The following is a 282,534-nucleotide window of genomic DNA, read 5'->3' on the forward strand; positions in this document are numbered from 1 at the left end:
GAGGGATTTTCTGCAAAGGAAGCGTCGCTATTTGAGTTGACTTTAGAACTTAAGTCCCTATAAAACAGCCTTTTGTAGAAAAACAAATTTCAATGCCGTGACTGCTGGGATCACTGCACGGATGGGTGTGAGAGCTCAAAAGGTATCTTAATTCTTCTCCTTTTCCTGTCTCGGGCTGAATCTGTCAGCCCCTGAATCCTGGTTATGGAAGAACACACCTGCTCCCACGGCCTTACACAGCTGGAAAGGGACGATGGCTCCAGACGTCCCCAGCCTGGATGCTGGCCTTGCCCCTTCTGCTGTGTGGCTGTGGGAAAGTCCTCGCCTCTCCGGGCCTCCTGTATGAAACAGGGGATCCTTCCACCTCTGTTGCAGGGCTGATGTCAGAATAGAAAAAAAAAATTGGTGAGGATTTGACAGGGTACTAATCCTGCCACCCGAGCCAGCCGAGTCGAAATCTACCTGCTGCACCCAGGTTGATGCTGATAACCCAAGGTATTAAAACCTAGTTTTGCTTCTACTTCCATTGACAGGGACGGAGAAATCGAAGCTATGAAAAACGGGTCTCTCCTGCAGTGGAGGGCGGGAGGCCAAGCTCAGCGGTCCATGGGAGAGGGGCGGGACTGGAGCTGGGACGGAAGCCTCACAGGTACACTGACTTCTGGAGTTGGTATATTTCCATTCTCCACCATTACAGCTGGGAATTTTTCCTGGGTTTTTAAAAATTTGCTATCTAAGCATTCTAGCGTCTCCTCTGACCCTTCTTTTAATGAGTGCAATTAATTTACCTCCCGTTCCCACCGAAGGCACGATGACCACGTGAGAAGATTTTCCAAAGCCACCGTGTTTGTAGATACAGGTAACCAGAAAAAAAAAAAAAAAAAAAAAAAAAAGAACAGGGCTAGGCTTGGAGGTAGCACTGCAAGGTTCAAGGCCGGGGTCTGCACCTAAGCCCTGGAGGTTGGTTGAGTCACACTATCTCTCTGAGCCTCCCTTTCCTCGTCTATAAGTGGGATCACCGCTCTCAGCCTACAACATGAAAGAAAATGCATTGATTCAGTCTCATGACTGCACAGACCTCACATCTCAGGAGAGGAAGGGAAACAGTTTGCACCCATGGGTCCTCACCTCCCTGATCTCTCACTTCCCCCCTGGGAGGCGGCCCTGGGCCCTAGTGCTCCTGGGAGTTGAGTTAAGGCTGCATCCATTTCTACCAGACCTCCATCTAATCTCATCATATGAAGTCTCTGCTGAAGTAGGGGCACATAATCCCTAAAGACAAACAGTAGGGGAAACATTGTCCCGTCCTACCGAGACGGTTAGGGACCAGGGGAACCAGCCCCAAGCGGTAAACATCATACATCTGGGGCGTTTGCTGTTGGGTATTACTGCTAAACAGCCTACCTCTTAGAGAGAAGCAGGATGCGGGCCCATACACAACCCGGATTTAAAACGGAGGCTGGGCTCCATAAACCACCAATGAGCTGCCTGAGTGGCCTGCCAATATCAACCAATCGGGGTGAGGCCCTTCTGACCAATCAGGACAAGACCCTTCCAGCCAATCAAGACAAGGCATTTTCCTCTCTCCGCCCCCCCCCCCACCCTTATTAGCATATGGGACGTGTAGTGGGAATTTTCTCTACTGAAGCAGAGCGTGCCCTGGCCAGTGCCTTTGATTCGGGGGCGGCCTTGTTTCAGTCGTTGGGCGCAAGAACCTGACTCCGGTAACACTACCCTAAAACTTTATGTTTACAGCCTTTGGGTGAGGGTGAGAAGGTTTGGGGTATAATTGATGTTGTTCTGATGAATTAAAGGGCTCACTAAAATTTTTACCATATAGGCTTTCTCTCCATTATTATTATTATTTATTTTTTTTGCTCTCTGTTATTTAGATAATCTTTAATGTTTCTCAAAATCGTTGAGTAATTTTCTCCATAAAGTGTTTGCCCAAACGGTGTCTTATTCATGCTTTCCTAGGTTCCTATTTTTGTTTTCATTCTGCAACTTTTTCTTTGGATATAAGGTTGAAATTCTTTCGGGGGGGGGGAGGGGCGGCGGGGGGAGGCACCTGGGTGGCTTAGTAGATTAAGCATCTGTCTTTGGCTAACCCTCCGTTCAGTTGGTGGGTTCGAGCTCTGTGTCGGCGGAGCACGCTTCAGAACCCGCTTTGGGTTCTGGGTCTGAACACTGACTAGGATCTGGAGATGGGGCAAAAGATTGTAACATTGGATTAACCTCAGCCTCTTGATCATTCATCTTTTATTGCATTTGACTGTATATAATGAAACACTAGCCCCTGTTGTCTGCCCGTATGGCTTATGCCTGTAGAGACGCCACACCCTGTTGTCCCCACAACTCTCTGAAGATAAAGCACTCTCCCCTTCCACTTTTTTAAAAAATGTTTTATTTATTTTTGAGAGAGAAAGCGCACGCGCTGTAGGAGGGGAAGGGGAGAGAGGATCCGAAGGGGGCTCTGCAGTGAAAGTAGTGAGCCCCACGTTGCAGGGCTCAAACTCATGAACCATGAGATCATGGCCTGAGCCCAAGTCTGACACAACCGACTGAGCCACCCAGGTGCCTCATGCCAGAGTATTTAAATCCTGTATCACAGGAGTGTGCTCCTTTTCGTTTTCTTTTTAATAAGAAAGCGGCATTCTATTTATTTTTTTTTATTGAGATATAATTGACATACAGCATTATGTTAGTTTCAGGTGTAGGACATAATGATTCTATATTCGTAAATTTTGTGAAATGATCACCACAATAAATCTAGTCAACATCCATCATGACATAAGTACAACCTTTTTCTTGTGATGAGAACTTTTAAGATCTAGTCTCTTAGCAACTTACAAGTCTACAACACAGTATTGTTAAGTACAGGTTCCATGCAATACGTGATATCCCCAGGACTTATTTATGTTACAACTGGAAGTCTGTGCCTTTGGCTAACCTTCACCCATTTTGCCCATTCCCACCCCCACCCCCAATCCACCCCTTGCCAATCTGTTCTCTGTATCTCCGAGTTCAGATTTTTGTTTTTGTTTTTTTTAGATTCCAAATATAAGTGAAATCCTATAGTACTTGTCTTTCACTGTCTGTTTCACTTAGCATAATGCCCTTTAGGTCCATTCATCTTGTCTCAAATGGCAAGATTTCCCTCTTTTGTGTTTTTTTTAAATTCTTTTTAATGGTTTAATAATATTCCATTGTTTTGTATTTATAGAATATATATATGTATATATATACATATATATATATATATGTATATGTATACACACACACACACACACACACACACCACAACTTCTCCATCCATTCATCTACTGATGGACCCTTGGGTTGCTTCCATGTCTTGGCCTTTGTAATTAATGCTGCAATGAACATGGGTGTGTAAATATCTTCTTGAGTTAGTGCTTTTGTTTCCTTTGGGTAAATACCCAGAAGTGGAATTGCTGGGTCACGTGGTAGTTCTGTTTTTAATTTTTTGAGGAACCTCCGTTGTGTTTCCATAGTGACCACACGAGTTCATATTACCACCAACAGTGCACAGGGTTCTCTTTTCTCCACATCTTTGCCAACATTTATTTCTTGTGTTTTTGATAATAGTCATTCTAACGGTGTGAGGTGATATCTCATTGTGGCTTTTATTTGCACTTCCCTGATAATTAGTGATGTTGAGCATCTTTCCATGTACCTGTTGGCCATCTGTATGTCTTCTTTGGGGAGGTGTCTATTCAGATCCTCTGCCCATTTTTTTTTTTAATTGGATTGTGTGTTTCTTTGCTATTGAGTTGTATTAGTTCCTTGTATATTTTGGATATCAACCCCTTATCTATGGTTTGCAAGTGTTTTCTCCCGTTCACTCACTTTTCAATTTGCTGATGGTTTCCTTTGCTGTGCAGAAGCTTCCTAGTTTGATGTAGTCCCACTTGTTAATTTTTGCATTTGTTGCCTTTATTTTGGTATCAAACCCCCCAAAAAAAAAAAAATCATTGCCAAGACTGATGTCAAAGAGCTTACTGTCTATGTTTTCTCCTGGGAACTTTATGGTTATGGGTTTTAAGTTCAAGTCTTTAATCCATTTAGAGTTGGTTTTTGTGTATGGTATAAGATAGTGGCCTACTTTTATTCTTTTGCATGTGGCTGTCCAGTTTTCCCAACACCATTAAAGAGATGGTTCTTTCCCCATTGTACATTCTTGGCTGCTTTGTCGAAAATTAATTGAAGGGCGCCTGGGTGGCTCAGTCGATTAAGGTCTGACTTCGGCTCAGGTCGTGATCTCACGGTTTGTGGGTTCGAGCCCCGCATTGAGCTCTGTGCTGTCAGCTGGAGCCTGCTTCAGACTCTGTGTCTCCCTCTCCTCCTGCCCCTTCTCTACGTGTGCTCTGTCTCTCTCCCTCTCAAAAATAAACAAACGTTAAAAAAAAATTTAAGAAAATTAATTGACCATATATCTATGTGTTCCTTTTCTCTTTTTTTAAAGATATTTATTTCTTTTTGAGAGAGAGAGGGCACGAGAGGAGCAGAGAGAGAGGGAAACAGAGGATCTGAAGCAGGCTCTACACTGATAGCAGAGAGCCGAATGCGGGGCTCGAACTCACAACCATGAGATCGTGACCTGAATCGAAGTCAGACGCCCACCCAACTGAGCCACCCAGACGCCCCTGTGCTCCTTTTCAATAAGTTCTCCAGCACTCGCTGTATGTTCTGCCCTCCTTGATCCAGCCCCCTCAGGATCCAGACCCACCAGCTTCAGAGGATATTCCTTTTCCTACCTTATCAGGACCAGAATTTCTCCTGTTGGGTTTTGTGGTCACCTGACCCTATTAATGGATCTAGTGGTCAGGAGGGGAGGAAAGGACAGATCCTCAGAGGGGCACAGGCTTTATTGCAAAGGAGAAGCCTCTATGTGCATCATCTTCAAGCCAGCCTGGAGGGAGTGGGCCACTTTTGCGGGCCCAGAGAATTCAGAGGGATGGGTGTTTGCAGGTGTTTGCCTGGATCAATCCAAATGTCCCATCCTGAGTCTCGGGGCTCTACAGGGGTACTGTTAGGTAGTGTTCTCTAGAAAAATAACCTGTAACTGAGTGATGTAAGGAGGACTGGGCCCAGGAAAAAGTTGAAATGCTGTATGATTGCAACCGGGGCCTCATCTGATCCTATGGGGAGCTCAAGCCAGGATGGCCCTTTAGAGAAACTGCACGTCAAAGCAAGGGGACCAGGTCTTCGAACCCCTGCAGTGACGCCACTGGGTGTAGACTGCTCTGGAGGGGAGAAACCTGGGACGGGCAGCTCTGTTCAGCCAGGACAAGTCCCAGAGAGGTGTTTTGTCATGAGCTGTTGGCAGCCAAACATACTAGCAACCAAGGGAACAGGTGCCCCAGCCCTGAAAGGGGATCCTGGCAGCCCAGCACGGTGGCTCTAGAGGGTGTGTTAAAGTTTCCAGCTTCAGTTGTTAATTTATGTTTTGCACCCCGCAGTTATCAGTTACTGCTGGTATCTCTTGAGGCCTTATCGTTAGGGACATACATGAATGGTGGATATATCATCTTTGTGAATTTTTCTTTCTATAAGTGGATAACATGCTTATGTATTCCCTTGTGATTGTTTAAAATTCCATCTTGTCAGTTACTAGATTACCTGTATCAGTCAGGGTTCAGCCCCAGAACAAGAACATATATGCTAAGAGATTTTTTTTTTACAAGGGATTGGCTTAATTGTGGGGGCCAACTAGGCAAGACCAAAATCCATAGGGCAGGGGCGCCAGGATGGCTCAGTCAGTTGAGCATCTGACTTATTACCGGCTCAGGTCATGATCTTGAGGTTGTGGGACAGATTCCCATGTCCGGCCCTGCGCTGAGCATGGAGACTGCTTGGGAGTCTCTCTCACTCTGTCTCTGCCCCTCCCCCACTTGTTCTCTTTCGTTCTCTCTTTCTCTCAAAATAAATGAAATAAACATTTTAAAAAATCCATACGGCAATCTGTAGGAAGGGCAAGCTAGTAGCTTTGTCCACAGTTTCTTCTTCATCAGAGAAACCTAAATTCTGCTTTTAAAAAGGGCCTTTCAGGGCGCCTGGGTGGCTCAGTCGGTTAAGTGTCCGACTTCAGCTCAGGTCACGATCTCACGGTCCGTAATATTGTGGTAATATTAAGACTCTATGACACTCCTCCCATCAAGAGATGGAGTCTACATTTGCCTCTACTTGATTCTGCACAGACTTATGACTGCTTTGATCAAATGTATAACAGAAGTGACGCTATGTGACTTCCAAAGCTATGTCGTCATCAGCCATGAAGATTTCTTATTCACTAGAACATGTGCTCTTGAAGCCCAGAGACGCCATGTCAGAAATCCAACGAGCCTGAGTCCTTCACATGGAAAAGGCCACTGTGTTCAAATCCAAACTGAGCTCATCCTTAAGGCATCTCAGCCCATCCATAATACATGTAAGTGAAGAGGCCATCTTGGAAATGGACCCTTCCTGCCATCAAATCATCTCCGCTGAGCCCCCAGACACAGTGGAGCAGTGAAGAGTCGTGCCCACTATTCCCCTTCCAAATTCTTTACCAGTGAAATCCATGAGCATAATAAAATGGTTGTTCTTTAAAACCATTTAGTTTTGGGTGGTTTGCCAACACAGCAGTAGACAACAGGAACACCTGGAATGTTTTTCTCTCCTTCTATTTTCAAGGGTTTTATGGAGGTTTGTTGTGTCTCTATAAACAACACGCTCTCTATCCCTTTTTCCGATCTGAGTCTCAAGATCAGATTCCTTAGGAAGGACTCAGAACATTTAAGAGTGAATGTGTACACACAGTAAAGCCCGAAAACGCACTTTGGGTTCTACCTTTAGACCCACATCTTGTCTGCCCATCCTTCCTGTAGGAACTCTGGCACCAGGTTTTCTCTAGTTAATTAGCACGGAGCTTTAACCACCCATCCGCAGCCCCCTCGCCCAGATGCTAGCTCCTCGCCCAGACGCTCCCCGACCTCCCAGTCATCTACCAGACCTGCTTCTGACCAGGGAAACTTTAAAGTTCCCTTCAGACCCTTGCAGCCTAAACGAGCAAGTCGCAGTGATGGGTGGAGGAGGTTACCATGGAGACAGGTCCAAGGAATGAGGCTCCGGCGGGAGGGAGGGCCGGGACGCGGCTTCCGATTGGCTCAGCGGGCGCGCAGCGTTCTCCTTGCGCACATGCGCAGTGGCGCTGAGGCGAGGTCGCGGCGGAGCCGAGGCGCGGCGCGTTCCGGGCCAGGCTTCTCAGGAGCGGGCTGGAAGGTGAGGCTCCCGGCCGAGACACGTCGTGCTTTCCGGGTTAGGGAAGTGGCGGAGCCAGAGGCCCCTCTGCAGCGCGGGGCTGAGCTCGCCACGCAGGCGCCCGCGCCCCCGCCGCCATTGTTGCCCCGGGCCTCTCGGGCCGCTCCGGCTGCGCGTCCGCCGGGTCCCCGCGACAGGTAATGATGTCGAGGGTGCCGGGCGCGAGTGTCCGCGCGGTCAGGCCGGAGCCCCAGCCCGTCCACGCGCGGGAGCCCGTGCTCGCGGCCTGCGGAGAAGACGAACGCGGGGTGGAGGTTGCTGTGGGGGGCCCGGTCCCAGCTCAGCGCGTCGTCGGGTCCCCACTCGCTCCCCCGCTGCCCGCGACCCCCCGGCCGAAGAGGTGTTAGGGAGACCCGACCGGGAAGGGCAGGCGACGGGTGAGGCCGGCGCGTCACCCCTGCAGGGCCTGGTACACAGTTGGCTTTGGTTACACGACTGAGCTTTGAGGAGGGCTCAGAACTGGGGCCCGCGGACAGGTGGTGTCCGTGCTCCAGGTCTGGCCTGTTCCGAGGTTTTCTTCGGGAATCCCGGTTTCATATTTATTCCTAAGGAATTGTCTCCTGTAGAAGCATTTAAAAGGGCTTCAAATCACACCAGCCTCTTCTACTCCCCGCCCCCCCCCCCCCCCCCCCCCGTCCCCCGTCCCCCGTCTTACCGGCTTGTCTCCCCAGCCCTCTGATAGCTAAAAGCTAGAATAGTCTGGCATTAATATGCAAAGCAGGTAAATGGCTTGCCCTTTTTTCCTTGACAGTTTCCTTGGGAACCTTGAGCACTTTATTAAGAAGAAATTCTCAGGTATCGTTCTAAGTACCTAATAGATTCGCTCTGTTGTTCTTGAGAGGTAGTTCCGTCCTTTACAGCTTCTGTAAGTAACAGAAAAATACTGAAGCTTTCTTGCCCCCTCTGTAAAAGTTTAATTTCTTTTTCAACAAGTTAGAAGTTTGATCTGTTGTTTGGCTCATGATCCAGGTCTTTGCTTTTATGACCACCTTTTTTTTTTTTTAATTCTTTAGAAATATTTTTTTTAAATGTTTATTACTGAGAAAGAGACAGCGCGCGGGTAGGGGAGGAGCAGAGAGAGAGGGAGACACAATCCACAGTAGGCTCCAGGCTCTGAGCTGTCAGCACAGAGCCGACACGGGGCTCTAACTCACGAGCCAGCCGTGAGGTCATGACCTGAGCCAAAGTCAGACACTTAACCAACTGAGCCACCCAGGTGCCCCTCTATTACCACCTTTTGATGGCAGTCCCATCCCCTGTCCCCAACAGATTGCACTTATCTACAAATCTAAGGATGTAGGGGAGGAAGACCAAGGTAAAGTCCGATTGTGTTTATCTGTGCAGACTGAGTAGGCGATCTCTGTTGGTGTATGCGCATAGCAAAGAGCACCAGGAATTCTTGACTTTGTGGTCTGTTCTTGTGTTTTAGGGTCTCTTAACCATCCCTGCAAGTTCTGGGCTCCAAATTTGTAACTAAGGCTGCTGACTCTACCTTGACTTTGTTCTGCCCCTGGCTGCAGCAGCCCTTGAGAGAATGTCTTTGTGGCTCTAGCATGAGACTTCAAGCAGTTGGCTCACTACTGGAAAAATAAAGGATACTGCCAGACTGACCTTCCTGTCTGTAGCAATGTTCTCCCCGTGCAAGAGGATGACCAGTTCTTCACGCTCCCAAATCCTTCTAATGTGGAAGCCAGACAAGGTTCAGAGTGGACCCCACAATGTGGAGAAGGAAACGCATGCTTTGAGACTCTTGCGTGACACTGAGACCTGTCGACAGAATTTTCGAAATTTCCCATATCCAGACATAGCTGGTCCTCGAAAGGCATTGAATCAACTCCGAGAGCTCTGCCTTAAATGGTTAAGACCTGAGATTCGCTCCAAGGAACAAATCTTGGACCTGCTGGTGCTAGAGCAATTCCTGACCATCCTGCCTGGGGAGGTTAGGACGTGGGTGAAGTCCCAGTACCCAGAGAGCAGTGAGGAAGTGGTGACTCTGGTGGAGGATTTGACTCAGATTCTAGAAGAGGAAGGTGAGGATTGTAGGGCAGAGAGGGGAAGAGTCCTGGGTGGTTAGAGAAGACTAGCCGGGACTGTCACAGAGCAGCCCTTTAAAGAAACCGGCGAGAGCAGAGCTCAGTGAGTGAGAACACACTTGAACGTGCGCCCCATCCTGCCTGGTCTGCCCCTGCCAGACTGCTGGAGACCACACACACCTTACCCGATGGCTTAAAACAGTGACCAGACACAATCAGATTACTCCTGTGGGAGCCCTCAGGAATTTCACCTGCAGAGGTTTGAGCCATTCTGCAAAGAAACCATTTGCTTTTGTGAATTAGGTTTTACAGTAACATGCTTGCAGAAAGGTAGAAAAGGGTCCAGAAACATTTCCTTGTTCAGACACAACACACAAAATTTACATCACATGACGCTTTAGGAGAAAATTGTGAATTTAGTACGTATCCTTAGCCGTCCCAGAACAGACTTGTTTTTGAAGCCTGGTTTGACATCTTAGGACAAATCATCGGCCCTTCCCTCTGCTTCTTTGAAGTGTGGGTGCTGGTTTTGGTTTCTTTCTCACTTCTCACTGTAGGAAAGTGTAGGCATCTATCTGGTGAAGAATTTCGTAGGCTGTTCAAACAGGACTAATCTCCATCACGGTCTCCCTTCTTCCCTAGCTGCTCCTCAGCATTCTGCCCTTCCCCAAGAGACCCCAGAGGAAGACCCCAAAGGAAGACCTGCTTTCCAGGCAGGATGGTTAAATGACTTGGTGACCAAAGTAAGTGTTGGTTTCTTCTATGATTTTAAAATGGCTTATTAAGAGGTGTATGTATGAGGACATTTTCTGTCCTGGCCCTGTAACTTCTTTGCCCCCTAAAGCCCAATCTAGGACTTAAACATCAGTTTCTCTCTTTAAATCCACCCTGTTTGTTAAGGTAAGTGACTGCCCTATGTAGGAAATAGGCTCCGGAGAGCCTTCCCCAGATATGCCCTTCCTCACTTTTTGACTGTAAGGCAGCAACCATAGAGGTTAAGGGATTGACCTCCACAGCCAGATGATCAGATTTAGTTCGTGGTTCTGAACCTATGATTTGGTCAAGATACTTGACCACACTTGGCCTGAATTATTAAACTCTAATAAATAGAATTTACCTGTTAGATTGGGAGGATTAAATACTATGCGACTTGTGGTTAGCCTGGACTACAGTAAGCCATCAATAAGCAGTGGTTGCTAATGTTATTTTTCTCATTAACAAGTAATTAAAGGCCATGTGTTTTGTGGTGTAATGTTGATCGTAAGTCTGTGTTACGTCAGGCCACCTTCAGAGAAAGTTTTACTGTAAAAATACACACCTGACACTGGCAGCCTGGAGCCTGCTTCGGATTCTGTGTCTCCCTCTCTCTCCACCTCTCCTCTGCTCGTGCTGTCTCTCTCTCTCTCTCTCTCTCTCTCTCTCTCTCCTCCCTCTCTCTCACTCTCTCCAAAATAAATGTTTAAACATCACTTTTGTACATACACATTAAAATCAGGCAGATGTTAAGATGAAATAAAAGATTCCATGCACAGGGGCGCCTGGGTGTCTCAGTCAGTTAAGCATCAACTCTTGGTCTCAGCTCAGGTCATGATCTCACGGCTCATGTGTTCGAGCCCTGGGCTCTATGCTGCTAGCATGGAGCCTGCTTGGGATTCTCTCTCTCCCTCTCTCTGCTCCTCCCCTACTCACTCTCTCTTTCTCTCTCTCTCTCTCTCAAAATAAACTTAAAAGCAAAAAAAGATTCCCCACCCCCAAAATTTAAGATATCTAGGACTAAACATAATATAAATTTTATAGTACATCCATATCGTGTATCATTCTGTAAGACACGAAAGAAGCTTTAAATACTATAAATCGTCTGTTCTCCCGAAATTATAAATTGAAAATGTAATTTGAAAACCCAATATAATTTTTTTAAGAAACGTAAAGTTCATTTGAAAGACATGGAGAAGTAATCAGTTTTGTGTAACAAAAGGAAGAAAGAGCCAAGAGGAATACTAACCTTGCCAGATTGAGAAATGTATCTATAAAAGTATAACAGTTCAACAGTGTGAGTTTTGGTCCCAGTTTTAAAGATTTTTAGATGTTTTTTAATGTTTATTTATTTATTTTGAGAGAGGGGGTGGGTGGGCAGAGAGAGAGAATCCCAGGCTATCCGCACAGAGCCCAAGGCAGGGCTCCAACTCACCAACCAGGAGATCATGACCTGAGCCAAAATCAAGAGTCAGATGCTTAACCGACTGAGCCACCCAGGCGCTCCTAAAGGTTTTGTTTTTCAGGAATCTCTACACCCAATGTGGGGCTCAAACTTAGAAATCCGAGATCAAGAGTCACAGGCTCTACCTAGTGAGCCAGGCAGGTACACTTCATGTATGTATGAACTACATACATTCATTCATATATACACTTCCCAGCTCTATCCACTGGAAGCAATGGTACCAATAATACCATTCAATTTTATTTTGAAAAGGAAGGAGGAGCTCTGCATTTCATCGTAGGACACACAAATATAGCTTAAAATTTCAAATTACAGCACATTGAATTCTTTCTTCTTTTTTAGAGAGAAAGACAGCATGCACACTCGTGTGAGCGAGGAAGGAGGGGCAGAGGAAGAGGGAGGGAGTCATGGAGGGTGAGAGAGAGAGAGAGAATCTTCAGTGGGTGGGCTCAACGTCCAGTGCAGAGCCCCACACAGGGCTCGATCTCACAACTGTGAAATCATGACCTGAGTCGAAATCAAGAGTCGGACGCTTAACCGACTGAGCCACCCAGGCGCCCCAATAACACACTGAATTCTTGAGGCAAAGCTCAAAAAAGCACAACCGTTCAAGGGTGTCATCTTTGTAAAGCCCTTTCTTCTTTAAGATGCAGTCACCAACGCATGCGCCAGTGCCAGCCGAAAATGTGATGATAAATTCTGCTTTATTTTCAGACTCTCCTGTAGGACCGTTCAGGTGTTGTCATCCATAACTCGGGTGAGGGTGTTAACTAGACCTTTAGGGTCTTACTGAGGCTCAAGATTCGGCGAGTCCCCTCACCACACACACACTTGGCATTTTCACTGTCCTCATTCTACCAGTTCTTGAACCAGGTTATATTTGATGTTTTAGGAATCGATGACATTCAAAGATGTGGCTGTGGATATCACCCAGGAGGACTGGGAGATCATGCGTCCTGTACAGAAGGAATTGTACAAGACTGTGACATTACAGAACTACTGGAACATGGTTTCTCTGGGTGAGCATCATCTACGCCCGCTCCTGCCAGCATACCCTCCAAGTCTCCTTTCCTCTCTTGTTAAAAACGCGTTGGTCTCTAAAGTATTTTGCTAAGAATGGGGCCTAGAGGTGAGCGTGCTCGTCCCGTTCAGGCACAGAAACGTTTTCCCTTTTCCCAAATAAAAGGTTTCTAAGTGAAGGATCATTGAAAACTGTGATGCCCGGCTTCCCTGGGCTTCCACACAGCACTGCGCCTTGCCCATTTCCTACCTTTCCTGTGATCTCCTCCCGCCATGATCTCTATGCACATATCCTCTTGGGTGGCAGGAAATGTTCATTTTAGCTCTGGAAAGGACAGTGATCTAATTCTCCCACTACATCCTGTCCGTGAACCATTGTTTTCCCGCAGAAGTCTGTCCTCACAAATAAGTAGAAGTCAGGTAATAAAATTCGAACAACCGTTTATCTCCAGGATAAAACTCCTTCTGTTTCCTCGTGAACAGGACTGACCGTGTACCGACCAACTGTGATTCCCATGTTGGAAGAACCATGGATGGTGATAAAAGAAATCTTAGAAGGCCCTAGTCCAGGTGAGAGCACAACTGGCGTGGGATTGTTTGTCCTTCAGAGCCTGACTGCAGTGAGATCTGTTTTTTAAGTATGGCCAAGGCATCCCCACAAAGACATCCCAGCCTGTCAGGAGCACTGAACTGTTCGGCGTTGCTTCCTGACAGATGCCATTTTCAGGAAGGGACACGGTTTAGTTATTTTGAGAGAGACAGCACAAGCAGGGCAGGAGCAGAGGGAGAGAGAGAGAATCCCAAGTGGGCTCCGCACTGTCAGCGCAGAGCCCGGTGCGGGGCCTGATCCCACGAGCCGCAAGATCATGATCTGAGCCTCGATCCAGAGTTGCACCACGCTCAACAGATGGAGCCCCCCAGGCACCCGTCCTGCCCTCCTTTTGAGGCACGCGCGAGTGTCCCTAAGATTTTAAGTTTCGGACCTTCTTTTTAAATTCCTTTTATTCTGTTTCACCAGCAAACCCTGTAGCCTCCTGCCTCCACTTTCCTAACTTACTCTATTTTCTAATTTAAAAACGTATATATTCAGAAGACTCAAAAACGTTCTCTCGTTGTATAGCACGTTCACCCGGTTCCTGCTTCTCCCAGCACCCGACAACTGGTGCTTGTTTCTAGTTGTTTCTGTTAAGGTGTTTTGTTTGCGTATCAAGTCACTATAAAAAGGGCTTCTTCTCGGGGCGCCTGGGTGGCTCTGTCATCAGTAAAGCGTCTGACTTCGGCTTAGGTCGTGATCTCGCAGTCCACGAGTTTGAGCCCAGGCCCTGCGTTGGGCTCTGCTGACGGCTCAGAGCCTGGAGCCTGCTTCAGATTCTGTCTCCCTCTCTCTCTGCCCCTCCCCTGCTCGCCCTCTGTCTCTCTCTGTCTCTCTGTCTCTTTCTCTCTCCCTCTCTCTCTCTCTCTCTCTCTCTCTCTCAAAAACAAATAAACGTTTAGGAAAAAAAAATTTTTTGTAATGTCTTCTCCATTTTCTAACAGAAATGGTAGCAAAGTACACACAGTTTTGTACTTTGCTTTTGTTCACTTAAAGTATATCTAGGGGCACTTGGGGAGTCTCAGTCAGTTGAGCATCTGACTCTTGATTTCTGCTCAGGTCCAGGTCCCAGGGTCGTGGGGTCGAGCCCCACGTCAAGCTTCACACATGAAGCCTGCTTGAGATTCTCTCTCTCCCGCTCTGTCCCTCCATCCCCAAGCCCTCTCTCTCTCTCTCAAAAAAAAATTTTTTTAAGTCTACCTTGAAAAGTGTTCCAAGTGAGGATATAAAGAACTTCCTCATTGTTTTTTTTTTTTAATATCTGCATCACATTTTATTGTGTGTCCCCTAAATTATTGAACCTGTTTCTCGTTGATGGGCTTTTTGGTGTTCCCATTCCTGCCTTCCTCCGCAAGAACTTCAAACCTACAGAAAAGTTGCAGAATCAGTACATTGAACACCTGTGTAATTGTCACCTGGAACTCCCAGCTACCATTATTTAGCCCCTTCTGTTTTTTTTTTGTTTTTGTTTTTAACGTTTATTTATTTTTGAGACAGAGAGAGACAGAGCATGAACGGGGGAGGGGCAGAGAGAGAGGGAGACACAGAATCCGAAGCAGGCTCCGGGCTCCGAGCTGTCAGCACAGAGCCCGACGCGGGGCTCGAACTCACAGACCGAGAGATCATGACCTGAGCCGAAGTCGGCCGTTTAGCCGACTGAGCCACCCAGGCGCCCCTAGCCACTTCTGCTTTTTCTCTCTACACACACACACACACACACACACACACACACACACACTTTGCTTTTGCAAAGAACCATCTGAAAGTTAGTTGTTGCAGGGATCATGACATCCCCCCCACGTATTTCTGCGTGTATCTCCCATTCTTCGACATAGGCTCATCGTTCTCTCCCCTCACATATTTCACATGTATACAAGATGTGTATCTTGTATAGTCCCATATTCAGACTTCCCCCACTGTCCCCAAATATCATGCAGTTTTTCTCCCCCTTCCGGGATCTCCTGTCAGGAATCCTGTGCTCCACTTAGTTATCCTGTGTCTTTAGTCCCTTTTAGTCTAGAATTGTTCTCCGCCTTTCCTTTTCTTTCTTTTCTTTTTGTTTCTTTCCTCATTTCTTTTCTGTTTTCTTTTCTCTTTCCTTCCTACCTTCCTTGGAGCATTTTTTGAAGGATCCAGGCCAGGTTTTTTTAAAATATTTTTTTTAATGTTTATTTATTTTTGAGAGAGAGAGAGAGAAACAGAGTGTGAGCAGGGGAGGGGCAGAGAGACAGGGAGACACAGAATCCAAAACAGGCTCCATGCTCCGAGCTGTTAGCACAGAGCCCGACATGAGGCTCGAACCCACCGAGCATGAGATCATGACCTGAGCTGAAGTTGGATGCTTAACTGACTGTGCCACCCAGGCACCTCAGGCCAGATATATTTTAGAATGACCCACAACCTAGATTTGCCTGATAGTTTCCTGATGTTTAGATTCAGATCAAATATTCTCACCAAAACAACCTCAGGTGTATACTTTGCATTGCCATTTGTCTCATTAGTGATACTCATTTTGCTTCAGGTGCTGTTGGCCAGATCTCTCCATTTTAAAGGTGCAGGGTTTTTTTCTTTATAATCAGTAAGCAATCTGTGGAGTGATACTTAGAGGCCACATGACTATTCTATTCCCTGGTAATATTTTATTTAAGCATTTTTGGCCTCCATTGTTGATTCTTGCTTTATCATATTGCTGGTTGCAAGATGGTGATTTTCCGATTCAGTCCTCTCTTCTCAAGGATTACTAGCATTCTCCTGTAAAGCACAGTTCTCCTTCTGTCTCATTTTTATGTGTACATAGCACTGTAGACTAATGGAATTTTTCCAACTACAGGGTGTTATTAGTCCACTAATTCCTGGTTTGTTTTGTTTTTTGTTTTTCATGCTGATTTGTCCCCAATTTGGGTAATAGGAGCCCTGCAAACCAAGTCCAATGTCCTTTTGACAGGTCCCCATTAGTCTTTAATCCTTACCTTGCTTTCTAGCACAACAGAATGTTCTTTTGACTCACCTTGTGCCTACCTTAGACCTGGAGGCTCTCCAAAGTACCCTGGTTCATTTTGATAGGGAATAGTACTTAGAAACCAGAATGTGGGCAGGAAGTGTGCTCACTACTGTGGGTACCGTTGCTTCCAGTGGATAGAGCTGGGAAGTATGCGTATGTATGTATGTGGTTCTCTTAATCATGAGTTCACGCTGATAATTCTAACTGATATCCAGCACCGCAAGGCTATTCCGTCTTGTATTTCCTTTTCCATACGGTGAACAACCTGGTTCTCAAGAGCACTAGTATATATTGATTCGCCCTGTCATGTAACACACAGAAAAATGGTTTCAGAATTAGGTCACTACCTATCACTACCAATAACAAACTGGGTAACGTTCAAAATTTCTTCAAAGTCCTTTCTGTCCTTACAATATATCCCACTAAGGGTATACAGAATACTAAGTTCAAAAGTTCCTTCAGTTCTTTCCTTTTAGCTGTCTTAAGGGTTTGCTGTACAGCTTAAGGGTTTGTTTGACTCTATTTGTATTCAGTTTTAGTGTTTTCTTGTTTTCTGGTTTTTAATCTTCCGCTTTTGAGTATGTAGAAACATTAACTTGGTTCAGAAGTCAAAACTGTGTAGAAAGGTATATGCTCCCATCCCTTCTGCTCTGTTCCAATCTACCCCCTATTTATTTCTGGTTTTTCCTTCCGAGTTTCTCTTTGCAAATAGAAATCATAAAGATATTCTTACGTGTCCTTCTGTCTACAAGAGAAGTGCACTATGCTCTTGATTCTTGCTTGTCTATTGCCTTTTTTTTTTTTTAATTCACTGACTTCTAATACTTGTTAACTTACCTGGTCATTAGATATTTTAAGGGTCACGCTGTTTGAAAAGCTAATTCTTCTCATAATTTATAGCAGAATGACCTATATATACCTATAGCACAGAACGTGCCTCTACCACAGTAAATTCTTCGTGGAATGATTTTGGCACACTCTAGACACTGAGAAAATATGCATGACATAATGGAAGTGAGCCTGAACTAGAAGTCAGGATAGTCTTCTGGAGGGTACTGCCAGTCTGGGACCGCTTGTTTTTTTAATGTTTATTTATTTTTGAGAGAGAGAGCGTGCGTGCGTGAGGGGCAAAGAGAGAGGGAGACACAGAATGTAAAGCAGGCTCCAGGCTCTGAGCTGTCGAACTCACGTATTGCAAGATCATGACCCGAGCTGAAGCAGGACGCTTAACTGACTGAGCCACCCAGGCGCCCCTGGGATCACTTTAATTTGAACCTGAGAAGTTTTTTAGATTGACTTTCAGGTAGCGTGCATTGGCACTGTAAATTCACAAGAGGGGACAGTTTATGGTTATGTATTTTAGGAGGAGAATTTTCTTCTTCCAAAGAGCACCAAGACTGAGAAAAGATTATGTAGAAGTGAGGGTTGTTTTTGTTTTTTTTTTTTTAAGTTTTGTTTGGTTTTTCTAGCCAGTCCTTCAGCAGAGTGTAATCCTCTATGCTCAGGAGTCCTGTGAGCACCCCCTCCTTGTTAGGGCCTCAGGCTTTGTTTTTTGGCCCTTGGGCCCTTGCCCCTCAAAATGGAAGTGTAAGGTCATTAAACAGATGGAGGGGCTGTCTCCGTCAGCTCTTGCTGATTTCCTGTCTCCCTGCTTTTGCTCGAGTTTTGGCCTCTGAGGATTTTCCTGTCTTACCGGCGTAGAGATACATCATAAGTTGACCCTTTGGTTTGGATACCTGATTAGTCATACTTCAGGAAACGGAAACCTTGATAATTCACAAATAGAACAATAGTATTGGTCTTCACTGGCCACTCCTGTCTCAGAACTTTGATAGTTGTTTATTCAGGACCTATAGCCATTCTTTCAGGTTCCACTCCAATCCTACCTCCCCCCGAAGCTTTCTTTGGTTACCTAAGTCAACACTGATCTCATCTGCTAGAAGTATTGCACCATTTTTTGGCCCTGTTGACTAGACACTTAGCACTTCCAACCGGCCCTTTCTGGTTAAATACATAGATTTAAGCACAGTTTAATAACATCGGTTTTTGAATTTCCGGTAAGCTGATTGATTTTAAAATGTATATTATATCCATTTCTTCATGGTCATGATTCAGCCTTGTTATTTTAAGCTTGTTCTCGCTTTAGTACTTTTCAGGTATACGGTGCGCTCTGCCATAGACTGTCCGGTTTCCTGGTATCAGAATGAAACTCAGCTTCTGGTCCTCTCATTTGTGTGTGTGTGCCCGCACACCTCTACCTGTACAGTCCCTTAACATTCTCATTTTGTTCTTTTGGAGGGGAGAGTGACAAATCCTGGTTTGAGAGAGTTGTGTTTAAATATTTTTGTTATATAAAAATAATATAACTACATTTCTAGTACTAAATAGCAATAAAAATCATATATCCAATTTATTGAAAATTGGAAAATATTTTTTAAAAACCTGTAATCTTGTTAACACTTTGATATTTGTCTAGTTCCAGTGCATTTTCATGCTAGTTATGATACTACTTTTTTCATTTAACATTACTCCCAAGCATTTTCTAATGTCAACTATGATGTTTGTGTTTGAATCAGAGTAATAAAAGTCTTTTGTAAATTCAGTCAGTACAAGGAAGGAAAATGAAGTATTTGTCTACTTCTCCTCACCCATTACCAGGATTTTCACCCCTTAGATTGTTACTCTCTTGTGTATGTGTATCTATATTACATATAGCATATACTTACACAGAGTGGATCTTGCTCTACATAATGTGTCCTATACACCCTTACATGTCAATGTATGTGAACCTACCTAGTTATCTTTATCAGTTATCAATATTCCATTATCCCTACTCTCGTCATTTATTGATTGATGGCAGCTCTTATTTTTAATGACTGCATATGAGTCTATGGAATGGATATATTAAGGTTTTTTTTATGTTAATTTTTTTTTTATATTTATTTTTGGGAGAGGGAGAGAGCGCGCACAGGAGAGGGGCAGAGAGAGAGGGAGACACAGAATCTGAAGCAGGCTCCAGGTTCTGAGCCATCAGCACAGAGCCTGATGTGGGGCTCGAACTCGTGAACTGTGAGATCATGACCTGAGCCGAAGTCAGATGCTCAATCAAGTGAGCCACCCAGGCACCCCATTTGTAAGGTTTTTATACTTTGGTCTGCATCTTAGAAAATTTCTGAACTACCCGGCATCACTTTTGCTATATTATAAAATCCATATTTGATTATATTCCATTACACAATTCTTAATATTTGGAAGTCCTATGTTTTTTACCTGGTTTCAAGGGAAAAAGATACCGTAATTTAAATTTGTTTTACACCTCCTGCTGGAAACAATAGGCGTCAGTACCTATGATTGCTTTGCAGCTAGGTTTGAAGTCAGGGATTTTTGCTGTTGTCGTTTACTTTGTTTTTGTGTGTATGTGTATGCTTTCATTTGGTTCACCTTTTTACAACAAATTGTCATTTATTCCAGCAATTCAGTTGAGTGGGCACCATATCAAGTCTTGGGCCATTTTCTGAAGGAAGCATAAAAGAAGCATAAGCCTTTCCCAGAGTTTGTGTCTAAGTTAGTTGGAAATAAAAGAAACACACAAAGTTCTGAAGTAATAATGCAAGGCCAAGTGCTGACATGGCCCCGACATTATATATGGTTGAATCATGAGACTGCTGGTATTTCAGTCATGTTGGCCTATAGAAAGGCAAGCTCATATGATTCAAGCTAATCTGTACTTTAGGATTCCTAGAAGGACAAACAGCAGCTGGGCCGTACCATTGTTTTAATGGGTAGAGAAGTTACCTTAAGAGAATGCCTAAGTCTGGTTTTCATACGGCCCCCGTATGAGGTGCTATGAGGAAGTAGCTTGAAGTTACGTGGAGAATTTAAATGTTAAGCTAACTATGCAGTTTGGTAGAAGATACAGTAGAATAGGCAAAGCTGGATTATTTAGGGACAGAATATGTCAAGTGGAGGTGTTTTGAACTTTTTAAACGTTTCTCCTTTAAGCCACTGGTCCTCAAACCTTAGTGCACATCAGAACCACTTGGAGGGCTTTCTGAAACAGATGGCTCAGCCCTACCTCCAAAGTTTCTGATGGGGCTCGTCTGGATGGGCACCAGTTTAACACACTCCCAGGTGATAGTGATCCGCTTATGCTGCCGGTCTGGGGACTGTACCTTGAGAACTATTACTAGGAGAGATTTACTGGAGATATTTGAGCCTGGAGAGCACTCCATGGAATTGCTTTTGGGATATTATGTAGGATTGTGCTGAGCAGGCTGGGAGGAGTTAATGAGAGTTAGCATCTACTTTATACGAATCAGTCCATGAAGTGAGGCCACGTTATCCCAAGTCTTACTAGTGTTTTCACTTCTCGTAATCCTGTCACCTGACCTAACCTATTTTATTGCACTGTGCCCATGTTGAATAGTGAGGAACCTCTCCTTTTACAACGGTTTGGTCTTCCGGTTTTCTGCAGTCACTTTTCCCAAGTTTTGTTTTGTTTTGTTTTGTTTTGTTTTGTTTTGTTTTTTAAGATCTTATTTATTGAGGTGCCCGGGTGGCTCAGTTGGTTAAGCGTCCGATTCTTGATTTCGGCTCAGGCCATGATCTCACAGTTTGTGACTTCAGGTCTAGCATTGGGCTCTGCCCTGACAGTTTGGAGCCTGCTTGGGATTCTCTCTCCCTCTGTCTCTGCCCCTCCCCACTCATACTCTTTCTCTTTCTAAATAAAATAATTTTTAAAAACTTAAAATAAATAAAGATTGTATAATAAAATTAAAATAATAATTGTAAAATTATAATAAAACCTTTATTTTTTTTTTAGAGAAGTGGGGAAGGGTAGAGGGAGAGAGACTCTTAAGCAGGCTCCCCACCCAGCACAGAGCCTAATGTGGGGCTCGATCTCACCACCCTGAGATCATGACCTGAGCTGAAATCAAGAGTCGGTTGCTCAGCTAACTGAGCCACCCAGGCGCCCCTCTCTTTTCCCAGGCTTTAAGTACCACATTGTGAGGTTGTCCAGGCCATAGTCTTTTGAGGCATTTTATTCACATTCAGTATCTTGTTTCTGTTTTGGCAGTTTCCTTTCTCCAAATAGAGGATAACTTTTTATATTTTTATATTCTTTTTATTTCAGAATGGAAAACAGAAGCCCAAGAGTGTACTCCAGTTACAAATACTTCTAAGTTCACAAAGACTGGTACTCAGACCATCAAGTTGGAGGAACCATATGACTACGATGACACATTAGAGAGGCAAGCAGCAGATACCTTCAGGAAAATTCCCACCAGCGGAAGAAACTCCCCTTTGAAGTCCGTCCTCTCACAAGAAGATGACCCTATGGAAGAGTGTCTTAGTAAATATGATATATATAGAAATAGTTTTGAAAAGCATTCAAACCTAATTATTCAGTTTGGTACCCAATCAGATAATAAAACTATGTATGATGAAGGCAGGGCAACCTTCAATCATGTCTCATATGGTATTGTACATAGAAAGATATACCCTGGAGAGAAGCCTTATAAGTGTAACGTGTGTGGGAAAAAGTTTAGGAAGAACCCGTCCTTCGTGAAACACCAAAGTACCCATGCCAAAGAAAAATCTCATGAATGTGAAGAATGTGGGAAAGAGTTTAGGCATATCTCATCCCTTATCGCACATCAGAGAATGCATACTGGAGAAAAACCATACGAATGCCACCAGTGTGGTAAAGCCTTCAGCCAGCGTGCACACCTTACCATACATCAGAGAATTCATACTGGAGAGAAGCCCTATAAGTGTGATGACTGCGGAAAAGACTTCAGTCAGCGTGCACACCTTACTATACATCAAAGGACACATACTGGAGAGAAACCGTATAAATGCTTGGAATGTGGTAAAACCTTCAGCCACAGCTCATCACTGATTAATCATCAGCGAGTTCACACCGGTGAAAAACCTTATATATGCAACGAGTGTGGGAAAACTTTCAGTCAGAGTACACACCTTCTTCAGCATCAAAAAATACATACTGGAAAGAAACCGTATAAATGCAATGAGTGCTGGAAAGTGTTTAGTCAGAGTACCTACCTTATTCGACATCAGAGGATTCATTCCGGAGAGAAGTGTTATAAATGTAATGAATGTGGAAAAGCCTTTGCTCATTCCTCAACTCTCATTCAACATCAGACTACTCACACTGGAGAGAAATCCTACATATGTAAGATATGCGGAAAAGCCTTCAGCCAGAGTGCAAACCTCACTCAGCACCACAGAACACATACTGGGGAGAAACCGTATAAATGCAGCGTGTGTGGAAAAGCATTCAGCCAGAGCGTACACCTTACTCAGCATCAAAGAATTCATAATGGAGAAAAACCCTTCAAATGCAATATATGTGGGAAAGCATATAGACAGGGTGCCAATCTCACTCAACATCAGAGGATTCATACCGGAGAGAAGCCGTATAAATGTAATGAATGTGGGAAAGCTTTTATTTATTCCTCGTCACTTAATCAACATCAGAGAACTCATACTGGAGAACGGCCCTATAAATGTAATGAATGTGATAAAGATTTTAGCCAGCGAACATGCCTTATTCAACACCAGAGAATTCACACAGGAGAGAAGCCCTATGCGTGCCGTATATGTGGTAAAACCTTCACCCAGAGTACGAACCTCATTCAGCATCAGCGTGTTCATACTGGTGCCAGACATCATAATTAATGGATGTGGCAGATGACTTCACTTAGGTTTGACAGTTCACCCGAATTTTATTTTGTGCTCCGTTAAAACATTATTCAAAAGAAGTGCAATATATGTTAGATATCAGCAGAAGTATCAAAAGAAGCATCAGAATTGGTAATGTGGATATAAGCTATTTAAATTTAATGTGAAATTTAAAAAGAAAACTTTATTCACTCCTTAACCTTTATTTGCTACTAGTTCAATTCATTCCAGAGAGAAACCCAATCTGTAACTCATCAACTCTTAGTGTATTTGAAGTACTTCTTAATGAGACCTTATGAATGTAACTTGGGAAAGCTTCCATCAAGTAGGGATTTCACACTAGCGAGGAATCTTGGGATAATTGAAAAAGCTGCTTTAAGGCCTTTATTACTTCCCAGCTTTGAAGCCTTAAATACATAAGGGGTTCCCTTCCCTTTTCCTATTAATGCCATAACTGCCATGTGGAGCCAGTAGGTTTGCAAAATATATACAGTGGAAAGTATCTTAATTTCTATGTGACAACTGTGTAATTACATTTTCCTTTACTGAAATATTCAAGGAAGAGAAGCTTAATGAAACATGATCTGTTAGGATAACTAATGTATATATAACCTTTAGACGAGTACAAATTAAACAGGCAAAAATTAAACACCCATCCTTAAATTCACCTTTAAAACATATTAGCCTTAGTTTCACTAGGTTTTGACATCTGTCATCCTAAAGGAAAAAATAAGAAAGTTACCTTTTTTTTTTTCACCTGACTCCTAAACTCATAACTTGAGGTTCCCCTGTGGCTATTTTGCCATAGAAAGCCCATTTCCATTGAGACCCATTTCTCGAGTGCCTACTGTGCTCAGGGCCCAGACTTCCCAACTGGATCTTCACAGGGCTTGTGCTGAAAACCACAGCTGATTCAACAACAGAAAGCTTACTAAAGTAGTGAAATGTGACAAAGGACATGGTCTTAACTATTAAGTACTGTCACAGAATGACATAGGAAGCGTACTAAAATGGGTTGCCAAATGCAATCCCATATCCCAAGACAAGTAGTGAAAGCAGCTATTTACATAGTGTGAGGGAAAAACAAGTCATGGAAAATAGATTTAAGTTCACTACAGAAAGTGGGTCAGGGAAAAAAATCAAGGGTGAAAACTTAGCAGTGAAGAAAGAATACACGGGTAACTTACAACATGAACTATTGTCCGACTTGGGTTACCTAAGAAAGTAAGAGTGGCTAATTAAGACCAAATTCAGCCTGTTTAGAAGAAAGAACTAAAAATGAAGCAACTGATTTTAAAAGAATAATTGGAATTGGTTGTTTTTCGTACATGTAAGTAAAATAGGGATTACTCTTAAAATGTCAGAAAACATTTACTGGAAAAAGCATTGATGCAGAAACTCATTGATGCAACAATCACTAGACAATATTAACTAAGTTTGTGGGGTCCTGAACATAAAAGGAAAACAGGCAGAAATGCAAATAGAAACAGGTAAAGATACTATTGTGTTTAATATCCACAGCATTCCACGATCAGAATATAAGACCATATTCAGAGAGCTGAGATTTCATCTTGCTCTTAATTGTTTCTTCAGTGCCTTGCGTATAGGTTGTGGTCGATCTATGTCGGTTGAATTAATAAGTAGGTAAGTTAGAATTGAGTAATAAGGTATAATTAACGGATATGGAGTGAAGGTGGTTGAATTTAAAATACTTTTGTGCACACATGCAAAGAAATACTTAACAAATACTGGTCATTCGCTGGGTAAGAGGAACTACTTAAAATTGAAGAATCAATTCTTAACAGTGGGGATATTCCTAAAGAAATCGTGGGACGTCACTGCACAGGAAGTTTTCCTGAGCTAGATGAAGAAAAACTGATCTAAATTCTGGTGCCATAAATACCATTTTAAGCATATGATTGGCCATTGCAGTCTCATTTGGATGTTACTGTTGATAGCAAACGTCCTGCAGACAGGTGCCGAAGGAAAGACCTGGGGTGCTAGCATCTTCAAGGCTTTCTTGTTGAGTGTTTTCTTCAAGAAGCTACTGCTTTCCCTTGTCTTCACCTCAGTTAACCCTGATGTCATGGGATCATCCTTCACAAAGTGTAGATCGTCTTCAGGTTGCATAATACTCGAGTTAGGCTTATGCCATAGTTACCATGTTAGAAATAACCGTTGTACTTAAGATGCAATTTTTATTGATAATGCCACTTCAAATCTTACACGACACTCTTTCCCCTCCTGGCTTGAATGTGTGGAGTATTGCAGTCCATAGCGCCTTTTCTCGCTTTAATTTGTATTTCCTGCCTTTGTTTTATGTAAATAATGCATTTATAAAGTCTTCCACTGATACGCTGAGGCAATGGATGCCCTTAGACAGTAACAGAATAGTGGAGAGTCATGGGTCTTTGTGTATTTTTCCCACTTTTTACAGTTGTCTGATCCACATGTAATTCAAGTTTTTGGTTTGTTTTTTTTTTTTTTAGCAGATAGCCTTATTTTCCACAACTTTTTATTACAAAGATGTTGAAATATACAGAAAAGTTAATAAAATGAACGGTATATCTACCACCTAGCTTTAAAATTTTAACATTTTTTACTGAACGACTGGAAAGTTACTTAGACGTGACATTTCACCCCTAAATACTTCAGCATGCATCTCATAAAAATAAGGACTTTCACATTACCACATATATTACATACCTTGAAAAATGAGTAAGAATTCTCTAATCTTTCATGTTTCATGTTTAAATTTTCCCTGCTGATCCCAACAAGTTTCACACATTATGTTCAATTACTATGTCTGTTTCATCTGTCCAGGTGTCTCCCACTTCTGATTTTCTCTAGGACTTTTTTTTTTTTTTTTTTAATAGAGCAGGTCAGTTGTAGAATGTCTCACATTCAGGATTTAACGGATTGTTTACATATGGTTTATCTTGTTCCTGTACCCCCTGTGGCTTCTGTAAATTAGTATTTATGGCCAAAGCCTTGATTGGATTCAGGTTAAATATACATGTTTAATATTAACACTTCACCGATGTGTCTCCTGTTGCATCAAAAGTCTTATTAGTATCTGGTTGACCATCCGTGATGTGAATCATGGGAATCACCGTATCTTCCCAATGTGCAGATGTGTTTTTTCCATTGCAGTTGATCCGGACTGACGCTGGCAGGGTGTGGATAGCTTGTCCACCAAGAACTTTTCACCTGGTACTTGTAGTACCCAGTGATGACGCTCGTTCCCCAAATCAGTTATTTCCTTAAGATTGGCAACACGGCAATTTTCTATCATTCTCTCAACGTTTCCTGATGCGTAAGTCTGTAAGGCAGAGCTTTCCGTCATCTGGAGGTGCACTGGAGGCAAGGCGCTACTTCAGTTCTTTACTTACCAGTTTTCAGAGTGAGGAGTTGGCAGTGATGACAGATTATTCCATGTGTTTACGTCAGTCATGGCCATTGTTTCTGTTGCTCAAATTGTCCCCCATGTGGCCAGTTGGAACCCTTCCAGTAGCTCTTAGGTCCCTTGTCATTCCTTCTCTAGCCTTTGGGGACTTCATTGCCTTCTGACACAAGAGATCTCAGGTTCAGTGCCCCAGATATGGAATGAGCCATGTCTCCCGCAATCCCTGGCTAAGTCAGCAACTATTTAGAAACCAAGCTCTGGACGCTAGGTATGCTCGTTGCTGCTGGGGTGTCATTAGCAGGTAGCCTTTGGGTCTTAACCATTCAACTTCTTGTAAAGGCAACTCTTTGCACTCATTTCATCAGTTACAGAATCTCTAAGAGCCGTCATTACATACTGGGACAAACTGGGGAGCAAACAACTTAGCCTTTTAAGCATACAACTAAATTGGAGAGGACGGAAGTGATATGTACACTAGAAAGCAGCAAGCGCAGCCCCAAGAGGTCTTGTACCAGGACCGGCAGAGTTTACGGAAGGGAGCATGTCAGTTAATAGGTGGTACCTAGTATGTCTTAACTATTACATGTCTTGGTAATTCATGTATTTATAAGCTAATCATCTTTCCCATCACATTCCTTAAGGCAGGTTTCTGATAAGATCTAAATCTGAACCCTGAGGATCTGTTTCCTGCAAATCTAAGTGCTAGTTTTTCTTGCTAAACTTTTATTTGGTCTTCAGAACTAAGAGTGTTAGGTTTCATTCTTCAGCTGTATCTTCTGGTATCAATTCACTTGCATGTGCCTGTAAATGTGCTTAGTCCTCTATTTTGTTACTCTCTTCCTGGCTATTTCACTACAGTTACTAGCCCCTTGGAACACTGTAGCCATTAAGAATGCAAGCATGTGCACTACAGTGATATGTGTAAATATGTGTGTGAACTCGCAAGCAACGCTAAGTCCTTTGTATGGATGGGGAAAGAGATACCCATGATGCTGAAGTGTCTTGCCTGAGGTCATACAGTCCTACAGCGACAGAATAAGGGTTTGGACCCATGCCTCCGGCACTTAGTTGAATTCTTCCTGTAAAATTAATGCTAATGGAAATCCCGAGCACAAACAGTATGTACCTACAATTTTATAAAACTGTATTTTGATGAGATTAGAGCATGGAAAGTTTGTTTTTGTCTCCCCTTCTCTATAGTTTCCTAAATTCAGATCTTTAAATGAGACTAGCCCCATCAAGAATGCACTCCTCTGTACCCTCACTTCGGTTTTGGTCTCCCACCCGGATCTTTCCCCAGCTTCAGAACCATACAATGTTATCATCTGGAACTATCTCAAAAGTACCTTCACTGGTTGAATCTAAAACAGAACTTTCATCCCCAAATCTCTATGTTAATTCACGGTAACTTTGAGAGGCTAGTTCACCTGTAGTTACAATCCTATTGGCTTTACTTTCCATGTGTTCCCATCCAGTCTCTTCTCTATCCCCACTGCCACGACCTCATTTCAGGCTTTTAATCAGCTTTCGTTTTGATTCTTTCATAACCAGGTAAATGTTCATCCTGCCCCTGATCTACCCCTTTCAGTGTATCTGCCACACTTTGCTCAAGTCCTGTGAAAACCTGTGAGGCCACCACATAACAGCTCTACAGGTTGAGTGGTGCATTTGACCACGTCGCCATTTGCTCGACACGCTACGATATCCTCTCATTGTCAACGGCAGTGGATTGTCACTCTTAGCTGCACATTGAAATGACCTGGGGAGCTTCTACAATTACCAACGCCCAGGCCCCACGTCGAGGGATATTGACTTACTTCATTTGGGATGGAGAATTATCCATCTGAATTATCAGTAATTCAATTCCCCAGGTGATTCTAATGTCTTAAAGTGCAGCAAGGGCAGAAGCAGGAATTCCAGGGATTCGGAGGAGAAATGGTGGTTGCAGCAGAGGTGGTAAGAAGTGACCCAACCCAGGATGTATTTTGAAGGTAGAGTCTCTAGAACTTGCTAAGGATTTGGATTGGGAGTGAGGGGCATCAAGAGTGACTATCTTAGGGGCACTTGAGTGGCTCAGTTGGTAGAGCATGCAGCTCTGGACCTCGGGGTCGTGAGTTTGAGCGCCACCATGGGGGCAGAGGTGACTTTAAAAAAATTAAAAAATAAAAAACCTTCAGAAGAATGACCATCTTTCCAACTAGAATATATGCTCCTAACAAGGGAGAAGGCTCTATTAGACTCATTTCTGTAGCTCCACAGATGGGCCCAGATGAATTCCAGCACAAACAGTGGGCTGCCTTACAGGAAAGCAACACTGAGTTGGGGGAATCACTTTTATAGCGAATTGTAACCAAACATGCTCTTTGCCTTCCCTGACCCCCCTCCAGCCCCTGCTTTGCCTGTTTGCTTGCCGTGAACACAAGGCTGAGAAATGGCCCAGGTAAAGCACGATTAAGATCTCGCAATCTTGGCATACCCAACAGGAACACCTAGGGAAGTGCAGGGTCCGTGGCATATGGCCTCTCCCGATATGGTCCATTCTAGTGTAGAAGAGGGGAAACCTCCCACCAAGAATTCGGGGGCGATTAGGGCTTCTGTGTAGGAAGGACAGAAACTCAAAAGAAGTTGCCTGTTTCAAGACTGCAGAGTAGAGGTCTTTCCCTGAAGAAAAATCTTTGGTCATTCCAAATCTGATCCATACGCAGAGGTTGAAAAGTAATGATCTTACTCCGCGGTACACTGATTAAAAACTACATCTGGGATATTCATTCATTCATATTTTACACTGGAGTAGAATATACTACATTTAAAATGGCTGGGGGGAAAAAGAATTATTTCCTGACCCACGAAATTCAAATTTCAGTGTTAATAAAGTTTCATTGGAACACAGCCATATTCATTTAAGTATGGTTTTTGCCTGCTTTCCTGCAACAACCTCAAAGCTGTGAAACCCAAAGAGACCGCAAAGCCTAAGATACTTACCGACCTTTTATGAAACAAGTTAGCCAGCTATGCGTCCACACAGTGGAGTGGGGGTTTAGGTCTACTGGCTGAGCCAAACACCAGGCAGATTAAGGAAAGGAGCAAACCCTCATCGGACGTGTGGGAGAGGGGCGAGAGTGTCAGTAAATAGAAGAAGAGCTCTGAGGCGTGAAAGGAAAGGGATAGGAAGGCACAACGCCAGGAGTCCGTCCGGTCCCGAGGGACAGAACCCTAGCCCTGAGGAAGCAAGCGGTCAATGCTGCCCTCTGCCGACCACACTACGCCTGTGCGCCTGTAACCCTCCGTCTTAAATCAGAGGAGACACCCGGTAGGTGGGGAACGTGGGTTGAGAGGTCTACCTAAGCGGGTTCCAGGTCTTCCCTTTCTGGAGTTTCCAGTGTTCACGTACTCGCGTTCCAGTCTTGCTTAAGGGAACGTGGGTTCAAGGCTAGCACTCGGTTCCTAACCACCGTGTGTGTCGGGCATCCTCCCCGCCCTAACTTCGGTCGCTCACTCAAACAAGACCGCAGGGAGGGGAGCTTCTGGGAAATGAGCCCTCTTTGAAACTCCTTGTGACCCGCACTCCGCATCGGCATCCAACTTCCTCCCGCCTCTAAGAGGCTGCAAGTCCACACCCGTGTGGTGGGGCGAGCCGCCGTCTGGCTGACTGGGAAGTGACAGCCAAAGGACCAAGCTCGCCTCCTGTAGGAGGGGCTCGGGTCCAAAACCCGGCCAAAAGGGGCCCCGGTGCAAGAGCTGCCGCTCCCCGAACTATGACGCCGGAACCCGCAGGACAAACAACTCCGCAGCCCAGAGAAGGCCAGGCAGAAGCCAGGCTCCGGCTTGGAAAGGATTCTGGGGCACTGGGCGGGGCCAGGCACGCAAGCGTTCCTGGGAAATGTGGTCCGTAGCCTCCGCGGCGCGTGCGCACCTGCCCCTCTTGGTGGCCCCGGCCGTGCGTATCGGAGCGCACCTGCGCGCGCCCTCCGCTGGCGAGGAAGAGAAGCGGCGGTGGGAGCGGCGGTCCGGAGCTGACGGTCCACCAGCCGCTTTGGGCGCGCCCCAGGCCGCCTGCCGCTGAGCTGCTTTAGGAAGCTCAGCTTTCAGGGACCGAGGGACTTGTTGACGCGGTCTCTTCAGGTGTCTGCGTTGGCAGCCATTATAGCAGCTCCCATCGTCTCCTTCCAAGAATGCCGCTGCCTTCTCATTGGCGCCCCCACGCGCCCTGGCTGTACCTGCCCACCAGCTTCAAAGGTCATCCTGTCGCGTTCCGATCGATCGATAGCTCGCCGCGGTTTCACCACCGACACACACCGTCCCCTTTATTTGGGAGCACGTCTCAGCATCATATTATTTTACGTATAAACACTAAAGTTCACACCCTTGAAACAGTGACATGCCTGTATTCGTCTAAAAACAAAGTCCTGGGGTGCCTGGGTGGCTCAGTCGGTAAAGCATGCCACTCTGGATCTCTCGGCCTGGGATTCAAGCCCCACGTTGGGCATAGAACCTACTCTAATATATAAATAAGTCCTAATATTACTAAAAATCAAGTGATTGTTGAGATTCTCCTGCCTGATGTAAATTTCTTTGCATTCTTCACAGTTTGAGTCAGGATCCAAATAAGTTCTACACTTCGAAGTTAATTGGTATGTCACTTGAATCTCTTTCTATAACTCCCCCTGACATTTATTTCTTTTAACATATTTCTTGGAAAAACTAGGTCTTTTGTCCTGTCAAGTTTCCTATAATCCAGATTTTGCTCACTAACTGGGGCGATATGTTAATGTTCTTCTGCTTTCCTGTGTTCCCTATAAACTGACGGCACGAGAGGCTTGATCCCATTCAAGTTCAATTTTTTGGCAAAAATACTGCATAGGGGACTTGTGTTCTTCTATCGGAAGGCACGTGTCTGGATTTCTCTCTTCGCTGGTATAAGCACCTGCTGATCATTACCTAGGTCTGTTAATTTATTAGGAGTTGCGAGATAGTTATATTCTATAATCTGTAATTCCTTCCTTTATAAATGGATTGTTCCTATAAAAAGAAACTTCTCATCAACTATTGGGCCACCCTGGGGTACAGTTTGTTCCCTAGGGTGCTCCAAAGGTGACCAATGAGGTTTTTGTTTATTTAGTTGCTGTGTATTAAATGCAGGGTGGTGTCTAAGTAAAAGATCATCTCTTATTTCCCATCAGAATCCAAACTAGGAGAGAACTCCGAATGCCATGAATGTAGGGTGTCTCTCAATGTTTACAAAATCCCACGTGAACAGTAGAAAATTTACAGTGGGCAAAATCTTATGAATGCGTCACCTGTGAGAAAACCGTCACTTAGAGCATTGAATTTATGCTCTGGTTGAGTGCTCGCACCAGAGAGAGAACTTATAAATGTCACAGCTGGGGTTCCTGGGTGGTTCAGTCCGTTGAGCGTCGGACTCTTGATTTCAGCTCAGGTCCTGAACCCAGGATCGTGAGATCGGGCCCTACATTGGGCTCCACACTGAGCATGGAGCCTGCTTGGGCTTTTCTCTCTCCCTCTGCTGCTCTCCCCCTGCTCTCTCTCTCTCATTAATTAATTAAATTAAATTAAATTAAATAACCGTGAAAAGCCTTAATCATACCACTTCCTTCATTGCCATCAGAGGAGTCCTTTATGGGAGGAAAACCCTGGAGATGTCCTGAACGTGGGAGAGTTGTCAAAGTAGATACCTTATTAAGGATCAGATCAGAGATGGTGTGGCCCCTGGAGAAACAGTATGGAGGTTCCTCAAAAAATTAATTAGAAATGCCATAAGGCCCGGGGCGCCTGGGTGGCTCAGTCGGTTAAGCGTCCGACTTCAGCTCAGGTCACGATCTCACGGTCCGTGAGTTCGAGCCCCGCGTCCGGCTCTGGGCTGACGGCTCAGAGCCTGGAGCCTGCTTTGGATTCTGTGTCTCCCTCTCTCTCTGCCCCTCCCCCGTTCATGCTCTGTCTCTCTCTGCCTCAAAAATAAATAAACGTTAAAAAAAAATTAAAAAAAAAAAAGAAAAGAAATGCCATAAGGCCCAGTAATTCCACCTTCCACCACTGGGGATTTGGGGAGAGAAAATGAACGCAGTAATCTAAAAAGGTCTATGCACCCCTATGTGTATTGCAGCATTCCTTACAGTAGCCAAGATAGGGAAGCGCCCACTGATAAAGGAATGGACGAAAATGTGGTGCGTAAACGCAACGGAATAGTACGCAACCGTAAAAAAGACTGAAATCTTGCCCTTCGCAACAACAGAGATGGACTTAGAATCACTTGTGCGAAGGGAAAGAAGTCTGACAGCGAAAGACGAATACCATGTGATATCACTTAGCTGTGAAATCCACAAAACAAAACAAAGGAGCGAACAAACAGACCCATAAACGCAGAGGGCAATCTGGCGGTTGCCAGAGGAGGGTGGGCAAAATGGGCGAAGGGGAGAGGCCGTTCCAGGCTTCCAGTTCCCCACCCCCACCACACCAGCCCCCCCCCCCCCACTCACGCTCTGCTCATAGCTGCCTCCCTCTTCCTTCTCAGCTGCCCAACTCTGATCATAGATTTTTGTCTCCAGAAATATTTGGAGAACAGAACAGTGCCAAAAGGAAATACACTCCATCTTCTTCAGTTTTGCTAATACTGGCCAGTGTACCAGACAGGCCTTGACCAAACGGCTTTGACCCCTTCGTGGGATCGCTCTTACTGAACTGCATTTGGCATCACGCCCTGGGTAAGCGTCCAGGCCGGCAGGAAGCAGCGGTCATGGGGAAGGACTGTCGTTTTTTATTGAAACGATGTTGTTAGATGTGCTGTTTATCGGTGTCTTCTTTAAGACTCCCCAAAGAGACATTTCTGGTAAGCTTAGACCGGGAAAAGCTGTCCTCCTGAACAACTGGTAGGTTTCTAACTTACAGACCCCGGGCATCTTCTGACTGTCGACTCACCGAATACTCCAGTAAATAAAATCTTTTTTAAGGAAATAGCCAGAATACGTGATGTTCACGTTCCTGCCGACCGTCATCAAGTTAATGGGCTGCAATTGATCTTAGAATAAGATTATTCTCTGTCGCCGATCCTGAAACCTTCCAGAGACTTGAACTGTGATGGAGAAAATTGGTTTGAAGCATTTCCATTTATAAGAGATATTGATGCTTCCAAGTAGATGAGGAGGAGGCTTTATTTTTAGGAAATTTTTGCCCCTACTTTTCCTTCTCTCACCTACTCATATGATTTCAAGGATTTTTGCTTTTAGTTAATGGACAAGAAATTAAAGGTGATAGGGAGGTAAATGATAAATGTAGAAATTCTGCTTGTGGTAAGGCAGAGAAATTTCTCAGATAAAGAAAGAAAATAAATCTCAGGGACCATGAGGCTCTAGAGATTTTACTCTAGGTATTGGAATATTCATTGGCTGATCTACTTTGTATCGATAACGATTAATTAATGTGTAAACACTGGCATGATCACCTAAGCCCACTTTGACCTCAGGAAAGTTGTACTGGAGACAAAGCCCATGAAGTATGTGCAAAAGCCTTCAGCCAAGATTCGTATCTTACTGCATATCTGAAGATTAATTCATATCCATTGCTTATCATCGTATAATATGTGGTGGAAAGAACTTCTGAGATGGTATTGAATGGCACCTGGCTGGCTCAGTCGATGGAGCATGGGACTCTTAGTCTCAAGGTTGTGAGTTCAAGCCCCACGTTGGGTGTCGAGATTACTTACACATAAAATCTTTTTTTTAAAATAAAAGAAAGTGGTATTGAATGTAAGAAATCCCCAAAGAGTTTTCTCCTCTATAGTATGCTCCCAGGTAAAGTTGAATAAATCAGAGGGAAAAGGGCTATTTTGTAATGTACCTTTGTGAAAATCCAAACTTCCCATAAAATCAGAAATGTATTATAATATTAACAATCTTAAACTTAAAAATAAAATAACCTTTTAGTGCAAAAAGATATATACACATATTAATCTATAACCACGTTTCTAACATTAGATCATTTCCCAATCTGATTACTAAAACTTTTTATTCCATTGAAGAAATAAATAGCCTTTAATGTTATGGTAAGTTTTGAAGTTGTGTTTGGCCCAAAATACAGTAGTCATTTTTTTAAAGATTGTTTAAGGTAATTCCTACCCACAAAGTTGGGCTTGAACTTATGACCCAGAGATCAAGAGTTGTCCACTCCTCAACTGAGCCAGTCAGATCCCCCAATAGTCATTTTAAATTTTTTAAAGTTTTTAAAGTTTATTTATTTATTTTGAGACAGAGAGAGAGAGAGAGAGAACACACAATTGGGGGAGGGGCAGAGAGAAGGAGAGACAGAATCCCAAGCAGGCTCCACACCATCAGTACAGAGCCTGGTGCGGGGCTTGAACTTATGAACTTCGAGATCATGACCTGAGCGGAGATCAAGAGTTGGACGCTTAACCTTAACCCACTGCACCCCACAGGTGCCAGCCCCATAGTTATTTTAAATTCTCGTGTATTTCCTCTTTGTTCTCCATCAAGCCAGTCATGATTTTTTTAAGTTTATTTATTTATTTTGAGAGAGAGAGAGAGAGACAGAGAGAGACAGTGTGAGTGGGGGAGGGGCAGAGAAAGAGAGAGAGAATCCCAAGCAGGCTCCACACTGTTAGTGCAGAGCCTAATTTTGGGCTCGAACTCCTAAACCGTGAGATCATGACCTGAGCCAAAGTCAGATGCCTAACCGGCTGAGCCACCCAGGTGCCCCCAGTCATTTTTTTTTTTTTTAAGTAAACCTGGGACTCAAACTCAAGACCCTGAAATCAAGAGTCGCGTGCTTTACAGACTAAGGCAGCCAGGCACCCCGATTTTTTTTAATGGGGGCTCAAAATCTAGGAAGTTTATAAAGAATTCCTAGATCACCATTCAGAACTTTTTTGGGGGGTGTCCATTAAAGTTCTATAATCACTCTTTCATTCTAGTGTCTGAAACTCCTAGGTTATACCATATAAATTGTTCACGAAATCATCTTTTTGGGTGCAATCAAAATGTTAAATAAGAGATTAATTTACAACTAATTGATCATAGCCAGTTACAGATTTCTTTGTTCCTTCTCCACTGCTTCACTTGACTAACCTTGGGGGAAAAAAAAGAGAAAAAAGAAGAGATTAATGGAAAATTCTGGAATTGCTTAACATTTCAATATTTTAAATACAGTCAGTACTTCTTTTTTTTAATGTTTATTTATTTTTGAGAGAGAGAGACAGAGCACAAGCAGGGGAAGGGCAGAGAGAGAGAGAGAGAGAGGGAGAGAGAGAGAGAGAAACACAGAAACCGAAGCAGGCTCCAGGCTCTGAGCTGTCAACACAGAGCCAAAACGGGCCTCGAACTCCAAGATCATAACCTGAGCTAGAGTTGGACGCTTAACAGACCAAGCCACCCAGGCGCCCCAGTCAGCTCTTCCATACTTGTTTTGAAAGCACAGATTCGTTCCACCACAATTGCTACATAGGGCAACATTTGAGTTTGAGTTTGTGTGATTTCAGGGCGCCTGGATGGCCAGTTAAGCATCCAGCTTTGGCTCAGGTCATGATCTCACAGCTTCTGAGTTCAGCCCCATGTCAGACTCTGTGCTGACAGCTCAGAGCCTGGAGCCTGCTTCGGATTCTGTGTCTCCCTCTCTCTCTCTCTGCCCTTCTGTCACTCATATTCTGTCTCTCTCTCTCTCTCTCAAAAAGAAATAAACATTAAAAATGAACAGTAATGAACAGGGATCCGAAGACGGAATCATGTGCAGAGATTGGTAAAATCCAGATAATGTGAGCATGTTGACTTTTCCCAGAAGGGAGATGCAATTAATCGCCTTGTCTATTTTATTTCTCTTTGTCTCTCTTTCAATTCACTGCTCCTCTCTGTCTGCCCAAGTGTCAAGTTTACCCTATCTACAGACTAATTTCTAAAACTTGAGTGACTTTTTCTTTCCACGATTGGAAGATTTCAGTTTGTTTCTTTTTACCATCGCCTGTTCCTACTTTGTTTCTGATGGCTTTTTATTTTTTTAAGACTTTTTAATTTTTTTATTATTTTTTTTTAATGTTTATTCAATTTTTTGAGAGACAAAGAGAGACAAACAGAGTGCGAGCAGGGGAGGGGCAGAGAGAGAGGGGAAAACACAGAACCCAAAGCAGTCTCCAGGCTCTGAGCCATCAGCACAGAACCCTACGCGGGGCTTGAACCCACAAACCGTGAGATCATGTCCTGAGACGAAGTCGGACGCTGAACCGACTGAGCCACCAGGTGCCCCAACTTTTTAAAAAGATTTTATTATTCAGGGGCGCCTGGGTGGCTCAGTCGGTTGAGTGTCTGACTTCAGCTTAGGTCATGATCTCACGGTTCGTGAGTTCAAGCCCTGCATGGGGCTCTCTGCCTTCTGCTCAGAGCCTGCTTTAGATCCTCTGTCCCCCCACCCCCACTCTGCCCCTCCCCTGCTCACCCTCTCTTTCTTTCTCTCTCTCTCTCAAAAATAAATGAACATTTAAAAAAATAAAATTTGGGGGCGCCTGGGTGGCTCGGTCGGTTAAGTGTCTGACTTCAGCTCAGGTCATGATCTCGCGGTCCGTGAGTTCGAGCCCCGCGTCGGGCTCTGGGCTGACGGCTCAGAGCCTGGAGCCTGTTTCGGGTTCTGTGTCTCCCTCTTTCTCTGACCCTCCCCTGTTCATGCTCTGTCTCTCTCTGTCTCAAAAATAAATAAACATTAAAAAAAAAATTAAAAAAAAAATAAATAAATAAAATAAAATTTTATGATTCAGTGATCTCTACATCCAACGTGGGGCTTGAACCCACAACCCTGAGATCAAGAGTCGCACGCTCCATCGACTGAGCCAGCCAGGCACTCCTCTGATATCTTTTTAAATAATTTCTTGCTCTAGTTTAAAACAGAAGTCATTCCTTTTTGTATCTCCCTGAACATGCCACATACATTTATTTTGAAGTCATTATCAGTCTGTTCCAGAGGGTGAACTGGGAGTGGATTCAGATTCCAATTTTTTATTCTCTTGGAAAGTTCTCTCTCTCTCTCTCTCTCTCTTATTCTGGGCTCACATCCCCACCCATCTAGTCTTTATGCAGTTGCTTCCACCTGCCCCCTGGCCAAGCCATAGTCTTACAACGACGTTTCAGGACTCCCCTGTCCCCTCACGGTCTTCACGTTATGCAAAATCAGGTAATATGCCAACTGGTGACTGTGTTCTGAGGCCATCTCTGACTTCCTACCTCCCCAGTCTTGTGGCTTATAAATGCCACCTCCCCAGGTGGCGGTCGGCCAGGGTTGTTTCTTTTTTTCCCCACTTCCTTCCATGACCTAGTCTGCCCCTCACTTCCAGCAGTGAGCCTGGCGTGAAGGCTCAACATTTTTAGTTCTCTCCAGTCATTCCCACTGACTTCCGACCACCCCCCCCCAAAAAAAAAAACAGCAAACCCAGGGCTGCGGTGTGCTCTCTGCTTTACATTTCCGCCCTTGCGATATTTCACCTCTTCCCCGCTTGATCTTTTCTATCCTCCAGCATCGTCTTACCTTTGAGTGTATCCAGGCATTTGGGGTTTTCTGTTTCAATAGTTTATGTGTCGCTGCTGTATGTTTGAAGCAGAGAAGGTCCATCAAAGCATGAGCTCCTGATCTTATCCCTTCCCTCTCTTCTCTGCCCTGGGTTTTCGTGTCTAGCGGCTACAATGCAGGGGAAGTTTGGGGTCTATTGACGGGATGGCGCGTCTAGGCGTGCTTTGACAACCCATCGCTTACCACCTAGTTTAATGAACTGCCAGATCTTTGACGAGATACATAGGGAAGGCTTCTCACGGTTTGATTATCTCTGAGATTCTGCAAGATGTTAGATTATGCGCCAACTCTCTATCTGACGCCCGGAACCACCAAGAGACCTTGGGTAACGAAACTGGAGTGATCTCAACCGGATTTAAATGATCTCCCATATTCGGTCATTACTTCAGAGGAGTGCATAGCAACCACGTTCTTCTTGAGTGGTTTTGTAATCACGAAACTTGATTATGAGTTTATGAGGTCATCACGTCCTGGGATATAGAACCCGGAGAAACATGTTACAGCGTTGCTGCAGAAGATCCGAGCCTGTGATGGACGGGGTTGAAGCTAGCCACAGACAGCTGACCTTGGTGACCACCTACAAGTAGGATGCCGCTTATTCAGGAAGTTCTTTTCCCCCCAACCTAAGGCGGGGCCCTTCACCCACCAGAGCGAGGGAGCCTGCCGCCCTTCCGGAGAAAAGCCAATATGGCACAGGACTCCAAAGCATGGATTTGGGGACCTGGTTGGCTTTATGAAACTGGCCAATTGCCTTCATTTTCTTATCTCTTGAGAAAGGAATATCATTGTTCTCCCTCCTAGGATTATCATGAGCATTCAGTGAAATCGTGTATGTAAAATGCTGTCCTGGAACAGTATGTCGTATGTCTGTTTCTTTAAAAAACTAATCAACGCAGGGGCGCCTGGGTGGCTCTGTCAGTTAAGCATCCGACTCTTGATTTCAGCGCAGATCACGATCTCCCACTTCTTGAGACTGAGCCCCACATGGGGCTCCACGGCGTGGAGCCTGCTTAAGATTCTCTCTCTCCCTCTCCCTCTGCCCCTCCCCTGCTCACTCGCATGCCCTCTCTCTCAAAAAATAAAAATAAAAATAAACACAGAATTATAATAGCACACGCAGAATTACCATATGACCCAGCAATTCCACATCTGGGTATATGCCCAATAAAATCAAAAGCAGAGACTCGAACAGCTATGTGTATACTTATGTTTACAGCAGCATTGCTCATAATGGCCAAAAAGTGGAGGCAACCCGGGCGTCCCTTGATGTACGAATGGATAAACAAAATGCGCTGTATCCACACAATACAATATTATTCAGCCTTGAAAAGGAAGGAAACTTCTGACACACAACACCACACGGATGAACCTTGAGGACGTTACGCTCGGTGGAAATGAGCCAGTCACAAAGAGACAAATAGTGTATGATTCCACTTGTGGGAGGTGCCTAGAATATGGGTCTGTCAGATTCGTAGAGACAAACAGAAGAAAGGTGGCTGCCAGAAGCTGAGAGGGGAGAGGCATGGGGAGTGACTAAGATGAGGGGCCCTTGGGTGGCTCAGTTGGTTAAGCGTCCGACTTCGGCTCAGGTCATGATCTCACGGTTCATGGGTTCGAGCCCTGCGTCGGGGTCTGTGCTGATAGTGTGAGGCCTGCTTGGGATTCTTTGTCTCCCTCTCTCTCTGCACCTCTCTTTCCAAAATAAGGAAATATTTTTTTAAACTTTTTTTTTTAATGTTTTATTTATTTTTGACAGAGAGAGAGAGACAGAGCATGAGCAGGGGAGGGGGCAGAGAGAGAGGGAGACACAGAATCGGAAGCAGGCTCCAGGCTCCCAGCTGTCAGCACAGAGCCCGACGCGAGGCTCGAACTCGCAAACCGCGAGATCGTGACCTGAGCCGCAGTCGGACGCTCAACCGACTGAGCCACCCAGGCGCCCTGTAAATATTTTTTTAAAAAGAAAAAAAACAGGGGCGCCTGGGTGGCGCAGTCGGTTAAGCGTCCGACTTCAGCCAGGTCACGATCTCGCGGTCCGTGAGTTCGAGCCCCACGTCAGGCTCTGGGCTGATGGCTCGGAGCCTGGAGCCTGTTTCCGATTCTGTGTCTCCCTCTCTCTCTGCCCCTCCCCGTTCATGCTCTGTCTCTCTCTGTCCCAAAAATAAAATAAAAAAAAAAAAACGTTGAAAAAAAAAATAAAAATTAAAAAAAAAGAAAAAGAAAAAGAAAAAAATAAATAAAATGATGAAGACGAAAATAAATTAAGTAAATAAAATGGTTAAGATGGTGAATTTTATGTTATGTGTATTTCGCCACAATTGAAAAAAGGAAAGAGCCACATGACAGAAATTTCCGTTCATTGCTCTGCTCAATAAACTTCTATTACACAAACATTCTCCAGATCCTCTGTTAGGCACTGTGCCTCCCAAGAGGAGTTAGACACTGGCCCTGACCTCAGAGGAGAGGCGAGGCAGACATCTAAACAATGTGTGAAATAAAGTGCAGACAGGGGTCTGGGTCATAAAGTCCTATCAATGACATGAGGGACCCAGGGGAGCGAGTGGCCATTTCTTCTTGAGAAGCCACAGTGAAAGTCAGGAGAGCTTTCTAGAAAGCAGAACATGTGACCTGAATCCTGAAACCTGCAGAAGTAGTCATCAAGTTTTGAGGGGTTTGAAAGGGAGAAGTGTGAGCCACGCCAGGGGCCCGACATGTCCTGGTGCCCTCATGGCCATGCACTTGGCATTGCTGGTTCTAGGTGACAGAGGCATCCTGGGCTGGCAGCAGATACGGCTCTAAAAGGAGCCACAGGGGGCTTCTGGGCCTGGTGAGGTGTTTGGACACTCACTTGCGGGCAATGGACAGTGACTGGGAGGTGCTGAGCAGGGGACTGACTCAATCATATTGGAACGAGAGCAATCACTTGGTAACGCAAGACTAGCGATCCTATTTGTTCGTTGTTTCCAGGCTAAACAGCAACTGATAAGTAGCCAGAAGTCTAGTGTTTTCAGGCCTGCTCAGAAAGGATGATACACGTGGGCCTGTGAATCTTCAAATGCTTATTCAGACCCACGTTGCTCATAATCGGAAGGAGGACTTAGGTCATGATCTCACGGTTGATGGGATCGAGCCCCGCGTTGGGGTCTGTGCTGACAGCACAGAGTCTGCTTGGGATTCTCTCTCTGCCCCTCCCCAAAATTAACCATCTTTGCTTAATGTTCAAGAGCCTTGCATATTGCCAGTGAATCAGGAAATGAATACTTTGTAATGACAGCCACACACAAACCGGAGTTCCCTGTCTGGGACTGCAGCCCAAACGCTGAAGCTCTTCCCAAAGATCCCCATGGAATGTGAAGGAATACCCATCCGCTGTAACCAGAAAAGCCATTTCCTCTGAAGTCAGAACAGCGCTGTTGGGTTTCTAGAAGATAAAACCAAAAACTTTTGGCATCCTAACGCTTTGCTGGATGACAATACCTCCTGTTTTTACCAGGCTGCAAGGACTTCTCACCAGTTTTTCCCAGACAACCCATTTCCAGAAAACAAATATCCTTCTTAGGCGCCAGCCCACCGTCTCGTTTGCCATGTCCACACAGAACAGGGACTTTCCAGATGCTGACACACGTTGTCTCACGTTAGGCAAGATATCCAAAAACAAAAACAAAAACTTATTTTTCACAGAAATTTCAGAGAATCGGCACCAAATAATCCAGAAAGTGTGTTCTTTGCAAGCAAGCTGGTATGGCTTTGAGATTCATATTGAGTGAAGTGAAAAGACTTAATAAAGCACGTCTCTGCGTGCTGCTCTGGCTGTGACAAGCACTTGGGGATCTAGCATGATTCTCGTCCTGGGCCTGGAGAGCCTGAGGGCTGAAGTTTGTATCACTCTGTTCTCTCTGGAACTTCAAGTCAGCCCCTCAGCTAAGCTGTCAATTTTGTGAGCAAAAACGAGCAGCGACTCCATGAGTTTTCCAAGGGACAAAGTGTGGGCAGGTTGTTTCGTTGCAGTTTTGTCCCAGGTTGACAGAAGATTCTGACCCATGCTCTCGTCTAGAACAATGATTCTCAACTGGGGGGGGGGGGTGATTTTGTGCCCCAGGGATATTTGGCAATATCTGGAGACATTTTTTATGTCATGACCGGGGCTGGGGGAAGACAAAGGAAGAAGTGTTACTGGCATCGGATGGGTAGAGGCCAGGGATGCTGCTAAACGCCCTGCAATGTGCAGGGCGGCCTCCCTCCCACCGCCAAAGAATTATCCAGTCTCCAATGTCAATGGCGTCAAGATCAAGAAATCTGGGTCTAGAATTAGAATCCAAACACCAGAGTGCCTAACATTTAGTGCTCTCAGAAAGTCAAACTTTCCTGCCCACCAAGATCATTCTCTCGTTTTGTAGTCATGGGGGTTATAGCAAAGTGCAAGGTTAGACTACACTTCCCAGCCTGCTTTGCAGTTCAGGATGAGCGTGTGACTAGTTCTCACCAATAGCATGTGACTTGAAGAGATTGCAAGATAAGGCTTTGAAGAATTATCTTTCCCCTTCTGCTGGTAAGATATAGATGATAACTAGGCTATGTTAGAACCACATATGGGATCCTGGGTCCCTGAGTCACCCTATGGGAAAGAACCACCCATCAACTAAAGAGCACTTGCTGCCGTCTGTTAGGTGAATGAAAAACAAACTCTTCTTGTGTTTGAGCCAATACATATTTTGGGGTCGTTTGTCACGGTCGCTTAGCTCATCCTAGCTGATAAAGAGCCATCCCCCACAATCCCATTTTGGCCCTACATGCCGAGACCCCTGAATGGGGCAAACATGGTGGGGATCTCTGCCCCTAGGGTTAGCTTGGGGTTCCCCCTCCTCTAACTGGTAGGGCTGCGTGTGTCAAAGCCCACTGTTGAGGGGTCCTTGCTTTGCTGTGTGCAGCATTGACTCTTGGCTGTAACCCGTGATATGATCCCAGCTCTATGTGACTTTGGTTACATCTGGCAGAACCTCAACAAGAAGCAGCTTTGGCAAAAAAAAAAAGGGGGGGGTGGGCAGGGGGAGACACTCAGGCAACCAAACCACAGGAAGCATCATGGCGGACCTGGCTACCAAGAGAGCAGGACTCTCTGTCTCCACCTCTTATCTCCACTGCTCTGGGTGTGTTGGCTTCATTCTCTCCTTCTGCAGTTAAACTTCTTCACACAAAGGGGAAGGGGCACCATCATCCTCGAACTCATATCTTCACAACTGCCAGTCCAGAGAAGAAAGATCCTCCCTGCCTCCAGTTTGAAAAACCCTGGGAGGGACTTGGGTGGAGCGTTCCTGCTGTGGCTGGAGGCAAATGTTATCAGCAGGAGGTGAGGAATGGTGTCGCTCCTACACAAACCTTAGCCAGGTGCACCTTCTATTAACTTGAAATCTTCCCAAGGGCCCATCTTGCCTCTGATCCCTGAGCTAAGGAATCAGGGGGTAGCCTCAGGGTGTGAGCGGTTCACAGAATTCTTTTCCCACCACCGCTCCCCCAACTCCTACCTTTGGCAGCGAAGGTCGTCCCAAAAAGTGACAGGGGAAAATTCTCTGCGCGAGATATGATAAATCATAAAACACGATGGCTCCTGAAATCTGCTGTGTGCCAAAGCTGGGAATTTTTCAGCAAGATAAACCATGTATCTCAATCAATTTGTCTCCAGTTTCTACTGGTTCACCCTAGTCTGTTTCATTCATGGCGTATATCACACTTGTTTCTTGTCCATCTGCCCTACTAGAATGTAAGCTCCCTCAGGGCTGGGATCTTGTCTGTCTCGGTCCCTGCCTTGTCCCTCACGTTCGTCACGGTGCCCGGCATGACCCCTGCTTGTGATGTGTGCAAGGGAGTGAGCCTTTTGCCAAAGTTTGGAGTGTGCCATGTTTCGCTGAGGGTCCATCCGCCCTTTCCTCTGTGTGTCGTGACTTAAATGTCTGTGGGATCTTCTTTGAATCTACTCTCGCTTGCGTGAACCCTTGCAGAAGTCTCTCTCTCAGACCAATGGCAGCTTTCTCCTTATTCTGGTGGCATTTCCCACTACTTTTCATCATTTCAGCGATAACTTGGGAGAAGGGGGTTCCTGGTACAAACAGAGGAGTCAAGGTTAGAGAGATACAAACCGATAAGACAGTGGCCACTCTTTGGAGATGGTGTTCATAGTCTCACCTCCCAAGTTGCTTCCATTCATTCCATATTTATTTAGGGGCGGGACCTCAAGTCACTCTCTGGAACCCGAAGTTCTAAGTCCTCGTGCTGACCTGTTCCCATCTGGTACTTTCTCCATCTGTGGCTTCCACAGCACAATCGTCCTAACCCTGGGGGTTGGGTTTCTATCTCTTATTGCCAACTGTTAACTAGGGGGCGGAATATTCATTACTTAAGACAGGGATGCAGGATTTCATGCTTTCTTCCTTATTTGGTCGGGGGTTTCCTGTGAGGGCGCCCGCCATCTTGGGCCCGTTTGGTTTGATCCGGCTTCTTGGAGAGTAGTGCTCTGACCGGCCTCTGTCCTTCCGGAAAACTGGCCGGTATTTCCTCCTTTTGGCCTCCAAGTGCCCTGTCAGAACCTAACTGCCTCCTCCAACGGCTTCGCTCTCTTCCCCCTTTGACATCACCTCCAGAAGCTCTTCCAAGCTTCCCCTTCCTCCTCCGGCACATGAAGTGACACAATGCCCCCCTGACCTGTCCTTGTCCATCTTCTCATCCCAGGTCACCTCATCCACTCACCGTTATGGCTAAATGTGGCCCTTCTCAACGGCACGTGTCCAGTTAGACCGGGGTCCGGCGCCTCCACAAAATGCGCCCCAAACTCAACAGGTGTGGGACGGGAGTCATTTTCTCCCCACACTCTTGCTTGTTCCTCCAGCTTCTTCTCTTTCCCTTCACGTTTCCCTGCACCTCCATCCAGCTTGTAGCCACGTCCTGTCAACTCTGCATCCTCAGCATCTTTCTACGACCCTACGTAGACCCTGCGCAAGATATGATAAATCATAAAACACGATGGCTCCTGAAATCTGCTGTGTGCCAAAGCTGGGAATTTTTCAGCAAGATAAACCATGTATCTCAATCAATCTCCCTCCTGGCTGCCCTCCCTTCGGCTCCCGCCTGAATTTCCATCTCCTTACCTCCAGTTCCACACTCCCATTAGCCACCCCCACACCTCCTCTAGAATAATCTTCCCACAACACAGGAGTGTCGTTTCGCTCTCTGACTTCAACTTTTCAACACTTCAGTACCTTGACTGCAGGATGAAGCACCAAATCCTTGTCCCCTAAGGCCTTTCATGGCCAGGCCCCTGCCCACCTCTCCAACCTCCTTTCCAGCCCTTGCACCCATATTCCAGCTCTACGGGACTATTACAGGTGCCCAATGTGCCTCATTGCAGAATGCCTCCCCTGAGTCAACCTGGAAAATGCCACCCATCTTTTTTGTTTTTAATGCTTTTTAAACAGTTTATTTTTGAGAGAGAGAGAGAGAGAGAGGCAGAGTGCGAGTAGGGGAGGGGCAGAGAGAGAGGGAGACACAGAATCCGAAGCAGGCTCCAGGCTCTGAGCTGGCAGCACAGAGCCCGACACGGGGCTCGAACTCATGAACTGCGAGATCATGACCTGAGCTGCCCGGGGCCCCAGTGCCACCCATCTTTCAAGTTTTATTTTGGGGGGCACCTGGGTTACTCAGACAGTTAAGCGTCCAACTTTGGCTCAGGTCACGATCTCATGGTGCATGGGTTCAAGCCCCGTATCAGGCTCTGTGCTGACAGCGGGGAGCCTGGATTCTGCTTCAGATTCTGTGCAGGTGTGTGTGTGTGTCTCTCTCTGCCCCTCCCCTGCTCACATTCTGTGTCTCTCAAAAATAAATAAACATTAAAAAACTTTTTAATAAAGTTTTCTTTTTCTTTAAGTTTATTTATTTTGAGAGAGCGAGCGAGCAAGGGAGGGACAGAGAGAGAGAGAGAGAGAGGGAGAGAGAGAATCCCAAGCAGGCTCCCCACTGCCAGCACAGAGCCCGATGCGGGGCTCAAACCCACAAACCGCAAGATCACCATCTGAGCTGAAGTCAAGAATCAGACGCTTAACCGACTGAGCCACCCAGGTGCCCCTGACGTTATTTTTCATTTAAAGAACCTCTACCTCCAACGTGGGGCTTGAACTCATGACGCTGAGATCAAGAGTCGCATGCTCTATCATCTGAGCCAGCCAGGTGCCCCTCACCCATCTTTAATAACCAGTTCCTCGGAACACCTCTCCGGCACCCTCTTCCTTCTTTACGACTCACTGCACCCCACCCTGTGTTCATCCCCATCAGAGGCCCTGTAACACTTCATTTCACGTATTGGATTACAAGTCTGTCTGCCCTGCCGGACGATAAATTTCATGACACATAGTAGGCTTTCAATAGATGCGCCGTGAATATTATACACACATGGACTCCGCGAAAGGGAGACCGAATACAAATAAAAATACACACACCCAGTGTCTATCACAGACACGGATTCTAGAGACCGACTTTCCGGGAGGCGATGAACCCGTGGAATTTTTCTTCAAAGCGGGCCCCCAAGGAGACATCACTTCTCCCTTCCCCTCAATGGCCAAACACCAGCAAAACAACGTCAACTGCCTCCTGGGCCTCCCGGATGACTCACTGGAGAGCTTTCTTGGGGAGGCGTGGGAAGAGATGATGGTTGACAAAAATAACCACAAACATTTGAAGCATCACCGACCGAGCCTCTGTCTGTGGGGTGAACAACAGGGGCGAATGGCAAGGTTTCTCCCAGGCAGGGCAGCAACCCTCCTTTCAGCACAAGTGGTTCTCAAACACTCACGTGGGCAGAGACCCAGACGAACGTAGGGTAAGTGAAATTCAACAGCCCCTGTTCCTATGCAGTCAGCCGCTCGTGTTCGATGTGCCCGTTCCTGGTAAATGACGAAGGAAGCACCCGTGTGAGCAGTGATGACTGACCCTCATCAAGCTGATAATTCCCTCCGTGTCTTTTTAAATTGTTACGAAGGGCTTTCCCCACCCCGTACATCATCTCGTTCGAAGAGCACATCAACCAGGACAGAGGGGCGATTTTACAGACGAAGAAAAAGACTCAGGGAGAATCAGTGATTTACCTGCACAGAGCATGATGCAAAGTGGTCCAAAGACCGGCAGCATCGGTGTCACCTGGGAACCTGTTGGACACGTGACTTCTGAACCCCGCCCAGATCTACTAAATCCAAAAGTCTGCCACGGGGCCCAGTGATGTGTTGTAACAAGCCCTCCAGGTGACACAAGTTCATGTCCAACTTTGAGAACCGCTGACCGAGGGTGTGCAGGTAGCAAGTTATAGACCCTGGGGGAGAACCCAAGGATGTCCTTAGGTAATAGTTGTCATCGGACTACTTGAATGTTAGTAAATAAGAGCTTCCTGCTTTTACTTGCTTCATGAAGCCCTGCAAAGACCAGCTCCAGCTACAACTCAGCCTCTCTCCACTCCACCCTCCCTCCCACCGGCCTCCTCCATTCCTTAGACACGCCAAACTCTTTTCTGGCCCCAGGACCTTTGCACATACTGTTTCCGCTGCTTGGCACACCATACCTCCCGGCTGGATTCTTCTCACTTTAAGTGCCGCCACAATGCCTAGCACAAGGTAAACTCTCAGTAAACGCGTATTGAATAAATAAACCACAAACCAGAGGCAACTCAGAAGAAGGAAAAGGCAATTTCCTCCATTCCTGCCTCCACTAAGAATGGCCAATCTAGGCTGTCCTTTGGGGAGGGGAGCATGGAAAGCAGTTAAGAGTTTGAATATCAGGGGTACCTAATGACAGCTCCCGCGTAGGACCTGGTTTCTAAGGATAAGCACATCAGTGGATTAAGCTGCAGTGACCACAGATGGGAGGGAAGGGAAGCTGGCTTTAGTTAGGAAAAGAAGAGTGATGGGACCCAGGAAAGGGTGTGGCTTCCCTGAGACTCTCTTCTTAATTGTGTTAGAAAACATAGAACATGAAAGCTACCCTCAACATTGTTTTTCACCCTCAACAAATTATTTTTTGTCTTTCGGCTCAGGTCGAGGTCTCAGTTCGTGGGTTTGAGCCCGGCGTTGGGCTCTGTGTTGACAGCTCGGAGCCTGGAGCTTGCTTCGGATTGTGTCTCCCTCACTCTCTGCCCCTCCCCCACTCACGCTCTGTCTGTCTCTCCCTCTCAAAAATGAATAAACTTAAAAAAATTTTTAAATAAATAAATAAATTTTTATTTATTTTAGAGAGAGCGTGAGCAAGCAGGGGAAAGGGGCAGACGGAGACAGAGAGGGAGAGAATCTCAAGCTGGCTTCAGGCTCAGTGCAGAGCCCAATGCAGGGCTCGATCCTACGATTCTGAGATCATGACCTGGGCTGAAATCAAGAGTCAGGCACCCAACTGATCGAGCCACCCAGGTGTCCCTACCCTCAACAAATTTTTTTAATGTTTAGTTATACTTGAGAGAGAGTGACCCACAAGTGGAGGAGGGGCAGAGAGAGGAAGACAGAATCGGAAGCAGGCTCCAGGCTCTGAGCTGTCAGCACAGAGCCCGACATAGGGCTCGAACCCATGAACCTTGAGATCATGACCTGAACCAAAGTCAGATGCTTAACCGACTGAGCCACCCAGGGGCCCCAACCCTCAACAAGTTATTAAGTGTACAGGATGGTATCATTAAAATGTTTTATTTATATTTAAGAGAGAGAGAGAGCGTGCAAGCAGGGGAGGGGCAGAGAGAGAGAGAGACAGAATCTGAAGCAGGCTCCAGGCTCCGAGCTGTCAACAAATATCTCTTTGACATCTCGCTTTCAATTCTTTGAATAAATATCCAGAAGGGGGGTTGCTGGGTCATATAGTGGCTCTAGTTGTAGGTGTTTTGTGTTTTTTTAATGTTCATTTATTTTTGAGAGAGAGACAGAGTGTGAGTGGGGAGGGACAGAGAGAGAAAAAGAGAATCCGAAGCAGGCTCCAGGCCCCGAGCTGTCAGCACAGAGCCCAACGCAGGGCTCGAACTCAAAAACCGCTAGATCATGACCTGAGTCGAAGTCGGACACTTAACCGACTGAGCCACCCAAATACCCCTTTTAGTTTTTCAAGGAGCCTCCATACTATTTTCCACAGTGGCGACACCATTTCACATTCCCACCCGCAGCACACAAGGCTTCCAATGTCTCCACATCCTTGCCAAATCTTGTTATTTTCTGCTTTTGCTTTCGTTTTTGATAGCAGTCATCCTAATGGACATGAAGGGGTATCTCCTTGTGGTTTTGATTTGCATTTTCTTTTTTTTTTTTTTTTAATTTTTTTTAACGTTTATTTATTTTTGAGACAGAGAGAGACAGAGCATGAACGGGGGAGGGTCAGAGAGAGAGAGAGGGAGACACAGAATCCGAAGCAGGCTCCAGGCTCTGAGCTGTCAGCACAGAGCCCGACGCGGGGCTTGAACTCACGGACCGCAAGATCATGACCTGAGCCGAAGCCGGACGCCCAACCGACTGAGCCACCCGGGCGCCCCTTGATTTGCATTTTCCTAATGATTAGGGATGCTGAACACCTTTTCATCGGCCGTTCGCATATCTTCTTTGGAGAAATGTCTGTGCAAGGCCTTTGCCCATGTTTTAATTGGGTTTTTGCTTTTTGTGGCCATCCATGGAACCTTCTATCTGGCTCTCGATTCTGCCATTTATGAAGTACTACATGCCAGGTAGCGTGTAAAGCCAGTCACGCGCGCAACCTCATTTTATCCTTACGACAACCTTGAAAGGCAGGTACAGTAAGAATCTGCATTTCACAGACGAGGTTCCAAAGCCCAGAGAGGTGCAGAGATCATACCTGTGTCTCTCGGCACCTCAGAACTCGGGACTGTCTCCCCGCTGGTGGTGGAGACAGTGTCTTGCTTTCCGATGTGTCTCCTCAAACGCCCACAGGCACCCAGCAGAGAGGGTGGGGAGCTGTTGAAACCCGGTGCTGGCCCCTCGGTGGGGGGACTGGCCTCTACTGCCCGTCAGCATTCAAGGGGCCGAGTCATGTTCTTTTACGTGGCTCTTCTTATACCAACCATGAGAAAGGAAAGAGCGCAGTGTGAGAACACAGGCAGAACAGTGGTCCCCCAGAGACGTCCACGTCCTGGTCCCCCAGAACTACTGAATGTTACCTTACGTGGCAAAAGGGTTGCTGCAGATGGGATGAAGTTAAGGATCTTGGGATGGGGAGATTATCCTGGAATACCTGGCTGGGCCCAATGTAAACACAAGGGTCCTTATAAGAGGGAAGTAGGGGGGTCAGAGAGAGAGAGAGAGGAGATGTGACAACGGAAACAGAGGTCCGGGTGATGTGATGGCTGGAAAGGAGGCGTGAGCCAAGGAATATGGGCAGTTTCTAGAAGCTGGGAAAGGAAAGGAGACAGATGTCCCTCCTGAGCCTCCACGGGGAACGCAGTTCTGCCAACACCTTCGTTTCACCCAGTGAGACCCCCCTCTGGACTTCTGACCTCCAGAACTGTAACTCAGGAAAAATGATGTTCTTTTAAGAACGTGGTGATTTGTTATAGCAACAATAGGAAGCGAATGGACCAAATAGAAAATAGCGAATAGGAACAATAGGAAGCGAATGGACCAATAGAAAATGGACCAAAAAAACCCCAATAGAATATGGGCAACCCAATAGAAAATGGACAAAATGGGCACTTAACACACAAAGGAAATGCACGGGTGGGTAACCAAATGAAGAGATAGTCAACATCAGTGATTGTTGTGGTTCGCCTGGGCTGCCGCAACAAAATGCCATAGACTGGGTGGCTTAGAATAGAAATCCCCCTTCTAAAAGGGGGCAACAGGAACAAAAAGGGAGGGGGTGATAGATCCCAAGCAAGTCCCAAACCTAGTCTATGCTATTTTGTTTGGCAGCCTAAGCTAAGACATCAGTAACTGAGGAGATGTAAATGAAGGCCCCTGAGATTACATTTTAATTGGAAAAAATGAATACATCTATCAACAACCAGCATGGGAGAGAAAATACGAATCCGGGGAGGGATCTCTCATATGGTGCTGGGGTGGGGCAGCACTTTGACGGGAAGCAATCCAGCATGAATCCTAAATGTTTTGTTTGTTTTTGAGAGAGAGTGCATGAGCAGGGGAGGAGTGGGGGGGGGGGGGGGGGGGACAGAGGATCTGAAGCATGATGTGGGGCTCGAACTCATGAACCATGAGATCGTGACCTGAGCTGAAGTCAGATGCTCAACCAACTGAGCCACCCAGGTGCCCCACAATCCAGCATTAATTCTAAAGCTTAACATTTCCACTCACAGAGCTCTACCAGGTGTAGGACAAGAATGTACAAGACCATTCATAAAAGCACTCTCCACAGTGGCAAAAGGCTGGAAACACTTGAGTGGCCGTCGGTGAGGGAGTGGAGAAATAAACCGAGGTATGCTCATAAATGGACTATTACACATCATCAAAATGAATTAACTACAGTGACGGACAGCAACAAGGATGATACTTACGAACGCAATATTAAATTAAAACAGTAGCTCTGAAAAAAAATTGCACAGGGCAGCATACCCTTTGATAACGTTAGCGACAGAGGAAATAAAAAATAGATAGCCTTTAGGAACACATATGAATCCAATTCAACTCCCCAGAGGGTGTGGGACTAGAACAAAATGGATGAAACAAGATTGGGCATGATTTGAAAAGCTGGAATCTGGACAATAGGGGCATATGGGTTCACTTTATTAGTCTCCCTAGTTTTGTGTGGGTTTGACGTTGCCCATTATACAAAGAAATTTTAAAATAATATAAAGAGGGGCACCTGGGTAGCTCAGTCGGTTAAGCCTCCGACTTGGGCTCAGGTCATGATCTCTCAGTTCGTGGGTTCAAGCCCCGCGTCGGGCTCTGTGCTGACAGCTCAGAGCCTGGAGCCTGCTTTGGATTCTGTGTCTCCCTCTTTCTCTGCCCCTCCCCTGCTCACACTCTGTCTCATTTTCTCTCTCTCTCAAATAAATAAATAAATAAATAAATAAATAAATAAATAAAACATAAAATTAAATTAAATTAAATTAAATTAAATTAAAGAGGGAATCAGGAGTTAGGGCAAAGGTCTGGAAGAGAACCGTACGATGAAATGGCTGCCTTGGCTTTGTTCTGTGTTGGGTGTTGAGTTCAGGAGCACTGATTACATAACTAAACAGCTAGATTAAAGCAAATCATGCATGGAGCAGTGGAGAAAGAATGAGAGAAGTAGAGGGGAAAAAGCAGGAAGTCAGCCTTGTGAACAGTTCTCAGCCGCCCTAGGTGGATGCGTCCCTCGGGCGTCCTGTTTGCATGGAGGTACTTGGAACTCATGGAGACCTGGCCCCTGGCCCCACCGCTGGCTCTCCTCCTCGCCAGATGCCATTTCTCTGGCCATCTGACAGTACCCTTTCTGGAAAAGGCCTGGGCAAGGTATCCCACAGCTCTGAGGGTCCGGAGAAGGGCTAGATCCACAGACTGGGATCTCACACAGGTGGTCGGCTTGACCCGGCAGGCTTTCGGACTAAAACGTAGGGGTTCACGTCCATCCCCGGCACATGCCGCCAGCCATCGGGGACCCTGGTGCATTTACCTGGTGGCCAAAAGAAGGCCCCAGGTGTCAGGAGAGCTGCTGAGAGAGTAAGCTAACTGGTCACCCTGGAAAGCAGGAGGGTTGTTCTTCGAAAGAAAATGAACTGAGAGACAGAGACCCCTTTTGTGCGTGTGTGTGTGTGTGTGTGTGTGTGTGTGTGTTGTGAGTGTTCCCTCCGGGCCAGTTCTTTCAGTAACGCCTAAATTCCTCAGAGTCAAGAAATGCTTTTTCTGTCCCCTTTTGCAACCTTAATGAGCTCTCTGGAGACAACAATTTACCTCCTTCCTGCTCAGGCCCCAGCTCTTCCGGCTCTTCTCAAAGTTCGGTCCCCAGACACACCTGACTGGCAGCATCAGTATCCCGGGGAAACACGTTTAAAAAGCCGCTGCCCCTGATTTCCTGAATCAGAAATTCTGCGGGTGGCGCCAGGGGGATCTGTGTTTTAACAGGCCCTCTAGGGCACTCTGATGGGAGGGAAGGGGAGGGAAGGGAAGGGAAAGGAAGGGGAGGGGAGGTGATGGAGGGAAGGGGAGGGAAGGGGAAGGGAGGGGAGGGAAGGGGAAGGAGGGAAGGGGAGGGGAGGGAAGGAAAGGAAGGAGGGAAGGTGAGGGAGGGGAAGGGAGGGGAAGGGAGGGGACGGAGGGGAGGGGAGAGAGGGGAGGGAATGAAAGGGGGGGAGGGAAGGGGAGGGGAGGAGAGGGAGGGGAGGAGAGGGAGGGGAGGGGAAGGGAGGGGAGGAGAGGGAGGGGAAGGAAGGGGAGGGGAGGGAAGGGGAGGGAGGGGAAGGGAGGGAGGGGAGGGGAGGGAGGAGAAGGGAGGGGAGGGGAGGATAGGGAGGGGAGGGAGGGGAGGGAAGGAGAGGGAGGGGAGGGGAAGGGAGGGGAGGGAAGGAGAGGGAGGGGAGGGGAGGGGAAGGGAGGGGAGGGAAGGGGAGGGAAGGGGAGGGAGGGGGAGGGAGGGGAAGGGAGGGAGGGGAGGGGAGGGAAGAAATCCCAAGGAGCTCCTCCAATGTCTCTTCCAACTGCAGACTTACCTGTGTCTTTCCCCTTCCTTTCCCCAAATCGTGCCAGAGTCTACCTGATTCTCGTCTGAGTCCAGCCACATTCTGGGTCACCTCCCACCCACCTCCCCAGGGGCCTCAGGCCGCCCAGCCTCCTGCCTCGTGTTCCTACCTACATCCTCTCCTCACATTCAAAAGACAAACAGCAACTACACGGCAACAACATTTTCACACAAAAATGCTTAAAATATACATTGAGCATCTATATTCTCAAAAGCAGTGGGGACTTGGTTTTGAATTCCCGATCTTCAGTTCCTACCAAGGAGGCATTGGGCAAATTCTTATTTCTCCTAAACTTCAGCTTCTCTTTAAAAAGGGGCATCATGGGGAGCCTGGGCGGCTCAGTCGGTGAAGCCTCCGACTTTGGCTCAGGTCATGATCTCAAGGTTCATAGGTTCGGGCCCCATGTCTGGCTCTATGCTGACAGCTTGGAGCCTGGAGCCTGCTTTGAATTCTGTGTCTCCCCTCTCTCTGTCCTTCCCCTGCTCACACTCTGTCTCTCTCTCTCTCAAAAAGAAATAAACATTAAAATTTTTTTTTACAAAAAGAAGGGAGGCATCATAACACTTTTTGCAGGATTATTAAAAAATGATAAATATAATCAATGTAAAACCTACTGCAGCGATAAAAGATTGCACTGTTTGATCCATACATTAGATATTTTGATTTAAAGATTTATGCAATCCGAATGATCTTCAAATTCCATTAGGCATCTTATACTTCAAGTTCTTACAACATGAGTAGAAACTGAAATGAATGTTCAAAGAGAAATCATGATGTGAATTCCTTAATTCCAGGCTTGAAGATGACAAAACACCAGTGCTTCTGATGTTATAAAAAAATTACTTGCTCAGGGGCACCTGGGTGGCTCAGTCGGCTTAGCGTCTGACTCTTAGTTTCAGCTCAGGTCATGGTCTCACGGTTTTGTGGGTTCGAGCCCTGCGTGGGGCTCTGCACTGGCCCCACTGAGCCTGCTTGGGATTCTCTCTCTCTCTCCCTCTCTCTGCCCCTCCCCACTCCTGCTGTCTCTCTCTCAAAATAAATAAATAAACTTAAAAAAAATTACTTGCTAAAAGAGAATGACGAAAGGATAAATTCCAGGATTTTCTCTTAGGAAAGTGATCTATCTCCCTTTAAAAAAACAAACAACAGGGGGGCACCTGGGTGGTTCAGTGGATTAAGTGTCTGACTTTGGCCCAAGGTCATGATCTCACAGCCTGTGAGTTCGAGCCCTGCATAGGGCTCTGGGCTGACAGCCCCCTTTCTCACAAAGGGGGTGCTCCGCATCCTAAGGTGTTGGGAGGTGGGCTACTGGTACCATTAGTTAATTTAAAAGTGAATTAGGCATTTTCTAATGAATCAGCCTGGAACCTGCTTCCTATTCTGTGTCTCCCTGTCTCTCTGCCCCTCCCCCACTCGCACTCTGTGTCTCTCAAAAATAAATAAACATTAAAAAAATTTTTTTAAATAAAAAGAAGGGGTGCCTGGGTGGCTCAGTCGGTTAAGCGTCCGACTTCGGCTCAGGTCATGATCTCGCAGTCAGTGAGTTCGAGAACCGCATCAGGCTCTGGGCTGCCGGCTCAGAGCCTGGAGCCTCTGTGTCTCCCTCTCTCTCTGCTCCTCCCCCACTCACACTCTGTCTCTCAAAGATGAATAAATGTTTTTTTTTTTAAATGCATTTAAAAAATAAATGAAAATTAAAAAATAAAAATAAATAAAAAATAAAAATCACCACCACCACAAAAATAGCAGTCCCATTCACAAGTTTCTTGAAAGCACAATCTCCTTAATTCTCTGCAAACTGATTTCCGGAGGCTCATCAGTAGCTTCCCTGTCAATAAACGCAACCTCCGTTTTAGTGCTCTTTGTGGTTCATTCAATCATTTTATCGAGCGCCTGCCATGGAGTGAGTTCCTGCCACTAGGCTAACACATTGGAGGTGGCCATGTGTGGTTTCGGGTTTTTTCTCATTCAACAAGTATCTTCTGAGCTCCTCCCGTGTGCCAGGCACTGTGCTCTGTGGGCACCGGGGGACACCCTGGCCTGGAGGGGAGCCTAGGTCATTACAGCTACGTCTGGTGCAGACAGTGAGACTCGAAGAACACGCAAGATGGACACCTCACTTCAGCCCGTGGGAGGCAAGGGAATCTCAGAGGCCATCCCCGAGGAAGCGACATCCAAGTTTAGTCTAAAGGATAAGAAGGGACGATGAAGAAGGAATCTCTGGGTGGAACAGCACAGGCCAATGAACAGTAGAAACATGGTACAAGATATGCTGTGGTGGTCACAGGGAATTAGAGTCACACAGAGGAGGGCACGGAGGTGTTCAAGGGAGGTGACGCCTTACCTGGATCTTCAAGGATGATGAGGCGTCTCTTAAGGAGGCGAAGGATGTCCTGGAAAGACCATGCTGCATGTGCAAAGGTTCAACGCATGGCATCTTGGGAGAGGTGTAAGGGAGTATGAGATGATGGCTGAAGGGTAGGGCATGAGGACAGTGTAGCACCTGGGGGACAGGAATGCCATATTAAGTAGTTTGGACTGAAAGTGATAGGAATTGCTGAAAAGAGGAGAGAGAGACAGAGAGACAGAGAGAGTTAGTTCCCTTTTATAGTGATGGCTCCAACTGCCAAATGGTAGACACATTAGGAGAGAAACACCGGAGCGGGGGAGACAAGTTAGAAAGAAGACTATTGTAAGCCGATGATTAGGGTGAAAAATGACAGCTCCTCCACAAGGCAGTGGCTGTAGGCTGTCAAATGTAAACAGCTGGTTCACTGATATAAAGGAATATTAACAACACGGGCTCTCGAGTCAGACCGCCCGAAGTGTGAATCCCAGTCCTGTCCCTCCCTATCTGTGAGCAAGTCACTTAACCTCTCGAAGATCCCATTGCCTCACCTGTGAAATCAGGACAATGACAAAGACCTCCGTTGCTGAAAGGGCGACACCGCATAATATCCACGAGGAACGCAGCCTGAGGCAGCACTCAGTGAATGTGCACAAATGATAGCCACCGTCCTTAGCAACATTAACTGCACTTGGTTGACCAGATGTAGATCCTGAGAGAGACCAGAGACCACAGTGACTCCAGGGTCTCTGGCTGGCCACAACTAACAGAAAGCAGAGAGAGGAGAAGGCAGGTGGGGAAGGAGGCCCGGGAGAGGATGCGCTCATTTGTTGAGAAGGAAGTGCCCACCGTTGGAAGAGATAACCCTCCAGTCTTTTGCACCCTGGATCTTGCTGTGTGTGCCAAGAGGGCAAGACCCTGACCACTTGTTACCTGGGCCACTTCTCAGTGTTGTCTTTGTGGCGAGCAACCTTGAAAGATGAGGTCGTGTCTCCCTCTAGGCTTGCTTCCTGCTTCCTGCTTCCTGCATGAGCGATGGATTCCCAAGCTCGATTCCCAAGTTCCCCCGTGATGCAAACCCACTGCTTGTGGAGCATCCCTCTGGGCCCGTCGTGCTGCCCCATGGGAACTCAGAGGCAAGGGAAATTGATGCAAATATGCAGCTTCTCATGCTGTGTGCGCCTGAGTAATAAAGTCCTGTGTCTCTGACCCCGGAGTCTCGTGTCTTCTGCCGGCATCGATGAATCAGTAACAGGTTAACTTATTAGCTTATCAGTTGGAAAGAGAGACCTGGAGACATCTGTGTGCGCACGGCAGGTAAAGCCATGAGTATAAATAACATTGCCTGGGAAGAGGTCTGGGGCGTAGTCTGGGTAACACCAACAAGGAAAGGATGAAAGTAAGAAAAGGAGCTCCCGGATGACCTCAAGAAAGAAATCTAGAGGGGAGTAATGCCTTACAAGCCAAGGGAGTAGAGTTTCAAACAAAACAAAATAGGAAACAGGAAGACACGCTGCTTAAAAATCAAGACTGAAAGCAACCACTGAACTCAGCAACTAGGTGACTGGCAGAGACATTTCAATGACATAGTGTGGCCAGAAGCCCCCCCCCCCCGCCCACTCCAGAAGAGGAGAGAATGGAGGTAAACATCTTAAATAAATGTCTCCAAAAAGCTTAGCTGAAAAGGAAAGAGAAAGGTGGAGCATTGGTGACTGGAGGGGATGCAGGCAAATGAAAGTTTTCCTTGTAAACAGATGGGAGAGATCTGAGCAGATTATACACGAAAGAGAACAAACAAGTCAGGAAAGAGGGAAAAGTGGAGTAAAAAAAAAAACTCAGAGTAAGGAAAGATGGAATCAGGTCTCTGCAGAAGAGGAAAAGGATGACATTCAGATCCCAAGTGAGGGACTGTCCGGGACCCTCTTCCACTGAGGTGGCATTTGCCCCAACCACACGCCCAACCTGCCGGCTCAGATTGTGGTTTGCCTGCAGGTGCGTGGAGCCCCTGGTCCCTAGGGAGGGGCCTGGTCAGCAAGTTTCCCTGCTGGTCACCATGCCTGGCAGTCCCCCAGGCCAGAGATGACAGGCACCAGAGTGTTTCCCAGCCTGGGTTATTTGGAGATGCCATCAGTTGTACTCCCCACACAAAAGGTCCAGGCAAGTTTGGAAGGTGATGGGTAAGGCCTGTGAAGCCAGCCTCCAGGAAGACTGAGTGTTCCCTGCCAGTAGAGATGGGCATTTGGGAGTGGGGCATCCGAAGGGAAAAGAAAGCCTTCTGGGGGAGACACAAGGGCTCATCCTCCGGGTCCTCGGGGTTGGTGGAGAAAACACCCATAGGAAGACCCCAGTGCGGCTCGCAGAGTAGGGAAAGGAACTGTCCTTTGCAGAACACCTGCACTCTGCTTGGAGATTCTGCGGCCCCTCCTCCTACCCTCCCAATTCTTGACACAGTGTTCTTATCCCCACATGACAGAGGAAGGAGCTGAGGGCTTGCCTGATGCTCAGCGCTCAGTGCATGCCGGGGTCCAGCTCTCTATGACTTGGGAACTGCTCTCCTGTCCCCGTGGCCCCCACTGTCCTTCGCACTAAAGCGTCAGCCAGGGCCTGGGTCAGGGGCAAGCGCACCCAACGTTAGCACTCCTGCAGCCCTGCGGACGACACGGGGGCAGCCACCACCGCCTACGAGCAGGCTCTGTGCCAGGGAAGGTGCCCCAAGTGCCTTAGCCTTCTCTCCCGCAGGGCCCTGGTTGGCTTCCCAAGCACCATCAGACCTCACGGGGGTCTGATCCCTTAGGGGCTAGACCTAGAGGGAGGGGGCCAGCAGGACTGGGTAGTTGTTGGCCCTACATGCAGGCCTGCCTCTGCTTTTTTGCACGGGGTGACCCGGAAGAACCTCGCCCAGAGGTGTGAGAGCAAGAACACGAGGAGACAACGGGTCTTTTCACCTTGATGGTCCAGAGCCTTTAAGGGACTGACGGAAGCAGCCAGAGGGGCTCTCTCCATAAAAGGGCACGCCCACGACACACAACCTTGGACACAGTTGACCCCTCGGAGCGCCAACCACCGCCACCCCCACCCGGCCCTCCCCCGGCGCCCCCTCCACAGGCCAGGTGTCGAAGGAGCCTAGGGGCTGGCTAAAAAATGCAGATCCCCCGGCCGCACCGCGGAGACTCTCATTCAGTGGGTCTGGGGCCAGGCCCGGGAGCCTGCGTTTTTAACCAGCACCTCAGATGACTTCGGCACCGACGCGTCGCAGAGCCCACTTTGAGAAACCCGACTCTGGGGCTGAGACCCCCCCCCCCGCCCCCGCCCCCGCCATGTTCCAAAGTTTCCCCATCTCGTCGGGCGCACGGACCGCCTCCCCTCACCTCCCGCGGGCCTCGCCCTCGCGCGCGGTCGTGGAAGCGTCTGGGAAACCCGGCGGGGGCCCAGAGCGAGGGTCCTTGGGGCCTGCTCGCCCCGGCCGCCAGCGCGCCACGGCCCCGGGAGGCGCCGCGCGGTGGCCGGCAGGGGGCGCGGTGCCGAGGACGGCGCCGGAGGGGTGTCCGGCGGCCCCAGCCCGGAGCCGAGGGGCGGGAGGGAGGTGGGAGGGGAGCGCAGGGGAGCGGGGGAAGGGAGGCGGGAGGCGGGAGGCGCGCGGCGGCGCGGAGCCGGGCGCGGGCGCAGGGGCGGGAGCGGGAGCCGGAGCCCGAGCCGGGGGCGGGGCCGGCCGGGGCGGGGCCGGCGGGCGGGCGGGCGGGCGGGCGGCGAGCGCCCGGGGAGCGCGCCCGGGGAGCGCGGAGGGAGGAGCGAGGGGAGCGCGGGCAGCCGCTCGCCCCCGCCCCCGCGCCGCCCGCGCGCAACAGTTCCCCCAAAGTTGCCGCGCGGGAGGCGGGCGCGCCCGGGCGGCCGAGGGGCGGGCGGCGGGCCGGGGACGCGGCGTCGAGGCCGGGCGCGGGCAGTGCCGGCGGGCGGCGGCGGCATGGGCACCCGGCAGACCAAGGGCAGCCTGGCGGAGAGAGCCAGCCCCGGCGCGGCGCCCGTCCCCCGCCGCGAGCGGCCCGACTTCTGGGCGTCGCTGCTGCTGCGCGCCGGGGACAAGGCGGGGCGCGCGGGCGCCGGCGCGGGGCTGCCCCCCTATCACCGGCGCGTCGGCATGGTCCAGGAGCTGCTGCGGATGGTGCGCCAGGGCCGGCGGGAGGAGGCGGGGACGCTGCTGCAGCACCTGCGCCAGGTGAGCGCGGGCAGGGGGCGCGGGGGGCGCGCCGGCCCCGGGAGCGCCCCGCCCCTTGCCGAGCAGGCCCGGAGCGCCGAGGGCACCGCCCAGGGCCCCCCTCTCGCGGGGATGGAGCGGGTCTGGCAGCAGGTGCCTCGGCGCTCCCGCTGAATTTGAGGCCTCGCGGGGCGGGGCGGGGCGGGGCGGGGGAAGGCTGGCCCGGTGAGGCCCGGCCGAGGGGGACCTGTTGGAATAACGTCCCCGCTTCTCTCCTCCACGGGCAGAGAGGGAGGCAGGTCCCAAGGATGGTCGGTGGGAGCGGGTGCGGGGACGGATGCCTGGTCTGCGCCAAGGCGCTTTCCTTCCTCTCTACCCGCTGGCCGTCACCAGGGGTCCTCAAGGAATGCGCAGTTGTCAGTTTTCCCCCGGGGGAGTCCAAGGGCGCAGCCCTGGGACTGGTGAGGCGCCGGCCCCCAGGTCATCTGGCCACCGGGAGGCATCCTGGATTACGGGTGAGGTGGGAGACAGCGTTGATCTCCCCTGGCTTACTTTGACAGGTGCTCAGCCAGGAGTCCCTGCTGAACAGTAGAGAGAAAGGAGAGGGGGGCTGGCTTGGTTTCCCGTGTGAGTAACCTGGTGCAGGAACTTAGGGAGGCGGCCAGTACTCTGCCTTCAGCCTGTTCCTGTCCCTGCCCCATTGGTTGGGGACTGACTTTGCAGATCTGGCCAGGCCCCTTTGCTTTGGGGCTGTCCTGGGCGGCCGCTGTCATCCACCTCTCTGGCTTGTTTTCCACCCGCTTTCTTGTGAGGGAGGGGGGCCCCCCTGTTCCATGGATTTTGTTGAGTGAGAGAGAGGCAGGAGTGTATACGTCCCCCATCACCAAGTTGGCTTGGACCAGCTTTGGGGGGTGGGGGTGGGTGACAGAGTCCAGGCCCCGAGGTATTCTCTATCGGTGGTGGAGTCCAGTGCGGATCAGGGAGCAGGAGACCTCAGGTGGCCTTTCTGAAGTTTTTCCATCACTCATGAAAGAGGGTGTAGGAGTGCCTTCCTTCTAGGAGCTTTCAAAATCGAATGAGACGCACGTCCCTTGTGGATTTTATACCCCGCCCTGCCACACACACCTTTTATATCTGGTTTACCCTGGAGTATGTTCCCAAGATGTGCACTGCACAGGGAGAAGGAAGCAGAGGCTTGGGGACTTGGGGAGACTCGGAGCTTCTGCTCTTGCCTTAACTTTTCCAAACAGCATCCAGAATGATGCCTGAGATAGCGCCGGATCTCTAGGTTTCCTCTCTGGATTGAATCATTAAGGCCTCTGTGGAAGCTCTTTCTCTTCCAAACAGAATAATGGATTTTCCAGACCTTCGTAGCCCATTCGCACACCAGACAGTAAGAAGGTTCTGCTGACCACAGGCTATTCCCCCAGCATTGGGGCAGGTGCTTCAGGGGGTCCAGAAGAGGGGAGAGGGCTGACAGGCAGGGGTCGAGACAAGCCCCTGCTTAGAAGGTAAAAGAACCAAGTAAAGCCAGCATTCTCCAGGGCCGTTCGGGTAGGGCCCGGCAGGAGTTGGCAGACATCTTGGGCTCCTCCAGTCCCCCTGAAACAGACTGTGATTCCACCTCCTGAAGCTGAACTTCTCCCTGGTTTTTGGAGAGTCACAGGGTTCTTGAGACAGGGAGCATTTCCCGAGACACGTTGGTCTTGTGTGTGGCCTGACACCCTTCTTCGTGGCAGGATTGACAGGGCTGATGGGGGCCAGGACGGGGTCAATCAGACTTGCCCCTTTTCTGTGACAGCACCGGAATAACTTGCCTCCCAGCTTACGTGGGCCAGGCTCCCTTGACCTCTGGCTTGTGGCTGAGGTCTGCAGGTCTCTCCCGAGCCAGTGATGGGCTTGCCCTAGGGGCCTGGAGCGCTGCCCCGTCGCCTGGAACGTGTACAGATCAGGGCTCCTCCAAGAATTGGCCACGGGCCCTGGGCAGTGCGAGAGGGGAGCACGCCAGGTGGCCAGATGTCAGAGAGGTGGTGTTCTAGGATCCTGAGGCTGGTTAGAGGAATTTTGAGCTGGATCTGTGCTGTGCACCTACGTGGCTCTTTCTCCCGAATTGTGTTTTCCTTCCCAGTTTGCTCCTCTCGTCTGGAGGTAGTGATGTGCAGAAAGGGAATGAGCAGTCACTGAGAGATAGGGAAACACCCAGGGCCTCACCAGGGGGCGGACCAGGTGAGCCTCTCTAGGGACACAGCGGGCCCACACAGGTAAGTGCCGTGCTCAGGGTGCTGCATCTTGCAGGTGTGTGGACCCAGACCCCCAGGGCAGGGGTAGATGAATAGGAAAGGTAGGAAGCAACAGTAGCCAGGGCAGTAACAGCGCTGGGTTACTTATTGTGCGTGGTGCATTCTCCTGTGCTTGAAAACGTGTTTGGCTGCCGGGTTTGGGAATACCCTGAGCGCTAGGGTCTGAGGGGGCTTAGCCTCCCCTCCTTGAGCATCTCGAGCCCCGGAAGAGCTCCAGACGCTCTTCCCAGACTGATGCACCAGACGTGCAATCTTGTGAGAATTCCCGAGGGTTCACAGACCCCAAGTTCAAGATTTGCTCCAGTCTGGTAACCGCCCCCCCGCCCCGCCACCACCACCACCACCATGTGACTTGCTACAGGCTCAGGAATGCTGTTTCCATTCCTCAGGACCTCGCGTGGCAGTTTGTGGTGGCCGTTGGTGTCATTTCTTCTGAATGCCCCTCGTTCGCCGCTAAGATTTGCAGGGTAGTTTCCCTGATTGGAGACTCTTCCGCTAGTCCGTGCTTGGCACCTGTTGGAGAGGTGTCAGGAGGCTTTGCTTAATGGTCGTGATCGTGAGCCGTGGCCCCTGGGGCTCAGGCAGGGTGCCTGAGTGGACCTGTTTCTTGAGGAGCAGTGTAATCGTGAGGGGAGCCTGGGACCAAGGTTCAGCTCTGGCAGCTTGCCTTCCAGTCCTTAATCTGCTTTGACCTTGGACCCAGCAGATAACAGCTCTCTGAGCTGTATTTCCTCATTTCCCAAAGAGTTATCTGGGGTCCTGAGCAGAGAACGCTACAAAGTATGTGGAATTGAGTCAGCTCTGCACGTTCTCACGGGCAGTGATAAGACACGAGAGAATCTGCCCAACTTTGGGTCTGGCCAGGCTCCGGGCAGCGTCTTGGTATCCTTTCTCAGGCCAGGCCCAAAAAGCTTTTGGGTCTTGTCTACCTGGCCAGGGCTCAGCCTGGACCAAAAAAGCTCCCTGCAAGTTCAGAAGCAGTGGGGGATGCGGGACTCATGGGGACAAAAGAAGAAGCCACCTATAGATAGAGGAGGCCCTTCCTCTCCCCACTGCTGGATTCCATTCTGCAGAATGTCTCCATTCTTTCCCCACGTGCCTCTCCTTAAGTCTTGGGCTCAGGCTTGCCATCTTTAAGGAGCCCTGGGGAAGAAGTACTTTTAGGCATAGAGAGAGGGCGAATGCAGCCTCTCTGAGTCCCACAGGTGCAGACTGGCTCGTCGGCCGGCTTCGAGGAGCACTAGAATAAGGGGTCAGTTTCCCTAGGAGATGCCAGGCTGCAGTGGCCCACCTCCTCCTGTTCACCAGCCTCCCCGCTCTCTCATAAAGAGAATCCGACCGGATCAGTTCATTGCCACTCAATATGGTGCAGCCCTACTGGGCAGAGCTGTTTCCAGGGTTAGCCTGTCCAGCCCCATCCAGCAGTGTGGCTTCGCCATGGGCGCTGGATTCAGTCTGCTGTGGCCAGAGTGGCAGGGCTGACTTCCCTCTGTACCTGGGAACATGAGCCATGTCAGCTAATGCAAAAAAAAAAAAAAAAAAAAAAACAAAAAAAACCAACCTCCCCTCCCCCTGCCCGGGGCCAAGGGTAACTTGCTTCCTAGGGGGACTGAAGAGTAGACAGGCATTTAGAGGCTCCCTGGGGTCCTGGATACTGGGCAGGTGCTTCCTGGCTGGAGTCAGAAAGATGAAGAAAATAGCCTTGAAGGTCACCTTTTTCTTCTGACACCCCACCCGAGAAAATCTCTTTAGGTGAGCAGGTTGGAGGACACCGAACACGGAGGTCTCCCACCCTTGGCCTTGATCTTATTCTTCCCTGACCTGAAATGCATTTCCTTGTGTCCAATGAACGCTTCTTGCCTTTCCAAGGCCGCCCTCCGTGTCTGCCCTTGGCTCTGAGATTCACTTGCCTTTTCGGTCCTACCACAGTGGGTAGCGTTTAATCATCCGTACGTAGTTTCTCACCTGACATAGATTTTGTTTGTCAGACTAAGTCATATGCTTCCCGAGCGTGGAGACCCCACCGTCTCCCCCACCCCGCCCCCGTTGTCCCTGGCATGGTACTGAACACCCACAGGCCTATGACATTCTTCAGTAAGTCTGTGTACTGTGAAGATGAGCGTCCACACCACTGTCACGGTGTGTCCTCAGAAGGCTCGTGAATCCCCAGCCACAGCTGTGCATCTGGGGGCTTATTTATGAGAAGCATTAGTATGACCGTGAGATCTGACACGTTTGCTCTGTGTGTCATTGGGTGCCTGGGAGCAGTGTCCGTGGGGCTTGGCTGTTCCTGGCGGCCTGCCAGGTGGTGGTGTTCTTGGAGAGAGGAGTGGCCCGCTGCCCGGCCTCCGTGGGCACCTTGGGGATCCCATCCTGCAGGTGCAGTCTGGAGCCTCTGCCGAGGTGGCCGCGAGGGGGGTGGGGGGTGGGGGCCGAGCCTGAAGGGAGAGCCTGGCCTCCACATTCCCGATCGGCTGCTTGTGCTGAATCATGTTCGTTTCACCCACAAAGAGAAACCTTCCTTTTTTAAAATCCACCGCTCTCTGACTGGGCTGGGCACAGGCATTTCCAGTAATAAAGGTGCGGAAGGAATCCAATGCCAGGGCCTGCTCTGCTGGTTTGCAAGGCCAGGGACACGGTAGCCTCTGTATGGGCAGCCATGACCGAGTGTCTTGGGCCTGGGCCGGCTGTCCCGACTTCACATCTGGTGGGCTGGGGACCTTCTTTCTGGAACACATGCCCACCTCCTCAGAGATGACCAGGATCTGCTTTGCTGTTTGTCTTCAGAGCTCCTGAAATACCCTGGGGTCCACGTATGGACACCCCTCCTTGGTGACCTGGGACACCCCCTGCCCCTTCCCCCAATGTCATTTCATTTCCGTGTGTGCTTCTCTCGGGCAGAGGCCATAGATCATGTACTGGGCATAGTGGGTTTTCAAGAGATCCTTGTCGAATGGATTTTAAACTTCTTCTCGGGCATACTTCCCCGAGACCACTGCTCCTCTTTCTCAGCAACCAGCGTGGTCTGGCTCAGACTTCTGGAGTGTTTCCACCCCAAGCACAGAGCCAGGTTATCCTTCCAGTAACCTGCAGAGTTGGTATTGTCCCCGCTCCCCATTCTCTGGGTGCCAGCAGCTCCTGTGTACCCTGCACGCCCCCTGCAGGTGAGAGCCACCTGGCGCAAGGGTCACCCAGGTGACCAGGGTCTTTTCTCTGGCTTCCCCACCGGGATGCTCAAGGGGTGGGGTCGACATCCCCACTTTAAGGAGGGGATCTCCGCCTGCCATTTCTCCCGCCCTTCCCCTCCAAGAGCAGCGCTGTGGGTGACCCTCAAGCAAAATCACACACACACACACACACACACACACACACAGCCGCATCCTGCACGAGCAGCCTGTTCTGATGAGGACGGTGACCTTGGAACACTCGGGGGGGTGGGGGTAGTGTGGGCTCGCCACAGTGCCTCTTCTCCCCACCCCACCCACCAGCCCTGAGCAGGGCCCACGTGGCTCTCCGGGAGCATTTCCCAGCTTTTTTTTTTTTTTTTTTTTTTTTTTTAACTTTTATTAGCTCAAACTCCTGGCTGCCACAGCCATATGGAGTTCTGCTGACGGCTGCTGCTCAAAGGCATGTGGCATTTTGATGTTTCTAACTTGATCTTCACCAGCGTAGATGCAGGAGTCCGGCTGGGAGTGGGGGGTGTCTGAATGTGTTGCCTGGTAGAGAGGTGGCCTCCTCCAGGCTGCCCCCCATCCCTGCTCAGCCCTGCATGCCCACAACTAGTTTTCTGCTTCTCTCTGCATTTACACGTTTCTCTCTGTGTCCCTTCCTTTCCTCGGGAGGGTTGGTGATGGTGGGGGGTGGGGGAGGAGAAGCAAACGCTTTGCCTCTTATTAGTCAGCCTGCTTTTGGTCAACCTCCCTCTGCGGCACACCCCAGCCTCCATGGAGAAAGGGGTCCAGCTCATTTCAGTCGCCTGCTTGGTGGGCCGGTGCCTTGGGTCGGAGAGTGGTCATTGGAGACACCCCTCCTGTCTGCACGTTGCTTTCCAGTCCACAAAGCGTTCTCCCTCGTTTCTTTTGCTCCTTAAATAGTCTTGGGAGGTTGGCAGGATATTGCTTACAGTGGAAAAAAAAAAAAAAAAAAAAAAGAATGGCGGGGGGGGTTTAATATTATGAAAGCACTGTATAATCATTGTAGTAAAATATGAAAAGGCAGATGAGCAAAAATAAGACAGCAGGAATGAATTCCTCTATTTCACAGTCGAGTGCCTGTTCTTCGAGGCACTCTTCTAGGCGCTGGGGAGGCAGCAGGCAGGCAAAAAGGAAAAGCGGTACTCATAATTGTTTCCCTGCCGCCTGGAGGGTTTGTGAGGACCCAAGGGGCTGGCGCTGAGCATTGGCCCAGAGAAAAGGGCTCCGCGGAGGTGGCTCCCTTCGCTGGCAACCGGGAGCCCTGGTTCCGGTCCCAGCTCAGACCGTACCGGGTGCCCAGCTCCTTCCCTTCTCTGGCCTCAGTTTCCCCATCTACAAAATGAAGGGGCGGTGTATGGTTGAGATGACCACTGAGGCTCTCTGCCATCGCTCAGGTTCCCCCAGGCTCCAGTGGTTTCACAAAGACCCATTCATTCCCATCTGTGCCCAGTTCTGTCTTCGAGGCCCTGAGCTGGATTCACATCCATGCCCGGAGGTCACTCCCTTGTCCCCAGCCAGTGGAAGAGCCGGGGACACGGGGAGGGGCTTCTGGAGGGAAACAGCCCCCTGGGGCTCTGGGGTTGACCCCTGCACAGCCCACACACCGGCCACTGCAGAGGCCAGCCTGTCGCGCACGCAGCGGCCCTTGCCGACCTACCCTTCCTCTGACGGAGGAGGGTGGTAGTCACACAGTGTCAAGGGCAGAAGCCGGGGCAGCGGACTTGCACACCGTCCTGTAGCTCCAGGCTGCGATTCGCGAGCAAAGACCCGTGTTCAGAGAGGCCTGCGTTGTCCTGTGAGCCCTTCACCCAGGGTGTCACGAAGGACAATGAGGCCTGTCTCCAGGCTTAGCCAGGCCCTGCGGGGGGGACCTGCAGCCTGTGGAACTCCCTCAGGCTCCCTCTCTTCCCCCTCTGCTCCCAGGAGGTCGCCAGGGCCCCTCTCGCATCCGCCTCTCTCCTCTCCCTCCCGCAGGGCAGGCCTAGCTCAGTGTTCATGATTCCGCTCCTTGGTGCCTCTGTCCTGCCCACAGAGACCCAGTCTCCCAGCCTGGGCAGAGCGGGGGTGGGGTGGGTGGCCCCTGGAAGGAGTGGGCAAAGCAGGGTCCGCCCCGGTGCTTGTTTTTAGCGGAATCAGAGGAGCCGCTGGTTCTGTAGACGGGCGGCGAGTGAGTGTAGGGCCAGCCGTAGCGGGTCACGTTCCCGCTCTGCCATTGACTCTGGCCACAGACCCAGAGAGGTTGGGCTGGGCAGAGAGCCAGGGAAGTGGCTGTAGGGGATAGCGGGGGGTGAGGGGAGTGGCATTCGCAGGTGCAGGGCACGCGGCACAGGCTAGCTGCTTTGCAAACTCCTTTTCCCCCACAGGGCTTCTGGGTAGACACAGGCACTGAGCCTGGAGGCTGCAGGAAGCCAACCTCCCTCTCCTCCTCTCCTGCCCCGAAGGACCCCTCCCAGCAGCCCTGGTGCTTGGGTCTGGCCCTCTCCGGTGCATACCTCCCTCCAGGCCCTTAGCCGAGGCTCCCCAAGAGCATCCCCAGTGCCTCACTGGGAGCTCTGACTCTCTTTTTCCCCTCCAGGGACCCCCCACCCCCGTCCACACACAGCTGCTTCCCCCACAGAGTCACCGGCTGCCCAAGGAGGCTTGCAGGACACCCCTCTCCCACTGAGGGCCACCAGGCAGGGGTGCGATCCCCGGTGGAGACCGGAAGCCCTCCCCACTCAAGCACAGCAACCACCTGCAGGGAGCCGGGGACTGTACCCCGCGAAGCAGCAGTCTGTGACCACCCGCCCTCCCCACCCCTCCTCCACAGCCCCTGCTGCCCTTAGTTCTGTCCATGCAGCCACCGCCTCCGGATGCTTTGGGCTCAGGCCCCACATGGAGAGCTGGGAGTGGGGCAGGATTCCCTCCCATGGTGCTGGGGGCAGACAGAGACCGGGAGAGTCCACCCCCCCCCCCATGTCAACCCGGCTGGTCCCAGCACACCCAGCAGACCCACCCCCAGTGTGCAGAGCACCCTGAGGGTTGGAGGGGGGGTGGGCGGGTACAGGAGATGCGGGTGCTGCTCAAGAGAGAATGCTCTGTGGTCAGCTGGGAGGCCGTTCAGGCTTCCTTGGCCCCGGAGGAATCCCAGCCCGGAACACAACGCGTCTTTCTGATTTTCACTCCTGGCAAATGGTCAGACTGCCCAGCCCATAGCTCTGCACCCATAGCGCAGAGACAGGACCAGGGCTCGCATCCCTCTGCCGCCCACGCGGGGCCGCCTCGCCCAGCCCGGCCCAGCCCAGCCTGTCCTGACAATGATACCACCCACTAACGGTGCCTGACTCTGCTCCCCTCCCCATCCTCGGATGCTGCTCAAGCCGGCCATCCTGGGGGGGACAAGGAGGGTGTCCTCTGTCCTCTTTGCACCTGCCAGGGCCCAGGTGTTGAAGATTCCACCTCCAGCATCATACAGTAAACTCAGTGTGACTCTGACGTATTTGCCGAGATTGGCTTGTGATCTCTTAGGGCTCCTGATGTCCTTCCCGTGGGGCTGTCACTTTCTCCCTAGGTAGGTGAGTGAACAAGAGAAAGCAAGGGCTACAGTGGAAGGAGCATGGGAGGGGGCTCTAGGCCCGCCTGGCACCAGCTGCTGGCCCAGTCCTCTGGCCTTTTGATTGGCCACTTGACCATCTTGCCTACCGTGGTCTCATCGGCTCACTCCTGGCTGTGGTCCTGGGTCCCAGCCACCAGAGAACAGGGAGGGCTGGGGTTTGAATGTCCTTAGAGCTCCAAGGGGGCTTGGCTCTGCTCCTTCCCTGCTCCCTGGAGGAATTGGATGGAGAGAAGGGGCTCCTGTGGTTCCTTTCAGTGAGGAAGCCTGCTGCAGTCAGAGCTGAGATGCTCTGTGGGAGTGCAGGCCCAGAGGGGAGTCGTGGCCTGCACAGGATCCCACAAGACTGGGCCCAGGTCCCTGCCTCCCAAGGGCCTCTCACACCCCGTGATCCCTGGAGAAACAGCGGGGGCCTGTGTGTGTCCCAGGGAATAACCCTGGGACTCATGGCTCTGGGTCCCATCCTCAAGGGCAGGACGAGGGAAGAGCTCTGGGCCTCTTCGTGGGGCAGGAACCCTGGCCGTCCCCACACCCTTGTATGAACTGGCAGGAGCAAAGGGCTGGGGAAGCCAGACCTCCAGGGAGGGGAAGGGTGGGGAGTGCCGTTCCTCCGAGCACATTCTCTAAGCGGGCTCCAGGCTCCGAGCTGCCAGCACAGAGCCCGACGCGGGGCTCGAACCCTCAAACGGTGAGATCGTAACCTGAGCGGAAGTTGGACACTTAACCGACTGAGCCACCCAGGTGCCCCCGTGACAGTTTTTTTGTTCGTTTGTTTTTTACAGTGAGATGGGGAGGGACTGACAGCACAGAATCCGCTTTGGATCCTCTGTCTCCCTCTCTCTGTGCCCCTCCCCCCCCCCCACATGCTCCCTCTCTTTCTCTCAAAAATAAATAAACATTAAAAAATAAATAAGGATGTGGAGACCGTGGCAGCCCAGGCTATGGTGAGCTCACGGGGGAGAAAGCAGGGAGCAGACCAAGACCTGAAGACAAAGAAGGTAGTCGTGAGCTCACTGCCCCCTCCCCCCCCCCCCCTTAGGGCCACACCTCTGCTCCCGGTCAGCCTGAGGAAACCACCCGGGGCTTTGGAGGTGTGGAGGCCATTCAGTGAATCCAGGTGGGCCAGTGATGCCTCGTCCCCTTGGTTTCTCTCAGTGAGATGCAGGGCAGCCCCGTGCCCCTGTAGGGCCTTTGCGGTTAGCACAGCCACAGTCAGGTCCTGGTGAGTTCAGCCCCACCCAGACACCCATGCCCTGCACGGCTGCACTTGGCCGCCTCGGCGAAAGTGCACACAGTTCAGCTGAGGCCAGTCAGGATCCTCGCCCCTTCCCCACTCGTCTCCTTGGAACAGCCTTCCCAGATCACCTAAGGCAGGGAATGGTAAAATGTCAGCCAGCACATGATTTCTGCCTCTGAGCCAGATGCTCACCCTCTTCTTCCTAAATCGGGGCGGTAGAGCAGTTGGGCATCTTCTGTAAGGTTCTGGCTCAACATTCCTGCCTCTCAAAGGGTGTCAGACAGAATCAGAAACATCCTGAGCGGGAGCACCGAGGGTCAAGCAGGGACATCACCGTGTCCCTTCCTCGCTGCCCTTCCCACGGGCTCCGGCCCCTCCTCTTTCCAAGGATCCAGGAATTCCCCTCCAGCTTCCCAGACTGTTTTTCCATTCCCGCCTCTGCTAGCGCGAGGGGAAATAAGGTCTGGATCCTTCCCACCCCCTGCAAGTACCCCCCCCCCCCGCCCCCACAACTCCAGATGAAATCACTTCATTCGATCTGATTTCTCGTCCACGGTGCCAGTCTTCCAATCTTTGTGTTGTTCTCCACCGCAGACCTGTATCTTCCACTTCCTCTGGAATTGTGGAGTTTGGGGGTGAAAACACTCGTGAGCAGGATGCTTGCCCCTTGGGGTTTCCAGACCACCGCTGGCCCGGAGACCGTCAGGAGTGTGGAGGGCTACGGCTCTTAGATATGGAAACTGAGACACAAAAGGTTCCAAGTTCCCCGTTCCGAGAACTCCCGTCCCTCCGGAATTCACCTGCTGGTAGAGAATCCGTCACATGGGACGAGAAGGATGGAAACGCTTTTGGTAGGACACCTCTCAAAGAGAAGACCCAGAAGTAGGCACCTGGGGGTATAGGGAACATAGGCGAGGTGGAGACGGCCATGCCCAAAAAGGAGAGGGGTTTGGGGATGGAAGTAGAGAAACTGTTTTAGAAAACTAGCCCGGGGCGCCTGGGTGGCTCAGTCGGTTAAGCCTCCAACTTCAGCTCAGGTCATGATCTCATGGTTTGTGAGTTCAAGCCCCGCGTCGGGCTCTGTGCTGATGGCTCAGAGCCTGAAGCCTGCTGAGAATTCTGTCTCCCTCTCTCTCTGGCCCTCCCCTGCTCACACTGTTTCTCTCTCTCTCAAAAATAAACATTAAAAATTAAAAAAAAAAAAAAAAAAAACAAAAAACTAGCCAGAGGTTGGTCAGGAAGCCCAAAGGAGCGAGGGCAGCCAGCTGGGAACTTGAGAGCAGGTGTTCTAGCACGGCACTCTGACGTCCCACCCAGCCATGATCTTGAGGAAGGAGGGCCACCAGGGGAAATCTGGCAGGCAGGATGCAGGGAGGCTGGGGTGGAAGGAGAGGCCCAGGACCCTGGTGGAAAGCTCTGAGGCTTCACTGGCCCTCTCACCTCACCCGCCCCCACCTCCACCTGCACCCCTCCCTCCTGGTCCCTCAAAGTGGTGGACAAATCAGACAAAGCCCCCCCCCCCCTTCCTTTGCAGTCTCTAAGTCTCACTGATTCCCTCTTGCTGCTGCTGCTGGTGGCCCTGTTCATGTTGTCTGTGGGGACAACGAGGCCCTGAGGAGCAGGGCCTTAGGATGGGGAAGATTCCACCTGACCCGGGAGCCCTCGGAGAGCACATCTGTGGCTCCCTTGCTGGGCCCCCTCCTATCTTCCCTGCTGCCCAGAGAATGGTGCACAGCTCCTTAGCGATACGCCGTCGACCTCAAAGATTCTAAATTGAAAGGTCTTGGGGGAATTGGCTGATTCTGGAGGTGCTGACAGGGCCAAGGCCACAGACGCTGGGAATCTCCTCCTCTTCCTCCCGCCTTGCCACTTCCTGCTTGGAGGTGGGAGTGAGCTGGGTCAGGCTGGATCCCTGCTCCAGTGTGACTCATCCCTGCTCACCCAGATCCCCGGAAGCTTTGCCTAGGCCTTGCCTCCGACCTGGAGATTTTAAAGTGGTAAAGACCCTCTGTTTGTTGGGACAGTTACTTTTATGTGTCATCTTGGCTGGGCCACAGTACCCACTTTTGGTCAAACCCAAGTCTGCATGTCACCGCAAATGGACGGTTAGATGAGACTAACATTTAAATCAGTGGACTCCGGGGGCGCCTGGGTGGCTCAGTGGGTTAAGCATCCAACTTCAGTTCAGGCCATGATCTCATGGCTCATGAGTTCGAGCCCCACGTCGGGCACTGGCCTGACAGCTCAGAGCCTGGAGCCTGTTTCGGATTCTGTGTCTCCCTCTCTCTCTCTCTGCTCCTCGTGTGCTCTCTCTCTCCTTCTCAGAAATAAACATAAATAAATCAGTAGGCTTTGAGTAAAGCGGATGCCCTCCAGAAAGTGGGTGGGCCTTGTCCAATCAGTTGAAGACCTTGAGAGAAAAGGCTGGAATTCGGCCTCCAGATCGCCTTCAAACTCAAGACTGCAAAATCCACTCTTTCCTGGGTCCTCAGTGTCCCAGCCTACCCTACAGACTTCAGACTTTCCAGATCTCATGGGGCAGTTCCTTCTCTCTCTCTCTCTCTCATATGCAAACACATACACTATTGGTTCTGTTTCTCTGGAGAACCCTGACTAGTACCCTTGTCCTCTATGAACTGGGGGCTGGAGAGAAGGAGTTAGAAACTTCTGGGGACTCTGGGGCCCTCCTGTCCCCGCTGCTCGCTCACTGTGTGAGACAACCGTCCACACCCCAGCTTCTCACTCCGAGAAATGGGCTGTTTCTGTCCTACTTGGAAAGCAGGTTGTTAGGAGCCAGAAGGAGCCTGTAAGCCACTCCTCCACCTCTTTGCCATTACCTACAGTTCCCTTGACCATGGACCAAAGCTTTCATCTGAAACAAACAAAACTTACCCCAGCGAGGACAAATGCATCCCCCGGAAAGCATAAACAACTCATGCAGACTATTTCCCAAGCAGAGGGATCAGGAGGGCGCTGGGACTGATGACAAATTGCCGAGAATCCATGGAATGTAGAAGCCAGGGGACCTCAGGGACCCTCTGGCCCCAGGCTTTCTGCAGAGTCCCAGCCCCACAAGACGCACTGGGAGTGGGGGAGGGGCTCGGCAACCAAGTTTGGGAAGCAGTGCAAATGCCAGCACCCTTCCCCAAGTCCTGAAGCACAGTAGCCAAAGTGTCCGACAGGAGAAAAGAAATCGCTGTTTGTTGAATTCCTTGTGTTCCAAGCCTCTGATGGGCCGCTCTCTCCTACTTTCTGCTCGCTCTTTAGGAGGAATGAGCCAGTGCCATCTGCATTTGTAGGTGACGTTGCTGCCACGCACAGGGGATGATTTACTCGGAGCCACACCGTTACTTGGGGCCCAACCCTGGACAGGGACGCGGTGGTCCCCTGTCCCACCCCGAGCAGAGTCTAGGTGGAGATGTGACCACAGGGGAGCAGACCAGACCCACCTCAGGCCCGCTACACCCTTTCCGCTGACTTTATATCTTTCTAAAGAGAAAGTATCTTTGTGCTATTTATTTGTTGCCACTGCCGTTCCTTGGACTTTAATTCAGTGACACTTGGCAACAGCCAGGCATCTGTTTCCAGGGGACTGTTTCATGCAAAGAGTGTCCTTTTGAAAGACTTCAAAGATAACACACAAATCACACGCAGCAGCCATAAAGCCCTGCGCCTGGGGAAGCTGCTGACCGGCCCCTGCACCCTGGTGGGGAGGGCCGTTGCAGCAGCCCAAGCACTTGTCACAATTAAGGAGGGCCGGCCTGCCCGGATGCTGGCTTCAAAACCCTACGGGGGGCCAGGTGGCCTAAGAAGAGCAAGAGAGTGGCCAGCCACCACCCCCCCCCCCCACCGGGGGACACAGCACCCTGAGATGGGACCAGAGAACCTCACTCCTTGCCCCACGCCCCTCAGCCAGGCCGGCAAGTTGGGCCAGGGGCACGCACACACACACACACACACACACCACATATACATATACACACATACATACACACATCCCACATGCATATACATATACACACATATATACACATGTATACATACAAACACAGACTACTTGTGGGTGCTTGGCTTTTCTCAATTGCTATTTAATATATTGAAGTGGAGGGGTGCCTGGGTGGCTCCATCGGTTAAGCATCTGCTTTGGGCTCAGGTCATGATCTCACGGTTCATGGGTTTGAGCCCCGAGGCGAGCTCTGTGCTGACAGTGTGGAGCCTGCTGGGGATTCTCTCCCTCCCTCTCTCTCTCTGCCCCTCCCACACACCCATGTTCTCTCTCTCTCTCAAAGTAAATAAACTTATAGATAGATAGATAGATAGATCGATCATGGGCCACCAAGAGGTGGCTGCTTAACCAACTGAGCCACCCAGGCACCCCTGAAGTGGAAATTTTAAAGCCTACCATTTCACTAAGATTTTATGGTTAACATACAAATACCATTATTCTGCCGATGAGTCTAGTAGATTTAACCGTTGCTTTTAAGGGTGTGGGGCTTATAACTTCAGTAACTAAACTTCTTTAGATAGCTGAGTGATTTTACTGATTTAACATACCCAGCTTTCTTAAGTTGATAAGTAGCCTTCCTATAAGAAGCAGGACTTTCCCAAGTTCCTAAACAGTTCTTAAAATTTAACAGATGAAGCTTATAAATAGGGCGACTATCAACTTCTCCTAAACATTTTGAGTGGGCTTCATGCCCAGCGTGGGGCTCAAACTCACGACCTTGAGATCAAGAGTTGCACACTCTACCGACCTGAGCCAGCCAGGCGCCCCAAAGATAGAAGGTGGGGTTTTTTTTTTTAGGTTTTAGTTGTTTTTTGGTTTGAGATGGTTGTTGTTCTGTTCTGTTTTGTTTTGTTTGTAGGCTCTAGGCCCAAAGTGGGGCATGAACTCAATACACTTGGACCCCAAGATAAAGAGTCCAGCAACTGAGCCTGCTAGGCACCCCACGAGTTCTCTTCAGCATTTCAAAACTGTGGCAAACTCGGCCTAATCCTCTCTCAGCATTCCGCTGGAAATCATAAGCCTGAAGGCAATTACTCAATTACCCGTTTTAAATTGGAATTGCAAGGCTAATCTGTTAGGTACTCTAATATACCTAATTCTCTTAAACATTACAGATGTGTGAAACGCCAGATGCGTGTATTCCTAAATTTATCTGAGCTTGATTTGCTTCAGTATCTCAGGGCTTCATTCAACCCTTTCTGGGTGAAGGACACTTTGTTGCCACGGAAACGGTTTTACTGTTCAGGGCGCAGGAGCCCGGGGTCTGGTTGCTTGAAGCTCGCACCTGCACCTAGGCGGTGGTGGTCTGAGCCCCATTGTTCCCTCTCTCTCCAGCACCCTCCCCCTCCCCACCCCCAAACCCCACCTCCTCCTCTCTCTTGGATCCTATCGGTTCACACTTCCTACCTCGGTAGGGTCAAAGGATCGCTTCATGGATTTCTACTTAGTGCTCCAGCCTTTCAGAGGTCCTCCCCCTCCCCCCCCCCATTCTTCCTGTCCTCAGGGCAACTATCTAGAACTCCTGTGGGGCACACACTCCCACACCATCGGCTCCTTGACTCCCAGATCTTCCCTCCAGGAGGGGTCAACGCCAACGACAAGAATCACAGGGAATCAGAAAGAAGATTCCTTAGCAGTTACCTTCCCTCATAGTACAGAAACCCGCTACAGCAGCGCTGAGTGATTATCTTTCTGCTGCTTGCATACTTCCAATGACTGTGAGCTCATCACCTGTTTTTTTTTTTGATTGCGGTAAAGTAGACATAACATAAAATTCACCATTTTAGGGGCGTCTGGCTGGCTCAGTCAGGGGAGCATGTGATTCTTGATCTCGGGGTTGTGGGTTCGAGCCCCACATTGGGTAGAGAGATTACGTAAAAATAAAATCTTCTAGGGGCACCTGGGTGGCGCAGTCGGTTAAGCGTCCGACTTCAGCCAGGTCACGATCTCGCGGTCCGTGAGTTCGAGCCCTGCGTCAGGCTCTGGGCTGATGGCTCGGAGCCTGGAGCCTGTTTCCGATTCTGTGTCTCCCTCTCTCTCTGCCCCTCCCCCGTTCATGCTCTGTCTCTCTCTGTCCCAAAAATAAATAAAAAACGTTGAAAAAAAAATTTAAAAAAATAAAAAATAAAATCTTCTAGGGGCTCCTGGGTGGCTCAGTCGGTTAAGCATCCGACTCTTGACTCGGGCTCAGGTCCTGATGTCACGGTTCATGAGTTCCAGCCCTGCATCGGGCTCTGTGCTGACTGCAAGGAGCCTGCCTGGGGCTCTGTCTCCCTCTCTCTGCCCCTCCCCTGCTCTCTCTCTCTCTCTCTCAAAATAAATAAAGATGAATTTAAATAAATAAATAAAATCTTTTTGAAAAATTCACAGTTTTAACAACATTTAGATGTACAGTTCAGTGGCATTAAGTATATTCACTTCATCGTGCAACTATCCCCTTCATCCGTCTCCAGAATGTTTTCATCTTTCCCAACTGAAATTCAGTTCCCACTAAACAACACTGCCCCATCCCCCTCCTCCCAGCTCCTGACAACCACCCTTCTTCTACTTCGTGTGTCCATGAACTTGACTCCTCTAGGGACCTCATATGGGTGGAATCGTAGTCTTAGTCCTTGTGGGTCTGGCTTATCCCACCCAGCAGAGTGGGCATAGGGTTCCCCACGGTGCGGGGGCCGTCAGAATCTCCTTCGCCTCTTGTTTTGAAACGTTCTTTCTCATAGTGAGCTGGGAATCATCTCAGGGCAGGCGGTCCCACCTCCTTGGGGGGCAGATAGCAAAGGGAAGGGTGCAGGAGGGGATACATGCACCCAGAGAGGACCCAGGCTGGTAGAAACAAACGTAGGTTTCTTTTTTTTTTTTTTTTTTTTTTTGTGATGTTTATTTATTTTTTTTTTTTAATTTTTTTTTTTTTTATTTTTTTTATTTTATTTTTGGGACAGAGAGAAACAGAGCATGAACGGGGGAGGGTCAGAGAGAGAGGGAGACACAGAATCGGAAACAGGCTCCAGGCTCCGAGCCATCAGCCCAGAGCCTGACGCGGGGCTCGAACTCACGGACCGCGAGATCGTGACCTGGCTGAAGTCGGACGCTTAACCGACTGCGCCACCCAGGCGCCCCTAATGTTTATTTATTTTTGAGACAGAGACGGAGCATGAGCAGGGGAGGGGCAGAGAGAGAGGGAGACACAGAATCTGAAGCAGGCTCTAGGTTCCTAGCTGTCAGCGCAGAGCCCGACGCGAGGCTCGAACTCGCGAACCGTGAGATCGTGACCTGAGCCTAAGTCGGACGCTTAGCCAACTGAGCCACCCAGGCGCCCCTAGACAAAGTAGATTTCTGATGGCAGTGGCCCTTGGTCGCCCACGGCTGGAGGAGAGGAGGGGTCCCAGTCCACTTGCCCTCCTTGGCGCATCCCCCGGGGAAAATGCCACCTCTGTTTTGGTTGGGTGTATTAATTTCCCAGAGCTGCCATAACAAGGGATCAGCAGCCCGGGGGCTTAGAACGGCGGAAGTGTATTCTCTTACGGTTCTGGAGGCCAGACGTCCAAATTAAGTTGTTGGCAGGGCCGCGTGCCCCGACTGCCTATGCCTTGGTGTCACCTCCTTATAAGGACACCTGTCATTGGATTTAGAGCCCACCTGGATGATCCAGGATGATCCGTTACTTAACCACATCTGCAAAGACCCTTTTATCAAGGGAGATAGCGCTCCCAGAGTTCCGGGGACTAGGCACCACAGTTTGGGTGTCCAGTATCCTGCACCTCTTTCTGTGGTGTGGACATCCACCCCCAGCGGCCCCCCGCATTCCCTGGGGGGCTTTTAAGACTCCTTCCTGCTTCCTCGGAGACTCGTCGGCCTCCAGTGAGCAGCTGCCTGGAGTCCTCACCAGACCCCCTCTCTCTGGCTCCTCTCCCTGGGGCTGCTTCTCCCTCCTGGCACCTGCCAGTTCTCTTCCCTCCCCCCCCTCCTCCTGGGAATCCCCAGGAAGGCCAGCCTGAATGTCACAGGGGAGGGGACAGAAGTTGAGTCAGCCAGTATTCCCCAGTCGGTGCCCACCCCCTCAGGAAGAGATGCCTCTGATGTTCCAGGGCCGGGAGGGGAGAGAGAAGCCCGGGCTGCTTCCTGCCCGCCCTCCGGACTCTAATTAATCCCCCTCTGGTGGACTGTGTTTGATTACAACCTCATTAAGTAGCTTTGCACATTCAGGCTCTGGCGGCTTCCAGATTGAAGCTGTCTGCCTTGGCTGGTTTCTACGCAGAGCCTGCGGCCTGCCGCCTTCCTCCTTCCCCTGCTCTGTTGTCGCAGAAACCGTGGAGTCATGCCTGGAGGGGAGAGACCGCGCTCATTTCCCGTGGGGCCTTCCTTCTGGGGATGAGTTTCAAACCTCAATCTGAAAGGGAAGGGGGTGGCTACGGGTTTAAAATAGCGTGTGCCTGGCGGCCTCCTGTGCGGCTTCCCCCAGCCTTCCCCTAAAATCCCTAAGAAGACATGCCAAAAAAAGATGAAAAACACTGAAAACAGAGACAGGTGGACAGTCTGGGAGGAACCTCCCGTCTTCCTGCAGCAGCGCTGGCTCCCAGCTTCCCCTCAGGAATCTGAGGCCTCAGTGTGAGAACTCCATTAATCAGGAAGTCAGGCAGCTGCCTCTTTCCCCTCCAGCAAGCGGCAGGCGGGTGATTTGGGGATAGAAAGAGTGCTGCTTACCCCCTCCCCTCCGAGCCCTCCTCCCCTGTGCTGCTTCTGCATTCGGAGAAAGCAACGCAAAGCCCAGGAGGCCACCACCTCCAGACCGGAAGTGCAGTAAGGCCGCCGGGGCTGGGAAAGTCCTCGGATGCGGACACCACGGTGGATGTTCACGGAGGCCGTCAAGGGCCCAGCCTGTGGGGGTGGGTGAGGATGTCCCTTCCCAAGGTCAGAGTCGCCTTGGCTCGGTGTCCCAGGCCTGGCCCCGAGCTGGCTTCTTCAGCAAGCCAGAGCCGGACGAGGTGGACTCTGTTCTTACCCAGGAAGCAGCCATGGGACAAGGTCATGACTCTGGTCCCCGATTGCAACGTGTGGGCGCAGTTTTCCACCGACATGCAATTCTCAGACACCAGCTGGGTGCCCTGGAACTCAACTCCATTCTGGCCCCGTTTACCTGGGGGGAGCATCAGAGCCCAAAGGTGAAGGGCGCTCAGCCCTACAAGACTGCGCCCGACCCCCACTTCAGAGGCCAAGTCAAAGTCCGGGTTGTCACTCGTGCTGTGACCCATGGGCTACAGGCTGGAGGTTCCTACTGATGAAGTTTTGGAGTGATGGTGGGGGGCGGGATCTGGAGCCGACAGCCAAGAAAGAATTCTTGAAGACGTCTTTGGGGCAAAAAGGTGATTTTACTGGGGCGCCTGGGTGGCTCAGTCGGTTAGGCGGCCGACTTCGGCTCAGGTCATGATCTCGCGGTCCGTGAGTTCGAGCCCCGCGTCGGGCTCTGTGCTGACAGCTCAGAGCCTGGAGCCTGTTTCAGATTCTGTGTCTCCCTCTCTCTGACCCTTCCCTGTTCATGCTGTCTCTCCCTGTCTCAAAAATAAATAAAACGTTAAAAAAAAGGTGATTTTATTAAAGCACGGGGACAGGCCCCGTGGGCAGGAAGAGCTGCATGGGGTCGTGACGGATAACTCGTTATATACCCTCCAGTTGGGAGGGGTCAGGGACGGAGTAAGTCTCGAAGGAACTTTGGGAGCAAGGTTTCCAGGACCTTGAGTGGCCAGCTGCTGTTAGGAAAACACCATTTATTACCGTTTAATAAAGACTCAAGTCGTGAGACCCTTCGGGTGTATATTGGGGGGCCATAAGCTTGGAGTACGATTGCCAGCATATATCTTGGGGCAGTTGAGAGAGAGGAGGTTTCCAAAGGAATTTTTGTATGTTAAAGTAGACTTGCAGGTTCCTGGGGGGGGGGGGGGGGGTCAGGAAAATGTTAAGCCAAGATTCCGTTTTGGCCCTAGCGAAGTGTCATCATCAAGGCAGCTGAGCTCCTAGAGGAGGTCGCTGCCTGTTTCAAGGACTCGTCAGTGGGCTGAAGGCAGTAAGGGAGTTTAAGTTTTCATGTGTCTTAGTTTCCCACATCGCCATGGCAAGCCCTTGAACCCCTTTGTTCTTGGGCAGCCAGGAGTGTCTGAGGAATATCCCATAGATGCCACCTGCAGGGGTTGTGGGGTGGGGGGGGGGGGGGGGAGATTGCCGTTAGCCTATACTCTGCCCTAGCTTGCCCTATGCTCCCTCATCACCACAGTCCTCTCCTGGGGTTCAGTGAACTTGCCAGAGCAGCTCATAGGACTCGGGAAAGCAGTTTACTTACTAGTTATTAAAGGATGTAACTCAGGAACCGCCACATGGAAGAGAGGGCAAGGTGTGGGGGAAGGAGTCAGAGCTTCCCTGCAGATGATCTCGCTCTCCCCTGTGTCCTCGCGTCCCGAACCTGTCTCTCCAAACCCCATCTGAGGGTTTTGTGGAGGATTCATTACACAGTCATGACTGATGAAATCATTGGCCATTGGCGACTAACCCAACCTCCAGCCCCTACCCCTCTCCAGAAGTTCCAACCCACTAATCACTGACTGCTGGACCAGCCCCCTTCATTAGGTGATCCTGGGGGCTGTCCCAAAGTCACCTCATTAACACGACACAAGACACTTCTGTCTCTCTCATCATGTAGGAAATTCCAAGGGTTTTAGGAGCTCTGTGCCAGAAATGGGGACAAAGACCAAATATATATTTCCTATATATTTTTTTAATTAATTAATTAATTAATTAATTTTTGAGAGAGGGAGAGGGAATCCCAAGCAGGATCTGCGCTGTCAGCATAGAGCCCGACGTGGGGCTCGAACTCACAAACGTTGAACCGAAATCAAGAGTCAGATGCTCAACCTACTGAGCCACCCAGGTGCGCCCCCAAATATATATTATAAGTTACTACAAATCACAGTATCACCACTAGACAGATGATAGACATGGGTCTCACTAGATCGTGCCTCTTTCCAGGGTGAACAAGTGGGGAAAAGAAAAAACACGTGTGTAGGATAAATCAATGCCACGGAAGCTGAACCCTGACCTCCAAAAATGATCTACAGCAGGATCCGGAAGAAGTGAACTTTGTGGGAAAAGAACAAAATTCCGCACAAAGAGGCCAAGCTGAAACGGGGGGGGGGGGGGGGGGGGGGGGACCAGAGGGTGAGATGAAAAGGAGATTAATGAGAAAAATAAGAATCGGAGGAAAATGCTAGCCCACTTGCCGTCCTTCCTGGAGAGACTGAGACTCAGAACATGAGATCAAGGATGGGGACAAGGAAGGCAAACTTGAGACACTCTGAGAGAGTGTTATGGAAAGGACATGAAAAAGATAAGATCAGGGGCCCCCTGCTGGCTCAGTTGGTAGAGCCCGAGACTCTTGATCTCGAGGTTGTGAGTTCAAGCCCCACGTTGGGGGTAGAGATGACTTAAAATCCTTGGGGCTCCTGGGTGGCTCAGTTGGTTAGGCATCTGACTTCGGCTCGGGTCGTGATCTCACGTTTCTTGGGTGTGAGCCCCGCATCGGGCTCTGTGCCAACAGCTCAGAGCCTGGGAGCCTGCTTTGGATTCTGGGTCTCCCTCTCTCTCTGCCCCTCCCCCACTCGTTTTCTCTCTCTCTCTCAAAAATATTTAAATTTTTTTAATAAATAAAACTTAAAAAAATAAAAATAAAATCCTTTAAAAAAAATAAAAGCTACAATCACAAGAGACTGAGAGCCACCGTCGGTTTTCCTGATGAAAAGAACAGGTTGAGAAAAGGTTGGCGTTTGTAGATGGAAAGATGGACACAGTGGCAAAAAATTTTCGTAACCAAATGTGACAGAAGAAAAAAATGGCCAGATGTGCATGCCCCCTCCTCCTCCTGAGCCTTCCTCCCACCTCCAGAAGGTGTCTGTGTTTGCCTTCCTAGGTCTTTCCTTACGTTGTTGGGAACTACGCAGAACATAAAATGTACTGTCTTAACCATTTTCAAAGGTTGGTATTGGTGCGTTCACATTGTTGTGCAATCCCATCTCCAGAACTCTCTCGTCTTGCAAAGCTGAGACTCTGTACCCGTTAAACACTAACTCCTCAATCCTTGTCCCCCCAGCCCATGGCGGCCACCTACTTTCTGTCTCTGTGAATTTGATGGCTCTCAGAACCTCATGTAAGTGGGACTATCCTTTTGTGACCGGCCTATTTCACTTAGCATAATATCCTCAAGGTTCATCTGTGGTGTAGCACATGTGGGGTTTCATTCCTTTTCATGACGGAATAATATTCCATCGTTGTGTATACACCACACTTTGGTTCTCCACCCATCTGTTGGTGGACACTTGGGTTGTTTCCACCTTTTGGCTATTGCAAATAATGCTGCAGGTGTGCAAATGTTGGCTCGAGTCCCCGCTTTCAGTTCTTCAGGGGCATATATGGTAATTCTATTTTTAACTAAAAAAAATGTTTTTAATGTATATTTGTTTTTGAGAGAAAGAGACCGTGAGCTGGGGAGGGGCAGAGAGAGAGGGAGACACACAATCTGAAACAGGCTCCAGGGTCCGAGCTGTCAGCACAGAGCCCGACATGGGGCTCGAACTCACGGACCGCGAGGTCATGACCTGAGCCGAAGTCAGACGCCTAACCGACTGAGCCACCCGGGCGCCCGTCTATTTTTAATTTTTTGAGGAAATGCCATTCTCTTTTCCACAGTGACTGTGCCGTTTCACCTTCTCTTCAGCAAGCACAAGGTTTCCCATTTCTTCCCATGTTTGCTAAGACTTGTTACTTTCTGGTTGGGGAGCGGGTTGGTCAGCCAGAGAAGTTAAGTCGATTTGTGTCAGGAAGGGAAGCCTGAGAGGGTTGGCAGGATGGAGATGAGACACTGAGGAACAGTTGGGGTCACAGGAGAGGTACCACGAAGGGATTTTTGGAGTCTTAAAGGGGATCACAGGGGGATGCCCCTTTGGTGACTTGGAGACATGGTTATAAAGATACCAGCTGTTGGGGCTCCTGGGTGGCCCAGTCAGTTAAGCGCCCTACTTTGGCTCAGGTCATGATCTCACGGTTCGTGAGTTCAAGCCCCACACAGAGCCCGTTTCAGATCCTCTGCCCCCGCTCCCGCCTCCCCCCTCTCTGCTCAAAAATAAACATTAAAAAGATTATCTCTCTCTCGTCCTCTGCCCCTCTGCCCTTCTCACACTCTCTCTCTAAAATAAAAAACTTAAAAAAAAAAAAAGACCTAGTCTCTTAGCAAGGTTAATGTTTGTAATAGTGGTGTTGTCTACAATCACCGTACTGTGTATTAAATCTCCCAGACTTACTTATCTACTAGTTGCTAGTATATACCCTTAAACCACGTGTCTCACCCCCAGCCCCTGGTAACCACCATTACACTCTGTGTTTTTGAGTTTGGTCCTTTCTAGATTCCACATAGAAGTGAGATCATGCAGTATTTGTTTTCCTGTCTGACTTATCTCCCTTAGCATAATGCCCTCAAGGTCCTTCCGTGTGGTCGCAGATGGCAGGATTTTCTTTTTCTTAATGGCTGAATAGTATTCCAGTGTGTGTGTGTGTGTGTGTGTGTACCACATCTTTATCCATTCAGCCAACACTTAGCTTGTCCCCACCTCTTGGCTATTGTGAATAATGCAATGAACATGAGAATGCGTGTAACTCATCAATGGTCTGTTTTCGTCTCCTTTGTATATGTCCCCAGAAGTGGGATTCCTGGATTGCACGGTAGTTCTATTTTGAATGTTTTGGGGAAACTTTATGCCTTTAAAATTATTGAGGACCTCAAAAAGAGATTTTCTTTATGTGGGTTAGATCTAACAGATGCTAGTCACCATATTAGAAATCAGACAAGGGGCGCCTGGGTGGCTCAGTTGGTTTAAGCATCTGACTTCGGTTCAGGTCGAAGTCTGTCTCCAGCTCTGTGCTGACAGCTCAGAGCCTGGAGCCGGCTTCGAATTCTGTGTGTCCCTCTCTCTCTGCCCCTCCTCCACTCATGCTCTGTCTCTCTCTCTCTCTCTCTCTCAAATAAATGTTAAACAAAAAAAAAAAGAAATCAAACAAAAGTGTTTTAAAGATTTATGTATTCATTTCGGGGCACCTGGCAGACTCAGTTGGTAGAACGTGTGACTCTTGATCTCAGGGTCGTGAGTTCAAGCCCCGCGCTGGGTGTAGAGTTCACTTAAAAAAAAGAGAGAGAGAGATTGGGGCACCTGGGTGGCTCAGCCGGTTAATCACTCCACTCTTGGTTTTTGGCTCAGGTCATGATCTCATGGTTCTGGGTTTGAGCCCCACGTCAGGCTCCATGCTTGGGATTCTCTCTCCCTCTCTCTCTGCCCCTTCCCTGCTCACTCACTCGCTCTCTGAGCATACATAATTTTAAAAATTTTTAATAAAAATTAAAAAGATTTATTTATTCATTCTTTTAAAATTAATAATCTCACATGTGCAAGAAATAAATTTTGACAAAAATAACTACATTTTTCAAACGAAAAACATTCAGTGAGGGACGTGGCATTGTTTTACAGTTTTTCGAATCTCTTTAACGTGTGGCTTGACAGAAGATAGCTGGATTCTCATACCTGCTGCTTCTGCATTCGGTCTCTTGCAACGGCTTGTCGGGGTTGAAGTCTGCAAAGAAAATGTAGGTCACGCTGACATGTCATTAGAAAAGAGGATCTCACAGAGCCCCTGAACGGGACTATAGCCCACACCTGGAGAAATGCTCGTCTACACAGATCTCTGCTCACTTTTTGGAAAGCCATACCCCTACCCCTAACCTCAGGTCCATCACCTGTCTTCCTACGGGAACGAGTCCCCAAACCTGGTTCTTCAAGCTCAAGTACCATGGGGCCCCCACTTACACGAGATGGAGTGTGCCAGCCACTGGCCACCTTGGTCCCCTGCTGGTGACACTCTCCAAGCAAAGCTGCCTACGGCAGTGACCCAGGGACACCCGCTGATGTCCCCAAGCTTTCTGATAAGGAACCCTGCTTGCCCAGTTCCTAGAGATGCCGCTGTTTAGACCATAGCGAGGAAGCTGTTTTCTTTACTGCCTGGTACTTTGCAAGGCAGACCAGCCCCTCCAAAGTCCAAGGCTGTGCCCAGGGTGGCCTGGAGGAGCCCCGTGTGGATCTGGGTCTTTTCCCCGTGCACGCAGCAGGCACCGCTTACCTCTCGCCTCGCCTCATCCCTTCTCGAGAGCCTCCTAACGTCGGAGGCCCCTGTTGGGCAGCATCAGTGGGGCCATCAGAGCAAAGCTGTGACACAGTCGTCCCCCATGAATTAGCCTTGGAGAGCGGGGTGGGGAGGACAGCTAGGAGCCCAGAAATATCCTCAAGCAGCTCAAGCATTCGTGGGCCTAGATGGGGTCGAAACAAAGAAATAACAGCAATAAAATGTGCAGCCGCCCTTGTCCAGCCCCCATCTGGTTTTCCGGGTTGCAGCTTCTCATAACCCGCAGCCCTGGGACCTTCAGGAGCCCCACCCCGGCTGCAATTCACGGGGAGGGCTGTGGCATGACCCACAGTTACCCGAAGCACAGTGAGCAGGGCAGGGCTGAGCAGGACCACGTCTGCCTTCCTGGGGAGACCCTCCTCTCCTCCCCCTGGGCACCCCCCTCCCAAGCAACAGCTAAACAAGTCCAGACAACAGCAGCCCCCACAGCTGGAGCCACCGTCAGCAGGCTGGGTGCCCAGAGTGACCACGAGGGGCTCTGGGAAGAACGTTTTGCGCCTCCCCAGACCTGCTCCAGCCTCCAGGGTTAACAACGAGGGTTTTCTTGGTCCTCCCCGGATGGCATGGCCTCTACTGGCCTGGAAAGGAGGGAAATGGGAAGAGGGGGCAGGGCCGGTAGGAGTGCAAGAGCCCGGGCAGTCAACCAGTCCAGGGTTTTCAGACTTGGCTTTGGCAACAGAACTACTTTGGGGGGTTGTTTGTGGTCTTGTAGTTTTTAACTGAAGGGTGGCCTGCTCTGTCGAGAGCTTGCTGACCCCTCTGGCCTGTCTGTTGTTTGCTTTCAGCCCCAAGATCTTGGAAATAGAGTTTGGCAACTACTAGTGTGGTTCATCTGCCCATTTCACAGACGGGGAAACAGATCCCAAGAGGGAAGAAGTCTGTTGCCCACAGACTGACAGTGTGTGGGGGCTGGGTAGAACCTAGAATCTGGTGCTTTCTGCAGGGACATCCAGGCAGGGACAAAACAGGGGAGGCAGAGGCTGGCGTGAAGTCGACATCTCACCAAAGGACAGGCAGGAAAAGAAAGATAAATCTATCTTCTGTCCTCCTGTGGCCACAAATCCAGCCTCTGGCCGTGGCAATAACCACCCCTCCATTTCCACCCATGGGACCGTCCACTTCCCTCACCCACGGCCCCAGGAAAGGGGAGCCTCGGCACTTTGACACATGGGCCTTCTAAGACCCTAGAACACAGGCCCTGTGACTCCCCCTTCCTACATTCCCAGCCTCTTCCTGCCACAAGGATGCATTTTTGCACGTTACTGAGTAACAGTGTGTGTTCTGAGATCACACGTGCCCTGACCCTGCTGACCATGAGGCCTAAATCTCGAGTTTTCTAAAGAGAGAGGTCATGGCTTTTGTCACATTCTCAAATGGGTCTGTGGTCCAAGAAGTGGTTAAGAGCAATCGTGTAAGGAGAGGAGGGGCCTTGCAGAGGGGAGGGGGGTGGAGGCCAGGAGGGTAGGGTGGGGAGGGCTGTGTTGGTGGTATTCTTCCCTGCCAGAGGCTTCTTTTTTATGTGAGAGAGAGAGAGAGAGGGTGCAAGTGAGCGAGAGGCAGAGAGAGAGAGAGAAGTAGGACTCGAGGTCACCCGATGTGGGGATTCAAACCCGCTAACCTTGAGATCATGACCTGAGTCAGATGCTTAACCAACTGAGCCACCCAGGCGCCCCCTGCCAGAGGCTTTACGTATGTTACTTGGTTTTATTGCCCTCACCTACTCATGATGGAGGGTCCCTGGCTCCATTTTACAGATGAGGAAACTGAGACCCAGTGATATGAGGTAGCTTGTCCAGGATACGGTGCTGGCTGAGGGATAGAACAAGTCAGGGCAGAGACCGAGGTCCACAACAGTGTTGTATCTGGGTCTGCAAAGGCCTTCAATGTTAATTTATTTTTGAGAAAGAGAGAAAGCAGGGGAGGAGCAGAGAGAGAGGGGGACAGAGAATCCAAAGTGGGCCCCATGCTGACAGCAGAGATCATGACCTGAGCCAAAGTCAGACACCTAACCGACTCAGGTGCCCGCGGCCAGATCCACGAAGCAAAGATCCTTCCTTTCTTTGCTCTTAAAAATGTCACCACCAAACCTCAGGACTTCAGGACGGCATTCCCTGCACGTTCATCCGGCCTCCAGCCCAACTCACTTCGGATAAACCAGATAAACCAGAGCAATCCCCAAAGAGCTCCCCGCCCCCCACTGACACATAGCCACTCCCCCCACCCATTCCTGAAATTTTTCTTTATTTTTTTTTTTTAACAAATTTTTTTAATATTTGTTTTGGAGAGAGAGAGACAGAGCACGAGCAGGGGAGGGGCACAGAGAGAAAGGGAGACACAGAATCTGGAACAGGCTCCAGGCTCCGAGCTGTCAGCAGAGCCTGATGCGGGGCTCGAACCCATGAACCGTGAGATCACGACCCGAGCCGAAGTCAGACACTTAACCGACTGAGCCACCCAGGCGCCCCGAAATTTTTCTTTAAAAACATCTTTATTATAGGTGATTGTTTCTCTTTCACTGTGACTGGGATATAATTAAAAAAAATTTTTTTATGTTTTTATTTATTTTGGAGAGAGAGACTGAGCACTAGTGCGGGAGGGGCAGAGAGAGAGGGAGACACAGAATCCGAAGCAGGCTCCAGGCTCTGAGCTGACAGCAGAGAGCCCGATGCGGGTCTCGAACTCATGAGCCAGAAAGAAGATCGTGACGTGAGCCAAAGTCGGACGCTCAACCGAGCCACCCAGGCGCCCTGTGACTGGGAGATAATTAAGTTATGGCATTGTGTAAGGTTAAGGCGTACCGCCTCACGGCTTGACTTCCAGCCACTGTGAGATTGTTACCACAGTAAGCTGAGTTAATCGCCTCACCTCATGTAGTTACGGGAGAAAAAAAAGAAAAACCATGTTTTCTTCTTTGCGATGAGAGCTCTTAGGATGTGCGCTCACTCAGCAGCGATGACCACAGTCGTCATGTCGTACGTTCCATTCCTGAAGTCCTGGGCCTTGGTTTCTTCATCTGTAAATTGGGAATAATGATGCGCAGTCTACTTGCCTTATGGGATTTCTAAGCATCACACGGGAAGGTGTTTGGAAAAGTTCAGGACACCCCCCCACCACCACCACCACCACCAAAATGGCAGGGAGCAAACCCCTCCTGGGACTCACCCACTAAGCACACATTTCCTATGTCCCAGGGCACTGGCCCCTGGGAACTCAGGCTGGGATCCTCCCTTCTCTGGCCTGTGCATGGGCAGCTTCAAGTGTAGCTCAGGGGACCAGGGGCCGTAGGGTGAGGGCGGCAGAAGTCGGTGGTGCTTGCTTTCCCTGTCCACCTTCAGTGGCCCCCGTGGTCCTCAAAGTGGGCTGGGGGCAGTCCCCCCTCCTCCCCCAGAGTGGGAATGTTACCATTGCCTGGTTCAGGCAACCCACCAAGCTGAGAACAGAAACCGTAGCTCCCACCAGAGGACGACAGAGACTGGGGCAAGGCGCTCAAGGAAAGACACAAGGTTTACCCCTGCTCTTTCACACAGAGAGGGCATAAAGTTTATTCTAACTCTCTAGGGTAGAAACCCATGTTTCTATACTTCTCTAAAGTGATTAACGCTGTTTCAAGCTTCCGCAGGCTTGACTGGTGGGGAATTCACACTTAGTCCTGTTTGGGGAGCCTGCCCTTTCCCTGGGGCTGTGTAAGAATCTCTGGGTCTTACACAGTCCAGAACATTTGGAGTCGGGCCCCTGGGTCCTAATGCACACTGGCCACTGTTCTGGGCCAAGCCCATGGGGTCCGTTGCTGGGAAGGCCAGGGGTGTCTGCAGAGGCCCCCAACTGGGGCTCTCGGTGTGTGGTGACTCCCAAACCCTTGTCCCTCCTCAAGCTTGGGGAAGCTCTGCCCCCACTTGATGCCCTTTCTGTGGGAGCCCCGGCGGGGTTTTCTTCTGGGCACCTGACAGCCTCTCATTCAACTCCACGATTCAGAAGCCCCTCAAGACAAAGGACCACCAAGAAGGAGGAGTAAAAATGACCTCAGGAAGCATGAAAACCTTCGTCCAGAGGTTGGAGAGCTTGAGATAGATACATCCCTGCGCTGGGAAGGCCATCTCTGCAGGGACTTCCCTGGCCCCCTGGGGAAGTTCTGCAGCTGGGAAACCTTGAAGGGAGTGTGTGTGTGTGGGGGGGGGGGGGGGTGGTCTCTGCCTTTGCCCGGGTGCTGGAGCGGGGCACTGAGCCACCTCCAGAGCAGAGGGCTGTTCTGGGCCTGTTGGGTGGGACTCGAGGGGCAGGGCTGAGCCGCTCCTGACCTCTGGGCGTCCTTCACTCTTGCAGGACCTGGGCATGGAGTCAACCTCTCTGGACGACGTTCTGTACCGCTACGCCAGCTTCCGGAACCTGGTGGACCCCATCACACACGACCTCATCATCAGCCTGGCCCGTTACATCCACTGCCCCAAGCCGGTACGGCAGCTGTGGTCTGAGCCCGCCAGATCTGGGGGTGTGAGGCGGGCGCCCTTCTGCCAGAGAACCCAGTGCCCAGGAGGGTTGGTCGATACTGCCTGGGGCCGAGGGGCACGAGCCCCTTGTGCAGACATCAAGCCAGCGGGCCTGATGCCTGCCCTGTCCTAAGGCCCAGCATCCATAGCAGAGATCAGCATGATCAGCAGGGGATTTGTTTGGCTCCTGAGTGTATTAAATCCGAATTCACTGCCAACATGTAAAACTCAGAATATTTCACACGTTCTCCATATTTAGCTACCCTCGAAAAACGGGAAGTTCTGGTAACACGAAGCCCTCATTTCTATAGGACTGGAGCTGAGTAGCGTCCCCTATTACGTGGGGCCAGGGCCACCGCGTAGAGTCACGTAGGTTGTACCTCGCACAACGACACGTAAGAGCAGAGGTGGCAGGGGTGAGGGCAGACAGGAGACCACTCAGATCCGGCCCTGTCTCCGCCGCCAGGCCTTAGGCGCAGGGACCCTGCTTGCCTCCGGCATGCCTCAGTCCCCACCACTCCCAGCGGTCTCCCTGCCTAAGGCTGAATGTCATTTTCCACCCACCCACTTTGCTCACGTCCACTGGCTTCCGAAGCTGAGAGGGAAAAGCTCCGGGGTCCCCAGCTCCGCAGGCAGGTACTGCTTGGACATTTCCGGATGGGAGGCTCTGCCCCTCTCCCTCTCGGGGTGCGGGGCCGGCTCACCCAGAGCTGCCCTGGCAGGGCCCGGGAGGGCCGGGGTGGGGCAGCCCCACCCTGGAGCTTTTCTCTCCCATCCCTCAATTTCTAGCAGTTTCCAAAAGAAGCGCGGAACAGGGGCAGGGAAGCCGGAGCAGGACCCAGGAGTGCCTGAGGGAAGCTCGTGCTTTCAAAGTAGGATCTAGGATAAGAGGGAGGAGGTGAATTTCAGACCCATAGTCGTCCAGGGGGCTGGGACCTTGCTCTGGAGCTGAGCCTCCATCTGGGCCTTTGTCTAGGGCCTTGACTTTGGCTTCTGGGGCTGTTTGGAGCCAGGACTCCGAGGTGAGGAGTGAGTTCTGAAGGGCTGGGAGCTGGTCGGTGGCAGGCGTGGGGGAGGGTTGGTGGTGGGACACAGCAGAAGGCAGGGATGCTGGGCTCAAATATGTGCCGGTTAGAAAAAGCTGGCAGTGACGGTTGGCAGGCTGGGAGCCTCGGGCCCGGGGAAGAGGGGCGGGTGCCAGGAGCCGCGGGGGGGGGGGGGGGGGACCGGCTGGGCCTGGAGTCACCTTCACTTCTCATTCAGATTATACCTGGCTCAGCCTGGAGCAGCTGAGACCAGAGTCCGTAGGCCTCGCAGGTGCCAGACCTCTGCCTTTTCTAGAACTTAGATGCCCGCAGGTGAAGGGGTGACACTCAAAGCAGCTCATTGGGAGAGATGTTATTTTCATGCCCATTTTAACGTTGAGGAAGACCAGATTCAGGCAATGAAGTCATCGGATAAAGGTTACACTCCAGATGTGATCTGGACCCCAGTTCCGGGCAGAGTGGGGACCGGCTGTTCAGGATCTCTGCACTGTCCCTCAATGGCCAGCAGCTTCTCTCAGGGCTTGAGTGGGGGCTCGCAGGGTTGCATGGGGGCTGGAGGTGGGGGGTCTGTGCGGGAACAGCCTGAGCACCCGTCCCCCCTCCTCCCTCCCTGCCTGCCCATGCCGGACCTCAGGAGACTGGACGGGGCGGGAAGGAGAGGTGGCCCAAGGGATTCTGTGCTGAGTTCCATCCCTTCCGTCTGGGCGGCGACCACAGGGCCCTGTTATTGTCTTAGCTCAGGCCGCTACAACACGTTACCACTGACCGCGTGGCTTATAAAAAACAAAAATGTGTTGCTCACAGTTCTGGAAACCGGAAGCCCAAGATCAGGGTGCCCAGCATGGTCGGGTTCCGATGAGAGCCCTGCTCTGGGTTTGCAGACAGCCACCTTCTTGCTGTGGCCTCACGTGGCAGAAAGAAAACTAGCTAGTTCTCTGGCCTCTTCTTCTTCTTCTTTTTTTTTAAGGTTATTTATTTATTTATTTTGAGAGAGAGAGTGGGGGAGAGACAGAGAGAGGGAGAGAGAGAATCCCAAGCAGGCTCTGGGCTGACAGTGCAGAGTCCGACGTGGAGCTCGGACTCACGAACTGTGAGGTCATGACCTGAGCGGAAACCGAGAGTTGGCGCTTAACCAACTGAGCCGCCCAGGCACCCCGGAACTTCATCTTCCTCCGCTCCAAAGGGGGATAACAACACCGTCTCCCGTGGACCCGTCGGAGAAATGATTCTTGAGAAGGACGCCGTGTGTCTGGCATGGAGGAGCCCCTGTACGCAGAAGCTAAGGTATAATTCAGTCATCGAGCACCAATCATGTGCCAAGCAGGGTGCTCGGGCCCAGCACGTCAGTTGTGGGGCACGGAGGCCGGCAGTGGCCTCAGAGTCTTGGAGAACAAGGGTCTGGCTTCGGATTTCCGGATTTCCGAGAGCTAGCCGGTGGCGTCAGCCCTGTCGGAGGCCCGGGAGCCTGGCGGATTCCCCTGCCCATATCTAAGGCCATGTGGCAGGAGAAGCCCTTCCGAAGGACTCTTCTGGTTGGGGTGGAGGCCGAGATGGGCGGTCCCGACTCTAGGGCCCCGAGGCTGGTGGTAAGGGCAGCCCCCAGCCCCACCCCCAATACATGACTGCCTTGGGGCTGGCCAGGACCTCCCGTTCTTAGCTCTTTCACCCAAGTGTGAGCCTTAAGGTTATAGACAGAGATGTCAAGACCGTCAACTATGAGGGGGCGTCTCCCTCAATTGTGAGATGGGACAAAGGAAGCAACCCTTCCTGGTCCAGCCTTGGTGGAGCATCCACCAGACAAATAACCCTTCCCACCACTAAGACGACCCCCTTGAATGAGTCCCATCCATTTTCTTGACCTGTGTCCCAGCTGGAGGTGGCCTGGGCCCTGGCAAAGGGGTGGGTCTGTGCCTGTCCCCAGGCGGAAGGGGACGGGCAGAACCCCATCCCGCCCGTGACTGTGTGCTGATTAATCCACAGCCCAGCTTCAGACTCAAAAGTCACCCACCTCTTGGACATTTGTGCCCTGGAGCCCGTGAGTCACCACCCCTCCCCCACTGTGAGCACAGGTCACTTAGTGGGAAATTTGAGGCTCTTTCCTTCCCTGGGCCCCAGCTCCAGCCCCTCACATCTATCCCATCGTGTCTGCAATGGGGTTCCCCGCACGCAGACGCTAAAATGAGGGTGTGTGGACAGCGATCTGTTAAGGAGGTGTCCCAGGGAAGCCAGGCCAGCCCAGGCTCCATCCTGAGGAGGGCAGGTGGCTTTGGCCTGGTCCCTCGAGGACCCCGGGGCTCGAACCATAGATGGGTTCCCCTGGGACGTAAGCTCCCAGGCACATCTGTCTCGCTGGCTCACCTGGTCCGTCCAGACAGAAGCACAAAATTGGGAAACGTGGATCCAAGGGCGTTTGGGACGGAACAGCCATGTTGCCCGCCACAGCCAGCAAGTTCCAACAGCCCTGATTCCCTAATGGTTGGGGTCTCTCCAAGGCCCTCCTGGTCCCCGCGTCCCCCGTCTCAGGGCTGCTGTCAGAGTCTCCACCTGGACTCTGGGCCTCTGCTCCTGCCTCCTACCCTCTATGCTCTGGGAACAGCCAGAGACTCATCCTCCACAAGGTACCCTGGATCACACGTGCGCCTCCCTGAGACACCTTCCATTGTGGCGTCGCGTTGTAGGCTGAAACCAAACTCTTTATTTGCCCCTGCCTGCATCTCCTGTGTCATTTATTTCCCTGTCCGCCCCGCTCATTCTGCTCCAGCCACGTGGCCCTCCTGTCTGTGCCCAGAGCATCCAGATCCTTCCTGACCCTTAGGGACGCTGCGGTGGCCTGTGGCCACACCTGCCCTCTCTGGCTGGGCTGCCCTCCCCTCTGTTCAGACTCAGCCCGACTGTGTCCTCTCCAGGGCCACCTCTGACCAGCCTAGCTCGCAGAGTCGTCCCGGCCAGCCTTTGCGCTGTGTGTTGCGTTATTTTACCCGCTGGTCTCCGAAGTTCTCTGGCTTGCTTACGCGTGAGCTAACCTACTGCCCGCCTTCTCCACCAGAATGTCGATTCCAAACGGGCAAGAGATGGCATCTGTCTCGTGCGCCGTTACTTCTTGCGCCAGGCAGGGCCCCGGGGAGAAGCAGGCCACACGGAAGCCCACAGGGGATGTTGAGACACCCAAAGATGAGCAGCAGCGGGAAGCTGTTACCAGAAAGGGCCGTGGGTGCAAGCCGTGACATGGGAGCCAGAACCCTGCTTCTAGAACCATGCAGTATTTTTGTTTGTCTGTTTATTTATTTATTTATTTATTTATTTATTTATTTTGAGACAGGGACAGAGAGTATCAGTGGTTCTAGATTGGCAGACCCCCTTCCCGGATGGCACATCCCTTGGCTGTTGGCAGGAGCCCCCAGCTCCTTGCCACACGGGCCTCTCCATAGGACCTCTTGAACTTCCTCACATGGTGGCAGCTGGCTTATCGCTGAGCAGGTGATCCGATAAAGAGCAAGGCAGACACCACAATATCTCTTATGACCTAGCCACATTCTATGGACCGCTCAGGTCGGCCCTGATGCGGTGTGGAAGGAGACTATGAAAGGGGGCTATTACAGGAGGCCAGGATGGGTGGTGGGGGCCATCTTGGAGGCTGACTACCACACAGGCTGAAACAAGAAGGGAATGAGAAGAGAAGGGCCTTTCCTCCTGTCCTCTGACCTCGCTCCAATCGCTCTCATTAGCTGAACCCGACTGGAAGCCGGGGCAAGAGGGTCAGTGATGCTGTCTATAGGCTCAGCCTTCCAGGCACCGAGAAGAGCAGACAGTGGACTCCAAGAAGGGAGTAAAGAGAAAAGCCAGGAGAACTCGGTATCTAGAGCAGCATCCAGCGAGCGGTAGGAAGGACAGTCGATATCTGATGAATGAATGAATTTGTGAATGAGTGAGGGAAGCCTTGGGGCTGTAGTAGTGGGGGGCTGTGCTGGTTTGGGGCCAGCGGGAGCACACAAAGGTGCCTGGGGCAGCCAGGATGGCAGGTGGGAGTCACAGTGTCCATTTGCTGGGACCCCCTCCTGGAGGGGACTGCAGTCGGCCTTAAGCATCTTTCCTGACAAGCCAGTGAGAGTCCATCAGGTTCTCCCCCAGGGCCCGGGTCAGAGGCAATGGTCAGGCCGGAAGAGGCACTGCGGGACCCGCACCCCACCCTGCAGTGCCCCGTCCCCCCTGGCTTGCACCGTGTCCCTCTCCTTTCTTCTTCCTTTTCCATGGGTGGGAGGAAGGGCTGCAGAATTGATTCCACAAACCGCCTTTGAGCCTCGGGCGTGGGTTAGGACTGTCGCAAGTAACAGAAACCCACTCACGCTGCCTCAAGCTAAGAAGAGAATTTATGCAGCTGTCTTGTGGGGCCCAAAGACAGCCACGCTTGGAAGGCGGGGCTAGAACTATAGTGCAGGGCAGACATCTCTCCGTCCCGCCTCTCAGCTCACCCCGGCCTCCGTCTCCATTCCAGGGGCTCCGGGTTTACTCCTCGAGGTGGGGGGGGGGGGGGCGTCCAGCCCGGGGAGGAGACGGGGGTGTGTCCCGTCCCCAGGACACGGCTGGTTGGCTGCGGTCTGCTAGTGCCCGCTTCTGGGCCAATCAGCAGCGGCCCGGGATGGGGTTGCACAAAGGGGCTGCTGGGCCTCACCACTTTGACGAGGAGAGCGGGCCCTGCAGAGAGCGCATTGCTGGGCTCAGGGCGCGCGGACCCCGTTCCTTTGCGGCGCCGGTGTTCAAACTCCTCGGTCGACGTTGCACAAGGGGCGCGTGGTTGCTCTGTACCGAGAGGGGGCTGTTTCTGGAAACCACGCAGAAACGGCACTTCCTCCTCCTCCTTTGCCACCTCCCTCTCCTTGCGTCCTCTCCCTTCCCCACCCTCTCCTGACTTCTCCAACTCGGGGCCAGCCCTTGCTTTGTCCTGTTCTCCGCAGGAGGGAGGCCGGGAGGGGCCTTCGAAAATGGACGGAGCTGGGGGAAAATTAGATGGGCTTGCTTAAGGCGGCTTTTGTGGGTGCAAGTGAGAGAAACACCTTGAACCCACCGAAAGCAAAAGGCGTATCCCCGGGAGGGCAGCGCAGAGCGCAGCGCGGGATGGCAGGTCGGGAAGGATGCCAGCCTCAGAGGCGAACTTGGAGTCCCCATTCCATCTTACAAGCTATGGGGCTGGCCAGTCTATTCCACTTCCGTAAGCCTCAGTTCTCGTCTGTAAAGTGGGGATAATAGCGCCCGTTTCAGGGGATGGTTGCGAGTTAACTGCATTGTGACGAGGTCGTGCATACAATGCAGGGGCGACGCCGACCAGTAGATGCGCAGCAAATGTTGGCTGTTGTGTATGTAGTCCAAACTACATAGTGGAGGGGAGCTCTCACTTCTGGAAGGACACTAGCTCGCGCTGAGTCTCCGGTCAGCGGTGAGGTGACCGTATCCATTGTCCTTGGTGAGGAATCGGGCTTGCTCAGTCTCCCAGGTGGGGGAGCGGCCGCGCACGGTCCACGCGTTGCCGCGCCTTGCACGCGGCTGCCCCCTTGTGGCCGTGTCCGCGCACTGCGGCGGCTGCTTTGCCGCCTTTTCCTCTCTTTGTTTCTTCCTTCCAAGGCCCAGCCGCTCAGACCCAGAGGATGACCCCGGACTTTGGCAACCCTGGGAAGTGGTTGGAGGAGGAGCCCAAGCTGAGGAGCTCGGTTCTCAGCTTTGGTGCAGGTGCCGTGGGAGGGTGGCGATGTTCTTTCCCCGGAGTGGTCCCAGGAGTGAAGCCGGGCGGACCACCCAGTCTCACGCACTTGGTCCGTCTTGTCTTTGAAGCGTTTGAACTGGTGCTTCTCCACCTTGGCGACACAGGGGGAATCACCTGCGGAGCTTTGAAACAAGCCCCGCACGCAAGCTGCAGACCCATGCTGGGTTGGCCACAGGCAGCAGGGATTTTTATTTTTTACTTTTATTATTTTTATATTTGAGAGAGAGAGAGAGAGAGAGAGAGCACGAGTGAGGGAGGGGCAGAGAGAGAGGGAGACACAGAATCCGAAGCAGGGCCCAGGCTCTGAACTGTCAGCACAGAACCCGACGCGGGGCTCGAACTCATGAACCACGGGGTCATGACCTGAGCCAAAGTCCGACGCTTAACCGACTGAGCCACCCAGGCGCCCCTCCCTGAGCCTCTTCTGGCCGAGGCCTCCTCACTGGATTCCCGCAGACTCTTCCCTTTTCCTTGGCGCTCAGGGCTACACTGTGCCTTCTCCATCCCTTTGTGTCCAGTGTGTCCTCCCCCTTAGCTCATTCCATGGCCGGGGGGGGCCGAGGGGGAGGGTGTCATCAGAGGCTGATGAATGTGATGAATGTGCCTCGAGCCCCAGCCTCATAATTCCAGGAGCATCTTCCAGGAGATCCTTCACGTGGCTCCAAATGAGCTGGACACTAACCCCGCCTTGCCTTTCTGTCCCTTCTCCCCGGGAGCCCCTTGCCTTCCACCCAGCTCCCCAGCCCACAGCCCGGACCTGTCCTCATCGCCTCCCAGCCCACACCCTCTCCGCCCCGTGCCAGGTCAGGCAAGCGTGGCGGCCCCCGTCACTTTCAGCCCTTCCCGACACACCCATATGACGAGGTTCAGCAAGAGACTGAGTCTAGGAATCAGAACGTGCAGTCCAGGGGTTTGCACGTGTAATCGCCTGAAGTGACAGGTGACATTTGTTTATCAGAAGGCGTGGGCCGTAGGAAGTGAGGTTCTTGGAGAACCAGAGACCAGAGGTGCTGTCTAAACCGACTGCATTCACTCTCGAGCCTGTGTCTCCTGGATCCCCATTCGGACGCCTCGCCTCTTTGGACACCCAACACCCCCTTTTCCTGCCTCTTCGCTCTCTCGTCTCCCGCCCTCAAGGTCTTCTCTTGCCTTCCCATCAGCCCCAGCCCTGCTCTGTAGGCCTCAGTTTCTTCCTCTTTAATTAATTAATTATATATATTTTTTGAGAGAGAGAGAGAGAGAGAGAGAGAGAGACAGGGTGCGAGTGGGGGAGAGGCAAAGAGAGAGGAAGACACAGAATCCAAAGCAGGCTCCAGACTCCAGGCTCCCAGCTGCCAGCACAGAGCCCGACGCGGGGCTCGAATCCGTGAACTGCGAGATCATGACCCGAGCCGAAGTCAGACGCTCAACCGACTGAGCCACCCAGGCGCCCCAGTTTCTTCCTCTTCAAAATGGGGATAATGAAAGTGTTTCTGCTCTGGGGTGTTGTGGGGATTCCGTAAAGTCCTAGCATAACGCCCGTGTGCAGTAATCCATGTGACAGATGGTAGTGGCTTGGACCAAGTGGTAGCCGTGGAGGTGGCGACAAGTGACAGGACCCCAGGTTGTCACCTACTCCTGCCCCCGTAATACACCCAACACCAAAACCTTTGTACCCATTTCCTCCTCACTCAGGGATGCCTCGTTTCCTCTCTCCATGCAAAAATCACAAACCCGTATCAGCCCTTAAAAGCCAAACTCGAATCTGAGCCTTGGGTGGAAGTCCTCCTTCTTTACCCGCTCAGGACAGCACGGTATTTACCCAGTGGGCTTTCCTGGAGAGTTGCGTGCTGAGCTACAGTCAGAGCACTCTACAAGTTGTAACTGTTTTCATCCTCACAAAGTGCCCCGCGACTCTAGTTTGTTATCCCTTCACAGCCAAGCGACTTCCTGAGGTCACAGAGGAGGTACCAAAACGAGGGGGAAGATCCACTGGTTTTGGCTCTGAGTCTGTGCTCTTAACGACTCAATACGCTGCTTCTCCGTTAGAGTGACGATGGTCACAGGCCATCAAGCTGGCCTTTACTGAGCGCCGGGCACTCTGCTGAGCCCTGGTCACAGGTTCATGGTTGAACCTCACCACACACATGTTGCTCTCCGCACGTGGGTTTGCATCTGAGCCCCAGCACTTGCTGGCTCTCAGCTTTTAGCACTGGGCCACCTGGCAAGAGCCCTCCCTCTTGGCCCTCCCTCCCCCAGGGCTTGGTGACCGTCTGTGGGGTTGACGTCCCTTGGGACAGAGCTGGCGTCTCTCTGGCATCTCTCTGATGCCCCCTGGAACCCAGTGTAAGTTCACTAGGCCCTCCATAACAAAAGACCACTTAAACGGCAGAGATTTATTTTCTCATAGCTCTGATAGCTGGAAGTCCAAGGTCAAGATGTTGGCAAGGTTGATCTCTTGAGTCCTCCCCTTGGCCTAGAGATGGCCATCTTCTCCCTGTGTCCTCACATGGTCTTTTCCTCTGTGCATGTCTGTGTCCCAATCTCTTTTCATGAGGACACCGGTCATACTGGCTTAGGGCCCACCCCCAATGACCGCATTTTACCTTAATTACTCTGCACATACAGCCACATTCTGAGGTACCTGCGATTAGGACCCAGATTTAAGAACTTTGGTTGGGACACAATTCAAGACAGTTATTTCAAACTCCAAACTGCTGACGGGACGGGCCTGCAGTGCCTGGCTCAGTCCGTAGAACATGCGACGCTTCTTCTCGAGGTTGTGAGTTCAAGCCCCACGTTGGGTATCAAAAAAAAAAAGAAAAAAAAAAAAAAGAAAAAATGCGGATTGTCCAGGTCGATTAGAGTAGATGAATGAAGTGGGCTGGGAAAAGACTTGGCCTCCTCATTCTTTTATTTTCCCACTTTTGACATTTTTCCCCCGGAGGCACCACGAAAGTATTTCCCTTTCGTCTTTACTATGTGAAAGACCAGTGCGGGACCATCTGTTCACAGCTGCATCCCCGGCTCCTAGGACAAGTGCCTGTCACCTAGAGGGGGTGCTCGGTCAATATTTGTTGAGCAAATGAGTGAGCAGAAAGGCCCTGGACATTGGGGAGAGGCAGAGACCAGGGTGAATACTGGCTAGGGGGTCAGCCAGCACTCAGCTCTGGTCAACGGTCAGATTGTCTGGAATTCAGAGGTCTCTGTAAATCTCGATTTTGCCACGATAGCAACGAATTCACAGAAACGAGAACATGAGGCAGATCTGTTGGCAGCCATTGCCCTCTACTAAGGGGGTCCCACCGTGAGCCGGCAGGACAGGCCTCTGTGAGCAGCCTGGGGGCGTCGTGCTCTTCCAGTGGAGACGGGAAGCTGGAGGTGAGGGCCTGGGCCCCTCTGCCTGTTCCTGCCCCTCAGGGACCCCCTGCCTGTGGTCGTCTCTGCAGGAAGGCGACGCGCTGGGCGCCACGGAGAAGCTGTGCAGGCAGCTGACTTACCACCTCAGCCCCCACTCGCAGTGGAGGCGGCACCGGGGGCTGGTGAAGAGGAAGCCACAGGCCTGGTGAGTCACGGTCACCTGAGGTGGAGCTGCCCTGCCCCCTGCCCAGCCTCCCCTCCCCCTCCAGAGTAGCCCAAAGTGAACCCATGCCAGGCCGGGTGTTACACCACACTCCCTCCCTGGGGGGGTGAAGGGAGGAGCTGAGACCAGAGGGCTGGTCTTGGAAGGTGCCCGAAGGAGGGGAGACTGAAGGAGGGCATTCCACAAGGGCGAGAGCCATGAGGGGAGCTGCAGGCGGGACCCCTGTCTGTGGATGCGGAGCTGGCGAGTGTGGGCCCATTCAGAAGGGGTGGGTGGGGAGGCCGACGGGAGGAGTTTCTAATTCCTGGTGTGCGGAATATGGGTGATGAGGTTTTGGGGTGATGGTGGGGTGGTCCGGAGCAGACGGCCAAGAAAGAGTTCTTGAAGACGTCTTTAGTGCAAAAAAAAGGTGATTTTATTAAAGCACAGGGACAGGACCCACCGGCAGGAAGAGCTGCATTGGGGTCGTGAGGGGTAACTCATTATATACCTCAGGTTGGGAGGGGGTCGGGGATAGAGCAAGTCTCTAAGGAATTTTGGAAGCAAGGTTTCCAGCACCTTGAAGGGCTAGCTGTTGCTAGGGAAAGGCCATTTATTACCGTTTAATAAAACCTCAGCCACGAGACCCTTTAGATGTGTATCAGGGGCCATAAGCTTGGAGTATGATGGCCAGCATGTATCTTGGGGGAGTTGAGATAAAGGAAGTAGACTTACAGGATCCTCGAGGTTGGGACAAGTTAAGCTAAGGTTCTCTTTTGCCCCTAGCAAAGTGTCATCATGGAGGCAGCTGAGCTCCCAGAGGACGGTCACTCTGCCTGTGCCAAGGACTTGTCAATGGGCTGTAGGCAGTAAGGGAGTAATTTTTCATTTGCCTTAGTTTCCCACATCACCATGGCGAGCACTTAAACCCCCTTTCCTTTGTTCTTGGGTAGCCAGGAGTGTCCGAGGAATATCATGTAGATGCCACCTGCAGGGGTGGGGGGGGCGGTGTGCCAGCCTGTATTTTGCCCTCAACTTGCCCCAAGCTCCCTCATCATGGGCACTCCCACTGGATCCCCCCCGGTTCTCCTGGTTGGCTCCTAGGGAGATCCAGACCCCAGCCGTGCCCCTGGCCCACACAGCAATGGGAACCCTCAAGGGGTTTTGGACCTTCTAAAGATTGGGGGGTTCGGGGCAGCTGGGACACAGAACGTGTGGACCGAGACAGGTAGCACCATAGGAAGCCAAGTAAAGGGGAGCCTGGAAGGAAGGCTTTCTGGAGAGAGCGCCCCTGCCTTCCTTGTCAATGACCCCGGGGCAGAGTGGCTTGTGTCCTTCCCCTAGACTGGGTAGGGGCAGGACTGCCCTCCCTCACCCACAAGAACTCTGGTTCCTCTTTCCCTTCTGGACTCCCCCACTCCAAAGCCAGGAGAGGAGCCGGATCCTGGAGGAACAGTGTGAGGCTCTCACGAAGCAAGCCCTCAACTGGGCTGAGGTCAGGGGGACGGACCAGGACAGGAAGACCTGTGGAATCTGGAATGCCAGGCGGAGTCTGTGAGCTAGGTCTTTGGGATTGAAAAGCTAGAAATGCGAGCTCTGCTGGAATCCACGCGCCTCCTCTCCTGTCTCCCCAACACACACATGTGCTCAGCCCATTCTTCATTTCAACAGCTTCGCTCCCCTCAGGCGGCTTCCCATCCCACTTGAGTCTAAACAGGGCCCTCCATGATGGGCCCTCCGCTCCTCTGTGGCCTCTCACCTCTCACTTCCCCTCACCGCAAACAAGGCGGCCTTCCTGCTGGCTCACAGACACCAACTCTTCCCAGCCTCAGGGCCTTTGCATGTACCTACTCTGCTGGAACTTTTACCAGACTCTTCTGATGGCCCACTTCTTTCAATGTCAGCTCAAATTAAGTCCTCAGAGAAGGCTTCCTTGAGCAGATGGGTCCAGGCTCCTCTCACTTCAATCTCGTTTGTTGTCTGTCCCCCCCTCCCCCCCCCCCCCCCGGAGTAGAGTGAAAACAGGGATCTTGTCCATCTTGTCCACTACTGTGACCCCAGTGCCTAGGACAGTGCCTGGCATGTAGTGGGAGCTTAACAAACACTTGCTGAAGGATTGAACGAGGTAGGGGATGTTACTGTCGCCATTTGGCCATGATCACCCAGCTGCTAGGAGCCTTCCGGCTTCAGATCCCAAGAATAGAGACTTCTGTCCAAGCCGCCATCTTTGGGCTGCTGCTATTAACATATGCTCTTGAAACAGGCCCCCTTCCACCTTCCTCTCCCGCCCATGGTTGGAGTCCTGGGGCTCATGTGGTACCTGGAAATGGGGAGCTCTGGCCACAGAACGAGGAGCAGGAAGAGCGAAGAGTAGCAGATGGGAGAGTGGGAGGGGGTGCAGAGCACTGAGCCTCCAGGAGTCGGCAGCTACCTGCCCCCTAAGCCCAGAGCCCCTGCACCCCACCCCTGCCTGTGGTCCTACAGGGCTCTCCCTAAGGATCCCCCCATCTGGTGGGCAAGATTATCCTGCAAGAGAGGCCTCAGGAGACTTTGTGGCACTCTTGGGGACGCAGGAAGCTCAGTCCAAGTAATGACAGCAGCAAATACTTCTTCATAACTCACATGGACAAGGCATTGTCCTAAATGCTTTGTGCCTATGACCTTATTTCGTGAACAACTCTGTGGTACGCGATTAGTTCCACCTGTTCAGGTGAAACGGAGGCACAGGGTTAGAGGTCACGTGACTAAAGGTCACACGCGTAGTTAGAAAAAGAGTGAAGATGCAAAGGCAGGCACTATGGGTGCCCAGAACGTACCCTTAGTCACTGCAGAAACATCTGGGCCTTTCTTTCCTTTGTGGCCCCTCAAGCTCTGGACAGCCGGGCCCAGCCAGGCTGAGATGTGAGGTAGTACCACGGGGACCAGAGGGCCTTGTCTCTCCCATCCCTGGCATTGCAGAGCAGAAGGTGGCCCCGTGGTGGCGGCCACTGCTGCCCCCGGGAAAAGGCCCCCTGCTTGAACGTCGCTTGTGCCTTCTCCCCTTCAGCCTCAAGGCTGTCCTGGCTGGGAGCCCCCCGGACAACACGGTGGACCTGTCGGGCATCCCGCTGACCTCGCGGGACCTGGAGCGGGTGACCAGCTACCTGCAGCGCTGCGGGGAACAGGTGGACAGCGTGGAGCTGGGCTTCACCGGCCTCACGGACGACATGGTCCGGCAGCTGCTGCCGGCGCTCAGCACCCTGCCCCGCCTCGCCACGCTGGCCCTCAACGGCAACCGGCTGACGCGGGCCCTGCTGCGTGACCTCACCGACACCCTCAAGGACCCCAGCAAGTTCCCCAACGTCACGTGGATCGACCTGGGCAACAACGTGGACATCTTCTCGTTGCCCCAGCCCTTCCTGCTCAGCTTGCGCAAGCGATCCCCGAAGCAGGGCCACCTACCCACCATCCTGGAGCTGGGCGAGGGCCCGGGCAGTGGGGAGGAGGCCCGGGATGGGCCAGTGGGCCAGGAGGACCCTGGAGGCGGCCCTCAGGATCCTGCCGAAGACCATGAGGGCAGGGAGAACATAGGCAGAGTTCAGACATGACACAGACGCAGGGGGGCCTCCCCAGGGAACCCTGGTGGAGTAAGATGACTGAGGCAGGCTAGGGGGCCCCACTAGGGGCCTCAGGCTGTCCCCCAAAATTGGCCAGGGCAGCCCCAGCCACGGGAGCCAGACTGTAGCATCTGGAAAGGGGGTTAACACTTTTCTTTGGTCTCCACTGCCCCCTTGCTAATCTCCTCTGCTCCTGAGAAATCATCCTTGGCTCGAGAGGCAGATTTGTGGGAGCAGTCTGTTTGGAGATGCGGAAAGCTTGACCTAATGTAAGAACTCACCCCCAGGAACGGAGTGCAGTTCTGGCCCTACATCTAACTTCCCATTTCCTGATAGAGAATGTTTTTCCTATTCTGGGAAGCAAACTCCAGCCAGATGCTACCCTGATAGCCCAGATATGTGCCCCCGCTCAAGGCAGGTTGGAATCTTTACCCTCCTACCTGGCTGAAGGTGGGGGGTTGGGGCACTGGCTGCCCAGAGACTCCAAGAGCCTAGTCTCCATCCTGACTCAAGTAGGTTCTACCTCCTCCCTGTAAAGCCCTGGGGGCTCTGAAGAACCACTCCCAGTCTCCGCCTCCATTTCTGAAGCCCACACCTCCACCTGGGATTCCAGGGCCCCACCCCAGGCCCAGCCATCCCACACCCTTCAAAAGAGCATCTCAGAATGCCTACAAATACCGGCATGCATAGAGGCCCACCCAGAAACCCTACACCATAACCCCTGCCCCAAGCCAAAGTCTACCAGCCCTTCACTAGGGTTGTGTTGCTAGTGTGCAAGCCAGAGTACTGCCCCTTTAAAAGGATCTTAAGGGTCTTTCTCAGAATTTTTCAAAGTCCCCGAAGTAATTCGTGATATGGAGCACACTCCCAAAACCTCCTACGGAGGGCTCCTTAAAAAAACCCAAGACCATGAGATTAAACTTCAAACTCTTGGCCGATCTACTGCCTCCCAAAAGTAGAGGTTCCCAAGGGGAGGAAGCAAAGGTTTTTTTTCACCCGCTCTTCTTACTCAAGGCCTACAAGCCTTCTAGGCACAATAAGCCTAGACCCAAGGCATAGACTTCAAGTCCAGGGAGATTGGAAAACAGCCCTTTTAAGCTGAAAAAAAGCCCATAGATGGTGACCAGACTGCTCAGGCAAACGGCAGACAGCTGGGAAGCACGGCCTGACAGGCCTCCGGCCTCGGTGACAGGCAAGATCCCAACTCAGGAAGGCAGCAAGATGGGGGCTAGGTCAAGAACCAGACTATGGCACCTTGCCTGCCACTGCTCAAAGGTTGAACTAAGCATAGTTTCAGGAGGTGGAGGCTATGCAAAAGGACGTGGCCCAAGGGGAACAGACTGGAATCAAAGGTGTGGATGCCTTAAATGCTTTGGAACTTTCACCCTTAAAGTCTGAAGTTGTTACAGGAGAACAGCTTAGGCCGGACCATACAGATGTTGACAAATGCCAATACCTGGACTGCTCATATCTAACAGCAGTAATCAAACTTTTCTCCAAATACATTTTTAAGAATCAATACTAAAAACCATCCTTTATTGCAGTACTGGTTTATTGTAATTGCATGGAAATGCTAATTTCAGGAAGAAATAAGCTTTAGGCTTAAGAACTCAGACCCTCACCCAACAGAATTCATACAAAATTAAAAAGTGCAGAAAGCTCTTTGGGGCAAGGGAGAACTAGAAATATATTTGTAACACTAGAAAACCAACAGTGACCTATCTTAGAAAAACACATTTGTTGGTTCTACTGCTGGTAACGGAACGGGCTCTGAATCTCAGCCTCAGGTAAGTACTGTTTCCACACCAACTACTGAAGTCTAGGTTTTCAGTCCAAGCTGATGGTGGTCACTGGTCCTCGCATGGCTGACCGTTCTCTGGGAAGATAGCCTGCAAAGACACTAAGTATCAGTCTCACGCTCTACTCCGACCAAAGGTTATTCATAGCATACACAGATATCTTCAGAAAACCACAGGTTCAACACTACACAATCTGCCGGTAATTCCAGCTATTTTTAGGCGATTTCATCATTTGATATCCTTTTTCTGCGTATCAGTTTACACAAAATTAGCTTATTCATTCTACCACGGAGGGGGAGGGGGCCCTTGTCCAGACAAAAGCTTACCTCTACTTGGGCTGAGCTGTGGCACCACCGGCTTCAACTCCACACTGCTGATCGCTGATTTTCGACAACCCAGCACTCAAAACCTGGGGCAATTCAGGCACCCCTAGACAGGCAGCAGATACCAAAGACAAAACAGGTAGGTCTTATCAGGATAGCCTCAACTACGGCTCCCAAGTTCATCGTAATAGAAGTTCTTGGAAACATCCTGGAGATGCTTTTTTGTAAATTAAACCACAGAAGTCTAGAAGTGTTAAGTGGCTTCTTTGGATATCGTAACCTCCACTTAAGTCACATCAGTTTTTAAAAATACTTAGTTTTAAAGATAGAGAGCAAGCACGGGCAGGGGAGGGGCAGAAAGAGGGAGACAGAATCTGAAGCAGGCTCTAGGTTCTGACCTGTCAGCACAGAGCCCAATGCAGGGCTGGAACTCACGAACCGCAAGATCATGACCTGAGGCCAAGTCAGGTGTTTAAATGACTGAGCCACCCAGGTGCCCCTAGTCACATCATTTTAAAGATCACAAACCTGGGGCGCCTGGGTGGCGCAGTCGGTTAAGCGTCCGACTTCAGCCAGGTCACGATCTCGCGGTCCGTGAGTTCGAGCCCCGCGTCGGGCTCTGGGCTGATGGCTCGGAGCCTGGAGCCTGTTTCAGATTCTGTGTCTCCCTCTCTCTCTGCCCCTCCCCCGTTCATGCTCTCTCTCTGCCCCAAAAATAAATTTAAAAAAAAAGTTGAAAAAAATAAAAAATAAAAAAAAAAATAAAGATCACAAACCTAAAGCTGCCATTTTAAAGGACGAGGAAAACAATCTCAGCAAATAGGCGATTTGCTCAGGATTATACAGCAGTGAGATAAAAAGGAAACTCCTGGGTTTCCTCTGCACTCAGCTCCACGACCACTATGAACCATAATCAGGATCTCAGAGATGTTGCCAATAAAGGTCAAGGGCTACACTGATACAAGAGATTAGGTTAACCAGATAAAATTCCCACTATCTAACGGGAACTTCACCTAATGTAACAGGGAGGCTCACTCAACCACTAAACTTCTCCAGAGATCAAAACTCACCTCAAGGCAGGCCACTCATCGCTCGAATCCTCAGCTGCTACGATCGCATGCTAACTGGCAACCTGGGTGAATACAGAAAATAAAGGTCACTGCTCAAACCAAGATCCGCCAGGACACCGGCAGCTGGGGAGGACTTGACTGCAGTCAGCCAGGAACTGTTATCGTCAGTTATCGCTTCTGACGGCACTTCCTATAAGTGATTTCATCAGAGCAGTCAAGCACCTCCCCACTCCCCAGTACCACTCCAGAAACCCGGACACCACCTGGAAACAAGCCGTAATTGGCTCCACCAACAACCAGGCCGTTGGCTGTTCTCAGCAACACATTGTGATGGTGCGGTGTCCAGTGCAGAAACTTTACAACTGTAAACTATCAGCCAATTCCACTGCATTTGAGCAACCAAAACGTTCCAAATTATAGATCCAACCCCGCCCGGACTAGGTCCTACCTTAAGGAGAGATCCTGCTCCCGGCTGGAACATGGAGGGTGACGCGTGTTAAGGGCCAAGTTCTGGCGGTGATGTTCAATCACCCTGTCGAGGTTTCAGCGACTGCGATCAGACAAGCATAAAAACCGTCAGTTGTCGATTCTGCCGGCACTTCCTAATCTCATTATCATCGGGACAGTCGGCCAAGTTCTCCTGATGGCCCCCATTACCAACCTCACCCGCGAAGCGCGCTCACGTGCAGGCCGACCCACGCTTACCCACTTCTCCGGGGTTGGCGCGCTCCCCACGGCGGGTCCGGGGAGCGGGGGGCCCGGCCTTCGGGGACCTCAGGTTCCTGGGACTGCAGCAGCCCTACGGGATAAACAGGCACGCGGCCCTTGAGCCTCGGTCCCCCGCGCCCCTGCGCGACTCTCCCCCAACCGACGCGCCCGCCACGAAGCACGAGCCGCCCTCCACTCCCCACATAAGCCTCCCGAAACGTTCTTTGCAGAAACTAGGAAGCTTCTAGCTCATTTGCCCTTGCCGCCAGCTACTAGGCTAAATTACAAAACCCGCTTACCTCCATAGCGACTCCAAGGGAAAGGTCGCTTTAGCTGCGTGCCTTGCCTTAAAGGAGTCGGAATATTCCATTCTGCACAAGAGGGAGGGTAATGCTGGCAAAGACTCACGGGAACTTCCAGCCCATTTAACGATGCAGACTCCGCCCCACCACCCCAGGCCACCCCCCCTCCTTTAGAGCCCATGGTCTCTTCCATGGCCCCGGATAATGTGACTCGCGGCGCCAGGAGTGCTCCAGGGCGCATGCGTGGGGGCTGAAGCGCGGTAGCAACGAGGCGTTGGGGCCCCAGCCGCTTGTTAGCTGCATGGTTTTGTGCAAATCACTCCGCCACCTTGAGCTTCTGTTGCTCCTCTGGTCATGAAGATACCGGCACCGCAGAGGTTACTCTGAGGATCATATGAGATATCACACCTGAAAGAGCAAGCATTCACAAATAGTTAGTGCTTCTGATTCTAAGAAGCGCTGCCAGTTTGCTCTCTTCCCGCAGCTATTTCAAAACATCCACGGAGTCTCTCAAAATCCCTTCTTGCTGACAGCTCTCATCACTCTTGAGAATGACCCCTAAGGAGCAAGCAGACGTCTTCTCTGGATCCGTTTCCATCCTTTTTTCTCCTGTGCCTGTTTCCCGATCTCACCAGCAATGTAAACCTCTCCCTCTCCGCAAATGCTTTCCTTTCCGCATTTGCACACCCTTAGGTCTTCCCCACTTAAAAAATACTCAATTCGTACGCGTTTTATAAACACTTAGGACACCAAGGAAGAGCAATTCATTTGGACTGGAGAAAATTGGGAAAGCTATAGCGAGACAACTTGTGAGCTGGTCTTAAGGATTTGGGTGGGGTGGGGGGCTTCCAGCAAGAGCCAAGTGGGGGGTGGGGGTGGGGGTTCAAATACACAGGTCCATCAGTCTACCTGAAGAATACAGTAAAAGTGCTAAGGACAACATGGAGGACAGCAGGAGTATAGGGGAAGAGGTGTCTGGAAATATTTGGGCAAAACCCTGGAGGACTGAGGATGCCAGCTAGGGTGTCCCGTGGACACTGGGGGAGGCTTTTAAGCCTTCAGAGCACATGGGTAACATGTTTCTCTTCCCTCTTAGGAAGTCCCCTCTGGCGGCCTTGCAGAACAGCTTGGAGGGGTAGGAACTGAGCAGGTAGCCCAGCAGGGAGGGAAACCAATAATCCAGAGCCTGAAGGAAACCAAGGAGCTCAAAGGCTTTGAGAGAGATCTTGGATGTGGCTGGAAGCTATGGGAAAGGACAAAAGGTGGCTGTGTTGCCGGCATCCCCCACCACACATCTGTCACAACAGCAGATACGGCACTCAGGAAAAGAGAGCCCCAAGGCTGGGGGCCAGCAGGTGAGGGTCTCCTGTGCCTGGGTTGAGGGCAACAGTAACCCAGTCCTAGACAGAGAAACGCTCACAGAGACATGCAGATGTCAGTCAGCCCGAGGGCCCATTAACTCTGCTTAAATAATGCTTCCAGGAGAGTTAGTCATGAGAAAATATTTATTTATATTTGCCAGCGAAGTTCCCTGGAGCCCCAGAGCCAGCAGGTAGGGCTGGAGAGATTCCCTGGCTCTGTCCTGCATCTGGGCAGGACATCAGCAGGACTCCAGGAGCTGGAGGGGCAGGTGGTCATCCTCTGAGGCGGTGTCCTCCTCCGCTTGGACGGCCAGGACAGGCTTCTTCACGGTGCCTGTAAAAGGATGAAGAGCCCTGTGGCTTGGGCCTGGGGCTGTGTCCCCAGGAGGCAGGCACCAGGGAAGCAGGAGGAGGCCACAGCCATGAAACCACATCCACACGCTCTGTGTGCAGCAGGTGATCCCAAAGTCGCCAGCAACCCTTCTCCCAATGTACCCCCTCCTGCGGGCATTTCCTGAACCCCTGCTTTGTGCCTGTCAGGGACTTCCTCCCAGGAGCTTAAAGTCCCTGGAGGTGACAGCCCTTTTTGTTAGAATCTGGAACACCTGGCGGGAAGAAGAACCGGAGGGAAGTGAGAAGTAGGTGTCCAGGGAGCTCAGGGGAGAGAAGAGAGACGCAGCCTGTAAGCAAGGCAGATTTGGACACCCGTAAGGGGCAGGAATGACACTTGGACAGAGAGAACAGGGGGCAGTGTGGGGGGACTGGCTGGCACATGGAGGGACAGAGGTGTGGGAAACGGGCTGGACTTCAGCGATGTGTCTTCCCCCTGGGGGGTGAGGCCTTCCAGACAGTGGGAGGCGTACAGGGCGGGCCTTGTGTAGTTTTTGACTGCACTGGGGGCTAAGCCTGGAGCAGAAAGACTTGCCTGAAGGAGAGGGTGTAGACGGAGCCTTGCAGTGGTGCAGAAGCTGGAGACACGAGGGCTGGGGGCAGAGGAGTGAGTGGCTGCCTGAGAGGTCCTGATAATACTCAGCACCAGGCTGAGAGGGACACCGAGCAGGCGTCCAGGCCTCCTGCCCAGGTGAGGAGAGGGAGGGCTGGCACACGCATTACCCAGAAGGGCCAACCCAAGGCCGTCCCTGTTGGGGATGTCCAGTTGGAAGTCCCAGCAGGCAGTGGGTATGGGATGCTTGGGGCAAGATGAAGGGCAAGGTGACTTTCAGAGTGTCGGCCTCGAGGTGATAGGGTGGCAGGACTCAGAGGAAGGGAGGCACGCAAAGAGGGCAAGCAGGAAATCTATCGGTTTGTGAGGGCCACGGTCAGGGCCCCAGGAGCCTGGGAAACCAGAGGCTGGAGGAGTGTCCCTACCCAGGGGTCAGAGGTGACGCAGGCGCTGTTGTGGGGAGACAAGTGGAGTCTGCTGGAAAGAGAACGAGAAAGAGGAGAGCCAACCGCAGACCCAAGTGGGAGCTACTGAAGATTCCAGAAAGGGCATGCTGTGGAGACAGCTAATCTTCGAAACGGGTCTCCAGGTGAGAGGAAGGAGCCAAGGCCAGTCTTGGTGGCAGGCAGCAGGGTGGAGGCAGGAGGGGCCTCCACACACTTGAATGGGCAGGACGCAGGCCGTGACTGGGGGGAAAGGCCTAGGAAGTGGCTTCTCCTCAGAGGGGTGGGGGCCGGGGGCTTGGGTAGGGGGGCAAAGCCGGGGATCAGCAAGGCTGGCCCTGTAGACGGGGCAGAGCCAGTGGGGGCTCAGAGAGATGCCCCCTGAGCTGTGGGATAGGTGGGGGGGGGGGGCTCTCTAACTCGTTCCCCCACTGGGTCCCCAGGCGCAGCCCAGGCCTGGAAGGGTGCAGCTGAGTGGACCCGGCCAAGAGGAGGGCACGGGGAGGTGAGGGCAGGCAAACGTCCTCAGAGTGTCTCCTGGCTGACCCCCTGAAAACAGGCCGGTGAGGAGGTGGGGCTGGAGAGAAAAGGAGGGAAGGGTTTTAAGGGGGGCTGGGAAGTGGCCATGGAGGCGGTCCTGCCCCAGACTGTCCGTGGCTGTGTGGCTGAGCAGACAGAGACACGCGCGCGCGCGCACACACACACACACACACACACACACACACACACACCTCTCTCTCCAGAGCAGGGGCTCTGGTCCATGGCTACTCACCAGGGACGCCAGGCCCTGCTGGCTCCTCACACACCGTTGGCAGCGTCTGTTCCCACGCGGCCCAGTTCACTTCCTCCACCCTGAGGACAACAGAGCAGCCCTGAGGCTCTGGGAGGCCACCTGTGCAGCTTGCTGTGCCCCGGCAGCGGGGCCCAGGTAGACACAGGGACGGTCAGGAGAATGGGGTTTCTCCGCCCTTCTCGCTGGACACTGGGCCACCCGTCATCCCACCCGGGCCCCGTCTGGGTGGCCACCACCCCGCTGCCCCCTGGGCCACGTGTCTGCGTTGGCAGAAACGGGCATCTGTCCCTTCAGGCCATTCACAGTCACCTGGGTTGCCCTGAATTCCCAGAGAAGAGTTTAGATCCTGTGTGTCTTTGTGTTCCTGGGTTCTGGAGCCCTTTTGTGGCCGCTCCGCGTGCCCAAGACCCTCCCCTCTCCCACGGGAGACTTTGTTTTCTGTGGAAGGGTCGTAGCCTCTGTGGTCGGGCTGGGGGAGTTAGGAGGGCAGAGCAGACCAGCCCGGGCAAGGCTAGTGTGCTGGAACCCGAGGGTCCCTCTGGCTTCTTGGCCTCCTGAGTGTTCCCCCATTTCAGGCCGGAAGGAGCAGGTCAGGGACCACCAGGGAAGGGACAGGAGGATGGCAGACCGGCATCCCTGACCTCGCCTGCCCGGGGCGGAGTCCCCTGGTGCTCCTGGGCCCTGCCTTTCCCACCAGACCTGACTCCTGGTGGCTGTCCCCTGGCTTTTACGAGAGTCAGGCCGACCCGTGGTTGTGCAGTCTCCAGGGATCACTGGGTCAGCAAGGCCCCCAGGCCACCCTCCCCTGCCTCCCTCACTCACCGGAAGCACCAGCGCTCATCAGGGCTGCCATCTGGCCTGGTGCCAACGGCCAGCTTCACGCCTGCCCGCCGCTTCTTCCTTCTGCACCACCAGTAGCCATTCTCCATCTCCAGGACAGAGATGGCTTTCTGGGGACAAAGGACACATCAGACGGTAGCCAGGAGGGTACTCCACAGCACTTTGTAGAACCCAAAGTCTGCTAAGCATGTGGGTTTGAATCCAGCTCCCATGTCTGATTACCTGTGTGATGTTAGGCCCCCAACCCCTCTGAGTCTCAGTTTCCCCGCTTGCAGGTGGACGGGTGTTGGGAAGTCAGCACGTGGTGAGTGCCCAACGGTTAACTTGCGTCGTCACCGATTCCAGAATTCCACACCAGCAGGTGCAGAATTTGATTTGCTCTACCCACACGTGTGCCTGCCCGCCGGCACACAAGCGAATTAGGTGGGGCACAGAACTTTGCCCATGAGGGCACGGCTCGGGGAAGATAGGGGGCTTGCCCAAGGTCAGCAGTGAATCGGTGGGAGTCCAGCCTTCGGGGCGAGGCTTTCTGAGCACCAACTGCCCACCCTCAACCCTCCAGTCAAGAAGTAGCTATTGCTGGGGCGCCTGGGTGGCGCAGTCGGTTAAGCGTCCGACTTCAGCCAGGTCACGATCTCGCGGTCCGTGAGTTCGAGCCCCGCGTCAGGCTCTGGGCTGATGGCTCGGAGCCTGGAGCCTGTTTCCGATTCTGTGTCTCCCTCTCTCTCTGACCCTCCCCCGTTCATGCTCTGTCTCTCTCTGTCCCAAAAATAAATAAAAAACGTTGAAAAAAAAAATTAAAAAAAAAAAAAAGAAGTAGCTATTGCTTCTTCCATGGAAGGCAGATGTCGTATCAGCCCCCAGCTACAGGGCCCTCTGCTCCCCAGTCCCAGGATTGCCCGTCCCGCCTGCCTCACCCACTAAAGCAACCCATTGACTATTTGATAAACACAGGACGGGAACTGCCTGAGGGCAAGGACGCGATCTGGTTCTCTGCTGTGTGTTTCGCCCCGAAAAACTGAGAACTAAGCTTAGCTCATGGTAGACACTCAAGAGATACTTGACAATGATAACCGTTAACGCTTTCAGCACCTACTACGCTTTAGTAGTATCTATGAGCCCATTCGAGCCCCACAACAGCCCTAGGAAAGAAGGAATGGATCAGGGGGCCCAGCTCAGCTGGGTCCTGCACACTCCTCACCGGGCCCAGAACTTGGGGGAAGGGAGGGGAGCCCCCCCCCCCACCGTCGCCCCGCAGTACCTGCAGCTTCCAGATGCTCCAGCTGTCGGTGGCGACACTGTTGACGGTCTCGCTCATGAGGGCGATGAGCATGTTGAGCAGCAGGATGTAGGTGAGCAGCACGTATGCCAGCAGCAGCAACAGCACGACGCCGCGGAAATGCAGCTGGTCTTGGAAGGCCAGCTCCCCCATGCCGATGGTGAACTTGAAGAGCTCCAAGGAGGCGTCCAGGATGCCACCGTATGGGGACGAGCTGCCCCCCTCGTCCTCCCGTCCCACCCCAGGCTGTGCTGCCTCCGTGACATTGGGGCCCGTGGGGACCCCGGAGTCCAGGGCTTCCCGGCTCAAGCTCACCAGGGCTGCAGGAGGGAGAAAGGGGGATCCTCAGCCTGGGGAGACCAGGGGGCAGCCTCGAGGGTGTACAGAGTGGGCAAGGGAGAGGCAGGGGCCAGAGGGGGGAGTCCTTACCTACAGCGAAGCCGAAAAGGAAGACTAAGTAGACCAGCAGGAAGCGGAGTAGGTCCCGCAGGATGACCTAGAACACACACACCCAGGAGCCAGAGTGGGTGGCCGGCCCATCGGGCATGACCTACAACCCCTGCCTCCGCCCTGAGCATGGGTTCCCTTGCACACACCACGCACACACACACACACACACACACACACACACACACACAAATCTGTGCATCCCACACTGAACAGACCGGCCTTTTAACATCACTTTCTTGCTTACAACCATCCAGGGTGAAAACATGAAGCACAGAATTACCCTATGATCCAGAAATTCCACGTCTGGGCAATAGACCCAAAAGAACTGAAAGCAGAGACCCAAACAGGTACTTGCACACCCCTGTTCACAGCAGCGTTACTCACAATACCCAACGCAAGCATCCATTGATGCGTAAAGGGATAAACAAAATGGGGTATATACACACGGTGAAATGTTACTCCGTCTTAAAAAGGAATGAGATTCTGAGATGCGCTACAACATGGATGAACCAGGAGGACACTGTGCTGACTGAGCCTAGCCAGTCCTAAGAGGACACAAACCGTAGGATCCCACTTCTATGAGCTACCTAAAGGAGTCAAATTCATAGGGACAGAAGGAAGAATGGTGTTGGGGCGCCTGGGTGGCTCAGTTGGTTAAGCATCCGACTTTGTCTCAGGTCGTGATCTCACAGTTCATGGGTTCGAGCCCCACGCTGGGCTCTGTGCTGACAGCTTGGAGCCTGGAGCCTGCTTTGGATTCTGTCTCCTTCTCTCTCTGCCCCTCCCCCAATCATGCTCTGACTCTCTCTCTCTCTCTGTCAAAAAATGAATAAGCATTAAAAAAAAAGAAAAAAAGAATGATGTTGCTAGGGGCTCAGGGAGGGGAGTGGGGAGTTCATGTCGAATAGGGGGACAGAGTTTCAGTTGGGGAAGATGAAAAAGTTCTGTAGATGGATGATACTTAATCCTGTCCCCTAAAGGTAGGATAATATTATGAGGGTATTTAATATCACTAAACAGTACACTTAAAAATGATTAAGATGGGGGAGGCTGGGTGGCTCAGTCGCTTAAGCCTCCGACTCTTGGTTTTGGCTCAAGTCATGATCTCGTGGTTGGTGAGGTCGAGCCCAGCATCGGGGTCCGGGCTGAGTGTGGGAACCGCTTGAGATTCTCTCTCTCCCTCTTCTCTGCCCCTCCCCCACTTGTGCTCATGCATGTGCACTCTCAAAAATAAAAATAAATTATTAAGATAGTACATTTTGTAATGTATGTTTTGCCACAATTAAAAACATTTTTTTAAACCTCTGGGGCTTCCAGACCCCTCCCCATGGACAACGAATCCCCAACTTCCTCCCTCCGCTCACTCTCCCCAGCCTCCTTGCTCTGTCCCAAGTGCTCCAAGCTTGTTCTGGCTCCTGGCCTTTGCCTCCGACGCTTCTTCTCTGAGTCTGCGCTGGCTAAATCATTTTTCTGGTCTCATCCATCACCTCTTCAGAGAGGTCTCCCAGACCATCCCATCTAAAGCACCTGCTGCCCCAGTCATTCCCCAAGGCATCGGCCTATGTATTTCCTCCATAGCATTCAGCAACCTGTAACGTTCTCATCTATTTCTCTTCGTGTTTCCATTTCCCCTACCAGAATGTCAGATGCAGGAGAGTTGAGGACTTGTCTGTTTTGTTAGCAAACAAAGGAGCATATTCCAACACTTAGAACAGGACCTGGCCCACACCTCAACTTTTGTTGAATAAATAAATGAACGCAGACACATCCATATGCCCAGGTGTCCCAGGACACAGGCACATAGATGAGCTTATGTGCATCGTCTCTGCTCCTTCGGTGTGCAAGGATGCACTAGCAAACACACAGATATGCTTGTGTTTGCTCAAACCCACGCAGAGCGCGGACCGCTGAGGGCAGGTGTGTGCACGCTGGTACTCGTGCTCGTGCCTGAGCTTGGGTTTGTGATGCACAGGCAGACATGCTCGTGTTCTCCTCCGCCCAGGAGGAGGGCGCCTGCCTGCTGAGGCCAAGAGGGTCCTGTTGGCACGGTGTCCAGCTTTGCCTGGTCACCGCGCCCCGTCTCTCACCTTCTGGATCATGACACTGTAGATGCCCGTGTGTTGCAAGCCACGTGTGTAGTAAAGCAGGTTCAGCCAGCCCAGCACCAGCGAGGACACCAGCAGGGGCAGGTACCACTCGACGGCCAGGAAACGCAGCACCTGGGACACCACCGTGAGCAGGGCCTGAATCAGGCTGCGTGGGAACAGAGTTCGGGTCAGCTTGCAGGCCACCTGGCGAGCTCCCTCCGCCCCCACCTGCCCCCACTGGCCGGCACCGACCACCCCTGCCTCTCCCACCATCCGTCCATCTAGATGGATGAGAAGTCCTCCATCTGCCTGGGACTGGACCCAATCAGGGGTCATTTAATCCCTGTGGGCCTCAGGTCCCTCCCCTGTAAAACGGGGGTACTAGGAACAGCACGTGACTCATGGGGCATTTGTGCAGATTCAGTGAGCCACAACATGTAAAGAGTTCAGGCTCCGCTGGCACGTAGCACTCAGGGCACGTAACTATCGCGAGCACAAGGAGCCCCAGGCCAGACAGCCTGCACTTTGGTCCAGGCCCCTGGCGCTCCCCGGCTCCTGTCCTCGCCTCTCCAGCCGGCCTGGCGCCTGCTGCCACACCAGCCGCTCCCCGGGGCTGAGACAGGGGAAGGGAGTGAGGCCCCACGTACAAGAGGATTTCAAAGTAGCTGTCCAGGAACGAGATCCAGATGAACAGACGGCGTCTCCAGAAGTACCACAGCTGTGGGGGCAGGAGGTGGGGGGGGGGGGAGGAGGGGGGAAGGAGAGGAGCAGGGGGTGGGGCGGAAATTTGCTGTCTAGGCCACAGAGCAGCCCTGCTGGGCTCCCCACTGCGTCCCCTGCCTGCCGGCCTGGCTTGGTGGAAGTCCGGCCGGGACCACCTCACAGGCTCAAACAGCATCTTGGACTTTTGTGGGGTGGGGACGGGGGCTCATGCTAGCTGAGAAAGCTGTGAAGCCTGTTTCCAAAAAGTGCGGCCACCCACGGACACCCGGACAATGCCAGGCGCCTCCTCGCTCCCTGTGGACCCAGGCGAAGAACTCACTCACTACTCAGGCCTAGGGGAAGAGCTCCTTTGCCTCTCCTCACCCTGGCCTCACGGGGACCCTCCTGTACTCCAGCCAACCTGGATCTGGTACCAAAGTCCCACCCACTCTGAGACAGGCTCCATAGCACAGTGTCCAGCCTGTCTCCTGCCCCTTTCACCTGAAAAGGAGCCACCGGGGGAGTCGGGCTGAGCGCACCTGCTCCAGCCTGTCTGTGCTCCCCCCCCCCCCCACCCCCAGGAGGAATGTCCCAGCCGAGGGACCTGGGGGTGGGAGGCTGCCAGCTCCACTTTCCAGGGAGCAGAGCCGGCGTGGCGAGGAATCATGGGAGTCATTTGCTGCCCCTCAGAACCCCCAGAAAGCACAGCAGGGAGATACTGGCCCCAGAACCCAAGGCCCTCAGCTGCCCCGAGGCTGGTAGTGGTGGGACTGGGTATAGAATTCAGTTCCCCGGAAATGAAGGGATTGTGGTTAACTCAGTCTGAGGCTCCTCCTAGGGGAATTCTAGTTTGTTTCTGGGAGCCACACGGAGTGCTGGGGTCATGGGGTGCGGAGGGGGGATGGGAGGAGCCCTCACCTGGCCCACGAGGAGGTAGACCCCCCCAAGCAGGATCAGGATGTGGCCCAGCAGCAGCATGGAGCCTCCAGTCACTTTCAGGGAGAGGAAGGCCTGCGAAAGAGACACTCTGGTAGGGCCTGGGACCCGAGTCCCCTCCCAACAGTGACGCTCCTCGCTGAGGGCCCATTCTGAGCATGAGCTGTTGGAGAGGCCACGCAGAGCAGCACAGGGAACGTGGGCTCCCGGGCAGGCCCCCCCCGCCCCAGATTCTAGCCTGTTGTAGAGGCACGCTGTATAGTGGTTATGACGGTGGGTTCAGATCCCATCTCCCCCACTGACAGCCTGTGTGAGCCTGGATAAGTCACTTAACCTCTCTGTGCGTCCCTCCCGTCAACTGGAAACCGGGGATGCTAACAGTTCATCGTTCTCAGAGGGCTGCTCTAAGCATTAATTAAATAAGCTAACACATGTCACTCCCCGGAAATACTTTGTCACCTATGGTGAGCACCCAGCCCGTATTAGCAGCGTGGTTATCATCTCTGCGGTGCTGGCTTCGGTACCCACGAGCTGCGCGGGAGCTCGGGTGCGTCACGGTGTTATCAGGTGCAGGTGGGGGTTGGCAATCCCTGCCCTATCTTCTTCCAAGGCTGGTCCCAGGAGGCCTCCCTCCCCCAGCATGCGCCCCGTCCCCTCCCCCCCCCCCCCCCCCACCTGCTGTACCTTCTCCAGGGCGGGCTGGTGGTAGGCAACAGCAGTGAAGAGGAACATGTACATCAAGTAACACAGGAAGTTGAAGAAGAATCTGGGGATTAGCAGATCCCATTTCGCCTGTAGCAGTTTGTTCAGCGGCTCCAAAACCACCATCCGGTGTCGGTGCTGGGGTGGGAGTGTGAGAGCTGGTACATACAGGGGTCCGCTCATGTCAGGCTCAACGCGAGGGCTGAGGGAAATGGGGGCGGAGCCCCAAATGACCCCGCCCCACCGGCCTCTGCCCCACCCTCATGGCTATGGGCTGGCGGAGCGCCTCATCCTCCAGTCCAGAGCAGGTGGCCACCGGGACCCCCGCGTGCGCCCCCTGGGCGTGGGACCGGTGTGTGGAATGAGCATGGGCCCAGAGGCTGGGGTCGGGGCATGCAGCCACATCCCCACCGGCACAGTCACAGGGCACGTCCAGGAGGCAGCCCTGAAGTATGGAGCTCTGCCAGGCCCCCTTTGCACCCCTCCCCGGGCCCCAGTGGGCTCACCGGGCTTCTGCAATGAAAGGCGATGATCTCCAGCACTGAGTTCTCCTCCCAGCTGTCCACAGAGGCCAGGTCATACAGCGACACCCGGACAGGCCCATAGCACCACTCGGTAAACTTCCGGGAAAGTGGCTGGCACGGCCCTGAGAACTCCCGCTGCAGGATGTGTCTGAAAATCTGCAGGGTGAGGCACGTGATCTTGGCCTGCGTGGCCACCTCCCAGCACTGACCAGGAGGCTGGGAGCTAGTTGGTACCCTGCAGACCTGCCCACCATCTACAAAGCTACAAGCAGACACCCGCAGGGGTGCCTGAGTGGCTCAGTCAGGTAAACTTCCGGCTCTTGGTTGCAGCTCAGGTCATGATCTCATGGTTCGTGAGTTCGAGCCCTGCATTGGGCTCTGCATTGACAGTGTATAGCCTGCTTGGGATTCTCTCTCTCCCCTCTCTCTCTGTCCCTACTCCGCTTGTGCACTCTCTCTCTCAAAATAAATAAACTTAGGGGAGCCTGAGTGGCTCAGTCAGTTAAGTGGCTGACTACGGCTTAGGTCATAGTCTTGCGGTTTGTGGGTTCAAGCCGGGCATCAGGCTCTGTGCTGACAGTTTGGAGCCTGGAGCCTGCTTTGGATTTTATGTCTCCCTCTCTTTCTGCCCCTCCCCAGCTCATGCTCTGTCTCTCTCTCTTTCTCTCAAAAATAAATAAACACCAAGAAAAAATTTTTAGGAACACTTGGGTGACTCATTCAGTTAAGCATCTGACTTCAGCTCAGGTCATGATCTCACGGTCTGTGGGTTCGAGTCCTGCATTGGGCTCTGTGCTGACAGCCCAGAGCCTGGAGCCTGCTTCAGATTCTCTGTCCCCCTCTCTCTCTGCCCCTCCCCAGGTTGTGCTCTATCTTGCTCTATCTCTCAAAAATAAACAAATGCTAAAAAAATATTAAAAAAAAAATTTTTTTTTAATTAAAAATAAATTAAAAAAAAAAAAAAAACAGATACACGCACACAGCCCGTACACACAGATCCTTGTGTGTATAAACTCTTCTCACACATCCTCACATGTTCAGCCACACTGTAAATATTCTCATCCGCTCACATATGTTCAGACCTGCCAGTGAACCTGGCTCTTCCTTCCCCACTTCTGCCCTGAGGTCTCTTCCTTGGAGTCCCTACACGGCAGAGGGACCCCAGCCCAGAGGTCCTTGAGGCCCCTCGAGACCAGAGGTTCCCGGCTACACAGGTGTGTACCCTTCTGTGGTCAGAGCTCAGAGCTTCCACCAGACTAGAAAGCATCCCTAACTCGAACAGGTTAAGAAGCAGTTTGTTTGGGGGTGCCTGGCTGGCTCAGTCGGTGGAGCATGTGACTCGTGATCTCGGGATTGTGAGTTCAAGCCCCAACTTGGGTGTAAAGATTACTTTAAAAAAACGGGGGGGGGGGGGGGGCGGTGCTTAAGTGGCTCAGTTGGTTGAGTAGCTGACTCTTGAATTCAGCTCAGGTCATGGAATCAGCTCCAAGTTGGGCTCCATGCTGAGCATGGAGACTGCTTAAGATTCTCTCTCTCTCTCTCTCTCTCTCTCTCTCTCTCTCTCTCTTTCAAAATAAATAAACTTAAAAAAAAAAAAAAGAAAAAGCAGAGAGACCAATGATCTAAAATGTTGCTCCAGGCTCTGTCTGCAGAAAAATCAAAGGGGGTCCTGTTGCTTCCTGGAAAGGTGGGGGCCAGGCACTCACCTCGATTTTGCCCTCCTTGGCGGCCAGCTTCAGGGGCGTGAGGCCCTGCAGGTTGGGGATGTCTTCGAGCTGCACTGTGGGGCAGAGGCGGGCGCCGGCTCGGAGAAGCCCGTCGTACATGCGGATCACCAGCGCACTGTTCTCGGCCGAGTTATCTGCGATCATCACCAAGGCGTGCAGGGCAGTGTTGCCCAGTGAGTCGGCCGCCTGCAGGCTGGCAGGCTGATGCCGGTTCTCCAGGAGGTAGGTCACCACATCCCACTGCTTGGTGCACGCGGCCAGAGAGAGGGGCAGCTCGCCTGGGGGTCAAGAGGGACAGCTTGAGCCTCAGGCCTCCCAGCTTCTACCTGACTACGCCTCACATTCCCAGGACAGAACGCCGGGCCCCCTTTAAGAGAGTCAGGCCTCGGGACCCCAGGTCCACCCGGGCCTGTGCTGAGAGGGAAGCCGGTCCCAAGCCCCATTTAGGGCGGCTGTGCCTTTTCCTATGAGCCCTGGTAAAGTCATTTCTGTCCAGCTCTTGACCCCAGGGAGAGGTGACCGAAGCTTTTTACCATCTAAAGGCTCAGAACAGAGGTCAGCCAACCAAGGTTCCCATCTCCTTGCCTCCTTCTCTTTTCTTCACCAGAGCCCAGCCCCACTGCCACCTGGCATCGACACCCCTTTAGACTTTCCCCCACACCGGTTCCGCCAGCCCATTCCCCTGTCCTGGTCTGGGAGCGGATGTGTGACGAGCTTCCTTGGCCAGACAAGGCTAAAACATCTCCTAAGACAAACTGCTTTTGCAGGCAGCCCAGTGACTAGAAGCACGAGCCCTTGGGGGTCAGACAGATCTGAGTTTAAGGGTCAGCTCTGCCACACATTTACCGTGCGACCTCGTCCCCTCTGCACCTCAGTTTACCCAAGAAAGGCTCCTCACCGAAGTAGAAGCAAGTCCCTTGGCTCTTCTTCTGGAAGAAGTGGCCACAGGCCCGGGCGTGCACATTGGCCCCATTCTCCACCAAGAGCTTCACACACGGTAGGCTCCTCTTCTCGATGGCAATATGCAAGGCGCTGTGGCCTCGGTAGTACTCATCCGTGCACTGGGCATTGACCAGGGGCTGGGGATTGCCAGAGTCCCGGTCAATCTGCAGCAACGGCAGGATGCAGGCGTTGGCCCCATCCCGAAGGTTCAACACGGCCTTCATCAGGCACGTCTTACCCGTGGAGCCCTCTGTGGGAGAAGGGGAGGGGAAGGGGCACCAGGGTGCTCAGACCTGGAGTGGCCGGGCTGCCCACCAGCTCCAAAGCACCCCCTGGGAGGATAAAAAAAGATTGTCACACACGGCCGGTGGAAACACAGCCATGCGATAGGGTATTAAGGCTCCAACCAACAGGTGTTAAACTACCAACAGGTATGGCTACGATTTCTGCCCTAGAAAATAGGTTTCTAGGACGTAATTTGTCCTGTGCGCAACGTTGTCTACAGAACACCCAGAGCAATATTCGTTAAACGGCTCCATCATTTGATGGCTCTCTCCTTAGGCAAGTCACTTGGCCTCTCTTGACCTCGGTTTTCCTGACTGTAAAATGGGAATGTTCCAGGGCTGTTATAAGGGTCAGATGGAATCACATACAAAATTCTTGGCACACAGAGGGCCTGGCACCCAGTACGTTGAGGTCAAAAACGACAACCAACCTAAATGGCCACCACTGAGGAATAGTTAACTAAATCCTGGTAAGGGTACACAACAGAAAAGCTCTGCAGCTGTTAAAGTGACCGAGTTAGAAGTCTATGCACTCAAGTGTAAGTTGTCACAAATGGGTATATATGGCCCAACCCCTTATGTAAATATATACCTAATAGATTTAAATGGTTTGAAAAGATATATCCCAAATCATGAACAGGGATCCAGGATGTCGTAACGTTTTTAACCTCACCTTATACATTTCATTACGGTCAGAATCTTCTAGAATGCACAAATGTTACTTTTCTGACATTTGGGCTGATTTTCTAATCAGGCCAAACCATAAAGATTTGGGGCAAAAATAATGACACTGTTATTTTAAGATGAAAGGAAAAGAAAAGAAGAAAGAAGAAAAGAAAAGAAAAAAGGAAAGGAAAGGAAAGAAAAAAGGAAAAGAAAAAAGACAAAAGATGCACTGTGAACCGGTGAGTATCCATTTGGCCACTGAAGTGAAGAGGTTGGCCAGGAGCCAGGGGGAGGGGACGGAGTGGGAGGCACAGCCGTGACCTCAATGAGCTGCCCTCAGCTCTGTCGGCAGGGCCTCCCTGCAGCCATTTAGGCAGGAGGGCTGCTAAGAACAGTCACCCCTTGGCTCCTGACCACGGTCAAGGCCACCCGGTCAGCCGAGTCTCAGCACAGGGCAGGCCTACCTGTGTACTCTGAGTCGGTGAGGTACTTGCTGGTCCGGGACAGGTACTCTGCTAACCCAGCCAGATCCTCGGGGACGCCCCGGGCCACCACGCTGAAGAGCCGGTCACGGTCAAAGCGTTTTGGGTCTGGCTGGCTGTGGGGATGTGACTTGTGTCTGATGCTGTGGAAGAATCATGCTTCCCCCCACCCCCAATCCCCCCCATCCCAGGGAGTCCTTCCAGGGCATCCTGTGAGCACTGGGCACCCTGCAGGCCCGAGAGCCCTCTGGGAGCCTTTCTGAGGGCCTCTGCCCAGCGCAGACCAAGGAGACCCCAAGTGCCCAGAGTCCTAGCAGGTGGAAGAGGGCCTGTCCAGGGCACTAGTCCCCAGCATCCCCACGACTCCAGATTTTTTTCCGCATCAGGCGCTTATCATTTGCCAGGTGGCTCGATGGTCTTACAACAGGCTCATTATCCCAGAGAGGATTTCAGCACAGGAACCTGTCATGCTCTTGAGCGGGAGTCCAGGTGGGGATGGGACCACAGGAGGTACCCACAGACTGTCAGAGGCTGTATGCCCTGCTGGCCTAGACAAAAGAATCAAGAAAAGGCCTCATCCTCTCAGAAACCAGCTCTAGGGGCGCCTGGGAGGCTCAGTCGGTTAAGTGTCAACACTTGATTTCACGGTTCAGGTCATGATTTCACAGGTTGGTGAGTTCGAGTCAGGCTCTGCAGCAGAGCTTGCTTGGATTATTTTATCTCTCTCCCCCCCACTCTCTCTCTGCCCCTCCCCTGCTCACACACTTTCTCTCTCTCAAAATAAATAAATAAACCAAAAAAAAAGTTAAATAAATAAATAAGAGAACCCCCCGATCCTCTCAGAAACCATCTCGAGACTGATGACGGTGTGGTTGCACCTTTAACCCTCACTTCAGCCCTGGGGATCAGCAATCTCTATTTTCTCCATTAGACGAACAAAGAGATAAAGTAACTCGCCCAAAGCCACACGCGCAGGACTGGGGCTCACCTGGGGGAAGTCGTCTAACTAACTGCAGACCCTGACTCCTAACCCCCAGAAAAATTCTAGGCTGGGCAGACAGGAGTTTCTCAGAGACACAGGGGCCTAGCGCTGAAACCTATCAGATGCTCACCGGAGTTTTACTGAGAAACCACACTTCTGGGAAAGGCCCCAGAAGAGGTCTGGTAGCCCCTCAGCATCTAGCAGTTTCTGGTGACAGGGGAGGGAGGGGAAGGAGTGTGGGGTTCCCCTCCTGGGCCTGACGCTATTTACAGAGGCCAGCCTGCCCCTGGGGCTTCTGGAACCATCACCAGTGGATATAAAGGGACAAAAAGAGGTGGGAGACCATTGGAAGCTCTGGGGACCCTCAGGTCCCAGCTTCACCAAGGAAGGGTTAGTGACTCTCTAATGAGCAGGGGACTGTTGGGCTCAGTCATGCGTTAAGCTGTGGCTGTGTGATTGATAGAGCCAGGCCCTGCCTCCCCCACACCAGTTAGTCGCGTGTCTGCCTGGCCTGGCCAGACATACCATCATCTGCCTAGCAGACCACATGGCCGCGACATGCCCGAGAGGACTCTGTGGCTGACTGGGGAGCCCTATGGGCAGTCTGGCCGGGGGAAGGGGCCATTTGGACAAAATACTTCCCGTCACCGGGTGGCATCACAGTCTTGGGGCAGGGAAACCCAACAAGAGCACAGACTGAGGCACTGAGGGCCATCGAGGGACCTATTCTGCCTGCCAGGGGGACTGCTCAGCTCCCAGAAGCCTCACCCGCAGCCTCCCCTGCCCGGCTCTGAATCTGACCGAGGCCTTCCGACGCAAACGACACAGGGGCTCTGGGCTGGGAGCCAAGGCTGGTGCCACGTCTCAGACACGAGGAGAGAGGAAGGGGCTTTCCTGGCAGAGTCCCGCCTCGCCCACGAGGACTCTCCAGCCTCGCACATCAGACCTCACGCTGAGGGCGGATGCCAGGCGAGCCCCCCACGCACCCAAAAGCTGGGAAGTCATACCCCCGGCAAAAGTGGGCTCGCGCTGTCTGAACTGGTACTGATCACAGGAGGCTCAAAGTGAAGCAGACCCCTAGCAGAAGCCCCCCCAGAGTCCCCTGGGCAACAGGTCCAGCCCTCGAGCAGAAGAGCAGAACCCAGGAGCACCCAGGACACTGCCAGATGTCCCTGACTCTCAACTTGGACCGGAGTGTGGATCACGCTAGCATCCCCACAGGGACTGTGACGCACAAGGGTCAGGGCACACACAAGGGGTTGCAAGGGTCTGTTGAGTACTTCCAGACGGAAGAGCGTGTCCCTGTGAAGAAGAACAGGACCTCAGAAGGCAGAAGGCCAGGAAAGAGGAAGGTTCCAGAGGGATCAACCCCAGAGAGCAGAGCAGGGTTATGCCTGTCAGGCCCAGGAGCCATCACAGCCAGACTGAGGACCTCCCTCCACCCCTCGCCATCAAGTCTGACTCAGGGTGCTCCCCTGGGCCCCACCCCCATTTGCTGCCTCACCTGACACCCGTTCCTTTGCGGTAGTTGAGGTTCACTTTGATCTGAGGGGGGCAGTTCCGGTCTTCGCTCTGGAATGGTGACTCCATGGGGGGCGGCCCGTCCCCAAGGCCCAGATTTCCTTTGTCCGCCTCAGTGCCATCTTCTTGGCCTCCGTCTGATGTCTGGAGCCTGAAAGTGGGAGAGCTGGAGGACGAGGCCATCCTAAGGGGAGGAGGCTGCTCTGTCTGGCTCAAACCTCAGTGGAGACCGAGTTGTCAGAGGCTCCTCCTTCCCTCCTTCTTCCCAGTCCTGGGTTGGGGTAAGAGGTATGGCTGGGGCCTGCAAAAAGAGAAGTTTAGGGGGCTCTTGGGTGGCTCAGTCAGTTAAGCATCCGACTCTTGATTTCAGTTCAGGTCATGGTCTCACAGTTCGTGAGTTCGAGCCCCACGTCGGGTTCTGTGATGACAGTGTGGAACCTGCTTGGGATTCTCTGTCTCCCTCTCTCTCTGCCCCTTCCCAACTCGTGCTTGCTCTCTTTCTCTCTCTCTCTCTCTCAAAAAAAAAAAAAAAAAAAAAAAAAAAAGAATAAACATTAAAAAAAGAGAGAGAGAGAGAAAAGTTTAGATAGAAGCTGAGTACAAGTAGGCCCACCCACCGAGTCAGACCGTCGGGAGGGGGAGGAAGGCCAGGGTGAGGAGAGGGAGGGAGGTTTCGGTATGAGGATGGAATGGGGAAGAACAGGGACCCAGTGGGTCTGCCTACTGACGTAGTCCCACGGGAAGGGTTGAGGCTGTCCCTGACTTTCCCTCCCTCTGATATCTGAGAGGCCACAGCCCCTGGTCCGGGGAAACAAACGTTTGGGGTCACAGCACAAACACAGCATTTCTCTACATAACATCTCGCCCAGTGGCCACTCTTCGCAACAGATAAGAGTGCGGGCTGTAGGCACCAGAGGCGGGTCACCGAACCTCTTGCCACAGGACGGGAGCATTCCGGGGGAGGCGGTTGGAAAACTGCTGGTCTCTCAGACCTCTCGTTTTGCTACCAGGACAACTAAGGCTCAGAAAGGGGAAGTGACTTCCCCAAGGTCGTCAGCTGTTGGCAGGGCCTGGTCTAAAACCACAGCACGCTACCATGATGTCCTTCTTCAGTTCTCCGAATCTTTCAGGGCCCATCTGTGTTTTCAGTCTGACTCATCTCTGAGGGCATTGAATGCCACCTCTCTGTGCTTTAGGGTCTCTGGGGGCTACAGAGTGGGGAGGGAGCCCCCTGGCTGGCTGCCCAAACTCCCTCTGACAGTCCCACCTCTCGGGCCCTAAGTGGGGCTCTGGGCCCTGACATCTCTTCGTGGGAAAATGGAAACCACAGCCTCCATCACATGGCAAGGGGTGGGGCCCCAGTTGGGGGCAGGGGGAAGGCTCCGGAGCCCCCTAGTGGGTAGAAGCAGAAAGAAGGAAGACAGAGTCCGCAATGGGTGGGGAGACAGCAGGGTGGGAGAAGGGGACAGGGAGCAGAAACAAGGGCAAGAAGATGAGAGGCTGGATGGTGACAGGGCTTGAGCTGGGCCCCCGTCCAGCTTCAGGCTCCCACAGCCCTCAGGGACCTGGGGTTGGGGGGCATTTTCCCACAGAAGCAAGAGAGGCCGGGACCTGGCTAGCTGACTCAACATGTAGACTTGTTTGTTTTAGGTTTTTTGCTTCAACATGACCCACCATCTATCTAGAAAGATGGACAGCCACTCTGGGGCGTCCTTCCCAAGCCACACACCGTTTAGCCTGGCTTATGTCCCTCACCATCCCCCCGACCCCCGATCTGCCTCCCCGGCTGCCCCCCAGCCCACCGTTCCCAAGCCTCAGCAGCAACAGCTACCTGTCGGGCCCCTGCCGCCTGTCCTGCAGTCCTTACCCGCCCCGGGCAGGGAGGAAGGGGTCTGGCAGTCCAGGTAGAGGCGGGAGCCCCTTGAAGACCCTCACTCGGGGCCGGAGAAGCAGGCAGCCTCCCCCCACCGCCCCACTCCGGCTTCCCGGCCCCGATCGGTCGCTGTCAGGCTCCAGGCACCTCCCCCCCTCCCCAATGTGCCCCGATCGCCCACCGACTTACCCCGCGGGCCGAGGCCAGGGCGTGGCGGACGGGGCTGCGGACCCGCCGCCGGGATCCCGTGCCTCCGGGACGGCGGGGGCTGCGGGAGGAAGTGAGGCAGGGAGGGCGGCGGGCGTTGACAGCCGGGAGCCGCAGAACCTCCCCAAGCCTGCTCTGAGCTCCGCCAGGGGCTGCGGTCTCGGGGTGTTCCGCACCCTCAGCCCACCCGGCCTGCAGGCATGGTGGAGAGTGGGGTTAAGTCTCCCGGGTTAGGACGGGCTGGCCATCCGCGAGTGACCGGCTGGACCACTGGCCACACCCTGCTCTCGGGGAGACACGCCCCGACTCCCCACCCCCACTGTGTCTAGCCGGGGATGGCCCAGGTGGCGGGGGGGGGGGGGGGGGGGGGGGGAGGGGGGGGGTGGTGGCAAGCAGAGGCAACCCTCGGGTGCTGGGGCCTTGCCGCAGGTGGGAGCTGGCACGCAGTGGGGGGTCCTTGCCCCGCTGTGCCGACCTCTGCCTCCTCCCCTTCCCCACCACATGCCTTCTCAGGCTGGGAACTGGTTGACCCGTCCCAGGGCAGACGGAGCTAATGTGGACGGACCCCAGGGACAGGACAGACCCAGCCCAGCACATGACTCTGGGAATGCACGCCACCCGACCAACTAGGAATCTGAGGGGATTTTCCCACCTCTCTCGGGTTTTCCTCCTGCCCCCCTAGCAGGGGGCCCTGTCAGCTCCACACCCCTTAGCGAAAGACGCTTCCAGCACCTACCAGCAGGGGGGGGACAGAGAGGCCTCCAGGCACCGCAGAGATGAGAACTCCCTGCCCCCAGCTGGGTACGGATTCCGCACTGGGGCTTGAAGTCACGGTCGCCATCCAAGTAGCCCTAGGACACCTTCCTCTCCCGAGCTCCCTAACACCCAGTCCCTGCCCCAAACCTACCAAATTGTCTCCATCTCTGTCCCGTCGAAACCACTATCATCTCTCCCCCGGGAGACTGGAGGCACCTACAAACGGGTCTCCCTGCTTCACTCCAACTCCACCCCTCACCCTCATAATCCATTCCCCGTGCAGCAACTGGAAGGATCTTTCGAAAATGAAACCCAGATCACCCCCCGTCCCCACTTAACCCCACCCGCCACCCCAAACGATGGCTTCCCTTGGGACTTAGAATCAAATGCAAACTCCATGCCCTGCAACCCTGGGCAGTCTAGATGCTCTTTTCCATTGCTTTACCTCCACCGTGTCTTACACGTTGCACTCTAGGCCAGCGCTGTCCCGCACGGTAGACACCATCTGACTCTCTGAATTTAAATCAGTTATAATAAAATGAAATTAAACATTCTGTTCTGCAGTCAGAGTAGCCACGTTTCGAATGCTCAGTAGCCACATGTGGTTGGTTAGTGGTTACCATATTGGACCGCACAGATACAGAACGTCTCCATCATTGCAGAGCATTCTATTGGACAGCACCGTTCTAGACACTGGAACACATTTGTCTCTCCAGTATGTCAGGCTCCCTTATGTTGCCTCCAAGCCTTGCACAGGCTGGTCCCCCTGCCAGCAACAACCCTCCCCCCCAAACACACACACACACACACACACACACACACACACACACACTGCCCTTGTTCTAGCCAGCTCCTACTCATCTGTTGTCTCTCCATTGAAACATCCATTCCTAGCCTTTCCTAGACCCTGAACTGGGTTGGAGGCCCCCACTAGGTGCTCCAATGACACTATATACTTCTCTGGTCATAACTCACTATCCATTATTGTTAACGTTTATTTGTCTGGCTTCACCTTTGACAATAACGAATGCCTACCTCACAATGTGCCAGACATTGTGCCTAGTGCTTTACATGCAACTCTCAGAGCCACCTTATTTCACAGACTGGGAAACTGAGGCTGAGCAAGATTAGGCACCTTGTCCAAGGCCACATAGCTGGGAGGTGACAAAGCAGGGGTTTGAATCCAGGGACACACCCTTATGCACCAAGCTCAACAAGGGGCAAGGTTTTGCCCCCCCCCCTTTTTTTTTTACTGTATCCTCAGGACCTAGCAGACAGCTTGTGCTCAAGGCTTTTTTTCCCCTTTTTTTCCTCCAAGAAAGCTCTGAATGACTGCGTGGTTAATCATAATCATAATGCAGAGGACATCATTGTGCTGTTGGGGAAAAACCGAAAAGTAAGTGGACACCCTCAAATCCTTCAGAGGCATTTCAGATGACAATGACAATTGGGCAGAAAACCCTAATTGCAAATGCAGTTTTTAAAAAGTTCTCAGATCATCAGCCATCAGGAACATGCAAATAAAAACAACGAGATACCACTTCACACTGCTGGGGTGGCTATAATTAAAAAGACAGATAATGACAAGTGTTGGTGAGCCTATGGAGAAATTGAGATGCTCATACGTTGCTGATGAATCATAAAATCAAACAGCCACTTTGGAAACCAGTCTAGCTGTTCCTCAAAAAATTAAACACTAAGGGCACCTGGCTGGCTCAGTTGGAAGAGCATGCAACTCTTGATGTCGGGGTCATGAATTCGAGTCCCATGTTGGGTGTAGAGACTATGAAAAAAAAAATTAACCAGGTAGTTACCATATGACCTAACTATTGCACTCATTTCAAAAGAAAGGTAAATGTGGGGCGCCTGGGTGGCGCAGTCTGTTAAGCGTCCGACTTCAGCCAGGTCACGATCTCGCGGTCCGTGAGTTCGAGCCCCGCGTCGGGCTCTGGGCTGATGGCTCGGAGCCTGGAGCCTGTTTCCGATTCTGTGTCTCCCTCTCTGTCTGCCCCTCCCCCATTCATGCTCTGTCTCTCTCTGTCCCAAAAATAAATAAAAAACGTTGAAAAAAAAATTAATAAATAAATAAATAAATAAAAAGAAAAAGAAAGGTAAATGTATGTCTACACAGACACTTGTACACAACTATTTACGGCAGTGTTATTCATCATGGCCAAGTAGAAACTAAAATGTATAAGGCTTCTTTTGGGGGAAATGAAGACGTCCCAAATTAGACTGTGATGACAGCTGCACAACTGTGTAAATATGTTAAAGACCATTGAACTGCACACTTCAAAACAGTGAACTGCATGGGATTTCTATCTTAAAAAAAAAAAAAGTCCTCTGAGCAGAAAATAATGCCTGTGTTCTTAGTGGGAAATGAATCAAGCAGAGAAGAAAGTCTTCTTCACTTCCAAGGTCACTGGACTTCTATTGCAACAAGTTTTGCTCAGTTCAGTCTCCATGTAAGGAAAAATCTCCTCCAGGCAGCCTTCACACCTATGTGTTTCATTTCACACTTAGTAACTTTTTATAAAGGCATGTTTCTTTTTTGGAATTTATTTTCAGAATTGATTTTAAGAAAAGGAAGAGAAAGGTCACAAAAATGTGTAACAGACATATTCTTTGGAGGAAGGAATTAAGGATCAACGATGGGGGGCATCTGGCTTGCTCAGTCGGTAGGGCAGGTGACTCTTGATCTCAGGGTCCTGAGTTCAAGCCCAGGTTGGGGCTAAAGCTTACTTTAAAAAAAAGGGGTGGGGTGGGGTGCCTGGGTGTCTCAGTTGGTAGAGCATCCAACTCTTGATCTCAGGGTCGTGTGTCATGAGTCCACATTGGGCATGGAGCCTACTTAAGGAAAAAAAAAAAAAAAACAAGGATCAAGGGTGAGAAGGCAACTTCCTTTTCAAGGTGTATCCTTTGCACTACTTGATTTTTTTTTTTTTTTTTTTTTTGCCATTGGCTTAAAAAACAAACAAATATGGACTGTCTTGTAGAGTTAAAAAAATTTTTCAACTCATATGTGCAAGCTATGGCCAAAGCCTGTACATAATTAGTGTAAGTTCTAAAGAGAGGTGGGGGAGAGGGGTTCAGAGTCTATACGATGAGAATTATTCTGGCCTTAGAGGGGAGGAAGGGTAGGACTTGGGGGGAGGGAGGTGGACAGGCCAGGGCCTACGCCTAAAACTTTTGATTTCCCTATGCCAATCCCAAAACTTGGTCCGGAGCCTGAGCCGGGCCATGTTTACTGGCCAGATAGACAAAGCCTCCCTGAGCAGCATTGTATCTGGAACTGACAGTAAAGAAATAGAAAGAAGCTTGTTTAGGAGGCTGGACAAGCTTCCTGGAACAAAGGAGACAGCGACTAGAGTTTAGCAGGCCCATAGTGGGAGAAAAAAATGCTAGCTCAGGTGGCCCTGGTCCCCAGCAAGGACCACCTTAGAAGGCCACCGAGGCCACAGAGGAGAAGGGGACCAAAGTCCTGCCGGTGTAAGTACAGTCTGCTGGCCTGGGAGAATTCTCACTCTCATGGAAAGAGCTGCCACTTCCCACACGGCCTCTGAGCCCCAGAGGCCACTGCTCAGCCAGACCCCCATGTGGGACCTTTCTCACAGGACCTAGAACAGCCACATCCAGGCCCCGTGCCAAATCTGGGAGCCCAGGCCCAGGCTGGGCATTTGCCTCTAGGGAATTTCCCCAACCTTGGGCTGAAGCTGGGCCCGTTGTCAACAAGGCCTGCTATTGGCTAATAGACTTCTGATTTTTTTAATGAAAAGATCAGGAGAGAGGGATGTTATCTGGGAGATCAGAACTGAGAAAGGGGGGATGGGAGGAAGGACCGAGTCTGAGCCAAATAAAAATGGGGCAGAGAGAGGAAGCGCGGGTCTCAGAGACAGGACCCAGAAGAGAGACACGCCCTGAGGCCGAGAGATCTAGAAGCAGGACAGGCTAGAACCAGCGACAGACAAGGGGAAAGACCAGACGCAAGCAGGGTTGGTCTGGACCAAGCACCAAAAATGCATCAGATAACCTGACTGAGACAAACGATGGCCCAGGCTGCGGGCGAGGTCGAGCCTAAGGGACAGCAGTAGGACACCGAGGGATGGACGCGGACCAGAAGACCGACCCGGGGACGCAGAAGGACAGACCCCCACCCCGCGCGGCTCCCACCCCGTCGCCCCTCCCCGACCGGGCCCCAGCCCCGCCCCCGCGCCCAGACGCGGCCCCGCCCCTTTCTCTAAGGGCGCTCCAGTCCCCGCCCCCACCCCCACCCCCCGCAAACACCTTCCCTGGGACGCGGGCCTGCGGCTGGAGTTAGGTCTCCCCAGGACAGCGTGGGGGCGCGGCAGATCTTCCCCGTGGACGCGGATGGCCCACTCCTCATGCCCCACTCCGCTTCCCAAGTCACAAAGCAGGACAGTGAGGGTGTCAGGGACTGTGGCCTCTGCCTCCCTCCGAGGGAGCGGGTGCGTCCTAGAAGGATGCACCCTAGAGATGGCAACACAAGGAGCTTGTAGGACGCGGGCACACGCTTGACCGTGAGCCAGGCACTTAATGAGCATTTTGTTTCTTCTTCTTCTTTTTTTCCAAGATTTTATTTTTAAGTTAGTTCTACGCCCAACGTGGGGCTGGAACTCACAACCTCCCCTCTCCCCGACCCCCGCTCCCACCAGGTCAAGAGTCCCCCACTCCACCCACGGAGCCTGCCAGGTGCCCCTGGGCATTTTCTTTCTTAATCCTTACCTCCCCCTGGGAGATAGAACTTCCATTTCTGAGAAGGGGAAACAGAGTCAGAGGTGAAATAACTCTCTTGCTCTAGATTACAGCACGGGTCGCAAGTGATGGTGAGATTTGAACCCAGACCATCTGATTTCCCTCTGTGTTCCCATCTCTTCTTTAAAAAAAAAAAGTCAGCTTCATTGTGGTCTAATTTATATCCTTTAGAATTTTAATTTACTTTGTAATTTAAAAAAAATGTACACCCTTGGGGGCCCTGAGTGGCTCAATCGGTTATGATCTCTCAGGTTTTGTGGGTTCACCTGCCTTGGCTCTGGGCTAGCCCTGCAGAGCCTGTTTGGGATTCTCTGTCTCCCTCTCTCTCTGCCCCTCCCCCCACTCATGCTGTCTTGTCTCTCTCAAAGTAAATAAATAAACTTTAAAAAAATAAAATAAAAAATTAAAAAAACTTACACCCTTTTTACACTGACAGTTTAAAGAATTTTGGGGAAGACACAAATGTTCTGACCACAGCAAAGGGAATAACGGGTTGACTAAAGATCCAAGGGAAGAAGTTCCAAAAAAGAGTTTAGGATTTGAGGGGCACCTGGATGATTCAGTCAGTTAAGTGTCCAACTTCAGCTCAGGTCATGATCTCATGGTTGGTGGGTTCAAGCCCTGCACATGGCTCTCTGCTGTTAGTGAGAGCCTGCTTCAGATCCTCTGTCTCCCGCTCTCTCTCCCCCTTCCCTGCTGGTCCTCTCCCTCTCAAAATTAAATAAACATTAAAAAAAAGAGTTTAGGGGCGCCTGGGTGGCTCAGTCGGCTAAGTGTCCGACTTCGGCTCAGGTCACGATCTCACTGTCCGTGGGTTCGAGCCCCGTGTCGGGCTCTGTGCTGACGGCTCAGAGCCTGGAGCCTGTTTCAGATTCTGTGTCTCCCTGTCTCTGACCCTCCCCCGTTCATGCTCTGTCTCTCTCTGTCTCAAAAATAAATAAACGTTAAAAAAAAATTTAAAAAAAAAAATAAAAATTAAAAAAAAAATAAAATAAATAAAAAAAAAAAGAGTTTAGGATTTGAGTGTTAGACTTTCCCTCAGAGCCCTAGGGTCCCCAGGGGCTGCCTGATTGCTACAAAAGCCTATCTCAGGAGAGAAAAGTTGTCCAGACCTGGGTACCCAGGTCAAACATTGCCTGAAAGTCCCACTTGGGGTCCAGAGAGTTAGAGAATGGGGAAAACATGCTTCAGAACTTCCTTTGTTTCTCTGGGTTTTTTCCACTTGTTTTTTGTAAGTTTCTGCCTTTCATGGTAGGAGCTTTCCTCAAATGTCTGGGACCAAAAAGCCAGGTGCATAGATGGGGCTTCACTGAGCTTCCCTAAAGGGTGATGTCACCGTTCTCAAAGTTTCCAGGGCAGACGTCTGCTTAATTCCCCCTGGTAGGCAGGGTCTCCTCTGTGCTTGGGTCCCCAGGGCACCAAGGTCTCAGCTTTTCCACTGAGTTAGGAATGGTCATCAACTGTCCAAGCATTGCCTCTGCATGGCTTCCTCTCCCACCCTCTTTGTCCTTATTTTATTCTTTTGTGATCATTTTATTTATTTATAAATTTTATTTAAAGAGAGAGAGTATGAGCAGGGGATGGGCAGAGAGAGGGAGACAGAGAATCCCTAGCTGGCTCTGCACTGTTAGCACACAGCTGGACACGGGGGTTGAACCCACAAACCACAAGATCACCACCTGAGCCAAAACCAAGAGTCGGACACTTAACCGACTTAGCCACCCAGGTTCCCCTATCCTTTTGCGATTATTTTAGAGGGGTTTGGGGAGGAAAGCATTTTTTTTTTTAATTTTTTTCTTAATGTTTATTTATTTTTGACAGAGAGAGAGAGAGACAGAGCATGAGCAGGGGAGGGGCAGAGAGAGAGGGAGACAGAAGCAGAAGCAGGCTCCAGGCTCCGAGCCGTCAGCACAGAGACTGACGCGGGCCTCGAACGCACAGACTGTGAGATCATGACCTGAGCCAAAGTTGGACGCTCAACCGACTGAGCCACCCAGGTGCCCCGTAACTGGAAGTCCAACCATAACTGTGACATTTTATTTCTTTTTTTTTAATGTTTATTTTTGAGAGAGAAAGACAAAGTGCAAGCAGGGGAGGGGCAGAGAAAGAGGAAGACACAGAATCCTAAGTAGGCTCCCAAGCTGTCAGCACAGAGCCCAAAGTGGGGTTCAAACCCACGGACTGTGAGATCGTGACCTGAGCCAAAGTCGGATGCCCAACCAACTGAGCCACCCGCGTGCCCCTAAGATTTTATTCTTAAGTAACTTGTGTTATAGTTCCAATATCTTCATTATATCTTTTAACATATTTATTAGTCTAAAATTCTTATTCTGGGGTACCTGCCTGGCTCAGTCAGTAGAGCATGGGATTTTTGAACTTGGGGTCATGAGTTTGAGCTCCATGTTGGGTGTGGAGCCTACTTAAGAAAAAGTTGGAAGTAATAAACAAATTAAAAAATGAAAATAAATAAAATAAAATTCTTATTCTGACAAGAAACAGGTTATAGTTTTTCTGTTGAAAGCAGTGATACCCTGGGGCACCTGGGTGGCTCAGTGGGTTCGCTGTTCGACTTTGGCTCAGGTCGTGATCTCACGGTCCGTGAGTTTGAGCCCCGCATCAAACTCTGTGCTGACAGCTCAGAGCCTGGAGCCTGCTTTGGATTCTGTGTCTCCCTCTCTCTCTGCCCCTCCCCCCTCTCACGTTCTGTCTCTCAAAAATAAATAAACATTAAAAAAAAATTGGGGGGGCGCCTGGGTGACTCAGTTGGTTAAGCCTCTGACTTTGGCTGGGGTCACGATCTCGTGGTCTGTGGGTTCGAGGCCTGCGTGGGGCTTGGGCTGACAGCTCCGAGCCTGGAGCCTGCTTCTGATTCTGTGTCTCCCCCTCGCTCTTCCCCTCCCCTGCTCATGCTCTCTCTCTCTCTCTCTCTCAGAAATAAACATTAAAAAATTAAAAAAAAAATTTTTTTTTTTTTTAAAGAAAGCATTGATGCCCTTAGCCTGTGGGATCTGCTGCCAAGTCCAGTCAGATAGTTTCAGATTTGAGTTGAACTGTAGAACACCCAGCTGGTGTCGCCGAATTGCTTGGTGCGGAAAGAAAACCCTGCTTGTTTGGTGACCAGAAGTGTGGGAAAGCAGAGGAGACACCCCCTGCTACCTCCCCTGGGAATCTCCTGCATGGGGAGTTGATAAGCCCGGGAAGGAGGCGCCACGAGAATACAGCCAAGCCACTCCTTGTCCCACAAGATGACCTTCAGGACGTGTTTCCACACTTTCCTCTCCAAAGAGAAGCAGCCTCAGGACTCACCCCTAAAATGTCATTCCCCGGATGTTGGGGGGGGGTGGTGAGTGGGCAGCTGTCAATCAGTCTACACCTGTTTTCGGCAGCATCTCCCAAACCTTGAGGTCTGGGCCGCCCTAATTGGACTCCAGGCACACCTGGAGCCCAGAGCTGAGTCATTGGGGAGGTGGAGGCAGGTGCTGTCTGTTCCAAGGCAACGGGGGGGGGGGGGGGGGGGGGGCAATTAGCTCATCCCTCCCCATCACCCCCAAGAAATCTTTCTTTCCCACCTGATCCTCTTTGGGGGGAGGAGCTGGCAGCTGGTTTTGACCCCGACCTAGCATTGGATTCATCGTCCCGAGTGACAAGTGTCCGTTTACTGACCTGTTGGCAGCCAGTGACTGTGCATATCTGTGCAGCCTTAGCACTTCGCACATGGGAAGAGAGACCAGTTACATTTCCGTAAATAGGAGGCTTTAGAGGACGTCTTAGAAGAAAACGCTTGTTTTCCTCAGGCGATGCTCGGGGCCCCGATGCACACAGAGCTGTTTGGCCGCACCTTTCTGGAATAGAAGGGAGGATATTTGTCTGTTTCTGGGCATAGCAAACCATGCTCCACGGAAAGTTTGTGTCTCTACCTTCTCCCCTTACATTCTGGGGTTTGGAGTCACCCCAGAGAGCCTGTGCAGATGTCATATTTTGTGGTATGTCTTTAGGCACGACCCTTAATTTCATTAAAAATTTCTATGTTAGAAGACCTGTTTCAGGCCCTGCTCGCCTGAGGCAGCAGACAGAGCTTGGAGCCATGCCGTGCTGCTCTGGCCTATAAGTGTGTGTGTGTGTGTGTGTGTGTGTGTGTGTGTTGGGGGGGGGGGGACAGAGTTGAAAGGGGAGCAAATGAATCATTTTAGGTGGGTGAAGTCAGTCTGCAGGGAGCAGCCACTTAGAGGAAATCATCAGCACATTACCGGAAGCCAGAGCAGCCCCGATCTGTGTTCTTGCAGAAGAGAGTAGACAGCCGATGTGTCAGCAGCTCCAGAAAGGCCGAGGCCCAGGCATGCCACTGCGCACACTCTGCGGAACCTTCCAGCCCCCCCCCCGCTCGTGCCTCTTCAGCTTCTGTCTTCTTGTCTCTGGAGGTCTCTGTTCTTCCGAGCTCCTCTAGTCACGCCCTCGGGTGGCTCAGTGCCTTCTCCCTTTTCAAGGTCATGGCTGGTGTGGGGGCCGGAGCCATATTGTTCCCATAAACCTTGGCAAGCCGTTTCCAGGAAAAGTGCAGGGGAGGAGGGGGAGGAGTAGGTTTACCTAAAAGGCCATCGGAGCTTCTGAATGAAAGTATCGGCTGCAAAAAGAGAGCAGGCCACCTCAGCTTCTAAAGGAAATTCTGTTCAGGCCTGATGCTCAGAAAACCCACTTTCACAGGCGTGGGAGGGGCTGAGGGGCTGTTTCACAGGAAGTCAAGGAACGCGCAGGAGGCGTGGGAGGCTGCCAGCTGTTCTGCAAAGAGGTAGGCGGTAACCTTGGTCTGCTGGGCACGGTGAGAGATGGCATTCTCCCTTGGAAGTAGGGCCTTCCTCGGATAAGCCCTAAAGGTCCTTTCCTCCCACAGGTATTGGAACATTCCCTTAGCTGAATGCAACGGTCAGTATTTTCTGCTCGCAGTGAGGAGAGCAGTTCTGAAACTTGGGAGCATCGCCTCCCTTCCTGAAGGCCAGTGTTGGGGAGGCCTGGGCCACATATTGAAGGAGTCTTCAGGGTGGACCTCTGTGGTCTGCCTGCTGTTCCAGCAGGTCCCAGAACTTACCCCCCACCCTCTTCTTCCAGCAGGAAGTTCATATCCATCCCTACAGCAGGCAGATGGATGCCTGGGCCTGCTAAGCTTGCCTTTCTTCAAGCTCCTTTTTTTTTTTTTTTTTTAAACGTTTATTTATGTTTGAGAGACACAGCGTGAGTAGGGAAGGGCAGAGAGACAGAGGGAGACACAGAATCCAAAGCAGGCTCCAGGCTCTAAGCTATGCGCACAGAGCCTGACTCGGGGCTCGAACCCACAAACGGTGAGATCATGACCTGAGCTGAAGCTGGACGATCAACCATTGAGCCACCCGGGTGCCCCCAAAGAGTAAACATATAACATATAATGAGCTCTTACAAACCTTTGAGACAGTTGAACAAAAATTTTTAAAAATTGAGGACACGAAGGGGCATCTGGGTGGCTCAGTTGCTTGAGGGACCAACTCATGATTTCGGCTCAGGTCATGATCCCAGGGTCACGGAATCGAGCCCTGAGTCGGCTCTGTGCTGAGCGTGGAGCTTGCTTGAGATTCTCTCTCTCTCCCTCTGCCCCTCTCCCCTGCTCATGCATGTGCTCTCTCTCTCTCTCTCTCTCTCTCTCAAAATAAAAATACAAAAATTGAGGATATAAACAGAGAGTTCACAGAAGGAAAAAAAGGTATTAAATCTTGCTCATCAAATAAACATGAATTTTTCATTGTTTATTTATTTGACTAGATAATACCTGCCCATGGTGAAAATTTAAGCAGTTCAAAAGATTTTACATAGTGAAAGGATGTATCCCTTCCTAATCTCTTCCGGGAACCAACCAATGTTAGCAATTTCTTATGCATCTTTCTGGAATTATATTATGTGTACACGAAATCATTAAAGTATAAATATCCCCTTGTTCAGACAAGTAGGAACACATTTACTCACTTCTATTCACATTTGGGTTGTTTTTAGTGTATTGCTATTATTAACACAGCAATATTATTAATATTGCTATTATTAATTGCTATTAACATAACATGTCTATGTTCATGCTTCTTTGTCTACATTGGGGAGAATATCATTAGATTCCTAGAAGTGGAATTGCATTTAAAGTATATATGCATTAAAATGTTCATTACTACTGGAGTCTGGATGGCTCAGTCAGTTAAGCGTCCTACTTCGGCTCAGGTCATGATCTCACGGTTTGTAGGTCCGAGCCCCGCGCCGGGCTCTGTGCTGGCAGTTCAGAGCCTGGAGCCTGCTTCAGATTCTGCATCTCCCTCTCTCTCTCCCCCTCTCCCACTCTCTCAAAAATAAATAAACATTAAAAAACTAAAGATAAAAAAAATAAAATGTTCATTACTAAAAAAAAAATAATAGATTAAAATAAAATAAAATAAAATAAAATAAAATAAAATAGAATAAGTGCACCTGCCTGGCTTAGTCAGTGGAGCATGTGACTCTTGATCTTTGGGTCATGAGTTCGAGCCCCATGTTAGGTATAGAGATTACTTAAATAGATAAAACTTAAAAAAAAAATCTATGTTATCAATAGTTACTTCTAGTTGGTGGGAATTCAGGTAACTCAAATTATTTTAACTTTCTTCTTTTTGCCATTCTAGGTTTTCTAAAGTTTTTTTTTTTTAATTTCTTTTTAAAACATTTTATTTGTTTTTGAGACAGGGAGAGACAGAGCATGAACAGGGGAGGGTCAGAGAGAGGGAGACACAGAATCCAAAACAGGCTCCAGGCTCCGAGCTGTCAGCACAGAGCCTGACGCGGGGCTCGAACTCACAGACTGTGAGATCATGACCTGAGCCCAAGTCGGCTGCTTGACCGAATGAGCCACCCAGGCGCCCCAGTTTTCTAAAGTTTTTAAATAATGGAATGTGTTATGTTGTTCCCTTAATAAGATAACAAATATGAATCAAGCTGTTTCCATTTTGAAAAAAAATAAAGTGAAAACTCAAACCCAAACATCGATGATAAGGACAGGGGAACAAAGTTTTGCTATTTTGAAACGTATCTATTTTCACTTCTAAAGAAGTATGGGGCTATCACATGAGGGATAGGAAACAATTATAATAGTGTTGAGTATACTTGGCAAAGTATAGTTATGTAATATAAAAAGCATATGTGAAAGTCACTATTGACGCTGGAGGTTAAATAGGCATTACATTAATCGGTAGATACTCAATGGCTCCAAAGAATGTGTCTCTGGTTTGTTCATCTCTGGGGACAAAATGCTATTATGATCTGGAAATCACGAGGGTAGCAGTTTCCTCTCCTTGAAACACTCGTGTCCCAGAATGGTGAGAAGCATTATGTGATCCCCTTTTTAAAAAAATGTGTGTTATAAATAATTATCAAAAGCCTTACACAGTCACTCTTTTTTTTTTTTTTTTTTTTTTTTTTTTTTTTTTTGGCCCAGAAGTCATAAAGAAAAAGATGGCCAGATTCTTTTTCAAGTTCAAAACTTCTGTTTTTACAAAAGACACCATAAGCAAGAGGTGAAATAATAGTCTGAAACACCCTCTTTACCACAATTTTAAGAGATAAATCACCACTTTTCAGAATATATAAAGAGGTCCTACAAATTAATACTTTATCTTCTGTCTACACATCAGAAGGAGGATCATCTGCTTCCAGACTGGGACCATGGGTAACTGAAACCGAGGGAACGCAAAACCTCAGATAAGGGGGGACTACTGTGGTCTCACAAGTTTAATCAGGGACATGCACGTTAAAACAATAAAGTGTCATTTTTCCCCTTCAAATCATCCAAACTTTAAATGATTCATCATGTACATATTGTTTTAAGTGTTTATTTTCATTTCTTTTTGAGGGAGAGAGAGAGCGGCAAAGAGAGAGGGAGAGAGAGAATCCCAAGCACTCTGCACTGACAGTGTGCAGCCCAATGCGGGGTTGGAACCCACGAACCGCCAGATGATGACCTGAGACGAAATCGAGAGTCAGATGCTTAACCAACTGAGCCACCCAGGCGCCCCAGGACTAGGTACTTCTATGCAGTACTGGTGGGAGTTTATATTGGCATAGTTTTTTTTATTGTGGTAAAAGATACACAAAAGTTACCATTTTAACCCTTGTCAGGTGTACAGAGTGACGTCACGTGCATTCACATTGTTGTACAACCATCACCGGTATCATCCGTGGAACTTTTTCATCTTCCCAAACTGAAACTTCATGCCCACCTATGGCGAGTTCTCCTTTCCCTCCCCGCAAGCCCCTGGCAACCACCATTCCACTCTCTGCCTGTATGAATTGGACGGCTCTGGGCACTCCCTATGTGGGGAACCATCCAGTAGTGGCCATTTGGTGAGCAACTTATTTCTCTTAGCGTCATGTCTCCAAGTTTCATCCACGCAATAGCATGTGTCCGGATTCCCTTCCTTTTGAAGACTGAATCCTATTCCACGGTGTGTGGTACAGTCTTTTTGAAGGGCAACTTGGTAGTAACCACGAGCTTTAAGATGCCACGTTCTTGGACACAGTTCCACTTCTAGGTATATCCTGGAGAAATATTTGCACATTTGCAATCAATTGCATTTACAAGGATGTTCATTGCAGCATCCTCGTTTGAATAGTGAAAAATTAAAAACCACCTAATATTAATCAGTAAGGAGATGGGTAAAATAAGGTATATCCACACTATGAAATATATTGCAGCAATTCAAAAAGAATGGAGTTGATCCATAGTTACTGGCATGGAAATGTCTCCAAGCAATAGGAGTTGCAGTTAGGTATAATTTTAAAACTGTTTTTATATAACACATAAATATGTAAACACATTGAAAATAATCTGGTGATAAATGCACCAAACTTTTATCAAGTAGCACAAAGAAAGGTAAGTGTGGGCAGAACAAGTTCTGGGAAGAGGCACTGAAAAAGGACTTTCACGTTATACTCGATATATGTTACCTTTTTTTTTTTTTTAAGATTTTATTTTGAGGGTGCCTGGGTGGCTTGGTTGGTTAAGAGTCCGACTTTTGGTTTTGGCTCAGGTCAGGATCTCACGGTTGTGAGATCCAACCCCGCATCAGGCTTTGCACTGGGAGTGGTGGAGCCTGTTTAAGAATCTCTCTCTCCCTCTCTCTCCCTGCTCCTCCCCTGCTCCCTGAATGAATGAATGAATGAGTGAATAAATAAGATTAAGTTTTTATTTAAATAACAATTAAAACAGGAAATATGCTAAATTGAGTATATCTGAATTGCAGGGTTAATGGAGGTTTTTTCTGTATTTCTCAAGTTTCCTACATTGAGTGTATATACTATTATATACCTATATATTGTATAGGAGGGCAATATAATTATTTTAAGGAAAAAATGGTATGCCTACTGTGAATCATCGTAACAAGATTGAAGTAAGTCTATATATGAGGACGTGTGTGTATATGTGTGTGTGTGTGTGTGTGTGTGTGTGTTTTGTATTGATACAGAAGTCTAGAAGGACCCTACAATGTATATTCTTACCGTGTCCTTACAAACCAATAAATAATGTTTCCATTACCCCTGAGTTAATTTCATTCTACTCTTCTTGCTAAGTTCCTGCTACACAGGCCATCTTGCTGTTAAGCTTTCTTCTACCTTGGGACCTTTGCATATGATGTTCTTTGCCTGGAACACTCTTCCCCCAGGTATCATCAGGCAAGCCCTCATTTCTTCCAAACCTTTGCTCAAGTACCATCCTGTCTCTGAAACCTTCTCTGACCACTCCATATCCCTTATTCTGCTTTCCACTATACTACTTCTCATTATCTAAAATATGATGTTCTTACCTGTTTGTCTCCTCTTTAATATACATGGGGGCTAGAACTCAGTTTTGTTCATTGCTGCATTTTCACTGCAATAGACAATAGACACAATAGACAATAAACATTCATTGAACGAAAAAATGAATGGAAAAATATTCTCATTAAATGTGAGGTGAGTGGATTTTTCATTTTTTTACTGGATGTTTGTTTATATCACTAGATGTATTTATTTAAAAAGAGCTAGGGGGCGCTTGGGTGGCTCAGTTAAGCTTCCAACTTTTTTTTTTAATTAAAAAAATTTTTTTTAAGTTTATTTATTTTGAGACAGAGACAGCATGAGCGAGGGAGTGGCAGAGAGAGAGGGCGAGAGAGAGAGTCCCAAGCAGGCTCCGCACTGTTGGCATAGAGTCCAATGCAGGGCTCAAACCCACGAAATCGTGAGATCATGACCTGAGCCGAAACCGAGAGTCAGACGCATAGCTGACTGAGCCACCCAGGTGCCCCTTAATTTTTTTTAATGTTTATTTATTTTTGAAAGAGAGAGAGAGAGCGAGAGAGACAGTTTGAGATGGGAAGGGGCAGAGAGAGAGGGAGACACAGAATTTGAAGCAGGCTCCAGGCTCTGAGCTGTCAGCACAGAGCCTGACGCGGGGCTCGAACTCACGAACCGCGAGATCATGACCTGAGCCGAAGTCAGACACTCAACTGAACCACCCAGGCGCCCGGAGATTCCAACTTCTCACTTCAGCTCACGTCAGGATCCCAGGGTCATGGAAGCAAGCCCCGTGTCGGGCCTTGAGTGTGGAGCCTGTTTGAGATTCTCTCTCTCTCCCTCTGCCCCTCTTTCCTGCTCTCTCTCTCTCCCAAATACACTTCTAAGGAAGAAAAAAAGACTGAAAAAGAGTTAATATCACTTTTTGTTATTTTACAAAATCAACCAGATAATTTTTTAAAATCACATGTCCTAATTTATATTACCTGCTTGAAGACAAGCCATAACAGGTACTGATTGAAAACAACTTAGTTACGGAAGCAAATCTTAACCTGAAAGAATTTGAGCAATTTCCTTGTGAATTGGGAGAGTATTTATATGGTTCTATTTTGTATTTGTTGTTCTATTTTAGCAGAATATCCAGGCCCACCTTTTTGTGGCATGCAAGCCTGTGACAGCATGTTTCTGTCCTGAAGGAGAAAGGTAAACGTGGAAGGAACAGGTTCTGGGGAGAGACACTGAAAATGACTTTGTTTTAAACCTGTATATGTTATTTCTGATGGAGTCTTTATAAGGGGGTTATACTCATTGGTATTGAAGTAAAAAATCAATAAGGGAACAAAGCATAATCAGCAATGCTAGTTTGGGAGGCAGGGGAGAGGTCACGGTTTGAACAATGTTTCTCAAATTTTGAGGGATGTTAATTGATCAAAAAGGAAAGTGAAATAAAAAGTGAAACCGGAAATTGGAAAGCACTGGGTTAAACTTCAGACCAATTCTTCAAAACAAAACTTCTTGGAGCCCTTACCATGCTAGTGCACATTGTAAATCTCCAGGAGGGAGGTAACTTCCTGAGCTCTTGTGACCACAGCATCCCATTCACAGCGGTTGTAGTTTGAAGGATGAAGTTTGGAAAATACTGAAACCAGAATTTTCTGGAGGTAAAAGCATTCCTTAAGGGGAGTCCTGGTGGGTGTCGGGTGGTCAGAAGAGTAGATGTTAGAATCAATTACAGGGAGTTGGGTGAGACCTACTGGCTGGAGTGAACTTTACCCCTCAACTTCTGAGGATCCCCCCACAATCCCCTAAACGGGAGGATAAGGACAGTGATAGGATCAAGAAAAGCATGAAAAAAGAAGAAACCTCAACACTGACTTTTCTGTTAACATTGTTGAACTAAATGCAAGATCCTCTTCCAGAAATCCACATTTGTCTAAAGCTTCCACTTGGAGTTGTCTGGGCTTCATTAAAGGGGAGTCATGGCTTACCCCTGCAGATACTTTGGGAAATGAGCAGGGTATAACTAAAATAAAGTGTGCTGAGGTTCAGGAAGTTTCTAGAGGTCCTCCTGGGAGACCCACAGAGAATCAAAGAGACTTGTGCAAAGTTTATCCAATTCAGGAGCACAGTTTGACTTCAAAATTACACTGCTGGCTCTTGAACAGGGGCTGCTGGTGGACAATGCTGATGCTATGCTGTAAATGATTTCAGCCTTCCTGAAAGCCTATGGGTGGCAATTCTGAAAATACCATCCAGAAAGCAGTTAAAATACACCTCCCTTTACTCCCCTGAAGCAGCCAATGTTAAGCAGGGGCCCACCCTTTTGTGAGCTTATGCACACATTCACATTTTTTTCTATAGCATTTTTCACTGACTTGAGTATTGTTCCATATCCGTTCCTACCTCCTACATTTTTTTTAACTATTGCATTATTATGAAGTAACCACTCTCCTGTGCAATCAGGTCATTTCCAGTTTTATTACAATAAATAGCATTATAAGCACTAGGCAAGTTTTTGCATGGTTTTAAGCACTTCAACATGTAATCCTAACGACTCTGTGAAGTGTAATTAACACCATTTCTACAGATGAGGAATATGATGTACTGACAAGGTGAATTCGTTGTCCAAGGTTAGAAGCCAGTAGGCAGGCGGTGGAGCAGTTTGAACTCCAGTAGCCTTGTCTCCTGAGCCACACTCAATCAGTCCACTCACTACACTCTTACCCAGAGGGCATATAATCTTTAAATTATGTAAAATTCACTGTTTTTTTTTTTTTTTTCAATTTCACGGAGAACTAGCAAAAACTATCTTGGAGTGGCATCAGGGTACAGTACCCCAAACAAGTATTCTTTTGGCACATCTTTCTTAAAAAAAGATTTTAAGTAACCTCTACATCTAACACGAGGCTCAAACTCACAACTGTTGAGATCGAGTCACGTGCTCTGAGCGAGCCAGAAAAGGGCCCCTCTTGCAGCACATCTTCGCACTTTCAGGAAAGATCGTAAGAAGCGGAGTATTAACAGAAACCCTTCTTCTATCGGATTCCTAAGTAGAAGGGAAACATTTCCTTAAAGGGCAGGTGGGGTATTTGCACCACAGGCTGTAGCAGAACGGGTCAGTCTCTTCCTTCCCATGGGCTCTTTGGCATTTGGACTGACACTGCAATTGCGAACTGTATTTCTGGCAGTTAGACGAGGAGCTAAGTGGACAAACAACATGAAGCTGAACGATGAAAATGAGCTGTCGTGGCTTCAGATACACAGGCATATCTTTATCACCTCTTTCATCCGTTTCTAGGACATCCCCAAAGGAAAGCTCCACTCCCATCCAGTCACATTTCCCCACAGCATTGCTGGTCCCTTACCAGTAGTCAAGTGAACGGGAGCCACAAACTAGTTGACCTCAATTTTACTCAGTGTAGAGCAAGGTTTGAGGCCACGAGTGATAAATCCATTTCCCAAACTGATAGCACAGGTTGTTGAATACGCAGTTAGGGAGCATTTTTCTTGGTCAAATTTCAAGTTGTGTGCAAAAGAGACATTTGTTAAGACCCATGAGTATGTAGGGGATCCCTACGGAAAATAGATCCTAAGAGAATGAGACTGTATAAGCTGAGATCTTTCTCCTCGAGATTCACAAGACTACAGAGCTGCAAGCCTGTCAAGAGGTAATGAAGAATTCGAGGAGAAATAATACAACTGTGCAAGTCCTATTGCACAAACCACCATTAGTTTTTACTTCAGTGAAATACTTTTATTCTCCCAAGTTTTCAAAACGGGGCTTTTAAGTATAAAGCAAAGTGTGGGAAAGGAGAAGACTTTTTAATCTTTGAAACACAGCTTTCCTAGCAAGAGGCCTGTTCTGTTGAGTAGTCAGCAAAAAGCCTGCTTAAAAGCATTAGAGGGGTGCCTGGGTGGCTTAGTTGGTTGTATCCGACTTCAGCTCAGGTCATGATCTCGGGGCTCGTGGGTTCGAGGCCCGCATCGGGCTCTGTGCTGACAGCTCAGGGCCTGGAGCCTGCTTTGGATTCTGTGTCTCCCGCGTTTCTCTGCCCCTCCCTTTCTCTAAAAATTAGCCTTGAACAAGTCGACCGTAAAGCACTGGAACTGGAAAAGATGTCACCTTCCAATAGTGAAATCCTTCCAATCTAATAGCAAAAAGTCCCTTAAGTCCAAGAAAGGCTTTTTTCATTACTACCTCCAAAGATTTAATATAGCTGTTTTTGCCTTTTCTGGCCCAGTTTATTACCACCCCTCTAGAATGAAATATTAATTCACTCAAACAGCCCATCAAGTGGTTATTTCCAGGGTCTAATTTACAAAGAAACCCTGAGTTCAGTACTCCAGTTTACTTTATGCTCCAACTTCATCAGATTTCTAGGGCAGGAATTTTACAACTATTGCTATGGCAAAGTTCCCAAAATCCTGCAAGTCCTTCATTGTCGGGTATACCTGGACTACCAGACCTATCTCTGCAATGTTCAGCTGCTCTTTTAGGACACACCTCAGTGGAATTAAGGTGTTTTCTCTTAACAGCAACACTTGTAATGACAAGTTCTTGTACCAGAAAAGTTATTTTCCTATTACAGTGTAAACTTGAGAAAACCAAGAGGGCTTCCAACTTCTTCCCCCTCCGTGTACTCCCCACAACACCCAATTTTGTCCCAAGCTGAAAACCACGTTTATTTACTCAAGTTCTACTGCAGGCACTGTACAGGCTAAAGACAACTTATGGCATTGTTCATAAAGGGTATCCTGTTTTCTACATTTTTACTCAACTTTTTTCTAACAGTATCAGAAACTACTATGGGTGTTAGTGTGACCCGATCTCACAGTTTTGAGTTCAGGCCCCAGATTGGGCATAGAGCTTACTTAAAAAAAATCACAATACTTGAAACCACAATTCAGCAGCCTCAACAAAAATTTCATTTTTCTCTACAAGGATCGATCAGGTCAGCTATTTGAGGGGTAGGCAAGTTTGCTTTCCCTCAATACGCCTCCAATTCAACAAATTTTTAATTGTACTGCACTTCTGAAATGGTTTCCCATTACACCAGAATCTTATGACCTTTAACAAAGGACAAATTTCCTGCAACTCAAAACACCTTTTCCTTCCCAAAGGGATTGACTTTGGTGAAAATGACCTTCTGAAAACTAATCCCCCTTCCTTGAAGGGACCCTTTTAATCAGATAGGAGCCCCCCCCACCATGTAATTTCACGACAGACACCAAATATGCTACCATGCAACAAAACTTTTATTAACATTTTGAACAGCTATTGAGAAAACCAGTATTTCAGCAATTGCTAAAACTGGTAATTTCTAAACTTAAACTGGGGCAAATGGCTAGAGTGCAGAGCAATGCCATCATTGGGCACTATGAACTTCAAGACTGAAGAATTAACAGCCACCCCTCAGACGAAGAACCAGATGGAGAGTGGACTCTTTCTGGATGTTGTAATCAGAAAGAGTGCGGCCATCTTCCAGCTGCTTGCCTGCAAAGATGAGCCTCTGCTGGTCAGGGGGGATGCCTTCTTTATCTTGGATCTTGGCCTTCACGTTTTCGATGGTGTCACTGGGCTCCACCTCCAGGGTGATGGTCTTGCCGGTCAGGGTCTTCACGAAGATCTGCATACCACCCCTCAGACGCAGGACGAGGTGCAGGGTCGACTCTTTCTGGATGTTGTAATCAGAAAGAGTGCGGCCATCTTCCAGCTGCTTGCCTGCAAAGATGAGCCTCTGCTGGTCAGGAGGGATGCCCTCTTTATCCTGGATCTTGGCCTTCACGTTTTCGATGGTGTCACTGGGCTCCACCTCCAGGGTGATGGTCTTGCCGGTCAGGGTCTTCACGAAGATCTGCATACCACCCCTCAGACGCAGGACCAGGTGCAGGGTTGACTCTTTCTGGATGTTGTAATCAGAAAGAGTGCGGCCATCCTCCAGCTGCTTGCCTGCAAAGATGAGCCTCTGCTGGTCTGGGGGGATGCCCTCTTTATCCTGGATCTTGGCCTTCACGTTTTCGATGGTGTCACTGGGCTCCACCTCCAGGGTGATGGTCTTGCCGGTCAGGGTCTTCACGAAGATCTGCATACCACCCCTCAGACGCAGGACCAGGTGCAGGGTCGACTCTTTCTGGATGTTGTAATCAGAAAGAGTGCGGCCATCTTCCAGCTGCTTGCCTGCAAAGATGAGCCTCTGCTGGTCTGGGGGGATGCCCTCCTTATCCTGGATCTTGGCCTTCACATTTTCGATGGTGTCACTGGGCTCCACCTCCAGGGTGATGGTCTTGCCGGTCAGGGTCTTCACGAAGATTTGCATTTTGACCTAAAGCGTTTAAAGAAATAAAAGGTTAGTGTTACCACCACAGGATCTTTAAGTTACTTAAATAATTATCCAAAGGGAAATTAACTTCATTCTCTGAAGTGCCTTGACCGTATTAACCTCTCGACTTTCAGTAGCCTCAAATCAGGCACTGAATAATCAGTCAAGGCTTTCAACTTAAAGACGATGAAGGACCAAAAGCATTTTCAAGGTTTCCTGTTCTTTCTTCGCTAAATCGTCTTCCTTCCCCACCCCGTCCCCGGAATTCCCCCAAAACCTAAGCATGACACGTAAAATTAAAAACAAACAAACAGAAACAAAAAAAACCTTCCTAAAACTCGAAAAATAAAAACTGCTGTTTAAACGGAAATGAGGCGGGACGCTTTCACCGCGTTGGGATTCACAATCTGTAACAGTTTTAGAAACCAAGCTAGACCACCTTTTTTCCGCTTTCCCCCCCTGAAGCAGACACGATGGAATCTCCATCGGTTAAGGGTCGGTTGGTCTCTGTCGGCGCGCGCGCGCGAACCGCCCCCGCTCCCTGCACGTAAACAAGGCCGACTCTTCCGGAAAGGCCCGGCGCTGCGGCGCCGCGTCACCTCGCCCTCCCCTCCCCCAACCCCTTTCCCGAAGGGCCACCCGGACCCCCAAAGCTGCCAGCCTGGTCTCGCTTAGAGCCCCTCTCCACTCCTCCCAGGTCTCGAAGGCCGCGGGCCAGTACCTGGTAGCGAACGCAAGAACACCGAAGACAATCACGTCCAGTCGCCCCGACACCGACACACACACCCAGCGCTGCCAGCCGCTTCTGAACGCTCGCGGCTCCGCGGAGCTGGAATTTATGCAGCGTCTGTTGCGTGACTCATCACTGCTTACGTAGCCGCCGTGTCCGTACGCTGCTGAAAGTAGTTCGCTCGGCCCCACCTCCCGCAGCCCAGTTAGGTCCTTCCACCGAGCCCCAGGTTCCTCAGAGGCGAAGAAAGGACCCTAAAAATTCAGCTCCCTTCTCTTCCAGGCGATCCTTCTCCTCCCTTAGGAAAAAATAGGAACATTATCGGGCGGATGGATTTGAGTTAAGGGGACCTTCCTCGAAAGCTCTCGAAACTTCCTTGCGGCGGCGGCGCTGATTGGTGAGGCGGCTGAAGGCGAGGCCGGTGCTGATTGGTGGGAGACGCGGCGGCTCCGTTGTTGCTGGGCTCCGTGCTGGGGTGGGTAAGCGCGGAGGTTGCTAAGTAGCTCTGTGCGCGTGCGCCCCAGAGGCGCGCCTTCGCGAGAGAGGTGTACTTCCGGCCGGAGAGGGAGGAGGGGTACTTGACTCCCGCCTCCGAAGTCCCCAGTCCCCCCACTGAATGTTGGGTGTTCGGGCCTTAAGTGGGGAAAAAGCCTCCTCTGCGGCGACTTCCCCGGGAAGGCCGCCCCGGTTCCGGTTTGGGTGGCGCGGCCCGCGCTGGTTTCTGCCGGCGTCTGCAGCGGAAGCAGAAACCCGCCCCCCCACCCCCAGTCTTAACGCGATCCCGCACTGGTCGGTTTTAGTTTTGCGCTTGGTAATGGCAGGGTTGAAGAGCTTTAATTACACTTGTTTATTGGAGTCAGGATGCTTTTGTCCTTCTCGATCCCCACAAGGGCTCCGAGGAGAGTCCGTCATCTAGACTCTGGTGGTGGGAACCTCTGCGGGGCCCGGGCCTCCCAGAGCCTTCAGGCCCGGAGAGGCGAGGCCCCGGCTCCAGGTGACACGGGCGGCGGGCTTAGGTCTGGCTCCCGCGAAACCCGCAGTCTCTTTCCCTTCTGTTTCACCAAACGCTGGTGGGGGAAAAAGATGCAAATTAGGGAGCCGAAGACCCGCTTGGAGAGCTGACGAGGAATTCGTGTCCAAGAAAGTAATCTCTCTCCCATTAATGTGTGGTGTGCCAGCGACACTAAAGGCGGAGGTAACCGGCTAAGGCCACTCTGGCTGGTTTCCCTCCACCCTGGGTGTGGCCCCGTGTCCCCCTAGGAGATAACCCGAGGAGCGTAAGGCAGGGAGGGGCGTTGGGATCTCGGGGACACGTGGCCCGGTGTCTGAGTCACGGAGACGGGGATGTAAATAAACACGCAAATGGCTGTTTGTGGCGTAATAACCAATCTCAGTAAGGAGCGGTCTAAAGATTTGCACATTAACACAAATTCGCTAGATAGCACTTAGAGAAGTCATTAAATCACAACATTTCTAAGCATAATATTTAAAAAACTGTGTCGATGACCTTGCACTACAGACAGGTATATTGAGGAGTTAACAGACACCTTGACAGTCTTGAGTGAACTAAAACTTGGTAAGATCTCCTTCCTGGAATAACAGAGATAAAAATAGTTTAAGAGCTCCAAGTTCATTTTGGACTTGGAGGTGGTTGATGAAATGTTTCTTTGACCAAGTATGAATTTTCAGTTTTGTCAGACTCGCAATGAATCTGAACTTGTTTCAGCAACTAGCATCTTCTGACTCATACGTGTTGGTGGGGAGAATAAACTAGAATGGAGATCACCTGACTGATAGGATGCCTTAGTTCAGAGTTCCAGCAATTGCCAGAACCAAGTGAGTCATACAGCTTCCTGGTTTAATGTTTTCCCAAAGTGGGACCTTCGGTGACCGCCACAACGCAAAACGTTTTCAGAAGGATGACAGGTGCTGTCCTTGTAAACCAAGGTGAATTTTTTATGGTCTGTTTATAAATGAACATTTTTAGTAATCGCATCATTTCTTGGTAGTAAACTGTAAAAGACAATTTGTAGGGGCGCCTGGGTGGCTCAGTCGATTGAGCATCTGACTTCGGCTCAGGTCATGATCTCACGGTCCGTGAGTTCGAGCCCCACGTCGGGCTCTGGGCTGATGGCTCAGAGCCTGGAGCCTGCTTCTGATTCTGTGTCTCCCTCTCTCTCTGCCCCTCCCCTGTTCATGCTCTGTCTCTCTCTGTCTCAAAAATAAATAAAACGTAAAAAAAAAAAAAAGACAATTTGTAAACAAATTAAGAAATAGAATGACAAAATCAGAGATCAGGGATTTGGTAATTTAGCACGATACTTGGCATTGTGTTCCATATATGTTCGTTCGGCGAATAAAGTGCAATTTTACCTTTTTTCAATTGGGGAAAAAAACACCCCAACTTTGTGACAGCCTTAGGCACCAAAATGCAAAACAAAAAGTCACCACTTACTTCTCCATAGTCAAATGGTTTTTGCCTAGGCAGTTACTTTGGGGAAAAAAAAAAAATTCTAAGTGGGGCGCCAGGGTGGCTCAGTCGGTTAAGCGGCCGACTTCAGCTCAGGTCATGATCTCGCAGTCCGTGAGGGCTGTGAGTTCGAGCCCGGCGTCGGGGTCTGTGCCGACAGCTCGGAGCCTGGAGCCTGTTTCAGATTCTGTGTCTCCCTCTCTCTGACCCTCCCCTGTTCATGCTCTGTCTCTCTGTGTCTCAAAAATAAATAAATGTTAAAAAAAAATTCTAAGTGATTTTACTTGGCTAGATGTCTTCTTTTTTTTTTTTTTTTTAAGTTTATTTATTTATTTTTGAGAGAGAGAGGGAGAGAATTCCAAGAAGGCTCCTTTGCTATCAGCAAGGAGCCTGACATGGGGCTTGATCCCACTAACTGAGAGACCATGACCTGAGCCGAAATCAAGAGTCAGATGCTCAACTGACTGAGCCACTCAGGTGCCCCTTGGCTAGATGTCTTTTAATAAAAATCTGTGAGAAAACTGTGGTTCCAATGATAAATTCACAATTGTTTTCTTGACATTATCAGCTGATATTTAAAATACGGAGTTAATATGTGGTTTGTCATTTCCTAGTTTGTCTATTCATGTCAATAGAATTATGAGACTCCTGATTTACTACCAGCAAGTTAGAAACTTTGATATTGGATGTCCAAATGAACATGGAGAAAAATTCTGTATTGTCTTTACATTGGGTCTTAAAATTATGAAATATGTCCATTATAAAACAGCTACTTTAAAATGTTTATTATGGAATGTTACATAAATGAAAGTTGGAGATAATATAACCAGCATCATATAACAAACACCCAACTTTATTAAATCTTAACATTTTTTATTTTGCTTCAGTTTTTTGTTTTGGTTTTTTTTTTTTTTTTAGTTAATGTATTTAAAGTAGGCTCCATGCTAAGATCAAGGGTCACACACTACCTACTGAGCCAGCCAGGCACCTCACTTTAGCTTTTTTTTATAGCAAAAAATATATACTATAAAATTTATCACCTTTCCATTTTTAAGTGTATAGTTAAGTGGTATTAATTATATTTCACATTATTGTGTTAGAGATCTCTAGAATTTTTTTTTTATCTTGCAAAACTGAAACGTGTACTCACTTAAGAATCACTCCCCATTTCTCCCCACTCCCAGAACCTAGTAACCACTATTTTACCCCACACTACGTTAGATACCTTATAAAAGTGGATTCATACAGTATTTGTTTTTTTGGTGACTGGCTCATTTCATTTGGCATAACATTTTCAAGGTTCATCCATACATGTGACAAAATGTCCTTGTTTTTTAAGGCTAATGGTCCATTGTATGTATATACCACATTGTGTGTGTATCTATCCATCTGTCTATGGATATTTGGGTTGCTTTCACCCCTTGGCTATTGTGAATAATGCTGCAAGGAATATGGGTGTGCAAATATCTCTCGAGATCCTGCTTTTAGTTCTTTTGGATATATACTCAGAAAGGGGATTGCTTTATATATTGCAATTCTATTTTTAATTTTTTGAGGAACCTCCATGCTGTTTTCCATAATGGCTGCACCATTTTACATACCCATCAGCCATGTGCAAAGGTTCCAGTTTCTCCACCTCCCCACCGACCCTTGTTACTTTCTTTTTTTTACTACTTAAAAATATTTTAACGTTTGTTTATTTTTGAGAGAGAGGGAGAGACAGTGAGAGCAGCGGAGGGCAGAGAGAAGGAGACACCATCTGAAACAGGCTCCAGGCTCTGAGCTGTCAGCACAGAGCCCTACGTGGGGCTTGAACCTATGAAATGTGAGATCATGACCTGAGATGAATCTAGACACTTAACAGACTGAGCCATCCAGGCACGCCAACACTTGTTACTCTCTTCTATTTTTTTATAGTGGCCATCCTGATGGGTGTGAGGTGATATCTCATTGTGGTTTTGATTAGCATTTCCCTAATTTATTTACTTTTTAAAAATAATTATAGATTCACAAGAAGTTGCCAGAATAGTAGAGAGAGATCTTACTATGCGCTTCATCCAAGTTTCCCTAGTGGTAGCACCTTACATAACTACAGTACACTATCAAAAGCAGGAAAATAACATTTGTATGTTCTATAGACCTTATTCAGATTTCAGCAGTTTTATATGCACTTTAGTGTGTGTGTGTGTGTGTGTGTGTGTGTGTGTGTGTGTGTGTGTATACATAGTTCTATGCGGTTTTGTCACTTGGGTAAATTCGTAACCACTATGATCAAGATACAGAGCTGTTTCATCACAAGGATCCTTCATGCTACCTCTTTATGGTCACAGGATTCTCCCACCCCTTACCCCCAAGCCCAGGCAACTGCTAACCTTTTCTTCATCTTTATAATGTTGTTATTTTGGAAATGTTGGAATCACTCAATATGTAACTTTTTGACAGTAGCTTTTTTGCACTCAGCCTAATTCCCTTGAAATTCATCCAAGGTGTTGCATATATCAATAGCCGATTCCTTTTCATTGCTGAGTAGCATTCCATGGTATGGATGTACCACAATTGGTTTATTTATCCACCTACAGATGGACTTTTTTTTTTAATGTTTATTTTTGAGAGAGACAGAGTATGAGTGGAGCAGGGACAGAGAAAGAGGAGACACAGAATCTGAAGCAGGCTCCCGGCTCTGAGCTGTCAGCACAGAGCCCGACGCAGGCCTCGAACCCACAAACTGTGAGATCATGACCTGAGCTGAAGTTGGACACTCAACCGACTAAGCCACCCAGGCGCCCCATACAGATGGACTTTTGATATATTTCCAATTTTTTACTATTAGAAGTAAAGCTGATATACACGTTAATATACACATTTTTTTTTTGGTGAATATGTTTTCATTTCCCTGGGACAAGTACCCAGTACTGTAATTGCTGGGTCATGTGTAAGAATATGGATAGGTTTTTTTTTTGTTTTTTTTTTTTAATTTTTTTTTTAACGTTTATTTATTTTTTTGAGACAGAGAGAGACAGAGCATGAACAGGGGAGGAGCAGAGAGAGAGGGAGACACAGAATCCAAAACAGGCTCCAGGCTCTGAGCTGTCAGCACAGAGCCTGGTGTGGGGCTCGAACTCACGGACCGAGAGATCATGACCTGAGCCGAAGTCAGACGTTTAACCAACCAAGCCACCCAGGCGCCTCTGGATAGGTTTTTAAGGAACAGCTGAGCTATATTCCAGACTGGCTGTACTGGTTACACTCACACCTACAACGTATGGGAGATTCTCTGCATCCTCACAGCATTTGGGTATTATCACTGTTTCTTTTTATTTTAGCTATTCTAATATACATATAGTGATATTTCATCATAGTTTTAATTTGCATTTCCCTAACGATTGGTGACCTTGAACATATTTTTACGTGGTTATTTGCCATGTGTGTATCCTCTTTGTTGAAATGTCTGTTCATGTCTTTTGCTGTTTTGTAATTGGATTGTTTTGGCTTTCTGCTGTTGTGTTTTGGAGGTTTCTGGTATATTCTTTAAAAAAATTTTTTTTTAATGTTTATTTATTTTTGAGACAGAGAGAGACAGAGCATGAACAGGGGAGGAGCAGAGAGAGAGGGAGACACAGAATCCAAAACAGGCTCCAGGCTCCGAGCTGCCAGCACAGAGCCCGACGCGGGGCTCGAACTCACGGACCGTGAGATCATGACCCCAGCCGAACTCGGACGCTTAACCGACCAAGCAACCCAGGTGCCCTGGTTTCTGGTATATTCTTGATACAAGTTCTTAGATATGTGCCTTGCAAATATTTTCACTCATTCTGTGAGTTTTTACTTTTTTGATTGTATCTTCTGAAATACGAAAGTTTGTTATTTTGATGAAGTCTCAACACCCTATCTTATACCACATTTCCTTCATCTCTTTAGAGATTATCTCCATTTGACTTCGGCAGTGAACTTTGAAGCTGGTTGAACTCTTAAACTCCAGGATTCTTCACTCAGAGCCCGACCTGTCACCCGTCTAGCTTTCTTTCTACCTTGTTTCTACTACATCTGCTGGGTAAACTTTCTAAGACCTCCAGTTCCCCAGTTTTCTGTTGTCTCCCCTCAACTGTTGGTTCTTTTCTTTAATGGATTGTGCTTTTCCTGCTAAGAACTCTTCATCCAGCCCAAAGATTTTCTCCTGTGTTGTGTCTACACCTAAATCTAAAATCCATATCAAATTAGTTACTTTTGTATAAGATGTCAAGTTTAAATTGAGGTTTTTTTTTTTGTTTTTTTTGGGTTTTTTTTGCTTTTGGATGTCCCGTCACTCCAGCACGGTGGAAACACTATGCTTCCTCCACTGAATTGCTTTAGCATCAGTTTCAGAAATCAATTGGTTAGGTATGTATGGATCTGTTTTAGTTATTGTGGTCTTTTTAAGGGTTGCATTTGCTTTTTCTTCAAAAATATTCTATTTATTTATTTTGAGAGAGAGGGAGTGCGAGCAGGGATGGGGCAAAGAGAAAGAGAGAATCCCAAACAGGCTTTGCACTGCCAGCACAGAGCCCAACGTGGAGGCCGATCCCACAAATCCAAGCTGAAATTCAAGAGCCAGACAAAATCCGTGACCCAAGACAAAATCAAGAACCAGTAGTTGGCCGTCTCAATCTCCAAACCTGTTAGGAAACTATATTACACATCCAAAATGGACTAGACAATAGTAGCTATTGTTTGCTCGGATAAATAAATTTTGTACCATCCCCTTAGATTCAGGTAACTATTCTTCATTTCCTCTACTGATTACCAGTGACTACTTCCCATTTGTTTTTTAGGGTCATGAACTTATTCTGAGATTTCAGTGACATTTTAAACTTTTATTTATTGTGTCTAATAAATGGAATTTATTTGCTGCCACAGCAAAGAACAATAGCTAGACAAAAGATGTAGATGGTTTTGTAAGTTGGTGTGTTGTTTTTGTTGGCTTTGTGAACATTTCAACATGGATTAGATTTACGGTGAGAGCTGTCTTGGAAGCAACCCTTTTACCATTTTGCTGTTGGAGGGGTTGGTTAGTACATCTAATACATAAGACAACCTCTGATACATAAAGGAATTTCCTTATCTCACATCCGAAATACAATAAGTATGTTTGCCTTTGTATTAAAATTTTTTTAATGTTTATTTATTTTTGAGAGAAAGAGACAGAACATGAGTGGGGGAGGGGCAGAAAGAGAGAGGGAGACACAGAATCCCAAGCAGACTCCAGGCTCCGAGCTGTCAGCACAGAGCCCGACGCGGAGCTCGAACTCACGAACCATGAGATCATGACCTTAACGGAAGTCGACGCTCAACCAACTGAACCACCCAGCACCCCTAGTTAGCCTTTATATTAATCAGTTCTCAGTGGTGTGTATTTTCTACACCAGATTTGTATTCCATTATAATTCTCCAGTTCTTTCCAGGCACCGGATGCTCTTGAAGTCTGAATTCTGAGCGAAGAGAAAAACACTGGTTCTGCTAGTTCATTCATTCAGCCAGCGAAAACTTGTTGGGTAATTTCTGGGTATAGGAGGCATTGGGATTGCTGACTGGGACAGGAGGCGGGCTCCACCCAGGAGAGTCCTGGTCTTAGGGCCAGCCTTACTGGTTGTTGTGACCCCTGAGAGTGTCTACCTCAGCGAGTTGTAGGATTCAAGAAGTTCATTTATATGAAGAGTCAAGACGAAAGCCCAGCACATAGGGAGTGCTTGATAAATATTAGCTACTATGATCAGTCTTGAAGAGCAAAAAGGGCTTAGTGCTTAAAATACAAACTGGTCTGAGTTAAAATCCTGACTCTGCCGTTTACTCATTGTAGAGCTGTGGATGAGTTATGTAACTTTTTGGAGCCACCGTTTCTTCATCTATATGGTGGAGGTACTAATAACTCGTAGCTGGTAGAAGTTTTGAGGATTTTAAATAAACCTGCCCCATAAAGTCGAATATACAGGTAAAAGTGCTTAGAACAGTGCCTGGCAGATAGAGAGCACTCAGTAAATGCTGGCTGTATAAAAAAGGAGAAGTACATATAGACTTCCTTGGAAGCACAGAGGAAGAAGGAGCAGTCTAGTGCATGGAGGAGGGTAGGCAAGGAACCCAAAGGTTTTCCTTTGGATTTAGAAACCCAGTCACCAAGGGTGGGATTGCCCAGGCAGGAGGGAGCAGGTGCAAACTGAGAAGGTATGGTGTGTTAAGGAAATAGTGGGTAGCTATGCATGTCTGGGATTTAGGGGTGGTTGCAGGTGGGTCTGTGTTTTGGGAAATGAGGCTGGAGAAGCAGGCAGAGCTCAACCATCAGCGACCTCACCGCCTCCCGCCATACTGGCCAGCCACGCTCTTTCCCACTTCTGGACCTTGGAAACTTGATGTTTCCTTTGCCTAGAACTCTCCCCATGGTCATTTCTTTGTCACAATTTAAGTAGTATAAATGTCACCTCCTAGAAAGATGTCACTTCTCTGCCATCCAGCCCTGCTCCCAGAACTTAGTCACAGCACCCTGGCTACTTAATAACAATTTCACATTTATCCAATTCATAATTATATTGCTTACGTGGTTGTTTATTTGGCTCCCTACTGGAATACAAATTCCATGAGGGTACAGGCCACATCTCTCCAGTTTGTCACCATACCTTCACACTTAGCCAGCTAGCCTAGAGCCTGTTACATAATCAGTGCTTAGTATTGTTGAAAGAATGAATGACTAATGCCTTGCCTTATTATGCTAAGGACTTCAGTTCCTTTGGGTGGGTGTTTTGCGTGGGAATGACATGATCAGATTTCTACTGTAGAATGATAACCTGGTGACATCATAGCAGGTGAATAGAAGGGAGATGAGCTTAGAGGCTAAGGACTCCAGAGATGATGGCAGCTGTCCAAGCAGGATATGATGAGCATCTGTAAGTAGACCAACACAATCCAGCATCCCTAAAGAAAACAGGATGAAAGAACTGATAAAATCAAATAAAAACGGAGCATCATTTAGCTGTACTTCGTCCTTGTTTCAGAAAAGGTCCAAGATGACTGACTTAAGTGCACATACCAAATTAAAAGATAAGTGGAAGGAGGAACTTAACAAAAGGAGAAGAAAGAGGAAGAAATGAAGTTAGGGGTGGGATGAGTGTAGAAAATGCTGGCTTTCAGGCCTGTCCTTTTGCTAGAGGTGGGCCATGGGTTTCGTGTGGTGGTGGTGGTGTTTCCCAGACAGTATGGAGAGCGACAATTACCTAAGTCCACGTGGTTAGAAAAATCGCAGTAGCCACACAATGGAACACTACTCAGAAGTAAAAAGAAATGAGCCATTGATACACATAACAACACGGATGAATCTCAAGGCAAGTCCAGGAATTACAAACTATCGGGAGGGAAAGCAGATCACTGGTCACTTGGTCACTTGGGGATGGAGGCAGGAAGAAAGGATGAGGTGGGATGGGTTGTAACAGGCAGAAGAGACAGGGTGGGGGTGAGAGAAATGTTTACCTTCCTGATTTTGGTGATCATCTGACAGGTATGAGCATAGATCCAAACTTTAAACATGTGCAGCTTATCGTGCATCATTTAACCCTCTAAAAAGCAGTAAAAATGTTAAATTAAGCAAACAAGGTGAATCCTTGCTGAACAGGAAGGCATCTCAGGAAGCAAAAGTAAACTGACCTCAGCAATAAAAAAGTTAAAAATTTTTTTTTAAAAGATAAACATCAGAGTCTCCTTTTATAAAATACAAAGATGTATTTACCCAGTTTGAGACTTACTAAGTTATGGAAATATACCACACATTAGTGTCACCCTCATAGAGCCTCTCTGTTTGAATTTATTTGACCCCAACAGGAAGCTGAACAGATTCCTTAATTACTTTGGGATGAAGAACTGCCCTTTGAATCCAAACAGATGTCAGAGGACATATCAGAAGATATAAATAGTAATGAACCTATGATGACCAAGGATCACCCTAAGTCGTGAATACCCGAAGCCGGGTGGCCATGTGTCCTTTCCATGTATTCTTCAACCTGTAAGACATATAAGATCTGCTCCTTCGCTATACTATGTGTGTGTTGAGAGGAAGAACTTCCCAGATGCAGACTTAACTATCAGTATGGCAAATTTTCCTATCAGTATGGCAAGTTTTCCGGAGACTCTTATCTATACCACTTCTAGCAAAAGGGTATATTTAGCAGGTTTAAAAAAAACAACTAATCAAAATCAAAGCAATTTACACATTTCTGAGGTGGGAAAATTGTGGGTTTCTGCATCTTAGAGCACACAAAACTACTTACCGTCAAGTGAAAATGATTACAATTGGTTATTATTTTTAGTTACTTATTTTTTAGTGAGCTCTATACCCCATGTCGGGCTTGAACTCATGACCCCAAGATCAAGAGTTACATGTTCTTCTAACTCAGCCAGTCAGGCACCCCTATAATTTTGTTGATGTGTCTGGCGCTATGCTTAGCATTGTATTCCTTAATCTTACCAACAAAAGAACTTCCCAAAGTAAATACTGTGATTATGCCCGTTTTTAAACACTTGGGAAAAAAACCAGATAGGTGGCCTACAGTCACATGGCTAAGAAGCGGCAGAAGTGAGATTTCAAGCCAGGTTTGCCTGACTTCAAAGCTCTCTTAATCTCTGTGCTCATAGTGTTCAGTGGTCCTTTAGGGTTACTTAGGAATAGGCTACAGATTCACTGCGAAGCTACCTAAGTGGCCAAATCAAAGAGGAAAACCGGATTAGGCATATATCACACTGTCCCTGAGATACAGACAAATTGGTTTGTTCAAGAAAAACAGAACTACTTCTGAGAAAAATGTATAGGTTCTAACAGAGAGTAAACTCTGTGACAAATGGATAAAGCTCACCGTTGCATCCCTCCAGTGGAGTGAATCCAGAATATTGTTACACCGAGATGAATCAGTTCTGGGGATCTAATGTGGAGCATGTTGACTATGGTTAACAATACTGTATTGTGCCCTTGAAAGTTGCTGAGAATAGATCTTAACGTCGTCTTAACCGTAAGTCATCGCGTTGTAGACCTTCAACTTACAGGATGTTATTTGTTGATTATATATCAGCTGAAAAGAAAAAAAAAATATTGCAGCTATTTCCGACGCCGGCCCTTGATATAGACTTGTGCCCAGCTTTTCTGTAAGAGTCCAACCCAGTTAGTCCAAAATCTCAAGATGGTGTGGCTTGGAACAAAGGAAACATTCTGGCTGGACAAAGACGGACCACATACCCTCTGCTCAGGTCAATCTACCATCAATGCTGTGTCAAAAGTGGTCTTCGTAAGGATAGAACAGCAAAGAATTGTTCCGGGAACAAATCCAAATTTCCTCAGGTGTTTAAGTTTGTCTTTAGTTGTACCCCACACAGAGACTCACCTAACCAGTCATCTGTGTCCCCAGCATACGGCCGAGTTGAGCAGTTCGGTGTCTGTCCTCAAGTAGCTCATCATCCAGTTAAAGAGCAAACATGTAAATGACTCCAATACCATATGAGAAACACTATAATAAAGGGGCTTATAAGAAACAGTGGTGACATGAGGGATGTACCAGCCACAACTGGTGGGAATAGCGGAGGGAAGTGTGCCTTGGGCAGACCCTTGAGTTGGATTCACCAGGATGCCAAGGTAAAGTTCAAATCTCCCAGCTCAGACACACAGCTCCGGTGCAAGCCGATATCCATATAGGTAGCCACAGGCTTTAAAGGTCTCATTGTTGATTGGGAGGTGTCCCCCATTTCACCATTGTTCGACTCTCTAGCCATGCAGGAGACAGTTTTTCTGATGCCTCTTCTGCCTCCAGGCCTCCCAGCCCCAAGCCACGCACGGTCAAATCAGAGAGGGTGTGTTCCTTTGCTGGAGAATCCAGGAATTCAAATTACATCACTCACTGCCTGTCACCCCTCTGCTTCCTGTTATACCTAGAGTTAAATCCAGATTCCTTACCATGGGCCTAGCATAGTCAATGTATACCTCCCTCTCAGCTTCAACCCCCTCCACATCCCCTTCACTCGCTTGAATCCTGCCATGACAACCTTCCTTCCATCTCACGGACACACCAAGCTCATTCTCTTTTCAGGGCGTGTGCCATTATTCCTTATGTTTGGACTGCACTTCCCTTTTTTCTCATCTACAGGCTTCAACTCAGCAGTCTCTCCCTCAGACCTTCTCTGACCACCCTGTCATACTGCACTGCAATGTTCTCTTATTGCCTTCAGATCACTTATGCATACCTGTATTTATTCAATTCATTAATTGGTCTACCTCCCCCCCCCCGCCCCCATACATAGGAAGACCAGGGAGGTCAGAGGTCTTATTCAAGACGGCTCGAAGCAGTACCCAGCACAGAGGTGCTCAATGAGTATCTGTTGGTTGTCAACACACTCCCTTCCCAGGCACCAACAGGAGCTGTTCCTTCAGCAAATGGGTCAATGTCCGGGCTCCATAGAGGGTGCTGTAGCACAGGAAAATGTGGGGTTCCCTAATTATGCCTGGATGAGGCCTCCAATACACAGATTTCTCCCTCAGACACCAGAAGGCATCATCAGGGGCCGGTGGCCCTTTAGGTGCATAGTCGGTCCCTTCAAGGAGACACTATTGGCTCTTTGGGAAGCCCCGCCCTGTTTAACCCAACTCCTGGTTACATCTTAGAACAAAAAGAAAAGTGAAGAAATAAGATGGATAGTTGGGGCATGGTGGGGGAAAGAAGGGGTTAAAACACTCTTGAGGAGGAAGAAATTTTCCTCCAAGGTTCTTCTAGCTGGACTGAGAATTAAATTTATGTGAGACAGATTAACAGGAAAAAATGAAATTTAGTTTTGTACATATGGGGAATCTGCACAGACATGAATTTCCAAAGACTGTCAGGCAAAATGAGGTGTGTCTGTCATCCTGAGCTCAGGAGGGGGACGGGAGTCTGGGGGTGCAAAGGAGAGGAAGGCCATTAGCAGGAAGTGAGAGAAGTTTGGAAAACATGGGTTGCCCTGAGAAGTAGATAAGTCTCTCAGACAATAAGGAATCTCTGTTAATAGCTCTCTCCCTGGTACCGGCCCTCTATCTAAATTCTTTTTAGGCATATGGTGGGGGCAGGGGATAGGTCAGTTTCTTCTTGAGTCTTTTGGGTCTTGATTATTTTCAGCTCAAAATAATTTACATGCCAGTGTGGCCCATCTTGGGGGTGGCCTGCCCTTGGCCCACAGCACTCTGTCCATAAGATTGGGGACATAAAAAAAGAAAAAAAACCTTGGTTAGTGATCAAATGAATTAATGTGGAGTAGAGAAGTAGGAGTCAGTAAGAGTCTGAGGAATATAAAAAGGCTGATCATTAAGGGGACTAGAGGGGGTTCAGGCCCCAGAATGTCCCAAGAAACCTCAAACATAAGAAACAAGAAGGTTTGGGGCGCCTGGGTGGCTCAGTCGGTTGAGCGTCTGACTTCGGCTCAGGTCATGATCTCACGGTCTGTGAGTTCAAGCCCTGCTTCGGGCTCTGTGCTGAGGGCTCAGAGCCTGGAGCCTGCTTCGGATTCTGTGTCTCCCTCTCTCTCTGACCCTCCCCCATTCATGCTCTGTCTCTCTGTGTCTCAAAAATAAATAAACATTAAAATAAAAAAAAGAGAGAAAGAAACAAGAAGGTTAAGGGCACCCAGGTGGCTCAGTCGTTTAAGCATCTGACTCTTGATTTCGGCTCAAGTCATGATCCCAGGGTCCTGGGGTGGAGCCCCACATCGGGCTCTACACTGGCAGCGAGGAGCCTGCTTGGGATTCTCTCTCTCTCTCTCTCTCTCTCTCTCTCTCTCTCTCTCTTCCCCTCCCCTGTTTGTGTGCACTCTCTCTTTCACTCAAAATAGTGAAAAGTTTCACTTAAAAAAAAGTAAAGAAGGAGGTGATTCCAGAAGAAAAGGGAACTGACCTTTTTTTAAAATAATAAAACCAAACTTCATTATTACATGTCTACTGAAGTGAGGACTGAAAACAGGAGTGGTTATTGCCTAGTAAATCATACTCATCAACCCCTAAACAAGCTAGAACAAGGGAAAAAAAACCTATTAATTTGCCCAAATGGAGAAACATACCATGTTTACGATTTAAAGTACTCAATGTTGTTAAGGTGACAGTTCTTCCCAAATTTATGTATAGATCCAATGCAATCACTATTACAATCCCAGCAGGCTTGTAAAAATTAGGAATCAAGGGGGCACCTGGGTGGCTCAGTTTGTTGAGCATCCGACTTCGACTCAGGTCATGATCTTGTGGTTCATGAGTTTGAGCCTGGCATCGGGCTCACTGCTGTTAGCTCAGAGCCCATTTCAGATCCTCTGTTCCCCTCGTTTGCTGCCCCTCTCCCACTCACACTCTCCCACTCAAAAAAATAAAAATAAAATAAAAGTAAAAATTAGGAATTGGTAAGCTGATCCTAAACTGTGTATGGAAACAGAAAGGACCTAGAGTAGCCAAAGCTATTCTTTGGGGAAAAAACTGAACAAATTTGGAGTACTTCCCTGATTTCAAGCTTACTATAAAGACACAGTAATCAGGACCCTGTTGTTGGTATAAGGATAGACCTATAGATTAACATAACAGAATGGAGCCCAGAAATAGGTCTTCCCATTTACTGACAACTGATTTTCACCAAAAGCACCAAGGAAATTCAGTGGAGACAGGATAGTCTTAAGTGAATGGTGTTGGAACCATCAGATATATCCATATGCAAACAAACTAACAGACTTCAGCTTTTGCCTCGCACCAAAATTAACTCAAAGACCGATCACAAACATAAAAGTAATGAAAAACTATAGATCTTCCAAAAGAAAACAAAAACATTTTAAGGGTTAGGTAAAAATGCCTTAATTATAACACCACAAATGTGATCAACAAAAGATTGATGAATCAGAATTAATCAAATCAATCTGCCCCTCCAAATATGGATGACATATTTGCAAATAGGACTCTAAAATCGTGAGGTGCTTAAATACTATTCTTCCTTAGGGATGGGGACAACTTGGATAAACACTAGCCAAATATTTCTAACACGTTAGACAGCCCTATAGTTACAGGTAACAATTTAGAGATCTTACCTGGGTTTTTTCAAAGGCTTCTTGATCATTTGTCTGGTCCTGCTTCTTGCATTCATTTAACAAATTTATTAAGTGCTTACTATGTTCCAGGCACAGATTGAGGGTAAACGTGAACAAAGAGTTCCTGGTTCATAGAGCTTACTTTCTTGGAAGGAGTCAGAGAAAAAGCAATAACAAAACAATCTTTAATATGTTAGGTAGTGATGAGTACTGTGGAGAAAAATAAGGCAAGTGTTAGAGAGATATGCTGTAGGTATTTTAGATAATGTTATGGCCTCTCTGAAAGGCGATCATTGGTGCAAACACCTGTTGCAAGTGAAGAAGCCCATCATGCAAATAATGGGCAGGGGGTGGCAGAGTCCAGCAAAAAGCATGGTGGGAGAGTGCTTGGCAGGTTGAAGGAAGGTGAAGGAAGGTGTGATTGGAGCCCAGCAAATGAAGAAACAGTGGAAGATGAGCTGGGAGTGGGGGAAGCGCAGATCAAGTGTGGATTGGTTTATAGGCAACGGTGAAGAGTTTGGATTTCATTCTAATTTTGATGGGAAGCCCCATTGTCAGTCTTGTTCACTGTTGCATCCCCAGGGCTGTGAACACCACCCTAGCACATGGATCCTAGTTTTTTTCCAAATCGATCTATAGCTCTGTAGCATCTCCTATCAAAACAGTGACAGGATTGTATGGGGGAACTGAAAAGCAAACCTAAAATTTATGAGGAACGGCAAAAGGCCAAGAACTGTCAAGACACTCCAGAAGCACCAAGATATCATGCCTTTATTGCATTATAAAGTTATAATAGTTTAGACAAGGAGATTGGGCCTGGATTAATGAAACAGATGAGGGAGCTCAGAGAAAGAGCCATGCATATATAAAAACCTAATATACACAGGGGCGTCTGGGTGGCTTAATTGGTTAAGCGCTGGACGTCGACTCAGGTCCTGATCTCACAGTTCATGAGTTCAGGCTCCACATTGGGCTTTGTGGAGCCTGCTTCAGATTCTGTGTCTCCCCCTCTCTCTGACCCTCTCCAGCTCATACTCTGTCGCTATCTCTCTCAAATATAAATAACGTCATTAAAAAAACATTAAAAAAAAAAAGAAAAATCTAATATACACAGAATGGGGAAAGGAGGAACCCTGTTGCTGGGGCAATTGTAAAAAATGAAAATAGGTCCCTACTCTACATCACACCCAAAACTAAATTCTGGGTGGACTCAGGCCTTAAATGTGAAAGGCAAACTTTATATTTTATAGACAGAAATGTAGGCAAACATCTTTATGATCAAGATAAAGAGGTTTGATAGCTCTTTCCTGAATTCAACCACATTAAAATTAGGGACTTCTGGGGCATCTGGGTGGCTCAGTCAGTTAAGCACCCAGCTCCTGATTTCGGCTCAGATCATGATCTCAGGTTCTTGAGATCGAGCCCCACATCGGCCTCTGTGTTGACAGTGTGGAGCCTGCTTGGGATTCTCTCTCCTTCTCTCTCTGCCCCTCCCCCCTCACTCTCTCTCTCTGTAAATAAATAAATAAACTTAAAAAAAATAAACTTAAAAAAATAAACTTAAAAAAAAAACTTTTATTCATCAACTTCATTCATCAACATACCCAATAAAGACAGGAAAAAAACAAACAAACAAACAAACAACTCACCAGCCATAAATTTGGAGGAGACACGGACAACACATATTTCACAAGAGTCAATAGCTAGAATGGGGCTGTTCAAAAGAGCCTTCTGCCGTGATGGCAATATTCTATATTTGCACAATAGCTCCGAGCCACACGTAACTATTGAACACTAGAAAATATGGCTAGTGAGACTGAGGAACTGAATTTTAGGTGGTATTTAGTTTTATTAGCAATGGATAGCACAGATTTAGATATAAAGAACATAAAAGAGGAAACAGAATGGAATAAACGCAAAAAGTCAATCAGATTGGTAATCAGGAATACACAAATTAAAACCATGATTAAAAACCAAATTAAAATCATTTCATAGCCTCTGAATGCACAAAAGTTAAAAAGTCAGATAATATCAATTGTTGCATAGGATGCAGAACAACAGGAACTCTCACCCACTGCAGTGAGGATATAAATTGTTACAACTCTTTGGAAAACAAACCCCCCAAACCCTTACACCCCAGCAAAGGCAGATGAGATTATCTAGTAAGACTCCTGTCATTCCCCCTAAGGGAAGGTGAACCTGCCTGAAATAATCCTTTCTTTGCCTTTCTTTTGTGCAGCCCCTGGGGGCTCCCCTCTACTTGCTAGATGGAATGCTGCCAGACTCATGAATCGATTAATAAAGCCAATTAGATCTTTAAAATTTACCGGGTTGAATTTTTGTTATTTAACACTTCAATTATTATAGAAGAAACGTTGTCTTAAACCTGGTATGTGGTGTGATGTTAATTCACAGCCCCCTCTGGGAAGCCAGTAGCATTGCTCATAAAATAGTTAAGCAATTTTATGATAGATTATAATGAAATGAAGATATCTTGTGAGAAACCAGATAGCCGTCTACTAAAGTTGACTGTCCACTATCAGTCAAGAGTCTAAAGCTCAATTAATTAATTTATTTATAAGTAGGCTCAATGTCCAACGTGGATCTCAAACTCACAACGCTGAGATCAAGAGTCACATACTCTTGTGACTAAGCCAGCCAGGCGCCCCAAAGAGTCTACAGACTTTTTTTTAATTCTTTGAAGTTTATTAAGTAATCTCTACACCCAACATGGGGCTCAAACTCACAACCTCAGAAGTTGCACAGTCCTCTGACTGAGCCAGCCAGGTGCCCCGAAGAGTCTACAGATCTTTAATGAGACATTTCTTTTGTACACAACCTAACAACAATTACTATGATGTGATTTATCATAAGAAATCGGTCTTAGTCCCCATTCCTATCACAGGGCTCCTAAAACCCTTGGAATTTTATAAGTGGTTAGAATGAAAAAGATTGTCTTTTGTTATTCATAACAAGTCCCTTTCAACCACTCCAGAGTTTATCTTAATGAGGTGACTTTTGGAAAACCCCTAAATTGGGGGGCTGATTGCCATGGAAACCAACCAGTTGGAAGGCTGGAAATGTTAGCCCTACTTCCCCATCCCTGGAAAGGGGAGAGGGACTAGAGGTTGGATTAATCATCAATGGCCAATGATTTCATTGATCACACCTGTGCAATGACTCCTCTATAAAAATCCGGAAGGCAACAGGGTTTTGGAGAGCTTCCGGTTGGTGAACACCCAGAGGTGGGAGAGCAGCGTGCCCAGAGGGAGTAAGGCAGCCCTGCACCCTTTACCCTCTACATACCTTGCCCAAAGCGTCTCTTCCATTTGGCTGTTTCTGAGTTAGAGCCTTTGTAATAGACTGGTAATCCAGTAAGTAAACGGAGTTCTGTGAGCCCATCTAAGAAATTAGTCAAACCCCAGGAGCCGGAAGTGAGAACTTCTGATTTATAGCTAGTGGATCAGAAGTACAGGTGACAACCTGGACGTGTGGTTGGCATCTGACCTGGGAGTGGGGAGGGGACAGTCTTCTAGACTGAGCCCTTAACCTGTGGGATAACTCCAGGTAGATGGGACCAGAATTGAGTTAAATTATAGGACAACCAGCTGGTGTCAGAGAATTGCTTGGTGTGGGGAAAAATTCTCACATCTGATGTCACAAGTACTGAACTATTAGGGCGCCTGGGTGGCTCAGTCGGTTAAACGTCTGACTCTTCATTTTGACTCAGGTTATGATCTCAGGGTTCATGAGACTGACAGTGCAGAGCCTGCTTGGGATTCTCTCTCTCTCAAAAATAAATAGGGGCACCCGGGTGGCTCAGTCAGTTGAGCGTCCTACTTCAGGTCAGGTCATGATCTCATGGTTTGCGGGTTCAAGCCCTGTGTTGGGCTCTGTGCTGACAGCTCAGAGCCTGGAACCTGCTTCGGATTCTGTGTCTCCCTCTCTCTGCCCCTCACCTGCTCACACACTCACTCTCTCTCTCTCTCTCAAAAGTAAATGTTTTTTTTATTTAAAAAAATAACTAAAAAAAAAAAAGGGTACTAAAGTATTGAGAGTAGAGTAGAAACAGAAAAAAAAAATTTCCTTTGAATTACCTATGGGGTGCCTGGGTGGCTCAGTCAGTTAAGCATCCGACTTCAGCTCAGGTCGTGATCTCACGGTTTATGGGTTCAAGCCCTATGTCGGGCTCTGTGCTGACAGCTCAGAGCCTGGAGCCTGCTTCAGATTCTGTGTCTCCCTCTCTCTCTGCCCCTCCACACTCGTGCTCTGTTCCTCTCTCTCAAAAATAAACGTTAAAAATAACAATAAAAATAAAATAAAAAATTAAATTACCTAGTAATTTTTCTCCCTGTGTTTCTACCAAGAGAGAAATCTTTGATGTGGTCTGTGAGAAGCCTTTGCTATTACAGCAAAACTATAATAAAAGTTTGGCATGTGGTCATAATTAACTTGTCTTAAGGGGCGCCTGGGTGGCTCAGTCGGTTAAGTGTCCGACTTCAGCTCAGGTCATGATCTCATGGTTCGTTTGTTCGAGCCCCTCATCAGGCTCACCACTGTCTGCACTGTGAGTGCAGACCCCGCTTCAGTGCCCGCTTGGGATCCTCTGTCCCCATCTCTCCCTTCCTCTTCCCTATGCATATGCACACACTCTTTCTCTCAAAAAATAAACATTAAAAAATGTTTTTAAATGTTTATTTATTTTTGAGAGAGAGAGACAGAGTGCAAGCAGGGGAGGGGCAGAGAGAGAGGAGACACAGACTCCGAAGCAGGCTCAAGGCTCCAAGCTGTGAGCACAGAGCCCCACGAGGGGCTTGAACCAATGAACCGTGAGATCACGACTTGAGCACAAGTTGGATGCTTAACCAGCTGAGCCACCCAGGCGCCTCCAAAAATAAACATTTTTTAAAGAATAAAATAAATTGCCTGAAAAGATTTGTAAACACTTTATATCCCAGAAAAAGTCTTCGCACACATGCATGAGGAGATAGGAACAAGAATGTTTATATCAGCATTGTTTATAGTAGCAAAAACTAGGCATGTACATCTAGCAAGAATGGGACGGACATTGTGGAATGTTCGTACAATGGAATACTATGCAACAGTGAACACAACAGTTCCAACTATACCCATCAACATGGGCGAGTCACAGAAGAATCATCTCAGGAGAGTGCGCACAGTGTCATTTCGTTTCTGTAGAGTTCAAAACCAGACAAGACTAAATATCATATTAGTTAGATATACATACACGTGTGATAAAGATTAGCACAAAAGTTGGGATGGGAGTTATCTCTTAGGGGGCCAGGAAGGAGTTGTAAGGGAACTGCAGAGAATTTGATAAAACTTCCTTCCTTAACTTTGTCGGACATTCTTTTTACACTTGTTTGGACACTACATACACATTATGTACATTCATTAGCATAACAACAAAGAGTTAAAAAAAAATCGGTCTTGTGGCGCCTGGGTGGCTCAGTCGCTTAAGTGTCCGGCTCTTGATCTTGGCTCCGGTCAGGATTTCGAGGTTTGTGAGCTCGAGCCCCACATCGGGCTCTGCACCATCAGTGCTTGGGATTCTGTCTCTCCTCCTCTCTGCCTCTCCCCAGCTTGTGCTGTCTCTCAAAATAAATAAACAAACATAAAAATGTGGTTTTAAACGTCACCCTGAGATACAATGAGTTACAGTTCTGCTGGGACTCCAGGGAGTGCAGTGGACGTGGGGAGAAGTTTAGGGCAACCAAGGTCTTTGCCGTTCCCTTTGGCGTGAGCTCTGCCTGCTGGTTGTGTGCTCTTTGCACTCGCACTCAGGTTCTTCATCAGAAAAACATGGACGGTGGTAGTGCCTGCATTGTGGTGAGGATTACTGGACAAAATATGCAAAGCACTCCAGGGTAGCCGGTGTGCAGGCGTTCAAGGGCCCCTGGCTCCGGGACCCCAAACAGATCAGGTGCGACCACTCGCTGCTGACGAAATCCAAAGACAGAGAGACAAGTGGAGGTGAAAGAAGAAAGGGATTTAATTCAGTGAGGCCCCCACCGGGAAAACAGCTTCTCAAAGACTGTCTTCAAAGTGCTGAAAATACTTCCAGGTTTATGTAGGAAAACGTGGGGCGTAGGTGGGGGGTGAAAGTCAAATCACTGGTCGTCTTGGAGTCAGTCATGGGGGGAGGATCTTGATCTTGCTGGCTCAGGAAAGTCCTTGCGGCTTGAGGGGCTAGTTTTCCTTTCCCCATGGTGGGGGGCGGGGGATGCTTTGCCCTCAGGGTCTTGCTCCTGAGCCTAGAGACAGGCTAGAAAGAAACACCCAACTAGCAAGTTTGAGGTCAAAATGGAGGCAGCTGAAGTCCTCCATCAGCACAGTCCCTGGTACTCAGTAACCACTCAGGACCACCACAGGGCGGCTCAGGAACAGGGGATTTTTTTTTTTTTCTAACTCACGGAGAAGCATCAGTCAACTCGCCAAGTCCTTTGCCTGCCAGCTTGTATCTGCCCAGAAGAGACTTCTTTTTCTAGTTGGCACAAAAGTTAGTACCCCTGCAAATGCCCAGGAAACAGAATTTACCACTGGCACGTTGGTTGGTAGGAGGGATGTAGGTATTGAGATAAACAGCAGGGAGGGGCATCTAGCTGGCTTGGTTGGTGGAGGATGCCATTTTTGATCCCGGGGTTGTGAGTTCGAGTCCCACTTTGGTTGTATATATACATCTATTTATCTATCTATCTATCTATTAGCAGGAAAAGAACCTGTCACATGAGCTGAGAAATTTGGGTGCTTCTCCCAGGGTTGAGAGAGGACAATATGGTCAGTCCACCCTAATCTCCGTCAAATGCTTTTTCTACCTGCGAGTAGCTGGAGTTTCTGGAGGTCTCTCAAGCCTGAGGGTACAAAATGGCGCCCCTAAGAGCCTTCATTCCTTGCAGCCTTTCTCTTACCTGGTCCGAACCACACGGGGACTCCTGCCTCCTGGTGGCCAGTGTGGATTCCGCACACTCCCAGGAGCTAAATGCTACCTGATGCTGCGGGCTGGGCAGCAGTACCAGGTACCAGGTAAGGTCAACCACAGACAAATCATATCTGGAAAGCACGTTTGCATGGGAAGGCACCGTTAGTTCCTGTCTTACGCGTGTCTGCTTGTAGTAAATCTGTCCCAAATCATGGGAACTGACGCTTGAGGAAAAAAAAAGCAAATCAAACGCACTATACTATTTTCAGATTCCGTTTTCTTAAAATCCTGTACGAATCTGCCAGGGTTCTTTGTGTTTTCCCTTCAGAGCTGAGTGTTCCGTCTGTTGTCCTTCTGCGGGCACATCACATACCGGATCTGTTTCTCCACATCCTGAGTCGCCAGAGACTTCATCATGTTTGTTTTAGAGGGCCGAGGCTAGGAGCAAAAATGCCCACTTAAAACGACTTTTTAAGGGGCCCCTGGGTGGCTCAGTCAGTTGAGCATCTGACTTCTGTTCAGGTCGTGATCTCAAGGTTCGTGAGTTCGAGGTGATCTCAAGGTTGGTGAGTTCGAGCCCAGCGTGGAGCCAGCTTCGGATCCTCTTTCTCCCTCTCTCTGCCCCTCCCTGCTCACACTCTCCGTCTTTCTCCAAAACGAATAAACATTTAAAACTTAATAATTAATTAAAAAATAAAATTATGGTGAAATATAAAGAGCTTATCATTTTAGCCATTTTTAAGCGTACCGTTCCATGGCATTAAGTACATTCCCACTGTTGTGAAACCATCACCACCACCCATCTCCACAACTTTTTCATCTTCCCCAACTGAAACTCTGTCCCCATTAAACTCATTTCCTAGTGGCCACCATTCTGCTTTCGGACTCTATGAATCTGACCAGCCGAGGCCCGCACAAGCCCACTTTTGATTCTTACGGATGTGCTTTTGTACTGTGAATCTGCTGTCATATTATAGACCCACGACGTGAAAATTACGAGTCCTTCACTTTGTATCTTTGCTTGTGCTTTAAAAATCTTGTGGCGCCTGGGTGGCTCAGTCGGTTAAGTGTCCGACTTCAGCTCAGGTCATGATCTCGCAGTTCAGAGTTCGAGCCCTGACTCAGGCTCTGTGCTGACAGCTTGGAGCCTGGAGCTTGCTTCCGATTCTGTGTCTCCCTCTATCTCTGCCTTTCCCCCACTCACACTCTGTCTCTGTCTCTCAAAAATGAATAAGCGTTAAAGAAAATAAAAATCTAGTAAGAATTTTTTTATTGTGGTAAAATGTGCATACAATTTAGCATTCTCTTTTTTTTTTTTTTTCAAGGTTTACTTTTGAGAAAGAGTGCAAGCAGGGAAAGAGCAGAGAGAGTGGGGGGCAGAGGGTCCAAAGGGGGCTCTGCACTGACGGCAACAAGCCCGATACAGGGCTCGAACTCATGAACCATGAGATCATGACCTTCAGCCATAACCAAGAGTCAGATGCTTAACCAACTGAGTCACCCAGGCCCTTCTCTTTTTTCATTTCCAATGTATAAATGTACACTTTGTTTTCTTTTTGTTTTTCTTTATCAGGCTTGATAAACTTTGGTGAGGTGTTTATCTTATTGACACCCAGATAATAATAATAATAATAATAATAATAATATCAACAACAACAACAACAATAATAAAGATACACATGTACACATATTCTGGCAAAATTCCTGAACCTCATGGGTAACAGGAGAACTGTGCAAGTTTTCACACTGAAGGAAGAGGCTATTTTTAAAAAGGAAAGCAAATAAATCTAGCATGAGAATTCTCATTTGCTGCACTGGAAACAAGAAGACGGGGGAAGAATATCTACAAACAGAAAAGAAGCTGCAACTAAGAGCCGAGAATCTTATTCCCAGACAAAATGCCATTCATCTTTTGGGGCAGAAGAAAGATAATAGTGGATGCTCAAGGGCTCAATCTATTGCCCCTGGATGTGGGCTGAGGAAAATCCTTAAAGTTCTCTAATAGGTTGATAATTATATTAGAAAAGAGATCTCAATATTGGGTAGATGAAGAAAGAGTACAGTACTTGTGAATAATTAATTTTGTACTAGATGTAGTTACATCTTTTCCTTTTTTCACTACTTTATTTTTTTCATTTTTTTCTTTTTTTTTTCCAATATATGAAATTTATTGTCAAATTGGTTTCCATACAACACCCAGTGCTCATCCCAAAAGGTGCCCTCCTCAATACCCATCACCCCCCCTCCCCTCCCTCCCACTCCCATCAACCCTCAGTTTGTTCTCAGTTTTTAAGAGTCTCTTATGCTTTGGCTCTCTCCCACTCTAACCTCTTTTTTTTTTTTTTTCCTTCCCCTCCCCCATGGGTTTCTGTTAAGTTTCTCAGGATCCACATAAGAGTGAAACCATATGGTATCTGTCTTTCTCTGTATGGCTTATTTCACTTAGCATCACACTCTCCAGTTCCATCCACGTTGCTACAAAAGGCCATATTTAATTCTTTCTCATTGCCACATTCATTTTCTTCTTAAAAATATTTTTTAGGGGCGCCTGGGTGGCTCAGTCGGTTGGGCGTCCGACTTCGGCTCAGGTCATGATCTCACTGTCCATGGGTTCGAGCCCCGCGTCGGGCTCTCTGCTGACAGCTCGGAGCCTGGAGCCTGTTTCGGATTCTGTGTCTCCCTCTCTCTGACCCTCCCCCATTCATGCTCTGTCTCTCTCTGTCTCAAAAATAAATAAACATTAAAAAAAAAATTTTTTAAATATTTTTAAAAAATATCTTTAAAGTTTACTCATTCATTCATTCATTCATTCATTCTTTTAAGTAATCTCTATGCCAAACATGGGGCTCGAACTCAGGACCCCGAGATCAAGAGTCATGCTCTTCTGACTGAGCCAGCCAGGTGCCCCTATTTTTCCTTTTTCTTTAAAAAATTATTATTATTATTATTATTTTAATGGACAATTTATTCATTCAACATGTTGACTGCCAGGCTCAGCAGCAACTTTCGGAGGTGACAAGGCAGTTGTTCAGTGAAGAGTTTTCAAATAGAAGATACTCTTGGGTGCCTGGGTGGCTCAGTCGTTAAGCATCTGAGTTTGGCTTAGGTCATGATCTCACAGTCGGTGAGTTCGAGTCCCACATCGGGTAAGCTTTGGGTAAAGAGAAAGCAGGGTGAAGCCCTGCTTTGGGTAAAAACAGGACCTCTAGGTGAGCCCTGCTTCTCTTTCTCTCTCTCTCTCTCTGCCCCTGGCTAACTTGCGCCCTCTCTCTCAAAAAAAAAAAAAAAAAGTAGATACTCTTAAGGAGTGCCTTGGGTGGCTGGTTGGTTAAGTGTCCAACTCCTGATTTCAGTTCAGATATTGATCGCAGGGTCATGAGTTCAAGTTCCACACCACAGGGAGCCTACTTAAAAAATATGCACATAAGAGGAGTTGAGCCTGAGAATGGATGGGAAAATGAGGAATAAAATTGCAGTTTCTAAACTTTTTTTTGGTAAAGATTTATTTACTTACTTACTTACTTACTTAAGTAATCTCTACAACCAATGGAGGGCTTTAATTCATGACCCTGACATCGAGGGTCACATGTCCTACCAACTGACCCAGCCAGGCACAAACTTTTTTTTTTACATGTGTATTTATTTGATTTTTTTAAACGTTTGTTTATTTTTGTGAGAGAGAGACAGAGCACGAGCAGGGGAGGAGCAGAGGGAGAGGGAGACACAGAATCTGAAGCAGGCTCCAGGCTCTGTGTGGGACTCGAACTCAAGAGCTATGAGGTCATGACCTGAGTTGAAGTTGGACACTTAACCGACTGAGCCACCCAGGCGCCCCTATTTATTTTTAGAGAGAGAGAGTATGTGCACACGAGCTGCAGAGGAGTAGAGAGAATCTTAAGCAGGATCCACACTGACAGCAAAGAGGGTCATCTCGATCTCATGGGGCTCGATCTCATGAACAGTGAGATCATGACCTGAGCCTAAATCAAAAGTCGGGTGCTTAGCCAACTGAGCCACCCAGGCGACCCGGCTCCTCTAAACCTTTGATCTGGGTTAAGAGGTGGGGGTATGAGTAGGTAAAATGTTTTGGATTCTGTGTCTCCCTCTCTCTCTCTGCCCCTCCCCCGCTTGCATTTTCTCTCTCACTCAAAAGTAAACAAATCTTAAAAAAAAAAAAGTAGGAGCGACAGCGACGCAAGATGGCAGCCACCACGGGCTCGGGAGTAAAAGTCCGTCGCAATTTTCGATTGTTGGAAGAACTGGAAGAAGGCCAGAAAGGAGTAGGAGATGGCACAGTTAGCTGAGGTCTAGAAGATGATGAAGACATGACACTTACAAGATGGACAGGGATGATAATTGGGCCTCCAAGAACAATTTATGAAAACTGAATATACAGCCTTAAAATAGAATGGGGACCTAAATGCCCAGAAGCACCCCCCCTTTGTAAGATTTGTAACAAAAATTAATATGAATGGAGTTAATAGTTCTAATGGAGTGGTGGACCCAAGAGCCGTATCAGTGCCAGCAAAATGGCAGAATTCATATAGCATCAAAGTCGTCCTGCAAGAGCTCCGGCGCCTAATGACGTCTAAAGAAAACATGAAACTCCCTCGGCCGCCCGAAGGACAGTGTTACGGCAATTAAAAAGAAAAACCACAGGCCCTCCCCTACCCCCCTCCCATTCGATTTAAGCAGTCTTCATTTTCCACGGTAGTAAATTTTCTAGATACGTCTTGTAGACCTCAAAGTACTGGAAAGGAAGCTCCCATTCAAAGGCAATTTATCTTAAGATACTGTAAACGACACTAATTTTTTTGTCCATTTAAAATATATAAGTTGTGCTATAAGGAATCATCCTGTCAAGTGTAACCACTGTCCACATAGTTGAACTTCTGGTTCCCATCATAAATTGGTTCCCATCATAACTGGTGGGGCACATCTAACTCAACTGTGAAAAGACACATCACACAATCACCTTGCTGCTGATTACATGGCCTGGGGTCTCTGCCTCCTCCCCTTCTCCTCCCCCTGCCTCCCTGCCTGCCTGCCTGCCTGCCTCCCTCCCTCCCTCCCTCCCTCCCTGCAACAGCCCTCCAGCTTGGGGTGGCTTGCTAGATAGAGCAGGTGTGAAGGTTTCAGGTCACAGCCTGTGGGACTACTGCTGGGTGCGTGGGGGTGCTCCAGCTGCACCCCTGCTTTTTTTAAGTCTTAAATGATGCCCCCACCACCACACCCCCCCCCCAGCCATTGTCCCTTCTTCACTTTCCACCACCACCCGTGGCCGAAGCATAGATTGTAACCCCCCCTGCTCCCCTCTGACATTGGCCTTTGGTGAGGAATTCAGGACTCTCCCCGTATCTTCTCTCCCACCTTAATCGAGGGGTGCTGCTTTTTCCTTCCTCCTCCTCAACTCCCTTTTTGTACCATCACCACCCAACACTTTCCAGAATACTTCCTTGCTTTGGCCAGAAGCCATCAGGTAAGGTTGGAAAGAGTCTCTGACTTCCCTCATTTAGTTTTGGAACCACATTTACTCTCCACCAGCCTGGGAATGAATATTGGGTCCTCAGCCCTGCCACCCTCTGCTGTCATCGTCAGCTGATGCGTGCGGTTTTTTAGCTCAGGTTTTGATAAAGTGAAAAGAACAGTCACCAGGGGTACTCACACCTGCCAGCTCTCAAAGTTCTTGGTGGTTAAACTTGGAGAAAGGCCGCAGAAGACACTGGTAAGCACACACGATCCCTCTGAATGAATTTTCTTTTCCTGCAATTGCTTTTGCTTTTAAAAATTGAAGAAGTTTTACACAGGGTTCTCATGCGGTCATCTTGCAATCCGTTTGGGTCTAGTTTGGAATGTGGCAACTGGAACAAAAAGAACCTTGAATTCGGTGCATACTTTGGTTTTGGTGCTGCTGTTTCTCACGGTCCTCAGCAGGGATTAAAAAAGAACTCGGTGTGCACAGCAGATCCCCGAAATTGGCGGGCTTGACTTCCTGGCAAATTGCTGCGTTTTTCCACTTTTCTGTTCAGGACCACTAAATGCTGAGATGTGGATGCATACCGAAATAAGAGCGATTCACTGTGTTCAAAAAAAAAAAAAAAAAAAAAAAGTAAACACATCATACTGTTAAGGTAGCTTGAAATGGAGAAAACAATTCAGAGTTATTGCACATCCAGAACCCAAGAAGAAGGCAATTAAAGAGGTGTCTGACCCTGGGAATAACATTGATTCAATCAAGAGTGACTAGCATAATAGGAAAAAATAGTCTACCTCTCAGATGAGTAGTAGTGAAACAATATAAATTAATGGAATGAAGTTAGGTATATTTGAGAAAATGAGTGATTTTCATAGGATAATGGTTGATGGCACAGAGTATCAAGCAGGCTTTTTTTTGTTGTTGTAGAGATAACAGCTGATTCTATACTTTATATGGAAACTCACAGGACTTAGAAAGGCTAACCCAATCTCAGAGAAGACCAAATCTGGAGGGCTTCCTCTGATTTCGAGACTAAGCCAAGTGAGACAGAGTGGCCTTGGTGTAAGGATAGCTAAGTAGATCAACAACTAGATATTCCCTGAGTTTGAGCCCTGCACCGGACTCTGTGCTGACAGAGCAGAGCCTGCCTGGGATTCTCTCCTCTCTCTCTGCCCCTCCCCTGCTGATGCTGTCTCTCTCTCAAAATAAATAAACATTAAAAAAGAAAAAAAATTAACAAGACTGACAATACTGAATGTTGTGAGAGTGTAAAGCAACTGATGCTCTCCTACATTGCTGGTGGAGTATAGAATGGAACAGCCATTCTGCAAAACTGGCAGTTCTTACAAAAACATAATCTAGGACCCAGCAAGTCCACTCCCATGTATATAGTGAAACGGGTTCACAGAAAGACTTGTACACAAGAGTAAATGTAAATGGCAGCTTCCTTGCCTAACTGTCTCCAAACTGGAAACAACCCAGATGTCCATCAGCAGGAGAATAAACTGCGATGTACTTAGAAGTCAAATATTACCTAGTAATTAAAAAAACAATTGATACACAAAACAGCATGGATGGTTCTCAAGAACGTTATGCTGAGTGAAAGATACAAGACATAAAAGAGTACAAGATGTTTTTTAAAAAATTGTTGACGTTCATTTTTGAGAGAGAGACAGAATGTGAGCAGGGAGAGAGAAAGAGGGAGACACAGAATCCAAAGAAGGCTCCAGGCTTTGAGCTGTCAGCACAGAGCCCGATGTGGGGCTCAGGGCTTGAACCCAGGGCTTGAACCCACGGGGCTTGGGGCTCGAACCTGTGAACGACGAGCCATGAGATCATGACCTGAGGCAAAGTCAGACACCGACTAAGCCACCCAGGCGCCCTCTAAAATGAATTTCAAGAATAGGTAAAACTAACCTATGTGATAGAAGTCAGGATAGGAATCCCCTGTTTTCTTTTACCTGAGAGAAGCTCTCTGGAGTGCTGGAAATGTTCTATCTTTGAACTGGTGGTGGTTACATAGGCTTTGCTTTTAAAATATCTGCATTTTGCTGTATATAAACTATACATACCTTCAATAAAGAAAATAGGAAAAACTGAAACTATAGATTATTTGGAAATTTTTAAGAAAAAAAACCCCACTTCGTATGAAACTCTATTGGACACAGTTAAAGCCATACTCAGAGGAAAATGTATAGTCATTAATATTTTGCTTACCGGGGCGCCTGGGTGGCTCAGTCAGTTGAGCGTCCAACTTCTCCTCAGGTCATGATCTCTGGGTTCACAAGTTTGAGCCCCGCATCCGGCTCTGTGCTGACAGCTCAGAGCCTGGAGCTTGCTTCAGATTCTGCTTCAGATTCTGTGTTTCCCTCTCTCTCTTCCCCTCCCCCACTCCTGCTCTGTCTCTGTCTCTGAAAAATAAATAAACATTAATATTTTGGTTACCAAAAAATACTAAAAATAAACTATTTAATTCAATAAACTATTAAACTAATAAGGTAAAAATAGTGTTAATAAAGAGGAAAGTCGAAATTAAGGAAGTAGAAAATAAAACAGTAGAAGAATGAGTAAAAGAAAATGGTATTTCTTTGAAGATAGGAATAAAATAGAGCAAGGAATAGGTTTAGCAAATACCTGGGCGCCATCAGTGGTTCCTGTGATTTTTGTCTTGAAACTTTGGTGCTGTCCTGTGGGATTTGCTGCCGTTCATTCATTTACTAAATTAAAAAAAAACAATCTGTTGGGGCCTGGGTGGCTCAGTCAGTTGGATGTCTGACTCTTGGTTTCCGCTCCAGTCATGATCTCTTGGTTCGTGGGCCCCAGCTCCCGGGACGGGTCTGCGTTCGGAGTGCGGAGCCCGTTTGGGATAATCTCTTTCTCTCTTCCTCTGCCTCTGCCTCTACCCCCCTCCCCCAACTTGCGCTATCTCAAACAAATAAACATTTTAAAAAATCTGTTTCATAATCTGGCAAGAGAGACCAAGTTTAAGAGCCACGATTTCACCTGCTATTTGTCTGGCAGACAGCAGGTGCCTGGCCATTTACACGCATGAGCTCATTTCAGGTGCACGATGGCTCCTGCAAGGTAGGTACTGCCCTCCTCTTGGAGACGAAGTTACTCCAGGCTGGCCGCTCCGATGTGGCTGTGCATTCAGGGCTGACCCTGGACTCTCCAGGTCAAGAATGTAGGGAATCAGAGGGGACGGAGTCTCCTCCGCAGGTGCCAGTGGGCTGTGGGTGTCGCGAGCGGAGGCCCGAGGCGCCGTCCCGTTAGGCCTGCAGGGTGGAGCGGGCAGGTGCAGGCCCTGAGGCGGGCGGGAGAGCGTGGGCTGTAACTTGCAGCCCCCGGGGCGGGGGGAGGGGTAAGGGGGGCAGCCAGGTGCCCCCGGCCGGGGCCCCGGCCGCGGGTGCAGCGCCCCCTGGGCGGGTCGGTTGGTTGGCGGACGGAGACGCGCGCGGGGCGGCACGGGGACGCGCGGAGCGGCGGGGACGCGCGGGCGGCGAGGCCTGCGCGCCTGGCTGCGGGAGCCATGCGGCGGGCGAGAAGCGGCGCGGCCGCCAAGCCACGCGTGCAGAAGCGGCCGGGAGCCTCCGGGGCCCCCGCGGCCGCCCCCTCGGCCCCCAGCGCCAGCCGCTCCCGGCGCTCCACGGGCCAGGCCGGGGGCGAGAGCAGGGCGGCGGCGAGGCAGCCGTCGGCGAAGCGGCGGCCGACGCAGTCGTCGCCGCGGGCCCAGGAGGCGGGCCCCGGGCAGCCGCCGCCGGAGCTGCCTCTGCTCCCGCCGCCGCCGCCGCCGCCGCCGCCGCCGCCGCCGCCCCCCCCCGCCTCGCCCGCTGCCTCGCTGCCCGACCTGGGCGACCAGCGGGAGCGCTGGGAGACGTTCCAGAAGCGACACAGACTCACCTTCGAGGGCGCCGCCAAGCTGCTGCTGGACACCTTGTGAGTGCGGCCGGGGCCGGGCGCGGGACCCGGCGCCACGCGGACGCCCTCAGCGCGAGAGCGGCTGCCGCGCGGGCCGGGGCAGGTTTTCGGCTCCGCGTCCTTTCCCGCACCGTGACCCACGCGTTCCCGGGTGCTAGCACCGGGCGCGTCTCTAAGTGGCACGGCCGCGAGGCTTGGCTCGGGGCCGGCGTGCGGCCCTTGACGGGGCACTGCGTCCCGGAGCGTGAGAAGAGCCGCGCCGCGTCCTGGGACACAAAGGGTCTTTCCCGGGGACAGCCATCGTGCTCGGGACGTTGTCCCTCGTCTGGGCGCGCCGAGGGTGCGGGGGCCTTTCCCAGCGAGGAGACGATAAAGCCCACGACTTTGTGCTCCTACCCGGGTCGCTTTTTATATTTGCGCACGTGTTTTTGGAGAGAGGGGGGCAGGGAGAGGCCGGCGGGTGGGCAGAAAAGCTGGAATAGTTTGGAACCAACCGGGAGGCGAGATCCCGTTATTGTTCCCGGCGCTCCCTGGGAGGGAGCGGAGTGCGGGGGAGGGGGTATTGATCCCGAGAGAAGCGCGCGCGAAGAGATGCTCGGCATCCGGGACGGCTTCGCGGGTACCTAAGCGGAGGGAGGGGGGCCTCGATGCCCCTGGGTGGCCCGCTCTCCTTCGCGCTCCCCCAGCGTTGCTCCAGCGGGAGAAGAACCCCCAGGACCTGAGACGGATGGGGCCAGGGGAGGATTTCAGAGTGTCCGTGGTGTTAGAAACCAGCTATGAACTCCGGCAGCGGCTGCCGGAGCATCTGGATCCCTGCCCCGTAGGACAGTTGTGCTGCGGAGAAATATTTTAGCACCCTGATAATCTAGCTCCGTGTCCGTGATTTTATGAATTACGAAGAGCAGTCAAAACCACAGGAAAAACCAGGCCGACCTAACAATTGCATAACAACCCGAGGGTTACGCCTTTTCTTGATCAAAAAATGTTCTTTTGTCCTTAATCCAGAAGAAAGTGGTTAGGGTGCGTCTTCTCGGAGGTGAAATATTTGGTTACCTGTGTGCTTCACTTTCTGATTTATCGTCTTGGACTGCAGGCTGAGCATTTTTTTTTTTTTTTACATTCGTCATTAAACATTTTTGAGCCCCTATGATGTGCTGCCCATTGCTAGGTGTAAGGGCTATAAAGACCCCATGAAATGTAAAACTCAAACTTGTAGTAAATTTTTACTTTAAAACAAACTTGATAAGTGGTCAAGAAAATGATTTTAAAATGTTGATAACAGACAAGGGAGCTCGTTTTGTTTTGTTTTTACCTGTCAGATTGGTTTGAGTGCGTACACTTATTTTAAAAAAACAAAACGCACTAAATTAACTTACATGCAAAAAGAATGCATAACTCCGCACTGCTTTGTGAAAATATTATTGTATAGAAAGAAGTCTGCAGGAATCTATTGCATATAGTTAACTGTGGATCGCTCCGGGTGTTAAGATTATAGGAGGCTTTCTTTTTTAACATTATCAAATGTTGTAATGTTTTAATTTTTTTTTTTTTACAATGAGCGTTATTTGTATGTGCAGAAAAGATTTTATTATTATTTTTTTTTTAATTTTTTTTTTTTTCAACGTTTTTTATTTATTTTTGGGACAGAGAGAGACATAGCATGAACGGGGGAGGGGCAGAGAGAGAGGGAGACACAGAATCAGAAACAGGCTCCAGGCTCTGAGCCATCAGCCCAGAGCCTGACTCGGGGCTCGAACTCATGGACCGTGAGATCGTGACCTGGCTGAAGTCGGACGCTTAACCGACTGCGCCACCCAGGCGCCCCTGTGCAGAAAAGATTTTAAATACAAGTTCACTGATTCAACCTGTAAAGAAATGTGGAATAACCAAAAAAAAAAAAAAAAAAAAAAAAAAAAAAAATGCAAAATAAAACTGCATGTTTTTTTTTTCCTGTAATTATTGCTTGAGCAGGGACAGTGAAAGTTTTTCTCATTGCTGAGAAGTGTTCAGCCCTTTTGGAGTGCCAATTTGATGTTACTTATCAAGCTTAATAAAGTTCAGTTAAGGGCCTGGCTTACATATGTTTTAAAAGGATTAAAATAGCATGTCATATGGGGCGCCTGGGTAACTCAGTTGGTTAAGTGTCCGACTCTTGGTTTCAGCTCAGGTCATGATCTCATGGTTGGTGGGTTCAAGCCCCACATGGGGCTCTGCTCTCACAGTATGGAGCCTGCTCAGAATTCTCTCTCTCACTGTCTCTCTGCCCTTCCCTCGCTCGTGTGCTCTCTCTCTCTCAAAATAAATAAATAAACTTAAAAAGAATGTAATGTGTACGTATAGCTCTGTAAAGAGTCCTGTATATGCAAGATACTGGTGGGGAGTGTAGCAAACATTCCAGAATTCTTCTCAGAAGAAGCCTTTTCCCAACTACCAGATTCAGGTCCCCTCGTTTTACTTTTTCCTAGCGGTTTGTACTACCACAGTCCCTTAAATACTACTTGGGTCATTTCTTTGATGGCTGCCTATGGTTGCCAGGGCCAGGAGCCTTGTCTGCTGTATCTCACTGTTCTCTCCCGGGTGTCTAGCTCATTTAAAAATTAAAATTAAAAAATCCAGGTAAGTCTTCGACATGTAAATACACATGTTTGAGTGGGTGGGATCAGGATCCTCTACCCAAGTCCCATGGTGCATATTTTTGGAATGTTTTATTTTTGCGACCTAATAGAATATAAGAAATTTTTTAAACGAGAGGTCATCGAAAAGACCTTTATAAAAGGCCTTTCTTTTATAGCATTGCCAGTACCTCCTCAAGAGAAGACTTTTGTCCCATCCTGCTTCCTTGTTCCAACAAGGAGAGAGAGAGAGAGAGAGAGAGAAAGCGTGAGCTGTGCAACAAGGTCCTGCCTGACTGTCCAGAACTCCTTATCTTTCTGATTTTTTGTTTCCCGTAGCGAATACCAGGGCCTGGTGAAACACACCGGAGGCTGCCACTGTGGGGCGGTTCGTTTTGAAGTTTGGGCCTCGGCGGACTTGCACATCTTTGACTGCAAGTGAGTTTTCTCTTCCCGAGTTGCTGGCGGGGACTTGAGAGTTAAAACATCACCTGGGGAGTCAGGGTACCGGGGAGACAGCGTTGGCCACCAGCTCATCGCTGTTGGCCTCGGGTGATGGGTACGTAAGGGTTCCTTCTATTTTTTTTTCCCTTTCGTATATACTAGACGTTTTCGGTAATATATTTTTTTTAAACATGGGGGGAAGCTAAAAATAACCGAGCCTGCTCTGTGAGAAAGAGAGAGAGAGAGAGAGAGCGAGCACACAAGCGAGCTCACTCCTACAGTACATTCCCCGGGTGACATAGAGCAGGGCCCTCCAGGCTTATGCCTCCCAGCATCACCCCTCAGACTGTACTGGTGGAGGGTTGACACGGAGCAGTTAGCTGGAGGCAGGTCAGGCTGGGCACGGAATGACAAGCCTTGGTTGGGCACAGTCCTCACAGGAGTCTAGAGGTGGGGGTAAGCGGGGGGATACGAGTGGAGGCTGTGCACACCTGGAAGCTTCCATGCTCCAGGCCCTCGGGCTCTGTTCTGGATGAGGCAGATGGTCCCAGCAGGATTCACGGAGGGCCCGCTTCTAGCACCTTCCCAGGCCAGTTGTCATAAAACAAAGGCACGACAGGCTGTGGCTTCTGAACCCATAGTTAGCAGGCAACTAGTTGTTCAACGGGGTCCGGTCCTTTTTTGCCCCCTCGACGGTGCAGTCCCTGAATCACATAGGGATGATACATAAACACCACGGAATTACTCGCATGGAGAACCGACCAGGCTGCTAGCGGTGGAGTCCAGATTGGAGAAGCAGCACCGTGGGGACAATCTGTTAGAGGATTCTATATGAAATTCGACCTTTTTCTCAAAGGCGGACGGAAAAGGGGGATTTAGATTTGATTCCGAAGATGGTCATTCCGAGGATTCATCCGACTCGGAGGCCAGGCTTTCTGTGATGTACAGATGGGGAAGCAGGAAACCCAAACCACCTTGTCCACTTTAGGTGTGGGGATCCCGGAGGCATAAGATGGTACCCATGCCTGACGTTTGTTTTCTAAGTGTTTCTAGAATCCAGAATCCCCTTCACTGTAATAGGGTGTGGGGGGGGGGTAGTGTGGGAGAGTAGGCAGCAGGAATGTGGTCGTGACGGTCCGGTTTTCCGAGGGGTATGCAGCTTTGACCGCTGAGCCAAGACCCCCGGTGGCCCGTCCATCTGCGTGAGCTCTCCTTTCCCTGAACCGTGCTGACCGGGGCTTCACCTCTGGGGACATACTGGTGGGGCGGGGGGGGGGGTGCTGGTTTCACAATCTGGGAACTGCTCTTTTTTTTTGTAGCTGCAGCATTTGCAAGAAGAAACAGAATAGACACTTCATTGTCCCAGCTTCTCGCTTCAAGCTCCTGAAGGTTAGTGCTAAGAGCAGGTGGGAGGAGCCCCTGACTCCCGGCGGGTCCTCGGGGAGCACAGCAGGACCTCTTCAGGGGGCCTTCATTTTCCTTGTCACCCCAGGTTTCACGTGTATTTCTACAAGGCTATATTATTTTCCCCCTTGAGATTTTGGATGAAGGTTTGATGTGACTGTAGAAACGTTAAAAATAGAATCAAAAAATAAATACGGTTACCCAAATCCCATCAACCAAAGGTAACTACTGTTACATTTGGGTATAGATCCTCGTGCATTATTTTCTATGTGGGTAAACACAACTAAATAATAATATTGTATATGTTATCAGAGTAGGATTTTATCTTTTTTTTCTGTTGTATAACCAACATTTTATCATTTCCCCATGAAAAATATATGACTTAAAAACTTTGTTTAATGATGAATTAAAATTTCTGTTGAGGTATAGTTGATATATAACAGTTTCAGGGGTACATCATAATGATTCAATATTTGTATATATTGCAAAATGGTCAGCACAGTTAGTCTAGTTAACATCTGTCACCGCCCATACAGAATATTTTTTTTCTTCTGGTGAGGACTTTTTTTTTTTTTAATTTTTTTAATGTTTTATTTATTTTTGAGAGAGAGAGACAGAGCGTGAGCAGGGGAGGGGCAGAGAGAGAGAGGGAGACACAGAATCCGAAGCAGGCTCCAGGCTCTGAGCCATCAGCACAGAGCCCGACGTGGGGCTCGAACTCACAAATGGTGAGATCATGACCTGAGCCACCCAGGTGCCCCATCTTGTGACGAGGACTTTTAAGATTTCTTCTCTTAGCAGCTTTCAAATACACAGCAGCAGCATTGTTAACTATAGTCACCATGCTGTGCGTTACATTTCCAGGCCTGTTTGTAACCAAAAGTTCGTAGCTTTTGACCTCCTTCGCCCATTTTGACTACCCACCCCCTTGCCTCTGCCAACCACCAATCTTAAGCTTAGTTTTTTGTTTTGTTTTTAAATTCTGCATGTAAATGCGATTATACAGTATTTGTTTTTCTCTGACTTATTTCAATTACCATAATTCCCTTAAGGTCCATCCATGCTGTTGCAAATGGCAAGATTTCATTCTTTTTAATGGCTGAATAGTATTCCATTGTGTGTGTGTGTTTGTGTGTGTGTGTGTGCGTGTGTGTCTGTACACCGTACCTCTTTATCCATTCACTCATCAGCGGATGCTTAGGTTGTTTCCATATTTTGGCTATTATAAATAATGCAGCAATAAACATTAAAATGGTGAATTTTATGGTGTGTGAATTATATCCCAGTTTTCAAAATCAAGTGCATTTCCAATACAAATAATGGACATTAAGAAACAAATTGAGACCATCATACCATTTGAAGTAATGCAAAGAAAGTTAAATACTTAGGTGTTCAGTTAACAAAATGCTTCCCTGATCTGTGTCCTGAATATCATAGAAGGTTGATGAAGTTATTGAGAAGAACTGGGTAAGTGGACAGACACCATGTGTCTGTGGATGGCAACATAGTATTGATGTTCCTTCTCCCCACCCTGCCTGCCTATAGGTTTAATGCAATTTCTGTCAAAACCCCAGGAGGCCTTTTGCAGACATAGGCAAGATTAACTATAAAATTTATTGGGAAACACACACAGGCCCTAAAATACCTAAAACAATCTCCACAGAGAACAATGAAGTGGAACAAAGTAACTCCGCTTGACCTGAAGGCTTATTGTGTGAAGGCTTATTGTGTAGACGTAGTCATCAGGGTAGTGTTACATGGTCAGAGATGTGGATCAATAGAAAGGAATAGAGGCTCAGAAGTAGACTCAGTGCCATATGCTCGAATTATTTTTCAAAGGCACTGTTTCCTTGTTGATTTTCTGTCCAAGTGATCTATCCATTGACATAAGTGGGGCGTGAAGGCCTCCCCTATGATTGTATTACCGTCCATTTCTTTATGTCTGTGAATAGTTGCTCGATGAATTTAGGTGCTTTCATGTTGGGTCCATAGATATTTACAATTATTTACTCCGTTGGATCGTTCCTTTATCATTTTGTAGTGTCTTTGTCTCTTTGTTTTAAAATTTTTCTTTTCTTTTTTTTTTTTTTTTATTTTTTTTATTTTATTTTTTTTATTTTTGGGACAGACAGAGAGAGACAGAGCATGAACGGGGGAGGGGCAGAGAGAGAGGGAGACACAGAATCGGAAACAGGCTCCAGGCTCCGAGCCATCAGCCCAGAGCCTGACGCGGGGCTCGAACTCACGGACCGCGAGATCGCGACCTGGCCGAAGTCGGACGCTTAACCGACTGCGCCACCCAGGCGCCCCTAAAATTTTTCTTTTCTTAAATGTTTGTTTATGAGAGAGAGAGAGAGCGCGCGCGCGCGCGAGCATGAGCGGGGGAGGGGCAGAGAGAGGGGGAGACACAAAATCTGAAGCAGGCTCCTGGCAGAGCCCCACGTGAGGCTCGAACTCACAAACTGCGAGATCATGACCTGAGCTGAAGTCGGACACTTAACCGACTGAGCCACCCAGGCGCGCCCCGTCTCTTTGTTTTAAAGTCTGTTTTTTCTGATGGAAGTCTTGCTACTCCAGCTTTCTTTTTGCTTCCATTTGCATGGTAAATGTTTTTTTGTCCCTTCACTTTCCTTCTACATGTGTCCTTAGGTCTGAAGTGAGTCTCTTGTAGGCAGCATGTTGATGGATCTTGCTGATTTAAACACGTTTTAACTTTACTATTTTGGGGAACTCTTTTGTGCTGGGTGGAGGTTTTGAAAGGTACAAAAGTAGATCTTCCCTCCATTGTCCTTCAGCCCCTGAACCTCTCCCCCCCACCCAATCATTTCCTAATGTATCTATACTGCCATTCCTGTATTTGCAGCATATTTTGTTACGTGAATGTACCATATTCCTGTATTTGAACTTCTAGGTTGAGTGCAGTTTTCCCCCCAGTTACAAACAACACTGTGATGAACCTCCCCGTGTATAAATCTTTGGTAATTTAGCAATTCCTTTAGGATCAATTCTCTTGGAAATAAAATCTCTGGTCAAAGAATATAACCTTTTTAAAAAAGGCTTTGGCACACCGGTGCTAATAACGGGGTAGGATGGGGATTCAGTTGCACCCTCGGTCCCCGTTGCCCCTCCTGTGGTCTGACAGACTTCTCTGTGCTTTGGTGTAATACTGTGTTTCCATGTCTGTCTCCTTTATTAGGGTCTCCCAAGTGCCACCTTTTGTCAGCTTCCGGTCTTGTGGGCGTGGCATCGAACAGGCCCTCGGGGTCTGGGAGGAAAACCTGAGTGAATGAATGAATGAGTGATGGTCTTTCCTGGTTAGTGAGATTTTTAATCCCAGACGCTTGGGGCTTATTTGTCTCCTTTTCTTTGTTTGCCCCTTGATCCTTTGTGGGGGCGCCCGGGAGAGGAGGGGCACGCCCGGGCAGCACACTTCTCCATCTTTCCCGTAAACCCGTAGAATGCCACTGTGCTCTCCTCGGAAGCCTGCTGGAGGCTGTGGCCCCAGTTCAGCTTCGTCCCTGAGCACCTGTGACAGATGGTTCCCGAAGGCGTCAGCAGGTACAGCCATTGGCTCTTGGGTCTTGGAATTGATACTTTTTTCCTCCTTAGGCCTGCCACTACTGCATTTTCCTGGTGCCCTAGAGCAACATACTCAGCCCTAGCCTGTGGAAGGAGTGATTTTGTTTGTTTGATTTTTAATTAAGTGCAAAACCTCTTCATTCAACAAGTATTTCTGGGACACCCCGCATGGCCCAGCACCGACCCACTGAAACCCAGCAGCCAACTCGACAGACAAGGCCCTTGTTCTCTTAGTTTATGTGTTTTAGGTGGGCAGACAGATAAATAAGAAAAAGTCCAGTAAGGCCATGTGGAAAGTTAAAATAGAGCAATGTGATAGAAGGTTGCTGGGTGGCTAGTGTAGCTCGGTTAGGGAAGGTCTGGCTGGGGTTTACATGGTGAAGACGTGGGGGGGAGGCCGGGGCTGGAAGAGTGTCCCAGGCAAAGGGAATGCTTGTCGCAGAGGGGCACGTGCTTGGCACGTCTAAGGAGCTCAACAGCGGCCAGACGGGTGCTCTGTGGGGTGCAGGTGAAGGAGCGGACCCAGATGGCATCAGGGACAGAAACGGGACCAGACAAGGAGACCGTGTGAAGCCCGTGGAGGGTTGCGAGCAGGGTGGTGACAAGGCCCGCTTGGACGATTTCAAAGCTCGCTTTGGCGGCTGTGTGGGGAATGGATTGTGAGGGGGTAAGCACGGAGACAGGGAGGCAGCCAGGAGGTTGCTGGTGGGGGGGCAAGGGAGAGGTGACGGGAGCCTGGATTGGGGTGGTAGTCATGGCGACAGAAGGAAAATAGATATTTGGGGTTTATTTCCGAGCGGTGGCTCTCAAGCTTCAGTGCATGCAGGGTCAGCCAGAGGGCGTGTTAAAGGAGATCGCCGTAGGGCTGGGAGGGGAGGCCCAAGAATTGACCTTTCTTGCAAGTTCGCGGGTGACGGTGATGCTGCCGGTCCTGGGACCACACTCGGAGAGCCACCGCTTCAGGGGAAGGGTGAACGGGGTTAGACAAAGGGTGGACGTGGAGAAGGGGGAAAGAGGCGTCGGAGTCACATCCACGCTGTGGGGCCCGAGCAGCAGCTCGGCGATGGTGAGGTCAGCTCCCGGGGGAGGAGCAGGCGTGCGGGAGCGCTGGCCGCGGGGATTCTTTCTTGGAAAAGTCCCAACTGAGGACGGGGTAGACGTTCACCGAGACGGAGATGGAAACGGGCAGCTGGGGGCGCCGGTCTGGAGTTGACAGCGAGCGGAGTTGCCGCTGCTGAAGCATTGAACTGTGAGACTGAGTTGCCGACACTCAGAGGCTTGGGCGGAGGGGCCTGAGAAGGATGGCCACCGGGGGGACGGAGGAAAGTCGGTCGAGTGTGGTGTCCCTCAGACAACCCGTTTCACAACGGAAGGACTGGTACCGAGAGGTCAGGTTAAGAGGAGTATGTTGGGGGGGGGGGGGGCGCGCCTGGGCGGCTCAGTGGGTTAAGCGGCCGACTCTTGGTTTCAGCTCGGGCCATGATCTCACGGTTCGTGGGTTCGAGCCCCGCGTCGGGCTCTGTGCTGCCGGCTCGGAGCCCGGAGCCTGCTTCGGATTCTGTATCTCTCTCTCTCTCTCTGCCCCTCCCGTGCTCGTGCTCTGTCTGGCTCTGTCCCTCTCTCCAAAATAAACATTAAAAGAAAACAACAGAAATGGTCAAATAAATACATACGTACACAAACAAATAGGGTAATAAAATGGAAATGATAATCTACTACACAAGTTATTTCATACCTCGTTTCTCAATTAATGTTCAACCGTGGAGTTTGTTCCATGTTAGTATTTGGAAGTAGAACTGTCTCACTCTTTCTAAAAGTTGCAGTGTCCCCGTTTCATGGGTGTCCATCATTGCTGTGACCAGTGTTCTGTTGATGGCCGTTTTCCGTTTTTCCAATTATCTGTAGCCTTGTTTTCAACAGTGCTGTAGTATCTGCGTACGTACCTTTGGATGGACGTGCAATTTTGATGGCAGGATAAAGTTCTAGAAGTGGAATTTCTGTGCTAAAGGATGTGTTTTTCAATTTTGGTAGATGTTGCCAAATGTTAGCAATTTACGTCCCCATGGCTGGTATTTGAGAGCGCATGTACCAAGTTAACCAACTTTTATTTTGGCCCACCTGCCAGTGAAAAAAATAACCTTGCAGTTTATGAGCGCGAATATCATTTCATAGGTGGCAGAGTGATTTGCTTTCCCTTTTCTCTGTTTACCCGGTTTCGTGTCCTTCTGCCCAGTTTCCCGTTTGTATTATCCATTAAGGAAATTGGTCCTTTGACCGTGATGTCTGGCAAATATTCTTTTCCTAGTTTGTCCTTAGTAGATGAACTCCAGTAAAATCAACACTTGTCTTAAGATCTCGAGCAGTGCTGTTGGGGACAGGGAGAGCCAGTCCCTGGGGTGAGCCTTTTAGGCCCGGAAGGCGGGCATTTTCTCTTCCTGACATTGATGGGACGTGCTGTCTTGCCATGGATCCAGGACCGCTTGAGGCTGAGTTGTTCGGCAACGCACTTGACAAAGAGAAGCCGTGAGCTGCCACACTCAGGGCCGACGTGTCTCTGGGCGGCGTAGGTGGGCCCTTGTCCCGGAGCCGCCTCCAGTCTCTGCGGGAGATTGGACATGTCCTCATAATCCTGAAAGCCCTACAAAAGGGCTTCCCGCCCCCCCCCCCCCCCCCCCCCCGTTGAGCCTTTTAAAAGATTTAATTTTTTTTGATGACCAAGAAAACAAACAAACAAAAAAAAACCACCTCTTTGTAAAAGGAGAACATCTGTTTTGCCTGTTCTTGCTTAGGGAGCAGAGAGTATAACCACATACACGTTCAACACGCACAAGGCGCAGCACACGTTCTGTAAGAGATGCGGCGTTCAGAGCTTTTACACTCCCCGCTCGAACCCTGGAGGCTTCGGTAAGTGAAGGGAATGGGCCGCCAGCGCAGGGCGGGGGTGGGGGTGGGAGGACACGGAGACGCGCCGTGTGGCTGCTCCAGGTCAACGCGGGCCTATTTGGCTTGCCTCTTGCTTGGCCGGGCCCTTCCACACGCGTCTTATGGAAGAACAGGGCTCTTTCAGCCAAGGTTCTTTTTTTTTTTTTCTCAAATGATGGCATAGAAGGTTGGCTCTGGTCATTCGCCCAGAAACCTTCCTGGGCCGGCTCTGCCAGAGCTGCGTGTCGCTGGGGCTGACATTAAAAGGTGGACAGAGAAGAGGAGACGGGCCGGGGTTGGGGCCGGCGGGGGGGGGGGGGGGGGGGGTAGGGGAGGGAATTTTAACACCCGTGATGGTTAAGGGAGTGAAGGAGGCAAGAATGTGGAGGATTGATAATGCCATTTAAAAAATTACTCCGTTTGGGGCGCCTGGGTGGCTCGGTTAAGCATCCGACTCCAGCTCTGTGAGTTCAAGCCCCACGTCGGGCTCTGTGCTGACAGCTCGGAGCCTGGAGCCTGCTTCGGATTCTGCGTCTCCCTCCCTGCCCCTCCCCCACTCAACGTTTTGTCTTCTATCTCTCAAAAATAAAAATGTTAAAAAATTAAAATACTCTGTTTGTTTCAAACACACACAGCAGAATCCCCAAGCCCCTCTTCAGGTGCAGTTAGGGTCTGAGGAGAGGAAGCAAGCTTCGGACGCTTGTTCAGGATGACCGCAAATGCAGTGTGAGTTGAGTGGGAAGCAGCAGGTGTTCCCTGGGATCTGGCGCCCTCCAGAGCTGTGGTGGGGCCGCTGTGACCGTGGCGGTTTTGTGCCTTATGGTTGGGGGCGGGGCGTGACAGCACCCTTGTCCTCCCCGCCCCATTTGTTCAGCAGCTCCCGTTTGTTCTCATCTGTCCCGTGGAGAGGCCTTCCTGCCTGCCTTAATCCAGAAAGGCTTTCGGGAGGTATAAGATCCTATAAAGGTGGGCAGGTGTTTAATGCTTAGGAAGTTCTATCTAAACCCTGGAAGAGGCCTGTGGATTCTTCAGGCCGCCAGTCAGATCGTTCTAGGCTTGCATCTTTGTACTCTCGGCGTGGCACTGAATGGTATCCAACCTTGGCATCCCTGGTTTAGGAAGTCTGGTCCCCATCTGAGAGGTGAGGAAAGCAAAGCTTTACCAGCGTGTCGCTGTTGATACACGGATCGGCAGTACGGCGACGCTTGTGGGTGTGGGTCTGTCCAAGAGCCAGCACAGTACCTGCTGTCATTCACACCTGGGACCTTGCTTTTTCTGTGTCCCCTCCCCTAGGAATCGCCCCCCATTGCCTAGATGAGGGCACCGTGCGGAGCGTGGTCATTGAGGAATTCAATGGCACCGATTGGGAAAAGGCCATGAAGGAGCACAAGACCATCAAGAACATGTCTAAAGAGTGAGCTCCTGCTTCGCCCTTCCTGAAAAGGAGGAACGTTGGGGGCCAGCAGCTTTGCTGTCCCCGCTGCACCTCGGTGGTGCTCGTGAATGTGGCTGACTGGGGCCACTGGCTCTGTTGGCCAGCAGCCATCTGGATGTTCGCAGTTCGCTCTAGCTACCAGTTTCTTTAGGCAGCTCTTTGTCCTTCCTCAGCCCGGATTTTGATGTAGGCTAGTTGGTATCCTTTCTCTTCTCAACTTTTGTGTGATCTTTTAGAAAAATAAATATTTTTAACACGAAAGCAGTTGCCGCGGTTTATCATTGTCTTTGCGCTTTGATTTTGCTTCTGAGGCCAGTCATTTAATAGCAGATTGATTGATTGATTGATTGATTATTTTAGAAGGGGGGAGGGGCAGAAGGAGAGAGAGAATCTTTTTTTTTTTCCTTAAGTTTATTTATTTGAGAGAGAGACAGCACAAATGGGGAAGGGGCAGAGAGAGGGGGAGAGAGAGAGAATCCCAAGCAGGCTCCACCCTGCCGGTGCAGAGTGTGATGGGCTCAAACTCATGAAACCACAAGATCACGACCTGAGCTGAAACCCAAGAGTTGAATGCTCAACCAACTGAGCCACTGAGGCACCCCTGATTTCTTTTTTTTTTTTTTAATTGGGGTAAAATACCCATAACATGAAATTGACCATCTTAATCATTTTCAAGTGTCCAGTTTAGCAGTGTTAAGTCCATTCACGTTGTTGTGCAACCAATTTCCAGAACTTTTCATCTGGCAAAACTGAATCTCTGTACACATTAAAGAACAACTTTGAGTCTCTCTCTCTCTATATATATGTATGTGTTTGTGTATACACATATATATACATATATATACACACACGCATATATATACACACACACACACACATATATATATTACTGTTTATTTACAACTTTTTAAAATGTTTATTTATTTGTGAGAGAGAGAGACCACGCGAGCGGGGTAGGGGCAGAGAGAGAGGGAGACACAGAATCCAAAGCAGGCTCCAGGCTCTGAGTTGTCAGCACAGAGCCTGACGTGGGGCTTGAACTCACAAGCTGTGAGATCACGACCTAAGCTGAAACTGGATGCCCAACCAAGTGAGCCACCCAGGTGCCCCTATTTATAATTTCTTAAATGCTTATGTTTGAAAGAGCATGAGTGGGGTGGGGGGCAGAGATAGAGGGGGACAAAGGATCTGAAGCAGTCTCTGTCCTGACAGCACAGAGCTCAGTGTGGGGCTCGAACTCACAAACTGTGAGATATGACCTGAGCCAAAGTCGGACGCTTAACCGACTGAGCCACCCAGGCACCCTGAGTCTGTATTTTTTTTTTTTAAACATCTAATTATTATTGAGACACAGACACAGAGCGTGAGCAGGGGAGGGGTAGAGACGGGGAGACACAGAATCCGAAGTAGGCTCCAGGCTCCGAGCTGTCAGCACAGAGCCCGACGCGGGGCTCGAACTCACAAACTGCAAGATCATGACCTGAGCCGAAGTCGGTCACTTAACCAACTAAGCCACCCAGGTGCCCCAACTGAGTCTGTATTTTTAAATGAAGCAACATTTAGGAAGGTAGAATGGAAAAGTAACTGTGTGAACAGAGGTAGGGACCCAGAGTAAAGCCAGACTGGACTGGAGGCTTCCGATGGGAGGAAGTAATAGAAGGAATCAGAAAAACGTGTTGGAAGCCAGCCTGTGGACAGTGTTGGATATTAAGCTCAGGAATTTCGCCTTTATTTTATTGTCACTGGGAACCCCCAAACAGCTTTGAACAGGATGAGTAATGCCTGGCCCGTTACGGAGTCTCTTGACTGGTTCCCCTGTCCCCCGACCCGCCTCGCTTCGCATTGCTGCTTGTTGTAATCAGGTCAACTTTCCTAGAGCATTCCTTTCGTTACCAAATCCTGAGTATATTCATAACGGCACATGCTTAATAAACATTTGCTCTTTGTCTAGGGAGGTCAATCATGAAGTGACTCGTGAGGGAGACTAGACCGGGAGAAGGAACAGGGAGAGGAAATGCAGAGGGACTGGTGTTCCGTAGGCTCACCACCTCTTCCAGGCTGGCGGACAGCATGTTCACTGTAAGGCTGGAAGGCGCTGGTAAGAAATTACACAGGTAAAACATGAGTGCCTGATCTACCCTTCCTATTGCAATGTTCTATAGAAACATAATTTTGTGTATCCTCCAAAACATCAGTGGTGCCACACTGCACCTTTTCTGCAGCTTGCATTTTTAAGGATATCTTGACCTCTTCATATCAATATACATATCCTCATTATTGACTGTGACATAGAATTGCACAGAAGGGGGGCGCCTGGGTGGCTCAGTGGGTTAAGCATCTGACTTCGGCTCAGGTCATGATCTCGCGGTCCGTGAGTTCGAGCCCCGCGTCGGGGTCTGTGCTGACAGCTCAGAGCCTGGAACCTGCTTCGGATCCTGTGTCTCTCTCTCCCACTCACGCTCTGTCTCTCTCTCTCAAAAATTAAAAAAAAAAAAACATAAAAAGTATTAATAATAAAAAGAATTGCACAGATTGGATATTGTTTATTTAACCTTTTTTTTTTTTTTTCATGGAAAGTTGGGTTTTCCGCTTTTCCTTCACGGTGAGTATTGGCAATAAACATCCTTTTCCGTGCATCTTTCTATATTTGTGTATTTGAGGATCTTTGTTGTCTATGTTCTGCGTTCAATAGAGGAAGGAGATGGTTCTAGAGACTGCAAGAACTTGCCAAAGTCAGACTCAACTGGCTGTAGTTAGTGGATATCCAAGTGATGAGATTCTCAGATTCTTTTTTTTTTTTTTTTTTCTTTCCTGAAATCAACCTTCACTTTCACGCTGGAGGCACAAGGGCCGGTGCTTGCTTTTGTGACTGATGGGAAGCTCGAGGCTGGTTCCCCCATCACCCCTCCTGGGGCGGGAAGAGGGCCCATGCCACAGGACGCTGCCGTTGCCCCAGTCCTAGGCTAACATACGGGTTCCGAGAGAGCACGCTTTTGATGTTTCCTGGCATTTCCTTCTGGGCGATGGTGCCACCATAGGACCGCCTACACGGCATTGACCCGAGTCGATGGGGAATGTCACACTTGAGCCTTGAGTTCCTAGGCTCCGATTCGCTCTTTGCAGATCGCTAGAATTCTTTCCTTTATGACCTTGCCTCTTCCAAACGCCTCAGACCTTTTCCCACGTGCACTTAATTAGATCACATGTTATTCAGCTTTTAATTACTGTCGACTCCACTTCCGTGTGGATTTTTCTTATAATATCAGCATGGGACGGGAGCCCCACTGGCAGGGGTGAGAACGGCACGGGGGTGGGGGGGTGGTACACGCAGGATTCGGCCTTGACCGTGAGCAAGACCAGGACCTCTGATCAAACTAGAGCTCTATTTTCGTTCCCCAACCTCTTGTGGTCCCAAGAACATAAACATTCTCTAGTTCTGGTGACTGTTCCATCCCGTTCTGTCTTGTCTCTCCATGAGGTTTGACACAAGGGTCACTTTTCACAGAATTCACTGACCTTAAGCCCTGATGCTTTTTACCACCAACAGACGAGATAGGTGGTCTCCAGGGTAAGGTAAGTACCCTCCAGAAAATGCTCTGTTGGTATGTGGGAAGAAAATGTTGGGATTTTAACGTATCCTTTTAAAATTTATTTTCTGTGGATGTTTTAGAATATATATATTAGCACTCAAACATACATTATGTTATTATTAAGGGGTGCCTCGGTGGCTCAGTCAGTTGAGCATCTGATTCTTTGGCTCGGGTCATGATCTCAGGGTCATGGGCCGGAGCCCCCATCAAGCTCTGTCCTGGGCATGGGGCCAAGAATCCATGTTTTGGATTCTTTCTCTTCCTCTGCCCGTCTCCCTCATTCACACATACTCTCTCTCATATATATATATATTTTTTTTTTTCACCTGAATATATATGTATATATATGGTTGAAAAATCATAGTTAGGAGATCACTGCTGTATTTCCCCCCGATCAGCGTTATCCATCAAACATCTATCTATCCATGGTTGTAGCAGTTTCTATTTCTTTTATTTTTTTTTAAGTTTGTTTATTTACTTTGAGAGAGACAGAGACAGCATGGTGGGGGGGGGGGGGGGGAGGAGCAGAGAGGAAGGGGGAGAGAGAATCCCAAGCAGGCTCCACACTGCCAGTGCAGAGCCTGACCTGTGAGAGCCCCTGCCATGCAGGATCATGACCTGAGCAGAAACCAAGAGTCAAATTCTTAACCGACTGAGCCCCACAGGTGCCTCTCTGTTCTTGAGAATAAATGCATACACGTGGAATTGCAGAGTCCAGGGATACGTACATATGCAAGTTTTTTGATATATTGATTTCCAGAAGGTTCTACTATCTTGTGTTTCCTCCAGCAGCATATATGTGCTCATACCCTCACCTACAGAACACTAGGCGTTATTATTTATAGAAATCTTTGCAAACTAGATACATGAAAAGTGACATTTTCTTTTAATTCTTATTTCTTGGGGCACCTTCAGCTCAGGTCATGGTCTCACAGCTTGTGGATTTGACCCCCGCGTGGGGCTCTGTGCTGACAGCTCAGAGCCTGGAGCCTGCTTCGGATTCTGTGTCTCCTTCTCCCTCTGCCCCTCCCCTGCTCACGCTCTGTCTCTCTCTTTCTCAAAAATAAATAAACATTAAAAAAATTAATTTGTATTTATTATTACTGTGATTTATTTTTTTCCCATTTATTGTGTGTGTGAAAGAGAAAGAGAAAGAAATACCTATTCATGTCGTCTGCAGTCTTCATCTTCCTCACTGGAAACCCCTCCCACCCTATTCCAATCAGCACCTTCAGTGAAAAATGGATTTTCATTCTTGCTTTAATTTGCATGCTCTGGCTACTGCTTAGGCTAAAGAGTTGTTTATTGGCCATTTGGATTTGCCTGCTAATAACATTTAAAACTTTTTTGTTGTGGGGGCGCCTGGGTGCTCAGTTGGTTAAGAGTCAAGCTCTTGATTTCAGCGCAGGTCATGATCTCATGATTTGTGAGATCGAGCCATGTGTTGGGCTCTGTGCTGACAGCTGCAGAGCCTGATTAAGATTCTCTCTCTCTCTGCCCCTCCCCCATGCTCTCTCGCTCTCTCTCAAAAATAAATAAATAAATATTAAAAATAAACACATGAAATTCTTGTTGTGAAATATCTGTCTTTTCCTTTACATAGTTTCTAGCCTGGCTTGGTAAGGACTGCCCTGCTCCAAGGTATATATGCATTTAGTCTCCCAAATTTCCCAAATGATATGTATATATATGATATGATGCATATGATATATATAGATAGATAGATATAGATAATTTTTTTTTGAGAGAGAGAGAGGGAGAGAGAGCAGAGGCACAGAGAAAGAAAGAGAATTCCAAGCAAGCCCCAGGCCCGGTGCCCAGCACGGAGCATGATGTGGGGCTCAACCATGACCCTATGATCATGACCTGAGCCGAAATCGGGTTGGATGCTGAACCGACTGAGCCATGCAGATGCTCTCTATAAACAACATTGTTTCGATTTTTGCATGTAAATCTATAATTCATCTAGAATATATTTTTGTATTTGGTATAAGGTAGGGAGCTTTTATTTTCTTCCAAATGCCTGACCAACCATACACATTTATAAAATCCTTTCTCGCTGAATTAAAATGTCAACATCATAGAGTGATTCTCATATAATTTGGATCTATGTCCAGATTTTTTCTTCTGTTCAACATTGGTTTACTCCTTCACCTCTGTTTTGATTGCAGTGGGTTTATATGTTTTAATATATAGAAATGCAGGTCTCATATTTCTGTCCCTTTTAATATTTATATTTTGGCTATCCTTGGACATTTTTGCGTCTAATATACTTTTCAAATAATTTTGTTGAGGCCCAAAGAGAACCCAGTAAGATTCTGACTGCAACTATATTAACTTTTTATATTAACTTTGTAAGAAGGGAATTTATACATATGTATATAACATGTAAACATATAGATTTCTAAATTAAAACTTACATGTACTACATATATTTGGTGTCCAATTTATTTATTCACTTTGTACAGAGTTTTGTATCCGTTTATTGGGGAATGTGGTACAGCTCCCTGTTTATTCAGGTCCTGCAGTAAACTTGTTTTAACTTTTTAAAACTGTGTATTCGATAGAAAAGCAGGAAGCACTAACATCTGGTTAAAATATGAATGATTTCTTTTAATTTTGGTTTTTTTTAGTTTATTTATTTTGAAAGAGAGAGCGGGGGAGGGGCAGAGAGAGTCCAAGCAGGCTCCCGAGCCTGACGTGGAGCTTGATCCCGTGAACCGTGAGATCATGACCTGAGCCGAAACCAAGAGTCTGACGCTCAGCCAACTGAGCCACCCAGGCGCCACTATGAGTAAGATTTCTACTCTAGCGTTTTGTATTTACTAGGCTGGCAGGTCAGACAGAGTATCACCGGGTTCACAGAGTGATGTATCCTTAGAGTGAACTAGAACATTTTACTGTAATCTCTTTTTCACACTATTTCTTGAGTTGCGACATAATTCACATACCGTAACATTCACTCTTTTAACTCCTAGGTTTGAGTATATTCACAAGGTTGTCCAACTTTCACCACTATCATTTCCAGACATTTCCTCACCTCGCGTGCATTAGCAATCACTCCTTTCCTCTACCCCCAAGCCTTGGAAACCACTAATCTACTTTCTGTCACTATGAATTTGCCGATTCTGGACATTTCATACAAATGGGACATAGGTAATAATGACGATGATGATGAGTGGTTCATTCCTACCTTGTCCACTTAGTTTTAGACTGCTGGGTTTTGGTACATAGTCTTTATTTAAGTTGTATTCTTTTCTTTTTCTTAAAAATTGTTATAGGAATAGTGACTGAGTTTTGTTGTCTTACAGCACCTGTCAATTAAAAAACATGTTTTTTTTTTTTTTTTTTTGGAGCACCTGGGTGCCTTAGTCGGTTGGATGTCCAGCTTTGGTTCAGGTCATGGTCTGGTGGTTCATGGGTTTGAGCCCTGCGTTGGGTTCTGGGCTGACAGCTCAGAGCCTGGAGCCTGCTTCAGATTCTGTGTCTCCCTCTCTCTGTGCCCCTCCCCTGCTAATGCTCTCTCTCTGTCTCTCAAAAATAAATAAACGTTAAAAAAAAAAAAAGAAAGTTATTTAATTATACTTAAAAAAATGTGGCCTGCAAAATCTGCTTTGGGAAATGTATTAGGAATTTCTCAGGGGCTAATAAATAATTGGATTTTATAAATGTTTTATTACATAAGGAGTGAACGTTGACTTTATCTAAGTTCTTTACATTATCCAAATGCTGTGTCTTTACTATTTGCCAACCTCATTTGTCCAAATTCTGAAAGAATGTTAAAGCCTTACATTATTATTATTGTGTTTTTTAAAATTTTTAAATGTTTTTATTTAGTTTTGAGAGAAAGAGACACAGAGCGAGCGGGGAGGGGCAGAGAGAGGGAGACACAGAATCCGAAGCAGACTCCAGGCTCTGACCTGTCAGCACAGAGCCCAATGTGAGGCTTGAGGCTTGAACCCATGAACTGTGAGATCATGACCTGAGCCAAAGTCGGACGCTCAACCTGAGCCACCCAGGCAGCCCAGTTTGTTTGTTTGTTTTTTTTAATATAAAGAACTTGGATTTCTGGGAGTTTATTTCATGTATTTGGCTGCTGTGATATTTGGTGGTCCATATCTTCTCATGGAGTGAATCTAGTACTGTCCTAAAACGTCCCCCGTTGTTCTGGGTTTAACAATTTTTGATGTTTGGATTTATGTTGTCTCGCTTTCTTTTTGTATGCCTTTGCTTGGTATCTGGTAGGTGGCTCATCCTTTTACGTTTAGCCTCTCCTTGTTACTTTTAGATGCTAGATTTTGTTTTCTCAGTCTTGTTAGGGAAATTAACCATTCTTTTTTGTTTTTTTTGGAAGTAACTGATACCTGATTTCATTCTTAGTATCATTTCCATTACATTTGTTACATTTTATGCTTCCTTTCCTCCCTTCCTTTCTTAGTGCTGCAGGCTTTGAGGTTTCTCTTTGTTTCCAATTCTCCCCTTAGTTAATTGGGATTCTACACTTTTCAGGTGGTCACCTTGCCCAGGCTGAAAACGCAGAGGGAGCCCGTATTGGTCTCCACCTTCTTGCCCTGCACCAAGCTGCTTTTCCCCACCAGCTTCCCCTTGAGCCCCGGGGGAGGGGGGGGGGGCTTCACAATGCTTTTATCTCCCTCCCCAATTTGAAATTTACGATTTTGCAGCACACGTGTGTATCTTTGTGAAAAACAGAAGCTGGGTAGAACATGGGGAGCCCTGCAGATGCACCGACTCAAGTCTCTTTCTGATGATGTCAATTCTCCTTTATTATCCCCCATCTGTAACTATTTCTCATTCTGGAAACTCCCCTTTTTCACGTTAGGTCTCCTAGGTTTTTGTTTGTGTGTTTGTTTCCTTAGATGTATTTTTAAAGTCCCTTTTCCATCATGATTTCCTCTCCCCCCTCCCCCTGGGTTCTGAGGATGTATCCTGTACCTGATGTTCCAGACCACTAATTTGGCCACTCCTGAGAAACACCTGTGTTTTGTCTGGGCCAGGGCCCCAGTTTTCAGTTTTTTGTTTAAAGTTTTTTAAATGTTTATTTTTGAAGGAGAGAGAGAGAGAGAGAGAGAGGTGGAGTGTGAGCAGGGGCGGGGCAGAGAGAGAGAGACACACACACAGAATCTGAAGCAGGCTCCAGGTTCTGAGCTGTCAGCACAGAGCCCGAAGCGGGGCTTGAACTCACGGACCGCGAGATCATGACGCCCAACCGACCGAGCCACCCAGGGCCCCCCCCCCCCCATCCTTATTATTTTTAATAGTTTCACAGCATTCTGTTTTACTGGTATACCCACATTTCTTTAAGCAATCCTGAATCGATAGACATTTGGACTGGCTCAGTATTTGACTATTATAAAGTGTTACAGTGTCCATTCCTTACATCCCTCCTTTGCCACATGTAAATCTACAGCGTAAACCACTGGAAGCAGAAATGCTGGGTCAGAGGGTATGTGACTTTACCTTCCACAGAGGCTGTACCATTATGTGTCTGTCAGCAGTGTATTAGCCAGTTTTTCTTTAATGAATCATTTCCATACAAAATCCAGACTATCCTGGATACACACATTTTTTAAAAACTTCACATTATATCAAAAGTGTACTATAACATCATAACCATTCATAAACAACAAAATCCTTTAAAATGATAAATGTTCATTTTAAGTTTTTTTCTACATTTATTTTTGAAATACAGAGAGAGACAGAGTGTGAGCAGGGGAGGGGAAGAGCGAGAGGAAGACACAGAATCAGAAGCAGGCTCCAGGTTCTGAGCTGTCAGCACAGAGCCCGATGTGGGGCTCAAATTCACGAACCGTGAGATCGTGACCTGAGCAGAAGTCGGAGGCTTAACCAACTGAGCCACCCAGGATCCCCGATAAATGTTCATTTTAGAAAGAGAAGCTTATTAATTAGAAATTACTTTTTTTTTTTTTTAAGCAAGCTCTATACCCAACATGGGGCTTGAACTCATGATACCCCGAGATCAGGAGTCACACGGTCTACCAACTGAGCCAGCCAGGCACCCCAGTAATTACATTTTGGATATATATCTCTATATATCTCTGTCTCTCTTCAGCTTGAGCCAAAGTCCGATGCTTAACTGAGTTGCCCAGGCGCCCCAAGTAGGGGTATTTTATAAGCTCTTAACACATAATGAGACTTGCAGTCCAGGGAAGCTGGTTGAGTGCCCGTCTTGCCAGCAGTAGGACAGGAGGCAGCCTGGCCCCCCACACTCTAACCAGCATCAGTGGCTTATTTCTTGTCATGGTTTCATCGGGAGGCTATTAGGAGCTTTTGACAGATTTTAAGTAGACAGAAAACATAACCACACTTGCATTTTGATTCCAGCTTCAGGGCCTGATAGCCCTTTCGGTCCCTTTTGGCCCCTAGGAGGCATTCAAGAGAGCTCCAGGGAGCAGGTCTCTAACCTGTTGCTATGGAGACAGCAATTGCGGGCCTTCGGGCAGGCAGAGAGGCCACCCACTGGACAACGCACACCGAGAGCCTTTCTGTGTCGGGACTTGAACGTACATTCTAGTCCCTCTGCTTTACGCCTGCTTACTCTGTAGAGCTCAGAATGCCAGCCGCTCGTCTTTCCTGAGCCCCTACTGCATGCCGGACCCTCCCATGCGTCTACCAGGCGTCATGTCCTCCGAGGTGGGTACCATTACGGTCCCCCATTTTGCAGAGGAGACAACGGAGGCAGAGAAAGGTCCAAACACCTTATCCGTGGCTATGCTGCTGGTAAGTCTGGCCTCACACCCAGGCTCACCAGCACGCGGAGCCCCAGCTCTTCACGGCTGCGCTTCCCTGCCTCGGGCCACCTCCCCGGACCAGTAGCTGGACTGTGGGAGTAGCTTCCAAGCCAGACGCCTCAGAGTCTTTTTGTTTGTAGCACAATTTTAAGACGTCCGCCTTTTGGGGCACCTGGGTGGCTCAGTCGGTTAAGCGTCCGGCTTGGGCTCAGGTCATGATCTCACGGTTTGTGAGTTCAAGCCCCACGTCAGACTCTGTGCTGGCAGCTCGGAGCCTGGAGCCCGCTTCGGATTCTGTGTCTCCCTCTCTCTCTGCTCCTCCCCCAGTCATGCTCTGTTTCTCTCTCTCCTTCAAAAATAAATAAAAATATTAAAAAAAAAAAAGACATCCGCTTTTTGAGTGTTACAAAAAACAAAACACAAAGGAAAAACAGTTCCAGATTTGTCTTCCTTTTTCCGGCTTTCCCCAGAAGCCTGGGAGCTGGGGTATTTGATCGTAAGCTCCTTCAGGGCAGGGCCCACATCATACCAGTCTCAGTATGAAATGCTGGGCACAGGGTTGGGGCCTTGGGAGCCCCAATTTAAGGACTGTGATGTTAAATGGAGAACTTCCTCTAGATTCAAATCTGACACATAGGCCACAACGTTAATCAAAGGAATTATGGTTGAACTAGTTCAATAAAGACTGTGTGTGTGTGTGTGTGTGTGTGTGTGTGTGTCTGTGTTTGGCAAGCCTGCTTTGGAAACGATGTAAAAATACTGCATCATGGCCTCTGTGAAGTGATGATGTCAGCACACTTTTGCCTTCATTTGTAATCCTAGCAGGCTCTGTGCTATGTGTTTGACATACATTGTGCCCTTACATAACCTGTTTTTCACGAGAACTTCAGGATCTAGCAGGGTGGCTATTATTACCCTTGGGTTTGTTTGGTTTGGGCTGCTGTAGGTTTTTTTTTTCCCCCCCAGACGAAGAAGCTCAAGCTTGGACAACCCGTTGGCCAGCACGCACCCCCCCGCCATATGTTAGAGGCTCACAGCATGGATGAGCAGAGCTCTGTCTGCCTCGGCCCCGGGGAGGCGAGCCAGCTCACGGCCAGGCGCCAGGCTTCCTGGGCTCGTTCTTCTCCCTTTCTTCTGCGGACCGGAAAGCTCTTCAAGGCTTCAGAGGAAGTGCAGAGAGTTGATTCTCATGTACCTGGAGAAGAGCACGTAGAGGCGGCGGAACCAGAGCAGCTGGCTGCGGTGGCAGGACATGGCTTTCTAGAAGAATCCAAGAGGACCAGTTGTGAAACCCTTGCACTGGAGCAGCTTCTGTCATGCTCACTTCTGCCTTGCACGCCCACGAACACATTTCACACACTGTGGCCTAATCTGGCTTCTTCCTGTAACTTGCTAAACCTCTCTGGGTTGGCCCCCACTCGCTGCCTCCCCGTCCCATCTCTCACTTACAACCATGTGATAAAAATCCTGTGATGCAAATGGCAGTTATAGCACTTGAGTCTCCATGCATTATCTTAATTTAACAACCCTGTGAGTTAAGTACTGTTATTGCTTAAAATTTTTTTTTAGTGGACGAGGAAACTTGTCAGTCTCAAACAGCTAGTACACGGCAGAGCTGATATTTGAACTCAGAGCCATCTGAATGGCTCTCAAGCCTACATTCTTAATTACTTTGCTGCACTAAGTCGCATATATAACACATACAGGGATGTTTTGTGGGAAGCAAGCTAGGATATTATGCTCAAACTCTCCTGAATTAGGTAAGCTGGGAGGAAGAGGAAGAGGGGGAGAAGAAAAACGAATACGCATAGATATGGGGCACCTGGGTGGCTCAGTCAGTTAAGCATCTGACTTTGGCTCAGGTGGTGATCTCACAGTTTGTGATTCTGAGCCCCACAGGTAGAAATCACAAAATATAAAACTTTCTCTTGCCATCATAACCATTTACGGTTCAGTAGTTTTAACCATATTCACATTGCTGCATAAAAAATCTGGGGGCACCTGGGTGGCTCAGTTGGTTAAGCAGCCGACTTCGGCTCAGATCATGATCTCACAGTCCGTGAGTTCGAGCCCCGCGTCGAGCTCTGTGCTAACAGCTCAGAGCCTGGAGCCTGTTTCAGATTCTGTGTCTCCCTCTCTCTGACCCTCCCCCGTTCATGCTCTGTCTCTCTCTGTCTCAAAAATAAATAAACGTTAAAAAAAAGTTAAAAAAAAAATCTGTAGAACTTTGTCATCTTGCAAAAATAAAACTCTAAACCCACTAAAACCCAACTCCCCATTTCCCCCTCCCCCAGTCCCTGGCAACCACCATTCTACCTTCTGTTTGTGTGATTTTCACTGCTCTAATATCTCATATAAGTAGAATCACACAGTGTTTGTCCTTTTGTGACCGGCTTATTTCACTCAGCAAAATGTCCTCGATGTTCATCCATGTCGTAGCAGGTATTCCTTTTTTTTTTTTTTAAGCCTGAATAATATCCCATCATAAGTGTGTAGATTTCTTAATCCATTCAAATGCCATGGACATTTGGGCCTGCTTCTACCTGTTGGCTATTGCGTATAATGCTACAATGAACATGTGGAAATATCTCTTTGAGACCCTGCTTTTGATTCTTTTGGATATAAACCCAGAAGTGGGATTGCTGGATCATATGGTAATTCTATTTCCTTTTTCCTTTTTCCATTCCTTTCCTTCCTAGTAAACTCTACCCCCGACATGGGGTTTGATCTCACGGACCCGAGATCAAGAGTCGCATGCTCGACTGACCAGCCAGGTGCCCTGTATTTACTTTTAATTTTCTCATCTTCAACATAATTCAGGTGTTCTGACCTGGTCAAGAGGAAGCAGTAAATTCATGCTTCCTGTTCCAAACACATAGCGATGACAGAGGAAAATGCAAAGAGACACGGATGGGTCAAAACTAACACCAAGAGCACCATGAACTTAAAGAATGTGGACAGAGGTGTGAGAGGCCAAAGCAGAGGATTACTGGCTCAAGGGCTCAGAGCAAAGTGGTGGCTGGGAGTTCTGATTCTGGTCTCACTGCCGGGACTCTGCTGGAGCGGGCGGGGGCTCCCTCGTCAGGTAAGAGGTTGGGGGAAAAAAAATGCCGCCGACTGCTTTGAGAGCAAGCTGAATGCTTTGAGACCAGCACTGAACAGTTACCTGCTGGCTCTGTGACTGGAACTGCCAGTGACGACCTGATTCTGGCCTTCAAGCAATTGCAAACTCTCTAGATGAGGAGGGAGAGCACAGAGGAAGAGGGGAGTAACATCCCCCAAGTCAACCACCTAGCCCCTAGTTTCCAAATCAGAATTCCTGGAGACATGACGTAATGTGATGCAAAGAAAGAGATGTAATCAAATTAGCAACTAGACCATGAATATATTTTAGATGAAGATAGTTTCATAGAACAATTTGTCAAAGACTGATTACATTTTGGACATTCAAAGAGCTAAGTGGGAGGAAAACCAGCTTAAAGACTAAATTATCGGGACACCCGGGTGGCTCGGTCGGTTAGGCGTCTCACTTGATTGCAGCTCAGGTCATGATCTCACAGTTGTGAGACTGAGTCCCTCGTCGGACTCCGTGCTGAGCATGGAGGCTGCTTGGGATTCTCTCTTCTCTCTCTCTATCTCCTCTCTCCCTCCTTCTCCCTCTGCCCCTTCCCCACTTTCATGCACATGCATTCTCTCAATAAAAAAAAAGAATAAGAAATTATGAAATTAAAAAAAAATGGAAGTGAAACAATAGGTGGTCGTAAAATAAAAAATTAGGTATTTTAGAAATGAAAACAGGTGGCTCAGTCGGTTAAGCATCCGACTTCAGCTCAGGTCACAATCTCGCGGTCCGTGAGTTCAAGCCCCGCGTCGGGCTCTGGGCTGATGGCTCAGAGCCTGGAGCCTGCTTCCGATTCTGTGTCTCCCTCTCTCTCTGCCCCTCCCCCGTTCATGCTCTCTCTGTTTCAAAAATAAAATAAAAACGTTAAAAAAAAATTTTTAAAAAGAAATGAAAACAAAATTTGAAATAGAGAACAAATGTGAAAGAACAATTAAGAGACACAAAGCATAGATTAAAAGTCCTCAAGGTGGGGGGGCACCTGGGTGGCTCCGTTGGTTAAGCATCCAACTTTGGCTTGGGTCATGATCTCACGGTTTGTGAGTTCGAGCCCCACTTCAGACTCTGTGCTGGCAGCTCAGAGCCCGGAGCCTGCTTCGGATTCTGTGTCTCCCTCTCTCTCTGCTCTTCCCCCGCTTACGCTCTTTTTCTCTCTCTCCTTCAAAAATAAACATTAAAAAAAATTTTTTTTAAAGTCCTCAAGGGGGGGGCGCCTGGGTGGCTCAGTTGGTTAAGCGGTTAAGCATCTGACTTTGGCTCTAATCATACTCTCATGGTTTGTGGGTTCAAGCCCTGCATCGGGCTCTGTGCTGACAGTTCAGAGCCTGGAGCCTGCTTCAGATTCTGTGTCTCCCTCCCCCACTCATGCTCTCTCTCAAAAATATCATGCTTTCAGAAATAAATATTTTTAAAAAATAATAATGAGTCCTCAAGGGACAGCTGGCTGGCTCAGTCAGAGGAGCACATAGCTCTTGATCTCAGGGTTGTGAGTTTGAGCCCCATGTTGGGCGTAGAGATTACTTAAACATAAAATCTTTAGGGCTCCTGGGTGGTTCAGTTGGTTAAGTGTCTGACTCTTGATTTCGGCTCAGGTTATAATTTTGCAGTTTGTGAGATCGAGCCCCGAGTCAGGCTCTGCACAGACAGCAGGGAGCCGGCTTGGGATTCTCTCTCTCTCCTCTCTTTTTGTCCCTCTCCCTGCTCGCACTCTCTCTCTCTCCCGTGTGTACACACACTCACTCTCTCTTTCTCAAAATAAATAAACATTTCAAAAAGATTTAAAAAAATCTTTAAAAAGAGAAAAGAAAAGAAAAGAAGAAAAGAAAGGAAAAGGTGGAAGTCCTTGAAAATCTATGACTGCCAAGGTCTAGCTAGATAGTCCTAACACTCAGGTGCTGAACTGCTGTGGAAAGTCTTCAGTTAGGGGTCACGAGGAGCCAGGGGGTCTGGGACACAGATCCAGAGGGAGGAGTCCAGGAATTCACGATCCTCACCTTGGCCTGGGCCACTTCTTTGCTGGTGAGCACGAAGAGGACATCCCGGGTCTGAAGCAGAGTAAAGGGCAGGTCCAGGAGGGAGATATACTTGCGTAACACGTTCACTGACTGAAGTGTGAGCACGGAACACCCTGGTTGGGGGGAGGGGAGAGGGGAGAAGTGAAGAGTCTTGTTGCTTCCGGGCAGATTCCCCCTGAGCACCCTACCTCTCCCTTGGGGCTCAGGGCAGGGCAGGACCGTGGCCATGGGGTTGCCAGATGACTCTGTAGCACCAAAGCTGTGTTTTGCCCATCATCCTCACAGACAGGAAGAGTGACAGGGTCACAGAACACCTGCCTGGATGTCCTCTACTTGCTACGTGCCTTAGCAAGATAAGGTTGGTTGCTAGAGGTTGGGAACTGGCTACATCAAGGCCAAGGGAGAAGCGACGAAGACCGGAATTTCTGTATTGGGAGGCGAGAGACCTAGTTCCTGCTCTGGCACTCAAGACCTGACAGATTTAGGAAAGTCCCTTCAGCTCTCTGAGCCTCAGTTTTCTCATCTGTAAAATGGCATTGACAGTGTGGGAGCCTGTCTCACAGCATTGATGTAAGGATCAAATAAACTACAGTCCCATTCTAAAGCCCTCACAGCTTGGTAAGCTCAGCCCATTCAGAGGGCTGAGCTCTCTGAACTCTACTTACGTTTTCACTTGCTTCATCTTTATAACACTCCTGAGGGATGTATATTACTCCCACTGACAGAGCAGAGACTGGCTCAGAGAGGTTAAGCATCAGTGTCACATAGTGAATGGTCAAGTGGGGTCAAACACCTTCTAACTCAAACAGGTGAACCCATCAAGCGCCCATCAGCCATTGACAAGTAATTTGGGGCTGGGATGTGAATTCAGACAGACAGACCGAAAGAACACTGGAGGTGAAAAAGACCCACCTGGTGAGAAAGCTAGACAGATGAGCGGCCAAGGCCCAGTGTCATGGTTAATTTTATGTGTCAACTTCACTGGGTCACAGGGTACCCAGATACTGGGCTGTACATTATTTCTGGGTGTGCCTGGGAGGGTTTTTTCGGATGAGCTTAGCATTCAAATCGGTGGCCTCAGGAAGGCAGATTGCCCTCCCCAATGAGGGTGTACGTGATCCAATCCATTGAGGGCCTCAATAGAAGGAAAGGTGGATGAAGGGAGAATTTCTTCTTTTCTGCCCATTGAGCTAGGACATGGGTCATCACCTGCCCTTGGCCTGGGATTTACACCATTGGCCCTCCTGCTTCTCAGGCCTTTGGACCCCACTAACTGACCCCCAGGTTCCTGGGCCCCCAGCTTGCAGAGATGCTAGACTGTGGGACTTCTCAGCCTCTGTACTTGCAGGAGCCAAATCCTTATAATAAGTTTCTTTCATATTTGTATCTCCTATTGGCTCTGGTTTTCTAACCCATCTGGCCTCCCCTCACACCCAGAGGCTGCCTGGCTGGCAGGGCACTTCCCAATGGATACAACCTGCTTTTAAAGCTGGAGGACCCGCACTGACAGACACACTGAACTGGGTCAGAAAGAGTGTGGTCCAGCCTCCCCGGCCCCACCGTTGCTTGGCCTATGGCAGTTTTCCATATATTTATATTTTTTTTTTGTCCAATAAGTTTTTTTAGAGGGATAGTAACTAGCAGACTTTGGCAAAAGGGACAACTTACCTTTAGGTAACTTCCCTTCTGAATGCAGGGTCCTGGAAGAAGAAAGGACAGGAGTGAAAGGGAGCAATAATTCCTTTGCAGGAAGAGCCTTCAGAGTGTAGAGGTCAAAGGCAAGCCTCTCCAACTTGGGCCACAATGGCATGCAGATTATTTTGAGTTAAAAGCAATCAAAACCCAGCAAATGGAGAAAAACCGCTTTATATCCCCCTCAACCACCTAAATTTGCTCTGGAAAGGGGGTCTGTACCAGGAAGAGAACTAGTCAAAGAGATTCCTTTTTACCTAAAAATCTTATCTGCATAACAGGGAATCCTTTGTTTTCCAAACATCTCCTCTCACCTTCCTGCTAATGTTCTTCCTCTTCTTTGTACCTCCAGACTCCCGCCCTCCTCCTGAGCTGAGGATGACATATAAGCCTCAGGTTGCCTGGCCATCTTTGGAATTTCATATTTGTGCAGATTCTCCATATGACAACATTAAATTTGATTTTTTCCTATTAATGGTCTCATGGAAATTTAATTCTTAGTCTAGCTAGAAGAACCTTGGACAGAGGAAAATTTCTTCCTCCCCAACAGTATTAGGGCCTGCCATATCCCGTGATCCTTCTGTAGGTTTCTAGGTAGTTGCTTTTACATCAATCACCAAAGAGGTTTCTGGGATTCCGTACCTCTGGCTACAGCTAAAGGGATCAGGGTGGGCACCTTACCCCAGACAATCTGGGGGCTGACCAATGGCTATGAAGTGCCCCGGTCCAAGCTTCGCCCACTAGAGATGAAGGGAACCACAAAGGATTCTTCCAAGTTGTTCTCTTTTGAAATTGAAAAATGAGGTGGTTGGACTTAAGGATAGGTGAGACCATTTCGAGCTTTACATATTTCACTGCTCTGGTCTAAGAACATCAGGCATGTTTAGAAGAAAGTTATAAAGTAAATGCTTCACTTCAAGGTGCCCCTTCCTTTCCTCAGCGGCTAAGCCAGGTCCACCGCTCCGCCACTCATGACGCCCAGGAGAAGCACTTCTCTAGAAGGTAGGAAACATGGTACATGCTTGTACGAGCCTCTGTAAGTCCCTCAAATGTCTTTGAGGTGCAATTTTTTTTTTATCAGTAAAATGCAGACACCTATTTGGTAGATTTGAAATAGGGTACAGAATGTACAACAGGAGAAAACAAAATAAATTAGGAGGAAAAAGAAGACGAAGCCAAGAGGCACAGCGATTCACAGAACTCAGCCCTGAAAGTCTCCCACATGTGCTACGAGGGGTCACGAATTTGGCCCTAAAGCTCTCTGTGGCCAAAGCAAAGAGAGAAATAAAATGTTACCCCGTTTTTCCGTGGGGGAAAAACACCTTAGGTGTTAAGGAGACGAAACAATAAGAAGTCAACTTAGGAGTGATTTCTCACAAGAGAATGTGGTAAGATGTCGTGAGCAACGTGGACAAGAGTGGCTCTCTATAACTCAGTGGTCACTTTCACGGGGCCCAGACAGGGAGTGGGGAAGTACTTTAGAAACCATCCATCTTGGGACACCTGGGAGGCTCAGGCGGTTAAGCGTCTGACTTCAGCTCAGGTTATGATCTCACGGTTCGTGGGTTCGAGCCCCGCGTCAGCCTCTGTGCTGACAGCTCAGAGCCTGGAGCCTGCTTTGGATTCTGTGTCTCCCTCTCTCTGCCCCTCCCCTGCTCGTGCTCTTTCTCTCTCTCTCTCTCTCTCTCTCAAAGAATAAATAAATATTTAAAAAACTTTTTTAGAAACCATCCATCCACCCTGAGCAAAGGAAAAGACCCTCTCCCACCTCCAACACGTGGAGAGTCCTACCTCACGGCCGCATATAGAGCAACGTGGTTGCTGTGACCACTCACTCCCCCTGCGTCGAAAGTCACCACCTGTAGAGAAATACAGGGTGTTCACTCATGACTGTCTGAATGCTCTCTCTGACCTCCATTTCAAAGTAGCCGTCCCCATTCCCTTGGGATGAAAGGGAGCGCACAGACCCCTGGAACGTTTGCAATCGTGAGGACACCTGAACTCACTTCGGAGCAGATCAGTGGTGTGTAACCATTGCTTTGGCCAGTTGTGTGGAGACTGTTTCCGTGGGTTTTACTGTTTAATCTTGTTCCAGGCCAGTGGAGCAGAGTGGAATTCAGCCATGATAGGAACCTGAGTTCAGGGTATCTCTGTCTCTTATCTTCCTGGCTGTTTATGAACACAGTTTTCTTGGCCGGCTGCTGTGTGAACTCTTGTGCATGTAGACGCTGCCTGAATCTTTTGGCTTCTTTTCCTTGTGCCATACTGAGGGCACAGAGGCTTTGAGGGGCAATGTCTACCATGCACCAGGGTTAAAATCATAGTTTATTTGCTCATGGACTGCCTCTGTATCATCTTTTTTTTTTTTTTTTAACATTTATTCATTTTTGAGAGATGGAGACAGAGTAGAGTGGAGGAGGGGCAGAGAGAGAGAGAGGGAGGCACAGAATCTGAAGCAGGCTCTAGGCTCTGAGCTGTCAGCACACAGCCTGATGCGGGGCTTGAACCCACGGACTGCAAGATCATGACCTGAGCTGAAGTCAGACACTTAACCGACTGAGTCACCCAGGTGTCCCACCTGTTTTTTTTAAAGTTTATTTATTTATTTTGAGAGAGACAGAGAAGCAAGTGGGGGAGGGACACAGAGAGGGAGAGAGAGAGAATCCTAAGCAGGCTCCGTGCTGTCAGCAGAGGGCCCAATGCAGGGCTCGGACTCACGGAACTGTGAGATCATGACCTGAGCTGAAACCAAGAGTCGGACACTCAACCGACTGAACCACCTAGATGCCCCCGTATCATCTGTTATTAATGATAAGCTTAGTCTAGATTCCAACATTTCATTTCTGCACAGATGATTAAAAAAACACCCAAATAGCAGTTTGAATAGTAACAATAATTTGCTTGAGTAAGATAAATAAATAAATATAAAAAAGAACAAGGACTCAGATAAAAGAACACGAATGGTTGGTTAGGGGTAGTGCAAAAAGGCAAGCTGTCCCCAAGAAAAGAGAGTGGCCATGCAGCACAGACTAAAGGGAGAGGATAGGGCTTGAACTCACAATCCTGAGATCAAGACCTGAATGGAGATCAAGAGTCGGTTGCTTAACCGACTGAGCTACCCAGGCACCCCTGGCCTTTCTATTTTAAATCGTAAAATGTTTACTTCAGGTATGGAGAACTATGTTAAAATGAGAGCAGCTAACATTTATTGAGCATAGGTTGAGGGGTGGGGATACAGATTGAAAGAAAGTTTATTTATATTTTATTTTATTAAAAAAATTTTATTTTTATTAAAAAAATTTGTTTAACATTTATTTATTTTTGAGAGACAGAGAGAAACAGAGCATGAGCAGGGGACAGGTAGAGACAGAGGGAGACACAGAATCTGAAGCAGGCTCCGGGCTCTTAGCCGTCAGCACGGAGCCCGACACGGGGCTCACGAACTGTGAGATCATGACCTGAGCTGAAGTTGGATACTCAACCGAGTCACCCAAGCACCCCTTTTTTCTTTTTCTTTTCAAATTTTTTTAATGTTTATTTATTTTTGAGAGAGAACATGAGCAAAGGGGCACAGAGAGGGAGACATAATCCGAAGTAGGCTCTGTGCTGTCAGCGCAAAGATATGGGGCTGGAATCCATGAACCGTGAGATCATGACCTGAGCTGAAATCGGACCCTCAACTGACTGAGCCACCCAGGCACCCCAGACACCTGTAGCTCCCTCTAGAACTCCATCCACTTTCCCCCCCTTACTTGCAGAGATCTTTGTTTAGATGAAATCTTGCTCAGACCCCAATCAACAGGAGGTAACAGTGGGGCTGCTCTGGTTTCTCAAAGATGGCGGTTCTCAACGGGGAGCAGTGTTGCCCCAGGGACATCTGGCAATGTCTGGAGATACATTTGCTGTGATGAGTGAGGGGTGTTGCCACTGGGTAGAGAGGTGGGCTGTCAGTGAGGAGAGGCCAGGGGTGCTGCTAAGCATGTACAGTGCAGAGGACAGCCGACCATAACAAACAATGCTGTGGTCCCAAGTGTCATGGCGCCCTAAGGGAGCAGGGACTAGGTATGTTTGGTTCACTGCTATCTCGAAGTTCACAGCCAGTAGTGAACATCACAGAGTAGGTGGTCAGTAAATATTTGTTGGATGAAAGGTTGAGATAGGGGTTGGGCCCAGGACCTCACCTGCTTATTACCCAAAGACACTACCAACCCTCTACACTGTTTGATATCAAGGGCAGCATTATAATGCTTTTCAAGGCCCTGTCCAGGCAGCAGAGCTGGGACCAGATAGTACACGGTTCCCTTCCATCACACTGCAGAGCCAGCTTTTGGTTTGGACAGAGGAGAACTTTTGGTATCATCCCAGCACAGCCCAGGTGAGACTCTATCTTCCCAGGTCTAGCCAATACTTCCGGTCCGGAGGGGGCACCTGGGCCCTCTGATCCTGCCATCGAGTGACTTCTCACCTGTTCACTGCTAACTCCTCGCCCCTGGCCCTGCATGGCCTATGGGGGTGGGAAGGTGCATTTCACTGCATCGTGGGGGCTGAGTCGTGATTATGGCCCTTCATGTCCATACTGGCGATGGTGTTAGCATGGCCCTATACTCCTGCTGATGTACTAGTGCAGGCCAGGGAAATTGTTCCTGACTGCACTGTGACAGCTTGAGAGTTTCCTTATTTATTTATTTTTTTAAATTTTTAATGTTTTTATTTATTTTTGAAGGGGAGAGACAGACAGAACATGAGCGGGGGAGAGCAGAGAGAGAGGGAGACACAGAATTTGAAGCAGGCTCCTGCCTCTAAGCTGTCAGCACAGAACCCGATGCGGGGCTCGAACCCACAAACTGTGAGATCATGACCTGAGCCGAAGTCAGACGCTCAACCGACTGAGCCACCCAGGGGCCCTGAGAGTTTCCTTATTGACAGCAAGGTGTGTTAAAGAGCTGTTTTAGTGTTATTATTTTATTTTTTTAATGTTTATTTTTGAGAGAAAGAGAAAGAGAGAGCACACACATGTGCACACAAGGGGGGGAAGGGCAGAGAGAGAGAGAGGGAGGCAGAGAGTCCAAAGAAGTTTGGACGCTCAACCAAGTGAGCCACCCACGGGCCCCTAAAGAGCTCTTTTAAAATGGTTTTCTTGTGTATGGAAATTAAATCATCTCAGGGTTGTCCTGACAATGAAGGCCCCTCACTCACTGGAATGAAGGTGAGCACCTCAGACAACAGGAAAGAGCTCCAGGCCACCAGGTGGCAGTTAACGGTGATGGCAGTTTGAGGACGAGCCCCGTGTGGGGTCTGTTCTTGTTCTTGGGGATATAAAAGGTGTCACGGGGGCACCTGGGTGGCTCTGTTGGTTAAGCATCCGACTTCGGCTCAGGTCATGATCTCAAGGTTCATGGGTTCGAGCCCCGCGTCAGGGTCTGTGCTGACAGCTCAGAGTCTGGAACCTGCTTCAGATTCTATGTCTCCCTCTCTCTCTGCCCCTCCCCCGATCAAGTTCTGTCTCTCTCCCTCAAAAATAAATAAACATTTAAAAAAATTTTTTTAAAAAAAGGTGTCACGTGTAGTCCTTGCCACCATGGACCTTCCAGCCTAGTTTCAAGACACAGTCTGTACTTCAAAGAATAAACAGCAATTCGCAGGATACACATCAAATACCATGGGAATCTGAAAGAGGGCTGAAGAAGTCGGGGAAGGCTTCTTGGAGGAGGAGGCTTTGAGGTGGGCCTGGATCGCAAATCAGTTTTCTAGGACCCAAACTCAGGAGACTGTTCTGAGAGCCAGAATGGCACGCAGAACTATCTGTGCTCTGAGACCCCTCCCTGGGTGCTCAGAGCTGTGGCCAGCTCGAACATGGTCTGGCCCCTCAGCAAGGACCAATCCGGTCCACCAGCGTGCAGTACTTGAGGGCCAGACCAAGGAGGGCCAAGTTCAGAAAGATGGGAGTTGATCTCACAAGCGAAGTTCCTGGGGAAACCAGCAGTTGTGAGAGTGTTTGGGGACAGGTCCTGGGGAAGCCACAACTGGGGAAACGGGGTCCCAAGGGGGATTGCAGAGCACTTCATGGACCTCACTGTGTTACTTCAGGCTCTGAAGACCGGCTCTGTCTCCCGTTCGGGGCTGTGGAGCCCACGTTCTGCCTGCGTGGGCTGGGGTGGGATGGCCAAGAGAACCCAGGCAAGCCCAGTCAGCGGGGCTGGGCATTTGACTCTGAGGCCCGTGGACCCTTCCCTCCAGCTTTCACACTCAGACCCTCCCGGAAGGTAAAGCTAGGAAGAGTGGTGCTGTGAGCTGTTGGTGGCCATTTTTCCAGCCAGGAGAAAGAAGGCAGCGCACAGAGCAAGATGAAGAGTCCCGTCACCTGCATCTTGGCCTTTATGTGAATCACAGTGAGCCACTTAGGTGCCCCTTTTGGCCTCTGTGGACTAAGTTTCAGTTGTGTTTTGTGTCATGAGGAAACAAGATGGTCTTCAATATAAATAAATAGATAGATAGATAGATAGATGTGACCGCCCCTCCGACAAAAGAAAGAAAATGCTACATGAAATATGCCCCCCCCCAAAAAAAACAAAAAAAAAGAAAAATGATCTGACCAATACGTCAACAAAAATCTGTTCTTAGGAAAGGTCTAATAGGGCGCACCTGGGTGGGTCAGTCAGTTGAGCGTCCAACTCTTGGTCTCTGTTCAGGTCACAATCTCATGGTTCGTGAGTTCGAGCCCCGCATCGAGTTCTGTGTTGACAGCCCAGAGTGTACTTGATATTCTTGGGATTCTCTCTCTCCCTCTCTCTGCCCCCCCTTTGCTATCACTCTCTAAATAAACAAACAAATAAATAAATAAATAAATAAGGAAGGTCTAATAAGTCATGGGGCGCCTGGGTGGCTCAGTTGTTTAAGTGTCTGACTTCGGCTCAGGTCATGATCTCATGGTTCGTGGGTTCGAGTCCCACGTTGGGCTCTGTGCTCATAGCTCAGAGCCAGCTTGAGCAGGCTGTCTCTCTGTGTCCCCCCTGTCTGTCTGCCCCTTCTCCATTCATGCTGATTCTCGCTCTCTCTCTCAAAAATAAATAAACATGGAAAAAAAAAGTCTAATAAATCAGTTTACTCAGTGAATTCAGCATTGATAAAAGCCTAACGTGTTTGTGTGCCAGCGGGACTCATCAAAACTTAAACCAAAAGATTAGGGCTTTAAGTGGTAGGATTTTAGGCATTAACCGTGAGGGATTATTATTATTATTATCTTACAAGTGGACAGTAAGCCTTCTGAAAAGCCTTAACATCAAACACTGGCGACAGCCAGTCCAGGCAATCCTGGTGGAGCTGAGGTGGGGGCCCCCACACTTGTTCACCTCGGCAAGTAAGTGTGAATCTCCATTATTGCCCTGTCTGGACCAAAATGTCGTCCATGTAGGGCATGTGAATTTATCCGTGTGCTTTTCTGGAGTGAGAAATTGAGGTTTAAGATCCTAGTAGCTTCCCCACCTGCTGACCTTGGGCAAGCTGCTCGGCCTCTGGAAACGCGAGTTTCCTCCATGTCAAATGAGAACTATAACAACATTTATCTCTTAGAGTTAGAACGGCCCTCTAAACGTGACAATGCTTCGTGAAAGGCGAAATTCTGCACGACGCGTCACACGTAGCACAGGCTCCAGGGGCCCTAGGTGTTTAGGTGGCGGGACAGAGGTTGGGGTGGGGATGGTTAAGGAGGACACAGTTTGGAAAGAAAACCTCTGCCTCTATCTGAGCCTGATAACTTGGTTCCATGGTCTCACAAAAGGTGTGTTTGTTACTCTGAAGGTTGAAAAGAGAGCCGGGTGGGGGGGAACTCTTTTTGAAGTGGTTTCGGAGAAGCTCTGGATGTGGGAGGGCAGCCATAGTCAAGGTGTGCCTGGGACCCCCCGCTTTGCATTCTAGGAGGGCATCCCCTTACCAGGTTGATGCTGTTCACTTCTATGTGCTGGAGGAGGGTGCTAGCCACATGCTCTGTGTCCCACTGCACACCTGGGTCATCTGGGAAATCCCTGGAAGGAAGGAAGGAAGAAGCACAACTTGAACATATTTTCTAATCAGGTGTGAACTTCTCCCTAAGCTCTGGTAGGAGTGTGCCAGTCCTGTGATAGGAATTGTATGGGGGCAGGGGAGCACCCTTAAGTATCCAGATTTCGGCGAAAGAGAGATTTAGAAGCGTGACGCAACGAGAAATCGGTGCACAGTTTCACACGACACACTTTTGGGGCTTTGTGCTCGCTGCTGAGGGGAGGAAACACACCAAAGAGACGATCTGGGGAGACATATGGGTTAACAGCAAATGTGGACACAGCCGAATGATATGTAAGAATAGTAACAATAGCGCTTTGATAAAAAGCACAAAGCTATGTTACTTCATTTAACCTCATGAACACCTGCTGAGGGAGCCTTTACAGAGGAAGTTAAGAAGACTGTTTGCAAGATTGTTAGAGTTGGATTCGAACCCAGGCTTTCCGACTGCAAAGCAAAGACGTTTTAGCACTAGGGAGCCAGCAACATCTTCTCTCCAATGGGGCTGCACCACGTGGGGCTGGCCTCAGGATAAAAGTCTCTGCAGATTAATCTGCACCTTATCTGTGTCTCCACTTGGCCGCGCCATAGACCTGTCTCCTCCCATGTCTGTTTTTTGTGCATTGATCTATGGCATCACCTAACATGAGACCAAGGCCTCAATTTGAGAATGTTATTCATATTCTTTTCATTTACTTATTTATTGAATTTTTATTTATTTTCATATATATATATATTTAAAGTTTATTTATTTTGTGCGGGGCGGCGGTGGGGGGGGGGCAGGGGGAAGGAGCAGAGAGAGAGGAAGAGAGAGAATCCATCGCAAGCAGGCCCTAAGCTGGTAACACAGAGCCCGACGTGGGGCTTGGTCTCACGAACCGTGAGATCATGACCTGAGCTGAAATCAAGAGTTGGACACTTAACTCACTGAGCCACCCGGGCGCCTCTACTTCTTAAATTTTAAAATATAATCTCTACCCCCAACGTGGGGCTCGAATCCATGACCCCAAGATCAGGAATGGCATGCTCCACCGACGGAGCCTGTCAGGTGCCCCTATGCATAGTCTTATAAATAGATATTCATCTCTCTTTGGCTCAGGTCCTGTGGCAACACCCACAGTGGTACTGAGAGGACTCAGGCTCTCTTCCCCACCGGACAAGCTGCTATCACCTCTTTATGGACAGAGACCATTAACTGACCTTCTTCAGACTGTGGTTAAAGGAGAGTCACTGAATGTTTTTCAGCAGGAAAATGACAGCCTCAGCACTTAATAATGCAGTTATGTCCACTGCTTCATCGGCTACCTCTACCCAACCCCTAGGGTGGCTTCTACAGACAGCAGCTTTATGCTTTTCTGAACACAGTCCTGCCAGCCATCCCGTGAGGTTCTCATAATGCTCCTGCAGTGAGAGCTCAGCTGGTGGGGGGACGGATAGGGGAAAAGGGAGAAGGAAGGACCGGTACAAAGTCAAAGTCTAGCCTTGCTCCCTGGCAATGGAGCTGAATGTGGCGCGTAGAACATGACCTGCAGAGCACGACTGCTGGAGAGATACGGGAATCGGGGAAAACACCCTGGAGTGAAAACAGCTACATACAAGCTCCTGGCTGGGAGGTCCACATAAATCTACAAGGCATCGTTTTGGCAAATGAGTGCGTGGATAATATTTACCTGGATGAAGAAGCAGTCTAAGAGAAAGGGCAGGAGAATGTTTGCTACAGTAATTCTGAAGTGCTGAAAGATGAATCCCTGAGTGGGAGAGCTCATCGTCTTGTTTCATTGACCTTCAGAGAAGTGGGACCTGCTATTCGAGGGCTCTGCACTTAGAATGGGCTCAGGGGCGACACCCGCACCATTCCTTCTGTGGCTCCTTCTGTGGCTTCTAAGGAAGTGGGAAGCTGATCATGGGGGGGTGGGGGTGGGCTTTGGGATGTAAATATCCCTTCTGTAATCTGGTGCATCTGATATGGCAGCAGTGCCTTAGTGATCAGGTCCAAACTCCTCTCGGGCAGGCATTCAAGATTCCTCTTTATTTGCGAAAGCAAATAAGATAACGCATGAAAACTGTAAAGGGATATGTAAATGGCAAAGTAGTGGCTTCTACTGGAGCATTGCGTAGGCCCTTTCCAAAAAAAAAAAAAAAAAGAGAAAAAGAAAAAGGAAAAGGAAAAGGAAAGAAGAAAACAGAAATCTCCCATCTATCCTGCTCAGGAAGCCCCTTACAGTCTTTGTTGATTGCCTACTTTAGTGGGCAGCAGTTTCAAAGTGAGTTCGGGCATCTGAACAGATGTATGAGACGATCCACTCAGGTAAAGCAAGAAATCACTACTAGAATTTCTATGTTTTTTTAATCTATTTAAATTGCTCATTTGCAGCTGTCTTTTTTTTAAGTTAATTCATTTTGAGAAAGAGGGAGAAAGAGAGAGAGAGCGATGCGAGTGGGGGGGAGGGGGAGAGAGAGAGGTGGAGACAGAATCCCGAGCAGGCTCCGCACTGACAGTGCAGAGCCCATTTCGGGGTTTGAACTCATAACTGTGAGATCACGACCTGAGCGGAGATCAAGAGTTAGATGCTTAACCAACTGAGCCACCCAGGCACCCTTGCAGTAATTTTTATAAGGTATCATATACTAACAGAGTTTAACATGTATATAATTTAAATAAGTAAGTTTACAAATATTAGAAGTGCATACTCAGATTTCATTTCTTTTTTCAGGTGATAATGGTAAAAAATGTTTGGAGATGGGGCGCCTGGGTGGCTCAGTAGGTTGAGCGGCCGACTTCGGCTCAGGTCACGATCTCGAGGTCCGTGAGTTCGAGCCCCGCGTCGGGCTCTGGGCTGACAGCTCAGAGCCTGGAGCCTGTTTCAGATTCTGTGTCTCCCTCTCTCTGACCCTCCCCCGTTCATGCTCTGTCTCTCTCTGTCTCAAAAATAAATAAACATTAAAAAAAAAAATTAAAAAAAAAATGTTTGGAGATCACTGGTCTAATCTATTCACCCTACATTTTCCTTTATTTGTTTCTGGATCGTTCTCCCCCCTGCCCCACCCCGGACATTTAAGAACAACTTTATTGAGGTATAATTTACATAATGTAAAGTTCGCCCATTTTAAATGTACAGTTTTGTGACTTTTTAGTAAATGCATGGAATTTGTACATTTTACTAGCGTTTTGTGTATATTAAATTCTTGATTCTCCAACCCATTATAAATTCCCTGATGGCCAGATGTTACATGAGTCATTTAATGGTCAGGGTTCAGCTAGGAAAACAGAAACTGCCAGTTGTGGGGTGCCTGGGTGGCTCAGTGGGTCAAGTGTCCAACTCTTGATTTTGGCTCAGGTCATGATCTCATGGTACATGGGTTTGAGCCCCACATCTGGCTCTGTGCTGGCAGTGCAGAGCCTGCTTGGGATTCTCTCTCTCTCTCTCTCTCTCTCTCTCTGCCCCTCCCCTGTTTGTGCTGTCTCTGTCTCTTTCAAAATAAATTTTCTCTAAAAAGTTTTTTTTAATGTTTACTTATTTTTCAGAGATAGAGACAGAGCACAAGTGGGGGGAGGGGCGGAGAAGGAGACACAGAAATGGAAGCAGCCTCCAGGCTCCGAGCTGTCAGCACAGAGCCCGATGCGGCACTCGAACCCACTAACCGTAAAATCGTGACCTGAGCTGAAGTCGGACGCTTAACCGAATGAGCCACCCAGGAGCCCCTCAAAATAAACACATTTTTTAAAAACTTAAAAAAAAAAAAAAAAAAGGAATACAGGGAATTGCTTATCTAATTGAAAAGAAGAGCTGAGAGGCCAAATGGGGAACAATGGAACAACACAGAGATTGGCAACAGCACTGGGGCTACGGGATGGCCATGACAGTGGGGTGTAGAATGGCAAGAGCTGGGGTCATGGAAAACAAGGTGGAGAAAAGGGGGCAATACCCTGGTTTTCCTTCTTTCTGCCTTCCAGTCTTCCAGCTCTACTGCCCATTGGTCAAGACTATTAAGAAGTCACTTGGGAAGGGAGCCTGGAAAGTGCAGTCTCCATCCGTATGGAGCAAAGACATAAAGTGTCTGGCAAAGTCTTGCTTACTGCAGATGCCCAATGGATATTTATTTTGGATTGCTGGTCAATCCTGGCCCCAAACCTTCCAAAGACAGCAGCAGTCTGGCCACCTGCCTCACAGTGTGTAAAGGAGTCTACTTTTCCAGCCCTATGTTCCGGAACACAATGGTCCACTAGTTGCTTGGGTACAGAGGGGAGTGGGGAGCACTGGAGGGAGGACATGGGGGCCACTGCTGGGCAACCAGGATTCTTGGCTCAGGGAAGGGATATGTGGCATGAGTTAGCAGTCAGTTCCACCCAGGAGCTCAAGGACAGAGACTGCATGTGATTTTTAAAATTTACCTATTTTTAAAAGTTTATTTATCTATTTTGAGAGACAGAGATAACACGAGCTCTCTGGGAAGAGACGGAAGAGCGGGGCAGAGCGAGAAGGAGAATCCCAAGCAGCCTCTGCCCTGTCAATTCAGAGTCCGATGTGAGGCTTGAACTCATGAAAAACCCCGAGATCGTGACTTGAGCCAAAATCAAGTGTTGGACATTTAACCGCTGGAGCCACCCAGGCGCCCTGAGACTGCACATGATTAAAGCAGTCCGGTGTCATCAGGGGGCAATGTGAAGTGGGAGAGACATAGATCATCGGCGGAAGGGGGGGGGGGGCGGATATTCAGAACACCTAGTTCCCTGCTCATCACGGGACGCAGGCAGGAGCTGCATCAGCAATAAAGCTGGGTAATCCCGGGCTGTACCCGATGACCTCCCGAGTGCCTTTCCAGCTCTGAAATCTAGGCTTGCACACTGGAAGCAATTTCTGAGTGAGCTGAAAACACTGATCGTGGATGGTAGTTTTTAGAAAAAAGTAGAGGTCTTGGATGGCAAATAACATCAGGATGGTCAAAGCCTGGCTCCAGGGATCCTGCCCTTTCCCAGAGCTGAGCCAAGCGCCCAATATTTACTGATGACCCATTTGTATTTCAGTATTTGTCCACTGCTGTGTACCTTGTACTTAGAATGCACTGATCTGGTAACGAGTAGGCACTGGTTAAGTGTTATTTCTCCCTCATTATTTCATAATGTTTCCATCACCGTTTCTCAAGAGAGGGAGGGATTATTCGTCATCATTAGGAATAACTGGGATTGATTAAAAAATTTTTTTTAATGTTTATTTATTTTTTGGAAGAGAGAGCGTGGGGAGGGGCAGAGAGAAAGGGAGGCACAGAATCCAAAGCAGGCTCCAGAATCTGAGCTGTCAGCACAGAGCCTGATGTGGGGCTCGAACTCATAGACCACAAGATCATGACCTGAGCTGAAGTTGGATGTTTAACAGACTGAGCCACCCAGGTACCCCAATTTTTTTTAATGTTTAATTTTGAGGGGGGGGGGGAAGGGACAGAGAGAGAGGGAGACACAGAATCTGAAGCAGGTTCCAGGCTCTGAGCTGTCAGCACAGAGCCTGATGTGGGGCTCAAACTCATGAACCGCGAGATCATGCCCTCAGCTGAAGTCAGACGCTTAACCTACTGAGGCACCCAGGTGCCCCTGGGATTGATTTTAGACTAGTGTCAGTCAGTAGCTGCTGATCTGTGACCCTGAAGAAGGGCTGAACATATATATAGATGTTTTCTCCAACATGTCTTGTGCTACCATGCTCAAAGTCTGTGATGGAGCTCCAATATGACCAGCATTCCCATAGAGATGAGGACATCAAGGTCAGGAAAACAGCCTTCTGCTCCCATGTTGCTGGAATCCTCCCTTCATGTGGAATGCCAGTGTCTGACCTCTGCCTCTGATAAGTTGGGATTCCTCCCTGCTCTTCTCTCTACCCTCCCAAACCTAACATCATCTTCAGGGCCTTGCTTCAGTGAGGCCTCTTACACAAAATCTTCTAGAAGGAGTTTGGGGCCAACTACAAAGTTAGAGAGCACAGCCCCCAAGACTGCCCTCATTTTTTAAAAAATTTTATTTTTAAGTAATCTCTACACCCAACATGGGGCTCAAACTTACAACCCCGAGGTCAAGAGTCACCTGCTCTTCTGACCGAGCCAGCCAGGTGCCCCAACTGCCCTCATTTCTGACCCCAATGTCAAGTTCAGGGTTTCCCCAAACCACCCTCAAGTTTGATAATTTGCTAGAAGGACTCACAGAACTCAGTGAAAGCTTTATACGTATAATTATAATTTTTTACAGGGAAAGGATATGGATTAAGTCAGCCAAAGGAAGAGATGCTTAGGGTCTGGGAGGGTTCTAAACGTGAATGATCTATTGTCCTCTCCCTGTGGAGTCAGGACCCGTTATTCTTTTTTTTTTAAATTTTCTTTTTAATGTTTTATTTATTTTCGAGACAGGGAGAGAGAGAGCATGAACAGGGGAGGGTCAGAGAGAGGGAGACACAGAATCTGAAACAGGCTCCAGGCTCTGAGTTGTCAGCACAGAGCCCGACTCGGGGCTCGAACTCACTGACCGAGAGATCATGACCTGAGCCGAAGTCGGCTGCTCAACCGACTGAGCCACCCAGGTGCCCCAGGACCTGTTATTCTGCCCACACTGATGTGTGACAACACACGTGGAGTATGGCCAACCAGGGAAGCTCACCAGAGCTTTGGTGCTCAGAGTTATTACTGGGGCACATTACCTTAGTGTGATTGATTGATTGATTGTCCACGTGGTTGATCTCAGCCTCCAAGTGGACTGACACTGCATGGCCCAAAGGTCCGACCCCAAAACCCTAAAGATACTGCTGTCAGCTTTGATGCTGATTACTTCACAGAAGCCAAGGGCAAGGGCTAGATCCCTCTTTGGGCAAAGCCCAATTCTTTACTATAAACCTTCCTTGCATTTAGGGACTTTATTGAAATTTCTCCCCTCTTAGCACCTCATTACATATAGTATTCCAGGGGCGCCTGGGTGGCTCAGTCGGCTAAGTGTCCGACTTTGGCTCAGGTCATGATCTCGCGGTTTGGTGCTTGAGTTCAAGCCCCACGTTGGGCTCTGTGCTGACAGTGCTGAGCCTGGAGCCTGCTTTGGATTCTGTGTCTCCCTCTTGCTCTCTGCCCCTCCTCTGCTCACACTCTGTCTCTCTCTGTCTCTGTCTCTCTCTCTCAAAAGTAGATAAACATTAAAAAAAAAAAAAAGATATAGTATTCTATTATTTTCTATCGCTTTGTGGTGGTCTCCCTACCTAAAGTCAAAATATGAGGAGACACCTGGATCTCTTGCTCTTCTACTTTTCCTGTGGAACTTGGTATAATCCAAGTGAAAGAACAATTTATTTAAATAAACAACAATAAATAACTGAGCTGCTACCATGTGCAAGGGACTGCATTAAGGGGATTAATCAGCACCAGCTGGTTGACGGAAGTAGCCTCGATTTGGCCGAGCCGAAGGCAGCTATCCCAGCCTTTGGGGGTTGCAACACGCAAGTAAGAGCTTTGGGAGATAGCAACTTTACGAAACAGATGGGGAGCCAAAAATACCGTACGAATCGCCTACTGGAGCAAGGCATCCTGGTGGGATCACCTCCCCTCAAGGCAGGGAAATATAAAATTTGACATCGGGAACCTTCACACGGATGCCAAGGTGACTCAGACCAACTCCCTGAGTGGTTCTTTGCCCAAAGTTCAACCCTAATCAACTCAAGGCTTGAGGCCAAGTAATAACATTGGCAGTTCCTTTCTTCTCTGACAGATTAACAATTCCGCCTTAGGTAAACATGCTGGCAAAAGGTCTTCCTTGAAGAAACAGTTGGTGCGTGGCCTCTGCCCCACTTTTCTTTGTCCTGTCCCTCTTCCTGTTGGTTGGGGTTTGTAGCCATCTTGGCCCACGAAGCAATCTTGGGTGTGACAGCCACACACAACAGAGTAACAGAAAAAGAGAAGCCCTGGCCCTGAGGACTTATGGAATGGAGGCACCCCCCCACCCCGGCCCCAGATGGCACACCTCCTTGGGTCACAGTTACTGTGGGCTTTCTGTCATTTGCTGCATAACCAAATCCTGGATGTAGGGATTTAGATACGCCATAATATTTAAAGCCTCCACTTTATTGATTATTTAGGTTGTTTCCAATTTTTATTATTATAAGGCTATACCGAGCATCCTTAAACATAACTTTTTATGTATTTATTTATTTAAATGTTTATTTATTTATTTTTTTGAGAAAGAGAGAGAGAGACAGAGAGAGACAGAGCATGAGTAGGGGAGGGGCAGAAAGAGAGGGAGACAGAATCTGAAGCAGGGTCCAGGCTCTGTGCGGTCAGCACAGAGACAGATACGGGGCTCGAACTCACAGACCGTGAGATCATGACCTGAGCCAAAGTCGGACGCCCAACTGACTGTGCCACCCAGGCGCCCCCCCCTTTTTTTTTTTAACTAGGGTCCACATCCAACATGGGGCTTGAACTTATGACCCTGAGAATATCTGACCTGAGCCATCTGGGTGCACCTATATATCTTTTTGTATGCATCTCTCAGTATATCCTTGGTATAAAACTATAGAAATGTAATTTCTCAGTCAAAGGTGAAGTGGAGAGAACATGTGTATATCAGTCTCTTAAGAAGTGTGCTGTGAAGGGGCATCTGGGTGGCTCCGTCGGTTAAGCATCCGACCTCAGCTCAGGTCATGATCTCACGGCTTGTGAGTCTGAGTCCCGCATCAGGCTCTGTGCTGACAGCTCAGGGCCTGGAGCCTGCTTCAGATTCTGTATCTCCCTCTCTCTCTGCCCCTACCCCACTTGCACTCTTTCTCTATCTCTGTCTTAAAAATAAATAAACATTAAAAAAAAAACGAAAAAACTGTGTTGTGAAGAGTAGGTGAAAAGTGTGTTAACTCACAAGAAGTATAGCATTAAGGGAGGGGTTTTTTGTTTTTGTTTTTTTAAGTAAACTCTAGCCCCAACATAGGGCTTGAACTCATGACCCTGAGATCAAGAGTCGTGCACTCCACTGACTGAGCCAGCCAGGCACTCCAAGGGAGTGTTTTTAAAAAGGAGACAAGGAGATTTGTGCATTTTATAGGCAGAAAGGAAAGACTCATAAGTATAACTCCTATCAAGACCTCCATTCTTCCTAAAATCTCAGCTGCTTTTATATCTACATTCTTATCCCTATGAGCCCCCTGAAAAGTTTGGTTCATTTACTTCCTTTCACAGCTGGAAAGAGCTGGTCAGGAGAGAACAGTGGAGTTCCGTGTGCCGTTGCACGGGTAGGTGGCTGGGAAGGTAACAGACCACCTCTATTGTCAAGGCTCCGGATTCATCTTGTTAACCAACATTTCTCCTTGGGAAATCACATTATGTAATTCACAACCAATATGAAAGTAGAAATCAAGCCTCAGAGAAGAGTCAATCTTTACGTTTCAAGAACTCCCGGAATCACATTCCCCATCGGATGCAAACGGGAACGTGTGACGGATTTGCTTCAGCAATACACAGGTATTCTAAATAGCAGTTCCTTTGCTGCTTTTTCCTTTCTCCAGGTCCAGATCTGTCCGGGCCCACAGGGAATGGTAATAAAGTTATTGAGTTTAGAGTTCATAGGAAGTTTCTTTAATTATTAGCAAGGTCCTGGCACAAAAACAGACACTCAGATCAATGGAACACAATAGAGAACCCAGAAATGGACCCACAAACGTACGGCCAACTAATCTTTGACAAAGCAGGAAAGAATATCCAATGGAATGAAGACAGTCTCTTCGGCAAGTGATGCTGGGAAAACTGGACAGCGACGTGCAGAAGAGTGAACCTGGACCACTTTCTTACACCATATACAAAAATAACTGAAAATGGATGAAAGACCTCAATGTAAGACAGGAAGCCATCAAAATCCTTGAGGAGAAAGCAGGCAAAAACCTTTTTCATCTTGGCTGCAGCAACGTCTCACTCAACACATCTCCGGAGGCAAGGGAAACAAAAGCAAAAATGAACTACTGGGACCTCATCAAAATAAAATCTTTTGCACAGCGAAGGAAACAATCAGCAAAACTAAATGGCAACCAACAGAATGGGAGAAGATACTTGCAAACAACATATCAGATAAAGAGTTAGTATTCAAAATCTATAAAGAACTTATCAGACTCAACACCCAAAAAACAAATAATATAGTGAAGAAATGGGCAAAAGACATGAATAGATACTTCTCCAAAGAAGACATCCAGATGGCCAACCGACACATGAAAAGATGCTCCACATCACTTATCATCAGGGAAATATAAATCAAAACCACAATGAAATACCACCTCACACTTGTCAGAATGGCTAACATTAATAACTCAGGCAATAACAGATGTTGGCGAGAATGCGGAAAAAGAGGTTCTCTCTTGCTGGTGGGAATGCAAATTGGTGCAGCCACTCTGGAAAACAGTCTGGAGGTTCCTCAAAAAACTAAAAATAGAACTACCCTACCAGTTAGCAATTGCACTACTAGGTATTTACCCAAGGGATACAGGTATGCTGTTTCGAAGGGGCACATGCACCCCAATGTTTATAGCAGCACTATCAACAATAGCCAAAGTATGGAAAGAGCCCAGATGTCCATTGATGGATGAATGGATAAAGAAGATGTGGTATGTACATATATATATATATATATATATATATATATATATATGTATATATATATATGTATATGTATGTATATATGTATATATATACATATATAATGGAGTATTACTCGACAATCAAAAAGAAGAGCGAAATTAGTCGAAGACAAATATCATACAACTTCACTCATAAGAGGACTTTAAGACACTGTAAGACTTTAAGGGAAGCAAAAATAATATAAAAACAGGGAGGGGGACAAAACATAAGAGACTCTTAAGTATGGAGAACAAACAGAGAGGGGCGCCTGGGTGGCTCAGTCGGTTGAGCGTCCGACTTCAGCTCAGGTCACGATCTCACGGTTTGTGAGTTCGAGCCCCGCGTCGGGCTCTGGGCTGATGGCTCAGAGCCTGGAGCCTGCTTCCGATTCTGTGTCCCCCTCTCTCTCTGCCCCTCCCCCATTCATGCTCTGTCTCTCTCTGTCTCAAAAATAAATAAACATTAAAAAAATATTAAAAAAAAAAAAAAGAACAAACAGAGGGTTACTGGAGGGGTTGTGGGAGGGGGGATGGGCTAAATGGGTAAGGGACATTAAGGAATCTACTCCTGAAATCATTGTTGCACTATATGCTAACTAATTTGGATGTTAATTAAAAAAAAATAAATAAAATTATTAGCAAGGTCCTTAACATTTTTTTTTGAATGTTTTATTTATTTTTTTGAGAGAGGAGAGAGAATGACAGAGCATGAGTGGGGAAGGGGCAGAGAGAGAAAGAGACACAGAATCCAAAGGAGGCTCCAGGCTCTGAGCTGTCAGCCCAGAGACCGACGTGGGGCTCAAACTCACAAACTGTGAGCTCATGATCTGAGCCGAAGTCGCACGCTCAACCAACTGAGCCACCCAGGCGCCCCTCCTTTCCGGTTAATTGCGATTTTGATGAAAGAGTCTGGAAATCTCTCAGCTGCTGGTGTGCTTGGGGGAGTTTGCTAAGATGTGAGGGTGAGCAATTCTTTCTGGCTGACACAGGTGGATATGGTGGACTGAGAGCAAGTTCCTGGCCAGGGTTTGTCCAAGGAGAGCCGAGATGACAGGCTCTGAAGAAACGAGGGTGAGGAAAACCAGGGATGGCATCAGGCATCGTTTGAATTGCCCTTCCTTGGCGTGCCTCTCTCCCATCTGGGACACCACGGCCACGGAGCCCTCTCAGCTCAGAAATGATAAAGCAGTCCTTCTAATTCAGAGGCTGCTCTTTCAATCTACATCTCACATCAGTCAGGTGGTGTTTCCTGATAAGAGGCCAGCGACAGGGAATTCGGAAGAAAAGGTGGAGCTTCCAAGGTCATTCACAGAGAAGTCTGAGGACTGTTTCAAACATCAGAAAGGTCTTTTAAGGATTGTTGGAAGAAAGCAGGCATTTTACAAAGCAAGAAATGTAAGCTGCCAACATATATTCTCCTGATTTTCAGAAAGAACCCAAGAAATGCGACATGAAAGCAGGACGTCCATGTGCAGATCGCTGTTCACCCTGAGGTGCTGGTCTAACCTGTTGGCGTGCGTTTCAGTTGCTACATCTCAATGAGAAGGCAGTTTGGCCAGATGTGATTATTTATGCCCTTTGACCTCATCGTTCTAGAGATTACTCTAAGGAAATAACTAAAGAAGCGGAAAAATCAAAAGCAGCTCGGGAGATCACTTTCACTGCAATTACAGGGGAAAGAGTCTGCAGTTCTGTTGTTCTGCCACCAGGGGAGCAATTTCTCCAACTTCCTGAATTGTGGCTTATGAAAAAAATGCTAAAGATAACACAGAGTCTTGGGGCGTGTTCAAAGTAAAAGCAGAGAAAGCGTAGATACACCCAAGGAAAGGAATGTTCATGCAAAACGGTTGACTTATTAAACTTTAATTTTGCTTCTGACTTCTCAGCCTGGAAAGGACAAGACTCCCATGAAAGAGGAATAGACACTGTATTTAGAGGAATTGAATTTTGAAAATACAACAGTTCTGTGAGGAACTCTATATAAAGGGCTCAGAAGGCATCTGAGCCTTCAGATATGCAGCCTAGGAAGCAGAGCCTGGGCATGGACTGAACTGGGTGTGTGATCCCCGGAAGCAGGAGTGAGTGACAGAGGGGGGGAAGCAGCCATGGAGGGACAGCCAACACAAGGATGCTTTGTTGACTTGGCCTTATGTATGGACACTGGCTGTGTGATCCTGAAGGACTGAAAAGTTGTATGAAGAACATTTTTTTTTTTTTAATATTTATTTTTGAAGGAGAGAGAGACAGAGCATGAGCAGGGGAAGGGCACACAGAGAGGGAGACACAGAATCCAAAGCAGGCTCCAGGCTCTAAGCTGTCAAAACAGAGCCCGACGCGGGGCTCAAACTCACAAGCTGTGAGATCATGACCTGAGCTGAAGTTGGACACTTAACCGACTGAGCCACCCGGGCGCCCCTGAAAAGCATCTTAAAACTGTCTGTCCAGGAGGAAAAAGGCAGAAGTATTTGATCTCCATAGGTACTATGTCTCCAGTACTTTAGGGCTGAGCCTAGCAGGGGGTGAGGTTTGTAGGATGAGAAGGTATTTGCAGGGGGATGGGGGAGGCGGGGGACGGGCAGGGCAGGAGGGAAGGAACCCAGGCCTGGTAGCAGTGCAGCTGGCTCAGGGCACTGCCATCAATCAGTGGTTGTTAAAGCACCAGAAGCACCTCACGGACATGATGGCCCTCGGTCTGGCTCAGAAGGTCCCCGAGGAGAACGAGATCAGTGTTCTGGAAGCTACCGAATGCAACAGAGAAAGCCAGCTCTTGCCAATCTTTCGGCCCGATAACTGCAAGCCTCATAACCTCTTCCCTGGGGTGTGTTTAGCAAACACAGAGTTAATACTGCTGGAAAATGGCCCGAGCTTAGCCTGGCCCTAGACCTCAGTGTTCAGTAAACAAGCCGGGCCTCTCCGCCTGTGAGGGTTCATAAAAATAATGTTTGTTTTCCTCCTGGCCGAATATCCTCAAACTCTGACCCTTCCTACACATTCTAATGACTCACCCTGGCTGGCACTCTTTAGAGCCGGGTCCAGAGAGTCACGGAAAGGCTCTGAGAATCTGTGGGCTGTCAGTCCCAGCAGTCAGAAGGCTCTGGCAAGGAAGGCGTCCCTCTCCCCTCCTCTCTCCAGGCTGGGAAAACCCGAGGGCCCAGGTCTTCCCTCCCCCAGCCCCAGCCCTGCAGGCAGAGGCCGGCTACACAGAGCCCCTGCAGCTGGAACTCTACCAGGGTTGGGTAATAGCTTATCTCTCTGAAAGCCGAGCCTCACTTTTGCACACTGCACTCTGAACTTGAACACAGACGGAGGTGCCTCACACACCCTTATTTGGTCTTGTGGCTTGGTAGGGCCGGAGCTGGAAGGTTCAGCCCGCCCCTCCCCCTCCACCGCCGGCACTTTTCTAAACTCGATTACTTCCTTTGTCATGCAAAGCAAGCAAAGGTCATTCAAGTTCAGTGCTAACTCTGAGGCTGCCGAGGCCGCCGGAGAGTCTGGAAGATTACCTGGGGCCTGTGCAGTCCCAGGAAGCCTCAGACTGCAAATACTGCCCCTAATGGGCCACTCTGGGAGGTCTCTGTCCTGAGGCCAATCTGGAGCGTGGCTCCTTGAAGAAGGCAGGGGAGACCTCAAGAGTGCGAAGGAATTGCATCTAAGCTGAAGGAAGTTTGGAGGGGTGACAGTCTAAAGCTGGGCCAGGCAGTTTCTGGGATATCTTGAGGTCACCAATGACTCGCCTAAGATAAACTGAGAGGAAAAGAAACACAGGGAGAAAATGAGTAGAAGGAGAAAGGAAAAGTCTGAGAAAAAGAAAGAAGATGGGGGAAAAAAAATCAGTCCGTTTTTATTACGTATCTGCTGACAAGGGCCCCCATCCTCAAGCGGTTGGAGCCCAAAGACCAAAAAAGACCTTTGTCCACAAAGGGTTTAAAGCCCCAATCCAAACCATACAAGGGCGTGGGTTCTCCTTTGTCATAAGGATACAAAAGAGATTCCCAGATCATGACTGTTAGGTATTGTACTGAAGGCACTTACACTGTCCCTAGGCTCACCTCACTCAGAAAGATGCATTTCATATCACCGCAACAAATAAAGTAGGCAAAACTTGCAAAGTTCTCGTGAGAAATCTCTGTCCAGAAATTGCCAATTTGTCGTCTCACGTGGCTACCGAAAACCAGAGAAAAATCTGCTTACTGAACTCTCTTCAAGGAGGTCTCAGAGTTCTGGTTGTCCTTCCAGCCCCAAAAGGGGTGGTTTAAGAGCCAGATGCCAGTATCCAAATCCCTCCTTCCCTCTTCCACAACCCTTGACAGAGAGAGTGGTGGTGGTAATGGGTTTGCCAGTATTCTTGGATTTATGAAGTCAGAGTACTTTCCTAAGCAGGAGGCTTTGTGGTATTATTTTGAATGGAGAAGAAAGAGGAAGTTCCTCTTGGGCTGGTCTATAAATCTTCTGGTGCCTGAAATTTCTGCCTCACTGCTGTTTTTTGGGTTTTTTTTGTTTTTTAACTTTATTATTATTGTTTTTTAGGTAGGCCTCATGCCCAGTGCGGAGCCCAACATGGGGCTTGAACTCATGACCCTGAGATCAAGACCTGAGCTGAGATCAGATGTTTAACTGACTGAGCCACCCAGGCTCCCTCTTTGTTGTTTTAAAAAAAAATCAAAATTAGAGTTTCCTCAGAGAGGGGGTTCATCTATGATTTTGGCAAGCCCCTCAAACACTGTCATATGCCAGGAAACTAGACAAGACAGAAAGCCAGAGGGCAGGGCCTTGAATCCCTCTGGGCCACCCAGGGCCTTGCTCCCAATAAGCACCCACTAGAATCCCAAAGAGGGCAACTGGGGACCTCTGGGAATGCTTTTAAGACAGAAATGGTCCATTATTATTTAGGTTACACTGAGCCTCCAGGCACGGTATGAGATGCTGGAAACGGGCAGAAGGATCAGATAGGCATTCAAATAATGAAATCAGAGACAAAAAAAAGCACCATAAGAAGTCAAACAAATTGCCGTGGGGATTCAGTGAAGGAAAATAAAAGGTTCTATGGTAAGAATCAAAAACAGTTTCATGAAGGAAGAGGCATCTATGCTGGATTAAAGAGCCAAATCCCAGATGGAGGCACACGCGGTAAGCTGAGGTGTGCATGGGGCTAACGGGGGAGTGTGATTGGAGAACAGGAAGTTCAGTTTAGCCGGGGCATATGGTACCTGTCACCATATGGAAGACTGGCGTATAGAAGAGTGGTTATGGAGAAGTTCCAGTAGGGGAGTGGCCAGATCAGGTACGCTTTAGGAAATAAACCTGGAAACCCAATAAACTGGGGGAGCAGAGGCTGGCTAGGTGACTACAATTTTAGTACAGTCCAAAGGAAGTGATCATGGGAATGAAGACAAGCAAAGCGGGGCGCCCAGGGTGGCTCGGTCGGTTAAGTGTCTGACTCTTTGTTTCGGCTCAGGTCATGATCTCACAGTGTGTGAGTTCAAGCCCCACATCAGGCTCTGCACTGTCAGCGTGGAGCCTGCTTGGGATTTTCTCTCTCCCCTCCCCCCACCCCACTCTCTGCTCCCCCCTCTGCTCCCGCTTGTTCTCTCTCTCTCTCCCTAAATAAATAAATAAATAAATAAGCAAACCAAATAAATAAAATAAAGAAGACTTTGCCAGGTTTAGCAGCTAGTTAGATGCTACGAACAAGGAAGAAAATCACATCACAGACGACTCCAGTTTCAAACACCAGGGACCCCAGTTTTGGAAACACTGCATTAAAGTCAAATGCTATCTTTCCATTTAGTGAGCACTTGGTATAACAATCCAAAGTGCCAGAATGGGCTTTTAAAAAAAAAAAAATTTTTTTTAATGTTCATTATTTTTGAGAGAAAGACAGACAGAGACCAAGCAGGCAAGGGGCAGAGAGAGAGGGAGACACAGAATCTGAAACAGGCTCCAGGCTCCGAGCTGTCAGCACAGAGCCCGACACGGGGCTCGAACTCACAGACCGCGAGATCATGACCTGAGCCAGAGTCGGCCGCCCAACTGACTGAGCTACCCAGGCGCCCCCAGAATGGGCTTTGAAATTGATGGTACCCGGCTGCAAAGAACTCATCCAACTGGTGCTTCCTGTTTTTGGTTTGAGATCATCAACATTAAAACAACACATTAAAAAAGAAATTCTCATGAAGAATTTGTGGCTGTGGGGAAACCATCCTGGGGTTGCCTCAAAGGTGCAGGAGCCTTTGCTTGAAAAACTCTTGAGCAGGGACAGGGTGGAAAGGACAGGGCTGAAGACCATGAAGCCGGTGTGGTAAAATAGGAGTTGGGAGAGAGATTTAGTGGGAGCAGAGCAGCCAGTGGGATCGGAGCTGCTGAGAACTCAAGGAAGGTGAGTCTTAAGAAAAGGCCATTGGAGGGGCGCCTGGGTGGCTCAGTCATTAAGCTTCAGACTCTTGATTTTGGCTCAGGTCACAATCTCATGGTTCGTGAGTTCCAGCCCCACACTGGGCTCTGTGCTGATAGTGCAGAGCCTGCTTGGGATTCTCTCTCTCCCACTCTCTCTGCCCCTCCCCCGCTTGCACTCTCTCTCAAAATAAATAAATAAACTTAAAAAAAGAAAAGAAAAGACCGTTAGATTTTACCCCTTAAGAAATCATTACTGGTCTCTGAAAGCAGTGCTACTGAAGGGAGGTGGCCACGTGTTAAACTACGAGGACAGAGGGTGGAAGGTGGTGAGAAAGTAGCACCAGAAAGTGTTTGAATGAAGTTTGAGAGAGACAAGACAGTGAAGAAGAGAAAAGAAGCCTACAGGAATGGCCGTCTGGGGAAAGGTGTTTTATCACCTTGAGAACACTTGAAGAGTGAGGCAAAGAAACCACCCAGAGTTGGAAGAGAGTAAAGCTACCCAACAGGGGCAAGATGACCAAGAAGGGACAAAAGGAGGTGTGGGTAAGAGAACAGGGCAGTTTGTGGCTGCAGAAGAGCGATATATCAAACAGGGAGCACAAGTTACTGGTTTTAACTGGGTTAACTGTTCCCCCCTGCCTCAGCAGGTTGCCTCAGCAGGTGAGGATTAAATGAGATAATATTTGAAAAACACTTAGAACGGAGTTTGGTAAGCAGGAAGTGTCCAATAAGTGTTTGTGATTAAGTTGATTCTCCTTCTCCTTCTTCTTTTTAAAGTTTATTTACTTACTTAATTTTTTTAAGTACTCTTGACACCCCATGTAGGGCTTGAACCCACAACCCCGAGAGCAAGTCGCACGCTCTTTGATTGACCCAGCCTGGCGCCCCTGAGCTGGTTCTCGATTGGAAGATAATTAGTGCTGAATGAAATGAGGAATGGGGTAGGAGAGGTCACAAAGAAGTGGTCGGTCAAGAGTAGACGGTTCTGTGTGAAAGCGTCTGCCTTCGGCTCAGGTTACGATCTCACTCTTTGCATGGGGCTCTCAAAGCCTCTGTCTCTCTCTTTCTCTGCCCCTCCCCTGCTTGTGTGTGCTCGCACTCTCTGTCTCTCAAAAATAAATAAACACTTAAAAAAAAAAAAAAAGGAAGGCATACTCCGGGTCAGGCTAAATGAGGGCAAAGTCTCGACAGAAGTCCAGATGGGAGGTGATGAGGGCCTGAACTGAGACAGTGGCAATAAAAAGATGGAGGGAAATAGGAGATGAGAGGCAGAGCTGGGGCTACATGACTAGAGGGTGGGGGAGGAAGGCTAAGAGGACCTGCCACAGACCCTTCTTTTAGGGGTCATAGTTCATAACCATGTACCAAGCACCACCAGCATGCTGCGGACTAGGCTAGGTGCTGGTAACTGAGCACAGGGCTTGACGGTGTATAAAAGCAGCTTTCCCCAGCAAGGTCCTGGTGCCACCCAAGCTCACGATGAGGCACATGAAGGATGTTTTCCCCTCCGTGTGAAGAATTCTAGTTGCTTTGAGGAGCACAGTACGCAGCCCACGGCGACCGAGGAACTCCTGAGGGTCCCCGAAGCAAGAACAACTCCGCAGCTGTGACCGGCCTGCAGGGGAGTCCTGAGGCACCCCTGACAGACCAGGAGGCGTCCTGGGGGACAAGGCTTGAAGCTTCATCGGTGGATTCCGATGGAACCGCAGTGGATTCCTAGGCTAATTCACCAGTATGAATGATAGTCACTGACTTTGTAACGGTTTCCTAAGAGCTTCTGTATAGTCGATGATTTATAATTTTTGCAAAACCTCATTATTCTATTGCTTAATATAGATTACTATTTCTTCCAAGAGTGGTAAGTCTTGAGTGGAAGGTTTTGCTTCTCATCCAGATTTTCCGAAGTGGGCGTTTTTCACTATCCTTCGTGGGTCACCCATAATAGGGCTGAGTCCTCTGAGCGGCGTGGACAACTAGCTCAGCTTCCTGCTCAGCGTAAACGTCAGGGTATCTGCAGAAGCTGCGACTTGTATTGACCCTTTCACCGACCAAATGAGCCCTCTGGAGTCCCTAAGATTGCTCGTAGTAAAAGTATATCTTCCTCCCAAATGGTATTGTTGATCCATGAACCAGAGAATGGAAGAGTTAGAAGGGACTTGAGCAGCCTTCTGAGTAGTCCTGTGAGCCTTAGAGAGCCTTAGAGAGTCTAGGGCCCTTTTGGAAACCAACACTGACTTAGTATGTTTGGAAGGTAAAAAGGTTCTGTTTTGAAGCCGTCTAGGGGAGGGTATTTAGCCTACACAGAAAGAGGTATCTTCCGTAACAGTATCAACTGTTTGGTGAAACAAAACCCGGACCAATCACTTTCTCTCTCTGATTCAGCATTCTGTTGCGCCATTTCCTTCCTAAACTCGGGTTTTTCTAAGGTTGTAAAGAGCAACAATATGGATTCTTTCTCTTCTCTTAAAAAAAATTTTTAATACATTGATTTATCTTTGAGAGAGAGAGAGAGAGAGAGCACACAAGCAGGGGAGGGGCAAAGAGAGAGAGGGAGACACAGAATCTGAAGCAGGCTCCAGGCTCTGAGCAGTCAGCCCAGAGCCCAACGCGGGGCTCAAACTCACGAGCTGTGACATCATGACCTGAGCCAAAGTCAGACGCTTAACAGAGCCACCCAGGCTCCCCTCTTTTCCTTTTTAGTAATTATTTTATGTGTGTGTGAGAGAGAGAGAGACAGAGAGAGAGAGAGAGAGACAGAGAGCGAGTGAGGGAAGGGGCAGAGTGAAAGGGAGACAGAGAATCAAGGCAGGCTCCAGACTCCAAGCTGTCAGCACAGAGCCCAACGCGGAGCTCGAACCCATGAATGGTGAGATCATGGATGCTTAACTGACTGAGCCACCCAGGCTCCCCTTTTCTATCTCTTTTCTACGCCGAGACCCTGGTGCTTGCGGGCTCAGAGGCATCTAAGCCAATGGACCCTCTGCCGTTCCCCTCACGCTCGGAACATGTAAGGCCTTTCAGGGAGGGGACTGTGGGCAGGCAACGGCTGAGGGGGAGTTTGAGACATGTGACATTTCCCAGGAAGACCCTATTTGCTGGTGGTCCGATGGCTTCTGAAGGGCAAATTCTCCTAGAAAAGCACTGGTGTCCAGAACAGGGCAGTCTGCCACTGGTCAACCCCATCTTAGTGAGGCTCCCACGGACATTCGTTCCTTCCTCCTTCCAGTCTCCGATCACTGCCAGCATTTCTGAGAATGAGGGTCTAAAGGTTTTCATTGCTCTAGTTCACCTGTGGTTTGCTCAGTCCTTGTCACTCAGAAGATGTAACCACTACCACTAGTGTGCCCGAAAACCAGCTCTTCTGCCTGAGACAAAGGCTTTCTCTCCCTCTTGCCATTGACAATTCTATCACGGATCTTCTTTTTCTTCTCGCTTCTCGTTTGGCCAGTCTTACAGAAATTTGCCAATATCAGCATCCAAATCCTTCTAAAGTTAGTATTTCTTAGACACCGGAAAAGCACTCAACTTTAAATATTTCAGTAGAAGATATACACAGCTACCAGGCTGAGGATTTTTAAGGAAAGCATGCAAGAAAGAATCCAAATCACTTCAAGATTATTCCCATTTGGGTTGGTTCTATTTGGTGTGGTAACTTGAAAGTATATATAAGGACACACTTGCTGTGCTGGCCCGGGGATAATCTTAGTTATTATGAAACATTCTATTTGGGTTTGTAGATAGCAATATACACATTCTCAGGGATGGGATGGCATTCATTTATTAATAACCGCTGGTACCCAGTCTCTGAAACATAAAAGCAGTTAATATGCTTTCAGAGCAATTAAAAAATACTTAGACCTTTCCTGAGCAAGGTGGAACATTCCTAGAATTAGCAACTAAAGCATGTCAAAATGTAGCTTGGAAAGGGAGTTCAAAATAAAGCATGGTTCTGCAGTAATGTTTTCCAGCTGAGGGCCACAAATCTCTGAGAGTTTGTGGCTCAGTTCTCAGAGGTCCATGAGTTCTTACAAAAGTGTATTTTTACTTAGATGACAATCTAAATAGTTTTTGTGATTATTTTATTGACGACAAAGCAGATGTGTTCATGTGATTTTAGCACATGTACTTACACGTGTGAGAATTCTCAAAGCTTTTTTTCTTTTAAAAAGAAACTGGGGCACCTGGGTGGCTCAGTCGGTCAAGCGTCCGACTTCGGCTCAGGTCATGATCTCACGGTTCGCGAGTTCGAGCCCCGTGTCGGGCTCTGTGCTGACAGCTCAGAACCTGGAGCCTGTTTCAGATTCTGTGTCTCCCTCTCTCTCTCTGACCCTCCCCCGTTCATGCTCTGTCTCTCTCTGTCTCAAAAATAAATAAATGTTAAAAAAAAAAAAAAAAAAGAAACCTAGTACTGTATGTAAGCTAAACACAGGCAGAAAATTGGGAGGAAAAAAAGACCCATATATCACTCAAGGGTTAACAAACTCTGTTCCAAAGTATTGGGGGTTGAAAACCAGTCCGTATTCTCTAGGCAATTGTGGCTAATCTATCTGTACCAACCGTGTCCCTCCCCAGCCTTATAGGACTCTTAGTCCTTCTTATGTGTGGCATTAATATGGACTCAGGTAACCACTCAGTAGGACCAATTCCAGGAGCAAGTAGGAATAGAATTACAGATGTCAAGACATATTTTGGACTCGGTATCCAAGATGAATTTTTTTTTCTTTAATGCTAAATATCACATTTGCTTTTACCAATTTTTATTTATTTTTTAAAATGTTTATTTTTGAGAGAGAGACAGAGAGAGAGAGAGAGAATGAGCAGGGTAGGGGCAGAGAGAGAGGGGGTCAGAGGATCTGACGTGGGGTCTGCGTTGACAGTAGAGAGCCCCATGCCGGGCTCAAACTCACTAACAGAGAGATCATAACCAGAGCCCAAACCAAGAGTCGGATGCTTAACCAACTGAGCCACCCAGGAGCCCCTTCAAGGTGAATCTTAAGCATCTGTGTGCACATCAAACTCCAGGCTTTCCCTCAAGGACTCTTGTGGTTTTCCAGGTCCATGTGCTGGGCTCTGCCTTGATTTGCTTGAATGTTCCTCTACCGAGAGTGGAGCCAGCCCTCTTGGCCAGGACTCCAGGAGGGTTTGGGTGAGAGCAGATTTTAAGGCTTAGCGACTTGCCTCAGCTTCCTGTCCCAAACAAGAAGGTCGACTCAGAAGCACCCCAGGGCCACCTGCCTGACTTTGACCATCCCTGTTAGCTAGAAACTTTTGCTACAGTGTCTTACCCACTAGATTGGGCCTCCTTAGAAATACTTAGTCTGTTTCAAGTCTGAATTCACATCATCCTCCAGCTACTATAACCCGATGACCGAACTGTTGGCCTGTGTTGTTGAAGTCTGCACCTCTGGTAGACACATCTGTCTGATATGACAATCTGGAAGGGAGAAAGGTGGAGTGGGGACTGCATTTAGGCATAAAGGAAATAAGTTAATAAAACGTACAGAGGGGCGCCTGGGTGGCTCAGTCGGTTCAGCGCCTAACTTCGGCTCAGGTCATGATCTCTCAGTTTGCAAGTTCAAGCCATGAGTTGGGCTCTGTGCTATCAGCCCAGAGTCTGCTTCGGATCCTCTGTACCCTTCTCTCTGCCCCTCCCCTGCCTGTGCTCTCTCTCTCTCTCTCTCTCTAAAATAAAATAAACATTAAAAAAATAAAAAAAAAAAAGAATTGGCATGTGAGAGATGTCAGAATTTAGCTTGTAAACAGGCGTTCCATCGGCCAGCTGTGCGGCAGCCAGGTTTTCCAGCTGAGGCCTGCGAGAGGATTCTAGCCCCTCCTCCTTTCCCGGGCTCACTGGTTGTTCTGACCCTGTTCTTACACCATGTTCCAACCTCCTCTCTTTTGGCCTCACTCCTGATTTCCTATCTCTGGCCTTGTCCTTACTTTCAGACTTGACACCTGACACTTTTTCTGGCAAGAACCCTGGTCCCCAACTCACCTACAAGCCCTGGTCATGGCTCTGACACGCCCGTCCCCCACGCGTTTCCAATGGCTCAGTTTTGTGGGAGGGCAAAGGGCAAATTTAGACCTTCAAAAAATATTCCTTTTCCCCCTACTTTAGGCAGAGTGACATTTTGGGGGTCCAGTCTAATGGGGAAGTTGGAAAGATGAGTCATCTAGCGGAGGCGATTTATATGTCCAGTCCCCTAAGTCCACACATCTGGGAGCCCCTCTGGCCTCCTCTCTCCCTTATTCTTTGAAGAATTGGTCTCCAAGCCCTAGCAATGCCACTACCTCTGCAACAGCACTAGAAACCATCTCTTTCTGTCTCCTCTGCAGCTGCTTTCTTTTCTTCTTCTTCTTTTTTAAATTTTTTTAATGTTTGTTTATATTTGAGAAAGAGAGAGAGAGAGAGATCGGTAAGGGGCAGAGAGACACACACAGAATCTGAAGCAGGCTTCAGGCTCTGAGCTGTCAGCCAGAGCCCGATGTGGGGCTGGAACCCACAAACTGTGAGATCATGCATGAGCTGAGCCGAAATCGGAGGCTTAACTGACTGAGCCACCCAGGTGCCCCTGAAATTCCTTAATCTTCACCTAATATGCAGTCTCTGTGATGTGCATCGCCTCGCTCCCTCACTTCACTTTCCATCACACCCCTAGGCACGCTGTACTCCAGCTACCTAGAAGAGCACTCTGTATGGGGTACGTGTGGTTCATTCCCTCTTTCCTTCAAGGCTCGGATCACAGGCAAGGAGTCTGTGGCATCTTTCCTGGCTTCTGCTTTGGAGTCCACAGCACCCTTTGTGTGCTGGCCTCCTGTCACCAGTAAGTTTGTTGGCCTTTTCTACTAGACTGTAAGTTGGGGCGCCTGGGTGGCTCAGTAGGTTAAGCGGCCGACTTCGGCTCAGGTCATGATCTCAGGGTCCGTGAGTTCGAGCCCCGCGTTAGGCTCTGTGCTGACAGCTCGAGCCTGGAGCCTGTTTCAGATTCTGTGTCTCCCTCTCCCTGACCCTCCCCCATTCATGCTTTGTCTCTCTCTGTCTCAAAAATAAATAAACATTAAAAAAAATTTTTTTTAGACTGTAAGCTGCCTGACGACGAGGGCTTGACTGTTTCTTTTGTATTCCTAAGACCTATGCTCAGAAAATGATTGTTAAATGGAAACTAATTAAATAAATACATTTCAAAGATTAATAAACAATCAAACCAAAACCTGGGTGCCTCTCATGAGCTCTCAAACCCCATCCCCTCCTGGGGCATCTGGGTGGCTTAGTCAGTTAAGCCTCCGACTGTTGGTTTTGGCTCAGGTCATGATCTCACGGTTCGTGAGTTCGAGCCCTGCATTGGGCTCTACACTGATGGCACACAGCCTGGTTGGGATTCTCTCTCTCTCTCTCTCTCTCTCTCTCTCTCTCTCTCCCCCTCTCTCCCTTACCCTCCCCTGCTCATGCTTGTGCTCTCTCTCAAAATAAATAAATAAACTTAATTAAAAAACCAAAACCAAAACCAAAACACCCCATTCCCTCCGGGGGCACTGGTGTTTTGTAAATAACCTTGCTGGCAAGTGCAGAATGTATACCAAACATGGAGAACATAGGCTTAGGGAGAGTGTGGAAAGTATGAAGGCTCTGGCATTTAGGGACCAGGCAGATGAAACAGAGCGGCTGGAGGTGACGGACACACAGTGGCCAAGCAAGGAGGTGAGAGAACAGGTAGGGCCCGGTGCTGTTACAGATGCCAGGAGTAGCTCCCAGGGGTGGGGGGTCTGGTCACCGTTCACCAGAGCTGCTAGGAGATCCAGGAAGATTGGGACTGAAAAGTACCCCACTGCTTTCCCGGCTGGGCAGTTAGCAGGGACCCAGACCAAGAGGAGTTTACGAGCGAGGAAGGAGGATGGCAAAAACCATATTTGCCTGCACTGGGAAACGAGTAAGAGAGAAGGATGCATAGATGGTGAGTATAGAGAAGACTTGATTACGAAGGAAAAGAGAGAGAAGTGGGGCAGTAGTAATGGGATGAGGGAGAGTTATGTGGAGGGTTTTTGGTTGGTTTGTTTGAATGATGGGAGAATCCTGACCCAAGACCGTGAAATTAGAACATGTAAGAGGCAAATGAAAATGCCCACTCGAGCATGCCGTGAGTATAACAACTCATGTGGCATAGGTCAGCGTTATCGGTGAAGGTGTCAGTAATGAGGTCATAAGGGGCGCCCGGGAGGCTCTTGCTCTCGGCTCAGGTCATGATCTCACAGTCTGTGATTTGGAGCCCCACATCAGGCTCTGTGCTGGTAGTGCTAAGCCTGCTTGGGATTCTCTCTCTCTCTCCCTTTCTCTCTCTGCCCCTCCCCACTCGTGCACATGCTTGTGTGCGCTCTCTCAAAATAAATAAACAAACTTAAAGAAAATTATGAGGCTGTAAGTAGCAGGTGTCCAGGTGTCGCCCAGGCAGCCACATTTAGGAAACGAATTGTTGGCAACTGTCCTCTCTGAATTCTGGGAATTTTTTTTTTAATGTAATTATGTCCTATGTGATAGTGGGGATAAAGCTACATTAAACCATTATAGTTTAGGGGTGCCTGGGCGGCTCAGTCAGTTAAGTGTCTGACTCTTGATTTTCGCTCAGGTCATGATCTCAGGGTTTGTGAGATCGAGCCCCGCCTCCGGTTCTGTGCTAAAAACGTGGAGGCTGCTTGGGATTCTCTCTCTCTCCCCCCCTCTGCCCTCTTCCCCACTCTCTCAAAAAATAAATAAACTTTTAAAAAATGTTTAAAACATTATAGTTTGCTATTTAACTGGGCCTCTTGTACTATGTCAGGCAGCCTGTTTAGGGTATATACCTTTTTGCAGGGCAATTATTCTGTTCACCGAATCACAAGATGTTGGTTGTGAAAAAAGACCTTAGAGATAATGTAATTCAACATCCGTATTTTATTAAGAGAAGAGGAAGGATCAGAGCACAGATACGCCTGCCCACTGTCACCTTCCTGGTCAGGAGGTGTAACAGGGGACCACATCATACAGTCAGTCCCCTGGGGCTGTCACAGAAAAGAAATTCCCAATTCTATTTCTGAGTCTCCGGTAGACATCATGAAATTCTCTAAGGTGCCTTGTAATCCAATTAATTTTAATGCCCTTTATTTAAACAGAGGAATATGACATATATTCTGTGACTTTTGGAAACGGGTGTGTTGTGACACTGGGCAATCATGCACAACATATCCCGGTTCCAAAAAGGTTGAGAAATTCCTATCCCTTCCTGGCTCCTTGGAGCACTGGGAGCGTGGATTCCTCCATGGCCCTGCCATCTGACAGAACCCTGCCCTGACTTCTGCTCCTAAGGAGTGCCATTCCAGCCCCACCTGGAGGCTGATCGGTTAAAAATGCCCACGTTGTCACCTAACGCTCCGCTACACATGCTGCTTCAGGCGGGGCTTGACAGGAGTGGAGAGAGACATTTTGATTCTTCTTCAGCCCAGCCAGGACCAATGAAAAGATGTGCCTCTGTGCCTTATCTTATAGATGCAAGCTGTTCCTCTGAAAAATAGTGATTTCCAAAGTGAAGGAAGACATTGGATTGGAGGGTGAGCGGGAGGGAGGGATGGCAGAGAATGAGTAAATTTGAAGCAGTGCTTTGTGAAAATACAGGAACTTCGTTCTCTGTGAGGCAGGTGGAAGCTGAGATGCAGTGAGGGCCTCATCCCAGGAGCCACACCCAAGTACCAAAAACGAAGAACTTAGTTCCTTCCGTGTCTTGTAAGAAGTAATTGAGGTCCGAGCTAAGGCTCTGTTATCGTGTACACTATAGGGCACATAGTTTGGGCTACACACACAGAGGTGTCCCCCAGGAATGCCAAGGGACTAGAGACTCCAGTAATTTCTTCCTTACTTTCATCATCCTCTCTGCCCTTCCATTCTTTTTTTTTAAAGTTTTTATTTATTTATTTGAGAGAGAGAGAGAGAGAGAGAGAGAGAGAGAGAGAGATCGGGGGAGGGGCAGAGAGAGAGGGAGATAGAAAGAATCCCAAGCAGGCTCTGCATTGTCAGCGCAAAGCCTGATTCTGGGCTCGAACCCACGAATCGTAAGATCATGACCTGAGCGGAAGTCGGACGATTGCTTGAACCCACGAACCGTAAGATCGTGACCTGAGCTGAAGTCGGACGGTTAAACAACTGAGCCACCCTGGTGCCCCTCTGCCCTTACGTTCTTACCAGAAAGCTTGCTCCTGGGCCTGCACCCTAAGCAAAAAGACCAAATAATTCCACTCCCCAGACTACTTCACCCAAATTTGTTTTGTCTAGTTCTCTCTTGTAGGAATTTGGAGTCACAGCTCAGAGAGGGGCCCAGAGGTTGTCAGACATTACTGCGCCTTAGGATCGATCACCTGGGGAGTTTGTAAAAAAAAAATAGTCTTGGGGTGCCTGGGTGGCTCAGTCGGTTGAGCGTCAGACTTCAGCTCAGGTCATGATCTCACAGTCCGTGAGTTGGAGCCCCGTGTTGGGCTCTGTGCTGACAGCTTGGAGCCTGGAGCCAGCTTGGAATTCTGTGTTTCCCTCTCTCTCCGCCCCTCCCCCACTCACGCGCTGTCTCTCAAAAATAAATCAATGTTTAAAAAACAAAAACCAAAGAACAAATGTCCCAGATGATTCTGCTGCACCAGAACTTTAGATCCGTCCCAATATTTTACAAAATACCGCTCTAGTTAGTCTGTTTGGATGGAGTGTGGCCACACGCATAGGCTAAAGCAGAAAGGAGAGATCACCTGGGCAAGTGAACTAACCTCTCAGTTTTCTCATCTATAAAATGGGTAATAACAGTATCTACTCATAGGACTGAGAATTAAACAGGTTAATGAGTTTAAAGCATAGAATAGTGTCGGACACAGGGTGGGGATACGCCAGCTATTATCATCATCAAGCTGCTGACGATGTTTCATTTCTGCCGCTTTTCCACCAGCCTACCTTTTACTCACTCATGACTCGGCTCAGGTCATACAGAACAGGCATCATCTCTTTTGAGTTCTTTAAAAAAAAAAAAAAAAATGTTTTTTTTTAAGATTTATTTTTGAGAGAAAGACAGAGACAGAGTACGAGTGGGGAAGAGGCAGAGCGAAAGGGAGAGACAGAATCCAAAGCAGACTCCAGGCTCAGAGCTGTCAGCACAGGGCCCGACATGGGGCTTGAACTCACGGACCGTGCGATCATGACCTGAGCCAAAGTGGGATGTTTACCCGACTGAGCCACCCAGGCGCTCCCAAATTTATGTCCTAATCTCCTCACTAGACTGGGAACTTGAGGGGGTGAGCCCGTTTTGCTCACCAGGCTAGCCCCCTGCTCCCAGCCCATTTATGCACATGACCGAAGGAAGGCCCCTAAGGTGATCTGTCCTCGCCTTACCACTCAGTGGTACTCCCTAAGTGTTACTGCTATGTAACACTGTTCTCCTTCTTCCTCAGTGTTCTTCTCCAAATTCTGTTTGGAGATACACAGAATCTGTTACCTCATAACGATACAGGTCACTTCCCCTCTCACACGGGGAAAAAGTAAAGAATACCACAGCTGCGTAGCAGGTTGCCTAATTTCTCAGGAAGTCCCTTGTCTCCTTAAAGGGACCATCTCAGAAATACTATACAAATTGACCCAAAACGATATAAAACTAAGTTTGTCTGTTTGTTCACATTGTCATGTGAAAATAGCCAGGCAGATCTTCAGCAATTTTGGAAAGTATGTTTGGGGTGATGGGTCTGTCTTAAAATGGAGGTTAGGTGGGGGTGCCTGGGTGGCTCAGCTGGTTACGCGTCTGACTTCGGCTCAGGTCATGATCTCATGACTCATGAGTTCAAGCCCGCATCGGGCTCTGTGCTGACAGCTCAGGGCCTGGAGCCTGCTTCGGATTCTGTGTCTCCCTCTCTCTCTGCTCCTCCCCTACTCACGCTCTGCTTCTGTCTCTCCAAAATAAATAAACATAAATAAAACAAAAAAACGGAGGTTAGGTGGCATACACAAAATTCCTTTTGAGAGCATTCCAGGTGAGACATCTCAGAGAGAGAGAGGTAGTCAACTTTCAGAGAAGCTAGGGTCACAAAAATGAAGAGTGGTTTTCAGTAGGAGCCCCAACATGCTTGTCCTGCAGGCAATGGTATATAACTGAACAGCTTGTTACTCTGTGTATTATTCCAGAGCAAGCAGCAGCAGCAATTTCTTTTACGATGGTTAATGATTCTTCCAGCAAGGCCAGGGGATATTTTTACTAGTTAAAGAATTTATGATACAGGAATAGTAAGGGATGGTATGCAATATAAAAAACAAACTACAGGGCCCTGTGGGTGGCTCAGTCCGTTAAGCGCCTGACTCTTGATTTCGGCTCAGGTCATGATCTCATAGTTCGTGGGATCAAGCCCCCCCCCCCCCCCCACTAACAGCACGGAGCCTGCTTGGGATTCTCTCTCTCCCTCTCTCTGCCCCTCCCCTGCTCATGCTCTCTCTCTCTCAAAATAAGTAAATAAGCATTAAAAAGACCGTGTGTTTGTATGTAAATATACACATTTGCAAACTATTGAAGGTATGCAAATCTATACACCAAATAGTGAACAATGGTTTTTTCTGAGGAGAGGAGTGGATGGGGAGAGAATCAAGGGAGACATTCATTTTCTCACTTGATATATTTTTGTACTGTTTGTTTTTACAATGAGCATGTGTTACTATTATTTTAATAACAGCTTTATCGGGATATAATTCACATACTATAGAATTCACTCATTTAAAGTGTACAATTCATTTTTTTTTTTTTTTTAGTATATTCACAGAGTTGTGCAACCGTCCCACAAATAAACATTTTCATCACCTCAAAAATAAACCCCATCGTGAGTCACTCCCCATTTCCCTCTCCCTCCAGCCCCCTGGCAACCACTGTTCCACTTTCTGTCTCTGCGGGTTTGCCAATTCTAGACATTTAAAATAAACGGAAGCATGCATGTGTGGCTTTTTGTATCTGGCTTTTTTTCACTAAGCATAATGTTTTCTAGGTTCATTCAGGCTGGAACATGAATAAATACTTCATTCCTTTTTGTAGCTGAATAATATTCCAATGTATGACTACACCGAATTCAGTTTATCTACTCACCAGCTGATGGGCATTTGGGTTGTTTCTACCTTTGGGCTATTTGGAATAGTGTTGCTGTGAACATTCAGGAATGCTTTTTTTTTTTTTTTTTTCCATGTATAAGTTTTTGCTTGAATATCTGTTTTTTTTTTTTTTTAATTTTTTTTTTTTTCAACGTTTTTAATTTTTTTTTTTTTATTTTTGGGACAGAGAGAGACAGAGCATGAACGGGGGAGGGGCAGAGAGAGAGGGAGACACAGAATCGGAAACAGGCTCCAGGCTCCGAGCCATCAGCCCAGAGCCCGACGCGGGGCTCGAACTCACGGACCGCGAGATCGTGACCTGGCTGAAGTCGGACGCTTAACCGACTGCGCCACCCAGGCGCCCCTTGAATATCTGTTTTTAACTCTTTTAGGCATCTTTGTAGGAGAATTGCTGAGTAATGGTAATTTTATGCTTAATTTTTTTGAGGAATCACCAAACTATTTTCCATAGTGGTTACACCATTTTACATTCCCACCAGCCATGGCTGAGGGTTCCGATTTCTCAGCATCCTTGTCAACACCTGGTATTTCCCTTTTTATTTATTTATTTTAAATGTTATTAATTAATTAATTTATTTAGAGAGAGAGCACGCACAAGCAAGCAAGTGGGGGAGACGCAGAGAGAGAGAGAGGGAGAGAGATAACTCCATGCTGACAGCTTGAAGCCCGACGCAGGGCTCTACCTCATGAACCTGGGATCACGACCTGAGCTGAAACCAAGAGTCAAATGCTTAACTGACTGAGCCAGCCAGGCACCCCTCGATAATGTTCTCTAATGCAGAAAAGTTTTCAATTTTGATGACTCCAATTTGTCTATTGTTCCTTTTACTGCTTGTGCTTTTGGTGTCTTACCTAAGATAGTGCAGCCAAACCAAAGCTCATGCAGATTCATTTCTATATTTTCTTTTAAGAGTTTTATATTTTTGCTCTTATATTTATGTCTTTCTGAATAATTTTTGTGTATGGCATGAAGAAGGAGTCCAACCTGGGTTTTTTTTTGCATGTGGATATCCAGTTTTTCAGCATCATTTTTAAAAAGAGCATTCTTTCCTTATTCAATTGTCTTGGCTCTATTGTTGAAAATTAATTGACTATATATGTGAAGATAGCAAGTATTATTAAAACAAAGAAAGAAAGAAAGAAAGAAGAAGGAAAGGGAGAGAGAAAGGGAGAAAGAAAGAGGGAGAGAAAGAGAGAGAAAAAGGAAGAGAGAAAGAAAAAAAAGAGAATTAAAAAAGGGTAAAGCCTACAAATCTTTTAAATACAGAAATGGCCAGTTAAGCTGTATATCAGCCTTGGGGACAAGGTCTAACTAGCTATGACAGTTTTACCAAACTAGCAGATGTAGCACCACATCATCTTAGATTGCAACATATATAGGCAGCTGCAATTTTTCTTATCCCAAGTGTTCTCTAGAACATTCCACAAACGACCAAAAATTATTTCTTGGAACTTGGTGCTCTGAGGAAGCCATCTGAAAGACTGAACCAATAACCTTTCCTCTGGTCATTAACATTATTTGTCTATAAGACTTGCATTTTATTATTATTATTTTTTAAGTGGTTTCACACCCAGTGCAGAGCCCAGCATGAGGCCCAAACTCACAGCCCTGAGATCAAGACCTGAGCTGAGGGGCGCCTGGGTGGCTCAGTCACTTAAGTGTCTTGACTCTTGGTTTCCACTCAGGTTATGACCTTGAAGTTCATGAGTTCGAGCCTTGCATCGGGCTCTATGCGTGATGTGGAGCCTGCTTGGGATTCTCTTTCTTTCTGCCCCTCTCCGACTTGTTCTTTCTTTCTCTCTCAAAATAAATAGAAACTAAAAAAAAAAAAAAAAAAAAAAGAGTTACTGTAGATAATAAGATTCAGCAGAAGCTTCAGATGGCCCCAGCTCGATACCTGAACCCTCTTCTGCCTCTCCAATACTGTTTTCCTGTAGGTAGCTGGCCCTACTCAAACATAGGAAACAATCCGAAAGCAACCAACGGGGGGGTATCCCCTATGCATGACAGCTTTAAAAACAATAGAAAAAAGAAGGAAGGAGAAAAGAATGTAAGCGAAAAGCAGCTGAAAAACCTATATAATTCCAAAATATCTTCCAGGATGTCAAAGCATTAAAACACGATATTAAAACAAAAGAAAACAAAACAAAAGGGCTTAAAGAAGAGATTTAAGGGTTTCAAGAAGGGGTTTTTGCATAACAGAAATGGAAGCTAGTGTAGCTTGGCAAATAGGCAGGGAAAAACAACTATTCGGAATAAAGTGAGAAACATGATGGGAATGTTGAAGAGATCTCAAAATTAAAAGGGACACTGACAAACAGATCATAGAGGAGAAGAGAGTTGTGAAAGAAAGACAAAGTAGATCCAACACACAGAAATTAGGGTTTCTGAAGAAAAAAGACAAAGCAAATGGAACAGAGAGAGAAAATGGAATCTACAGATTGAAAGGCCTACCATACCCTAAGAAAACTCAATTTAGAACAATCAATGCCAAACACAACATGGTGAAGTTCTGAAACTACAAGGATAAAGAAAATCAGTTGGTATCCAGGCAGAAGAAAATGTTCTATGACAGGGAAAGAAACAACTAAGGGAATAGAGGGTTTTGTTTCATTTTTTTTTTTTTTTTTTTTTTTTTTTTGTGGTGTGTGTGTGTGTGTGTGTGTGTGTGTGTGTGTGTGTTTTAAGTAGGCTCCGTGCCCAGTGTGGAGCCCAGTTTGGGGCTTGAACTCATGACCCTGAGATCAAGACCTGAGCAGAGATCAAGAATTGGATACTTATCCAACTGAGTCACCCAGATGCCCCTGGGAATAGTGGTTTTTGAAAAGAACGTGTCATAAACCTTGACAAAGTAAAAGTAATAATATAATGGGAACAGTTAATTAATTAATTAATTTTAATGTTTTTCTTTTTAATTCATTTTTGAGAGAGACAGAGCATGAGCAGGGGAGGGGCAGTGAGAGATGGAAACACAGAATCTGAAGCAGGTTCCAGGCTCTGAGCTGTCAGCACGGAGCCCTATGCGGGGCTTGAACTCACGAACTGCCAGATTATGACCTGAACTAAAGTCAGCCGCTGAACCGACTGAGCCACCCAGGCAACCCTATTCAAATTTTTTTTTTTTTTAATATAAAGGCTGAACAATATCCACTTAGAAATAATATAGTTTAAAATTATTGGAACTTTTGGTTTATAACTAACATATGCTCATTATCAAAACGATGAAAAAAATACCGAAAAGCATAAACAAAGTATATACCCCTTTTTAAAACTCAGTATTATATTATGAATATCTTCCTGGGCTACTAGAAAATTGTGGTTTACTGCTCTGTAGCACGGCCATGTAATTCATCATATATTGCTACATTATGTTGTTACCAATTTCTTCCTATTAGAAATAGTGCTGTAATAAATACCACAATATACAGTCACCTTGAATCCTTTTTTTTTTTTTTTTAAGTTTACTGATTTATTTATTTAAGTAATCTCTACACCCAACGTGGAGCTCGGATCTACACCCTCGAAATCAAGAGTTGCACGCTCCTGGGACTGCACCAGCCGGGCACCCCACCTTGAATCCTCTATTTTTATTGTATATTCGTAACCTCTCCCGAGGAATGAGAGTAGACACAAATGCATGCTTGGTTAAGGCCGCTGCTCTCTGGTCCCGCTTTACTTCTTTTGCATTGCTTCCCCCAGTCTTGTCACTGAAAACCTCCCTTCTGTTCTAGAATAATCTGCCTTTGAAGCAGTACTGAAGCCGCTTTCACTTTTCACATAATAGCCCCATATCAGCTGGGGCTACTTCGGTCTCCATCCCTGGTTTCTTTTCTAGGAAACATTGTTGTCCTTTGCGCCTTCTGGGAGGATGGGAGCCCTGACTTGCTCTTGCCAAGTGGGACTGGAACCGTGCCCTTGAGCCTCAGCCCAGTCACTTCTTTGTGTGTTTGGAGGAAAGAACTGCAGCAGGCTTTATTTTAATCTCTTACAGTGAGAGGATGCTTGGTCAGATCTACTTTGGCAGCCAGCATATGGTCTTTTTTTTTATTTTTTATTTTTTGTAGTGGGAAGGCTCTTAGGGGCTCGGGAGGAGAGGGGGTTTAATTGCCAACACGACCCCAATTGTCCCAGACTCTGCTTTGTGGCTTCTTTTTCACTGTGTGATTTGTATGGATTTATTGGAAAACACAAAGACTTCCAGGAACTGCTAGCAAGCCAGACTCATTTATGTTTCCTAGTAGGTACTGGATTCTATTTCCCTGTGAAGCTAAAATTAGTCTGTAGAAGTCTTGGGCTTGTTAATGTCAAACTGATGTTAAGACAAGCACTGGGAGAGATGAGATTTTTATTGTGCTGCGACCTTAGAACAAAGTGGAGCTGAATCTATAAAATGGCAAAATAGGGGCGCCTGGGTGGCTCGGTCGGTTAAGCATCCGACTTCGGCTCAGGTCATGATCTCGCGGTCCGTGAGTTCGAGCCCCGCGTCGGGCTCTATGCTGACCGCTCAGAGCCTGGAGCCTGTTTCAGATTCTGTGTCTCCCTCTCTCTCTGACCCTCCCCCATTCATGCTCTGTCTCTATCTCAAAAATAAATAAACATTAAAAAAAAATTAAAAAAAAAATAAAATAAAATGGCAAAATAAAGAGCTGTAGAAAAATTCTTCCAAGCGAAAGTACTCATCTACACTTCCTAGAAAATTAAAAATAACTCTGCAAGGCAGGGACCTAGACTGTTTTTACTTAATTAAAGAAAGTGAAAACAATTTCACTAAAGAAAGCGAGGAGAGAAAAAGTGAGGAAAGGGGGTTGGGATGTATAGACATCACTCAGGTCTTGGAGACCACACCTTTACATGCTGGCCACAGACAGAAAGCTTATGGTATAAGTGGAATGAATCATTCATTTATTGAACAAACATGTCTTGAGCAACCACTATGTATCAAGGATTACAACAGAATTTGGGGCTTATGGCATAGAGTAAAAAATCAGTGTGCATGCCAGGATAGAATGGGACAATGAGAATGCAATGAAAGTGCCCACAAAAAATCTGGGCAAATCAGCGATGCCACAGGATTCTAAGTTAACCCTTGAGCTGAGGTTGAAGGAGGAATAGGCGTTTGCTAGAGGGACCAGATGGGTGTTAGGAAGGGAGGAAGCCTGCTAGAGGGAGAGGCAAATGTGTCGATGCATAAGAAAGCCTGGTACATTCTGAGGCCCTGCCTAGATGTGAGCCTCAACATAGACTGGGTACTGTGCTGTCCTGCCTTTTTTTGTCATGGGAATAGATGTGATGTGGGTATAAGCAGGGAGATAGGGCTCAGACCACGAAAAGCTTTGAGACCTTGCAAATCTTGCCTAACAATAGGTCATTGGGTCCCAGGGCACTTTAATGGGCATGGGTTATCACTGGGTGGGGGGTATCAGCTTTGTTTTATTCCATCCCGATCAGGTCTCCCTTGAACCCCCACCCTTTCCAGTCAGAGCACTTTGGAGCCCTGTATCTGACTTTCTCCCCACTTACCCCCCAGAACGAGGCTCATGAAAAGACCATGGTGTTTATAAAAAGGCTTAAAAGTATTGTTATATTTTCAAAGAATTCCATTCTATGCTTTGAATTTATCACATCAAATCTTATCACAATGTACACAGAATTATTTCTTTTTTTTAAAATTTCTTGTTAATGTTTACTTATTTTTGAGAGAGACAGAGACAGAATGCGAGTGGGTTAGGGGCAGAGAGAGAGGGAGACACAGAATCCGAAGCAGGCTCCAGGCTCCAAGCTGTCAGCACAGAGCCCAACGCGGGGCTCGAATTCACGAGCTGTGAGACCATGACCTGAGCCAAAGTCAGACGCTCAGCTGACTGAGCCACCCAGGTGCCCCCACAGAATTATTTCTAATTTCGCATTCACTTGTATGGATAGAACTTAAGTAGAGATGGAAGAATATTTTATTAGGCATGTGGGGTAGTCTTTAAATATATATAAAATTTAGAAATATAGGCTTCCTAAAAGAAAAAAGAAATCCAACTGTACAGAATTCTGCAGAATTAAAAAGCGAAAGTATCGCTCTTCCCTGCCCCAATTAAGGAGTAGCTACTATTAAGAAGTCTCGGACGCATCTTTTTAGAAATTATCTATGCATACAAAATATACATGTGTTTTTTGTTGTTTTGAAAAATATAAACAAAATAATTCTATGGACTCTTCTAATATATTAAGAAGCACAGCCAAATGAGGAGGAAATCTGTAGGTTGCATTTCCCAGTCACATGCAATTCCCAAGTACCCCAGAGAGGGTCTCCGATCTCCATCATAGGCCTGAACGTTAGCATACGTGCACAGTGAGATAGCTTTCCATCGCTAAAGGAGCCATGACTATCAGGCCAACTTCTATTAGCCAAGCTCCTATACCTTGAACTGTTCTCTTTCTTCAATATCTAGCACAGGGCCTTGCCCATTCCAGGCATTTAATATGTATCTGTTAACAATATACATTTAAATATCGTATGACTCAATAAATCAGCAGAACCCCGAGGTATTAAGACCTGGGTAAAGTTACCGAAAGTATCCATTTGTTGCCTAATGCCTGAGATTATGCCTTCTTTTCTTGACAACTGAATATTTTTTCCCTCTGTAAGTGATTTACTTGGGTGAGCTCCTCTGGCTAAGTGTTTCCCTGAGATCCAGCAAGGAGGTTCAGAACAATGGAAAAAGGAACTGACCACACACAATGCCAACTCAATGTACTCTTAAATACACACGGGTCTTTCAAATACAGTAACAAATGGCTGACCTACTTTCCTGCAGAAAGGCAGGGATCAATTCCGTCTTCTTTTCTGTTTTTGAATCCCAGCACTGCCATTTATTAAATGGGTGACCGCAGAGAATGCTCTTAATCCGTCTGACCTTTAGTTTCTTCATGTGAAACAAATAAAGGATAAGGAAACCTATTTTGGACAGTTAGTCAAAGACTCAAAGGAGATGACCTTTGTCAAAGTATGTGTCTGGCATGGGGTAGATGTAAGATATGATGGTTGAAGCTGGGGCTCTAGAGCCAGAGTGCTTCAGTTCAAATGCCAGCTCCAGCACTAACTAGCTAGATGACCTCAAGCAAATCACTCCACCTCTCCCTACATCACTGGTTTCTTATCTACGACATGGGAAAAGTAATTGGATGAGACTGAGGATTAAGTGAGATCATGTGTTTAATATGGTTTTTGGCACTGACGGTAATGGCTGACTCTATACTTATCATTATTATTACGAGTGTAGGTCCTCCATAAAACTTCCCTTTCTCTTCCTCCCTCAAATTCTTCTCTTTGGCTCCTCTGAATATCCTAAAGTAAGATTCCAAAACCCTGCTTTTTCTGGGCTGTGAAATGAGAGTCGGAAAGAGTGAATACAGCTTGCGAGTTGCTAGGGACTGAGTTGCGTCCTCCTGAGATTCATGTGTTGGAACCCTTAACCTCCAATGTGACTGTATTTAGAGACAGGGTTTTTAGGAAGTAATTAAGGTTAAGCGAGGTCATAATGGTGGAGCCCTAATCCTGCAGGACTGGTGACCTCGTAAGTGGAGAACGAGAGAGAAATTTCTCTCACTCCTCTCCGTGTGAACGTACAGGAAGAAGTCAGCCATCTGCAAGCCAAGAAGCAAACCCTCTGCAGAAACTTGGTGCTGCTGGACCTTAATCTGGAAGTTCCAGCCTCCAGAACTGTGAGATAATAAAGTTCTTTTGTCTAAGGCACACAGGCCATGGTGCTTGGCTATGGTAGCCTGAGTTGACTAAGACACACGGTTCCCTCAAATCTTCAAACTGGCTTCTTGAAGTATTTATTTTTTAAATATATTTATTTTTATAAGTTTATTTATTTACTTTGAGAGAGAGAAAAAGCATGAGTGGGAGAGGGGTAGTGAGAGAAGAAGAGAGAGAGAATCCCAAGCAGGCTCCCCACTGTCAGTGCAGAGCCCGACACGGGGCTCAAACTCAGGAACCGTGAGATCACGACCTGAGCCGAAGTCAGACGCTTAACTGACTGAGCCACCTAGGTGTCTCTTTAAGTGTTTATTTTTGACAAGTTTACTACCCTTCCACTGTAGCATTTCACAAGTAGGGGATGTTGCTGAAGCTGCATGCTCTTCAGAATATATATGAAAGAATTAATAAATTAAGATAGAGGATGAGAGTAATGACCTTTGGTTTGAGGGCAGTTTTCACAACTCTGACCTGGCCCTGAGAAAACATCTTGCGTTGCTGGGCCAAAGCAGATACTGCACAGGAGGAAGTCTGTGTGTATAATACGGGTGCCTGAGCACAAGCCCATTCATATTATTATTTATCTTAATAGTGAGCAAAGAAATCACAACATACACTGACAGAATACGCGTCACTATAATTACAGTATGCATTACAGAACCTACTGGCATAGATAAGAGAGGAAATTACCCCATGACGATCCCAATAGTTTACCCTGAGTCAAGTAAAATGGAGAATAAATTGAAACAGGTTTTTTCTTTTTTACAAGCTTATTTATTTTTTTAGTAATTTCTACACCCAATGTGGGGCTCAAACTCACAACCCCCAAATCAAGAGTTGCATGCTCTGGGCACATGGGTGGCTCAGTTGGTTGAGTGCCCAACTCTTGGTTTTGGTTTGGGTCATGATCTTGTGGTTCATGGGTTTGAGCCCCCTATAGGGCTCTGCAGCTGGCAGCACAGAGTCTGCTTGGGATTCTCTCTCTTTCTCTGCTCTTCCCCACTCATGCGGTCTCTGTCTCTCTCAAAAATAAATAAATAAACTTAAAAAAAAAAAAAAAGAGTCACATGCTCTTCAACTGATCCGGCCAGGCGCCCCTGAAACTTTTTTCTTATCCCTTTGTAGGGTACTGAAATGAACAGGAGCCCCCCAATCTAACCCAATGAAGGTCGATTCCCAACAAAAATCCCTAACACAATATAGAATATATTTCATAACCAGCAGCCAACACAGCTAATGGTAAAACACTAGATGCATTCTCAGTCAAATCATGAATGCTCTTACCACAACTGTTTAACATAGTCTAAGAAACTCCGCTCCAAGCAATAAGAATTGGAACATAAATAAGAGGCATACGTGGAAAAATGGAAGACTATATTAGTATTATTTGCAGATGATTTACCCATAACACTAAAAGAATCAAGTGAAAGGCTGTTAGGCTTTTTAAAGTTTCATATGTGGATGGCTATTAACAAAATACACATAAAAATCAGTAAATCTTTTCCATACCAGTGGTGAAGTATTAGAAAATATATCAGAAAAAGTCTTATTCATAACAATAACAAAAAATAAGATGAGCCAAAATGACCTTAGTTATGAACGTTTTTGGTACCCGGATGGAGAAAACTGCATGAAGTCCTGTCTTTTTTTTCTCAGTAATTCATCATCTGGGAATCTACCTAAGGAAAGGGCCAGACCTTCAATGATTTATTAACAGATTTTAAAATACTTAAATATTGGAAAAATGGAAATATTCAATATCAGGAGTATGTTAATTAAGTTATAGTACATCCTGTGATCACATCTTTACAATGATTCTAAGGATGATTTAAACAATTATTTTTAATGTTTATTTATTATGGATAGACAGAGCATGAGTATGGGAAGGGCAGAGAGAGAGGGAGACACAGAATCCAAAGCAGGCTCCAGGCTCTGAGCTGTTAACACAGAGCCTGATGTGGGACTTGAACCCATAAGCTGTGAGATCGTGACCTGAGCTGAAGTCGGACCCTAAACCGACTGAGCCACTCAGGCACCCTTGATTCTAAGGACGATTTAATGACTTGGGGGAAAAAAAAGTAGGATGCAGCATTCTTGACACCATCTGATGCTAATTTTGTTTAAGTTTCCCTATTCCCACCCCTGAGGTTACACGACACCAAACACATAATTCTCATCATTCATTGCATGTGGTTTTCTCTTCTTGCCGTGCCTGATCTCCATATTCTCTTCTTGTCCCACTGATCTAAGGGCAATTGCATCCACTCTGATAGTTTCAATTCTCCTATGTGCTAAGGATGTCTAATCTGTTCTTTTCCATAACCCAATTCTTCTCCTTCGCAAACTATGCCAGCTAATCTTTATCCACCTAGATCTCTAGGCCTATAATTTCCATTATCCCTGATTTCTTCTTTCTTCAAATCCTGCCATTTAAACCTCTTAAATAAGACTCGAATTCATCCCCTCATCTCCCTCTTACATGTGCTGCACTCTAAATTGAGACATTCTCAGGGGCACCTGTGTGGCTCAGTCAGTTAAGCATCAGCTTGGGCTCAGGTCATGATCTCGTGGTTTGTGAGTTCGAGAGTCCTGCTTTGGGCTCTTTGCTGTCAGCTTAGAGCCTGCTTCGGATCCTCTGCCCCTCCCCTGCTTTGTCAAAAATAAATAAAAACATTAGAGAAAATAAAATACATTGAGACATTCTCCTTTCATCAGGACCAATGCACAAGACGGACTTGTCTATGGTCCCAATCTCTTTAATCCATTCTATCCTCCTCAGAGTCGTCAGAGGGATCATTCTAAGACACACAGCTGGTGCTCTGTCTCCGCTACTCATTGTTTCTGTTTCTGTTGTGATGCCATGAAGGTTCAAACGGTAAGAGATGCATGTCCTGCCAGGGCTATTTTATTTACTGCTCATCTAAACTTTCCTACCTCCCCCTTTTCCCATTGTGGGAGGAAGCCGCTAAGTAAAGCAGGTACTGAAATGAAAAAGGAAACCCAGGGAGAGTGACTCAGCTCATAGACAATGCATGGAGACAATCTAAGCCTAACAATCTGCTGGAAGTTTCTCACCAAAGTGGTCTTACTCAACTTAGTGCCATTTATAGTTTCTTCCCTTCCCTCGGCCCTGCTGTGGATCTTCCAGAGATGTGAGCAGTTTTCCAGGTGCTCCCCACAGAACCTATTCTGTCTTTTAGGCCTGTTTTCCTTTGTTTATCTCTGCTTAACCTACCTTTGGTTCCTTGCTATGGATTGGACACTTGAAATACATCTCTGCGTCCTACGCAGTCCTGTAAGGAAGCCCCAGCCTAGGCCAATCCCCTAGACCTCCGCTAACCAAACAAAACCACGAGGCTATGTGGGGTATAAAGCATACAGTCTTTGCAAGACAGTGAGGCGAAATGAGCATTTTTCTCCCCCTACCTAGAGCCATTCCCAGCATCCTGATGCTGAAACGAAGCACTCGTATACTGGGGAAGCCGGTATCTAGCAGCTACTACAGCGGGTGAGAAGTTGGTAGAGGTGGTGGTGGTGGTGAGCCATGCAGGGCAGGAGACCTGAGGGAAAGTCTGTCAGGGACCCCAAGTTTTTCTCCATAACATAAACAGATGGGCAGAAGGAAAATTCCCCCCTTTTTGGCGGGACGCAGTTGTGTCTGTGTGTGACACCTGCAGCTGCTGTCGCCATCACCTCGCAACCACGAGGGGAGCTTACTGACATGATGGAGACAGTCTCACAGAGGGGTGGGAAGCACTTGGGTCCTAGGTGATGTTGTTGAGCCAACCTGGAGCCATCTTGCTTTTGGATGGCTTCATATGTGGGAGGACGTGTGTTACTGATGAAGCCGCCTAGATGGATCCCAGCACATTCATCATTCACTGGTAACTTATTAGACTCACCCAGGCCTGCCTATACTCGTAACGCCCTTCCTTCATCTAATAGGGTACTCATTCTAATCTTGTAAGGGTAAAAAAACAAAGTCTAACTGGGACTTTGTTGAAATGGTGCAGAAACTAGGAATAAACAAATGGTGAGTGAGGGCAGTGGTACCTTCTTCTTTTTGCTTCTTTTAATTTTTAAAAATGTTTTATTTATTTTTGAGAGAGAGAGAGAGAGAGAGAGACAGAGCGTGAGCAAGGGAAGGGCAGAGAGAGAGAGGGAGACACAGAATCCAAAGCAGGCTCCAGGCTCTGAAATGTCAGCACAGAGCCTGACTCGGGGCTTGAACTCGTGAACCACAAGATCATGAGCTGAGCTGAAGTCAGACACTCAACCAACTGAATCACCCAGACGTCCCTAGAGATCAGATATTTCTGACGTCAGAATAATGTTTATTAAATAATGTTTATTTATTTATTTTTGGGGGGGGGGTGAGGGGCAGAGAGAGAGGGAGATAGAGGATCCAAAACAGGCTCTGCACTGTCAGCGCAGAGCTTGACGTGGGACTTGAACTCACAAATTGTGAGCGGAAACTGAGAGTCAGATACTTAACTGACTGGGCCACCCAGGAGCCCCAATGGTAACTTCTTTGTGCACAGACATAGCAGCCTCTACTTTTGCACTTCCTTCCTGTCCTTAGCTGTATATCTAGAATGTAGATAACAGAAACCACCTACCAGACAAATGAGCTATCTCTTCCTTATAGATTTCCCTCATGTCTCAGGGTTAAGGTCAACTGTTGAGTAAAGTTACCAGTTCATCCTAGAAATTGGTTAGTGTTTACCTACTTATAGGTAAACCATCCAAATGGGGCTCAGCTCCTGGACAAACAGTATCTGAAAATGATGATATAACTAGATACAGGTTATAGTAATGATGTAACTTATTTAGTACTCGTGCCCTATAAAAATGGCAGAGTAAATGTTGTTTTGTAGGAATGAATTGAAAACATCAGCAGAATTACTACTTTGGCCTTTTACATGCTTTGAGGGTGATCATTTTTTTTTCTTTGCCTATACTTAAAGGAACTTGTGTCTTCATCATGTTTTAAGTTGTATTATCCTGTTCTTGCACATTAGCCAATAACATTAAAAAAAAAAAAAAAACCTCGGGGCGCCTGGGTGGTGCAGTCGGTTAAGCGTCCGACTTCAGCCAGGTCACGATCTCGCGGTCCGTGAGTTCGAGCCCCGCGTCAGGCTCTGGGCTGATGGCTCGGAGCCTGGAGCCTGTTTCCGATTCTGTGTCTCCCTCTCTCTCTGCCCCTCCCCCGTTCATGCTCTGTGTCTCTCTGTCCCAAAAATAAATAAAAAACGTTGAAAAAAAAAAAAAAAAAAAAAAAAAGGAAGCAAGGAGAATCGAATTTATAGTAAATCCCAAAAGCTATGTTGCTGGTGAAGAACAGATATTTAAGCCCCAAAGCTAGTAATACTCACAAACTCCAGCTGCTGTTATATAGACCTCTGATTTTTTAAAATAACAATACAGTAAACAATAATAAGACACTAAAAAATATTTTTATATGCCAGAAAATAGTAGGAGAAAGGAGTGTCGTATGGTACTTGACATTTTTTCTATATAAAAATTAAAAAAAAATTTTTTTTAACGTTTATTTATTTTTGAGACAGAGAGAAACACAGCATGAACAGGGGAGGGGCAGAGAGAGAGGGAGACACAGAATCTGAAGCAGGCTCCAGGCTCTGAGCGGTCAGCACAGAGCCCGACGCGGGGCTCGAACTCACGGACCGCGAGATCATGACCTGAGCCGAAGTCGGATGCTTAACTGACTGAGCCACCCAGGCGCCCCTATATAAAAATTTTCAAACAGAAAAGTTAACAAGAATAGTATAATTAATACTCATGTACCTTTCACCAAGGCTCAACTTGTTAATATTGTGCTATTTTGGTTTAATCTATATAGGTATGAATTTTTTCCCCCAAATCATTTTAAAGTAAATTACAGACATCTTGATCAGTCATATTATATTTAGCCTTGATTTTCAATATCTGCTTTTCAAGTATTTTTTCATTCATGTTTTATAAAATCCTTTAAAAAAGATTAAAAAAAAAAAGAATTATTATGTTTATCCTGTTAAACAGCAAGACTTACAGGGGTGCCTGGGTGGCTCTGTCAGTTAAGTGTCTGACTTCTGCTCAGGTCATGATCTTGTGGTTTGCAAGCCTGAGCCTCGCATTGGGCTCTCTGCTGTCAGCGTGGAGCCTGCTTTGGATCCTCTGTCCCCCTCTCTCTCTGCCCCTCCCCTCTTGCTCTCTCTCTCTCTCAAAAATAAATAAACATTTAAAAAAATGGGGCGCCTGGGTGGCTTGGTCGGTTAAGCGTCCGACTTTGGCTCAGGTCATGATCTCGCGGTCCGTGAGTTCGAGCCCTGCGTCGGGCTCTGTGCTGACCGCTCAGAGCCTGGAGCCTGTTTCAGATTCTGTGTCTCCCTCTCTCTCTGCCCCTCCCCTGTTCATGCTCTGTCTCTCTCTGTCTCAAAAATAAATAAACGTTAAAAAAAAATTTAAAAAAAGCCAAGATTTACAGTGTAAAAGAGATTCGATGTATTAATCAAAGGCATTAAACAAATCCCCTGAAATATTAACTCTACATTGCAGTCATTAGTATTCCTGATTTCTTTTTCCTTAAACAAATATATATATACTAGCTCTGTCCACTATGAAGTTCAAGTAACCACAGGAAATAACACCATAGAAATAAACACTCAAGTAACTCTGGCTATGGTCTCTAAACGCCACACCCTCCCAAGAGACACCAAAACTCCTTGGAGGGATGGCTGATGCCAGGATTGAGGCAGGAAAGAACACAAGAAGGTGCTGGGAAATCTGGTTGTCCTTGATAGCAAGCAAATTCTACAAGACTAAAGAGGTCACACCCAAAGGACACAGGGGCTAACATGAAGAGTCTCAACAGTCACAGATGAGACAACCGGAGGATCAAAGAACATGACTGAAACTGAAACCCTGAATACCTAAAAACACATAGGTACTTAATGAAATGAAAAAGTGCCCTCCCCCATCCAAGCAACAAACAACAGATTACCACTGGAAGTATGTAGGGCATCAACTCCTTATTCTGAAAATGGCAATTAAAGAATTAAGCATTTATCCTGCTGTCTTTTCGGATCAAATTATATATTGGGATAATTAAATAAATAGCCCCAGTTGATAAAGTTTTGCTTTGCAGCTAATATACTTAGAATGCAGGAGATATTTAGAAACTCAGCATTCGGCTATTTCTAGTTAAACGGTGATTCAGGCAATCGTGAAAACATTACATGAAAGGCGGGTGTGGGTCTTTAAAATGAAAGGAACAGCTGTTGCCATGTGAATTCACTGATCCATCGTGGAGTCACCGTGAGACAATCAGATGGCATGTGTCCCCTGAAATGATGCTATATGAAGTGCACGGTATAGTTTATGCAGTATTCTCACCCCTGAAAGTTACAGTTAAGTTCTAGTTTGCAAGAAATACGGATGACAGAACAGATACCATGAGGAGGTAGGCAGACAGATCCAGAATGTGTGACGTCCTGTATGACAACTAAGTTTTCTCAACAATCAAAGACAAGGTGGGGAAGGGAGGAAGGGGCAATGAAACAGAGTATCAACCAATTATGCGTGTGGACTCGTTCACATCCTGACTTGAAAAAATCAACTGTAAAAAGACGGTGAGCTACTTAGACAAACATCTATGGATTAGGTAGGTGTTGGGGGGACACCAGGGAATTGTTGCTATTAATTTTGTTAGAGGTGATGATGATGGCATTGTGACCATAGGGAAAAAAAATGTCTATCTTCTCAAGAGAGGTGTATCTAAGTATGTGGGCGTGAAAGGACCTGAGGCCTAGATTTTCTTAAAAAATGCTTCATACACATACAAGTTGTTAAGTGGGGAATAGATGAAGCAAGTATAATAAAAAAGGCCTGATAATTAACTGGGCTTAGGAGTAGGCATACGGGGGTTCATGGCACTGTTCTTCATACTTCTGTGTAGTTTTGAAAATTTCATAACATTTTTTTTTAAAGATTAAAGTAGCTGTCTTCAGAGACAGAATCTGAACAGACGTTGAAAACATTTATTTGCGTTACTGTCACTTAAAAACAAATGTGAAACTATTTTAAGTAGACTTCTCAAATAAGATGTTCTTACACACCCACATTCGTTTTTTTGTGTCTTTTGAGCGTACCATTGCATATTTATTGCCAGCGAATTTCTACATTTTTGAAAGATACATTACCTGTTGTCAATAATCATTATACTGGAGGGTGGAATCCCCAAAACATCACAGCTCTGCAAAAGTTCTTTCTTACGAATCTCCCCTTGATTGTAGTAATTTCCTGGAGGTAACAAATATACCTAGATTTAACACTGGAAATGTATCAGTTTACTCATTCTCATCTTGTTCTTTAAGGGACTTAAGCTGCCTGAAAAATGTGTGGTTATGATAAAAAATTGAAGAAAATACACTAGGTTCACTCCAGTGAGACCACCGGCAGCCCAGTCTTTAGAAGTACCATTTGATCCTTCCCCACCTCTGTTTCTATCTGTCTGTCCATCTGTCTATCTCTCTGCATTTCAGTTGCATGCTACAGGAAGTATGGCACATCGCCAAGACCACTGGCTTTGGAGTTAAGCAGATTTAAAAGGAATTCTTCTATAACTACTCAGAATAAGTTAGGTACCTGGGAACGGTATTAGTTTGGCCCCTTTAAATTGATAGTACTCCCGTATCTGTTAAACATTTATTTAAAGAAGAGGCTCTTACTCCTAAGTATTACAGGAAAATGTGCCCCTAGGGATCTTGACCACATCAGTGCCCCGAATAGCTTATGTAACCTTTATTTTCCCAACACGTGTAGTCTATTTCCTAAGAATGGTTCTGGTAAGTACAGCTTCCCTGTATCCTTACAAATAACATACAGGGAAGTTTTGGTACCACTTAAACTGCATTTACGAGCAGTTGTCTAGCTAATGCACCCCTTAATTCAACTCTCCAGCAGATAATTGCATGTGTAATATGTGCCCGTTACCTAACTTTCCTGAGCCACAGTTTCCCCATCTGTAAAGTGGAGATGATGGTCATCTCTGGAGGCTTTCCTGAGGAGTACATGAGACCGCACACATCCATCCAGTTCAGTCCTCTGTTTTCTCTTTCCTCCACCTCTTTATCTTTACCCTCCCCCTCCTCCGCTTCCTTTCTTCCTGAATTACAATCATTTTCATTGTCCTGACCAAATGGCATTCCCTCTGGGAAGGCTTTCGTTCTTCCCCTGGCAAGGAATCATTTCCAGTGTGCTCATAAATATGAACTTTTCTCCATGATTGGATTACGAATTGCTAAATGTCATTGACCTTAAAAGTCAAAGTCTCGTTCAACTTTGTGTCATCCTGGTGTCCTGCACCCTAAACTCCCACATGAGACCTTTCAACTTTGGCAGGGGTTATTCCAGTGCTAGTTTTGAACTGTTTGAACCCAGGAAGGAGACAGTCATTACATTGTAGCCAACAAAGGGACTAACCCTAAAAAGACCCCAGATAGTTTTGTGTTGTCCACATCACAACTTTTTCTTTTTACTTTTTTTTAAAAAAAGATAGAAGCTATAGTCAACCGGACGGTCGTTCTGTCTTAGGCTCCTCTCCAGTCTATCTACATACCCTCAACCATTTCATCTCCGGGTTCCTTGATCTTTGGTGATAAGGAGTCTAATGTACTCTAGTGACGTGATTCCTAAGTCCAGAGTCTGTGCACATCAGGCTCTCAGGATTGTGAGAAACTGCTTGGGATGGAGGCTAAGGAGTTTATTGCTTTGTGTTTGAATTAAGGAACTTAAAATAGGTTAGGGAGTTGAAGTCAGAGGTCATTTTAAATATTTCCCCCAAGTATGGTGAACATGTAGGCACCTCAACAGAATAAGCGTCTGAGATCTGGCAGCAGCTCTTAAGGACACACTCTAGAAGTGTGTTGAGGGGTGCTTGGGGGCCACAGTCGGTTAAGCATCTGACTTCGGCTCAGGTCATGATCTCACAGTGCGTGGGTTCCAGCCAGGTCGTGATCTAGTAATTTGTGAATTCGAGCCCCGCGTTGGGCTCTGCGCTGACAGCCCGGGGCCTGGAGCCTGCTTCAGATTCTGTGTCTCCTTCTCTCTCTGCCCCTGCCCCACCTCCCCTACTTCTCAAAAATAACTAAACATTAACAACAACAGCAGCAGCAGCAGCAGCAACAACAACAAAAACAACAACAACAACGAACTGTGTCCAAGTAGGGTAGGTGCACACTGGGATCCACAAGACTGTCTATTGGGGAGAGGAAAAGCTTTGCAACTTTTCCTCTTAATTTGTTTACCTTGTCCTTCATAAATATTAACTTTCGTCAATGTTTCATAATGTACACATTAACTCAGTGGTCCATGTACTTAATATAATTATAAATAAATGTACATATAATGAGAGTATTTGCTCAAAAGTTTTTATCAGTAGGAAAATGTGACCCAAAAAGGAGATCATTGGAGATCATTATTCTAGAAAACAGAAAATCGGATTAATGTAGATTTGTTTACATAGAACTACACTGTGTGTGTGTGTGTGTATGTGTGTGTGTGTGTGTGTGTGTGTGTGTGTGTGTAAGTGATAAGTTTATGGATAACTGTGCTTAGTGAAGTCTTCCATCTTGTGATAACTAGTATTTCTCAATAATTACTAGTAATCATAAATGACATTTAATGGAAATTAAAGCCATTTTGTAAAGACCCACACTTATACACCACAGTGTATAAAGGTAAACATTTTTTTACTTTAAAATTAAAATTTAATTTATTCTAAGTAGGTAAAATACTTACACCATTAAAAATCAAAAGGAACAACATCATAAAAAGTCCCTCTTTCACTCCTTTAGTTACCCTACCTTGTAAGTTTTAAGTTGTTAAAATGAGAAATGGATTGAGGATCGAAACATCACGGGCCCAATACTTTCTACTAACTTTATGAATACTGAGGAAATTCCTTAAGTTCCTGGGTTTCAAGGACACTAGCAAGGTTTTTTTCTTGAACACGACCAAGTTAACTTTAAAATAAATGTATTTGAAAGAAAAAAAGGTCAACATTTGCTCAACTGTAAAATGAAAGATTTTAGGTTCTTTCTGGCCAGCTAAGGTCTACCCAGGAAAACAGAAACCAAGCCAAATATTTACATCAGTAAGAATTTAATGAAAATAACTTAATACATAACTGGTGGAAGATCTGAGGACCCGTCAGGGACCAGTGAAGTGGCCCAGAGATTAGTGACAGTAAGAAGAAACTAGCAAAACTAGGTTGGACAGATAAAAGGAGGGGGCAGTGTTCTTAGAACCCAAAGGCCTAGGTTCCCCAAAGGAAGTTGAAACCAAAAGAGCTAGACTCTCTTCCGTTAGAATGTGTCCATAGAATCAAGCTGGAGAAATCACGTTTTAAAAACGAAACTAGAATTGGGGTGCTTTGTGGCTCAAGTCTGTTAAGCGTCTGACTCTTGGTCTCGGCTAAGTTTATATCTCAAGGTTCATGAGTTCGAACCCCACCTGGGGCTCTGCGGTGGCAGCATAGAACCTGCTTGGGAGGCTGTCTCCCCATCTCTCTGCCCCTCCCCCGGGCGCTCTCTCTCTCTCTCTCTCTCTCAAAGATGAATAAACATTAAAAAAAGTAAATAAACTTAAAAAAAAATGGTCAAATTACTTGAACAGAAAACGGTTTTCCAAAGATAGATGGCCAATAAGCACATGAAAAGATGCTCAATATCATTAGTCGTAAGAGAAATTAAGGCAAAACCACAATGAGGTATCATTTCATACCCACTAGGACGGCTATAGCAAAAACAAACTCAGCTTGTTTAATGCTGCTTTTTAACTATGAATAATTCAACATTTTCCTTATTGAGATATATTTAGATCCAACCTCCAAAGTGTTAGTCTCATTTAACATTTTTCTTTCTGACCTAACACATTTGAGATTTCTTAAAAAAAATTTTTTTTTAATGATTATTTGTTTTTGAGAGAGAGAGAGAGAGCAAGCAGGGAAGGGACAGAGAGAGAGGGAGACACAGATCTGAAGCAGGCTCCAGGCTCCGAGCCCTCAGCACAAGAGCCCCATGCAGGGCTCGAACTTGTGAAATGTGAGATCATGACCTGAGCTGACATCTGAGGCAGTCAGTTAAGCATCTGACTCTTGGTTTCAGCTTGGGTCATGACCTCATGGTTTGTTGAGTTTGAGTCCCCCAAAAAACAAACACAAAACTTACAGATGTAGATGAGGATGTGGAGAAAATACACCCTTGTGCATTGCTGGTGGGAACATAAAATGATACATCTGCCATGGAAAACAGGATGGCGATTCCTCAAAAATTTAAACAAAGAATTAACATGTAACTCTGCAATTCTACTCCTAGGTATATTCTAAAACAACAACAACTGAAAACAGGGACTCAAACAGATAACTTATATACCTGTGTTCACAGCAGCATTATTCACAATAGCCAATTTTCCACAATAAAAAATATTTAAAAATTAGATTTGCAATGGGGCGCCTGGGTGGGTCCGTTGGTTAAGCATCCAACTTTGGGCTCAGGTCATGATATCACAGTTTGTGAGTTTGAACACTGCATTGGGCTCTCTGCTGTCAGCACAGAGCCTGCTTCGGATGCTCTGTCCCCTTTCTCTCTGACCCTCCCCTGCTCGTTCTTTCCCTCAAAATAAACAAATAAACTTAAAAAAAATTAGATTTGCATTGAATAAAAAATATCTTTTAGTTACTAGTTATCACTGTAAAACAGAAATTATGTCTTTAAAACTGGTAGAGGGATGCCTGGCTGGCTCAGTCAGTGGAACACGCGACTCTTGATCTTGGGGTTATGAGCCCCACATTGGCTGTAGAGATTACTTAAAAATAAAATCTTAAAAAAAATAAAACAAAACTGTAGAACAAGGTTTTTTTTTTTTGTTTTTAATGTGTATTTATTTTTTGAGACCGAGAGAGACAGAGCATGAATGGGGGAGGGGCAGAGAGGGAGACACAGAATCGGAAGCAGGCTCCAGGCTCTGAATCATCAGCCCAGAGCCTGACGCGGGGCTCGAACTCACGAGCCGTGAGATCGTGACCTGAGCTGAAGTCGGACGCTCAACCGACTGAGCTACCCAGGCACCCCTGTAGAACAAGGTTTTAAAAGATCATTAAAAACAAAATATCAAGCCGCCAATATTGAGAAACACTGCCATACTCTATTATCAACCAATATACACTACTTGTAAGTACTGTATTTTTTTTTAAAATTTATTCAAGTAGAGTTGATACACAATGTTACTTAGTTTCAGGCACAGTAAATACTGTATTTTCTGATTATTCCTAAAAGGAGTGCGTTAATATTGATTTCACTAAGGGAAATAACACTTTTTGTTAGTTTCTCTGATCTGTGACATACAGATATGTCCTCATTAACAGGGCCAATCATTTGGGAAACTTTTTCTGACTATCTAGGCATATTTGTATCACATGGAATTAGAAGTATGCACTGCATGAGAACAGTGTCCAACTCTTTGCAATGAGCAGTTGTAACAAGTATTTCCAATACTAAGCTCTTCAAAATGAATTGTTTTGTTGTTTATTCCCATTCTACACCTCTATTAGATTAGCTCTCCTGCATTTTCTTTCTTCTTCTCTGATGTTTATTAGCATTTCTTTTATGATTTCTCATAGTTTAAGCAAGTCCTTTAAAATTCTAACTTATTAAGTAAACAAAAGCTTGGAAAGTATGTAGCATTCTTTAATTAGGTAAATATTCAGCAAGACATAAACATTTTTATAGATGCTTATTATACACTGTTAAGTTCAAAATAGGGGTTGTGTATAAAGTTATCTGGCCTATAAATTCTAAGCTTAATTATAAAAAAGGTAAGTAAATATATGCTTAGAAATACATAAAATGCTCATAAATAGCTAACCTATCAGTTAACCCATCAGTGCCAACATTTATGAATAAGCATTGTTTTCAGTTAATCCTTGGATGCCTATGTATTCTTTGGTTGGCATGATTATATGGAGAGCCTATCAACCTAAGCCTTAGAGAAAAGTACCTATTTCATTTATATATGTGTGTATTTATAATATAAAAATATGAAATTTTTACTTTATTTATTTTTATAAATTAGGACTGGAAATATATGTAACCTTTAAGTCATGTTCTGAAGTTCCTGTAACTCCCTTAAAGAAACAGAATTCATGTTTTTATTTATTTTATTTTTTAAATTATTTTTTAATTTTTTGTTTGATTTTTATTGAAAGGTAATTGATGTATAACATTAGTTTCCAGTGTACGCAGAACTCATATTTTTAAGTATTACTAATTTATTCCATTTTTTTTTTTTTTTTAATTTTTTTTTAACGTTTATTTATTTTTGAGACAGAGAGAGACAGAGCATGAATGGGGGAGGGTCACAGAGAGAGGGATACACAGAATCCGAAACAGGCTCCAGGCTCTGAGCTGTCAGCACAGAGCCCGACGCGGGGCTCGAACCCATGGACCGTGAGATCATGACCTGAGCCGAAGTCGGACACTTAACCGACCAAGCCACCCAGGCGCCCCTAATTTATTCCATTCTTAACAGGTTGCAGCTAATATTTAAAATCAGGCTGTTTTAGAAATTTCAAATGTGGGGGTGCCTGGGTGTCTCAGTCGGTTAAGCGTCCAACTTCAGCTCAGGTCATGATCTCACATTTCACAAGTTCGAGCCCCGCATCGGGCTCTTGTGCTGAGAGCTCGGAGCCTGGAGCCTGCTTCAGATCTGTGTCTCCCTCTCTCTCTGTCCCTTCCCTGCTTGCTCTCTCTCTCTCTCTCTCTCAGAAATAAATAATCATTAAAAAAGATTAAAAAAAGAAATCTCAGATGTGTTAGGTCAGAAAGAAAAATGTTAAATGAGACTAACACTTTGGAGGTTGGGTCTAAATATATCTCAATAAGGAAAATGTTGAAGAATTATTCATAGTTAAAAAGCAATATTAAAAATAACCTGATTAAGTTCTGTTTTAGGAAATAAAGTGAATCAGATGTCTGGAGAGACCTTCTTAGGACAGAATACCTGAGCACGTGAAATAAAAGGCAAACATGGTTTAGAATGTATGGCTAAATTAGCAGGAAAGTAAGGGCTATCTTTGGAGGTCTTAAATAACAGGTAAGCACAAATCCAGACAGGTGGAGGGCACCTGAAGCCAGGGTGCCTTGAGGGTATCTGTCTATGGCTTAAAGTCAGAGGAGGAGATAAAGATTGGGCACAAATAAGGAGACCTCTACACAAAGACAGGACCTTTGAAAGGCCATGTTTACAACAGGGGAACTAGAAAAAAACTCACTCTAGACAGAGATGGTGACAGGTCTCTGTCAGACCTGCTTCTAGTGTAAAGGGAAATAAGAAAAATGTCAACCCCTTGAGAATTGTTAACTACATGTTTGTCTTCACTTGGTGTGGCACACGGGTGTTTTCCAAAAATAGCTACTGCAATATTTCCAGTCCCACATGCACTTAGAGAACCTTGCTGCTCTCTATCAACAGGTTGAGTTTATTTCTCTCCTTGAATCTGGACGGGACCTAGGACTGTCCTGACAAACAGAACGTGGTGAAAGTGATACTACCTGATTTCCAAGGCTAGACCATAAAAGGCAATGTGGCTACCCCCAGCACAGGCTCGCTCTCTCTCGGTTCTTGTCCAGGAACCCAGCTACCAGCTTGAGAAGAAGCCCAAGCCACACGGATTTACCATATGTTGTTGTTGTGGCCGATGGCCTTTGGGTTGGCCAGCTGAGGTAATGAGCATTGTGGGGTAGAGACTACTGTGCTCGGTTTGGAACCATGAGTGAGAAGGAATAATTATCATTTTAAGCCACTAGGTTTTGAGATAATTTGTTACGCAGCATTAGACAGCTAACACACTTGGGTTTGGGCCCTAAATTTATACTACCCCTGTAGCCTGAAAAAAATCTCTATCTAAAATTTTGGTTTATAGTGATCTAAGGTAGATAGTGCCCTTTGGTGCCTGACTGAAGCAAATATAAATCATCCAAATATTATCATAAATATGGTTCCAAGAAACATGTGCTCACAATGGAAAAAAAAACACAAAATACACTTGGAAACAAGTTACTCAGAATAAGTTACTCAAAGAGCAAAATCAGACACACAGACTACAAACACTGGATTTATTAGAAGCAGATAGATGTATTTAATATGTTTAAAGAAATAAAGAGAGCATCAAACTATGAGAATGTAACAAAACTATAATATTTGCAACGAGAGCCTCTGGATATGAGAAACAGATTAAAGAACAGAATTACTAATCGTCTCAATACATATATAAGACTTATTATAAAACGATTTAACAGACATTAAAGAAGGCCAATGTAAATGAAAAGACAGACTATAAGATCATAGATGGGAAGGACTATATGGAAAATATGTTAGCTTTCCTTTACTCATCAACGGAGTTGGTGAAATCCCAATAAAAATGCCAGACACTTTTCCTTGAACATGACCAAACTTATTCTGAAATGTATTTGGAAGAAAAAAGGTCAGAAATAGCAAACATGACCTAAAGAACAACAAATCAGAGGGCTCATCATACCAGATAATGGTGTATAAAAGCTACAGCCATACAGGGGCGCCTGGCAGGCTCAGTTGGTGGAGGGAGCGTGTAACTCTTGATCTCGGGGTTGTGAGTTTGAGACCCAGGTTGGGTCTAGAGGTTACTTAAAAATCTTAATGTTTATTTATTTTTGAGACACACACACACACACACACACACACACACACACACACACACACAGAATCCAAGGCAGGCTCCAGGCTGTCAGCACAGAGCCCGACTTGGGGTTCAAACTCATGAACTGTGAGATCACGACCTGAGCTGAAGTCAGAGGCTTAAACAACTGAGCCACCCAGTCTCCCCTACCTAGCCCTATTTTTAAAAAAATTTTTTTTTTCAACGTTTTTTATTTATTTTTGGGACAGAGAGAGACAGAGCATGAATGGGGGAGGGGCAGAGAGAGAGGGAGACACAGAATCGGAAACAGGCTCCAGGCTCCGAGCTGTCAGCCCAGAGCCCGACGCGGGGCTCGAACTCACGGACCGCGAGATCGTGACCTGGCTGAAGTCGGACGCTTAACCGACTGCGCCACCCAGGCGCCCCTACCTAGCCCTATTTTTAAAGACGAGCTTGAAAGAAAACCTCTTTGGAGAAGTTTCTTTAATCTAAAACCCTGAGATGACAATTCATACTTTTCGCCATTTTGTGTCTACAGTTTTCTCTATCATGCCATTACAGCTTTTACTATGTTGTATCACAAGTTATTAGTTTCCTGTTTTTCATGTTAAAATAAATTAGGAGTGTGGGTGATGTTGAATCTGTACATTTTTGAATGAGTTTGGGATTTTAAAAGTAATTTAAAAAATTAAAAGTAATTTAAAAATTACAAGAGAGAACAATGCGGAAATTATAAGAGAAAATTACAAGAGAGCCCGATGCGGGGCTCAAACCCACGAACCGCGAGATCATGACCTGAGCCAAAGTTGGACTGTTAACCGACTGAACCATCCAGGTCCCCAAAGAGAGAACAATTTAAATGGCAAGTTTGATTCAGAGGAAACACTGAAAGAGAAAGATTCTGTGTGTTTAATATGTACCAAGGGCATGCTTTATAATTTTTCACTTGAAAAAATGTTAATTTCTGGCTCAACCTGCTGAAAAATAAGGAGAAATTTACTAAGGAAGCCACCACCCCTATAATACTTGGAAAATAAAACCCAGGTTTCTCTCATAGATCTTGGAACAAATTTGTTATAATTTGACCCCCACAGTTATAATATAAAACATAAATACCACTAAAAGCAAACAATGAGGTCATAACCTCTATCTGTCTACAATTAATATCCTTAATAGGACAAGCTGAGAAAAAAAGTGCTTAGATCCATATTCTCAATAAATATGAAAAATGGGTTAATCTTATTGGCAACAAAAAGATTTTGAGGGGATAAAGTGTTATACCAAGAAGTAATATAAAAAAAAATGCTAATCAGTGCTAGAGAGCATGTTATATTAAGGCAGATAATCTTACTACCTGTCAGTGAGAATATAAATTGGTGTGTTTTGGGGATGCAAGTTGCATGCAAAGCCTTGAAACAGCCAAATTTAGAAATCAGTCCTATCGAAATAATACGAAATACATAAAGATGTTCACTGTTATCTGTAATAGTGATAAACTGGGGAAGAAAAAACATCTAAATATGCATACAATAAAGGGATCACTAAATTAAGGTTTACCTCTATGAAAACCATTTAAAAGGCTATTATCCTGAAACCTTTATTACACTATATGTTAAGTAACTAGAATTTATTTATTTTTTAAATATTTTTTTAAATTCATTTTTGAGAGACAGAGAGAGACAGAACATGAGTGCGGGAGGGGCAGAGAGAGAGGGAGACACAGAATTGTAAGCAGGCTCCAGGCTCTAAACTGTCAGCACAGAGCCCGAGGCAGGGCTCGAACTCAGGAACTGGGAGATCATGACCTGAGCCGAAGTCGGATGCTCAACCCACTGAGCCACCCAGGTGCCCCTAAAACTATTTTTTTTAGAGCAGTTTTAGGTTCACAGCAAAATTGAGGGGAAGGTATAGAGATTTTTACATATATCCCCAATTGAACCTACATTGACACATCATAACCACTCAAAGTCCATAGGTTACACTAGGTTTCATTCACTCTTTAGGTATTATACACTCATTAGGTGTTGTACATCTTATGGGTTTATAATGACATGTATCCATTATTATAATAACATAGAGTAGTTTCACTGCCATAGAAAAATCCTCTGTGCTCCTCCTATTCATCCTTCTTTCCATCCCAACCCCTGGCAACCACTGATCTTTTTACTGTCTATATAGCTTTGTCTTTTCCAGAATGTCATATGGTTGGAATCATACGGTGTGTAGCCTTTTCAGATTCGTTTCTTTCACTTATTGATACGCATTTAAGGTTCCTCCATGTTTTCTCATGACTTGCTAGTTCATTTCTTTTTAGCGCTGAATAATATTCTATGGCCTGGATGTACCAACTTATTTATCTATTTACTAATTGAAGGACGTTTTGGTTGCTTCTAAGTTTTGGCGATTATGAGTAAAGATGCTATAAACACCTGGGGGCAGGTTTTTGTGTGGACATGTTTTCAATTCCTTTGGGTAAATACCAAAGAGGGCGACTGCTAAGTGGTTTGGTAAGAACATGCTTAGTTTTTATAAGAAACTGCCAAACTAACAGTCTTCCAAAGTGGCTGAAGCATTTTGCATTTCCACCACCAATGAGTAAGAGTTCTTATTGTTCCACATCCTCACCAGCATTTGGTGGTGTCAGGGTGATGGATTCTGGCCATTCTAACAGCGTGCGGTGTTCACACATTTTTAATAAAAATTCGGTAAACGAGTGAAAAATAATGTTCAGTGAAAAACATAAAATTGTATAAAATGAGGTTTCTGTGAAAAAAAAAAAAATCTGTGTAGAAAAAGAACTGCAATGACACACAACCAAATGGGAAAAGCGGTCATGGGCATTTGTTAAAAAATTGCTTTATTGAGGTATAATTTTACATACGTAAAATTCACCCATTGTCTGTGTACAGTTCAATTACACTTATACAGTCGTGCAATTATCTCCATTATCCAGTATCATGGTCAGTTTTTGTTTTCTCAGTCCATCTTTTCTGTATGGTAAAGGAGGATTTACTCTTTGAAAGGCTTCTTCACTGGTAGTTGGTGGAGTTGAACTCTAAAATTGCCTATGAAATTATTTTCTAGTCTAATGCTCTGAGTATCTCTTCAGTTTGACATATGCATCTTTCTTAAACAAAATGGATTTTTAAAAGCAGCAGGAAGGGCCGTTGCTCCCTTGAGTAGCACAACTTTAAGGGCTGAGCAGGCATGATACAGCTCAGCTCCTGTTTGGTGTCCCACAGTAAGAGCCAAGATTATTCTTGGTCCATTTAGCATATGAAAAGGTTCCCCAGAATAAGGAGTACAGTCGCAGTTCCCAGCGGAAATGTAGGTACTGAAAGGGAACGAAATGTGAGCAGCTTTCTTGTGCTCCTCAATTCTGCGGGCAGTGAAGTACGTTAAGCTGGGGACGTCCCCCAACCCACCTGGGAAGCTGGCCGCTACAGTCTACAGGCTGGGGCCACCGATTCTCCGCGAAGTGCCCACAGTAGGGACCTTCGGTGTATTCACTTAGCTCCCTACATCAGAGAACCCTTCGGGGAAGAAGCCGACTGAAACAAGTTAGCAGCTGAACACCCTTCCTAGTCCCGGCTCCCAGCGCCCCGCCTACAGCCTCCTACCTGCAGAGAAGCAGAGCAAAGACAGCCGGTGCCTCAGGCGGGCCAAGCCTAGCACAGTGGGAGCAAAGAACATGGCTTCATCGTCGGGGTGCGCGATCACCAGGAGGGTCCTGCTTCCATCTCCCGGCAAGCCAGCCGGCTTCTGACCCTTCATGCGTTCCCAAGAGTCCCAAACCCAGAGGAAGCCCCATCCTAGGACCGCCGCTGCTAAGCACAGAAAAGCCACGGCTTCCATGCTCTGTAGGTGGCACCGCGCCTGCGCAGGAGGAAGACTGCTCAGACCCGAGCTCCGGCGGGAAAACTGCGCTGGCCGAAATTGCGTTCCGAGTTTAAGTCCGCGTTGCCGGCCAGAGGTTTTAGACGTTGGGTTCCTGCTGGGGTTTTACAAGGACGCCCCACAACCCTTCTTTATCTAGTTCTCTCTACTTTGTGCAGCATCTACGACGCCTTTTTGCCTTCTCGATTTCAGAGACAAACCCCTTGCCGTCTAGTTTTCTACCCTTGTCCTTACAGTGCCTTGGGTTTAAAAAGAAACGTTTGAAAATACCCGCCCTCCCCATCTTGAGTTCCCTCCTCTCTTCAATGCACCATTTTGTAACTCAGTTCTTAAAACCCGTGACTTTCTCATAATTATATGGTTAGCTCCTTATCCGGATGCACCGACTTTGTTTTTCCTTAATTTGGGGATGTGGGGTGGTGGCTCCTCTGAAGGAAAAGCACGCGGCTATGGGGAACCGTCCAGTCATTTCTGTAGAAGAGTAAGGCTGAGAGAGCGCACTTTGTAGTCGTGAGGGCCACAGGCTCTTCCGACGAGTGTGACTTTAGATTAAGGAACATCATGGACAGATCAGCATCGCCTGACATATCAGGGAAGTCCCGTTGCGAATTACAGCCGCAGCCCTGGCAAGTGTCTTGGGTAGGTCGATGTGCACCCCTCTGGCTCCCAGCACTGGGGACCTGACTTCCCTTCCTGCAGCCCGGCGCCCGAGCAGGCGGCCGCCGTCTCGTCTGGCTGCGAAGGGGTCGCAGGGCCCGAGGCATGGCCATGGGTCCTTCCCCTTCCCACGCCTCGGGGGGCGGAAGGCCCCAAGCGCGCGGGGACCGGCCGGCCGGCGGCGGGCGCTCCCGGCCCGAGTGCGCGATGGCAGCGCGCTGGGTCCGGCCGGGCCGGGCGGGGCGCGGCGCGGCCCCGGCCCGTCTGGGCTCGAGGGGACCGCCGCCGCCAGGCCGAGGGGAGACCTAAGGGGACCTGGCGTGGGGCGACCCAAGAAGCTCGGCCGAGGTAGGAGCCGCGCTCGGCCAGCGGAGGGAGTCGGTCTCCCAGCCCTCCGGAAGGAGGAGGAGCCGGCGCCGGAGCCGCCTTAGCCGCGGCCGCCCGAGCCGGGGCGGGGGGGAGGGAGAGGGGTTGAGTCAAGATGGCGGCCAAGGTGGCAAAGCAGCAGCGGCGGCGGCGGCGGCGGCTGGAGTGAGCTCTCGGCTCGCCGCGCCGAGCGAGGTCCCGGGGTAGGGACGCGCGCCGGGGCCGCGTCCTGCTCCGCAGGCCCGGGGGCGCGCCGGCTACCACGCTCCGCCAGCTCCCGGTGAGTAGGCCCCGGCGCCCGCAGCCCCGGCCTCTGGGCCCCCGCTCGCTCGGGGGGCTTCCGAGGGCTCTCGGGGCGCCGGCCGCAGGGACGGCTTCGCGGCCAGGCGAGGGGCGTTGCGGGCCGGGTGGGTCGGGACCCGCCGCGGACGCCCGGCCTCTTCCCCTCGGCCGCCCGGGGCGAGTCGGGCGCGGCGCGGAGCTGGGGCTGGGCGAGTGGAAGAGGCTTATGGAGTTTGGAGGAAGAATGGGCTGCGGCCGGCCGGGTGTCCTGTGGGGAGGGGGCGTGCGGAGTCCTGCGGGCCGACTGAGGGAGACCGGGAGGGCCTGGGGACCCCAGGTGGGGCCGGCACAGGTGGCGGGCCTGGGCTCACTCTGAGAAGGAGTTGGTGGCCGTCTTGGAAGTGTGGAAGGGCTTAGGGAGGGTGACAGCGATGGACAAGTGCGTGAAGAGCAAACTAGTTCACCTTCTAACCAAACCACTTCGGGGTGTAATGGCGAAGGGTGGGTAGTGGTGGAGACGGCAACGATCTGAACCCTGTACCTTCTGCCTTTTATTATTGGTGTCTTACTATGTGAAGTCGGTGAATTCTGTTTTTCGAGGAAGAGGGATTTGAGAAACTAATTGAGAAACCGGTCTTAAATGGAGAGGAGACTGAATTCTTCGATTTAACTGGATTAGGTGTAGTGCATTAAAGGTGCGGGTGGGAATGAGTGTTATTTATGAAAAGTGTTTGCTCAGGAAGGGTCCGTTGTCTTTTCCTGATATCGCATGGCAGTTAACCTTGGACAGCAGTGGTATAGGTAATTCTAATCTTTGGGATTAGTATATTCAGCTGCATCAGATTTGCTTCCCTAATTGTATCCTAATTACATTGAAATTTACATTCCTTGTGTGCATCCTGGTGAGGCAATGATGGGAGGCCGAACACTGAGCCCAGAGCAACAGGCCCGGGATTTTAAAATGCCAACAAATACTCATTCATTCCTTCAACATATCTTGATCAATACCTACTGCTGATAGGTCAAATGTGATTGTCCCTTCGATAGCTGGAGAGCTGATGTCATTATTTGATTTTTAATAGTTAAAAAACATTGTCTTAATGTACCCTTTCATAAAGATATTTATTGGATAAACCAAGTGGCCCTGGCTCAGGAGCAGATAGAACAATTTTAGAGTCTTATTTAGAAATGGGTAAAAATCACCGAAGGAATAAACACAAGTTGTTGGAGAAAGAAATACTGTTTGTATTTGCTCATTCTGTTAAATCCTGATGGAAGTTTATTTATTCATTTTAATATTTATAGTGCACAGTTGCCTTGCTTTAAGCACACCTGTCAATGTAAATCAAGGTTAACACACGTATATATAAATAATATGCACATACTTGCATACATACATAGGATGGGATTGCTTGCAATTCCAAAATACTCTTTCCTTTTACAAAAGGCTTACCATATGTTGAACTACTCCCCCAGAGAAAAGACAATACAGAGAGTCCTGATTCTCACTTTTACTAACTATGTGACATTTTGGAATTTGATCGACCTTTCTGTGCTTCAGTTTCCTCATCTGTGATGGTAGGGAAACATCCACTCTCCTAGGATTGGCTGCTGTGAGCCTAAGAAAGTTAATAGTTATGAAATTGCTTTAAACGGGTTGAAAGGGTTATGTTTCCCTGAGGTAGTGACAACTTCCTTTGCACTCTTGAAATGCTTATCTGCAAATCTCTCATGGCATTCACACTTTTCTGCTTTGTATTTAGGTATTTATGTACCAGTTTTATCTCCTCTTGAGGTTAGGATAGGCCCTTCTCAGATTTTATCTTTACATTCAAGGCACCATGTACGACAATAATTTTCTGTGCAGGATATTGACACTGCAAATGTCTGTTGAATGGATAAACATTGTATTCTAATTAGAAAAACATGTTCACATTGCAACTTAGCTGAATAGGCCTGTTATCTCCCGTGACATATCTGTATAGCTGTGATTCCCTTCATGGCCTCTGAGGAAGACATATTTTTAAGTGAATACCTGGTTGGATGAAATCACAGAGTAAAACTTAAGTATTTGGTGTACCCACATAATTTTTTAAAACAAAATACTTGAAATTAACTTCTGTTTCTTTGAATTTAATTGAGTAAAAGTTGGTTCCAAAGCCAGGCAAATGTAGTCAAGTTTTTTTAAGCCTTTTTTATTTTTTATTTACTTATTTTTATTTGGGAAGTGGTGAGGTTTTCTTGCCATTGCTGCCATAGGAAGCAAAGGCTTTTGAACAGGCCAGGGATTGGTGTAGGTAAATGTCAGGCTGTTCATTAGTGTGTGTGTATGTGTGTGTGTTTGTGTGTGTGTGTTTTGTTACTCAGTTTTAATTGTACTTTGTGATCTGTCTTAATTGCAATTTCAGATTCTTATTGATGCCTGGGAATAATAGAGGTCTAGTGTTATTTCGTTACTTCTGTCTTTCCTGACTTCAGATGTTGCATTTTACCGGAATACGTGCAAAGAAGTAGTAAAGCTTGACTGGAACTTATTCTGTCTGGACTTATTTGCTGATTAGAGATCCATATATAGTTCATTCACTTGTTCATGTGGTGTGAAGTGCCTTTTATGTTCAGGGTCCATTAGCACATGCTGTAAAGGTACAAAACTGAGCAGATCAATTACGTGCACACATAACTCAGTCTCTAGATTGCCTGATATTTTATCCTTTTCAGGTTTGAGGATGCAAGAAGTACATTTAGACTGGTAG

General features: G+C 48.0%; 8 protein-coding genes, 1 long non-coding RNA gene, 4 other non-coding genes and 1 pseudogene across 40 annotated transcripts in view; 6 read left to right on the top strand and 8 right to left on the bottom strand.

Moving 5' to 3' along the window:
* Positions 1-7,287: 7,287 nt before the first annotated feature.
* Positions 7,288-27,453, top strand: ZNF287 (zinc finger protein 287). Of its 2 annotated transcripts, none has more exons than XM_078437687.2 (6): positions 7,288-7,457; positions 8,750-9,350; positions 9,996-10,096; positions 12,464-12,590; positions 13,075-13,161; positions 21,319-27,453. In XM_078437687.2, exons 2-6 carry the CDS (start codon positions 8,948-8,950, stop codon positions 22,884-22,886), a joined length of 2,286 nt encoding a protein of 761 aa, XP_078293813.1. In that variant the 5' UTR covers positions 7,288-7,457; positions 8,750-8,947; the 3' UTR covers positions 22,887-27,453. The 2 variants fall into 2 exon arrangements, with proteins under 2 accessions (XP_078293813.1, XP_078293814.1); XM_078437688.2 differs by lacking the exon at positions 7,288-7,457 and adding an exon at positions 7,532-7,697.
* Positions 27,454-35,196: 7,743 nt separating this feature from the next.
* Positions 35,197-59,861, bottom strand: LOC132688276 (uncharacterized). Its single transcript, XM_081791176.1, has 5 exons — positions 59,267-59,861; positions 56,450-56,610; positions 55,896-56,054; positions 41,147-41,287; positions 35,197-35,385 (listed from the first exon to the last, which is right to left on the bottom strand). The coding sequence occupies exons 1-5, from the start codon at positions 59,859-59,861 to the stop codon at positions 35,347-35,349; spliced, it is 1,095 nt and encodes a 364-aa protein (XP_081647302.1). The 3' UTR covers positions 35,197-35,346.
* Positions 59,740-105,824, top strand: LRRC75A (leucine rich repeat containing 75A). Of its 3 annotated transcripts, none has more exons than XM_078437714.2 (6): positions 59,851-60,111; positions 90,005-90,133; positions 90,764-90,804; positions 90,958-91,040; positions 100,398-100,513; positions 103,557-103,917. In XM_078437714.2, exons 1-6 carry the CDS (start codon positions 59,860-59,862, stop codon positions 103,809-103,811), a joined length of 876 nt encoding a protein of 291 aa, XP_078293840.1. In that variant the 5' UTR covers positions 59,851-59,859; the 3' UTR covers positions 103,812-103,917. The 3 variants fall into 3 exon arrangements, with proteins under 3 accessions (XP_078293839.1, XP_078293840.1, XP_078293841.1); XM_078437715.2 differs by having other exon boundaries at positions 90,961-91,040; XM_078437713.2 differs by lacking the exons at positions 90,764-90,804; positions 90,958-91,040 and having other exon boundaries at positions 59,740-60,111; positions 103,557-105,824.
* On the top strand, positions 81,806-81,878 carry TRNAK-CUU (transfer RNA lysine (anticodon CUU)). Its single transcript has one exon. It is a non-coding gene; the product is annotated as a tRNA-Lys (tRNA).
* LOC144614369 (uncharacterized) lies at positions 105,641-108,355 on the bottom strand. The gene is made up of 6 exons (XR_013552088.2): positions 108,306-108,355; positions 108,004-108,097; positions 107,747-107,848; positions 107,299-107,360; positions 106,232-106,334; positions 105,641-105,995 (listed from the first exon to the last, which is right to left on the bottom strand). It is a non-coding gene; the product is annotated as an uncharacterized LOC144614369 (long non-coding RNA).
* Positions 106,066-106,139, bottom strand: LOC132674976 (small nucleolar RNA SNORD65). The gene has a single exon (XR_009608654.1). It is a non-coding gene; the product is annotated as a small nucleolar RNA SNORD65 (small nucleolar RNA).
* LOC132674974 (small nucleolar RNA SNORD49) lies at positions 107,441-107,511 on the bottom strand. Its single transcript, XR_009608652.1, has one exon. It is a non-coding gene; the product is annotated as a small nucleolar RNA SNORD49 (small nucleolar RNA).
* Positions 107,853-107,923, bottom strand: LOC132674975 (small nucleolar RNA SNORD49). Its single transcript, XR_009608653.1, has one exon. It is a non-coding gene; the product is annotated as a small nucleolar RNA SNORD49 (small nucleolar RNA).
* Positions 108,356-109,795: 1,440 nt separating the features above from the next.
* TRPV2 (transient receptor potential cation channel subfamily V member 2) lies at positions 109,796-128,730 on the bottom strand. Of its 3 annotated transcripts, XM_078437684.2 has the most exons (16): positions 128,705-128,730; positions 128,035-128,113; positions 125,956-126,273; positions 123,452-123,585; positions 121,994-122,287; positions 121,075-121,373; positions 119,351-119,524; positions 118,827-118,982; positions 118,125-118,217; positions 117,152-117,222; positions 116,505-116,670; positions 114,397-114,463; positions 113,950-114,287; positions 112,671-112,798; positions 111,828-111,907; positions 109,796-110,003 (listed from the first exon to the last, which is right to left on the bottom strand). In XM_078437684.2, exons 3-16 carry the CDS (start codon positions 126,153-126,155, stop codon positions 109,909-109,911), a joined length of 2,295 nt encoding a protein of 764 aa, XP_078293810.1. In that variant the 5' UTR covers positions 126,156-126,273; positions 128,035-128,113; positions 128,705-128,730; the 3' UTR covers positions 109,796-109,908. The 3 variants fall into 3 exon arrangements, 2 of the variants coding, with proteins under 2 accessions (XP_078293810.1, XP_078293809.1); XM_078437683.2 differs by lacking the exon at positions 128,705-128,730 and having other exon boundaries at positions 128,035-128,347; XR_013552082.2 differs by lacking the exons at positions 117,152-117,222; positions 128,705-128,730 and having other exon boundaries at positions 109,972-110,003; positions 128,035-128,350.
* Positions 128,731-148,626: 19,896 nt separating this feature from the next.
* UBB (ubiquitin B) lies at positions 148,627-150,562 on the bottom strand. Of its 2 annotated transcripts, none has more exons than XM_060647200.3 (2): positions 150,430-150,562; positions 148,627-149,711 (listed from the first exon to the last, which is right to left on the bottom strand). In XM_060647200.3, the coding sequence occupies exon 2, from the start codon at positions 149,703-149,705 to the stop codon at positions 148,788-148,790; it is 918 nt and encodes a 305-aa protein (XP_060503183.2). In that variant the 5' UTR covers positions 149,706-149,711; positions 150,430-150,562; the 3' UTR covers positions 148,627-148,787. The 2 variants fall into 2 exon arrangements, with proteins under 2 accessions (XP_060503183.2, XP_078293807.1); XM_078437681.2 differs by lacking the exon at positions 150,430-150,562 and adding an exon at positions 150,148-150,166.
* A 26,568-nt stretch (positions 150,563-177,130) lies between these two features.
* Positions 177,131-177,802, top strand: LOC132688271 (ubiquitin-conjugating enzyme E2 variant 1 pseudogene; annotated as a pseudogene).
* A 4,048-nt stretch (positions 177,803-181,850) lies between these two features.
* Positions 181,851-197,225, top strand: CENPV (centromere protein V). 4 transcript variants are annotated; one of them, XM_060647195.3, is made up of 6 exons: positions 181,851-182,343; positions 185,277-185,375; positions 186,701-186,770; positions 193,154-193,268; positions 194,164-194,234; positions 194,580-194,982. In XM_060647195.3, the coding sequence occupies exons 1-6, from the start codon at positions 181,937-181,939 to the stop codon at positions 194,598-194,600; spliced, it is 783 nt and encodes a 260-aa protein (XP_060503178.3). In that variant the 5' UTR covers positions 181,851-181,936; the 3' UTR covers positions 194,601-194,982. The 4 variants fall into 4 exon arrangements, 3 of the variants coding, with proteins under 3 accessions (XP_060503178.3, XP_060503179.3, XP_060503177.3); XM_060647196.3 differs by having other exon boundaries at positions 194,164-194,252; positions 194,580-194,690; XR_014136053.1 differs by lacking the exons at positions 194,164-194,234; positions 194,580-194,982 and adding exons at positions 196,673-196,819; positions 197,075-197,225 and having other exon boundaries at positions 181,853-182,343.
* A 6,347-nt stretch (positions 197,226-203,572) lies between these two features.
* On the bottom strand, positions 203,573-279,452 carry PIGL (phosphatidylinositol glycan anchor biosynthesis class L). Of its 2 annotated transcripts, XM_060647198.3 has the most exons (7): positions 278,200-279,452; positions 266,046-266,145; positions 219,837-219,927; positions 213,698-213,765; positions 211,883-211,914; positions 210,194-210,327; positions 203,573-206,341 (listed from the first exon to the last, which is right to left on the bottom strand). In XM_060647198.3, exons 1-7 carry the CDS (start codon positions 278,432-278,434, stop codon positions 206,243-206,245), a joined length of 759 nt encoding a protein of 252 aa, XP_060503181.2. In that variant the 5' UTR covers positions 278,435-279,452; the 3' UTR covers positions 203,573-206,242. The 2 variants fall into 2 exon arrangements, with proteins under 2 accessions (XP_060503181.2, XP_060503182.2); XM_060647199.3 differs by lacking the exon at positions 211,883-211,914.
* Positions 279,453-279,601: 149 nt separating this feature from the next.
* NCOR1 (nuclear receptor corepressor 1) overlaps positions 279,602-282,534 on the top strand; it is a 159,199-nt gene continuing 156,266 nt past the window's right edge. For 17 of the 18 annotated variants that reach the window (XM_078437694.2, XM_078437704.2, XM_078437699.2 and 14 more), the window contains exon 1: positions 279,603-279,779. The gene's annotated coding sequence lies outside the window, so the exon portion shown is untranslated. Of the gene's footprint in view, positions 279,780-282,534 lie in introns of all 18 variants that reach the window. The other variant, XM_078437696.2, reaches the window with a different exon arrangement.

This window comes from Panthera onca, chromosome E1 (genome assembly GCF_046562875.1).
Source record: "Panthera onca isolate mPanOnc1 chromosome E1, mPanOnc1 haplotype 2, whole genome shotgun sequence".
Taxonomy (NCBI): domain Eukaryota; kingdom Metazoa; phylum Chordata; class Mammalia; order Carnivora; family Felidae; genus Panthera; species Panthera onca.

Bases quoted from the DNA above. Each gene is read 5' to 3' on its own strand.
- PIGL (XM_060647198.3), bottom strand. From the start codon at position 278,434: ATGGAAGCCGTGGCTTTTCTGTGCTTAGCAGCGGCGGTCCTAGGATGG. The intron at 266,146-278,199 runs GTAGGAGGCTGT...TGTTACCTCCAG, and splicing joins TTTGCTCTGCTTCTCTGCAG to GAAATTACTACAATCAAGGG. The intron at 211,915-213,697 runs GTAGGACTCTCC...TTCTTCTTCCAG, and splicing joins GCTCTATATGCGGCCGTGAG to GACCCTGCATTCAGAAGGGA.
- TRPV2 (XM_078437684.2), bottom strand. From the start codon at position 126,155: ATGGCCTCGTCCTCCAGCTCTCCCACTTTCAGGCTCCAGACATCAGAC. The intron at 114,288-114,396 runs GTAAGGACTCCC...TCCCTCCTGCAG, and splicing joins CCTTTTCGGCTTCGCTGTAG to CCCTGGTGAGCTTGAGCCGG. The intron at 112,799-113,949 runs GTACTGCGGGGC...CTTTGTCCCCAG, and splicing joins GGAGCATCTGGAAGCTGCAG to AAAGCCATCTCTGTCCTGGA.
- LRRC75A (XM_078437713.2), top strand. From the start codon at position 59,860: ATGGGCACCCGGCAGACCAAGGGCAGCCTGGCGGAGAGAGCCAGCCCC. The intron at 60,112-90,004 runs GTGAGCGCGGGC...TCACTCTTGCAG, and splicing joins TGCTGCAGCACCTGCGCCAG to GACCTGGGCATGGAGTCAAC. The intron at 90,134-100,397 runs GTACGGCAGCTG...TCGTCTCTGCAG, and splicing joins ACATCCACTGCCCCAAGCCG to GAAGGCGACGCGCTGGGCGC.
- LOC132688276 (XM_081791176.1), bottom strand. From the start codon at position 59,861: ATGCCGCCGCCGCCCGCCGGCACTGCCCGCGCCCGGCCTCGACGCCGC. The intron at 56,611-59,266 runs GTGAGGGGAGGC...GGTCTCTCTCAG, and splicing joins GAGGGCGAGGCCCGCGGGAG to GATCTACATCTGGTCAACCA. The intron at 41,288-55,895 runs GTAAGGCGTCAC...TTTATCTTCTAG, and splicing joins CATCATCCTTGAAGATCCAG to AAACCCAACAGCGCTGTTCT.
- UBB (XM_060647200.3), bottom strand. From the start codon at position 149,705: ATGCAAATCTTCGTGAAGACCCTGACCGGCAAGACCATCACCCTGGAG.
- ZNF287 (XM_078437687.2), top strand. From the start codon at position 8,948: ATGTTCTCCCCGTGCAAGAGGATGACCAGTTCTTCACGCTCCCAAATC. The intron at 9,351-9,995 runs GTGAGGATTGTA...CTTCTTCCCTAG, and splicing joins TCAGATTCTAGAAGAGGAAG to CTGCTCCTCAGCATTCTGCC. The intron at 10,097-12,463 runs GTAAGTGTTGGT...TTGATGTTTTAG, and splicing joins TAAATGACTTGGTGACCAAA to GAATCGATGACATTCAAAGA.
- CENPV (XM_060647194.3), top strand. From the start codon at position 181,937: ATGCGGCGGGCGAGAAGCGGCGCGGCCGCCAAGCCACGCGTGCAGAAG. The intron at 185,376-186,700 runs GTGAGTTTTCTC...TTTTTTTTGTAG, and splicing joins TTGCACATCTTTGACTGCAA to CTGCAGCATTTGCAAGAAGA. The intron at 186,771-193,153 runs GTTAGTGCTAAG...GTTCTTGCTTAG, and splicing joins CTCGCTTCAAGCTCCTGAAG to GGAGCAGAGAGTATAACCAC.